This window comes from Artibeus jamaicensis, unplaced genomic scaffold (genome assembly GCF_021234435.1).
Source record: "Artibeus jamaicensis isolate MK-2021 breed Jamaican fruit bat unplaced genomic scaffold, CSHL_Jam_final contig_1028, whole genome shotgun sequence".
Classification (NCBI taxonomy): domain Eukaryota; kingdom Metazoa; phylum Chordata; class Mammalia; order Chiroptera; family Phyllostomidae; genus Artibeus; species Artibeus jamaicensis.
The window spans coordinates 3,230,762-3,519,119 of record NW_026521201.1 but is presented as its reverse complement, the minus strand read 5'-3'; the positions used below and the strand labels follow the sequence as shown (position 1 = coordinate 3,519,119).

Below are 288,358 nucleotides of genomic sequence, written 5' to 3'. Positions count from 1 at the left end.
GTTTGAAACCAATAAGCGACGTTTCTTTTTTGTTGTTTTTGTTTTTTTTCTTTATTTTATTTTTTCTTTTTATTCTTTTTCTACTTTTTTCTTTTTTCCTTTGCTTTTCTTTATCTTTTTGCTTTTTAAAATTAATCTGCTATTTCTTTTAAATTTTATTACTGTTTTATCTTTTGATACTTTTGTCCTCTTTTTTTGGATTTTCTGTTTTATTCCTTCTTCTTTTCTTTCCAAACTTAATGCCTTTTCCTCCATTCCCCTACCTTTTTTTTCTTCCTTTTATTTCTTTCCTTGTCTTTTCTTTTTTTTTACCCACAAGAGACACAAACAACTTGAAAATATGAAAAGACCAGAGCTGGACCCATAGAAGAGGCCTCTGAACAGTAGAGTCAGAGAGACAAATTGCACTTTGCTGTAGGAGAGAAGCCACAAATTGCTGCATATTTGAGTAGGTGGAAGCAGAGAATGACAGGATAACCAAAAGAGACTGCACCCCTGATTTTCACAGGCATTCCACCACAGAAGTTCACACCATAAACCCAGGAAGTCAGAACAGATTAAGCTAAGAAGCTGAGGCTAACAAGGAGAGTCTCACAAACAATGGGAAGACAAAGAAACAATCCCCAAATGAAAGGAAAGGAGGAACCTTCAGAAGGAATGTTAGATGAAATAGAGGCAAGTCAACTATCAGATATTGAATTCAAAGCACTGGTTATCAGGAAGTTCAAAGACCTCACAATGAGCTACCAGAAACTACAGGGGAGCTACAATGATCTTACCGCAAACTATATCAAAATGAAAAAGGAAATGGAAACGATCAGCGAGGGCCAAGAGGAAATGAAGAATACAATTTCTGAATGAAAGAACACAGTACAAAGTATTAAAAGTAGAGTTGATGAGACAGAAGATTGGATTAGTGAGTTGGAGGTCAAAGTAGAAAGCATCTCACAGAAAGAACAGGAAAGGGAAAAGAGGCTCAGAAAGAATGAAGAGGGATTAAGAGAAATGCAAGACAATATGAAATGTAATAATATCCGAATAATAGGAATACCAGAAGAGGGAAGAAAAAGAACAAGGGATGGAAAAGGTATTTGAAAGAGTAATGACAGAAAATTTCCCTAATTTGATGAGAGAAAAAGTCACACAAATCCAGGAATCACAGAGAGTCCCAATCAAGAGGAACCCAAAGAGGCCCACTTCAAGACAGACACATCATCATCAAAATGGCAAAATTCCAAGACAAAGAGAGAATCTTAAAGGCAGCAAGGGAGAAAAAAGAAGTAACATACAAGGGAGCCCCAATAAGGTTAGCTACTGACTTCTCAATGGAAACACTCCAAGCAAGAAGAGAATGGCAAGAAATATTCCAAGTAATGAGAACCAGAGGCCTACAACCAAGGCTATTTTACCCAGCAAGGCTCTCAATCAAGATAGAAGGCCAAATAAAGAGCTTCTATGACAAAAAGAAGTCTAAAAGAATACGCCAAACCAGCTCTACAAGAAATACTAAAAGGACTGCTTTAAGGGAAGGAAGGAAAAGAGGGACACAGAGAGGAGCACAGGTACAAAAATGGCAATGAATAAGTACCTATAAATAATAACAACCTTAAATGTAAATGGATTAAATGCTCCAATCAAAAGACACAGAAGAGCTCAATGGATAAGAAAGCATGACCCACACATATGCTGCCTACAAGAGACCCACCTCAGGACAAAAGACCATCACAGACTAAAAGTGAAGGGCTGGAAACAAGTTTTCCAAGCAAATGGACAAGAACAAAAAGCTGGGGTAGCAATTCTGATATCGGACAAAATAGACTCCAAAAAAAGGGCCATAAAGAGAGACCCAGAAGGTCACTTCATAATACTCAAGGGAAGAATCCACCAAGAAGACATTAACATCGTAAATATGTATGCGCCCAACATTGGAGCACCCGAATATATAAAGAAAATCTCAGAGGACTTCAGGAAAGATATTGACAGCAACACAATTATAGTAGGGGATTTTAACACCCCACTATCAAAAATGGACAGATCTTTCAAACAAAATATCAACAAAGATATTGCGGCATTAAACAACACCCTTGATGAAATGAACTTAACTGATATATACAAAGCCCTTCATCCCAAAGAAGCTAAATACACATTCTTTTCAAATGCACATGGAACATTCTCAAAGATAGACCACATGATAGGACACAAAATGAGCCTCACCAAATTCAAGAATATTAAAATTATACCAAGCATTTTCTCTGACCACAAGGTACTGAAATTGGAAACCAACCCCAAAGGAAAAAACCCAAAACACCCAAAATCATGGAGACTGAATGGTATGCTATTAAACAATGAATGGGTCAAGAATGAAATTAGGGAAGAAATCAAAAAGTTTCTGGAAACAAATGAAAACGATCTCACAACAACCCCAAACTTATGGGACACAGCGAAGGCAGTCCTGAGAGGGAACTTTATAGCAATACAGGCCTACCTAAAGAAAACAGAAACATTTCAAACAAATGACCTTACTCTACGCCCGCAAGAACTCCAGGAACAACAACAAAAGCAGCCCAAAGCAAGAAGAAGGAAGGAAATAACCAAGATCAGAGAAGAACTAAATGCCAGAGAGACTAAAAGCACAATTCTATGGATCAATGAATCCAGGAGTTGGTTCTTTGAAAAGATAAACAAAACAGACAAGTCTTTAAGTAGGCTCATCAAGAAAAGAAGAAAGAAGACACGAATAAACACAATCAGAAATGAAAGAGGAGAGATTACAACTGATACCACAGAAATAGAAAGGGTTGTAAGAAATTACTATGAAGAACTAAATGCCAAGAAATTTGAAAACCTAGGGAAAATGGACACATTTCTAGAAAAATATAATCTCCCAAAACTCAATGAGAAAGAAGCAGAAAACCTGACTAGACCAATAACAGCAAAAGAAATTGAAGCAGTAATCAAAACACTCCCATCACACAAAAGCCCTGGACCAGATGGTTTCACAGGAGAATTCTACAAAGCACTGAAGGAAGAGCTAACCTTTTTTCTTCACAGAATATTCCAAAAAATCCAGAAGGATGGAAAACTCCCAAACTCCTTTTATGAAGCCAGCATCATCCTAATTCCAAAACCAGATAGAGACACAACAAAGAAAGAAAACCTCAGGCCAAATATCACTGATGAACATAGATGCTAAAATCCTCAACAAATTATTGGCATATTGCGTCCAACAATATATCCAAAAGATTATACACCATGACCAAGTGGGATTCATTCCAGGGATGCAAGGATGGTTCAAAATTCACAAATAGGTAAGTGTAATACATCACATAAACAAAAGCAAAGACAAGAACCACAGGATCATATCAATAGATGTGGAAAAAGCTTTTGATAAGGTACAACACCCATTTATGATAAAAACACTCAGCAAAGTGGGAATAGAGGGAGCATTCCTCAATATAATAAAGGCCATATATGAAAGACCTACAGCCAACATCATACTCAATGGGCAAAAAATAAAATCTTTTCCATTACTATCAGGGATAAGACAAGGATGTCCACATTCACCACTTCTATTCAATATAGTATTGGAAGTTTTAGCCACAGTGATCAGGCAAGAAAAGGAAATAAAAGGCATCCGAATTGGAAAGGAGGAAGCAAAACTGTCACTGTTTGCAGATGACATGATAGTGTACATGGAAAATCCTATAGACTCTACTCAAAAACTGTTTGAACTAATAAATGAATTTGGTAAAACAGCGGGTTACAAAGTCAATATCCAGAAATCAAAGGCATTTTTGTATATCAACAATGAATAAGCAGAAGCAGAAATCAAGGATAAAATCCCATTTGATATAGCAAAAAGAAAAATAAAATATCTGGGAATAAACCTAACTAAGGAGGTAAAAAACCTGTATGCAGAAAACTACACAGCCCTGAAGAAAGAAATCAAGGAAGACACAAACAAATGGAAACATATACCTTGTTCATGGATTGGAAGAATTAACATCATCAAAATGCCCATACTACCCAAAGCAATATACAGATTCAATGCAATACCTATTAAAGTGCCAATGGCCTATTTCACAGACATAGAACAAACACTTCAAAAATTTATATGGAACCATAAATGAGCCCAAATAGCAGCTTCTATTTTGAGAAAGAAGAACAAAGTAGGAGGAATCACAATACCTGATATCAAAGTGTATTAGAAGGCCACTGTAATCAAAACAGCCTGGTATTGGCATAAAAACAGGCACATAGACCAATGAAACAGAACAGAGACTCCAGAAATCAACCCAACTCTGTACAGTCAATTAATATTCAACAAAGGGGACAGTAACATAAAATGGACTAAAAATAGCCTTTTCAACAAATGGTGTTGGGAGAACTGGACAGTTACATACAAAAAAATGAAACTTGAGCACCAACTTACACCACACATCATAATAAATTCAAGGTGGATGATAGACTTAAATATAAACTGGGAAACCATTAAAATCGTAGAGGAAAACATTGGCAAGAAAATCTCAGATATTTCATGCACCAACTTTTTTACTGATATGTCACCTAGAGCAAGGGACATAAAGGAAAGAATAAACAAGTGGGATCTCATCAAAATAAAAAGCTTCTGCATGGCTAAAGAAAATAGTATTAAAATAAAAAGACAACTGACTGTATGGGAAGACATAATTGCCAGTCATACCTCAGACAAAGTTTTAATCTCCAAAATATACAAAGAACTTACACAACTCCACTCTAAGAAGACAAATAACCCAATTAAAAAATGGGAAAAGAACTTGAACAGACACTTCTCCAAGGAGGACATACAGAGGATCCAGAGACACATGAAAAGATGCTCAATATTCCTAGCCATCAGAGAGATGCAAATAAAAACCACAATGAGATACCACCTTATACCAGTCAGAATGGCTATCGTAAACAAAGCAACAAACAACAAATGTTGGAGAGGTTGTGGGGGAAAAGGGTCTCTAGTTCACTGTTGGTGGGAATGCAGACTGGTACAACCATTAAGAAAAACAGTATGGAATTTTCTAAGAAAACTAAAAATGGATCTGCCTTATGACCCAGCAATTCCATTGCTGGGACTATATCCTAAGAACCCTAAAATACCAATCCAAAAGAACCTATGCACCCAATGTTCATAGCATCACAATTTACAATAGCCAAGAGCTGTAAGCAACCTAGGTGCCCATCAGTAAATGAATAGATCAAAAAATTATGGTACATATACACAATGGAATTCTATGCAGCAGAAAGAAAGAAGGAGCTCCTACCCTTTGCAACAGCGTAGATGGAACTGGAAAGCATTCTGCTGAGTGAAATAAGCCAGGTGGTGAAAGACAAATACCATATGATCTCACCATTAACAGGAAGCTAAACAACAAAACAAGCAAGCAAGCAAAATAAAAACAATGACACTGAAATCGAGAACAGGGGGACAGCGACCAGAGGGGAGAAGGGAGGGAATTTCAGGGGAAAAAGGGGAAGGATTTACAGGAACTAGCATAAGGGACACATGGACAACAACTAAGGGAGGTGGAAAGAGAAGGGAGGTGGGGGGCACAGGAGGGTGGGCTGGGAAGGGAGTAAAAGAAAGAATACTGTAGTTGAAAAATAATATTAAAAATAAATTAATTATTAAAAAAAAGAAATAATAATTCCATCCTTCCACCATGGCCCTATTGAGGAACAGCAGCCATTTCTCTCCCCCATGGCCATGGGCCTCTAGAAGGGCCACAAAATGACAAAAAACATGTGCAAGCTGAGGCACAGCTACTGCTGCGGGTGTCTCACCAAGCACTCTAAGTTTGTGTGCGACCTGATCTGAGAGGTGTGTGGCTTTGCCCCCTATGAGCAGAGTGACATGGAGTTGCTCAAGGTCTCTAAAGACAAGAGGGCCCTGAAGTTCATAAAGAAAAGGGTGGGGACACAGATCCATGCCAAGAGGAAGAGAGAGGAGCTACACAACATCCTTGTAGCCACGAGGAAGGCAGCAGCCAAGAAGGACTGAACCCCACGCCCTCTGAGTAATAAAACCTGTTCAGGAAAGAACATAATAACTCCCTTTAAAAAATAAGAATAAAACTTACTATCTTGATTATAAGATTAGCTTTCTAGTAATTTTTCTGGATATTTTACATAAACATAGGAATATAGATCAATAGAATCGAATTGAGAGTCTAGAAATATCATTCATACATTTATGGCCAGCTGATTTTAGAGAAAGGTGCCAAAGAAATTTAAGAGGGGAAGGAATTGTCTTTTCAACAAATGGTTCTGAGACAATTTAATATTCATGAATAACTACATGGATTTAGATTTTTACCTCATGTCATACATAAAAAATAACTTTAAAAATTGATTAACTGAGCTACATCAAAATTAATATTGTCCTTCAAAAGACATCATTAAGAAAGTAAAAGGAGCCATAGACTGGGAGAAAATATTCACAAATCGTATCTCTGGACTTTGGCCAAGATGGAGGTGTAGGTGGAAGCACTACACCTTCTTGCACAACTAGGTTTAAAAACAACAAAGTTTTAGCAACAAAAATGCAGCCAAACCACAGAAAACTGAACTACATGGAAGTCTGACAACAACGAACACTTCAGCCAAACCGGTAAGAGGGGCAGAGCCAGCAGGAGTGTGGGGTTGGGCAGGAAAGATCCACTGGACCGACCCGGGAGTGTGACCCTGGTGCACCAGCAGCTGTGGGCGGATCCCAGGTGTGGAGAAGCTGGAGGACCCACTGAGGGCTGATCACTGTCACACATTCGCGCGCAGATAAACTGGTGAAGGAGCAAGCAGTGAGATGGACCTCCCAGGCCCCAGCAGCAGGAAGCAGCAGAGGGAACCACCATTGTCCCTCTCTGACCCCGCCCCCACATGCAGCGTCACAAACCAGCGACCTGGGTGGCCCCGCCCTGGTGAACACCTAAGTCTCCGCTCCTCATACGTAACAGGCACAAACAGATAAAAACGTGGCTCAAGAACAACTCAGAGCCCCAGAGCTGATAAATCTAAGCGACCAAGAAATAGCCAAACTTTCAGATGCACAGTTCAAAACACTGGTGATCAGGATGCTCACAGAACTGGTTGATTTTAGCCACAAATTACAGGAACATATGAAGGCTAAACTAATTGAAATGAATGGAAATACACAGGAAACCAATAGTGATGGAAAGGAAACTGGGACTCAAATCAAAGGAGTGGACCAGAAAGAGGAAAAAAATGACCAAACAGAAAAAGATGAAGAAACAAGAATTGAAAAAAATGAGGAGAGGCTTAGGAACCTTCAGGACATCTTTAAACGTCCCAACATCCAAATTCTAGGGGTACCAGAAGGGGAAGAGGAACAGGCACCAGTGGAAAACTTATTTGAACAAATAATAAAGGAGAACTTCCCCAATCTGGTAAAGGCAAAAGACTTCCAGGAAATCCAGGAAGCTCAGAGAGACCCAAAGAAGTTGGACCCAAGAAGGAACACACCAAGGCACATCATAATTATATTAGCCAAGATTAAAATTAAGGAGAGAATCCTAGAAGCAGCAAGAGATAAGGGGACAGTCACCTACAAAGGAGTTCCCATCAGACTGTCATCTGATTTCTCAAAAGAGACCTTACAGGCAAGAAGGGGCTGGAAAGAGGTATTCCAAGTCATGAAATCCAAACACCTACATCCAAGATTGATCTATCCAGGAAAGCTTTCATTTAGAATGGAAGGACAGATACAGTGCTTCTCAGATAACATCAAATTCAAGTTCATCATCACCAATCCCTTATCATATGAAATGTTAAAGGGACTTACCTAAGAAAAAGAAGATAAAAAAATATGAACAGTGAAAGGACAGCAAACTCACAGTTATTAACAACCACACCTAAAAAAAAAGCAAACTAAGAGGACAGCTAGATTAGGAGCAGAACCATAGAAATGAAGATAACATGGAGGGTTAGCAACAGGGGAGTGGGAGGAGGAGAAGGGGGGAGAAGGTACAGAAAATAAGTAGCATAGATGGTAGGTAGGAAATAGATGGGGGGAGGGCAAGGATAGTATGGGAAATATAGATTCTAAAGAACTTGAGACACGTGGTCATAAACTAATGGGGGGAATGGTGGAGGAGGAGTTGTGCAGGGTGGAGGGGAATGAAGGGGGAAATAGAACAACTGTAATGGCATAATTAATAAAATATGTTAAAAAAAACAAAACAAGCCCTGGCTGGTGTAGCTTAGTGGATTGAGCGCGGGCCTGGGAACCAAGCAACCACGGTTCGATTCCCAGTCAGGGAACATGCCTGGGTTGCAGGCCAGTTCTCTCCCTCTCTCCTTCCTTTCCACTCTAAAGATAAATAAATAAAATCTTTAAAAAAACAAAAACCAAAAAAAGTCGTATCTCTGATAAAGGACTTATACCTAGAATATAAGGAGCTCTTACAAAGCCAAAGACAAATAGCCCAATAAGAATACAAATAACACAATTTAAAAAACAAGCAAAATAAAAACAATGACACTGAAATAGAGAACAGGGGGACAGCGACAAGAGGGGAGAGGGGAGGGAATTTTAGGGGAAAAAGGGAAGGGATTTACAGGAACTAGTATAAAGGACACATGGACAACAACTAAGGGGTTGGAAATGGGAGGGAAGTGGGGAGTACAGAGGGGTGGGCTGGAATGGGAGTAAAAGACAGAATACTGTACTTGAAAAATAATTTAAAAACATTTTTAAAAACACGCACAATTTTTTAAAATTATATTTTATTAATTATACTATTGTAGTTGTACCCTTTGCCCACCTTGACCACTAGGTCTCTGCACTCCTTCGGGCAATGTACACAATTTTGTTCCATGGGTTCTTGGAACAAAAAGAAGAAGTTGGTGGTTGTTAGCCAGGTTGGTGTCCATGGGTTCTTGGCTACTCCATTTCCTATACCTTACTTTACATTCACATGGGTATTCTCTAATTACCAATTTGTACTTCCTAATCCTCTCACCTCTTCACCCATTCTCCCATACCCTGCTCCTGCCTGGCAATCATCAAAATACTCCCCATATCCATGTTTCTGTCTCTGTTCTTTTTGTGCTTAGTTTGTTTTTTTTTTTAGATTAAGTTGTTGATAGATATGTATTTTTGCCATTTTATTGTTCATAGTTTTGATCTTCTTTTTCTTAAATAAGTTCATTTAATATTTCATATAATAATGGTTTGGTGAGGACAAACTACTTTATTTTCTCTAGTCTGGGAAGCTCTCTATCTGCCCTTCAATTCTAAATGCTAGCTTGGTTGGGTAGAGCAATCTTGGCTGTAAGGTCCCTACTTTTCATGACATTGAATATTTCTTCCAATCCCTTCTAGCCTGCAAAGTTTCTTTTGCGAAATCAGCTGATAGTCTTATGGGAACTCACCCATAGGTAACTAATTTCTTTTCTCTTGCTGCTTTTAAGATTCGCTCTTTATATTTAACTTTTGGTGCTTTAATTATGACGTACATTGAATTGGGCCTTTTTGGGTCCAACAGGTTGGGTGGGCCCTTAAGCTGGGTGGGGTGCAGCCTCAGGGGATCTCCACGGTGGGGGAAAATGGTGTTGGCCAGGTTGGTGGACTCTGTGCTTACTGGACATGCCTATTTACTTCTCCAAATTAGAGAAGTTTTCTTTCATTATTTTTTCAAGTAGATTTCCAATTTCTTGCTGTTTCTCCTCTTTCCGGCATTCTGATGATACAAATGTTGGAAAGCTTAAAGTTGTCCTAGTGGTTCCCTACACTATCCTTGTTATTTTGAATTCTTTTTTCTTCTTGTTGTTCTCATTGGTTGTCTTTTGCTTCCTTATGTTCCAAAGCATTGATTTGATTCTTGGCTTCATCCACTCTACTGTTGTGTCCCTGTAAATTATTATTTCACTTACTGTATCCTTCATTTCTGACTGGATCTTTTTCATGCTGTTGAGGTCTTCACTCAGTTCCTCGAACATTTTTATAGCCAGTGTTTTAAACTGTGCATTTGATAGATTGCTTATCTTCATTTTATTTAGTTCTCTTTCTGGAGTTTTGATCTGTCTTTCACTCAGGCCATGTTTCTTTGTCTTCTTATTTAAGCAGCCTCCCTGTACTTGTTTGTACATTAGGTAGAGCTGCTTAGACTCCTCCTCTTGGTAGCAATGGCCTAATGTAGTGGGTGTCCTGTAGGATACAGTGGCACAGCCTTCCCTATCACCCAAGCTGGGTACTCGAGGTACATCCTTCATGTGGGCTGAGTACACCTTCCTTTTGTAATTGAGACTTGATTTCTGTTGTCAGATCAATTGGAGGGATTTACCCATGCCAGTCAGCTGTAATGACTGGCTGTGACCACTGACCACCAATCTCTGCCCTTTGTGGAGGATCAGTTGTTTGGGGGCATGGTGGTGGTGCTCTGACATGGTCTGTAGCTGTCCACTGGGTGTGCTGGCCCTGGGGTTTTCTGGATGGTGTAGGCCAAGGTCAGCCTTCAGCAGTGGTCTCTCCAGGGTTGCCTTGCATGAGCTGCAAAGCAATCTGCAGATGGCTGCTACTTGTGCTGGGCTTTGAGGTTCCCAGGTGAAGCTGATCTATGAATCTACGCTGGCTGCTACTAGTTCTGGGCCTGGAACCACTTAGCAAGGGTTAAGGGACTGGGGACTGACTGAGACCAGTTGTTGCTTAAAAAAATTAGGAAGTTGTGAAGCAAGAGCCAAGACCAGCCATTCATATGGAAAAGCCACTGTTAACAACTTGGATGGGCCCTTAAGTTGGGTGGGGTGCAGCCTCAGGGGAACTCCAGGGTGAGGGCAAATGATACTAGGCAGGTTGATGGAATTTCAGATATAGCACCAGCCTTCCAGCTCTCTGGCTGTGTGGGGGAGGGTTCAGAAAAGGGTAATGGTCTCTGCTGGCTTTTCTGTCTGGGAGAAAGCTGTTCCCCACCTCTCGCCTTGATGCCAGACACTTCAGTTCCTCCCCTAATGCCACTGGTGCCTTTCAAGGTGGTACCCCATTGCCAGAGCTCAGAGGGAGTGAGTCTGAGTAAATCTGTGTGTGGGTTCTTTAAGAGGAACTGCTTAGGACTACAGAAATTTCTTTCACTGACTCAATCTCCACTTGTTTTTGCCGCCAGAAGTTCATCTTGGCACTGGATACCTGGGCTGGGGGGCCTGGTGTAGAGCTGGGACTCCTTGCTCCTGAGATATCTTTCCTGAATTTTTATCCACCACACCTGGTTGTAGAACCAGTCCATTACAACTCTCTGCCCCTCCTATTAGTCTGGATGGATGTGGTTTCTTTAATTCCATAGCTGTCAGACTTCCATTTAACTTGATGTCTGATGGTTCTGAGTTGTTCTATAGTTTAGTTGTAATTTTGATGTGGTTGTGCAATGAGGTGAACTGTGTTTACCTACACTTTCATCTTAACCAAAAGCCTCAAGCAGTATTTATAAAATTTTAAAAATGGGCAAAAGATATTGGTAAACATGTTATCAAAGAAGTTAAAAATATCCAATTAACTAACGAAAACATGCTCAAGCCCTGACTGGTGTGGCTCAGTGGGTTGGGCATCAACCTGCAAACTGGAAAGTGTCCAGTTTGATTCCCAGTCAGAGCACAAGCCTTGGTTGCAGGCTCTGGTCCTTGGTTGGGGTCATGTGAGAAGCAACCAATCAATGTTTCTCTTGAACATCAACATTTCTCTTCCTCTCCTTTCCCCCTCCTTCCCCTCTATCTAAAAATAAATAAATAAAATCTTTAAAAAATTCATGCTCAAGTTTATTAGTCATTAGGAAAATGCAAATTAAAACTATAGTGAGATACCCATTCACACCCACCAGGATAATACTATAATAAAAAGGGCAAACAATAACAAGTGTTTGTGAGATTGTGGAGAAACTGGAACCCTCACTGTGATATTGCCATTTAAAATAAGAAATATAAATTTGTTTTTGGTCTTGTTTCTGGCACAGAATTCCTAAAGCCATTTGAATTCCCTGAGTGATGAGAGCAGCAAAGGTGTCTTTGTTATGTGAATGAGGTGAGTTGTGGATGCAACCAAAGGATTGAAGCAGGTTGCCAGTACAGCCAACCATGTGATAACCATATTACCTCGGGGGAGTGGAGAGGAGCTAGTGATTGAGTTCAATCACCAATGGCCAAATTATTTAATCAATTATGTCTAGGTAGTGATTATTCCATAAAATCCAAGGGAACTTCCAAGTCAGTGAATACTTGGAGATTTGGGAAGAATGGCTTGCTTGAGTGGGCATGGAAGCCCTGCATCCTTTCCCCTACTGTGCCCTGTGCATCTCTTTCATCTGGCTGTTCCTGAGTTATGTTCTTTTATAAGGAACCAGTAATCTAGTAAATGACAGGTTTCTTAGAGTTCTGTGAGTCACTCTAGTAAATTAATTGGAACCTCTGATTTGTAACCATTCAGTCAGAAGACCAGGTGAGAACTTAGACTTGCAATAAGTAACTGAAGTGTGTGTATATGCCTTGGGGAAGTTGGGGAGACAGTCTTCCAGAACTTAACCTGTGGGATCTGATCCTACTGTTGGTAGATAGTGTCAGAATTGAGTTGAATTGTAGGACAGCTAGCTGGTTTCTGAGAATTTCTTGGTGGTGTGGGTAAATAAGCCCCCTCCATACATTGAAATTGGTGACCAGAATTAGGCTCATACACTGCTGGTGGGAATGTAAATTAATGCAGCCTTAAAAAAATAGTTTGGCAGATCCCCAACAAGTTAAACATAAGGAGAAATGAAACAAATGTCTGTGCAAACACTTGTATATGAGTGACTAACTGTTCATAGCAGTATCATAGTAACCCCAAAGTAGAAATAATCAAATATCCATCAACTGGTGAATGCATAAACAAAATGTGGTTCTTTCTTACAATGGAATGCTATTTGTCACTAGCATTACAAAGAGTTAACAAAGTACCAATATAGGCTACCAGATAGAACCTCTGAAACATGCTAAATGGAAGAAGCCAGACAGAAGAGATCATGTATTATACTATTCTATTTTCCTAAAGTGTCTCTAAAAGGCACATCTATAGAGACAGAAAATAGATAGTTTTTGCCTTTGGCTGGGGAGTGGGAAAAGGAAGTTACTGCATATGTATGTGAGGGATTTCGAGGGATGGAAATTTCTAAAATTGAATCATGATTGTTGTACAATTCTGTAAGTTACTAAAATTTTTAAATTTTAAACAAGTAAATTTTATGGTATGCAAATTATATCTTAATACAGCTGTTAAAAAACAACAGTACTTTTCGTAGAAATTAATGATTTGCCTCTTAAATTTAAAGAAAATTTAGAGTTCCTAGTATAGCCAAATTTTTGAAAGAAAAGAATAAAGTTGGAAACTGACAGTATCTGATTTCAAGACTTGTATAAAGCTACAGAAATCAAAAGGATGTGGAATTGGTATAAGAGAGATATACAGATTAATGGAGCTGAATAGAGATAAGAAATAGATTCACACATATATAAAGAACTGATTTCAGCAAAGATGCCAAGGGAGTTCAACAAATGGTGCTTGAATAATCCATGGGTGTGGTAGGCAGACAATTTACACATACTTTATGATTCTGTATTTTAAAGGAAATGCTAGAATAGACACAAATAACAACTTATAATGACAGAAAGCAGATTAGTACTGTCATGAGCCAGGAGTGATGGAGACTGACTGCAAAGGGCCTTGAGGGAACATTTCGAGGTGATGCAAATGTTCTCTATCTTGACTGGTAGTAGAGGTTGCATATTTTTCAAAACTTATGGAACAGTATAATTTAAATGATTATATTTTATTCTATGTGAATTATGTCTTAAGAAAGTTGATTAAAATACGCTTTGAAAGATCATCAGATACTGATTCTGATTGAATAGGAGCACTGACTCAAGATATTGGAGAAATACTGGAAGACCATGTCCAAGGTCACATCATCTCCCATATTCTACGACTTTGAGAAGTAAGTTGAAAGTTCAACAAGGAAGATTTAGGTTTGACATCAGGAAGGAATTCTAAGCAGTACACAGAAGTACTCAGTAATGTGCATCACCTCAGAAGGAATTCTAAGCTGTACACAGAAGAATAATTGATTTTGGAATTAGAAGGGAAAGTAGTGGTCTTCTTAGATAACTTTTGCCTTCTATAGGAATATCCATTATAGAATCTTCCATAGTTTGTCACAGAGACTCTGCTTGCAGACATCACCCTGCAAAGCAAATCCATTTTTGGACTATTCCACTTGTTGAAAACATTCTTATTAGTATTGAACTGGACATCTCTCCTGGTAACTTTTATTTTTGGGGTTTAGTCATCATTTCAGGTTTTACTGTTATGAGCAGAAGTCACTTGGGAGAATGTGCCTCTCCTGAAAGTCACTTTAAGAGCAGAAGAGATATCCACATACCTGATGGTCTGAGAGTGTTAAAGAAAGTCCCTAATAAAAGACTCCACTGGCGCTTGCATAGTTCCTGCTACTCATCAGGGGTGCATGGATTGTCTCCCAAATACCATGACCTCAACTTTTTACATTTCTTATAATTTTGTACTTTAACCAAAAGGCTCTGTTGTATATCTATGGTGCTCAAGCTAATTTACTACATAGAGTGGGAGAGAATCTCAGTGTACAGCTATGTTCCCTGAATTTTGTAGCAGAGATGCAAACATCAGATGGGGGTGGGTCTTAGTAATCTGCAAGATCCTGTGGTTCTAGGAAAGTTACAAGGACCCCATTCATATTACTAAATTCATAGTGTCACACATATCCATGTAGATAAGGTATCTGTGGCAAGTACTATTTGCTGTTTACCCAACAGATACACCTTTTCTACTGCTGTGACATGCAACTGGGCAAGCATGAAAACTACAGAAGGTTGAAAAAGAACCTGATGTTTAGCTGCCGAGTTAACCAACTCTGAAACCTCCTACCTCTAGACTCTTTCATAATTGAAATAAATCCTGAAGCAACTTTAATTTGGGTGTTTCTCTAGACAGATGCATTGTACCTAATACAAATTCTTAGCCCATCCTAATATGCAGGTTCCAGACTGAGACTAAAGCACATCTTTTAGTGCTGTTAGTATTTAGGTGGTAGGTAGCTAACCTCTGGGATGGGTCCCATTGATCTTCACCTCCTGGTGCTTAGATTCCTGACTAGCCTCTCCTCATATTGAATCAGGGCTTGTTACTGTGACCAATACAGTATTGTAGATGTGATGGCGTTTGATTTTCAGTGCTGGGTCAAAGAAAGATTAAAGCTTCTATCTTGGCCTCTTGCTTTCCTTACCCTGGAGTAAGCCAGCTGCATGTTGTGAGGATACTCAAGTAGCCCTGTGGAGAAGCATTGAGGTTTTTCACCAATAGCCAGCACCAACTTCTCAGGCTTGTAAGTAGAACAGGTCCACCAGCCCCAGTTAGGTCTTCAGATGACTGCACCTCTGGCTGACTTCCGATTTATTTTATGGGAAGCCATGAGGCAGAACACCTGGCCAGGCCATTCTTGATTTTTGATCCACAGAAACTATGAGAGATAATAAATATTTGTTTTGTTTCAAGTCAGTAAGTTTTGAGTTGATTTGTTATATACAAACAGATAACTGATACAGGAAGAAAGTCCTTTTATGTTAGGACCCAAATTCCACTCCTCAGTATTTGGTCACAACTGCTTTCCTTACAAATACTCAAAGCCCCACTTGATGATTTGCTAAATTTCAATCATAAATGCCTCAAAGTGAAGTTTTTCTTCTTTTTGTACACAGCCCCTAAGTTTTCATGCTTCCAGTTGTCCCTGCTCTAAAAACAACTTTTACCTATTCTTCACCTCTTTCTTTTCTTCCCCATTCTTTCTAAGTCTGTCTTTTATCTTTGCTCTAAAAGAATCAAGATAAAAAAAAACAGTTCCTCATAGTATAAAATCACTCAGGGCAGGAGTAAACAAACTACATCCCACTGGTCAAGTCAGACCTCCTGCCCGTTTTAAAAAATAATGTTTTATTGAAACACAGCCATGTCCATTTGTCTATGTATAGTCTATGTCTACTTTTGCACTACAGAATGAGTAGTTGTAACAGAAACGATATGGCTCACAAAACCTAAAATATTTACTATTTGGCCCTTTACAGAAAATTTTGCAACCACAGACTTATGGTTTCTAATATTTTGTATTGTTTCTTTCAAGGGCTTCTGTGTTGAAAAAGTCCAGGGAAGAACCAGTCACACATATCTTCAGGAGGCATCATTCACCTTCAAAATCTAGGGAGTCTATTACTCTCATTTCCTTCACCTCCTATATTGTAAACAGCAGTATATCCCAGCCAAGCCCATTTCAGTTTTTCTGCTTTGTTGATACTGAAGTTCTCAATCCACATGTGAAGCTGTGGGATGGGGGAATGGTTATTTCCCATCTTTCCCCCTTCTTTTTCCTTCCCTCTCCTTCCCTTCCTTCCCTCTGGTAATGATGTCTGAAATGGCAAAAACATTTTCATTAATTAAAAAACCATGCAAGGAGATGGGAAGTCTTTGTCCTGGAAGCAGACTCATACACACACGTACCCCAAACCAGGCCAAGCAAGTTTGGCATGGAGATGTCATACCCTGACCCATAATCACAGAGCACTTCTCAGCTCTGGTGCTTCGCAGAGGAAGAGGAACAATGGTAATTCCAGCTATTACAGTCTCCTGGGCACCAAATGAAACACTGCTGTAAATTGTATATAATCAGTGAGGAAGACTTTTATTTCTCAGTGGTTATGAATGGTACTTTTCCTTCCTCTGTCTAGGAGGAAAGGAACAGGTTTAGATCAGTCTGGGGGAGTTTCATTTGGCAGAGATAACCAGAACTCTCTCTGGATCCTAACAGGGCCCTGGTCCTATATGCAGGACCTGTGTGAACAGAGATTCTTTGGTCTCTTTTCCTATACCAAATTTCCCTTCTTCCTACCATACAATTTCTGTCCTTAGAACCAAGCACGCCAACCGTAAGGGGATAGAAATTTTCAGATGCTTAAAGGGAGGGATACAGAATATAAATTCTTGGTTATGCTGTAACATTTGTGCAACCCTATCTACATAGCCTCTGACCTCTGGAAGCTCGTGACTTTGTAGGTGAGACCAATCACTTTAGGAAAATGCTGAGTTACAACAGTCTGGACCCTTTAGGGGTCCAGAGGAATCATCAGATACCACATAAATTTGTTTCTGTTCCTTCTAGGTTGCTTTTAGCAATGAACCTTCCAGGAATGATCAGCAATGTCCCCTAGGTGGTGATGGTGGTAGTTGGAAATTGGAGTGTTCCTAACTATTCCTACATCTATACCAGGACTGTCCTTCAACACATTTTCTCTCAGCCCCACACTGGGTGGGATATTGAGAAAGTAGAGAGAGTGGTATACCCACTCTCACTGGAGATGCAGTCTTCTGAAATGTAGATAAGAATTGCATACACAAAGCAATTAGAAGACCAGATAGAAAAAAAAAAACATTTCTGGACTGTATAGAACGGAGAAGAACACATGTGTTCCCAAGTGGAGGAACATGTGTGAAAGTCAGGGAAGATGGAGCTAAGTCATGTGGGAGTGGGGCAGGCAGAGAGGAGGGGGCAGGGCTGGGCAGCAGGGAAGCGGTGCCTTCCATCCCATGGACCAGCAGTCATTCAGTCCATCCTGACCTAGCATTCTCCACCAGCCTTCCATTTTTCTTCCCCTTGTGTTTTTAATTTAGCATTTGACATTATTTTCTACATTTCATTCTGAGTTTACTGTCTATCTTTATCAGTTGATCTTTCCCACATATCATTTTTAATTACTCTCTGCTACCATTTGTCTACTTTTATGATGTTTTCTTTATGTAATCTATTTATTTTTCAATCTTTTTATTTTCTGTCTATCTATCCACCTATCTATTGTTACTCAATTATCTATTTCTCTGCCCCTATATATCTTCATCTACCTGCTTTTATTTTACTCTCCTTTCTCCTTTATGTCTAAATGGCTATTTACCTTGTCTTTCATTCTTAATATCCCATTTTCTTCATTCTCTCTACTCTTTTTATTACCCTTATTTTCACCCAATAGTTCTCTTCCTTTATAGGGCAACACTTCTTCCTCCCCCAAATATTTGTTTTCCTCTCATTAATTAATGATAACAAGCCAACACTTATATAAGCACCTCTTACATGAGAAGCAGTTTTATAACTCTTTCATATATGTTCATTCATTTAATTCTCCCAACAACACTATGATAGTTGATTCTCATTACCCCCATTTTGAGGAAATCTAGGTACAGAGAAGTTAAGCAGCATGACCAAGGTCCTATAGCTAATAGCTCAGAGCCAAGGCTCAGTCCAAGACAGTCAGTCTCTATTATTTATGCTTTAACCTCTCAAGAAGGTCCATAGTATTACAGTTTCTTGAAATGTGATTCTGAGACTGCCAAGCTGGTGGTTAATGCAGTTTCCATATTACAGAGGCTGCTCATCCCCTAAGATGGGGCCAAATCCCAGGAGTTTTAAGCAGAATATAATACTTAGGTGAGAGGTTCTTCTGGTCTTTTGTCTATTCAGAGTTGATATGCTCACTGTGCCACATTTGTGTGCAGGAGTCCTTTTAGGGGATTGAGGCCCTTGAGCTCTGCAGCCTTGGGTCAAGCTACCACCTCATTTCAGGTCTCTACCACTCTCAGGGCCAGAAATCACTGGTTCTTCAATATGTTAGGGAATCTTCCTCCCTGTTCTCTTCTTTCTGTTCTCTCAGCTTTAGCTCCCATTGGCCCCTAACTGTCTCTTTTCTCCCCTCCCACAGCATTATCCCACAACATGGAGCTCAGAATTCCTAAAGCAGAAGTCAGAAAGGGTGGTTGTTCACAGGCACTTTGCTTTTAGCCTAGCTCCCCAAACTGCTTATGCTAGGAAGCCAAATGTCTACCACCTTCTTGGAATGAGGGAACAAAAATATAAGGAGAAAAATACATAGATTATTATATCAACAAGTCATCCTGCCAAAAATCCCATTACCATGGATGGAGTAAGGAGACCATAGGCAGGAGGTGCTACTATACTCCTGCCCAGGTCTCCAAGCCTCTGAGCCTCTTAGCTTGCCTCTGTGTCCAATTTCTTCCCACATAATCACTCCTGCTTTCACAGCTGGGGTAATCTGCTTCAAATACTATTTTATCCCATGAAATCTCTGTTCAGAAATATTCAAACACATTGTCCTGGAGTTAGATCTCAGTGATAGTTGCATAATTTTGTGAATATACTAAAAATCACTAAATTTTGAATTTAAAGGAGTGGGTTTTATGGTATGTGAATTATATAGCTCAGTTTTAAAAAGAGAAGGGCATTTTCATCTACCCCTTGCAATTAAATGTCCAGTCTTCAAGGTCTTCCACACATGGTCCTTCTTTTCTCTCCAGCATTATTTCCCACTAATCACTTAGCCACTCTCCAGACTTGGTTCTCCACACCTCTGATCGCATCATTTCCTCTGACTAAAATCCTTCCCTTTCCATTCACTAAGCTCTCTCCCATGCCTTTCTCAAGATCAGTTCAAATTCATGTTCTCAGTGGAACTTTCTATGGCAACTTAAGCTTTTATTGGTATCTTCAACTCTAAGCTTCCTTTGTAGTATAAATTCTTACTTTGGCATAAATTTTAGTAGGGTGACAGTTCTTTGAGCAAACTGCCCACCTTTGTGACTCAACATTCCACACTGGACCAGCATTGAGCAAGCTCTTTAAAAAGAACAGGAATGGATAAATAAATGCATTTTGCTAATCTCTAAATGATTCATATGTGTGTTTTTCCAACTAGATTGTAAGGTCTTGAAGGAAGGGGCATGGTGTTTACCTGAGATTCACACTAGTTCAGAAAAGGACATATGGTTGACCCTTCCACTACTTAATTACCTGATGGCTTGTCAGAAAAGTTGCCCTTTTCCCACTTTATTGGTGATGGGCTAGAAAGGGAGGACACTCAAGAGGCAGGGAGAGTCCCCAGGATGCCACCACTGAATGGTGGTTGCTCCACCCTTAGCCACAAATGTTTCATTGTCCACTGCCTTTGGCATCTACAACCACCTTTGGAAAGAGATGTAGCAATTTTCCCCTTAGGGCTTATTTTTAAAACCATTGGCTCAGAATGCCTGTCGGAAGTGGGGTCAGACAGCTCTGAGCTGCCTGGTGGATGGGATGGGTGCTGCCTGAGAGAAGATACAGTGATTGGTCATTAATTTTGGACCTCTATTTCCCTAGAAGAAGAAGCCAGGCCAAAGGAAAGAGATGTCTTACCCAAAACAGATCACAGTTTCCATGAAGATACAAACACCTAGTCAGGCACTGTTTTCCCAGTCCTAAACTTTTAGGACTAGGGCTGGGCTGGCCAGAGGGCCACTGGCCTTCCATTCACAGAACAGAACGGAACAAATAAAAGTTGTATTGCATGCTTATATGTACCAAGTACTCTGCTAGGCACTAGGGATTAAAATGCAGACATGAAATAGTTTTTGCCCTCTAGAAGCTTATAGACAAGTGGGAGAAGACAGACAAGTAAACAGGCAAATGCATAAGTATGTGAATTGGTGTGGTAAGTGCAACAATGGAGGTAGAGGAATAGGGAGTCTAAGGAAAAAGTCTGAAGTAGTTGTACCCAGATCAAGAGAGGCCAGCTGAGAAACTGAAGGAAGCCAGGCAAAGGAGAGAGGATTTCCAAACAGACAGTGGACTGTGCAATTCTCACGAGATGTAAGAAAAAGCCACGTCCACAGATTTGTCTAAAGCAGGGGTTACCACATAATGGCCCATGGGCCACCTTCACCCAGCCACTTGCTTTTGTAATGAAAGTTGTATTTGCATATAGTCCCACTCATTTATAACATATCATCTATGTTTGCTTTGTGCCACAACTACAAGTTGAGTAGTTACAACAGAGGACATATAGCCCTCATAGCCTAAAATATTCACTATGCTTGTATAAAGAATGTACTTGGGGTGGGGAGGAGCTGGAAAGTGGCAAGAAGTGAGGCTACAGAGGTGATCAAGAGCCATAATATGGAAGGTCTTCTAACCAGGCTAAAAAGTTCACTATTTTAAAAGCAATAAAGGAACAACTGTTGTGTTTTAAGCAGGAACACAGCATGATTATATTTAATTTTAGATTACTAGATTGGAATGAAGAAAGTAGAGGAGGCAAACTGGAGTTAGGGAGACTAGCTGGAGGGATTGTATGTAGACAAGAAGTGATGCCCTGGTACTATGAAGGCACCAATAAGGCAAAGAAATGAACAGATTTGAAAGAAATTAGGAGGATTTGGTAATTTTTTAGATATAGAAGTGTGTGAGACAAATTTTCACTTGTAATTTTCCTAAGATAAGGAGAAAGCAGTCATGACCCAATAGCCTTTTGGTACAATTTGACTTCTTATTTACTTAAATGCATCAGACAAATTTCTTGTCTCAGTATTTTCATGTTTGTTTGTTGGCTTGTTTCCCCAGAATCATAGACTCAGTATTACTACTTCAGTGGAATGTAGAAACCTACACCAGATAGAGCCCTTTACCCTTCTTCCTTTATGTTGTAGTTGTTTTGTCCATTCCAACTACATGTATTGAAAACCTCATTATACTGTGTTATAATTTTTGCTTTCAACTGTCAAATATGCTTTAAAGAACTCAAAAGAAGAATGATCTGTTATATTTTCTCAGACAGTTACCATTTCTGTTGTTCTTCCTTCATTCCTGATATTCCAAGTTTCCTCCTGAAAGATATTTTCCTAGTGTCTGAATAACTTTCTTTCTTTACCAATACTGTTAAAGCATGGCTGCTGATAACAAATTCTTTTAGTCTTCCTTAATCAGATAATGTATTTATTTTGCCTTTGTTCCTGAACATATTTTACTATATATTTGATATACAATTCTGGGTTGACAGTCTTTTTTTTTTTTTTCCTACTTTTAAACAAGTTGTTCCACTTCCTCTTGGTTTCCATGAGTCCTGATGAGGAATCTGCTGTCATTCAACTTGGTGTCCCCTGTGGGTAATTAATTGGTTTTCTATAGCTGCTTTCAAGTTTTTTTTCTTTGTCTTTAGTTTTCAGCAGTTTGATTATAATATGTATGGGTGTAAATTTCATTGATTCATCCTCTTTAGGATTTGTTGAGCTTCTTGAATTTAGTAGCTTATATCACTCACTAAATTTGTTTCTGCACCCCTTTCCTTCTTCTATTGGAACTCCAATGAGATGAATGTTGGACTTATTTTCTCACCTTTTCCTAAGGCTCAGATCAATAATATTTCTTTAGAGAGAGAGGGGAAGGAAGAAAGAAGGATAGGAAGAGAAACACTAATGTGAGAGACATTGTGAAAAACATTGATCAGTTGCCTCTCCTACATACCCCGACTGAGGACTGAACCTGCAATTTGGACATGTGCCCTGACCAAGAATCAAACTTGTGACTCTTTGTGAGATGATGCCCAACCGACGAAGCCACAACTGGTCAGTGCCATATTAATATATTTTTAAGCTTTTTTTCTCTCTATTGTTTAGCTTTGTACTGATATATCTTTACCTTCACTGACTCTTACTCTTTGTTGTCTCCATTTTGCTTCTGATCCTACCTAGTATTTTTTTTTTGTATTTTGGTAATTGCATTTTTTTATCTGTAAAATTTCTGTGTGGTTCTTCTTTATATATAATCTGACGCAGACATTGGCCCACAGTGTCTGCAGTCTCATGGATGAGATACGAGAGATTCACACAGTCTACCGAGTCCTGTACAGGAAAAGGGATGGCCTGGCTACTCCCACAAGGGGGAAGCACCTTGGAGTAGCCTAGCCACTCTCTCAAAGGGAGAGTTCCTCGGAGTGGCCTGGCAACTCTCTGAAGGGGAAAGTGCCTTGGAGCGGCCTGGCAACTTTCTCAAGGGAAGAGTGTGCAGACCCTTGCCCAGACAGACTTTTATTGTGTTCAATTAGCACAGGAATACAGGTAAAATTCATTAATTATTGTCAGGAAGTAAGGATCAAACGATAGAGAGAATATAAAGAAATATTAGGGCTTATTCTGAGTCAGGGTCTGTTAGTTAAAGGGCTACAAAACTTTGGGAAAAAACTCATTTCCTGCTTGGGCCTTTATGATTTAATTAAGAGCATTCTTGGTGAATCAGGCTTCACAAGATTTCATGTATTCTCTCTTAGGCCTGATCTCCTGGGGAGCCCACCCTTTCCAGCACAGGGCTGCACTGCCCTCTGTCATTGTTTCAGGCTTAAGTCAGGCAGAAGAGGCAATATAGCCAAGAAATTAGAAGACTTCTTGCAGACAGAATGAGGACTCAGGCTATGTCAAAGCCAAGGGGTGAGGGTCCATCACCCCCTTTTACTGTAGCCCCCCAAGTCCTTCCCTTGAGCCTCCACATGATCATGCCTGTCTTAGGTGGTTCCCCCTTTGGGGAATCTTACCTGTCATTGACTAACTGATCAAGCATTGGGGGCCAGTTATGGATGAAGGAGCAGAAGTGTCGCTCCTGCCCAGGAGATAAGCTTTGTCTCCTTAGTGGCTTACAGTCCAAAGGTCGCTCACTAAGCCTTAGCCATGGTGGGGGTTACAGCTTCTGAAACCAGGTAGCTTCTGAAACCAGGAAGGTTCCCAACAATAATCCTTTGCTAAGAATTATTTATATTAATATGAAAAAATGTTTGGTCTTTTAGCCAGAAATCTGGGGTTTTAGTTCCTCCTCTGGTTTGTGTACTTCCTGAAACTGCTGTTTTTTAAAACATTTTGTTTGTTGTTTTATTTCCTAAGCCTGGAAAATCATCTCCCTTAACTATATGTCTACCTAATTACAATAAATTTTTCTGGTCTCACCTTGCATGTCACTTACTCCTAAAAGCCTTCCCTTATGCTCATAACAATTATATTCTCCATGTTATTTCCCCAGAGGAGACACCATAGTTTATAATTATATATGTAATTGTTTATTATTAATATATCTCTCCTACTAGGCAGAAGATGGGATCAGAATTCCGGCCAAGATGGAGGTGTAGGCGGAAACACTGTGCCTCCTCGCACAACCAAGTTTAAAGACAACAAAGTTTTAGTAACAAAAACGCAACCAAGACACAGAAAATTGAACTATACAGAAGTCTGACAACAACGAACTGTTCAGCCAGACCAGTAAGAGGGGCGGAGCCAGCAACTGGCGGAGCAGGGTTGCACAGAAAAACTCCGCCAGACCGACCCAGGCTCGGGTAGCGGTTGGCAGGTCCCAGGTGTGGAGTTGCAACAGGCAGACCCAGTGAGGGCACAAGGTGGCAGGCTGACCGTGGTCACACATTCACACGCAGATAAACCAGGCAAAGGAGTGAGCAGTGAGATGGACCTCACAGCCCCCAGTGTTGGGACGCAGTAGAGGGGACCGCTATTGCCCCTCTTTGACCCTGCCCCACATACAGCATCACAACCTAGTGACTGAGTAGCCCCGCCCTGGTAAACACCTAGGGCATTGCTACTAGGTGCCCTAGGTGTTTGTGCCCTCATATGTAACAGGCACAAACAGATCAAAACGTGGCTCAAGAACAACTCAGAGCCCCAGAGCCAATAAATCTAAGTGATGAAGAAATAGCCAAACTTTCAGATGCACAGTTCAAAACACTGGTGATCAGAATGCTCACAGAACTGGTTGATTTTAGTCACAAATTACAGGAACATATGGAAGCTAAACTAATTGAAATAAAGAGAAACACACAGGAAACCAATAGTGATGGAAAGGAAACTGGGACTCATATCAAGGGAGTGGACCAAAAGGAAGAAAAAAGTGACCGAACAGAAAAGGATGAAGAAACAAGAATTCAAAAAAATGAGGAGAGGCTTAGGAACCTTCAGGACATCTTTAAACGTTCCAACATCCAAATTCTAGGGGTACCAGAAGGGGAAGAGGAACAGCCACGAGTGGAAAACTTATTTGAACAAATAATAAAGGAGAACTTCCCCAAGCTGGCAAAGAAAATCGACTTCCAGGAAGTCCAGGAATCTCAGAGAGTCCCAAAGAAGGTAGACCCAAGAAGGAACACACCAAAGCACATCATAATTATATTAGCCAAGATTAAAATTAAGGAGAGAATCCTAGAAGCAGCAAGAGATAAGGGGACAGTCACCTACAAAGGAGTTCCCATCAGACTGTCAGCTAATTTCTCAAAAGAGACCTTACAGGCAAGAAGGGGCTGGAAAGAGGTATTCCAAGCCATGAAATCCAAAGACCTACATCCAAGATTGCTTTATCCAGCAAAGCTTTCATTTAGAATGGAAGGACAGATAAAGTGCTTCTCAGATAAGGTCAAGTTCAAGGAGTTCATCATCACCAAGCCCTTATTATATGAAATGTTAAAGGGACTTATCTAAGAAATTGCAGAAGATCAAAATTATGAACTGTGAAATGAAAACAAATTTACAACAATCAACAAATGAACCTAAAAGAAAAGAAAAACAGTGAAAACAAAAACTAAGCAAACAACCAGAACAGGAACAGAATCAGAGAAATGGACATCATATGAAGGGATTTCAGTGGAGAGGGAAGGGAGAAATAGGTGGAGAAAGCTACAGGGAAGAAGAAGCATAATTGGTAGGCATAAAATAGATAGGAAGAGATAAAAATGGTGTGGAAAATAGAGGACTCAAAGAACTTATATGTAAAACTCATGGATATGAACTAAGGGAAGAAATGCTGAAGGGTTGCAGGGGCAGGGTGGAGAGGAGATAAAGGGGGAAAATTGAGAAAACTATAATAGCATAATCAATAAAAATGTTTTTAAAAAGTCAATATATATAGACTTCCAGCCAAGATGGAGTTGTAGGTAGACACACTGTGCCTCCTCGCACAAACAAAATAAGGACAACAACAATTTAGAAACAAAAAACAACCAGTACTGACAGAAAATTGAACTGTAGGGAAGTACAACAACCAAAGAGTTAAAGTAGACACATTCATCCAGACTGGTAGGAGGAGCAGAGTTGAGTGGCCAGGTGGAGAGGGGTCGCAGCACAGCAGTGGCTGGTAGACCCTGGGCATGCAAGATGGCTGGCAGATTGGGTGGTCACACATTCCCATGCAGATAAACCAGGCGAAACTGAAGAGTGAGACAGACCATGCAACCCAGGGTCCCGGTATGGGGAAATAGCCTCAAAACATCGACTGAAACCACCTGTGGGGGCTGAAGTGCCAGGAGAAACTTCCAGCTCACAGGAGAGTTCACTGGAGAGATACAAAGGGTCCTAGAATGTACACAAACCCACCCACACGGGAATCAGCACCAGAAGGGCCCAGTTTGCTTGGGGGAAGCAGTGAGGGGAAGTGACTGAAATATGGCAGAGAGTGGAGCAAGTGCCATTGTTCCCTCTTGGACCCCTGCCCCACATACAGCGTCACAACCCAGTAACTGGGTTGCCCTGCTGGGGTGAACTCCTATGGCTCCCCCCTTCACTATGTGACAGGGGCACCAAGACAAAAAAAAAAAAAGGTCTGAATGATAGGACAGATCAAAGCTCCAGAAAAAATACAACTAAGCAACGAAGAGATAGCCAACCTATCAGATGCATAGTTCAAAGCACTGGTGATCAGGATGCTCACAGAACTGGTTGAATTTGGTTGTAAATTAGATGAAAAAATGAAGGCCATGCTAAGTGAAATAAAGGAAAATGTACAGGGAACCAATAGTGATAGGAAAGAAACTGGGACTCAAATCAATGGAGGAAGAAACACCCATTCAGAAAGAAATGAAGAGACAAGAATTCAAAAAAATGAGGAGAGGCTTAAGAACCCCCAGGACATCTTTAAACATCCAAAATCCAAATTATAGGAGTATCAGAAGGGGAAGAGAAACAACAACAATTGGAAAACTTATTTGAACAAATAATAAAGGAGAACTTCCCCAAGTTGGCAAAGGGAATAGACTTCCAGGAAGTCCAGGAATCTCAGAGAATCCCAAAGACATTGGACTCAAGGAGAAACGTCATCATTACATTAGCCAAGATTAAAATGAAGGAGAGAATCCTAGAAGCAGCAAGAGATAAGGAGGCAGTTACCTACAAAGGAGTTCCCATTAGACTTCCAGCTGATTTCTCAAAAGAGACCTTACAGGCCAGAAGGGGCTGGAAAGAAGTATTCCAAGTTATGAAATGCAAGGACCTACATCCAAGATTGCTCTATCCAGCAAAGCTTTCATTTAGAATGGAAGGGCAGACAAATGCTTCTCAGATAAGGTCAAGTTAAAGTGGTTCATTACCACCAAGCCCTTATTATATGAAATGTTAAAGGGACTTAGCTAAGAAAAAGAAGATAAAAAACGTGTTCAGTAAAATGATAGCAAACTCACAACTATTCACCACATCTAAAACAAAAACAAAAACAAGAACAAAAAAAACCAAGCAAACAGCTAGAACAGAAACAGAAACACAGAAATGGAGATCACATGGATGGTTATCAACAGTGCAGTGGGAGGGGGAGAGAGGGGAAAAGCTACAGAGAATAAGTAGCATAGATGGTAGGTAAAAAAATAGAGAGGGGGAGGGTAAGAATAGTATGGGAAGTGTAGAAACTAAAGAACTTATAAGTATGACACATGGATATAAACTAAAGGGGGGGAATGTGGGTGAGATGGGGTATGCAGGATAAAGGGGAGTGAAGAAGGAAAATGGGACAACTGTAATAGCATAATCAATAAAATATATTTTAAAAAATCAATATATAAAAATCAATTGTAGGCTCTGGACAGTTGGCTACAAAATGTTGGCTACAAAAAGGTTGTGTGTTTGAGTCCCAATCAGGGAATGTACCTAGGCTGCAGGTTTGATTCCTGTCAAGGCACATACAGGAGGAAACTGATTGATGTTTCTCTCTCACATTGATGTTCTCTCTCTCTGTCTCTGAAATCAGTGGAGATACCTTTGGGTGAGAATTTAAAAATAAATAAATAGAATCCATTGCTTCTCTATTCACAGTTACATCTCTATATAACATCAGAAAGAGAAGTTAAGAAAATAGTTTATTTACAATTTCATCAAAAAATTAAAATACCCAAGAATAAATTTAACAAAGGAGATGAAAGATCTCTACACTGAAAATTATAAGACACTGAAGGAAGACATTGAAGAAAAACAAATAAATGAAAGGATATTCCATGCTCATGGATTGAGGAATTAATTTTGTCAAAATGTTTTTACTGCTGAAAGTAATCTATAAATTCAATGAAATTCCTATCAAAATTCCAATGACATTTTTTACAGAAATAGAAAAAATAATCTTAAAATTTATGTCAAACCACAAAAGTCTCTAAATAGCAAAAGTAACCTTGAGAAAGAAGAACAAAGCTGGAGGCACCACACTTCCTAATTTCAAACTGTACTTCAAAGCAACAGTAATCAAAATATGAGGGCATTGATTTAAAAACATGTAGAACAATGGAACAGAATAGAGAGCCCAGAATAGAGCAAGGCATAAGTGGTCAATTAATTTATGACCAACGTGCCAAGAGTATATGAAAGAATAGTCTCTTTACTAAATGATGTTGGGAAAACTGGACCACTACATGCAAAAGAATTAAAGTGGACCCTTGTCTTACACCAGTCACAAAAATCAACTTAAAAGAGATTAAAGACTTGAATGTAACTCTCCTACAAAAAATCACAGGATATGAGCTCCTTGACGTTGGTCTGGGAAATGAGTTTCTAGATTTGACACCAGAAGCCAAGTTAACAACAACAACAACAAAAATAAACAAGTGAGACTAAATCAAACTAAAATGGTTCTTTAGAGCAAAGGAAGCCATAGACAAAATGAAAAGGCTACCTACCAAATGGGAGGAAATATTTGTTAATTGTTGTAGACTGCTCTGCCTAGTTTTAGGAATTGTATGGCTGAGGGAGAGAGACAACCTCTGGAATGCCAGCCACAGGAGACAAAACCTGTCTCTGGTAGCAAACGCTGCCTCAGTTCCTCTCCCTGCCCCCAAAGCTTTGTCAGAAGTCAATGATGGGTAAGACCCCTCACAGTGGGGGGCAACCTAAGCCAGACTTGATCACTTGGGAGGCCTTCATGGAAGGACTCGGGGGGGGGGTGGTGGTGTGCTGCAACAAAGAGCAATGGACTCTCACCCCCTAGCTTTGATATAGCCCGAATCCCCCATGTTCTCTGGGAGAAGTGCTTCCTGGCTCTAATCCCCTTAAGCCTGAATACCTAATGGGGAGAGGTGCAGCTCCTTGCCTTGCTAGAGCGTGTCCTGGGGAAAAATCTGGCACCATAAAGACTTGCTGATAAACCTACAAAATCTGCTCTGCTGAGAGTGCTTTCATTCATATGATAAGGGTCTGAGAGGAAATGAGTATGTCTCCCGAAATTTCTGCAACTCTCTTCCTGACAGACACTCATTCAGACTAAGTCCTCAGATTTCTTTGAAATGTTATCTACTGTTTGATCCTTGCTGCCCTGAATTCCTGTGTATTACAACCCAATAAAAGGCTATGGAAGAGGGCGCTTGGGGCCTTTTTCTCCTCAGAGAAACTGACCACTGCTGGCCTTTGTGTCCCCTGAGAAACTGGCCACAGCCCACCTCTCCATCCCAAAGAGATCCAGCATGTCTTGGTCATTATTCATTCACTCATGTCTGTGGCACCAGGGGGACTCTCGAAGAAGTCACCCCCATAGTTAATCATATATCTTATAAGGGGTTAATATCTAAAATAACTAAAGAACTCATACAACTCAACAACAACAACAACAAAATAATCTGATTTAAAAAATGAGTAGAGGAATACAGGGCATTTTTTCCAGATATGCAGCTGACCCACGGTACATGAAAAGGTTCTCACCATCATTAATCATTAGGGAAATACAAATAAAAACCACAATGAGATAACACCTCACACCTCTCAGAACGACTGTCATCAAAAAGAGATAAATGTTGGCGAGAATGTGGAAAAAGGAAAGTCTGCACACTGTTAGTAGGAATGTAAATTAGTGCAGCCACTATGGAAAACAGTATTAGATTCCTTAAAAAATTTAAAATAGCATTACCATATAATTCAGGAATCCCATTTCTGGGTATATATCCAAAGGAAATGAAAACAAAATATTGAAGAGATATCTGCAATCTCATGTATATGTAATACACACACACACACACACACACACACACACACACAGTGAAATATATTTAAGCCATGAGGAACAAGGAAATCTGGCTATTTGTGACAACATGGATGGATCTTAAAGGATTATGCTAATAAGCCAGAGAGAGAAACAAAAATAGTGCATGGTATCACTTATATGTGAAATCTTTTTCAAAAAGTAAAACTTGCCCTGGCTGGTATGGCTCAGTGGATTGAGCTCTGGCTTGGGAACCAAGTGGTCATCAGTTTCATTTCCAGTCAGGGCACATGCCTGGGTTGAGGGCAGGTCCCTGGTGGGAGGCACATGAGAGGCAACCTCACACTGTTGTTTCTCTCTTTCTCCATCTCTTCCCCTCTGTCTAAAAATGAATAAATAAAATCTTAAAAAAGTAAAACTCATAGAAACAAATAAAAAAGTGGTTTCCAGGGGTTGTGGGTTGGGAGAAATAGGAAAAAGTTAAAAGGATACAAACAGCTATAAAATAAATAGATATAAGGGTATAATATAAAACATGGTGACTATAGTTGATGACACTGTACTATGTAATTTAAATTTGTTGAGAATAAAATGTTATCACCCAAAAATAAAAAAGATAATGTAGTGGTTCAATATAGATGTATAACAAATATATCTTAAATTATTAAAGTCAAAGGAATATAAAATATGAGAGTAAAAAAAACAAGACACCTTGGAAAAAGACCAGACATATTTAAAAAGAATTTTTAGAAGTGAAAATAGTGTAGAATTTCTGTAATAAAATTTCTAGATAAAAAAGAGATTATGATCCTTGAAATTGAAGTTAAATGGAATTGTAATAATTGAATAATTAAACCCAAGTTAAAAGAAACAGTAAATGGAGGAAAGAAAAGACACTTGGAATGGAACCTAATCAATGAAAACAAACAAGCAAGCAAAACAGAACTAGAGACATGGAAACAAAGAACAAACTGACAGTGATGTGAGGGGCAGGGTAGGGGGATAACAGGGGAAAAAGGGGAAGGGTCAAATCAGAAAAATGTATAAAGGACCCATGGGCAAAACAACAGGGTGGGGAGATTGAATGTGGAGGTAAGGGTTGGGTAGGGCCAGGAAGAATAGTGGGGGAAAATGGAGACAACTGCAACTGAACAACAAAAATAAAAATAAAAAATAGAATATAGCATAGATGCAAAATATGAAATTAAAGTTTAGAGAGTAAGAAATTCTGATGAAGGAAATGATATAATTTTGATTTAACTAACATGGATGTGCCAACAGAAGGGCATTAACAGCCATTACATGAAGAGAGTCTGCTATCTGTGTTCTGTGGCCAAATTCTTCAGGTATTTCAGAAAATCCATGAACAACTAAGTATTTTTTTTTTGATAACCTCATCAACTTTCTTTTGGCCATTTGGTGTTTTACATGAATAAACCACATGATCTCTTGCATTTGAGACATTCTTCCTTTGTTAGGTGTCCTTCTTGAAGTAAAGAAAATCTTTGGGATGAGCAGTGAGCTTTGTTAGTGAAAAACTCCTTTAAGTGTCTGTGTGTGGATGGCTCAGATGATACTTTAGTTGGGTATAAAATTTAAGTTAGCAGTTATTTTCTCTTAGCACTTTGATAATTTTTTGGTATACTATATGGATATACACTATATAGATCTGCATTGAAACTGTAAATAAACCAACAAGAATGAAGAACAACAAAATTAAGGGAGTGGTTACTGCTAATGGGATAGAGTATGACGCAATAATCACAAAAATATTCCCAGTGTTCTTCCCCATACTGTGGTCATGCTTTTTGCAATGTGACACTTGTAGCACTTCTTGTCAAAGTGTGGAGTCCACTCACACACTTCTTGCATATAGGGTAGCTTTGTGACTTGCTTTAACTAGTAGAATGTGGCAAAACTGATGGTGTGTCAATCTGAGTCCAGATTCCACTCTCACTTTCCAACCCTGCCACCACCATGTGAACAAGTCTGTGCTAGCTTCCTGGAAGACCAGACCCAGGACGGAAAGTGCAGGTGTCCCAGCTGAAGCCATCCTATTCCAGCCAGGTAAGAGAGACTAGCCAAGACTGTCGGAGCTTCCCTTTGACCTACAGAAGCTGGTCTGAAGACTAATGAATGAGCACAGGTAAGACCAGAAGAACTGTTGAGGTGATCCATAAAGTCATGAAAAATAATAAATGCTTACTGTTTCAGCCAGTTTTAAACTAATTTGTTACTCAGAAATAGTTGACACAAGGAGGGAGAAGAAAATTGGGGAGGGGCAAAAGAGATGAGGGTTCAACTGTATCTTCGATGTGTTATGTCTTAAAAAAGCAAAGACTTGGAGCAAATGTAGCAAAATGTTAAAATTTAACAAATATACATTATGGTAGATACATAAATATTTGCTATATAATCCTGTATGTTTGAAGTATTTCACAACAAAAGAAAAATTTATGTAGAAGAGTAAATGTGATACATTACACAAGATGCCATGATTATAAAAAAGAACAAAAAGATGCACTTTTCCTATTCCCTCCTTCCCCCGCTCTGCCACACACACACAAAGCAGACTAACTAGACTAGTGATTTCTGAGTTGTAATCCTCTCCTCTTATCTGCAGGATACCCTCCCTGTACGTTCCTAGCATTTAATCCTTTTTGCCAGCATTTAATTCTCTGCCCCAGTCAGTCATTTGTAAGACAGCAAACATCTGATCAATTCACAAACAAGATAGTCACAAGACATGAAGCATTATAAGGGTTAATTCTATATAGCTGCCACTTGGGTAGGAAACTTTATATTTTGTAACTATTTTATACTATTGTTATGTCTAAAATCTAGATTTCACTGATAAAAATGTGCTTCCTGCTCCACTCAAATACAAAATTAGTCACCTACCTTGTGACTTCCTCCTGACATTCTAACCTACCATGTCTTTTGTGTCTGAAATTGTTGCTGCCACTGGCACAGGTGACATTGTCTGTCTGCCAGGATTTGTGCTTGACCTATTGAGAGTGAGTGACAAGGGCTCCCAGAGGATGCCCACACGATGCCAGAAAAAGGCAAGGCTAAGCAGTCTGCTTTGAGGGGTTCTCACACCTCTTGGCCCACTGCACTGCTCATGTTTCTATTTTGACTTCCACAGCACTAAATGTACACCCTGTTCTGCACTGACCCTACACACTTACTATATGCTGGCTGGTACTGTGAACACATTATGCATACAAAGTGTTCTTTTCCCAGCTTAGGCAGGCTATAAACTGAGGACATGGCATATTAAGTGACTTAGTATCCCCACTATCTAGTGAAAGAAAGGAAAGAAGGAAAAAGGTCAGACAGGAAGGAAGAAAGGAAGGAAGGAGAGGCAGGAAGCAATGAGGGAAGGAAGGATAATAGTGGCGAGTATTTATAGAATGACTATGTGCCAGGTAGTGTGAGCTTTCTTATTTAAATCCTTCCAACTACTCAGTGAGGTAGATTCTATTACTGATTTTCCTAGCTTACAGTTGAACATATTAGGAGCGTTAGGTAATATGCCCAGTGTGACAAGCCACACAGAAAACCAGGCAGGCCGTGTACTTGAACCAGGTTTGTTTAACTCTAGACTGTGTTCCCCTCTGCTGCTATACTGCCATTCTGAGTAGAAAGTTTTTAGCACAGATTTGCTGATAACAAGAAGCCAGAATTCATTATAAAGAGAGAAAAAGGAGAGAAGGAAAGCACGAGAATAAAAGAGGGAGGGAGAGACCCATCAATACATTCTCCTGTAGATGCCATACCTAACCTGTGACAGCATGGTTCCTGCTTAGTTTCTGAACATTTCCAGGATCTGGATGCCTCTCTGCTAATGTGTTCCAGGCTTCATTCTCCATGTGCCAAAGATGTCCAGTTATCTCTCTACACTCTCTTGCCTGGGAGAGGACACACATACAGCTGACTCTTGCACTGCAAACACTGAATTAGCAAGTACCTAACTATTACTCCTAGAAGAAATACAGGGCTAGGTTCCTGCAAGCCTCTCAGCACATATCACCAGCCAATCAATGTATAACCTTTTTTTAAAGATGTGTATTTCTCTTTAAAGATACCTTATTTAATAGGTTGTTGACTCATTACCAGAGCTCACGACCAGCAGCAGTATGACTCAGGTCTGGACAAAGCTTGTCCAGCATACATATCTTCTCCATGAGGCACATCACACCCTTCTTGCACTTAGGACACTAGACAGCACTTCAGCATTACAACTTGGGGACCACTGAAAATAACAAAATCACCAACAAAAATGAAAAAAATGTGGCAGTAAATAGATTTTTACAGTCTATTTACTAAAGGATACCTGTCTTTATGTTGGGAGCTGAAGGTCACCTTGCCCGTCAGCTGGGAATGTGTGTGCTGGGCCAAATTTTTCACTGCTCTGCACATGTCCACAGATGATGCTGAAAGTGCTGCCAAAGGTCCTCTGATTCATTCTGTGGGGTGGTTACAACAACCACAAAACCTGAATTTTAAATTCTAGCCATCATGGAGTTTGCAAATATGGAGTTCATGATTAATGAGGACTGACTACACAAAGCATAAGTTCGACAATTAGATATGGATCTATTAGAGAGCTCAATATACTTCAGGCTTTAATACCTCAGGAACCATTTTCCTGTGGGAAAAGGGAAAAAAAACAGGAAGAGGGATGTGCAGCATATGACAATAATTTAAACTCAGTATATAATAGGACACCACAAACACCTTAGTCCTGCGGGAAACTTCAGGAGGCTACTCACCCATTCCTCTGCTTTAGTTAGGATCTTAACCTGTTCATTAGCAATTGTCAACATCACAGATCACAGAGAAGCTTACCAAGCCTTCTCACTTAGTCAAATAGTTCAAGTCCCATCATCTTTGTGTAGTCTTCAAGGAGCTGAATCTTGCTTAGCATTGTGCTTCTGTATATGGAAGAAACTCAGCAAACACCTGCTGTTTATCGAATGGGATCAGGATATCACAGGGTCAATCTGTTGCTTATGTCTTCCTTATCTGGGTCCTCCATGTCATATACTGTCACATAAACATTTTTGTCTCAAATGGTGGTCCTTAGCTTGGGGGTCCTGGAATTCAATGTTAGTGGTCCTGAAGGGTATCTTAAATATGTGATTGAGCTGTCTTTTTCTTTTTAATATATTTTATTGATTATGCCATTACAGTTGTCCCATTTCACCCCCTTCATTCCCCTCAACCCTGCACACCCCTTCCCCCCACATTCTCCCCCTTTAGTTCATGTCCTTGTGTCACAAGTTTAGATTCTATATTTCCCCTACTATTCTTGTCCCATTTTCTACCTACCATCTATGCTACTTATTCTCTGTACCTTCTCCCTCCTTCTCCTCCTCCCATTCCCCTGTTGCTAACCCTCCATGTGATCTCCATTTCTATGGTTCTATTCCTGATCTAGCTGTCCTCTTAGTTTGTTTTGTTTTAGGTGTGGTTGTTAGTAACTGTCAGTTTTCTGTCCTTTCACCATTCATATTTTTTATCTTCTTTTTCTTAGATAAGTCCCTTTAACATTTCATATAATAAAGGTTTGGTGATGATGAACTCCTTGAATTTGACCTTATCTGAGAAGCACTTTATCTGTCCTTCCATTCTAAATGAAACCTTTGCTGGATAGAGCAATCTTGGTTGTAGGTCTTTGGTTTTCATGACTTGGAATACTTCTTTCCAGCCCCTTCTTGACTATAAGGTCTCTTTGGAGAAATCAGCTGACAGTCTGATGGGAACTCCTTTGTAGGTGACTGTCCCCTTATCTCTTGCTGCTTCTAGGATTCTCTCCTTCATTTTAATTTTGGCTAGTGTAATTATGATGTGCCTTGGTACGTTCCTCTTTGGGTCCACCTTCTTTGGGACTCTGAGATTCCTGGACTTCCTGGAAGTCTATTTCCTTTGCCAGCTTGGGGAAGTTCTCCTTTATTATTTGGTCAAATAAGTTTTCCACTTGTTGCTCTTCCTCTTCCCCTTCTGGTACCCCTAAAATTTGGATGTTGGAACGTTTAAAGATGTTTTCTTCAGGACATCTTCCTAAGCCTCTCCTCATTTTTTTGAATTCTTGTTTCTTCATCCTTTTCTGTTTGGTTATTTTTTTCTTCCTTTTGGTCCACTCCCTTGATTTGAGTCCCAATTTCCTTTCCATCACTATTGGATTCCTGTGCATTTCCCTTCATTTCACTTAGTTTAGCCTTCATTTATTCCTCTAATTTGTGACTAAAATCAACCAGTTCTGTGAGCATTCTGATCACCAGTGTTTTGAACTGTGCATCTGATAGGTTGGCTATCTCTTGGTTGCTTAGAAGTATTGGCTCTGGGGCTTTGAGCTGTCCTGCTTGAGCCATAATGTTTTGGTCTGTTTGTGCATGTTATATACGAGGGGCAGAGCCTTAGGTGTTCACCAGGGCAGGGTGACCCAGGTCGCTGGGTTGTGACACTGTATGTAGGGGCAGGGTCAGAGAGGGGCAATGGTGTTTGTTCCCCTCTCTCAGATTTCAATCCCCTCTGCTGCTTCCCACAAGCAAACCGGGACCCCCTGGTGCCAGCTCCTGGGTGTGTGGGCCTATGCACCCTCCAGGACCCTATGGTTCTCTCCAACAAACTCTCTATGAGCCTGGGAGCTTCTGTTGGCACCTTGACCCAGAAAGTTTTTCCAATTGATAGCTTTTAGGCTTTAATTCCCGTCGCTGGGGCCCTAGCCTGTGTGGTCTGTCTCACTGCTTGCTCCTTTGCCTGGTTTATCTGAGTGTGAATGTGTGACCGCAGTCAGCCAGCCACCTTGTGCCTCCACTGGGTCCGCCTGTTGCCACCCCACACCTGGAATCTGCCAACCGCCGCCTGTATGTCTGGGTCAGTCTGGCCACTTTTTCCAGCTCAACCCTGCTCCGCCAGCCGCTGACTCTGCAGCTCTTACTGGTCTGGCTGAATGGTTCATTGTTGTCAGACTTCCGTACAGTTCAATTTTCTGTGTTTTGGTTGTGTTTTTTGTTAGTAAAACTTTGTTGTCTTTAAACTTGGTTGTGCGAGGAGACACAGTGTTTCCACCTACGCCTCCATCTTGGCCGGAAGCTGATTGAGCTGTTTTAAAAAGTCTTTCTAGAAATACATTTCAGTAGGATGAGACCACATAGTTTAAATGAAATGGCAAGGTTTTGTATTTGTAAATTTTCCTGGATCATACTATAATTTTATGTGATACTATACATCGCTACTAATATATCACTTAGCTCCACAGACGTGTGTTTGATGAACAAAAAACAGACCATTGCTCAAATGATTTCAACTGTTTATTAAGTAAGTTTTTGAAACATTTCAGGGAAATATGGGAAAGATAATGAAAATGTTCTTTGATGATTAAAGGAAAAAACATTGATTGAAATAGTTGTAAATACATGGTACTTCGTTTAAATAGGTGTTGTAAAACTTTTTATTATTTCAAAATTATGATAATGATTTTTATACTGCTGTAACTTCTTTTGAGCAAGGCAGTCTCATTTCATCTAAATGGCAAAACTAAGTAAGAGAAAAAGCCATTTTCACGTAGAAATTGAAAAGTTGCCCCTGGGGATTCACTCTTTAATCTTCATCCATTCTTTCAACACAACTCTGCTGATTATCCTAAAGGGCCCTATGAAAGAAATATTGCTGTAAATTAATTTTTTCTTTGTGGGACATTTTTCCTTCTTGTGGGAATTAGCCAGGACCCAACTGAACTGATAAAAAAGGTAGCTTGTCCTGTGCCAGTAAAATATCTGCCAACTCCCAGGCAAGCCGTTTCTATTGAAATCCTTTTTCATTCATTTCTTCCATTCCAGTCAGTGTCAAGATGAGAACAGCTGTGCCACACTTCTCAATCAATGACCTTGCTTGGTTTGTACAATACTTTGAGAACAGAAATGGGGGGGGAATGGTGGTAAGAGCAGTACAGAATGCAGACTTCAAGTTCAATGCCCTCACTTGATTTCCAAAACATATTTTTAAGAACTTGAGGACCAGACTATTATTTGTTCTAGGAATATTTGTTTATACAAATAGAAAAATTCATGCTCACTGACAGACTCTTCACCATTATCTGTGTTAAGATTCAGGGTCCTCCACCCTCATCCCCATTCTATTTCTGCTCTGTATACCTAGAATGCCCCTTCTAGTCTCAGTCTGCTAAAGTTCCTTCTTCACATCTTTCATGAAGGGTAGGAACACTCCCCTCCAAGATACCCTCTAGAACACTCAAAATAAAAAGGTCATAATCTCATCCTGCCTGGTGCAAATACAGAACTGCAGATGTCCTCATCTATTGCTTCACTAAAATCTCTGCTATTTAAATGTATCTAATTACTTACAGGACACTCGGGAGTGGGTGGCCTGGGCTCTCCTAGCAGAGCAGCTGCCAACACCACTGCCCAACCTGGCACTTCTGGCTGTGCAGATTTGGGGTGGGGCACATTGAGGAATTAAAATATCCTCCTCATGAAGAAGCTCTGGAGTGCTCAAACCTCTGCACCCAGACATGTCTCTGTGCTCTTTTCCCTGGGCAGAGCTGCACACCCCACCGCTGCCAGGAGCCAGAGACTGTGGTACCTTACAGAAGGGACTGTTGCCTCCCTAACTTCAGTAGCCACAGAAATTGTACACTGGACAGAATCTGACTGAGGAGGCTGTGGATGGCCTCAGGAGATCTGAGCTTCCCAGGTAGAGAGAGAAGCCAGAGTGGTGGCTGGCTGCAGAAAGTGTAGTGGGAGCAGGCCTGCCTGAGGCTGAGAATCACTGGAGGGAGCAGTGAGAGTGCCCCTCCACTGCCTGTGTTAGAGTATGGCTGCAGGACTCTTCCTAGTGCCATCTGGGAGAGATCCAGAGAAGCTTTATCTAGAACTGTCAGAGGCTCTGGCAGGCTGTGGCCAGCCCTGACCGAGAGACTTTGTGCTTTCTGGAAAGGGAAGCACATGGAGAATAGGTTTCCCAGGGTTTGGTGCTGCAGTGTAGGGGCCACACAGAAACTCTTAAAGAAGAGCTGAGGTGAGACTCAATACTAGACAGGGACCCTGCGCTCATGCGTGTGTGCACACATGCAGCAGTTTTACCAACAAAGAACTGAGTGACAGAGTCATGCTGAAGGGACTGTGGGGACCAATCCTGCTGAGCTGGCGAGCAGGCGACAGTGCAGAGTGGCGATTTTGGGATTGAGTCTGCTGTGAGAGTGACAGGCTAGGGACTGGATGGCCAGGAAATGAATGCCTGAGATTCGCTGCACCCAGGCAGGTTCCCACACAGGCACTCATGTCCAACTGCACTTGTGGGATTACAGGCTCCGCAGATCAGTGAAGCCAGGCTCCAGCATCGCCTGCTGGGTGCATATCCATAGGGGAAAGAACAAAAAGCTCTGAAAGGGCCCTTTCTACCAGATGCTACAAGCTACACTGTTCCTTGGGCCCTGATCCACTGAAACCAGCAGAGAAATTAGGGACAGGTGCAACAAGAGGTGTTTGGAGCCATACACAGCCTCAGCACCTAGACAGAGCTGTTGTCTGCACCAAGCAGGGAAGAGCTGCCCTTTTACACCGATTGGCCCCTCACAGAAAATGGAGAGCTAATTCACCAGAAACCATACATTATTGGAAAGAATCACTAAGACATGTGGCAAGGGGGCTGGGAGAAACTCCCATCTTCCCTGAAGACTAAACACCACCCCCTGGGGGTGACCCAGGGTTCATTCCTACACTGCCAATCATACCAGAGGCCCCCTCTGCAGACAGGTAGAGAAGGCATGGGCAGTCCTCTTAGGTCATTGAACCACTCCTGACCACAGGCTGATGGAAAGCCAGCAGGGCAAAATAGTGGGGACCAGCCAAATCTGAACGCAGGCTGTGGACTGTTTGAAGTCTTGAGCAGGCTGATTAGGACCAGACTAGGACACCATCTGACATCAATTTTATTCCTAGACCTTCACTATTTTTGTATTTCAAATCTCAAATTTTACTGTTCCCCTCAAATACTCACTCCATATTGCCTTCCTCCTGACCTTTCTTTTTTGTTTGTTTGTTTTAAATTTTACTTTTCCCCTTAGTGTGATTTTAGTTCCTTACTCTTAGAATTTCTTCTCCCTCTATCCTCTCAAAATCACTTTTCTTTCCTATAGACATCTCATAAGGACTTTTTTCTGTTTTCCTTCTTATTCCTATTCCACTGGTATTAATCTTTGTTCATTTGTTGTTCATATTGCTGTGGTGGATCTTTTTCTCCAATTTGGTTCCAATTATTTTAAAATTTTTTTCAACCTCATGCTATACTCTTCCCTTTTCCTTCTTCACTTTGTTTCTATTCTCCACTCTTACTGTTTCTCCTCCCACTACCCTCTCAAAATCATTTTTCTTTCAGTTAGTCATCTCATATTCATTTTTCCTTTCTTATAACAGTTTTAATCTCTTTACACCTTTATTAATACTGACTCATATGCTGTTGATAGTGTAGCTGTGGGTGGGGGTTATTATAGCAGGTATGGATTTTGTTTCCTAGGTTGTTTTCTACCAGCACCTGAATAACAGCACACAAGATGCGGTGTGTGGTACGACACTCAGAGAGCCACTGGAGGGAAGAACCCACTAATAAATGATCCAACAACAAAAACTCAATTACAAGAGAGCCCACATGAACAACATAAAGGGCATCCAAGAGCATTCAGCTCAGGCAATGAGAAGACTACACCACTGAGTCCCACAGGTCTCCTACCACAGAAGGTCACACCATGAAGACAGGAAATCAAAGTACTTCAATCTAACAGGCAGAAACAAACTAGAAGAGTCACCTAAAATGGGAAGACAGAGAACCCTCAATTGAAAGGAAAGGAGGAATCCCCAGAAAGAGTGTGAAATGAAGTTGCAGCAAACAATCTATCGGACATTGAGTTCACAATAATGGTTATAAGCATGATCAATGAGCTCAGTGAGAACTACAAAGAACTCTAAGGAAGCTACAAGGAACTTCCTGCAAACTACACTAGCATGAGAAAGGACACAGAAACTATCAGTAAGAGCCAGATGGAAATGAAGAATACATATAGTATCTGAAATGAAGACTACACTAGAAGGAATTGAAAGCAGGCTAGATGAAGCAGAGGATCAAATCAGCAAGCTGGAGGACAAGGTAGAAACAACTCCCAGACAGAGCAAAAAAATGAAAAAACACACAAAAAATTAAAGAGAATTTAAGGGAGCTTCAGAACAACAGGAAATACAATAATATTTGTATCATAGGGATACCAGAAGGAGAAAAAGAGGAGCAAGGGATAGAAAACCTGTTTGAAAAAGTAATGACATGGACTTCTAGTCAAGATGGTGGCACAGGCAGACACAGCTCACCTCTTTGCCCAACCACTCAAAATTCCAACTAAAATGTAAAACAACTATCACTCAGAACCATCAGAAATCGAGTTGAATGTAAGCCTGACAATTACAGAATTAAAGAACCACATCTATATAGACTGGAAGGAGGGGTGAAGATACGGAACAGGCTAGTCCTTCACCCATGTATGGTGGATAAAAATTGGGGAGGGATATCTTGGGAGTGAGGAGTCCCAGCCCCACACCAGGCCTCCCAGCCCAGGGTTCCAGTGCCAGGAAGATAAGTCCTCACAACTTCTGTCTCCAGAAGCCAGAGGGGATTGAGTCAGTGGAAGAAACTTCTGCAGCCCCAAGCAGTTCCTCCTAAGGAATCCCCACATGGACTCACCAAATCAGACTCACTCTCTCTGAGCTCCAGCACAGGGGTAGCAACTTGAAAAGCACCAGTGATATACAGGAAGAAACTGAATTGTCTGGCATCAAGACGAGGAGAGACCATTGTCCCTTTTCTAAACCTTTTCCCCCACAGAGCCAGCAAGCTGGAGGCATAGCTGAGATTCCCTCAGCCTGGCTAACTCTGACCTGCCTTGGAGAATCCCAGAGACTCTGCCCCACCCAACTTATGGGCCCAGCCCAGCTGTTTTTCCATATGTAGGGTTGGTCTTGGCTCGTGCTGAACAACGTCCTAATTCCTCTCAAACAAGCAACTAGCCTCAATGAGCCCCAGGCATGGCGCTAGCTGCAGCCAGTGTAAATTTGCAGCTTGGCTTTGTCTGGGAATCTCCAAGCCCTGCAAAACTAGTAGCTATCTCAGATTGCTTTATAGCTCAGACCAGGTGCCCCCGAGGAAAACACAGGTGGGGGTTGATCTTGGCCTGCAATACCATGTGAAATCCCAGGGCCTGCATACCCAGTGGACAGCTGCAGACCACTATGGAGTACCACCACCCAGCCCCTGCACAGCTGATCCTTTGACTTGTATCAAAATGTCACACAAGTCCAGGAAGCACAGTGAGTCCCAATCAAGAAGAACCCAAAGAAATCTACTCCAAGACATATCATAACTAAAACAGCAAAATTTAAAGACAAAGAGAGAATCTTAAAGGCAGTAAGGGAGAAACAGTAACATACAAGGGAGCTCTGATAAGGCTAGCTGCTGATTTCTCGACAGAAACACTATAGCTAGAAGGGAATGGCAAGAAGTATTCCAAGTCAAGAAAAGCAAAGGCCTGTTACCAAGACTACTCCATTTAAAGGCTCTCATTTAAAAAGAAAGGTGAAATAAGGAACATTCCAGATAAAAAGAAGGCTGAAAGACTACACCTCCACCAAACCAGCATTGCAAGAGATGCTAAATGGGCTACTTTATGAAAATGAAGAAAGAGAAAGGCGGAGAGAGAGAAAGAGTAAAGAGAGGAGGGGAGAGAGAGTCAGAGAGTGAGAGATTGAGAGAGAGAATGAGAGAGAAAACACAAGTACAAAGGGAAAGGCAATAAGTACCTATCAATAATAACCTTAAATGTAAATGCATTAACTACTCTGATCAAAAGGCATAGGGTAGCTGAATAGATAAGAATGGATAAAAAAAACATGGTCGGCATATATGCGGTCTACATGAGACCCACCTCAGAATGAAAGATCCATACAGACTGAAGTAAAGGAATGGTAAAAAATACTGCAAGCAAATGGACAGGAAAAATACACAAGGGTAGCAATACTTATATCAGACAAAATAGACTTCAAAACAAAAGCCATAAAAAGAGAGAAAGAAGGTCATTACATAGTACTTAAGGGAGTAGGCCATCAAGAAGATATAACCCTTGTAACATATATGCACCCAAAATAGGAGCACCTAAATATATAAGGGAAATCTTGAGGACTTAAGAAAGGTATCGACAACAACACACTCATCAAAGGGATTTTATACCCTATTGTCAACAATGCACAGATCTTTCAAGCAAAGAATCAACAAAGATATTATAGCATGGAACAACACTCTAAATAAAATGGACTTAATTGACATACACAGAACTTGCACCCTGAAAAAGCATAAAATACATTTTTTTCAAATGCACATGGAACATTTTCAAAGACAGACCCCATGGTAGGACACAGAACAAACCTCAACAGATTCAAGAAAACTGAATAATGTTAAGCATCCTCTGGATCACAATGGCTTGAAACTAGCTAGAAACCGACCTCAAGGAAAAAACTCAAAAACATTAAAATACATGGAGACTGATTAACATATTATTAAATAATGAATGGGTTCACAATGAAATCAAGAAAGAAATGAAAAAGTATCTGGAAACAAATGAAAATGAACACACAAGAGACCAAAATCTATGGAACACAGTGAAGACTGTCCTGCAAGAGAAGTTCAGAGCAATACAGGCTTACCTAAAGAAGATACAATAATCTCAAATAAACAATCTAACACTACATCAAGAAGAACTAGAGGAACAGGAACAAAGCCCAGAGCAAGTAGAAGGAAGGAAATAATCAAGATCAGAGCAGAATTAAATGACACAGAGACTAAAGAAACAATTCAGAAGATCAATAAATTCAGGACCTGGTTCTTTGAAAAGTTAAACAAAATTGATAAGCCTTTAACCAGACTCATCAAGAAACAAGAGAGAGGACTCAAATAAATATAAAATCAGAAATGAAAGAGAAGTTACAACTGATACCACAGAAGTATAAAGGATAGTAAAAAATTACTATGAACAACTATATGCCAAGAAATTGGACAACCTAGGTAAAATGCACAAATCTCTAGAAACATTAAATCTTCCAAAACTGAATCAAGAAGATGCAGAATGCATGAATAGACCTGTAACAACTAGTGAAATTGAAGCAATAATAAAAAACTCATGGCACATAAGTGCCCTGGACTGGATGGCTTCACAAGATAATTCATTAAACACTTAAAGAAGAACTAACTCCTATCCTCAAACTATTCCAAAAAACTGAAGAAGAGGGAAGGCTCTGAAACTCTTTTTATATGGCCAGTAATATCCCAATTCCTAAGCCAGGTAAAGACACAACAAAGAAGAAAACTACAGGCTAATATATCTTATGAACATAGATACTAAACTCTTCAACAAAATATTGGCAATCTGGATCCAGCAATACATTAAAAAGATCATACATTGTGATCAAGTGAGACTCATCACAGGGACAGAAGGATGGTATAATATTCACAAATCAATAAACATAATATGCCACATAAACAAAATGGAACAAACATCACATGATCACATCAATCAATATTGAAAAAGCATTTTCAGCACCCATTTATGATAAAAACACTCAGCAAAGCAGAAATAGAGGGAGCATACCTCAACATAATAAAGGCCATATACAAGAAACCTATAGCCAACATCATACTCAATGGGAAAAAACTAAAAGCTTTTGCTAAGATCAGGCAGAAGACAAAGGTGTCTACTTTCACCACTTCTATTCAACATCCTAGTATTGAAAGCTCTAGCCAGAGCAATCAGACAAAAACAAAAGACATCCAAATTTGAAAGGAGGAAGTAAAACTGTTATTATTTGCAGATGATACGATAGTGTACATAGAAAACCCTACAGTCTCCTTCAAAAAACTACTTGACCTAAGAAGTGAATCTGGCAAAATAGTGGGATACAAAGTCAATATTCAGAAATCAAGGACATTTTTTTACATCAACAATGAAATATCAGAAAGAGAAAACTAGGGAAAAAATCCAATTGACTATAGCAACAGAAAAATAAATTACTTAGGAATAAATTTGACCAAGGAGGTAAAAGTCCTGTACTCAGTAAACTACAGAATACTAAAGGACAAGATTAAGAAGATACAAATAAATGGAAGCATATACTGTGTTTATGATTTGGAAGAATTAACACCCTCAAAATGTCCATACTACCCAAAGCAATCTATAGATTTAATGCAATCCCTATTAAAATACCAATGACATACTTCACAGATCTAGAACAAATATTTAAAAAATTTATATGGAACCAAAAATGACCCCAAATAGCCTCAGCAATCTTGAGAAAGAAGAACAAAAGAGGAGGGAGCCCAATACCTGATATCAAAGTATACTACAAGACCATGGTAAGCAAAACAGCCTGGCACTGGCATAAGAACAGACACAAGGATCAGTGGAACAGAATAGAGAGCCCAGAAATAAACTCATATCTCTATGGTCAATTAATATTTGACAAAGAAGATAGGAGCATAAAATGGAATAAAAATAGGCTCTTTGATAACAGGGGTTGGGAAATCTGGACTGGTACATGCAAAAAAATGAAACTGGACCACCAACTTACACCACACACCAGAATAAACTCAAGATGGATAAAAGACTTAAATATTAAGTTGTAACTCCATAAAAGTCCAACAGGAAAACACAGGCAGTAATATTTCAGATATCACACACAGCAATATTTTTACTGATGTATTTCCTAGGGCTAGGGAAATAAAGAAAAAAATAAACCCACTTCCAACAAGTTAAGTGGGACTACATCAAATTAAAAAACTTGTGCACAGCTAAAAAAAACCATCATCAAAATGAAAAGGGAACTGATTGTATGGGAAAACAATGTTGCCAATCATACCTCGGACAAGGGTTTGATCTCCAAAATATATAAAGAACTCATACGAATCCACCAGGAAGACAAACAATCCAATAAAAAATCAGCAAAGGACCTGAACAAGACACTTCTCCAAGGAGGACATATAGAGGGCCCAGAAATATGTGAAAGGATGCTCAGCATCACTAGTCATCAGAGATGCAAATTAAAACCATAATGAGATACCACCACTTCACACTGGTGAGAATGGCCATCATAAATTAACAAACACATGCTAGAGAAGATGTGGAGAAAAGGGAACCCTCGTGCACTGTTGGCAGGAATGCAGACTGGTGCAGCCGCTGTGGAAGACAATATGGAATTTCCTTAAAAAACTAAAAATGGAAACCAGCAATTCCACTGTTTCTTTTGAAACACAATTTAAAATAACCCATTCACCTGTATGTTCATAGCAGTGTTATTTATAATAGCCAAGTGCTGGAAACAGCCTAAGTGACCATCGGTAAATGAGTGGATCAAAAAATGGGTACATATATACAATGGAATACTACACAGCAAAAAGAAAGGAGAACTCCTACCTTTTGTGACAGCATGAATGGAACTGGAGAGTATTATGCTAAGTAAAATAAGGCAGTCAGTGAAAGACAAATACCATATGATCTCACCTGTAAGGGGAACTTAATGAACAAAAGAAACAAATGAGCAAAATAGAAGCTGAGGCATGGAAACAAGGAACAGGCTGATAGCAGCCCGAGGGGAAAAGGGAGGGTGGAACAAAGGGGAAGGGACTAGTCAAGGAACATGTATGAATGATCCTTGGACATGAAAAACAGGGTGAGGACTGACTGTGGGAGCAGGGCATGGGTGGACAGCAAAGGGGGGAAAGTTGTGACAACTGTAATAGAACAACAATAAAATATTTAACAAAAAATAAATGTATATAATTAGTACCTTAAATTATGTATTTGTTATTAATTTAGTGTTTGGTGTGCCTTCATATCAGTGGTGACATCATAAGCATTATTCTAATCTTACCATTTCTGTATATGTCATAGAGTAGTACCATGTGAATAATGGATATGTAAACTACATCTTCATTCAAAGGCCAAACAGAAACTTTAAATTGCCCTGGTGTGAAAGCCACCACTTTATAAAGAATTTAATAAAACATCCTTGACAACACAAAGGAAGTATTGGGTAGCTGTGACCACCAAACTTCTGTGAATGAACTCTAATTCCTACACTGTAACCCTGGATGTACCCTTCAAGCTGCTGACTATACACTTAGTCACAGAAATCTGTGCAAAGATTCTCAACACCTCTTTTTAATGCCTTTTATTCACTGACCCCACCACACCCACCTCCAATTTGACCTGTCACATTATAAAGTCACACAATCTCTGACGCTGCTCAAGCACACCCCTATTTTCTACCTCTATCTACTTTCCTTTGCAATTAAATCAGTCTTAATAGTAACAGTAGTGCCTAGAAGATGGTTTCTCACTCTAATGGCAGAATACCCACCTTTATCCTGGTGGGATCATCAGCGTCCTTGGAAAAAAGTTGGAAAGTGTTAGTGTGCAATGGATACAGTCTGGAGTGGGTGTACCCCATAGTGTTGTTCCTTGCACAGTCAATAACAGTCATTTCCTTGAGTAAAAAATCAAGATGCACTATATGTTATGATGAAGCATTTTGCATGCCAAGAGTTTTCCTAAGTTATTAAGTTTAGGCACATGAACAGAGTTCTTCTTGTTTCTTGGAATCAAGATATATCATTTTATCACGTTAAAGGTCCTCTATATCATTCCATAGGCCAGTTACAACATCCATACAATTAAAATTTGATGAAACTATTACTTTTATAAATGCCTTTGTCAATGTAGTCATCCTCATTGCAAATGTTATAGATGGGACACCGAAGTGATATGCTGCATTTGAAGAAGTATTTCTATAAGGAAAGACAATGGAAAAGAAGAGGAAACAGAGCAGAGATAGGAATAGGGACACAGTTACCAGCAAAAAGATGCAAGTAAAAGAATGGTTAAGGGAACTGAAAATGCAAAAGCAGATGGAAAAATAAAAATGATCCTAATTGTCTGACTGTCACAATGCTGATGGGCACTAAAATACTGCCAGGTGCTGGTTCAGACTAACTTTCCTTTGGGCTTGCAAATAAGGACATTATTTTCCCAGACCATGAAGTGTTACTAACAGACAAGGGCAAGTCACATGGGGAAAATGAGACACAGGTAAAGAATCCAATGTCTTTTTCTCGCTACCAACTTATAAAACCTTACAAAGAGTACATTAGAAGCAAGTTTTTGAAATAGAATTTTTTAAAGTATATCTCATATATTTGTGTTTGTATGAAATGATTTTCATAAGACATCTGTATTTGTGATGTATATTTAAGTGTTTTTTAGTTTTTATTTGGCAAATAAGATAAAGTAAAGATTTTATTTGTATGCTTAATTAAGCCTTGTACCTGATGTGATTCAGGACTTTGGGAAAAGACAAATGTCTTCATAAAATGCAGTGAACACTCTTCCTACATCAAGTGTCCATGAGTGATATATAAGAAGTTTTATTCTACTAATATGACAACAGGAAAAGAGAGACTTTTTCACGAAGAGACTTTAACAAAAAACAAATACATAAGGGGCTGATCACTAGCCTATACGGTAGAAGAATTTTTGGAGGGTCTGACAGACATCTATCATGATTTGATTTGTAGCTTGGGTTGTAAGTTCTCTTTCTGGGCACCTTTTACTTGACAGAGTCCCAGCATAGCTCAAGGTTCTGGCAAGTGTGACAATCCTCTCCTGGCAGCAGGCTGATCCACAGTGCTTCAGTGCTTGGATGTCAGAGTAAGTGTTGATGATACTCGGAAGATTTGAGGAAGCATGTTACTAAGTTGATAAAACATTTCTTCAGAAATACTCTGTAAGAGGTTAAAAAAACTTGTTAGATCATTGTTGATTTAAAAAATTTTTAAAGTATTTTAAATTATGAACTAGTTCTACACATGGAGTACAACATGTAAAAATTCTCTTTCATGATTGCTATTGCACAGCTCTGGCCTAGGGGTGATTTCCTGACTCTGTTCTCAAAGAACCTATGTTGTTTCTATCAGATGATAGGTCTGATGACCAGAAAGACCCCTAGATAACACTAGTGTAATCAATAAGAAATATACCACTAATTTGCTATGGTTTGCACAGAATACAGAACCATTCTCTGTTAATGCCTTTATTTATTAACTCTTCAAAATCTATGTAACACAAATGTAAAAAAAAAAGGAAAGATAAGTTTAGTTTTGGGGGTAAATAAAAAGACCCCAAGAGTGGTAAATGCTAATAACATCACTGACAATAAACTAAGTGTTATTTATGGCATCCAAACACTCTCCTTGTAAGAAAAAGGAAGCTGTTAGCATTTTGTTATACTGAGTTTAGGGCAGTGTACTCACTATATCTGTGAAAAGTACTATAACAGAGATTAAATTGGGGTGAGCTATATTAACATAACACACCTGTGGTACCAGAAACTGCACTGTCCTAGAAATTCCTCCATCCCATGAAGCCATTTCCATCATGAAACCTAAAACAGAACAACAGATTTTGTTGAATTATGAGTCCTGGTCTTCAAATCTACAAGTTCTTTCTGAAATAAACTGAATTTGCATTGTGGGGATTCATGTACTAACTTTTTCAGTAGTCACTTACTGTAAGAGAGGCTAAGCCTAAATGATAAACTTCTGCGATCCTGAATTTTCCATACCAGAGATGTTTAACGTCACTTTGTCAACACACTCTTACTTAGGATTTCTCAAGTCCTATTCAGTCTCCATACAACACAGACAAAACAGGTACTGAAGCCTAATTAAACATCTGGCTCTAATTTTTTAAAAGAAAATAAAAGGTAATAAAGAACAAGCTACAATCAGGGCAAAATATAATTAACATACAAACATCCTATATTTCAAGAGGGTTGAATATTTATTTTGTGGCTAGAAAAAGATAAGTAAAAAAAGCATGTTACGAAATATTTGCTTGTTAAACCATTTAACTGAGGCACTAAATGACAGGAAACTTCCACATTCTTTCTCCTGGATTGCCCTCCTTTCAGTATTTGGGAGGAAGAAACATAGGTCGTTGTTAAATAAAAGGCTATGCTCACCTTTGACGCACTTAAACACAAGTTCTGCTCTCTTTAAGCACCATGGTATAGTCATTTCCTAAGGAAAAAAAGCAAAATAAGTCTTGTTTCTGAAAGAACTCTGTAAAAAAATATACAGTCAGACTTAATCTATAATATTGATCATCCAGTTTGTGAACAGATTTAGGTAACTCAGTTAATTTCAGCTGGATTTCTTTTGATTTTTTAGGCATATAATTTCTTCCATCTGTTATTGCAAAATGCTAATTTTTTTAAAACTTTTTTTATTGATTATGCTATTACATTTGTTCTATTCCCCCCTCCATTCCCCTCCACCCTGCATACCCCTCCCCCACCATTTCCCCCTTTAGTTCATGAACATGTGTCTCAAAGTTCTTTAGATTCCGTATTTCCCCCACTATTCTTACCCTCCCCCCATCTATTCTCTATCTACTGTCTATGCTACTTATTTTCTGTACCTTCTCCCCCCTTCTCTTCCTCCCACTCCCCTGTTGCTAACCCTCCATGTGATCTTCATTTCTATGGTTCTGCTCCTGATTTAGCTGTCCTCTTAGTTTGCTTTTGTTTTAGGTGTGGTTGTTAATAACTGTGAGTTTGCTGTCCTTTCACTGTTCATCTTTTTTATCTTCTTTTTCTTAGGTAAGTCCCTTTAACATTTCACATAATAAGGGCTTGGTGATGATGAACTCCTTGAATTTGATCTTATCTGAGAAGCACTTTATATGTCCTTCCATTCCAAATGAAAACTTTGCTGGATAGAGCAATCTTGGATGTAGGTCTTTGGTTTTCATGACTTGGAATACCTCTTTCCAGCCCCTTCTTGCCTGTAAGGTCTCTTTGGAGAAATCAGCTGACAGTCTGATGGGAACTCCTTTGTAGGTGACTGTCCCCTTAGCTCTTGCTGCTTCTAGGATTCTCTCCTTCATTTTAATCTTGGCTAATGTAATGATGATGTGCCTTGGTGTGTTTCTTCTTGGGTCCAACTTCTTTGGGACTCTCTGAGCTTCCTGGATTTCCTGGAAGTCTATTTCCTCTGCCAGAATGGGGAAGTTCTCTTTTATTATTTGTTCAAATAAGGTTTCCACTCGTGACTCTTCCCCTTCTGGTACCCCTATAATTCGAATGTTGGAACGTTTAAAGATGTCCTGGAGGTTCCTAAGCTTCTCCTCATTTTTTTGAATTCTTGTTTCTTCATTCTTTTCTGTTTGATCCTTTTTTTCTTCCTTCTGGTTCACTCCATTGATTTGAGTCCCAATCTCCTTTCCATTACTATTGGTTTCCTTTGTATTACTATTCATTTCAATTAGTTTAGCTTCCATATGTTTCTCTAATTTGTGACTAAAATCAACCAGTTCTGTGAGGATCCTGATGACCAGTGTTTTGAACTGTGCATCTGAAAGATTGGCTATTTCTTCATCACTTAGATTGATCGGTTCTGGGGCTCTGAGTTGTTCTTGAGCCATTTTTGGTCTGTTCGCGCCATTAAGTAAGCACAGCAAAGCCTTAGTTGTTTACCAGGACAGGGCCACCCAGGTCGCTGGTTTGTGACGCTGAGTGTGGGGGCATGGTCAGAGAGGGAGCAATGGCAGTCCTCTCTGCTAGCCCAGTCCGTCCAGTCACACCACTCGCCCCGGTCCTGTTTATCTGATCGGAATTGTGAGATCCTGCTGCCCCAAGCCTGCTCCCCTCTTCACTGGTTTATCTGCACGCAGATGCGCGACCGACAGCATACAGCCCACTGCGCCTCTTCCCTGTGTGCTCCCGTAGCTAGCCCACGATCTGTGCTTTCGGCTGCTTGCGCACCACCCAGTTCGGGGATTTTTTTTGCCAACCTGCTCCGCTGCTGGCTTCGCTCCTCTTACCGGTTTAGCTGAGCATTTCGTTGTCTTTGGACTCCGTATTGTCAATTTTCTGTGTGGCTTGGTTATGTTTTTTGTTGTTAAAAATAGTTGTTCTTAGATTTGGTTGAGCACGGAAGCAAGGTGGTTCCACCTACACCTCCATCTTGGCGGAAGTCTCACAAAATGCTAATTTAATTAGCCTAGTAAACATTCTAGGACTTGACTGTGGGAATGGGGGTGTAGAATGGGCAGAAGAGAAAAACTGGGACAACTAGATAATAGAATAACAATAAAAAATGATTAAAAATTCCCTAGATAATTCTAAATATAAATGATGTAGAAACTCCACCTACTGATCTCAGTTATTAGCATGAGTAAGTCTATTAAATTATATATGATTTGAATAATACATTAACAATTTTATTATGTTATTACAGAAATAATAAAAATAAACAAATGCCCAATTCCAGCCACCTAACAAACCAAATGCATTTATTTTTCTATGTTCCTGTCTACTAATCTTTGGTCCAGTATGCATGTAAATACCAGCGTCAGACTCTGACTAATACATTTATAACTTTCCACAGTAATGATGAGTGATCATACCATTTTTAATTCTATTTCTTTTCACTATCATCAGAATTATTTCCTATGTTCCATATCTTCATAATTATAACAATAAAATGTTTATTATTTCATTATGGTGATTCTCAGTCTTTTTGGGCCTATTAATTCTTTTGTACTCTTAAAAATCACCGAGGACTCCAATGAGCTTATATTTCCTGATATTTCTTGCATTAGAAACTAAAACTGATAAAAGTCTTGCTGACACCCAGAAGAGGCTAGGATTCTGGGTAATCTCCAGAACACAACTGAAAAACTTGTTTTATTGAATTAATGTATCATAATTTATTTAAACAGCCCTTTATAGCTAGATTTCCATCTTTGTTAATAACATTGCAGTAAAGATACTGATGTATCTGCATCTATAAATGTACATCAGTATCTTGTTTTTAAACAATTTCTTGGGATACTTATTTCTATAGATGAGTGAAGTAAAATTTATGTTCCTCCCTAAAAAGTTGTATCAATTTACATTAGCCATTAGCAATGTGTGCATCATCAAATCTCATCATATGTTCACCAGCATCTGGACATTTAAATATTACTTAAAATATTATTCAACATTATTAGTAATATAATAAATTCAAAATGGCAGTACCTGATAGTTTTAAAAAAGACTTTATTTTTTGAAAGTTTTAGGTTTACAAAAAATTATATACTCCCATACTCAGTTTCACCTATTATATACATTAGTTTATTACCAAAAGTGAGGCTGTCTAGCTACCTATCAAGAATAAAGAGAAAAGACTGTATCACATAACAGTAGGGAAAACCTTCAGCAATTCTAATGCACTATAGGCTTTCAATGGATTCTTTTCTACACTGTAAAATAATAGTTGTGGAATTACAGAAATTCTTCTGGTCATGATCTTAGGTTGAAATAGCAAACACACACACACACACAGCCCCATTTTAACTAACATAAAAAGAAATTTTAATGAATAATTTCATTTAGGAAATGTTCCTCAACAAATAAGGTTGTATCCCTATTATTTAAAGAGCCAGCTGAATTAAGAAGCCATAGAAAGAAGCAGCTGTAGAATCTGATCTTCCAAGTACCCTACGTATCTTTACAGAATATAATCATAACACTGTCAAACTGCCATGATCTCACTAAAAGGTTTCTATTTGCTGTCAATGAAAAATAACCCTGAATACTTTTATTCTTTGTACTGAGTGTATTTTCTCTGTAAACACAGTACAATAAAGAAATCATTCATAACCAAAAAGAAAAGCACTGCTGACACATTATTATTAACTAAAATCCATAGTTTATGCAGATTTTCTTAGTTTTTACTTCATGACTTTTTCTGTTCCAGGATCACATCCACTATATGATACTATGTCATAGAGTATCCTGGATGTGATCATTAAGTCATCTTGCCTATGAGTTTCTCAAACTTGTTTTTGATGACCTTGAGAGTTTTGAGAAATGCTGGTGAGGTATTTTGCAGGATGGATTCTCTTGGAATTTATCTGATTTTTTTTTTTTTGATGATTAGAATGGGGTATGGATTTTGGTACGAAGACTAAGGGGTAAAGTGTCATTTTCAATACATCATACCAAGGAAATATACCATTATGATTTGTGACTGTTGCTATCGACTGGAATCACCTGATTGGAGGTGGTGGTTTTCACATTTCTCCACTGTAAATTGACTTCCTCTGCCCTCTGAAATTTCCACACTGTATTCTTTGGAAAGAAGTCATCCACTGTGAGCAGCACACACTTAAGAGGTGAAGTTTTTTTTGCCTTCCTCAAGAACAGAGTATGTACAAAAATTATTTGACATTCTTCTATATTGGAGATTTGTTTATTCTCATTCATGCATTCATTCACTCATCTGTTTAAATCAGTATGGACTCAAGGATCTTTTCTTCAGATGTTGGGTTATAATTCAATGATTATCAATTACTAAACTGTGTCTCAATCTTACTCTAATTGACCTTTCTGACATAATTCACAATAGTGACCATTCCCTTTTTTCATGAAACTTGCCAGCCCCTCTGGGGGGCTGATGTGTCATTAAATTATCCTAGTTCTTCACCAAACTCCAAAGGTCTTTGGACCTCATGCCAACTTACTGCTATGGCTTCCTATCTAGTTTCATGGACTCCAATATTCCCCAACCCCAAGCCACAAATTTGGCTAATTTATCTTAAGTACATTTATGATATTATATTCCTGTTTAATACCTTACAACTGCCTCCTGTTGTCTCACGAATAATATCTGACTTTCTTTTAGTGTTCAAGGCAATTTACATTGGGACCAAAACTACCACAGCTTCTAGACTTTTACATTAAAAAACGGTTTCTCTCAAGCATGTGTCCACCTTTGCTTGAATGTGATTTGTAGTGGCCGTCACCCACCTCACCTCCTCCCACTATGCCTTAAGCCATTTCTCCTGCCTAGAGTGCCCTTCCTGTTATGTCCATCTGTTGAAATCTGATCTTCATTCTCCAATGTCCAGCTTAACTTCCTTCTCCCTCATAATGTATTCCCACAGCTACAAATTATGTTGCTACTGCCTGAAATTCGAAAGTACTTGTTTTTCTTTTATCTCAACAATCATTTTTATCCTGTCCTTTTGGGGGGTGTGTGTGAAGGATAGGTAGGGAGATGGGATTTACACTTTCTTAAGTTGTGTGCTCTCTAAAGGCAGGAACCACTTCTTATTCATCTATATTACCTTTACAATACTTCTTAATACTGAGCATGTAGACACTCAAAACTTAAGGGTGAGTGAATCATTGTTTTATTTAGGGAAATTTAAAAAGAAAGTGAGTTTACAGAAAAAAAGAACTTTGAGAGGGAACTGCTTTTTGTGATCAAGATATTTTAAGATTGATAAATAAAAGGGGTCTAGTTGCTGACAGAGCTAAAAAGTAAAGAATCCTCTTTTCCAACATTCTGGAAACATAAAAATGACTAGCAGATTTTCTGATGTTTAAAGCTTTAAATTTCACAAAGAGGAACAGTGCCTTCTAGGAGTGCACATATGCACAGAGTGGCAAGGTTTTGTCTTCTGGCTTGCTGCTCCCTGGTTAAAAAAAAATAATGTAGAGAGAGAGAGAGCAAGGTGATTAAGACATATCCACCTACAGCTATGAAGACATGCTGATAGCTCTTTACAACAACAATACCTTATGTTTCCATGGAATTTTACAATGTATATAACTTGCATTTCACAACAAACCTTTATAAATTAAAAAAAAAAAAAGACACTGAGAAAGGTACATTGAACCACCCAAGGTCATGAGACAGTCTGAGACCCGTGTTTTCATTTTCTTAATAGTATCTTCTGATGAACAAAAGTTTTAAATTTTAATTAAGTACAATTTCTTGTTTTTCTTTTATGGCTTACATTTTTCTGTGTCCTAACAAATCTTTGCTTAACCTGGTGTCATTAAGGTTTGCTTTTATGCTTCCTGTAGAAGTAGTATAGTATTATTTTTTATGGTTTAAATCTATGATCCATTTCAATTTGATGTTTTTGCATGATGTGAGGTAAAAGTCATGCTTATTTTTTTCTATGTCAATATCCAATTCTTCCAACACCAGTGGTTGAAAATATTTTCTATCTCTCATTGAACTGCCTTGGCTACTTTGCTAGAAATCAAATGACCATATCATGCATGGATATATTTCAGGATTTTCTAGTCTGTTCCTTTGATCCACAGCCAATTCTTCTGCCAGTGTCACACTGTACTGGTCATTGTAGCTTGACAGTAAATTCTGAAATCAATTGGTGTAAGCTCCCCAAGTTTGTTCTTTTTCAAAATTGTTTTGGCTGTTGTAGGTCCTATGTATTTCTTTTTTTTTAAATATACTTTATTCATTATGTCATTACAGTTGTCCCATTCCCCCCTTCATTCCCCTCTACCCTGCACACCCCCTCCCACCCACCTTCACCCTCTTTAGTTCATGTCCATGTGTCATAAATTCTTTAGCTTCTACATTTCCCACACTATTCTTACCAACCCCCTATTTTCTACCTACCATCTATGCTATTTATTCTCTGTACCTTCTCCCCCCTTCTTCTCCTCCCATTCCCCTGTTGCTAACCCTCCATGTGATCTCCATTTCTGTGGCTCTGCTCCTGTTTTAGGAGTCTGCTTAGTTTGCTTTTGTTTTAGGTGTGGTTGTTAATAACTGTGAGTTTGCTATCCATTCACTGTTCATATTTTTATCTTCTTTTTCTTAGACAAGTCCCTTTAACATTTCATATAGTAAGGGTTTTGTGATGATAAACTCCTTGAACTTGACCTTATCTGAGAAGCAATTTATCTGCCCTTCCATTCTAAATGAAAGCTTAGCTGGATAGAGCAATCTTGGATGTAGGTCTTTGAATTTCATGACTTGGAATACTTCTTTCCAGCCCTTTCTGCCTGTAAGGTCTCTCTTGAGAAATCAGCTGGAAGTCTGATGGGAACTCCTTTGTAGGTGACTGTCCCCTTAGCTCTTGCTGCTTCTAGAATTCTCTCCATTTTAATCTTGGGCAATGTAATGATGATGTGCCTTGGTGTGTTCCTCCTTGTGTCCACCTTCTCTGGGACTCTCTGAGCTTCCTGGATTTCCTGGAAGTCTACTTCCTTTGTCAGATTGGGGAAATTCTCCTTTATTATTTGTTCAAATAAGTTTTCCACTTGTTGCTGTTTCCCTTCCCTTTCTGGTACCCCTATAATTCGGATGTTGGAACATTTAAAGATGTCCTGGAGGTTCCTAAGCCTTTCCTCATTATTTTGAATTCTTGTTTTTTCATCCTTTTCTGTTTGGTTGTTTCTTTCTTCCTTCTGGTCCACTCCATTGATTTGAGTCCCAGTTTTCTTCCCACCACTATTGGATTCCTGTGCATTTTCCTTCATTTCACTTAGTTTAGCCTTCATTTTTTCATGTAATTTTCAACCAAAATCAACCAGTTCTGTGAGCATCCTGATCACCAGTGTTTTGAACTGTGCATCCGATAGGTTGGCTATCTCCTGGTTGCTTAAAAGTACTGGATCTGGGGTTTTGATTTGTTCTTCTGTTTGAGCCATGTTTTAGTCTGCTTGTGCCTGTTATGTGTGAGGGGTGGAGACTTAGGTGTTCACCAAGGAAGGGTGACCCAGTCACTGTGTTGTGACCATGTATGTGGGGGCAGGGTCAGAGAGGGAGCAATGGAACTTGTTCTGTGCTCTCTTGGATTTTGGTCCCCTCTGCCACTTCCTACAAGCAAATTCGGCCCTTCTGGTGCTGGTTCCTGCATGGATGGGCTTGTGTACATTCTAGGACCCTGTGGGTCTCTCCAATGAACTCTGTGAGGCTGGGAGTCTCTTCTGGCACCTCAACCCCCGCAAGTTTTTTCAATCAATGCTTTTAGCCTTTATTTCCCATTGCTGGGGCCCTGGGTTGTGTGGTTTGTCTCACTGCACGTTTTTTGCCTGGTTTATCTGTGCACAAATGTGTGTCCACGGTCAGCCAACCGCCTTGTGCACCTCACTGGGTTTGCTGGTTTCCTCCCTGAGCCTGGGTCACCAGTCACTGCCTTTTCTTGCTGGGACCCCTCTCCACCGGCTGCCAACTCCGCCCCTCCTACTGGTCTGGATGAATGGTTTATTGTTGTTAGACTTCGGTACAGTTCAATTTTCTCTCTGTTCTGGTTGTGTTTTTGTTTCTAATTCTTTGTTGTCCTTAAAGTTGGTTGTGTGAGAAGGTACAGTGTTTCCACCTATGCCTCCATCTTGGCCAGAAGTTCTAGGTCCTGTTCGTATTTCATATAAACTTTAGAATAACCTTGTTAATATTTTCCAAATTGCCTTAGACAAATTTTGAGGAATATTTAAGTATATATAGATCACTTTGAGGAGAACTGGTATCTTATCGGCATTGAGCCTTCCAATCAATGAACACAGTATATCTCTCCAATTACTTAGGTCTTTTAAAATTTTTTCCATCAGCCAAAAGTTCAGTTCTATAGTTGCTAGGTTACTTTTCATAGCATCTTTTTAAAAATTTATTTTTTATTTCTATTTTTTGCATCTTTTTACTTGAAGACATTTTAAGCTAGTCTTCAAGTTTTCTAAAGGCAGTTGTCAACTATTTTATGGTATGTGTCTCACAACTCTAGTGCCTCAAATCTTTGTATATCTGTTTATATGTTTGACTGTTTCTGCTGGTTTTCAATCATATTGTTTTATTTCCTTAAGGGCTTACTTATCTTTCACTTATGTTAAATGTTTTATTGAAGGACCTTATAAAGGAACAAATAGTAAAATATAACTGAGCATTTACATTACCTTAAAATATTACTATAAAACATACCATTTTTCAAAATGCCATGAAAATAATCAGAAGAAATTATTACTATTAGTAATAGGATAGAATTACTATTTATACTATTATAAATAAGGTACTCATTTTTATATATAACAAAGCATTATCTGACAGTAACTTGTCCTATAATCTGTAACTTATTGACATTTATGATTAGTCTCTGAATTATTTCAGGCTAAAGTCAAGCCTAATTATCACTACTCACATGAGTATAACTAATGTTAATTGTATGCACAGAGCTTCAGTAGGGCTAGCTCTAAACACCAACATACAGAATATATTACTCCAATGTTTTAAAATAAGGATAATAATGATAATGATGAAAGACTGAAGCACAAGTTAAATCAGGGATGATTCTAAAGGTCTGACCAAAAGTAGATGAGATAAGATAATGAAGTCCTTTCAATGCCTCCATTCTCCCAAATTATCACCGTGTACTCAATAATACCAGGCTTTCTGGCTATTCATGTATGTATGGTTAATAGCATGGACTACAGTAAATACCTATGAGAGATTAAGAACTTAACACTCCTCAGAATGATGTGAATCACTGCAAAATTTCATCAGTGTTACATAGAGAACACAGCAAAGTACCAATTCATGACAGGATCCCAGGCTATTTTTGAAGAGATTTAATTTTTAGATGATATAAACTCTCATATTCTATTTACTTTTTAAAAATTCTGCTTAGCAGCACATGAATTTGAAAGGAAATGTCAGTTACATGCACATACATCTGCACATATATAACCTTTGTTGTTTTTAAATCTCCTGTTTGCCTACACAGAGACCCCATCCCACGCATCTTTGCAGTTTTTCTCTGATTAAAACCAGGACCAGAGAGAATGGATTTGAGTACTTAGAAAAGGTAAACTATAGGCTTTAAAGTCTGTAAGGTCATGAAAAGACATAATTTATTGGATGTCATCAGGGGATATGGCCTGCAGTCTCATACAGAGCTTTCTTCTGGAAACAAATCTTAGTATATATTACATAGTAGATGAGGTATACAACATAGTGGGTCAGGCAACCCTATAGAAAGTTTTGGATCATAAGTTCTAAATAACGGCAAAGTGACAATCATACTGTCACACCTGTGAGAACACACCGTGAAAGAAATCCACTGAAAAGTTTAACAGATCATGTGAAATGCTTCAGACTTTGGAATTAAGGCAGAAATTTGGGCCCTACTGTTACTGTAAAACAGTCTGTCTAGCAGCAGGGGAATCTCTGCCCACTGGCCAAGATGGTGGCAGGGGGAGGTTCTTACACTGCGCACATCGGAAGTGAGGAAGATAAGTGGGTAGTAAAAAAGCCCTCCTCTCCCCATCCCTACAAGAACTGCAAGCTTGAGCAGGAGGATTGAGATGGTCTCTGAGAGTGGAGTCCATTCTCCCAGATTGTGTGGTACCTGAATAAGCCTCTCCTTTTTGCACGTGCCTCATGAGTTTGGCTTTTTGTGGTGAAAGGCAGCTGAACTTCAGTCTTTTTGTTAGATAACGCTATGGCTATACTGTAGATTGTACATGGGAACTGAATACACAGAATAAATTCTAAACTTGTGAAATTAAAATTGAATTGTCAATTCTGATTGTAAATGCAGACAGTACCATCTATCTAAAGTTAATGGCATTACTCTGACTACTTAACTTGAATCTTCTAATTGGGGTAAGGTTAAACTGCAGAGGTAATTAAGATTTAAACAGTATAATACTTTCAGGTCTTTATTGCATGTCTTGGAAGTTAGATATCAAAATTATTTTCTGAGTTTATCATCCATGAAGGAAATTGCAAGAGTATTCTTAACTCTTAAGTATGTGCTGCTGAGGTACCTGAAGTACCTGTATTAATTCACTTCCTAGCCATTATCAGAAGGTGAGAACTAGTCTGGCTTTCTCATTTTTCACATTAAACAATGGTGTATGTATAACTGCTTTGGGAAAGCATTTGGCTGTATCTACTGAAGTGAAACATATGCACACCCTGACATCTAACAATTCTATCCATAAGTATATACCCAACAGAAATGCCAACACATATGTATAGAATGTTCATGGCAATATCTGTCAAAATAATCAAAGCCTGGGGACTACCCAAATGTCATAAATAGTAAGAAGGCTAAATAATTGTGGTCTAGTCACACAATGGAATGATATATAACAATGTGAATGAAGTCTACAACCACAAGCAATAATATAAATAAATTTCACAAAATATTAAGTGAAAGAAGCCAAATACGGGAGTATGTACTATATAATTCACTTCACTTATACAAACTACAAAAACACACATAACTAATCCATGCTTTTCCAAGTGAAAAGTTTTTGGCTGCCCTTTTGGAGGGACTGTGGTTTATGTGACAGCCAGGCAGCATGGGGGTGACTGGGAGGGAGCACAAGGGCAGCTTCTGGGGTGCTGGCAATGTTCTGTTAAGTGGTCTGGGTCCTGGTGCACTGGTGTTCCACTGGTGAAAATCTGAGATATACGTTTATGACGTGTATTTTCTATACGTGTATCATATTGTAATAAAAAGTTAAAAACAAACATCACCAACCATAACAATTATAACTAAAATTCCCTAAGATTCAAATTATTCAATAATAGTAAAAATAAAAGAAAGTGAAGAACACAAGGTGCCTGAAGTGCAGGTTCATTCCATGTCCATCAAGTTAGACTGAGTCCAGTATAACACCATCTTCAAATCACAAAGACCTATACAGATAAAGCTAGTGGTATCAGTGTATCTTTCTCCTTGCTGATAAGATTATTGTTTCGACAAAAAACTGTACTTGAAAAATAACTAAATAAAATTAAAAAAAAAAAGAAAAGATTATTGTTTCCTTTCCTTTGTAAACAAACAAACAAACAAACAAACAAACAAAAACACTACTGCAATTAGTTTCTACAGCTATTTTTATTTACCAACAGATACTGACTGTTCTAGGCATTATCACCACACACACTAAAATGTGGTAAGTGGTATCCAGCAATGTGTGTGTTAGAGGAAGAAAACAACACCTGAAAATGCTTTGGATCCCTGGGGAAACTTGAGAAAAAGATTACTGCTATATACTGGGTAGTGTTGTCTGAGTTAATGGGATAAACTTCTTGACCTGAACAGATGTTTAAATACAACAAATGGTAAGATCATGGCTCAATATACTTTTGTGAATTAAAATGGATACTTTGAAACAGACTTAATGTTCTGCAGCTGGCTGTCCCAATTTAAAACATGTAACTTTTGTAACCTTGTGGGAGAGGGAATGGTGGTACTATCAGATGTCTGGAAGTAAATCTGAACTTAGTGACTTTTGGAAACACAGTTTTTGAGGTTGTTTCCCACCTACATATGACCATTTTTATAAACTGGTTAACCAGGAGTCCAGCTGCAGGAATGTTTGGATGTTTCCTTGGGGCTGGAATTCATCACAAACTTTCTTTGTTACTCCCCAAAGACACTTTTATAGATGGACTAGTAAGTGATAATAACAATGGCTAAAAATTGAAGATGGAACTAAGACTTTATAAAGCTACAATGAGGAGGAAAAAAACATGTTCATGTCAATCTTCCCTGATACCACATTAGGTATGACTGACCCTATAGAAGTGAATGAAAGGACAGATTAGAAAGTATGAGGTAACTTTCAGGATGAAGCCAGAATTCTCTTAATCAAAATGATGTATCTGGTGAAAATACAAATGGACTGTAAGTAGAAAACAATTCAAAATCATCTTGCATTATATGGCACTGATTGTGTGTGTGTGTGTGTGTGTGTGTTTACAGAGGGATTGCATTTAGAAAAGTGGCCTCTCATAATCATACTAAGTAGAGACTCAGTCACTCTAAAAAGCAAAACCCCAATCTTTTACACTGTACTTTACCATATAGCATTAACAAACATCTTTTATTTTGGTAAATATCTTTAAATAATCAGTGATCAAATTTCCTTCCTGATGTTCACAATATGCACTTACCAGGTGGCCACTTTCCTTTTTTAAAAAAAAATACTACCTCTACAACTAGTGAAATTGAAACAGTAATCAAAAAACAAAAAAGTCTTAGAACCAGACAGCTCCACAGGTGAATTTCACCAAATGTTCAAAAAGCTAACACCTATTTTTCTCTATTTCAAAAAACTCAAAAGAAGGGACCACTCCCAAGCTAATTTTACAAAGCAAGCATTATCCTAATCCCAAAACCAGAGAAAGACACTACAAAAAAAAAGACTATTATGGGCAAATATCCCTGATGAACACAGATGCTAAAATCCTCAACAAAATATTAGCAAACAGGATCCAGCAATATATTAAACAAAGCACACACCATGATCAAGTGAGATTTATTTTGGGGATTTGAAGTTGGTACAATATCCACAAATCATGTTAATACACCACATAAACAAAATAAAGGATAAAAACCACATGATCATATCAATAGATCCAGAAAAAGCAACTGATAAAATCTAGCACCCATTTATGATAAGAACTCTCAGCAAAGTGGGAATAGAGAGGACATACCTCAGCATAATAAAGGCCATATGTTACAAATCCATAGCCAACATCAATGGGTAAAAACTACAGTGTTTCCCTTATGATAAGGAACAAGACAGGGATGTCTACTTTTACTACTCTTACTTAAAACAGTACTGGAAGTCCTAGCCACAACAATCAACAAGAAGGAATAAAGGGCATCCAAATTGGAAAGAAAGTAAAACTGTCATTATTTGCAGATGACATGATACTGTATATGAGGGGGGACCAAAAAGAAGAGGAATTTATAAAAAATTGTGTATTTATCTTTACATGTTTAAACTTCAGTCACCTTCACAGTACTCTCCATGTGATGCAATATACCTATTCAGACTTTTTTCCACTGCTCAAACAGTTTTTAAACTCATTGATTTTGATACCTTTTTGTGCTTCTGCCATTTTTTATTTCACTTTTTCCATATCAGCAAAACATTTTCCTTTGAGGAATTTTTTTCATCTGGGGAAACAAGAAAAAAGTTGATCGGGGCTAGATCAGGTGACTAGGAATAATGGGTGGGACACAGGGATCACGTCATTTTTGGTCAAAAACTGCTGAAAACTCAGCATGGAGTGGGCAGGTGCACTTGTACATTACCCATCATGAAATGGGCAAATGCACTGAAAGAATCTTTTAAAAAATTAACTGAAGCCAAACACAGCCTCTCACAATACCACCGGCTGGTACACTGATACAGATGGGCTCCTAGAACATTCACCCAACTGGAAAAGCTTGTATTACAAGGGGCCAACTCTCCAGGAGATAATTCTGTGTTTTGGGGGTTCTGCCTTCCCCTCTATATAAAGAACCCTAAAGATTCCACCCTGAAACTTCTAGAACTGATAAATGAATTCAGTAAAGTAGCAAGACACAAAATAAATATCCAAAAATCAGCTTCACTTTTATACACCAATAATGAACTATCAAAAAGGGAAACTAAGAAAACAATCCCATTCACAATTGCTTCAAAAACAATAAAATACCTTGGAATAAATTTAACCAAGGATGTAATATAACCTGTACTCAAAAAATTATAAGACAGTGAAGACACAAATAGGTGGAAGTATATACTGTGCTCATGGATAGGAAAAATTAACATTGTTAAAGTGGACATTCCACCCAAAGCAATCTATAGATTTAACACAATGCCTATCAAGATACCAATGGCATAATTCACACAACTAAAATAAATATTACAAAAACGTATGGAACCACAAAAGAACTCAAATAGCAACAGTTATTTTGAGAAAGAAGAAGAGAGTTGGAGAAATCACACTACCTGATATCAAACCATATATACTTCAAGGCCACTGTAATCAAAACAGCATGATACTGGTATAAAAACAGACATATAGATCAATGAAACAGTATAGAGAGCCCGGAAATAAACCAATGCCTTCATAGGCATAGCCAATTAATATTTGACGAGGGAGACAAAAACATACAATGAAGTAGGGTCTATTCATGTGGGGAACATACAACAAATGTGTGCAAAAAAAAGATCTAGACCACCTTTTGGGGGGAGGATTTTGGCCTCTAATTCATGCTTTGCCTGTGTTTATACTATAATTTCTTTTTGGCTAATTAAATTTTTAAAGTATATTTTATTTATTACACTACTTCAGTTGTCCCATTTTTTCCTCCCCTTTATCCTCCTCCTCCCTGCACCCCCCCCCCTTTTTTGGTAGGTCTCTTCAACATTTCATATAATAAGTGCTTGGTGATGAACTCCTTTAACTTGACCTTATCTGGGAAGCACTTTATCTGCCCTTCCATTCTAAATGAAAGCTTTGCTGGATAGAGAAATCTTGGATGAAGGTCCTTGCCTTTCTTGACTTGGAATACTTCTTTCCAGTCCCTCCTCGCCTGTAAGATTTCTTTTGAGAAATCAACTGATAGTCTAATGGGAACTTCTTTGTAGGTAACTGTCTCCTTTTCTCTTGCTGCTTTTAAGATTCTCTCCTTATCCTTAATCTTGGGTAATTTAATTATGATGTGTCTTGGTGTGTTCCTCCTTGGGTCCTATTTCTTTGGACTCTCTGGGCTTCCTGGAACTCTATTTCCTTTGTCAGATTGGCGAAGTTTTCCTTCATTATTTATTCAAATAAGTTTTCAATATTTTGCTCTTCCTCTTCTCCTTCCAGCACCATTATCTGGTTGTTGGAACACTTAAAATTGTCCTAGAACTTCCTAAGCCTCTCCTCATTTTTTTTTGCATTCTTATTTCTTCATTCTGTCCCAGCTGGATGTTTATTTCTTCCTTTGTTTCAAACTGTTGATCTGAGTCCCAGTTTTGTTCCCTTCACTGTTAGTTCCCTGTATATTTTCCTTTATTTCACTTTATGTAGCCATCATTTCTTCATTTTGAGACTAAGCTCAATCAATTCTGTGAGCATCCTGATTACCAGTGTTTTGAATTCTGCATCAGATGGGTTGTCTATTTCCTCATCGTTTGGTTCTTTTTCTGGAGTATTATTTTATCTGTTCTTTCATTTGGGCCATATTTCTTTGCCTCAGCACACTTGTTACGTGCTAAGGGGTAGAGCCTTAGGCATGTCAAGTTGGGGAAACCCTCTTTGCTGCGTTATTGTGCTGTCTGTGGGGGAGGGCTCAGAGAGAGAACAATGTTGCTTGCTCTGCTCTCAACCACTTTCCGTAAGTTTCCAGGCTTTCCACAAGCAGATTGTGCCCTTTCTCATGCTGATTTGCAGGTGGGTGCCCTTTTGCGTTTTAGGACTCTGTGGGTTTCTGCAACACACTCTCCTGTGAGGCTGGGAGTTTCTCCCACTGCCACAACTCCCACAGCTTTTTTACAGCCAGGGGTTTTGAGACTTTGGTTTCCTGTACCCAAACCCTGGGTTTCAGTCTGTCTTGCTCCCCGCAATGTTGTTCCTCCTGGTTTATCTGCACGTGAATGAGGGACTGCTCAGTCCTCCAGCTGTCATCTTGATGCTCATCCTCTCCACCTCGGTTGCCCAACTCTGCTCTTCCTACTGGTCTGAATGAATGTTTAACTCCTTGGCTGTTGTACTTCCACGCAAATGATTTTCTGGCAGTTCTGTTTGTTCTTCATTTTTAAATTGGCTGTTATCCTTTTTTTGGTTGTGCAAGGAAGCAAAGTGTTTCTGTCTATTCCTCCATCTTGGCCAGATCTATAGACAGATTAGACCACTTTCTTACACCATATACAAGAATAAACTCAAAATGGATTGAAGACCTAAATGTCAGACTCGAAACCATGAAAATCTTAAAGGAAAACATAGGCAGTAAAATCTTGGACATTTGTTGTAGCCACATGTTTTCTGACATATCTTCTCAGGCAACTGAAACAAAAGAAAAAATAAACAAATGGGACTACATCAAAAGAAAAAGTTTTTGCACAGCAAAGGAAACCATCGACACAATGAAAAGACAACCCATTGAATGGGAGAACATATTCACTGATACATCTGATATGAGGTTAATATCCAAAATTCATAAAGAAACTCAACACCAAACAATCCAATTAAAAATGTGCAAAAGACCTGAAAAGACACTTCTCCAAAGAGGACATACAGGTGGCCAGTAGACATATAAAAAGATGCTCAATATCACTAAACATCAGAGAAATGCAAATTAAAACCAGAGTAAGATATCACCTGACATCTGTCAAAATGACTATTATCAATAAATCTACAAACAACAAGTGTTGGCAAAGATGTGGAGAAAAGGGAACTCTCAAAAAATTAAAAATGGGCCTGCCTTATGACCTAGCAATTCCAATTCTGGGAATTTATCCAAAGAAATCCGAAACACTAATTTGAAAGAATATATACTCCTCTATGTTCACTACAGAAATATTTACAATAGCCAAGATTTGAAAGCAGTCCAAGTGTCTATCAGTAAATGAGTGGAAAAAGACTGTGGTACATTTCCATAACAGAATACTACTTGGCCATAAAAAAGAAGAAAGTTTTACCCTTTGCAATAGCATTAATTGAACTGTAAAGTACTATGCTAAGTAAAATAAGCCAGTCAGGGAAAGGTAAGTACAACATGATTTTACTCATATGTGGACTATAATGAATAAAACTAATTAACAAGCAAAATAGAGACAGACTCGTAAGTAGAGAGCATGCTGACAGCTTTCGGAGCTGGGTGTGGTGGTAGAGGAAATGAGCAAAAAAAGAAAAAGGAGAGAGAATTCATGTACATGGACAAGTGTGGTGACTGCCCAGGGAGGTGGGTGGGGGAGGTGGAGGAGGGTACAGGGTGATAAATGGTGATGGACAGAGACTTGACTGGGGTGGTGAACACACAATCCAATATACAGACAATGTGGTGTAGAATGTTAACCAATGCCAACCTAATAAATTCAATTAAAAATGCCACCTCAAAACAGGCAGGCGCCAACCTGTTGCTATGGGCCCTTCATCACCAGGCTGACCCCTGGCTCTCCTAGAGGGACTTAGCTGCACCCATTGGTTTCGAGACTGCTTTGTTCCTCTAGACTATTTGAAGCTGAATGTTTAGTCCTTGTATTATTTTTGCAACTTAGGTCCTCTGGACAGTTTTTATATGAGTGAGGGAAGAAAGCATGAGAGGAAGTGAAGAGTCATGGAAAGAGATTTTTAAAAATATATAAAGTATAGTACTTAATAAAATAAATATATTCTTATACCACATTTTAATTTTAGAGTCCATATTTCTATTATCCAAAGAACATCTTTGACAAAATATTGAAATGAAGCTGGCTTCTCCCTGTCATCTAGCATCTCTTTCTCTTGCCTATTAATGCAAACTCAGAGAACATGAACTAATTTTAATGTTAACCAAGCCAAATATAAATGTGGAGGCAAATCTAATGCTACTTAAGAAAAAAATGAAGAAATAAAAGGAGGGGGAAAAGTAGGGGAGAAGTAGGAACATATGCCCTATCCAAACCTAAAAATACTTTTAATTTTCTTATTTATCTTCTATAGAATAATGCTATAGTTCTCTGAAAGTAAATGGTTAAGAATTAGTCATTGTTCTGTATTATATGCCACTCAATTCTATTAACCAGGAAGGAATACAAAGGTTGATTAGGAAAAAAAGTGCTTTTAAAATGTAAAGTAATTATTAGTATACAACATTAAGGGTTAAAATGTTCATAAAATTACAGTATTTTTGTATCTGCTCACCTCTGACATATCGTGCACCAGCAAGAGCGGAATACTTATTGTTGTGATGTCGTGAGTACAGCAAACCTTGAGTATGTTCCGGAGTCCCATAATGGCAGGGTCACGAGCAGTGATGTTTCCAGATTTCACATTGTCATCCACACAGAGATGGAAAGCAACATGGATTTCTGAGAGATTAGAATGCCGTGTAATATAAAATTCTCCTGTGAACAACAAACAATCATGATTTTCAAGAACATAAACCACCACCCTCAGTGGACTGTATAAGTGACTGTAATGGGCAATCTATGTATTAAACTAGTAGAGGTATATATATCAGCAACCTATGTTGAGCTCAGGAAGCAAATATGAGTACTGCTTCTAAATTGTTAGAAAAAGGTGATGAAAAGAGGCAATAGCTAATTTTGCATTAGGTTCATAAATTGGTATGAAGTGACCACTAAATAGTAAGTAAATCAAATGAGTCTTTGTCATCTCTATGTTGATGTAAATGCTCAAAATGTCATACTTGACTCAAACTTAATATGTAAAAACAGGTTACTTGATTACCTATCATCCTCAGACCCTAAATATGTTCTTCTCCATCTCAATTTATGGATCCAATTTCTGTCCAGTTATTTGCTCAGGAGAAGATAGCAGTTGCCCTTCATTACTTTTTTCTGTCAATGATTCTTCCCAATCCCCAATCCAACCAACGCACCAGCAAATATTTTCAGTAATACCTCCAATAAATATCTCAAATCTGAGAGCTCCATTTTTGTTGCTATCACCCTAGTTCATGCTACCACCATCTCTCACATAACTTTTTGCAATAGCTTCTTAATGAATCTCTCTGCTCCCATTCTTGCCCACCAAGAGTCTACAAACCATTTCCACATTGCAAGAAAAAATGACTTATACATAAATCAAATAACATCGCTCCCTTAAAATCATCCAACATGCACACACCACATTCAGAAAAAAATCCAAACTTTACTGCCGTCTGCAAGGCCCATCTGATCTGAAAATTGCCTATCTGTTTGACATCCTCCTGGCTCAACCCCCTTCTTCCTGCCCAGTCACAATGGCCTTTGTTCAGTTCTGCAAACATACAGAGCTTGTTCCCAATTCAAGGCTGCTTCATAAAAGGCTGCCTCAAGATTCTTGTAAGGCTGACTTTTCATTAATCATGTCTTGGATCAAAGGTCACATTCTCAGAGAGATCTTCCTGACTGTCCCAGCTGCTGGATAACTCTCACCCCTCGCTTATTCTATTTCACATTGTTTTGTTTTATTCTTAGCACTGAAATTCTTTTTACTGTTTGTGAGATTATCTTAAAGAAACCATTGTTTATACTCTATAACTACAGGTATTTTGTCTATCTTGTCTAATATTCTATCTCTAGCACATAGAACAGTACCTTGTTCACTGAATGTGGTCAATAAATATTTGTTGAATAAATGAACAAATATTTTAGATGGAATGTTGGAGCAATAGTTATTGAGCCTTAAAATCCATGCTTCCTACAACCATTTTTCCATTGTCTATGTAGCCATGGTAGCTACACCAGCTTTTATATTCTGCAGTTTCTGTCAATATAAATAAATAAAATAGAAAACATATAAAGAGTATGTTTTTAAAAATCACATCATTCCCTGGAAATTCTGATATGTCCTTCTAGGAAAGCTTCTTCTCTTCTAAGATATACTTTTCTATCACTAATGCCTGCTCTTATAAAATCTTCCCACCTTGGCTTCAAAGTCATTATCTTAGATTTTATTACAGTTACTTTTTTAAAAAGATTTTATTAATTTTTAGAGGGGAAGGGAAGGAGAAAGACATCAGTGTGTGGTTGCTTCTCACATCCCCTGCTGGGGACCTAGCCTACAACCTAGGCCTGTACCCTGACTGGGAATTGAACCGGTGACCCTTTGGTTCACAGGCCTGCACTCAATCCACTGAGCTACACCAGCCAGGGTGGATTTTACTTATATTTACTTATAAACATATAACATAGCTACAAGTACTTAATGTACTTCAGCAAAATGTTTAACCATTTCTAGTTACCAGTGTATATAAGCTATACCCATGGATGCTGCTGATAGGATCCAGGAAAAGCTTTTTTTTCCCTAAGATAAAAAAAAATTAGTTCAACAGAAAAATAAATGGAAGAGAGGACAATGACATAAGTATCAAAATAAACTAGTCAAATAAAAAGTTTAAAAAATCGATGAAATATATGGACAATTTGATTACAATTTCTTGGAAGGCAACACAAGACAGAGACAGCTTACCAGAAATCTAGTAAATTCCCTCTGAGAGCATATTCCTCTCTGCCCAACTACTGATAATTTAGGTGATGGAAGGCACAGCATTAAACATAGGCTATGGTCCAGTAGTGAGGCAGACGACTTAGTGAACAAGTCAGGTGCTGCTGATCCCCAAACTGCACATCTTTGCTGACCTGAGATGACCTGTCTCGTGGCCTCATTTTACCCATTAGGAAAATGGGGGTCACGGAGCTGGCAATAGTAATCAAAGTAATATAATATAGTAGAAAAAGGACTAGATTGGATGTTAAGATCTGGTCTCTAGCACTTACCGGATAAGTGATCTTGGATAAATCAATTCAACTTATAGATTCTTTGTACTTTGTGTAAGAAATGAAAAAATAATGGCAGACTGCTTTCCTTACAAAGTAGTTGTGAAAAATCAGATGATATATACGTAAATATATAGCATCTAATAAATAAGTATTTATATACCATATATCATTGGCATGTAAATACTTATATACCAATAAAGCAAAACCACAGGTTAAAAATTATAGAACTAAAACTGTTTTTCTTTGCAATTTAAAACTTTACAGCATTTGTAATTTGGATCCTTTCTCTCTCCTGTCTACTTCCTAGCTGTGTAGGCATCCTTTAACTAAATGGAAATCCAGATGTTATCAGCATATCTAACTTAATAGTTTAATATTCCTTTGTTTAATGCAGACTTAAGACATACCTTCCTGATTTGGTGGTGATAACAAGATACTAACCTAAAGGCTTTTTCCAAAAAGGAACAGGAAGGAAATAAATATAGCATTAAGGAGTTAAGTAAAAAAAAAAAAACCAAAAGACATCAGTACTTCTGGAATAGATAATAAGATTGTCACATTTTAAGAAAGCCACAAAATATGGATGATTTAAATTATGGATCTATGAAGAGAAATACAATGAATCCTGCCTCAGTGAAGGTATTTTTAGATGGAGAGGACAGTTTCCTGTTCCACAAAGTGAAGAAAACAGCATGTGGTGAGGCAATCCTGCCTGTAACATTATGCACTAAGGTAGGATATCTGAAGGTGGAAGGAAATTTGGAAGCTGATGACCACAAGTTAACTGACAGGGACTGACAAGATAATACCAGAAATAGTTATGCTATTTCTGTAGATTAAAAGGGATGTGACTTACATGTAGGAAATATAGAAAAGGAAATGTGAAGAAAAAAGTCTTGGTTATTTATGAAGCTGCAAAATTTACCATTCAGTTTAAAAGACTTTACACTTACAGAGTAAATCAATAGGCCTCCTTTGTCATGTATGCCCTGTCACCCAAGCTCAACTAAGGGTCATCAACTAAGGAGTGAGCTCAGTCTGGGAGAGGACAGAAAGACTGCACTTCCAGTTTATATACTATATATTCAAGAATAATAAGGAAATTAAAGAAATAAAAAGTAAAAAAAATTGATGGGAAAATGGAAATAAGATTCTAAAGCAGATGACCTATGTATGTTCTTTCTACAAGTTCAAGTGTTTACATCTCCACATACCACTGTTTACATATCAGTGTAAAAATTACTTATTGGTTTATTTAAGAAACAAAGAAATGTATAAAAGAGGAAATGTGAAATGGCAAATAACAATAAAGCGTATGTAATTGCTTGAACAGGTTTTCTTTTATGGATCTAGAAAAGTCAATACTAGTATAAAATTTAAATAGCAGAACTTCTGTTTAAGTTTATTATATAGATACAATGTTGTTCTGACAAACTTTTTATAAACTACACTATAAGAACTTATGCTTCAAATATGATCTCAATGCATATGATTATAAGAAAACTGCAATTTAAAATAATACTTACCAGGTAAAATATTTAAGTAGTTCCTATCAGCATTTTTAGTCTTATCATCACTTTCTCCATTTTGGCTCCCAGAATCTATGCATAAGATAATGTAACATGAAAGAACATACAACATATCACTGCTACTACTTCTCAAGTAACTGTAACAGCAAACATTAACTAAGAATCTCTAGGTGCCAGGCATTCTGATGGATGCTTTACATGCATGGCCTCATTTAATTCTTACAAAATGCCTAAAACCACAATCTTATGAGGTACTTTTACTTCTTCATTTACATGTGAGGAAACAGAAGCTTAAATAGGTTAATTAATTAACCAAGAATGCACAGGTAAGTGATGGAAGCAGGTCTTTTTAAAAATATATATTTTATTAATTATGCCATTACAGGTGTCCTATTTCCCCCCTTCATTCCCCTCTACCCTGCACACCCCCTCCCCCACCATTCCCCCCATTAGTTTATCACGTGTCTCAGTTCTTTAGATTCTATTTCCCATACTATTCTTGCCCTCCCCCTATCTATTTTCTACCTACCATCTATGCTACTTATTTTCTGTACCTTCTCCCCCCTTCTCCTTCTCCCACTCCCCTGTTGCTAACCCTCCATGTGACCTTCATTTCTATAGTTCTGCTCCTGATCTAGCTGTCCTCTTAGTTTGCTTTTTAGGTGTGGTTCTTAATAACTGTGAGTTTGCTGTCCTTTCACTGTTCATCTTTTTATCTTCTTTTTCTTAGATAAGTCCCTTTAACATTTCATATAATAAGGGCTTGGTGATGATGAACTCCTTGAATTTGATCTTATCTGAGAAGCACTTTATCTGCCCTTCCATTCTAAATGAAAGCTTTCCTGGATAGAGCAATCTTGGATGTAGGTCTTTGGATTTCATGACTTGGAATACTTCTTTCCAGCCCCTTCTTGCCTGTAAGGTCTCTTGAGAAATCAGATGACAGTCTGATGGGAACTCCTTTGTAGGTGACTGTCCCCTTAGCTCTTGCTGCTTCTAGGATTCTCTCCTTCATTTTAATCTTGGCTAATATAATGATGATGTGCCTTGGTGTGTTTCTTCTTGGGTCCAACTTCTTTGGGACTCTCTGAGCTTCCTGGACTTCCTGGAAGTCTATTTCCTTTGCCAGATTGGGGAAGTTCTCCTTTATTTTTTGTTCAAATAAGTTTTCCACTCGTGGCTGTTCCTCTTCCCCTTCTGGTACCCCTAGAATTTGGATGTTGGAACATTTAAGGATGTCCTGAAGGTTCCTAAGCCTTTGCTCATTTTTTTTGAATTCTTGTTTCTTCATCCTTTTCTGTTTGTTCATTTTTTTCCCTCCTTCTGGTCCACTCCTTTGATTTGAGTCCCAGTTTCCTTTCCATTACTACTGGTTTCCTGTGTATTTCCCTTCATTTCAATTAGTTTAGCCTTCATATGTTCCTCTAATTTGTGACTAAAATCAACCAGTTCTGTGAGCATCCTGATCACCAGTGTTTTGAACTGTGCATCTGTAAGTCTGGCTATTTCTTGGTCACTTAGATTTATGGGCTTTGGGCTCTGAGTTGTTCTTGAGCCATATTTTTATCTGTTTGTGCCTGTTACGTATGAGGAGCAGAGCCTTAGTTGTTCACCAGGGTGGGGCCACCCAGGTCACTGGTATGTGAGGCTGTATGTGGGGGCAGGGTTAGAGAGGGACAATGGCAGTTCCCTCTGCCACTTCCTGATGCTGGGGTCTGCACGGTCCATCTCACTGCTAGCTCCTTGACCAGTTTATCTGCGCACAAATGTGTGACAGTGATCAGCCCTCAGTGGGTCCACTGCCTTGCGCCCTCAGTGGGTCCTCCTGCTTCTCCACACCTGGGATCCGCCCACAGCTGCTGGTGCACCTGAGTTGCACTTCCGGGTAGGTCCAGTGGATCCTTCCTGCCCGACCCCGTACTCCTGCTGGCTCTACCCCTCTTACCAGTTTGGCTGAAGGGTTCGTTGTTGTCAGACTTCCATGTAGTTCAATTTTCTGTGGTTTGGCTGCGTTTTTATTGTTAAAACTTTGTTGTTTTTAAACTTAGTTGTGCGAGAAGGTGCAGTGCTTCCACCTACACCTCCATCTTGGCAGAAGTCCCAGAACCAGGTCTTGAAACTACATAGACAGATTCCAAATTCTAGTATCTTAACACATTAGACTTGCCAATACCCTATTTTTCATCTAGGAGTTTCAAGGCACTAAGTTAACAACACATAAAATAAGTTCATTAGATAACTGTCATGTGGCCATATTTATTTTTAGGATCTGAGTCACTCTTTTCGATATAACTTGTTCAGATCTATGAACAAATGGCTAGTACCACCAAGAGTCAATTTGTTACTTCTTATTTGACATTATATACAATTTATTTCAAATAGATAGGTAAGACTGTTTCAAATGGAGAATTTTTTTCCCAAATAGTCAACAGTTATTCTTTGTAGAAGGCATGATATTACTTAAAAGCATAAATGTTGGTAAAAATGAGATATATCACAATTGACCACACACTGTTGTTGAATACTAATTATTTTACATACATATTTTAATAGAAGATACATATGAATTTTATAACAGTGCTATCAGAACTTAAAAAATAAAGACTTAATATTAGCATTCAAAGTAACTCTCTTTAAGAAACTGTATATTTATTCTAATACAAAACTACTTGGAATGGACTTCAGCATCAGAAAATCACTTGAAAAGAGTCAGAACTTCAAATGAGTAAACTGCAAACACTAAGGGAATGTTATGATTTCAGGAAAGTTCTGAATAAAAGTAACAATATTGTAATATATGGACCACTCTGATGAACTGAGTTGTAACACTGCACCTTGTTAATGCACATATTTCATAGACAGAAGGAGAGGCAGGTTGTGTGGCCAGCACCCACACTTACCGTGATATTTCTCACACAGAGCCATGTAATTGATGGGCCCTGAATAAACATTTGCCCATAGCACAGAAAACAAAAAACAACAAATAAGGACTGTCATTTCATTCACATGGGTTATGAACAAATAGAATCACTATTAAGTAAACAAGAGACAGTTCACAGTCCATTTCCCTTTCCATGTTTTAATGGCAACACCTTGTAATACTATGAAAATGAGCTACTTTTAGCTTTTAAAAAATGTCTATAAAATATACACACAAAAAAAACCAAACTGATTTTGTAGGAACATAAAGATGCTAACATAAACACAGTAAAGAAAACAATGGCATGTCTTAGAATAAACAAGTACTTGTGTATCAGGACATGAACGTGTAGAAAAAATACATGAGCACACACAGAAAAGGAAAAGATGGAGGAAGTATTTTCACAAAACTCTTCTGTAACAACATGCTGGTTCCTTTAAGAAAGTTGTCTTTTACAAACCTACTTGTTTCACTGACTCACTGAAACCACAAAATAGCTGCTTGAACAAGAACAAAATAATACCATGATGTACACACACTGCCTTAACTGTATGTGGTTTAAAAACTTCCTGTCATTTACTGCACACTTTCTACCCTTCACAAATATACTTAGAATCCTCCTTCTTCCACACCTGTCATGATCTCAATCTTCATGTTTTAGTCACCACTAAGAATAATATTAAAATGTTACTGATCACATCACAGCTAGTCTGACTGAGATGGAGGAAAAGATGGTGGATGAGTAAGAGGACCTCTTAAAATTTTCCAAATGATCCTCTGCTAAGATATGACTTCACATTGACAGTACTTCACATCCTAGTACTCAGCCTGGCTATGCTGTATATAACACATACTGTCACAGCAAAGCCACAGTTACCTATAGTGAGAATATAAAATGGTAGAGCCACTTTCGAAGAGAGATTGCTAACACTATCAAAATTATAAATGTATGTTCCCTTTAATCCAGGAATTTCTCTTAGACAACCTACCCTATAGACATAGTCATATGTGCAATGATATATGTGCAAGGTTACTCATGCATTATTACTTACAATAGCAATGACTTTGGAACAGAATAAATGTCTATCCATAAGGAGATGATTAATAATGAGATATGCTGCAATAGACTACTATACACCATTAAAAAATATGAGGATGCTTTTTATGTACTGATATGAAATAATGTCCAAGATAAATTATTCAGTGAAAAAAAGAATTACTGTGTAATTTGAGTCAGAGTTTTCTTTTACCTATGTCTTCCCTTAAGTCTCTGTAAACACAGAAATCTTCTGAAGAGAGATGCCATGAACTTTTTCCATAGCTTTAAAATCATTTTCCAATACATTTCCTAAATAGTTAGCAAGGATGTTCATATTGTAAAAAGATAGAGAAAAAGCAGGACATAGTTCTGGATATAGCAATTTTTTAAAAAGAAGAACTGAGAACAATTCTTGTTATTGACATCATGCTAAGATGTCATTCACCCACCTAAGTGGGTGAAAGCTATAAAAAGTATGTATTTTGTGCTACTATTTACTCTATGACTTCAATGCCATTTGCAGTGATAATTATATTCATTTTAGATACAGAACTTAGGTTGAAAGACAAGCAGCTTTCCAGTAAGTGCCTATTTCAAATGTAACTACAGACTGAAATTTAAAAACAGTTGTTACTAAGGATCTCGAAAAAAATCATGCAAAAGAATTAAGAACAGAATCTAAGCTCCTAAGGATCTTCAATTTTGTCCTTCATTTCTTTCTTCCACTTCTCCACCAATACAATTTTCTGTATTTCAAAATGCTATTAAAGTGTGTAGGGACAGAAAATACTGAAAGTGAAATTAAAAAAAAATTGGGTTTTACTGACCATGTGACTCTTTCAACTTACTCCTACGCTGGGTTCTAGCATAAAGTACCACCTGCTGGACAACTTCCAACTGTTCTTCAATTCGGGGAAAATGAAAGTCCGTGCATTCTTGACAAACTGTGGCAAAATCTAAGGAACCCAAAACATTTACAAACTTTAAAGGTGAACTATCAAATATTTAGTATTTACTTATAGACAAGGAGATCTGGTAAAATAAAATTTACAAGTATTTCTTATATTTGTCTTTCCAATGATTATGTCTTATGAAGTTCAAGTACAGCAATTTTGTATTGATTAGAAACAATCTCGGTCACTTAAAAGAGTAAACACTTAATAGACAAGGAAACTTTAACATAATTCCAAGCCTTCTTTAAATCATAGATACTCTGATCATAACGAAAGAGTGCTAAAAAGTGTCAATGATAAAAATAAAGAAAAAAACAGAAAAAACCTCCCAAAATATAATATGGTCCTTATATTTATGATACCAAATAAGCTCTAGTGAAGCTTCTTTTAAAAAGTTATTCATTTAAAAACATTTTACATATTTAAAAAATTTAAAATAATCATAAAAAGTGAGTTGCAATATGAGGGAAGGGATGACTTTTACCGAGCACATTTAAGAAATAGATTATTTAAAAAACAAAAATAGGGCAGATGGAGGAATTAAAATTCAATGAGCCAAGATTGTTTATATATCTAAAACTACATTTATATCTTTTCTTTTTTTAAAAAAGATTTTATTTATTTATTTTTAGAGAAAGGGGAAGGGAGACAAAAAGAGAGGGAGAGAAATATCAGTGTGTGGTTGCCTCTCATGCACACTCCACCAGGGACATGGCCGGCAACCCAGGCATGTGCCCTGACTGGGAACCGAACCGGCAACCCTTTGGTTTGCAGCCTGTGCTCAGTCCACTGAGCTACACCAGCCAGGGCTGATTATTCTTCTTTAATACCTTGAAACGAAGGTACTGTAAGAAGAAAAATCAAATATTCTGAAGCACCCTACCCATGCTAAAGTATAAAACAAATCTAAAATAGCTGTTGCTGGGTATGTTATTGCTTAGTCTACTTGAACACTGGGGTGACTAAAAATTTTTTTTCAAATTTTCCATAATTTAATTTCTTTCCTTGTAAAAATGGTACTTAATGAAGTAAATACGTATAATGTTAACTTACCTCTTTTAATACCACTGTATGAATTGATTCTATTATCTACTAATAAAACCAGGCCACAGAGAGATGTGGAATAAAGAGAGAGAGCTGTCTGGAGTCGATGGAGTTTCACACCATTTCGATGATTTCTTTTGTGTTTACAGAAATCAAGCATATCTGCTCTCAGCAATCTCAAATTATGCATGGTCTTCAACTGAGCTCCTGGGGGGTATAAGCAACAATTCCAGAAAGATATTTAACTGCAAACTCCAGTATAACAGGATACAACTCTCTATGACAAGAATTCATTTAAATCTGTGCTACAAATAATTAAAAATGGGCCTTGCGATTTCTCATTTTAACAACTATTGATATTTCATCTTTCTATTTGCAAAAAATAACATATAAGCTAAAATAGAAAACTTATAGCTAATGATCTACAGGCTTTCATAGAACAGGATATACTTCATAATTATAAATAACATAGGTATGTTTTACTCGTATGTTAAGAATTTTTCTTACATCATAAAAGGTTTTTCAAGTTATAATAAATTGTGACTATGAAAAATTAATATACTTACCTAGGTGAATGGTAAAACTTTCTTCTAACTTTCTCTGTTCTTCATAAATCCTTCCATTTGCTTCTACTGATTCTCTAAACTGACTTGGTTGAACTTTAATTTCTTCACTGAAATTAACAAAATTATTCATTTTTTAGGCATGTTTGTCAAGAACTTTTCTTAAAGAAAGCTTTCTAATGAAATGACACAAGACTAACAGCAGAAAGTAGCACTTAATTTATTGCTAAACTTATCCTTAATCTATGACAAGATAATAAGTACCAAGAGGTTCTAAAATTTGCACTTGTTCTTTTATTTCCTCAGTTAGTAATACGTTTTCTATGTATTAGTTAATGCCATTCCTTTTCAGTCACTATAATATCAATTCATATACTATCATTTAGTATTTCTTAATAGCCTAAGAGAATGGTTAAAAGAAGTTGACTAATGTTACTTATAATAACATATTTAAAAATATACAAATCATACTCTTATTAGGGTTGGCTGCAGGCAAAACTAGAAAATAGGCAAAGTGATAGAAATTAAAATGAAAACTTAACACATCAAATAAGGAATAACAGAAAAAGATGAAGTTCATTTGAATGTATTCACATTCTCTCTCTCTTTTTTTTACCATTTCCTGTTTTATTCCCCTCTACCCCCAACCAACATTTTCCTTCCATTAAAAATACTTCTCTTTTTGCTCTAGTTTGCTCTTGGATTTCCTGAAAAGGCTTCCATGGAGGCACTACAAATGTACAACTGTTCAATTCAAATTTCATAGCACACTGAAAATAATATAAGCCTATGATAGTCATCTATTTCCCTGATTACATTTTGTAGTTAATCCAAGCAATCTCATTAGTCTCACTGACTTCATTAGTATATGGCAAATATAAACCTAAACATAAATTTATATTAATAAAACATTATCTTAGGACACAAAAAGCCACAAAAGAAGGTTGTTCCCACTCTAATAAAAAAAGCCAAATATAAAGTCCAGCAAAAAGAATGCCCCTTTTTTATTACATAAAAATATTTTATTACAAAATCATAAGCATGTAATTCTGTAACATAACAATATCAGACTCAAGCACACCATGTGACATTTTAGGTGACATACTGAAATTGCTGTTCACCTTGTGCAAGACATTCACATACCTTACCAATTACACTCAATGGTGTTACTTTTGCTGAACCCTGCATATAAAATCATAACTTTTTTGGAGCTTATCAGATACTTGAGATAACAATACAATCCAGTAACTAAATTCTAAAGTGTTAACACACCCTCCAAGGAGAAACAGGACACATTTCATTTTTGGTAGAGCATGGTAGAAATGTGTTGCTGTAATCTAAGTGGGTAAGAGGAAATCAGCTAAAATTTTAACAAATTCTTAAAAATCAAGTATAGGCTAGCATGTAAATTTATAATAGCTATGTATCCCAAGCACAAGGAGAGTTTGCATGCATTTGCAAACTCTTCATTTGGACTCCACTAGGTACTTCCAAGAAAACAATGTAGGCAGGTCAGGAGACAAGAGCGCCACCTTGGTGGCACAGGTAGAAATGCTGAGAATGTTCTAAGCCCAAGGCCTGAGTATATAAAGGCCTGCCCAAGACTGAAGCTGGATAAAGACAACTGAGACCTGTCTCCCACTCCGAACTCTAAGCCTAGCACCAAGTAACAAACAACAGTCCATTCCTGGGGGATCAAGCAACTGCACAGAGGAGACTCATGCTGTGGCAAGGCCTGCACAGACTACCCTAAGCTAAGGATGGAGCAGAATGACAGAGAAAAACCCTCTAAAGCCCAAACCCCACTCTAAACACAAAGTGGTGGCAGCTTACCCCTATAGAAAATGAAGCTAGTGATGTCCTGAGGGAACAAGAACCAAACTCAGCTCAACTGCCAACTAGATCTGCATGGCCTTCATATTAATGGTCTGTTCATTTTGGATATAAATATTATTTATCTCTTTTCTAATACATACAAAATTCATCATTCAGAGAGAGAGACCCCAAAAGGCAGACAAGCAAACAAAAAAGTCATTGTAAATAGATAAAGCAATCAACAAAAACAGAGATGACCCAGATTTTAGGACTAAAAGAGATTTCCAAATAAGTATAAATAAAATGTTAAAAAATCTAGTGTAAAAACAACACACAGGGGCAGATAAGGAATTCAAGCAAAGACAGAAAGCAAATGAAAAGACTAGAAATAAAACATGGTATCAAATCAGTGGTAACAGATATCAACTTCTTTGACAGGCTCATCAGTAGACCAACAACTCATATTATGAGGCCACCATTCCCCCAATATAAAAACCAAAGGAAAATATTATAAGAAAGAAACTACAGACCAACATATACAGATATATTTATTCTTTATTTTATAGCAAATAATTTATTAGTATTTATATGATATACGTCATGACTTATATGTATAACTTTAAGTACAAAACTTCCAGAAGAAAACAGAAGAAAATCTTTGTAATCTTGGATTAGGCAAAGATATCTAATTACGGCAGAAACCATTTAAGAATTAATAAACTGTATTATATTAAAATGGAAAACTTGGCTCCTCAAAAAGATACTATTAAGAAAATAAAAACACAAGCTACAAGGTGAAAGAAAATATTCATAAAACACTTATCTGATGATGAACTTATATTCAGAATATATACAGAACTCTCACAAGTCAATAATAAACAAACAAAAAAGAGACATAGATGAAAGATCAACATATGAAAAAAACACTCAACATTATTTATTAGCCATCAGGGAAATGCCAAGTAAAATCACAATAAGATACCACTTCAAAATCTGCCAGAATGACTAAATATCTATACCAAGTGCTGACGAAGAGGTGGAACATCTGGAACCTTCATATACTGGTGGTGGGAATGGAAAAATGTAAGAAGATAGTCTGGCAGTTGCTTATAAAGTTAAACATACATTACTATGTGATCCAGCAATCTTACTACTAGGTATTTATACAGGAGAAATAAGAACATATGTATATACAAAGAACTGTATACAAATGTATACAGCATTGCCAAAATCTAGATATATGGCAAATGTCCAGTACTGAGTGAATGAATAAACAAAGACTACCATAATACTACTGAGCAACAAAAAGGAAAGAACTGTTTCTCTCCGAGCAACCAGTGGTGGCTCATTCAAACACTGCCAAAATTCAGGCTCGAGACCATGGCAAGAAGGAGGAGCTACTCAAACAGCTAGGTGACCTGAAGGTGGAACAGTCCCAGCTCTGCGTTGCTGAAATGACAGAAGGAGCAGCGTCCAAGTTTTCTAAGGTACAAGTTATTTGCAAATCTATTACCCATGTTCTCACTGATATTCAGCAGACTCAGAAAGAAAACCTGAGAAAATTTTACAAGGGCAGGAAGTACAAGACTCTGGATCTGCTGCCCAAAGAAACACGGGCCATGTGCACTGGCTCGACAAGCATGAAGAGAACTTGAAGACCGAGACGCAGCTGTGGAAGGACAGGCTGAACCCACTGTGGAAGTATGGGCCAAGGCCTGAGTATCACAGGGTCAGTAAAGCACAAACGGGCTCATGGAGAAAAAAAAAAAAAGAAAGAAAGAACCACTCACAGATGGAACAACATGAATGAGTCTCAAAAGCATTATGCTAAGTGAAAGAAGAAAGATACAAACTGCTACATAGAGTTTGATTCCATTCAAAACTACAGGGACAGAAATCAGATGGATTGCCAGGAGGGGGGCAAGGATAGAAGATTAATTACGAAAGTACAAAAAGAAAAAGAAAAGATGAAACAGAGAAATACCACATCTTGATTGCTGTGATGGTTTCACGACTAATTTATGTGTCAAAACCGATCAAAATGTAAACCTAAAACAGGTGAATTTTGCTTTATGTAATTTCTCCTCCAATAGACCTTACTTTTTTTTTTAAAAAAGCAAGCTGAATAACCAATGGAAGACTAGATAAAGAGAAGTCTTATAACCAAGAATTTACAGAAAAATTTACAAGACTGGTAGGAAGAGCAGAGATGCAAAAAGGGCTGGCCCTGCTCCTATGGGAGGTGGCTGAGGTTCCGAGGGTATCTCGGCTGCAGAGGTTCACTCTCAGCTACAGGTGTGTCTAGACCACAAGCTGGGCTCCCTAGTCCAAAGCACCAGAGTTGGGAAGAGGTGTCCACATACCACCTGTCCACCAGGGAGAGATGGGAATCTGCTAGAGACACAGGAACCCTATCAAAAAGCTGATGCGCAAAACTTCATTTGCAGCCATTCACCCTGGGCTCTGGTGGAAGGAAGGTAGAACCAACTACAGTCACCTGAGGAGAGTCTGGGGTTTGTGGATATGAGGAGGGAGCTGAAGGGATAGCCACCAGGATCCCTGTGCTCAGCCATTTTCTCATACCACAGATGCCATCTTTTTCATGGGGAGCACTCCCCTCCCTGCATGTGGCATCAGCCTGGGGGAAAGGATTAGCTCCTCTCTGGACTCCCTCTTTCCTCACTACCTGGAGCTTATGCCAGCTGAGGAGTACAACCAGAGACTCTTCCAGTGACTTAGCCTAATAGGACACCAGCAGGTAGAGGCAGGAGAAGGCAGATCTTATTGGGGTGCCATGGGACTTTTGCTAACTGTCCTGGGGCCCAGTGGTGGTAAAAGCTGGCCTTGGTACACAGCCTGGCCTTCATCCAGGCCCAGCAGAGGCAGCCACAACTGTGGATCACTTGAAAAGCTTCAAACAGGTTGCAGAGGGCCAGTCATAGGCAGTGTCTTACATTAATCTGCACCAGAGTCCCTCCCAAGAGGCCCAAAACCAACACACCCAGTGGCCAGCTTCAGACAGTATCAGAGCAGGGTAAAATAAGCTTCATAAGCAGCATAACCAGAGGGAGATCTCAGCAGGCACCAAACCCTGCTGAGGCAAACTCCACTTGGTGTGGCTAGCACCTGCACAGCAGGTTATATGCCATGGTTGGGGGTTGAGCCTCACAGACAGCCTGAGGGTTGATTCCATGCATGAATAGGCCAAAATAGGAGGGCTCACATAAACTACACAGAGACATCTGGCAGCACCCAGTTCAGGTGATAAAGGATATTGCACTATTGGACCCAACAGGAAACTACTATATAAGGTCACCCACAATGACTGGGAGTCAGAGCAGATCCATCTAATACACAGAAACAAACACGAAGAGGCAGTCATAACAGGAAGACAATGAAATGGAAGGCCCCAAATGAAAGAACAGAAGAAATCTCCAGAAAAAGAGCTAAATGAAATAGAGGCCATAAATTTATCAGATATAGAGTTCAAAGCAATGGTTATAAGGATGCTCAACAGCATGAAAAAGGACACAGAAACCATAAGAAAAGACCAGTCAGCAAAGAAGAATATAATATTTGAAATGAAGAATACACTGGAAGGAATAGACAGGAGTTTGGATGAAGTGATTTGGAAAACAAGGTAGGAAAAAAAAACGCCCTGTGAGAGCAACAAAAAGAAAAAAAAATTTTTAATGAGGCTAGTTAAGGAACATTTGGACAACATAAAGTATAACAATATCTGCATCATAGTGGTACCAGAAGGAGAAGAAAGAGCAAGGGATTGAGAAACTATTTGAAAAAATAATGAAAGAGAATTCCCCTAATCTTGTGAAGGAAAAAGACACAAAAGTGCAGGAAGTGCATAGTCCCAAACAAGATGGACCCAAATAAGCCCACACCAAGATACATGATAATTAAAATGCAAAAGGTTAATAAAGACAAAGAGAGAGACTCTTAAAAGCAGCAAGATAAAGACAGTTACCTACAATGGAACTCCTAAAAGATGTTCAGCTGATTATTCAACAAAAACATTTCAGACCAGAGGGATTGGCATGACATATTCAAAGTGATGAAAAGCAGAGACCTACCACAAAAACTACTTTACTCAGCAAGGCTATCATTTAAAATTGAAGGAGAAATAAAGAGCTTCCCAGATGTGAAAAAAGTCCACGAAGTTTGTTAATACCAACCCAGTATTACAAGAAGTGTTAAAGAGCCTGCTTTAAGAAGAAGGATGAGGACAAGGCAGTGGAACAGAGGAACATAGTTAAAAGAATAAAATAGTAATAAATATGTAGCTATCACTAATCACTTTAAGTGTAAATGGCTTACCCTGCACCAATCAAAAGACACAGGGTAGCTGAACAGATTAAAAAACAAGACCCACATATATACTGTCTACAAGAGATCCACCACAGAACAAAATATACATACAGATGAAAAGTAAAGGGATGGGAAAAGATATTTCATGCAAATGGAAATGGAAAAAAAGCTGAAGTAGCAGTAGCAATACTTGTATCTGACAAAATAGACTTTAAAACAAAGGCTAATGTGAGAGACAAAGAAGAACACAACAGAACGATAAAGGGAGCAATCTAACAAGAGGATATAACACTTATGTACCCAACACAGGAGCATCTAAATATGTAAAGCAAGTCCTGATGGATATAAAGAGAGAGACTGACAATAATACAGTCATAGTAGGGGATTTTAACACCCATTGACATCAATAGATAGATCTTCCAGAAAGAAAGTCAACAAGTGAATGGCAGCCTTAAATGACACATTAGAGCAAATGGGTTCGATATTTTCCGAGCATTTTACACCAAAACATCAGAATATACATTGTTTTCAAGTGCACATGAAACATTTTCTAGGCTAGACCACATATTAAGACACAAAGCAAGTCTCAATAAATTTAAGAAGACCTAGATCATACCAAGCATCTTCTTTGGCCATGATGGTTGACACTAGAAATCAACCACAAGAAAAAAACTGAAAAACATATTAAGACATGAAGATTAAATAACATGTTACAAAACAATGAATGGGACAACTAAGAGATCAGGCAGAAATCAAAAGATACCTTGAAACAAATGAAAATGCATACACAAGAATGCAAAATTTGTCAGACACAGCAAAAGCAATCCTAACTGGAAAACTCATAGCAGCTATACAGGCCTATATCAAGAAACAAGAAAAATCTCAAATAAACAACCTAATTTTACACTTAAAGAAGCCTGAAAAAGAAAAGCAGCTTGAAAAAGAACAAAGTTGAAAGTGAGTAGAAAGGAAATAATAAAGATCAAATCAGAAATAAATGAAATAGAATCGAAAAAACAATACAAAAGATGGAAGAAACCAAGAGCCAGTTCTTCGAAATGATAAACAAGATTGATAAACTTTTAATCAGACTCAAGAAAAAAGAGGACCCAAATAAATAAAATCAGAAATGAAAGAAGAAAAGTAACAACTGATACCAAAGAAATACAACAAATTGTAAGAAAATACTATGAACAACTACATGCCTACATATTGGACAATATGAAAAAAAATGGATCAATTCTTAGGAACATACAGTCATCAAAAACTGAATCGGGAAGAATCAGAGAATCTGAATAGACAGATTAAGCAGTAATCAAAAAATCCCAAACAAACAAAAGCCATTAACAGATAGTTCACAGGTGAATTTTATCAAACATTCCCAGAAGAACTAACACCTCTTCTTCTCAAACTATTCCAAAAACTTCAGTAGGGGGGAAGGCTTTCAGCTCCTTTTATGAAGCCAGCATTATACTAATTCTAAAACCAAATAAAGACAGTACAAAAAAAGAAAAGAAAATTATGCCAGTATCTCTAATGAACACAGATGCTAAAATCCTCAACAAAATATTAGCAACTGAATACACTAAAGCATCAAAAATATCATATACAATGATCAAGTGGGATTTATTTCAGGAATGTAAGGATGCAACATTTGTATATCATCAATAAATGTGATTTACCACATAAACAAAATGAAGGAAAAAAACATATGATTATATCAATATACGCAAAAAAAACTTTGATAAAATCCAGCACCCACTTATAATAAAAACTCTGAGCAAAGTGGCAATAGAGAGAACATACCTCAATATAACAAAGGCCATATATAACAAACCCATTGCCAGTATCATACTCAACAGGCAAAAACTACAAGTGTTTTCCTTAAGATTGGGAACAAGGCAGGAATGTCCACTTTTACCTCACTTATTCAATGTAGTACTGTAAGTCCTAGTAATAGCTTCAGACAAGAAGAAATAAAAGGCATCCAAATAAGAAAGAAAGTAAAACTGTCATTATTTGTAGATAACATGATAATGTATATGGGGGTAAGGGGTAGGGGTGGACAATGGGGAAAAACGAGGGACAACTGTAACTAAACAACAATAAAAAAAAAGAATACATAATTTTTTATAAATTAAAAAAAAGGAAAACCCTAAAGATTCCACCAAAAAACTACTAGAACTGATAAATGAATTCAAAAAAGCAGCAGGATACAAAATAAATATCCAGAAATTGATTACATTTTTATACAACAATAATAAACAATCAGAAAGGGAAACTAAAACATCAATCCCATTCACAATTGCTTCAAAAAGAATAAAGCACCTAAGAATATATTTAACCAAGGATGTAAAAGACCTATACTTGGAAAATTGTAAGACGCTGGAGAAAAAAACTAAAGAAGATACAAATAAGTGGAAGTATATATTGTCTTCAGGAATAGGAAAACTTAACATCATTAAAATGTCCATACTACCCAAAGCCATCTATAGATTCAGCATAAAGATACCAATGGTGTACTGTACAGAACTAGAACAAACATTACAAAAATTTATATGGAACCACAAAAGACCCCAATAGCAACAGCTATCTAGAGAAAGAAAAATGAAGTTGGAGAAATCACACACCTAATATCAAACTATACGACAAAGCCATAGTAATCAAAACAGCACTGTAATAGCATAACAACAGACATATAGATCAATGGAACTGAATAGAGAGCCCAGAAATAAACCTACACCTTTATAGTCAATTATATTTAACAAAGGAGGCAAAAACATACAATGGGGTAAAGAAAGGCTATTCAGTAAATGGTATTGAGAAAACTGGACATATACATGCAAAAAAATGAAACTAGACCACCTTGTTATACCATATTCAAGAATAAACTCAAATATATTAAAGACTTAAATGTTAGTCTCGAAACCATAAAAATCCTCAAAGAAAACATAGGCAGTAAAATCTTGGACAATTCTCACAGCAATATTTTTTCCACATATATCTCCACAGGCAAGGGAAACAACAAAATAATAAATGGGACTACATCAAATTAAAAAGTTTTTACAAAGTAAATCATTAACAAAATGAAAATTCAACCCACTGAATGGGAGAACAAGTTGTCAATGATACATCTGATAAAGGGTTAAAATAAATTTATAAAGAACGTATACAACTCAACATCAAAAAACAAACAACCCCACTAAAAAATGGGCAAAAGACCTGAATAGACACTGCTCCAAAGAGAATATAGTGATGGCCAACAGACATATGAAAAGATGCTCAATGTCGCTAATCATCAGAGAAATGCGAATTAAAACCACAATGAGGTATCACCTCACACCTGTTAGAATGGCTATCATCAATAAATCAACAAACAAATGTTGGTGAGGTTGTGGAGAAAAGAGAACCCCCACATACTGTTGGTGGAAATGCAGACTACCAGTCTGCACCTCGGTAGCTGTGGAAAGATTAAAAAAAAATGGGCCCATAGCTCAGTTTGTTGGCTGTTGTTTTGCAAACCAAAAGGTTGTGGGTTCAATTCACCATCAGGGCACATGCCTGGGTTGCAGGTTCAGTCCCTGGTTGGGGTGCTTTTCGGCACAACCAAAAAGGCAACCAACTGATGTTTCTCTCTCAAGTCAGTATTTTTCCCCTGCTCCTTCTCCCCCCCTTCCCCTCTCTCTAAACGCTCTCTTTGTTCATCTCACTCTAAAAAGCAATGAAAAAAATGTCCTTGGGTGAGGAGAAAAATAAAATGGAACTGTCTTATGTCCCAGTGATTCCACTTCTGGGAATTTACCCAAAGATACCAGAAACACTAGATCAAAAAAATGTATGCACCCCTATGTTCATTGCAGCATCATTTACAATAGCTAAGATCTGGAAGCAGCCAAGTGCCCATCAGGAGATGAGTGGATAAAATAGCTGTGGTACATATACATGACTGAATAATACCTGGCTGTAAAAAAAGAAGAAAATCCTACCCTTTGCAACAGCATAGATGGACCTGAAGAATATTATGTAAGTGAATAAATAAGCCAGTTAGAGAAAGACAAGTGCCATGATTTCATTCTAATGGGAAATCTAATGAACAAAATAAGCTCATAAGCAAAAGAGTGACAGACATATAGAGAACAGGATGACAGCTGTTGAGATGGGACTGGGGGGATGGTAGAAGGATTGAGCAAAAAAAGAAAAAGAAAAAAACTCAAGAAAGGGACAACAGTGCAGTAATTGGTGATTGCTGGTGAAGGGGGATATAGGGAGGTGTAGGAGAGTATACGGGGGATAAATGAGGATGGAAGGGGACTTGACTTGGGGTGAGGAACACACAATACAATATACAGATGATGTATCATAGAATTGCGCACCTGAAACCTATATAATTTTGTTAACCAGTGTCACCCCAATTAATTCAATAAAAGGGAAAAAAGTAAAAATAAATGAATAAAACTAAAATACAATTTTTATCAAGCTCATAGAAGTATATACAGGGTGGGGTTAAAGTTGGTTTACAATTTTTTTGTATGAAAAATAATACAAGAATTACTAAATAATGATGCACAAATAAACTATGTTTTATGTACTCAACTATAAACCTACTTTTGCCCCACTCTGTACATAGTTGTGTTGAAAACATATTTCTGTTGCCTAAGAAAACCTCTATCAAAACAGGAAAGCAAACTAACAAAGTCATGGTAAAAATATCCTTTCCTGGGAATATTTGGTTTTTAAAAGGAGCACCAGCCAGAGGTCAATACTCACATGATAGAATTGATCCTATATATTGAATTTCTGTAACTATAGCAGCAAAGTGACAGATAATTTTTGTAGAATGGAGGTTTCATAGCTTCCCTAACTAAATTAGTGACATTCCACATTTTTGATAATATACAGTATTTATTCTGCATTTTGGCTCAATACATACGTTCATTTATAGAAAGTTTCATGCATGGTGCATATTCATATTTTTTTTACCTATTCTACTGTGCTCTGTTCCATTCCATTTCATCTTATTGTTATTTAAAAAATTTGATTGGAAAGTAAAGAATCTAGAATGGTCCCTAGCAGAGTGCAACTAGCAGTCTGAGAAACATCATTGTAATATTACAGCATACAGATGTTCCCAGTCCAGCTTTCCCTCCACTTTTCCCTTTTTATTGTAGTCATCACTACTTTCATTTGAAATGAGTACAGTAGAATATGTTAGTGTTAAGAATATTATCCCATTTCCAATCATAACAACTGTTTAAATATTTCTAAGGTGTTGTCTTGGGGAAAACAATAAGGCAAATGAAAGATTATGATACTTAGATAAGAGGAAATATAAGTATCAGGTAAACAGTTTGCCTGTATGTCTGCCTGTTTGTCCCCAGCCCATAAATACTTATTGAGCATGTCTTAGGTACCAGCGCCAAGAGCTAGACACTTGACAAGGATCTGGTATACAGCAGCAAAAACAAACATGGTTTTTGTCTTCAAGGTAAGACTAATGGGGGAAACTGACATTACACAAATAAAATGCTATTTCTAAGTGTTTGTTGTATATATCAGCTACTTCTAGAAACAGGATTACTGTACCATATTAAGTATATTTCCAAATGAAATATACTTTATCATGTGGAAAAAGACATTCTCAAATATATGAATGCATGTCCAGGAAATAACATAGGCACTGTCAGGGTCTAGGGTTATGTATGAAACACAATGTACTTAGGCTATAAGGTACCATACAAATTATAAATTACGAAAAGTCCTCTATATTATTATTGTACCTCGTACATGCTTTTACTACTGCACGTATCACTCTATACGGTATTATTTACAGATTAGTTTCTCTAGAATATAAGCTCCATATGGGCAGTTATTATTTTTATTTTCTGCTTAGAGAATGCTTAGCATTTAAGATGTATTCAACTGATGTTTATTGAACTAAAGGTAACCAATTTAAAGAAACAAGAGATAGTACTTGGGGTATTTAGGTATACATATCTAAAACACTTATAAGGCTAAGTTCTAGGGGAGAAATCCCTATTTTAAACCATCCAATTAATCCCCCTCTCAATCCACATAAAATGTGTGATATTTTTAAAAAATAAACCACCTTAAATTTTCATTGGTAACTTAAAAATATCTACAACTAAAAGGCTCAATTTTACAATAAACACAAATTATTATTAACAATAAACTTCCATTTAATAAGAATAATGCATGATTAATACCTGAGAGAGCTGTTGTTTGGATTTTTTAGGTCTTGATGAAGTTTTATCACCCATTCCTGATACTCTTGCTTTTGGATGGCAGTTGATTGTTTTAATTCATTTGACCATTTATTTTCTAAATCCTAAAAAGAGTATATTGACTAAATATTTTTTTACAAAAATAAGTAAGTAAAAAAGAATAACTGCATATCTAAAAGTCATTGTATTTCACTTACTTGCTGGGATTCAAAATGCTGAGCAGCCAGTGAATTTACGTCTTGATCTGTCAGTGATTTTCCCAATTCTTGCATTACTTTTTCCATTTCAATACCTTGTCTAAAACATAAATAAGATCATATATATTCATCAGAATCTAAAGGTATACAAACACTCCAGATTCATTGAACAATCTCTGCGAAGTGAAAATAAAATTTTTATTTTATAGGAATATGTTCAAGAATGGCAACTATAATACCTAGAGAGCATTTTGAAATGTCAGAAGTGGAGATGTGGACTTCATAGTTAATATTTAAAAGTCCAGACCCCTTTTCATCTGCATATTTCCTCAAAGAAGACACTCTGCAATTCCAGCTTAAATACATTTTCTATTTATTTGTACACGAGTTAAAGTAACGTCAACCTTTGGAAGTTAGTTTATATTATAACCATAAACCACCACTTAGGTTCTGAGAATTGAAACTGATATTGCATTACAAGTTCTCCTTACAGAGGAATATAAAACACTTCTAAAGATATGTTTTAGTCTTATCTTCATCATTTATCCAAATACATAATGTACAGAAATTAAAAATGGTTTTCCCTGCAGGCAAAGCTAATCAACGGTATTATAAGTTCGCATAACGGTTATGAGCAGGAGACAGATGGATAGTAATTAGATGGGCATAAGGGAGCCTCTGCAGTGCTGGAGATATTTTAATTTTCTTGAGCTGGGTGATGATTACATGGGTGTAATTACTTTGTGAAAGTTTAGTGAGCTGTATACCTGCAGTTTCTTGCCCATTCTATAATGTTATATTTTAATAAATAAGTTCATTAAAATTTTCAAATCAAAAAATTATTTTCTAATATAAATGTGTCAATACATTTGTTCTGAAACATATTTCAAACAAACCTGGAAAGAGTGAAACAGACACCAAGAAAGAATTTTGTATCATTCTAGTTAAATCAATTGCTCTTAGGAAAAAGTTTATACTTCTTTATAACAACTGATTAAGATAATTACATGTATACGATAAATGAAACTCACTCATACGTTATACATATACACATTTCTATATACACCTCCTACTATTAAACATTCAATGCCATTCAGTCCCCACTTAGTTCTAATGGAGTGGAGACTACACTGTTTTACTAACTACTAGAGATCAGGAGAAGATTACACTGGCAAGTAAGATTTTTATTTAAAACAGAAATAACTTCTAAATATTTATAAAAACAAGCTTCCACATGAATATATCAATATTTTACATTACACATGTTCCCTCTAGTGGATAAAAAATATCACTGCCATTTTGAAGTTATAAAACATAACTTGAATATGGTTTGCCAAAAGCAGCTAATTTCCAGTGAGGAAAGACTAATAAATAGATAAGAACTCAACAAATAAAACTTCACGAACATTTATTTTACCCTAAATGTATGTCAGAAACAAGTAGCTAATGACATACACGGTGGGGCAAAAGTAGGTTTACAGTTGTTCATATGGCAAATAATATGACAACAAATAATACAAGAATAAAGTGTTTGGCGTATTCACAACTGTGAACCTACTTTTGTCTCACCCTGTATTAATAACACAGTATATATTTTCTATGGTTAAGATCAAAGGAATGTTATTATATTTCAGATGAACTACTATGTATTGGCTCAGTATGCCAGGGATGATAATTCTGACAACCTGTATATTATCTTGGATGTGCTTTGGAAAAAAGATCGTTATAACTGTTATTGATGCTGTGTTTAGAAACTGTCTTTTAAACATGTACCGTGAAATTAAAATACAAGAAATAGGAAAATGTGTCTCTTCTGCTCATAATTTGGATAAATGAATCAAGCACCAAAATTCTGGGTGAAATTCCACAGATACCACTGAATTCCAACTTACCTTAAATATATTGTTCACCTTTGCTACATTATGTACTTTAAGAGGAACATAGCTTATTTTTTCCTTTTCAAGCAAACAGTGTGGTTATGTGAAAGATAAACTACAAACTGTTTTTAAAACAAATATATTCAAATATTGGCTATATTTAGAAAGAAAAAAAAGCAAAGCCCCATCAAGAAGTTTGGCCAAGGACATTTCAAAAAATAACACAAACCAAAACAAACCCTTATTAGAAAAAAATGTGTACTTTTCCATGATAGAAAAAAAATGTGTCTTTTCCAGTAAGTGTAGAAAATTGGGAAGTTAATTCAGTTTCTCAAGAGGTGAACAGTCACAGAATACTGATGGCCATATATGTAATTTTCTGGTGTAGTGAGTAGGCAGCAAAGTGGGCCACAATTTACAGCAGTTCACCAGCTTGAATAAAAGGACTAGTAAAGGCTGTTGATATGAACTACAAATGGCCAAGTTGGGTATTTTTTAAAATATACCTAAATAGGCAGAATGACTGTAGTCCCAAAAAACCTGATATCCAAGAATGGATTCAGAATGAGTTATATTATTTGAAGCCTTGGTAACAGAAAATCAAATGAATGAAGTTCAACTGAAGGTAATTAATTAGTATGAAGTAATTCTATTTTTATCTATTCTAAAAAATCTAATTTTTATTTTATTTTAAGAATATATTCAAAATTTTATTGGCTACATAATAAAGAACTAGAAAAAAATCAAATTTTTCTTTCCCCCATGGACACAGCTTCAACTATTTACTTGGTGGCAACTACCTATACTCTAAGTATCCCATCTAGAGAAAAATAAACTGCCTCCAAAGAGCTTATCAGCAAACCCAAATTCCAAACCCAAATAAAGAGTGACAAATGTCACAAAACATCATGTTCTTTTTGGACACAGAGAAAGTTCTAATATCTTATTGGATATGATAATCAAAGGTTCAGAGGAGTGGAATTATTGTGGAAATTTACAAATCTATGTAATAGAAGAATGCTGATCTGCTACACAAAGGACAGTAGACCATAGGAAAAGTGATTATATACATTTGCTTATGATTTTTATTTTTAAGTTTTCTTAATTATGACAACCCTCAAAATAACATATTATTCTCATTTTGCTAGCCCCAAAGTTTTCTTATGTGGAGCTAATGAAGGACAGAAGCAAACCAGTACATTATTTTAAATTTACTTATTTGGGACTGATTTCATAATATGTAATTTGTTCCTAATATAATTTCTCAATCAGAGAAATTTTAAATCAGCCACACTAAAAAAAATTATCTTAATGCAATATATACCTAAAGTCTTAAGTAAATGTTTTTAAGGCAATAAATGTTATTAGAATCAGCTAAATCAAAATGGATTATCTAGAAGAAGTTTGTCCTGACTTATTACTATAATTATGGAACTACCAGGAAGCAGTCTGGAAAGTCATGCTTTACAATAAATAATATTAGAGGATGCTGGGAAGATGGCGACGGAGTAGGACGGAGTGGATTCTAGCACCTGTACTTGTGGGTGAAAATCCTGGCAGATCTATAGAGAAACAGCACAATAAACCATCGGTTTTCCAGCATTTATGAAATTAAAAGACCAGAGATTGTGACCGATGCTGAAACACCAGACAGCGGCAGAGTCAGCTACAGGAGCCAGGACACTGGAGGCCCCTGTGCCACCGCCATAGAGATGGGCCTGGGCGCCAGGAAGTCAGCTACAAGAGCCGGACACTCCAAACCCCTATGATGGGCCTGGGCGCCAGAGGAGTCGGCTATGGGAGCTGGGAAATTATCGGCCCCTGTGCCGCTGCCATAGTGACAGGATTGGACACCGTGGAGTCAGGTACGGGAGCCGGACACCCCAAGCCCTTGTGACGGACCTGGGAGCCAGAGGAGTCAGCTATGGGAGCTGGGACACTCTCGGCCCCTGTGCCGCTGCCATAGCAACGGGTCTCGGCGCTGTAGGAGTCGGCTACTGGAGCCGGGACACTCAACAGGGGTAGGAGAGGACTGGCGTGAGAGTAGGTGGAGATGGAAAACATCAAGATACTTGAAGGAGTCTGCACCACTGAACTTCACAGGTATTATACCACAGAAGTTCACACCATAAACCCAGGGTGTCAGAACAGATCAACTTTAGAAGCTGATACTAAAAAGAAGAGTCTCAAACAATGGGAAGACAAAGAAACAATCCCCAAATGAAAGAAAAAGCAGAAACTTCAGAAAGAATGTTAGATGAAATAGAGGCTAATCAACTATCAGATAGTGAATTCAAAGCACTGGTTATTATGAAGTTCAAAGAGATAACAGCGAACTACCAGAAACTACAGGGGAACTACAATGATCTCTCTGCAAACTACATCAACATCAAAAAGGAAATAGAAAATATCAGCAAGGGACAAGAAGGAATGAAGAATACAATTTCCGATTTGAAGAACACAGTAGAGTTTCAAAAGTAGGATAAATGAGGCGGAGGGTAGGATTAGCAAGTTGGAGGACAAAGTAGAAAGCATCTCACAGAAAGAGCAAGAAAATGAAAAGAGGCTCAGAAAGAATGAAGAGGGATTAAGAGAAATGCAAGACAATATGAAACATAATAATATCCGAATAATAGGAATACCAGAAGGGGAAGAAGAAGAACAAGGGATAGAAAAGGTATTTGAAAGAGTAATGACAGAAAATTTCCCTAATTTGATGAGAGAAAAAGTCTCACAAATCCAGGAATCACAGAGAGTCCCAATGAAGAGGAACCCAAGGAGGCCCACTTTAAGACACATCATCATTAAAATGGCAAAATTCCAAGACAAAGAGAGAATCTTAAAGGCAGCAAGGGAGAAAAAAGAAGTAACATACAAGGGAGCCCCAATAAGGTTAGCTACTGATTTCTCAATGGAAACACTCCAAGCAAGAAGAGAATGGCAAGAAATATTCCAAGTAATGAGAACCAGAGGCCTACAACCAAGGCTACTTTACCCAGCAAGGCTCTCAATCAAGATAGAAGGCCAAATAAAGAGCTTCCATGACAAAAAGAAGTCTAAAAGAATACGCCAAACCAGCCCTACAAGAAATACTAAAAGGACTGCTTTAAGGGAAGGAAGGAAAAGAGGGAGACAGAGAGGAACACAGGTACAAAAATGGCAGTGAATAAGTACCTATCAAAATAACCTTAAATGTAAATGGATTAAATGCTCCAATCAAAAGACACAGAATAGTGTCATGGATAAGAAAGTATGACCCACACATATGCTGCCTACAAGAGACCCACCTCAGGACAAAAGACCATCACAGACTAAAAGTGAAAGGCTGGAAACAAATTTTCCAAGTAAATGGACAAGAAAAAAAAGCTGGGGTAGCACTTCTCATATCAGACAAAATAGACTTCAAAAAAAGAGCCATAAAGAGTGACCCAGAAGGTTACTTCATAATACTCAAGGGAAGAATCCACCAAGAAGACATTAACATCATAAATATATATGCACCCAACATAGGAGCACCAAAATATATAAGGAAAATCTTAGAGGAATTCAAGAAAGATATAGACAGCAACACAATTATAGTGGGGGATTTTAACACCCCACTATCAAAAATGGACAGATCTTCCAAACAAAATATCAACAAAGACATTGCGGCATTAAACAACACCCTTGATGAAATGGACCTAACTGATATATACAGAGCTCTTCACCCCAAAGAAGCTAAATACACATTCTTTTCAAACGCACATGGAACATTCTCAAAGATAGACCACATGATAGGACACAAAACAAGCCTCAACAAATTCAAGAATATTGAAATCATACCAAGCATTTTTTTCTGACCACAAGGGACTGAAACTGGAAACCAACCCCAAAGGAAAAAACTGAAAACACCCAAAATCATGGAGACTGAATGGTATGCTATTAAACAACGAATAGGTCAAGAATGAAATTAGGGAAGAAATCAAAAAGTTTCTGGAAACAAATGAAAATGATCTCACAACAACCCAAAATTTATGGGACACAGCGAAGGCAGTCCTGAGAGGGAACTTTATAGCAGTACAGGCCTACCTAAAGAAAACAGAAACATTTCAAACAAATGACCTTACTCTACGCCCGCAAGAACTCGAGGAACAACAACAAAAGCAGCCCAAAGCAAGTAGAAGGAAGGAAATAACCAAGATCAGAGCAGAACTAAATGACATAGAGACTAAAAGTACAATTCTAAGGATCAATGAATCCAGGAGTTGGTCCTTTGAAAAAATAAACAAAATAGACAAGCCTTTAAGTAGGCTCATCAAGAAAAGAAGAGAGAGGACACAAATAAACACAATCAGAAATGAAAGAGGAGAGATTACAACTGATACCACAGAAATAGAAGGGATTGTAAGAAATTACTATGAAGAACTGTATGCCAAGAAATTTGAAAACCTAGGGGAAATGGACACATTTCTAGAAAAATACAATCTTCCAAAACTCGATGAAAAAGAAGCAGAAAATCTAAACACACCAATAACAGCAAAAGAAATTGAAGCATTAATCAAAAAACTCCCATCACACAAAAGTCCTGGACCAGATGGTTTCACAGGAGAATTCTACAAAGCATTTAAGGAAGAGCTAACCCCTATTCTCCACAGACTATTCCAAAAAATCCAGAAGGATGGAAAACTCCCAAATTCTTTTTATGAAGCCAGCATCATCCTAATTCCAAAACCAGACAGAGACACAACAGAGAAAGAAAACTTCAGGCCAATATCACTGATGGACATAGATGCTAAAATCCTCAACAAAATATTGGCAAATCGCATCCAACAATATATCAAAAAGATCATACACCATGATCAAGTGGGATTCATCCCAGGGGTGCAAGGATGGTTCAATATTTGCAAATCGGTAAGTGTAATACATCACACAAACAAAAGCAAAGACAAAAACCACAGGATCATATCAATAGATGGGGAAAAAGCTTTTGATAACGTACAACACCCATTTATGATAAAAGCACTCAGCAAAGTGGGAATAGAGGGAGCATTCCTCAATATAATAAAGGCCATATATGAAAGACCTATGGCCAACATCATACTCAATGGGCAAAAACTAAAAGCTTTTCCACTAATATCAGGAACAAAAGAAGGATGTTCACTTTCACCACTTCTATTCAATATAGTATTGGAAGTTTTAGCCACAGCAATCAGGCAAGAAAAGGAAATAAAAGGCATCCAAATTGGAAAGGAGGAAGCAAAACTGTCACTGTTTGCAGATGACATGATAGTGTACATGGAAAATCCTATAGACTTTACCCAAAAACTGCTCGAACTAAATTAATGAATTTGGCAAAACAGCTGGTTACAAAGTCAATATCCAGAAATTAAAGGCATATTTGTATACCAACAATGAATCAGCAGAAGCAGGAATCAAGGAAAAAATCCCATTCAATATAGCATAAAGAAAAATAAAATATCTGGGAATAAACCTAACTAAGGAGGTAAAAAACCTGTATGCAGAAAACTACACAGCCCTGAAGAAAGAAATCAAGGAAGACACAAATGGAAACATATACCTTGTTCATGAATTGGAAGAATTAACATCATCAAAATGTCCATACTACCCAAAGCAATATACAGATTCAATGCAATACCTATTAAAGTACCCATGGCATATTTCACAGACATAGAACAAACACTTCGAAAATTTATATGGAACCATAAACGAGCCCGAATAGCAGCTGCTCTTTTGAGAAAGAAGAACAAAGTAGGGGGGATCACAATACCTGATATCAAACTGTATTACAAGGCCACTGTCATCAAAACAGCCTGGTCCTGGCATAAAAACAGGCACATAGACCAATGGAACAGAACAGAGAGCCCAGAAATCAACCCAACTCTCTACAGTCAATATTCGACAAAGGGGGTAGTAACATAAAATGGAGTAAAGATAGCCTCTTCAACAAATGGTGTTGGGAGAACTGGACAGCTACGTGCAAAAAAAAATGAAACTTGAGCACCAACTTACACCATACACCAAAATAAATTCAAGGTGGATAAAAGACTTAAATATAAGCCGTGACACCATTAAAATCCTAGAGGAGAACATCGGCAAGAAAATCTCAGATATTTCACGCAGCAACATTTTTACTGATATGTCCCCTAGAGCAAAGAATATAAAGGAAAGAATAAACAAATGGGATCTCATCAAAATAAAAAGCTTCTGCATGGCTAAAGAAAACAGTATTAAATTAAAAAGACAACCAACTGTATGGGAAGACATATTTGCCAATGATACCTCAGACAAAGGTTTAATGTCCAAAATATACAAAGAACTTACATGACTCCACTCTAAGACAACCAACCCAATTAAAAAATGGGAAAAGGATTTGAACAGACACTTCTCCAAGGAGGACATACAGAGGATCCAGAGACACATGAAGAGATGCTCAATATCGTTAGCTATCAGAGAGATGCAAATTAAAACCACAATGAGATACCACTTTACACTGGTCAGGATGGCTATCATAAACAAAGCAACAAACAACAAATGTTGGAGAGGTTGTGGGGAAAAGGGGTCCTTAGTCCACTGTTGGTGAGATTGCAGACTGGTACAACCATTATGGAAAACAGTATGGAATTTTCTCAGAAAAATAAAAATCGACCTGCCTTTTGACCCAGCAATTCCACTGCTAGGATTATATCCTAAGAATCCTAGAACATCAATTTCAAAGAACCTATGCACCACAATGTTCATAGCAGCACAATTTACAATAGCCAAGAGTTGGAAGCAACCTAGGTGCCGTCAGTAAATGAATGGATCAAAAAATTGTGGTGCATATACACAATGGAATTCTATGCAGCAGAGAGAAAGAAGGAGCTACTACCATTTGCAACAACAATGGATGGAACTGGAAAGCGTTATGCTGAGTGAAATAGGCCAGGTGTTGAAAGATAAATACCATACGATCTCAACTTTAACAGGGAGGTAAACAGTAAAACAAACAAGCAAGCAGAAAAAAAACAAAGACACTGAAATAGAGAACAAGGGGACAGTGACCAGAGGGGAGAGGGAAGGGAATTTAAGGGGAAAAAGGGGGAGGGATTTGGAGGAACAAATAGGAAGGACACAGGGATGAGAACTAAGGGGGGTGGAAATGGGAGGGTGGTGGGGAGCAAGGGGCGGGGGAGGCTGGGATGGGAGAAATAGACAAAAAACTGTACTTGAAAAATAACTAAATAAAATAAAAAAAGTTTATATGCAACCATAAATGACCCCAAATAGCTGCAACAATTTTGAGAATGAGGATACAATAGGAGGGATCACAATACCTGATATCAAACTATATTGCAAGGGCATAGTAATCAAACAGTTAGGGGCTGGCATAAGAACAGACACATGAATCAAAGAAACAGAATAGAGAGCCTAGAAATAAACCCAACCTCTATGGTCAATTAAAATTGGACAAAGAGGACAGAAGCATAAAGTAGAGTAAAAATAGCCTCTTCAACAAATGGTTTTGGGAGATCTGGACATGCCAAAAAATGAAACTCGACCACCGACTCATACTATACACCAAAATAAACTCATGATGAAGTAAAGACTTAAATATAAACCCTGACACCATAAAAGTCCTAGAAGAAAGCATAAGCAGGAAAATCTCAGATACTCCATGCAGCAATATTTTTAAAAATTCATCCCCAAGAGCAAGGGACATAAAGGAAAAAGTAAACAAGTAGGATTTCATCAAAATAAAAAGCTTCTGCAAGGTTAAAAACATCAGCAAAATGAAAAGGGAACCAACTGTATAGGAACATATATTTGCTAATGATACCTTGGACAAGTGTTTGATCTCCAAAATATGTAAAGAAGTCACACAACTCCACTCCAGCAAAACAAACAAACCAATTAAAAATGGGCAAAGAACCTGAATGGGTACTTCTTCAGAGAAAACATGCAGAGGACCCAGATATATTTGAAGTGTGCTCAGCCTCACTATCCATCAGAGGGATACAAATTAAAACCACAATGAGGTACCAGTTCACCCTGGTCAGAATGTCCATCATAAACAAGTCAACAAACCATAGTGCTGGGGAGGTTGTTGAGAAAAGGAACCCTAGTGCACTGTTGGCAGGAATGCAGATTGGTGTAGCCACTATGGAAAACAGTATGCAATTTCCTCAGAAAATTAGAAATGGAATTGTCTTTTGACCAAACAATTCCACTGCTGGGACTATACCCTAAGAATCTTAAAACACCAATTCAAAATAACCTATAGCACCCGAATGTTCATACAGCACAATTTATAACAGCCAAGTGTTGGAAGCAATGCACATTCCCATCAATAAATGAGTGGATCAAAATTTTATATATTTCCATGAAGCAATACTATGCAGCAGAAAGAAAGAAGGAGCTCCTACCTTTTGCAACAGCTTGTATGGATCTGCAGAGCATCATGCTAAGTGAAATAAGCCAGATGAATGATAAATATCATATAATCTCACCTAAAAGTGGAATCTAATCAACAAAACAAAATAAACAAGCAAGCAAAATATAACCAGAGACATTGAAATTACTGACAGTAACCAGAGGGGAGGTGAGAGTGGATAATGGGAGAAAAAGGGGGAAGGGTTGTCATAGAATATGGGTAAAAGACATGTGAACAAAGTCAAAATGGGGTAGGATCACGGATGGGAGGTGGGGATGGCTGGGGCAGGGATAGTGGTGTGGGCAAAATTGGTGACAACTGCATTTGTACAATACAAATATTTTAAAGATTTTAAGTTCCTATGATATGAAGCTGCAACAAGAAGTGGGAATATGAAATAGATAGGGAATTTAACTGGAGCCATAATCAAAACGAGATCCAAAATCATTACAGCAGGCTAGAACAATAGTCAAGATTTGAAGACTGAATTGTGTCAATTAAGGAGCCACAGATATAAAAAAAAAACACCTTATATCATTCCCCTTTACTTCCAGCACTTAAGGAAATTCAATCAAAGCTGGAGTTAAAGATACTAGTTCTTGTCAGGTTGAATGAAATATGGAAGGTGGCTCTTGTGATCAAAGAAATTCTCAGAACGTTCAGGTGTAGTAAAAATAAAACTGGATGTATTTTCAACTGTTAAAAAAAGAAAAGAAAACTATAGATGAATACAAGGAACTGGTTCAAAAGCCTAAATATCACATTCATGTATTAAATGAAAAAAATTAATTAAAAGAATAAACTCACACTTCTGCTATATAAAAAAAATAAAATAATATTAGCAATTTTTTTACCTTACTCTGAAGAAAAAAAAATGGACCATAAAAACAGTCTGCATACTGTATTAGGTAATCCATACAAAATAAATTCAGATCTACTTAAAACTTCTTTCAATATGTGTTTTTTTCCCCCATAATGTAAATAAGCTTACAAAATGAGCTGAAAGAGACTATGGACTTAGTCACACCCAGGTTTTAAATAGGTTCCAAACATGGAGGCAGTATGGTATAGCCCCTTAAGGGGATCAAATGAAATAGGGCATCTGTTAAGAACTGCACGTTTGTATCCTCTCCAAATTCATGTTGAAACCCTAAGATCCCAATGTGATAGTATTTGAAGGTAGGACTTTTGGGAGGTAATTAGTTTAGAAAGTTGAAGTCCTTGTAATGAGATTAGTGCCTAGAGGAAGAGATGCGGGAGCTCTTTTTCTAGAAGAGACATAGTAGGAGCGCACACTGAGGAAAGGCCATGTGACCACACATCAAGAAGGTACAGTGTCTGTAAGCCAGGAGAGAGAAGTAAATTTCTGTTGTTTACACTATCTAGTCTATGGTATTTTGCTACAGCAGCCTGAACTAAGACAGCATTTAAAGCACTTTGTACAGTGCCTGGAACAAAGCAAATCTTCATCAGAAGTAAGCTATTCTGCTTTTTTAAATTATTACTTTTTAAATTTTTTATTTAATTTTGTTTGAATTTTATTTTATTTTAATTGTTGTTCAAGTACAGTTTTCTGCCTTTTATCCCCATCCCAGCCCACCCCCTCAGGCCCCCCTTGTTATTGTCCATGTGTCCTTTATACTTGTTCCTACAATCCCTTCCCCTTTTCCCTTGAAATTCCCTCCCTTCTCCCCTCTAGTCCCTGTCAGCCTGTTCTCAATCTCAGTTCCTCTTATGAAAAATAAGAATACGTAAAGTGCCATAATTTATTTAGGTGAATCACTTGAGAAGTTTTATAAACCTATAAGAATTTCCTAGTTGAAATTACAGATTTAAACACACAAAAATAAGTAATTTCTAATATTAAGAACTTTTCCTATTTTATTCATAACAAAATAAAAACAAGTTTTGCAGGCCACCTATTTGACAATGTAACATTTATTATGAAAATGCAAGAAATTTGAAATACCTCTCTCGTAATTTTTTCAGCTCCACATCTCTTTCACCAATCAGTTCTGAGATACTAACAAAGTAATTATGTTCCAAATTTAGGAGCGTTTCGGAGGCAGGGGAGTGGATTAGGTCATGGTACACATCTGCAAAATCTTCATCCCAGCTCGGTTCCTCAGGCCTTGCATGCTCTAATGTGGTCTGCAAATGATACACAGACATTTTAAAATTATGATGTAGGATTTTTATTTAATACACTACTAGAAAAGTATATTATGATTTTATTTTTGTAACTCAGACAAGGACAGGACCCTCTATTTATTTATGTGTGTATATTGGTTATCTGGGATGATCTGAGTACACATAAAAAATTAAAAAATGTAAACTAAGTTGTTAATACAGGTTACCTGGAGGCAGGATGGGGAGGGGCTAATGTGCAGTGAGAGACAGGAAGTGTCGATAATGGGGCTAAGTGTGCTATAATCCAATTTCTGTAAAATAGCACATACATACACAAAGGAAAGATCAACAAAATGCTAATGATAGCTATTTCAGGACAGTGGGACTGCTGACATCCTTTGCTTTCTTTATATTATAAGGCATTGTATAATAGAATAATTTGCATGTATTAATCACATAATTAGAAAAAACTTTTCATTATTAAGAAATACATTGTTAAAATGTTTTATAGGCTATCCATTTAGAAAATGAGGTTCCTATGTAGTCTAAAGTATGGTGATGCAATAACTTTGAAAACCCAATTCATACATAGAATTTTATATCAAGATAAACATATATAATTTTCTTATTTTGATCCTTTCTAATATTCTGCTTTCTTCTTAAAATGTAAGCATGGTTATAGGTACTTGAAAACAGCAGCTATCAAATGATAAAGCAACTGAGTAAACAGTGATAAAAACAGAAACCCATAGACAGGCAAAACAGAATACCCTCAGCACAACACACAAATCCACCCAGGCAGGTACAGAGTCCTGCCCCACAGACATGTCATGTGTAGGCACATCAGACAGACATAGTACTTTACAAGTGAGGAAACTAATATGCTGGGTCGAGGATCAAACAATTTAATGGCAAAAGTGGAAATAACAAAAAGATTTCAATGTTTTCCATTATTGATCTTTGTAGACACACAATTGTAAAAAAAAAAAAAAAAAAAAAAGAAAAATCTGAATGTTTCCCTTTTCTTACCAAAGAAAAAATTAAACACCATAATCTATAATGGCAGCCCCCAAGCTTTTTGTCACCAGGAACCAGTTCACTTGCTTGCCCGCCACTCACCCCTACTGTATGGCCCAGTTCCTAAGAGGCCATGGACCTGGTACCCCAACCTATAACCTTACTGCAGCAATAATTTACTTTAAAAAGAAAACAAATGGATTAATCACAGCAACAGGTATTTTCAATGTGGTCAGTTAGTAGGTGAACTTTCCCCCTGGTTTTCTTTCAATTAATTTGGCAGATCAGGAGGGAAGGGTTTAAGATGATGCGCTCAATCTAGAACATCTACTCCATGCCTCTGAAAACCTGAAACCACATTTTGATAGCTGCTGTATATCTTTAGACCTGGTACGGCTCTAGGAATTATAGCCAGCCCATGTGATTTAAACTAGGTTCAAAATTCATGTCAGGTTCAGGCTAAATTTTGTAGGAAGGAGTGAGTGCAAGATGGTAGGGATTTGTCTGGAGTACATAACACCAGACATGCAGTACCCTACTAGTCACATCAGCTAGCTAATAATTTGCAGCATCAATTGAAAACTCAGCCTATAGCAAACTTTAGAATAGGTAGAAACTGCTTACATGAGAAGCACTACTTAAACAGTTTTTCCTTGACCTAACCCTTCCATTACCTCAGGGGAGATGATATGAGAAAGACGACTGTGAAAGCTGAGAGAATGGGGCACTGAGTGAAGGCCTGCTGAAAGTATTCAATGTCCAGGCTATTATTTTTTTTACCTCCACATTCTGTCAATAAAGCTCAGCTTCTCTGAGTTCAAATCATTAGGCATCCCTTATCTTTAGCAGCCATGGTTACCTAACAACCTACCTGTCCCTCACCCTCATCCACATATTTCTCTGACCCACATCCTGTCACCAGCCCTGATCACTTGGATGTCTCATGGATAACCCATCCTATGCCTTGCCTTCCTTCTTCTCTACTTTAATAAGTCTTCCACTCCACCTCAGTCACCCATTCTATATCATTACTAAGAACAATTCAACCTCGAAAATTCAAACATTTGGTTTCTGAGTATACCCTCCAACTAAGACCTCATTCGGTTACTCCCAGGCTACTGTTTCTTCAACCTCATCAGGACGTCTACTCCATAGGCCCTTCTCTTTTCTCTCTTTCTCTCTCTTTTTTAATCTGCCATTAGCTCCCACCTAATTTCACTTTCTTCCCTTTGTAGTTTAAATTCCATGGTCCAGCATTCAACCACTGTCTTGTCAAAATCCTCAACTCCCCTGACAGATATTCTTTCTCTTGCTCACCTAATAAAACTCTAAACCTTACAGCCAGGCCGTAGAGAGCTGCAGCAGAAAAATTACAAAAACTCTAAAGTTTATGGTGGCAGACTGGTGTGACTCTAATCCTTCCCTGATGCCTAGCAATCTATCTTCCTCTGGTTAGTTCTCTTCTCAAACACCCAGCTGTCTCATTAGTCCCCCACCTCATCTGAAAACATCGCCTGTCTTTATTAGTTCTCCATAAAGTAGAAGCAGTTAGAAGAAAATATCCTCAACTTCTGCTATCAAAGAAGTAACATTTTCTTCCCTTATATCCCTCCATCCTTTCTGCTATAGTGAAAGAAGTGTCGCTCCTCCCAGTAAAAACTAATTCTCTATTTGAGTTCTAGATTCTATCCCTTCTAGTCTTCATCTCTACCATCCTAAAAAAAAAAATCTCTGACCTTGTATTCCCATTTTGAAAGTGCCTCGTCCTTCTTCTCTATATAGCCCTTGAGTTATCTTTATTCATTCTATTTCCATACTCCCACACATTCTTAAAGTCATTGAAATCTAATTTCTGCCCCCACCAATCCACTGCAACTGATCTTTCTGCAGATAAGATAACTTGGTAAACCCCAAAGATAATGTTATTGAGTCTTTTCCTTGCTTGGACTTCTCTGCAGCATTTGAAGCTGTTGACTATTCCCTCCTTCTTGGTGCCTTTTTCTTAACTTTCATGAAACTATAATCTTTTACCTTCTCTCTACATCTTTGGGCAGCTCCTTCTTCCTCTGTTTATCCCTTAAGTGCCAGTGTCTGGTCATTTGTTTGTATATTCATTCATTCCCTTTTTTTTTTGGGGGGGGGCTGTTCATCTATCCTATCTATCTAACACACACTAAAGCCCTATTATTTGCAGGCTCTGTGCTAGATACCAGAGCTATAACAGACAATAAAGGAGACAATTACAGGTAGATATCCACAAGTAAAGGATACAAGTAAGTCAATACGCAATTATAATACAGGGTTTTCTCAGGATTCTTTCCAGGTATCTAATCTTCTCATTTCACATAAACACCCTGCACAATTTCATTCATTCTATGACTTCAGAATTCATCTGTGTATGAATGACTTCTACACCCAGGTCTCCAGTCTAATTATCTTTCCTGACTGCCAGATCTATATATTTAAGACCTTGTGAGACATCTTTACTTAGGTGTCTTATGGGCACTTCATATTCAATAGGTGTAAAACTGAAGCCATCACTTTTATGCCAAAACTTGCCTCTCCTCAAATGAGCAGAGACCCCATTCCACCATCTACCCAGTAGTCCCAAACAGAAATCTAGGCCAAGTGATGTTTTATCATTTAAGTTTCAGCTTAAATGTTACATCCTTAGAGGAGAATTCGCTAAACCCATATCAGTTAGCCTGCCACTTCCCAGTTCTCTCTGTTGGAACCATATTTATTTTCTTATAAGATGTTTACAATTATACATTAGTCATGTGCTTGTGTAATAACTTTCTTCTTCACTATCGGTAGGTAAGAACAAGAACCAAATTTGTTCTGTTGATATACCCCTAATGCATAGCACAGAACCCACATACAGTATTTGTTGAATAAGTAAATATATGAATAAAAAACATTATCTTTTTATCCCCACTACTACTATCTAGACTAAGATTTCATCATTTCTTCCCTAAAACTGTAAGTCTTCTAACTTATTCCAAATTTCTCCCTTCCAAGATATTGTTCACACTAATACACTAAACCGATTCTTCTAAAATGTAAACATGATCTTCTCACTCATCTGCTAAACTCCTTCAGAGCTGCTCATTACCATCAGCATAAAGACAAAATTAACATGCCTTGCAAGACTCTTTTCTAGCCATCCTGAACTTCTTTCCATTTTTCTAATGTGCCACAGGCTCTCTCATCTCCAGGCCTTATAGATGTTACACCCTCTGTCTAGGATATTCTCTCTCTGCTCCTCCACCACACACCTTTCACCCACCTATTTCCAACCATCTTTCAGGTCTTAACTAAATTTCTCTGTCCTCTGGGAAGCTTTCCCAAAGTTCTGTAGACTAGCATATGTGTACCAGCTTTGTGCTCTCACAGGACCCTGTAGTCCCCCTCTCACAGCATTTACCACACTGCACTAAAGAGAATTTAAATGTCGCCCTGTTAGACTGTATACTCTGTGAGGGTGAGAACTGTGTCTATTTGGTTTTTGTTATACTCCAGGTGCCTAATACAATATTTGATATGTAACTGATGCTCAATACCCATTTGCTGAATCAATGAATGCAAAGAGAACTAAGTACTGAAATGGAAGACAGGGCACCACCAAAAACAAACAGCAAACTTCACAATTTTGACAATGATTCCTCTCTTTGCTTTTCCTTACTGATCAGAGTTTATTTCTCATTATTAAAAAAAAAAAAGAAATCTAATGTAATAACAAATGATATAGGAGTGATTAGAAGAAACAGTATAATTAGATTTTTAGGGACCAGAAGCAGAAAAAAGCAAGCAATAGATCCTCTGAAAGTAGACAAGAAAAGGAAATGCAGAAGAAAATAGCATTACTCTACAGGGTAGGAATTAACGGTCACATATACTCTAATAAACTATTAAAACCTCCTTATACCACCCTGGCTGGTATGGCTCAGTGGAATGAGTGCCAGCCTGTGAACCAAGGAGTCACCGTTCCATTCCTAGTCTGGGCCACGTGCCTGGGTTGTGGGCCAGGTCCCCAGTGGGGGATGCATGAGAGGCAACCACACATTGATGTTTCTCTCCTTCTCTTTCTCCCTCCCTTATCCTCTCTAAAAATAAATAAATAAAAATATTTATTAAAAAAACAAAATAAAAAAACTTCCTTACACCATAAAACATATCCACTAAAGCCCAGCTCTGCGTATGAGGGTCACTGGTCCTCTTTAATTAAAAATCCTCATATAACAGAAGCATATTCAGCACATCTCTGCAGTGATGGGACAGACAGGCCTCCCTCTGTAGCAGTGCTTCGCTGTATCATTGTATAAAGGTATAATCACTTACACTTACAAGGATGATCTGGGGTCAATAGGAAGAACTGAATCTGATATACCATGCTTATGAAAACAAGGAAATGTGTTCCACATTTGCAAAAGATCTGTATCAAAAAGTGGTTAAAATAAAAGTTTCATGATTTAAGTATGTTATATCTGAAATATCTAGTAAATCCATTTCTATAAAATGGAGCTCATTCTCTTATAACCCTAGGCAACTGGTATTACTATAAACATTGTTATTTCACCTCCTTATTAATGCTCCTTGTTCATCTCCAGGTTACTGAAATACTATTTACCTGTATGTTGCAAAGAAGCTTTAGCACTCTTCTGTCTCATTGACTGCTCCGTTCTGCTTCTACGATCAGAGTCTGCTGCTGGTTATACTTTGATTTTTCTAATCTCCACAATTCTGAGGCTTCTAATCTCTTGCAGGCTCTTTTGCAATCTGCTACAGAGCTCCCTTTTCTTTTTTAATTTCTTCCTTTTGCTCACTAACTCCCATATTTCTCAAGTTTGTATTGAGCTGCTTGGCTTTTATATTATAATTTTCACAGCAAGTGAGAACTTAAACATATCCAGTGGGTATAGCAATACTTGGTTCTTGTCATTTACTTTCCTGTAAATATTTCCTTTTTTACTATTAAAAATCACTTCTTTGCCTTTCTTTCTCCTTAATTCTTTAAAGATGAAGAAGCTACTATAGTTCTAACCCTGGCACTGCTAGAAATCTGAACTCTACAAAAAGTGCTATGTACTTACTAAATGTAGAATGAGTGTAGAATAGAGTACTTGCTCAATTGACACTGATGATATTTAATTCATGATAAATCTGTACTCTTGTGATTAAATTAATAAGTATAAAGTGTTACTATTTTGTTAGATATGTGTTGCTATTATTGTTACTATTGTTAGGGTCATTAATTTGAAAGATAGTCAAATTCCTATTTTTAGAATGGCTAAAGCACAAAAGTAAAACCATAAATTTAGTATACATGGTAATCATTTTTTATAATTAAAAAAACAAGGAAGCATTTATTGACCTAGAATTCAGAAAGTTCTCTCTTTGGTTATATAAAATCAAGGATGGGATTGGTTCTGCTTCCAGATTTTATATTAAAACAAGCAATCCTAGAGGAGAAACTGCTTTCTTCAAGAATTCTTTCTTGACCACTCCTTCTTCCCCCAACTTTTCTAAATGACCCCACAGTACTTTACCCTAGTCGTAACACCAACTGCACAGTGTTGCAACAGTCTGTGGATTTCTTTGTCTTCCTACTAGACTGTATGCTTCTGGAAGGCAAACGTTTAGCCTCAGCAATATAACCCATCCATTTTAGAGGCACAAAAATATTGGCTGAATAAGTTCAATGAAATTATTCTTTTAATACATTTTATAGCTTTCTTTCTTTATATCAGCAGAGATTAGGTTTCTTTAAATTGTAATTATCACAGACATATCTTTTTAATAAAACAATTATGTTTTTAGAATTTAAAATATGTATAAGTAGTGTTATCATTTATATAAATTAGGAAACCTTTCTGGCAAAGACCAAACTGCTTAGAATGACAAATGCGATCCCATAAAATTGATTTCTTTTTTATTCTTACAAACTGAGTTGCTTAAATTGGGATGTAATTCACTCATTGTAGCTTGTAAATATTAAATTTGTTTGTTTACATAGTGCTATATCTCCCTCTCTAACTAAAACAAATTTCTTTTGTGTTTGTCTTGCTCACTATTTTATACCCAACACCTAATATAGTACCAGGCATATAAAAGGTTCTCAAAGTACTATATTTCATCAATTCTAAGATACATAGTTTTCCACATTACAACTCTCCAAAAATCAGAATATATCTTATATTTGATAGCATCTTGACATTCTATCACAGTTTAAAGGTGGAGGCGTTCTTAGTAGTAAATAAAATAATGGTGTGCTATGATCAATGGCTTGTTAGACTTTATAAAATAAGGTGTAATATTTTAATAGAAAACTTAACTATGTAACAACAGTGAAGGTAAGTGAGAAGACAAAGTAAACCAGATTAAAATAAACTACTACTGCTAGTGTAGGGTTGCTAGACAAAACACAGGTCACCAAGTCAAATTAAAATTTCAGATAAAAAATGAATAAATTTTTACTATGAATATGTTCCATAGAATATGTGGAATATGCTTTTACTTAAAAAGTATTTGTTGTTTAACTGAAATTCTAATGTAACTGGTGTCCTGTTAAATCTGGCGACCCTATGCTGGTTACAGATACAAAAGCAGCCTCTTGTTTTATAAAGGCATTACATAAATTACCGAGTCTTGGGTACTGACCCTGATATAAAAGGAAGTATTCAAGTATCAATATATATTGTATGTTATAGAATAAACTTTTATAATTAGAGAAAAATGATTCTCCAACTGTTTCACTATTATCTTAGCAATTTAAAAATACTCATCAAAGTTCAAAATATTGTGGAAATTTACAATCCGATCTATTTTCTTACCTCAGCGTAAGCTTTGGCCCACGTACTTGCCAGCTGATGTAAATCTACTTCACCTGACTTCACAGCTTCCAGAGATGCTTCAGCCTCTCTATCATAATCTCGGAGGGATTCTTCTTCTATAAACTGGCTCAGAGCTTCTTTTAAGTCTGTAATAGGATCAAGAAATGCCATCGTCAGCAAAATCCAGACATAGACAGAGATATTTTACCTGACTAAGCATCCCAATGTGAAATTTTATTACATCAAGCTTATCCCCTTATAAAATGTCTAAATAAAAGTTTAGGGGATCATTTAACTAATTCACAACCATTTTCCTTTAGTATTATAGGTTATTGCTTGAAGAATAGTCAAAATTCTTAACTCTTATGTATAACTTTGACATAATTTGTTAATATCTTAAGCCTGATGCTTCAGTTTGAAACTGAGTAGGTAAAGTCACATATAGAACCCTTCTACAGATTTTGAGGGTTTGAACCTATACTTAAATGAAATAGTTTCCTATACATGTAGTGCTATACTCTTTGATTCTGAAGAAATTGAATTAGTATATTAAAACTCATTTAATTCAGATTTCTGTAATTCTACTTCTAGAGGCAAAATTCAGAGGCTGATATAATGGGAAAAGCACTGAGATAGAAGTCAGGGTACTTGTATTCCTGTGTTGGCTCTGTCCACAATGTCACATTAGACCAGTGCTTCTCAGTCTTTAGTATGCATCAGAATTCCCTAGAGGGCTTACTGAACTAGCACGCTACCCTCAGAGTTTCTGATTGAGCAAAATAGCATGGGGCTCAAGAACATGCAATTCTAACAAGTTTCCAGGTGATGTTATTGCTTCTGACCAGGGAACAAATATTTAGAACCAATGCCAAAGGCAAATAATTTAACGTCTTTATGTACAGATTTCTTTATTTGTACAATGATATTGTGCTAGAAAGTTTCTATGTTTCCTTGAGCTCTGTCTACAATCCAACACATTCTCAATTTAAATTTTCTTTTCCCCTCTGTGAGGTGTAATAGAGACTTTTAAAAATTGTTTAATACAGATGAGATTATGGAAGTAATTTAGGTAAGCAAAAATTATTCAAAAATTTGTATTCTTTCTCTTCCATGACATCTCAGGAATTGAGAACCAGATCATTAAAGGGGCCATGCACTTAGCAATATAATTCTATAATATAATAAGCGATAGCTGAAATGCCTTATGAATTCACCCAACTAAATTAAGACATTAAAAGTTTTACTCCAAACTTTGTAACTAATTTTTCATTATATAACTTAATTTTTATACTAACTTGCCTTATAAACAACTACAACGGTTACAGGAAAAAACACTAAATAAAACAAAGGTCTGGGGAACATTTTTGTTCTTAAAAGAAGTTAAACACTTTACATTTTTGGCTCTTTCCAATGCTTCTTAGGTTCATGCTTTCTAACATGAAACTGTTAATGACAGAGACTCTAGAAAAATAATAAAGTGGTATTAAAAACATCATTCTCACCTTTTTCTATAAAGCATGGTAAACTGTGCAGTAGCATCAGACGTCCATGTAAATCACTGGCATTCTCTTGAACAGGAAATTTGAGGGGCACCCTCAGTTCTAAGCACTGACCTCCTATTTTGAATTTATACACAAATTCCCTTTCTCTGTTGCAGAATCTTTCTCTGTTCTTCTTCATCTTCTTTCGCAGGATCTCTACAGAACTAACAAAAGAATAAGCAGCAGGGTATAAGTCCATCAAAAACATGATGTACCTAAGACAATGTTCTGCCATTCAGAGATTTTATTTGAGTGACTCTTAGCCAATTATTCTAGTTTTTCTACTTTTATCATCTTCATGAGGAAAATGAAATGCTTCTTTTTAAAATGAAAAGCTTAAGGTTTGTTTAAGAAAAAAATGTGCCCATAGAGAACTTAGCATTCCTAGGTAGGGGTCTCAAGAACAGGAAAAGAACATGGAGAAAAGAGCAGAAAGGATTCTTAGGAAGAGATGCATGGGTGGGCAGATAATAGAATTTGTGAAACAGCTGGTGACTATAATGTCAAAGTAACAGATCAGGGACCAAGAAGCAATCTTGGAGATCTTATGATGTATGAGATCAGACTGGGGATAGAGGGAAGGGAAATGGGCATCGGAAAGATTTCCATACGGGAAAAAGATATACAGAAAATAGAAAGCACAAAATATCCCACAAGGCAGGCTGTTCAGACAAAATATCCTGCAAGGATGTTGTTCAGAAACAGAAAAATCTAGTCAAAAAGAGTAAGAATCAATATCAAGTAAAGGTTTACTTATCAGCCTCCTTCCTAGATTTCAATGTCTAGGCTTTTTCCTCATCAAAGCAGTTCTTACACTATTCTGAATCAGAACAAGACAGGACAGTGAACTCATAGTAATCTTTCCAAAGTAGACACCTGATCGGATAAAATTCAAACTCCTTAACCCAATTTACAATGCCTCTGCTTAAATCTCCAGGTTTTTTTTTTTTCAGCACCTGCACCTCTCCTCCCCAAGGCACAAATTTGCAAACTTTATTTTCCAGCCATATTGAACTCCTTTCAATACTAAACCTCTTTTCCCACTCCCAATCTCTCTGAATGGTCTTTCTTTGCCTAGAACACTTTTTGCTCTTTTTCCTTGGCTAAATGCTTTTGGTAAATAATAACCATTAGCTTTCGTTTCAATAGGTTCAACACTTAGACGTATGTTTCAACAAATTAATTCTTTAGTTCTCTCTCCCCGCATTTTCTTTTTTTTTTTAAAGCGGGGGTGAAATCAAAGAAGGATTCCCATGCAAGAATGGGATGGGAGGACGAGAGCAGGACCGAACTTACACCGCCAACGGGGTGGAGATTCTAAGGGCAGACTGAGGGGCTATGAAGCTCCAGCCGAGGAAGGAGCAGCCGCTCTATCACCGGGCTGCATTCTGAAGGGGCATCATGACTCTAGGTTCTAGACTCACCTCTCCAAGTTCCGAGGTCTGAGGGATCCGCGCACTCGAAATGTCAAAAGCCGCCGCAAAGGGAACTATGGCTGACTTACCCGCTGGTTTTTATAGCCAGCAATCCGCTTCGGCCGATTCGCCCACATCTTTTCCTTTCCCAGCACCACGTAGAAAATTCTTCGATCTAAGTGCTTCCTTGTTCCATCCTGTCTCAACTTAACCATTTAAAGTGTAAGAAGGAGTATTTCTACTGCTGTGTATTTCAGAGTATGCACAAAAGCCACCCTTGTGACGAAACTGTAGCGGCAAAGCACAAACTCTACTCTGGTAGAACGGAAACGGAAAGGCAATGAATAGGGGAGGGCGTGAACAGACGAGGTGTTCGGCGGACGCAGGCGCGTTCGTAAGGATGCGGGTAATCATTGGAGGACTGTTGTCAGGGGGCGGGGAGATCTGCTCTCCGGGTTTGGGCGGGAATTGAAACCGCCTGTTCTGCCTACAAGAACGTTATAGTTCTAAATGTTCAGCTTTGAACGTAACCATGGTTCGGCCAGTGAGGTGAGTAGTTCAGGACACACGGCTGGGATGGTGAGAAAGAGCGGAAAACGCTGTTGGCATCTTCACCTACGCACGACTAAGAAGAGAGGGCCGAGTAGAACCGAGGGTAGCAATAGTGGGGTGGTGGAGTGGACGGTTAACGGGAAACTCTCCAGCTTCCCCTCAGGGCCACCCACTGTGCTCTTTTTCCATCTCCTTCCCTCCCTTCGCAGCAGTTGCCGTTTCTTGTATGCACCCCTCTCAAGTAAGACCTTGTTATGGTAATATTCCAACAGCCCTTTGCATTTAATCGAGCTCCTACTTACGTGCTATTTCATTTGTTCACATTTGATATGGCAATTTAGGCATCCCTGTTCTCGAGTTAAACTTCCAGGCATAAAGACCAGTTCACCTGGGTAGTGAGTGGAAGGATAATGCTCAAACCTAAGTCAACCTGGCTCCAGATTCTCCGTGCTTTCCATTATACTATTCGAAACTGTTTATTTAACCACAGTTGAGGCCTGCAGTCCGCCACTCATTCAGTAAAGTTATGAAATATATTTACTTTTATAGTAAATATAGGTGCAGAAGGTTACATTTTGACCAAGAGGTGAGGTAGCGGGGCCAAAAATAAACACTGCAATGTGAGAGAGAGTGAGGAGGAAAGCTCTAGTTTAAATAGGATATTTAGGATGTGTCTCTTTGAGCAGATAACCCCTGAGCTGAGGCATGAATAACAAGAAGAAGATAGCCAATGAAAATCTGGGGCAATCCAGGTAGAGGGAACAAGAGCCAAAGCCCTGAGATTGACCATATTTGGGGGACAGCAGGAAGGTCACTAAAGCTGTAGCATTCACTAGCAGTGGGGAGCATTGTAGGAGATTAGGTCAGAGGAATAGGTAGGGCCTTGCAGGATTTAGAAACAGTTTGGAGGCTATTGTATCATTTCACTGGACACTGGTTGGGTTGGGGTGTTACTGTGGACATGGAATGGGACAGATGAATTTGGAATATTGCATTTTGGAGTTACTGCTCTCAGAATTTGCTGATGAAGTAAGTGTGAGGGTAAGGGGGAAAATAATCACAGATGACTTGATATTTGTACTAGCTGAGCTGGGGAAGATCATGAAAAGGAACAGGTTCAGGAGGTGGGGCAGGGATCGAGAGTTCTGTTTTGAATGTGCTAAGTTTGAATGTAAAGGTGGTGAAAACATGATCCCTTTGCCTGGAATACCAGTTGTCATCATATGATTTGCACATCTTTTCAGGTCCCTGAGACCTCAGGAGGTCCGTGAGGTCAAAACTATTTTCATAATACTGTCATTACTTGCTGTTTTTAATTTTCCATTGTTTTCATTGTAATAGTGATCAAGTGGTTGGTACCTTTGTACAAGTCAAGGCAGTGGCACCAAACTGTAGGAGTAGTCATTGTATTCTTACTGCTACACACTCAGAATAAAAATTTAAAAAATAAATAAGAAGTGCCAGTTTCACTAAAAAATGTGCTTGATGAAGCAGTAAGAATTATATTGTCATAGTTTAACCATTGGGCATACTCTTTTAAGAGTTGATTTTATTTTACTATTATTTACTCCTAGGATTTACAAAGGGCTTTCTATATTCAGCTCTCAAAGTCCTTAATTCCAAAGAGTAGGGCAGTAACAAGAATATGCTTCATTTGAATGTTCTGTATGAGGAAACGAGAAGGATGCACAGAGCAGTACTACAGTTGTTGTCTTAAGGAAGCAAGCACACTTGTGAGTGGTGAGCTGAACTAGCCTCTTTTTCATGGAAAACCACTTTTTCTTGAAAGAACAATTAATATATTAGATTATTCACACTTCGGAATTTGGCAGAAGACAGAAAACTAGAATACCATTTCATTTAGTGCCCAGAGGGAGGAAATTATTTTTTTCACCTTTGCCTAAATGAAAAACTTCTGTCTTGGTCATAGGAATAAGAAACCAGTCAATTACTCACAGTTCGAGGACTCCGATGATGATGGTACGTAGTTTGTCTTAAAGATTTGGAGATCGTTTCCTCAGAAATGTGTGTGCATATGTGTATGTGTGTGTATATAATGTTGAACATATCGCCCAATTGCATATGACCTAGGTCTAGAAAAATAATTTTCTAAGCACTTGGGATAATTATGCTGATAATTACACTGACAAGAATTATGTAGATGAAATTGAAGGGCCAGGTAAAGTAGATCTATAGGTCCCCATACCTCAAAGTGAGGTTCGACTCCTTACTTTGGAGTAGAGACTGCTTTTTTTTTTTTTTTCTTTTGAGACACAAATATGTTACAGAATATAATGTGAAATCTTGGTTAATTGTACAATAAAACAAGGCCTTAAAGAAAGGCTTCAGTTATACTCTGTTCCATTATATGTTTACTTGTCTCTGCTATAAAGGGAACTTTGGTCAAAAAGTTTGAGAAATATGGGGTTAAGTTATGTTATCTTTGAAACAGGTTTTGTATTTCTCAGTCACCAGAGCTTTTTTGAGTCAAATACTTATTAATTCTGAGGTTTGAAGGAATGCTGTTTTGTCTTGGGCACAGCCTTAAATGGGTGTTAAGACTTAGGAGAAAATAATGTGGAATATAATTCATAGCCTTTTATCACTTCATCAATCTCACACCAAATATTTATAAATTACCAGTTATAGTCTAGACATCATGGGATAGAGATGGAGACAAGTCACAAGTTATTATATTCCTATATGAGGAAGCATATTACATACAACATGTATTAGTATGTGATTAAAACTACAGGTAACGTAATAGTATTCATACATGTGTCGTGTGAGTTTAAAAGCTACAGCAGCAGTTTTATGTTGAGTGTCTACAGAGATATGTCAGCTTTTTAGTGAATTGATTTTGGATAGATATTTAAGAAAATAAAGGCCATTAAAACAATTAAACGAGTGAGAATAACAACTATATATCAATAATATTTTTTAAATTGTGAAAAATAATTTGCTTAACCTCATAACTTGAACACACACCATAATAAATTTTAACTGCTAAGAAAATAATTTTATTAATTTCTTAGAAAAAGCAATTTTATATATTTTTTTATTTTTAATTCACACATGAATAGATGATTTTGTTTCTGCAACTGGACCTTTAAATAAGAAATCCAGAACAACACCAAAGGAATTAAAACTAGAGAGGCCAAAACTTAAATTAAAGAATCTCCAGAAAGAAGACATCCCATTACAAGAGAAAACTCCCCAAAAAAGGTGAGAGGTAAGACATACAGTAAATATATGATATCATATGTATTAATTTAAAAGACAGACAGCTCTGGCTGGATGGCTCAGTTGGTTGGAGCATCATCCCTTACACCAGAAAGGTTGTGGGTTTGATCCCTGGTCAGGGTAAGTATGGGGCACAGCCAATGGATGTTTCTCTCTCTCTCTCTGGCTTTCTCTTTCTCTCCCCCTTTCTCCCTTCTTCCCTTCCTTTCCTCCCTCTCTCCCTCCTTCTCTGTCAAAAAAAAAAAAAATCAATAAACATATCCTTGGGTGAGGATTTAAAATAAACAAACTAATAAAAAGAGAAACAGATTCAAACTTTTGGTTTAAATGTGTGCTCAAGTAGAGTCCTAGGTATATGCTACAGCCTATATGGTACAACCTTACAGGGGAACATCTCTTATAGGAGAACAGGGTTGTACCATTTATCCCCTCTGGCTTAAAAAAGAAATTTGTAAATACGTCAGGAAATATCCACTTAAATATTAAGGCAATTATACTTATAAAGTTTTGAAATTATAGCTTACTTTTACAGGACCCTGTCCTTGTCTCTCTGAAACCCTCAAGTCTTACAAGGCTACTACTTTGTTAAAAATTACATTTGTAAGGAAAATTTAATAAAGCTTAAAAACATGTATTTTCTACAAATAAGATATTTTCTCTTTATATTGTTAAGACTTGTCAGCAGTGAGAAAATCCTGCAGTTTCTAGACTAATCCTGGAATTCCATCAGTTAGCACCAAGAGGGAAGATAGGGTGAGGGAAGTCCTGAGAGATGCAAAACTTGCAATATGGAGAGGAGATGGACAGAAGTGTATTAATAAGTGGAACATGGGGCATGTGATGGTTTACTACTACAAGTATGAGAAAAGTTAATTAACAGTGAGACTCTGCCCTGGCTGGTGTGCCTCAGTGGACTGAACGCTGGCCTGTGGATCAAAAGGTTGGCAGTTGGAATCCTGGTCAGGGCACTTGCCTGGGTTGCAGGCCAAATCCCCAGTTGGCAACCCATCAGTGTATCTCCTACACATTGACGTTTCTCTCCCTCTCTTTATCCCTCCCACCTCTCTAAAAATAAATAAATAAAATATATATTTTTTAAAGTCACTTAGCTCATGTCATTCTCTTTACTTTTCTTCCTCTCAATTTTTTGAGCTTCTTGGACTACACTTTAAATATAGTGGGGGGGGGGGGGAAACAACCCACAAAGTGGGAGAAAGTATTTGCATATCATATAATCAATGAGGGATTTGTATTTAGAATTTTTAAAGAACTCTCACAACTCAACAATGAAAAGAATAATAATCCAATTGAAAAATAGGGCAAAAGATTTGAGTAGATATTTCTCCAAAAAAAGGATATGCAAATGGCTAATAAGCACATGAAAAGATGCTCAACATCCTTAGCTGTCAGGGAAATGCAAATCAAAACCACAGTGAGATAATATGTCATACTCACTAGGATGGCAATAATTTAAAAAGATAGATAATAACAAGTGTTAAGAAAGATCTGGAGAAATTAGAACCTTTATACATTGTGGCTAGGAATGTAAAGTGGTGCACCTACATAAGAATACAGAGTAGTAGTTCTTCAAAATGTTAAACAAAGGTGCATGATCCAGCCTAGACATATGAAGGGGGACCAAAAAAAAACCAAAAAAACCCCGGAGTTATCTTTGGGAGTGCAGACCCCTTGTATAGGCTTCTTTCGCTAGGTTAGTGTTCTAGAAACCCATCTGTATCAGTGTACCAGCTGGTGTTGTTGTGAGAGGCTGAGTGCAACTTCAGTGACTTTTTTGAAGACTTTCAACGTTTCTCCATTTTATGTTGGGTGATTTATGAGTGCACCTGCTCACACTATGCTGAGTGTTCAGCAGTTTTTGACCCAAAAAATATGACCTCCCTGTGCCTCTATTTACTTGATCTTTCCGCAAGCGACTTCATTTTACCAGTATGGAAGAGGTGAAACAGAAAAATGGCAGAAGCGCTAAAAGGCATCAAAATAGACGAGTTCAGAAACTGTTTTAAGCAGTGAAAAAAGACATCTCTATAGGTGTATTACATCAAGTTGAGAATATTTTGAAGGTGACTGAAGTTTAAACATGTAAGAATAAATACACAATTTTTTGTAAGTAAATTCCGGTTTTGGGGGGACTCCCCCTTGTATATTCAAGAGAAATGAAAACCCATATCCACACAAAAAAACCTGTGCATGAATGTAGCAGCATTATTCAGAAGAGCCAAAAAATGAAAGCATCCAAATGTCTTCTCAACTGATGAAAAGATAACATGGTATTTATCCATGCAGTGGAAGACTATTTAGTGACAAAAAGAAGTGAAGTACTGATATATACACTACAGCGTAGATGAACCTTGAAAACATGCTGATGGAAAGAAGCTAGGTACAAAAGGCCACATGTTTTGTGATCCCATTAATACAATGTGTCCACAATAGTTTAAGTCCATAGGAATAGAAAGTAAATTAGTGGTTGCCAGATGCTGCGCAGTGGTTAATGGGGAGTGAATGCTAATGGATACAGGGTTTCTTTATGGGGCTGATTATACAGGTTTCAGGTGTGTAATTCTATAACATCATCCACAATGTTCACCACCCCAAGTCAAGTCTTCATCTGTCACTATTTACCCTCCCCCATACCCTCTATCACTGCCCCCTTCCTTCACCTCATCTCAGCAATCACCATACTGCTGTTCTTGTCCATGAGTTTTTTCTTTCACTCAGTCCCTCCTCCCTTCCCCCACACACAGTCCCCCCCAACCCCGACAGCTGTCAGCCTGCCCTCTCTATGAGACTGTCTCTGTTTTTCTTGTTAGTTCAGTTTGTTCATTAAATTCCACATATGACTGAGATCATGTAGTATTTGTCTTTCTCTGCCTGGCTTATTTCACTTAGCATAATACTCTCAAGTTCTATCTATGCTGATGCAAAGGATAAGATTTCCTTCTTTCTTACTGCCAAGTAGTATTCCACTGTGTAAATGTAGCACAGCTTTTTTTATCCACTCATCTGCTCATGGACACTTGGCTGCTTCTGAATCTTGACTATTATAAATAACGTTGCAATGAACATAGAGGGGCATGTGTTCTTTTGAAATAGTGTTGTGGGTTTCCTCAGGTAGATTCCTGGAAGTAGTATCTTGAGTATCTTGAGCAGTTCCATTTTCAATTTTTGGAGATAACACCACACTACTTCACACAGTAGTTGCACAAATCTGCATTCCCACCACCATGCACAAATGTTCCACTTTTCCTCACATCCTCACCACTTGTTGTTGTTGATTTATTGATAATAGCAATTCTGACAGGTATAAGATGATATCTCATGGTGGTTTTAATTTCCATTTCTCTGATGATTAGTGACATTGAGCATCTTTTCATGTCTATTGGCCATATGTATGTCCTCTTTAGAGAAGTGTCTATTCAGGTCTTTTGCCCATTTTTAATTGGATTGTTTGTTTTTTGAGTCATATAAATTCTTTTTTTTTTAAATTTTTTTATTGATTATGCTGTTACAGTTGTTCTATTCCCCCTTTCATTCCCCTCCACCCTACCCCCATCCCCACCATTACCCCCCCTTTAGTTTATGACCATGTGTCTCCAGTCCTTTAGATTCTATATTTCCCATGCTATTCTTGCCCCCCCATCTATTTTCTATCTACTGTCTATGCTACTTATTTTCTGTACCTTCTCCTCCTCCCACTCCCCTGTTGCTAACCCTCCTTGAGATCTTCATTTCTATGTTTCCACTCCTGATCTAGCTGTCCTTTTAGTTTGCTTTTGTTTTAGGTGTGGTTGTTAATAACTGTGAGTTTGTTGTCCTTTCACTGTTCATGTTTCTTTAACTTTTTCTTAATAAGTCCCTTTAACATTTCCTATAATAAGGGCTTGGTGATGATGAACTCCTTGAATCTGATCTTATCTGAGAAGCACTTTATCTGTCCTTCCATTCTAAATGAAAGTTTTGCTGGATAGAGCAGTCTTGGTTGTAGGTCTTTGGATTTCATGACTTGGAATACCTCTTTCCAGCCCCTTCTTGCCTGGAAGGTCTCTTTTGAGAAATCCACTGACAGTCTGATGGGGACTCCTTTGTAGGTGACTGTCCCCTTAGCTCTTGCTGCTTCTAGGATTCTCTCCTTCATTTTAATTTTGGCTAATGTAATTATGATGTGCCTTGGTGTGTTCCTTCTTGGGTCCAACTTCTTTGGGACTCTCTGAGCTTCCTGGATTTCCTGGAAGTCTATTTCTTTGCCAGGTTGGGGAAATTCTCCTTTATTATTTGTTCAAATAAGTTTTCCACTGGTGGCTGTGCCTTTCCCCCTTCTGGTACCCCTATAATTCGGATGTTGGAGCGTTTAAAGATGTCCTGGAGGTTCCTAAGACTCTCCTCATTTCTTTGAATTCTTGCTTCTTAACTCTTTTCTGTTTGGCCATTATTTGCTTTCTTCTGGCCCACTCCATTGATTTGAGTCCCAGTTTCCTTTTCATTGTTATTGGTGTCCTGTGCAATTCTATTCATTTCAATTAGTTTCGCCTTCATATATTTGTCTAATTTGTCAGTATAATCAACCAGTTCTGTGAGGATCCTGATGACCAGTGTTTTAAACTGTGCGTCTGAGAGTTTTGCTATTTCTTCATTGCTTAGATCTATAGGTTCTGGGGCTTTGAGATCTTCTTGCGCCATTTTTGGTCTGTTCGCGCCCTTTAAGTGTGAGAAGTGGCGCCTTGGACTCCCAGGTTGCTGGGTTGTGACGCTGTAGGTGGGGGCGTGGTCAGAGTGGGAAAATGGCGACCCCCTCTGCTGTTTCTCACAGCTGGGTGAGGAGCAGCACCTTAGGTGGTTCACCTGGGCCGGGCCACTCAGAGTTGCTGGGTTGTGATGCTGTATGTGGAGGTGGGGTCAGAGCAGGGAAATGGCGGCGCTCTCCCTGCCACTTGCCGCGGGGACCTGCTGGGTCCCGGTCCAATCGCCCACTCCCTCGCCTGTCCACCCGCGCACAAATGTAGGAGGACAGTCAACACGTAGCCCTGCTCCCCCGCTGTCTCCTCCGAGGTCACTCGCTCACTAGGTCCAACCCTGCGCCTGGATTCTGCGCGCCTGAGTCCGTCTGACCGAGTCCTCCTGTGCAACCCCACTTCACCAGCGGCTGGTTTCTCCCTGTACCGGTCAAGCTGAAGAATTTGTTGTTAACGGACTTCCGAAAAGTTCAATTTTCCGTGTTCTGGCTGTGTTTTCTGTTGCTAATATATAGTTGTCTCTAAACTTGGTTGTGTGAGAAGGCACGGCACATCCACCTATGCCTCCATCTTGGCGGAAGAGGCTTGAGTCTTATAAATTCTTTATAAATTTTGGATATTAACTTTTCAGATGTATTATTGGTAAATATGTTCTGCCATTCAGTTGATTGTCTTTTCATTTTCTTGATTTCCTTTGCTGTGCAAAAACGTTTTAGTTTGATACAGCCCCATTTCTTTTTTTTTTTTCTTTTGTTTCCCTTGCCCAAGGAGATACAGCAGGGAAAAACATACCGCTATGAGAAATGTCTGAGACTTTACTGCCTATATTTTACGATAGGATTTTTATGGCTTGAAGTCTAACATTTATTTCTTTAATACATTTTGAGTTTATTCTGTTTGCTGTAAGAAGGTGGTTTAGTTTTATTTTTTTTGCATGTGTCTGTCCTGTGTTCCCAACACCATTTATTGAATGGACTGTCTTTACTTCATTGTATGTTTTTGTTGTCTGTCAAATATTAATTGACTGTAAAATCATGAGTTTATTTCTACACTTTCTACTCTGTTCCATTGATCTATATGTCTGTTTTTATGACCGTAAAAATCTAAAATAAATCATTCAAGGTACATCTCAGTATTTCCTCCTTTTTGCAACCTTTCCTTATCTGTTTTTGATTTCCTCTTACATACCATAGCACTTTTCACTACCTTGAGTAGGAGACATCATAATTTCCTTATGTGGGATAATTGTTAGTATGTCCTACACTCCTCATTAATTGAAGACTCCTTGATGGTACTTTTGTGTCCTGTCTAGTGCAGCACCCCATACACAGTAAGTACTTGGAAAAATATTTGTTAAAGTCTAGATTGGGAGGAACAGATGTAAAATTTTTTTAAATTAAATGTAAAACCTATGATAGCTACCTGAGGAGGTGTGGGTGCAATCAAGCATGACTCTAAGTGGAGGTGATCTTTGAGCCAGGTCTTCATTCTAGGTTGAGCAGGTGATTCCCACCTGGGTGGAACTGGTGGTGAGGACAAACGTTACAGTGAACAGAAATAGTAAGTGCAGCAGCACATGCTGCTTCTGTTTCAAATCTCTTACACGAGCTCTAACACGACACTGTGACATTTTAGATATACTTAAAGGTCAATTATGATTATGATTATTGTTTAAAAACATTTTTGTGAGGTTAGCAGCTCTTAAATAGTAATTCAGGAAATTCTCACATTTTTCTGTGTAATTGAGATTGAGCATTTAAAAAACTCATTATTATTATTATCGTGTGTCTCTTCTAGGATGGCTCTAGATGACAAGCTCTACCAGAGAGACTTAGAAGTTGCACTAGCATTATCAGTGAAGGAAATTCCAACAGTAACCATTGATTTGGAGGACTCTCAAGGTAAAAGTAACTTTATTTTCTATATATTTATCTCTGTAACCTTCTCATTGCTTTTCTAATCATTTCTTCGGATGAGCTTTCACAGAGGAAAAAGTAATATTGTAATACTTTGGACTATAAATAGTGCAATTTGAACAGGGTATAATTAGATTCAGTTGTTTATTCTGTTGCACAAATCTCATACATACATTCATATATACATATATACATACAACTCTGCTGAACACCCAAAATAAACTTGAGGATGTGGGCTCTGAGCTTCGATGTCCAAATTACATTCTTGTATACAATGAAAATTTCATTTTTTGATCAAACGAATTGATCTATACAGTCTTAACAATCTACTTTCTCTCAAAATTTAAATTAGTTAAACATGACCTAATGATGATAATTTTTATTATTTACAAAGGTCAAATGTATTAATGTGGTTAGCAAGCTGAGTAGACTTAAGGGATCTGTGGTTCTGGAGTTCTCTGTATTTCTGTCCTTTTGAGTTTTCTGACAATTGTCATGGGTGCGAATACTGACATGCTGGAGAGGCAGAAATCATTATTGCTGGAAGACACTTTGAACTTCTAAAATGCTTTTTTCAAAAAAACATTATATTTTATTAATTATGCTATTACAGTTGTTTCAGTTTTTTCCTTTTACCCTGTTCCAGCCCCCCACCCCACTCCCTCATACAATCTCCCCATCATAGTCCATGTCCTTGGTTCATTCATAGGTGCTCATTAGCTACTCTATTTCCTATGCCAAACTTTATATACCCATGACTGTTCTGTAACTACTAATTGGTACTCCTTAATCCCTTCACCTTTTTCTCCTACTCTCCCTACCACCTTTCTTCTGGCAAACATCAAACTGTTCTCTGTATCTATGATTCTGTTTCTGTTCTGCTTATTTATTTATTTTGTTCTATAGATTCAGTTGTTGTTAGATATGTATTTGTTGCCATTTTATTGTTCATATTTTTGATCTTCTTAAAGAAAACCCTTTAATGTTTTAGCTTATCTGGGAAGCTTTTGATCTGCCCTTCCATTCTAAATGATAACTTTGCTTGGTAGAGCAATCTTGGTTGTAGGCCCTTGCTTTTCATCACTTTGACTATTTCTTGCCAGTCCCTTCTAGCCTTCAGTTTCTTTTTCAGCTGACAGTCTTATGGGACTCCCTCGTAAGTAACTGACTTCTTTTCTCTTGCTGCTTTTAAGATTCTGTCTTTGTATTTAACCTTTGGTATTTAACCTTTAGTGTGTCTTGGAGTGGGCCATTTAGCATCCATCTTGTTTGGGACTCTGATTTCTGGATTTGTATGTCTATTTCCTTCACCAGTTTAGGGAAGCTTTCTTTCATTATTTTTTCAAGTAAGTTTCCAATTTCTTGTTCTTTCTCTTCTTCTGGAACCCTATGATGCAATGGTGGAATGCTTGAAGTTGTCCCAGAGACTCCTTACACTACTTTTGTTTTTCTGCATTCTTTTTCCAGTTAGCAATAATTGCACCTCTGATAAACCTCATTGGATACAATACGGCCACTGCACAAATCTGGATTATTTTTTCTTCTTGCTGTTCTGGCTGGGTGTTTTCTGCTTTCTTATATTCCAAATCACTGATTGATTCTCATCTTCATCCACTCTACTGTTGATTTCCTGTAAATTGTTCTTTATTTTAATCAGTGTATCCTTCATTTCTGACTGGTTATTTTTTATGAATTCCATGTCTTTTTTTATGCTCTTGAAGTTCTCACTACGTTCGCTGAGAATCCTTATAACCAGTGAACTCTGCATCTAGTAGATTGCTTGTCTCCATTTTGTTTAGCTCTTTCCCTGGAGTTTTGTTCTGTTCTTTGTTTTGTTCATTTTGGCCATGATTCTTTGTCTCGTCATTTTGGCAGCCTCCCTGTTTGTTTCTATGTATTAGGTAGAGCTGCTACACATCCCAGGCTTGGTAGAGTGGCCTAATGTAGTAGGGGCCCAATAGGGTCCAGTTGAACAGCCTCCCCTATTACCCAAGCTGGGTACTTGAGGTATGCCCACTGAATGGGCTATGTACACCCTCCTTTTGTAGTTGAGCCTTGATTGCTGTTGGCACATCCAAGGTCTTCCACCACCTATGTTCTGTTTGGGGTCACACAGCATAAGCTACAAAGTGATCTGCAGATGGCTGCTGCCTTTGCTGGGCTTTGAGGTCCCTAGGTGAGGCTGAGGTGTCAGTGAGGCTGGCTGCTACTAGTGTCCAGCCAGGGGCAACTTGGCAACAGGTACAGGAGCTTGCTGAAGCCAGAGGCTGCTCGTTTGAGATAATTTAGGATAATCTTAGCATGAGCCAAAACACACTATTCAGATGGAAAAGCCACTGGAAGCAACTTGTGTGGTCCAAAAGTTAGGTGGGGCAGGGCCTCAGGGAATCACCAGGGTGGGGCCAATAGTGTGAGCCAGGTTGATATAGTCTCAGATATGGCACCTGCCTCCCAGCTTGGTGATTCTGTGGTGGGAAGGCTCAGAAGAGGGACAGTGGCCTCTGCCAGAACTTCTTTCTGGGAGAAAGCTATCCCCCAGCTCTTGCCCTGGTGCCAGACAGTTAGTTCCATTCTTCCCCATTTGTCTCTGATATCTTACAGTCTGCTGCCCCCACACTGGATCTCAGAGGGAGTGGATCTGCCAGGGAGTCCAGCAGTTTGTCTTCTGCAGCCTCAATCCCCTCTGGTTTTTACAGCCAGAAGTTATGGCAACTTCCCCTTCTGGCACTGGAACCCTGAGCTGAGGGGCCTGGTGTGGGGCCGGGACCCCTCACTCATGAGATATCCCTCCCGATTTTATCCGCCACGTGTGGGTATGGGACCATTCTACAATCTGCTCCTCCTAGCAGCCTTGTAGTTTTTCTTCAATTCCGTAGTTGTAGGACTTCCATTTACCTCAGTTTCTGACAGTTTTGAATGATAGTTGTTCTGTAGTTTAGTTGTAATTTTGATGTTCTGCAAGGAAGTGAGCCATGTTTCCTATACCTCCATCTTAAAGTATTTTTTGGATTAAATTGTTTTGCTTTAAACTTCCTTATTGTTGGAGGATATTTTTAGCCCATTAGTTTATGTAGGGGTATGGATTTTTTAAAATCAGTATTGCCTCCTGTATAAAAATAAATGAGACAGTGTTGATTAGGGGACTTTTAGTAATCAGGAATCATAGAAACTTTTAAAATGTTGTATATCAAAATTAAAAAAGTAAAATTCATCTTTTCTCCTATAAGAGACTGTAGAATGTATAGCAGAATTTCTTTGGAAGTACAACTTCTCATAGAATAATATACTTTATAGCTGGGATTTAATGGTACCAATTATAATAACTCAAAGTTTTATTAAAGTATTTTAGATCATTTTAAGGTATTATAATGATTGATAAGTCTCTATGCTAGTGAAAACATGGATTTGCCTACACAGAAAGAACAGTTACTATTTATTGACTATTTCCTATGTACTGGGCACTACAGTAAGCAGTTTCCACATGTGATTAACATTTAATCCCCCACAATAACCCCATTTAAACTTTACACTATTTTTATCTTCATATTATATATGAGGAGAGAATAAACAACTTTCCTTTGGTCACATAGGCAATTGAAGTGGTAGAGCCTAAATTTGAACTTCAATCTAATTAACTCTGATTTCAGAGCCCAAACTCCTAACACTATGCTAGCCTCTCCAAGTAAAGCACCAGTTTGAGTTTGGATCATCTCTATATATACCTGGACACTATTACATTTAGCACTAATCTTCCTACTCTTAGACATTGGTTGATTAAGGTACATCTGTTTTTTTCTTACATCTTCCTTATATTTAGGCAATGAAAAACGTGGCAATGGTGAAACAGAAAGAATGGATAAGTCTCCCCATATGTCCAATTGCAGTGTAGCCAGTGATTATTTAGGTAAGTTTTTTATAGTAATAATAATATTTATTTATTACAACAGTGCTGTTTTCTGACTTATATTTAAATTCCTGAAATTGTAGCTAGAACCAGGTTTTTAAATTTTGTCAAAGTTCTCTTAATCTCTTTTTTAGGTTTCTCTCTGTTTTGGCTTTCTTCTCTTTTACCGTAGACCCAGTTTGTTTCCCGGTAAAGGTCAGGAGTACCCAGGGCTTCTAAACAGAAGCAGTTGGCCACTGAAGAAAGCAGTTATATCTTCCTAGCTCTAGTTTGAAAATTCGTGGGGAAAGACACTCTCATTTTGGGTCCTGTACTTATTCTTAAACCAGACAGTGTTGCCAGGAGGCAGGTGTATGATGACTGGCCCAGATTGGGCTATGTGGTGTATTACTAGAAGCAGGGGAAGGATGAAGCTGTACAAATAAAAACAACAGATACAATAGGAGTCTACTCTCAGTTCTTTAAATATTACCATCACAAAGAGTTTTTGCATTGAATTTTGTGCCTGAATCTTGTCCTGAAGATTTGGACAAGATTACTGAGGAAGGTGCTTCTCATGGTGCTCAAGGGAAAAGAAAAGCAGCATCTAAAGCGGTCGTGCAACAGAGGAAGATTCTTTTGGAAGGCAGTGATGGTGACAGTGCTAACAACTCTGAACCAGACTATGACACTGGTAAGTTACATCCTACCTCAAAATTAATTCTATGGAGATTCAACAATACTATGGTCTCTAAGAACATAAAATGTCCTTAGGGACCATTAATGTATGCAAAGCGCTGTGTTAAATGCAACCTGAGGAAAACACAGGACAGTTAAGTTCAGCTATTGCATTTGGGGGAGAGCTTTAACTGGAGATGACCTGTAAGCCATGTGTTGAAAAATAAGTAGCATTTAGGCATACTACAGGGGTAAAATAGCATTTCTGACTGATAGCATAAATAGTGGGATACATGAGTACATGTACAAGAGTTCAGTCAGGTCTGTATAGAAGAATGCTGTAGAAAAGGCTCAAGAGGCATGCAGGCACTAGATCTTGGAGCATCTCAGACCCATTCTATAAAGTGTAGACTTTTTTCTGTGAGTAGTAGAAATTAATAAATTATTTTGGATAGAAGTGATATGAGATCTGAACTTCTGGATAAGATGGAGGCACAGGTAGGTACACTTAGATTAATCACAGAACTAAAAGAAAGACAACAACAAATTTAAAAACAAAAAACAACCAGAACTGACAGAAAATTGAACTCTGCATGGAACTCTGACAACCAAGGTGTTAAAAAAGAAACATTCATTCAAACTGGTGGGAGGGGTGGTGACAGGCAGCCAGGATGGAGAGGATGCACTGTAAGGAGACAGACCAGGCTGGGCAAGGTGGCAACTGACAGACCAGGTTGCCCCACTGTTCACAAGGAGATAAGTCAGGAAGAATGACTGGGAAGTGAGATAGACAACACAAGCCAGGGTTCCAGCATGGGGAAACTAAAGTTGCAAGAACCTGTGGCTATAAAAACTTGTGTGAGGCTGGCTGGAGAAACTCCCAGGCTCATAAGAGAGTTCATTGGAGAGACCCACAGGGTCCTAGAATGTACACATAACCACCCACCCGGGAATCAGCAACAGAAGGGCCCAATTTGCATGTGGGTAATGGGGGAAGTGTCTGAAAGCTGCCTGGAGCCCAGCAGTCAGCATTGTTCCCTCTCTGACCCCTCCCCCACATACAGCACCAAAGTGCAATGATGTGGCTTGCACTGCCCTGGCAAATACCTAAGGCTTTGCCCCTTATGATGTAACAGGTGCACCAAGACAAAGAAATATGGGCCAAATGAGAGAACAGATCAAAAGTCCAGAAGAAGAACTAAGCGATGAGGAGATAGCCAACCTATCAGATGCAGAGATCAAAACACTGATAATCAAGTTGCTCATACAAAATATTGAGTGCAGACACAAAATAGAGGAAGCAGTATAGGCTATGCAAAGTGAAATAAGGAAAGATATACAGGGAATCAACAGTAAAGGGAAGGAAACTGGGACTCAAATCAACAATTTGGAACAGATGGAAGAAATAAACATCTAACCAGAACAGAATGAAGAAACAAGAATTCAAAAAAATGAGAAGAAGCTTAGGAACCTCCAAGGTAACTTTAAATGTTCCAACATCTAAATCATAGGGGTGCCAGAAGGAGAAGAGGAAGAGTAAGAGATTGAAAACTTATTTGAAAAAAATAAGGAGAACCAACTGAAGTTCTAGGTTCAAGGTGAGCAGAGGCCATTGTCCCTTTTCTAAACAATGTTGGCAAGCTAGTGCCATAACTGAGACTCCATCAACCTGGCTAACACTGTTTGACCTGCCTTGGAGGTCTCCAGAGACTTGCTCTACACAACTTACAGGCTCACCCATGATATTTTTCCGTATGAATGACTGGTTGTGGCTCAATTTTCACAACTTCCTAAATCCTCTCAAACAAGCAACCATTGGCCTCAGCCCTAGGGATGGCACTAATAGCAGCCAGTCTAGATTCACAGCTTGGCTTGGGAATCTCCAAGCCCAGCATGGAGTAGCAGCCATCTCAGAATACTTTATAGTTCAGACAGGGTGACTCCAGGCAAAACACAGGTTGGCGTTGACCTTAGCCTTTACCACCCAGGGAAACCCGAAGGCCTGAACACCCAGTGGACAGCTACAGACCACATTGGAGTACCACCACCCTGCCCCTGCACAGCTGATCCTCCATGGAAGGCAGTAAGTGGTGAGTGGTCACAGCCAGTCCTCGCAGCTGACTGGTTTGGGCAAATCCTTCCCATTGACCTACCAGCAGCAACCAAGGCTCAACTACAAGAGGAGGTTGTACTTAGCCCACACATAGGGTGCACCTTAAGTACCCAGCTTAGGTGATAAGGGAGACTGAGCCACTGGACCCCATGGGACACCTATTATATTAGGCCACACTACCAAGACACATACTCAAAGCAGCTCTACCTAATGCATAGAAACAAACACAGGCTGCCAAAACGAGGAAACAAACATGCCCCAAATGAAAGAACAGATCAAAACTCCATAAAAGAGCTAAATGAAATGGAGATAAGCAATCTGTCAGATGCAGAGTTGCAAACACTGGTTATAAGGATGCTCAAGGAACTCGGTGAGGACCTCAATAGCATAAAAAAGATCCAGGCAGAAATTAAGAACATGCTGATGGAAATAAAGAACAATTTATAAGGAAGAAACAGTAGAGTGGATGAAGCCAAGAATCAAATCAATGATTTGGAACTTAAGGAAGGAAAAAACAGCCAATACAGAACAACAAGAAGAAAAAAGAATCCTCCAAAATAAGGATAGTATAAGCAGCCTCTGGGACAGCTTCAAGCATTGCAACATTTATATCGTACAGGTGCCAGAAGAAGAGAAAGAGCAAGAATTTGTAAACTCATTTAGAAAAACAACGAAAGAAGACTTCCCTAATTTGGTAAAGGAGATAGACATGCAAATCCAGGAAGCACAGAAAGTCCCAAACAAGATGGATACAAAGAGGCCCACTCCCAGACACATCATAAGGAAAATGTCAAAGGTTAAATACAAAGAGAGAATCTTAAAAGCAGCAACAGAAAAGCAGTTAGTTACTTACAGGGGACTTCCCATAAGACTATCAGATTTCTCAAAAAAAACTTTGCAGGCTAGAAGGGAATGGCAAGGCATTCAAAGTCATGAAAAGCAGGTACCTACAACCAGGACTGCTCTACACAGCTAAGCTATCATTAAAATCAACAGGTAAATAAAGAGCTTTCCAAATAATAGAAAATTAAAGGAGTCCATCATCACCAAACCACTGTTATATGAAATGTTAAAGGTACTTATTTAAGAAAAAGAAGATCAAAACTATGAGCAATAAAATGGCAAAAAAAAGACATATCTATCATCAGTTGTCTCTAAAAACCAGACAAGCAAACAAGCATAACAGAGACAGAATCATGGATAGGGAGAATGTTTTGATGGTTGCCAGATGGGAGGAAGTATGAGGGAATGGGTGAGGAAGTGAGAGGATTAAGAATTACAAATAGGTAGTTATAAGATAGCCATGGGGATGTAAAGTTTAGTATAGGAAATGGAGTAGCCCAAGAACTTATACGCAGGACCCATAGACATGAATAATTGCCTGAGGGAGGGGGGTTCCTGGGTGGAGGTGGTAATGGGGAAAATCAGGACAACTATAAAAGCATAATCAATAAAATATAATTAAAAAAATAATACAATAATCAGTAAGTAATAATACAAGAAGAAAATCTGTTGCAAGAGCTGTAGATAAAGTCAAGGCCATAAAAGCCTCACTTTTTATAACAAAGGTAGAGTATATTATCTTCTTTTAGGTGAAGATTCTGAGGATGATTCTGATATTAGTGAGAGTGAAGATAATGATGAAGAATTCACTATGAGAAAAAGTAAAGAAATTAAAAAGAAAGAAGTGAAGGTTAAATCCCCAGTTGAAAAGAAAGAGAAGAAACCTAAATCCAAATGTAATGCATTAGGTAAGCTTAGTTCAAAACACTTTGTAAAGAAAATGTATTTGGTTTATTTAATTGGTTTTTCTTATCTTTGCCTTTGTTCTCCTTAAAAGTTTGCCATTGTTCATTTCTATGTAGTTAAAATGCATAGAAGAAAGCAGAGTGGGGTGGGAAAAAGAACAACAAACAAGACTAGTAAGTTCCACTACAAGTCTAGCACTTTCTGTAATTCCCTCCCTTTAGCACTGACAACCGCCCTCTCAGATAGCTGTTATCGCCTGCATTTTCCAGTGAGAAAATGGAGGCTCCGGGAGGTTAAATAATTTGTTGGAATTCTTACAACTAATAAGTAGGGGACTGGGATTTGCACCCAGGTTTGTTCATTCAGGGCCGGAACTCTATCCACTGGACCACATTTTCTTCAAGCAATTAATTAAACAGGCAACTTTGCATGATTCTAACATCTTGCTTTCGTGCTTGATTAATCTTTGATTTGAGAATCCTTCTACCACATGTTTAGGGCCTTTTTGTTTTTCTCAAAACAAATTCTGTTACAAACCATTTTTTTACAGTAAAACTTTTGCAATTTGTGACAATTTGAACATAGAATACCTGCTTCTTCTGTAAAAGAAGTTAGGATGTTTTTAACTTATATGATAGATTATTATAACATGTAACTTTCATTAACTTGATTCGTTTTACATATATATATATTTATGTCCTATTTGCTCAATATAAATGCTTTTGAAACTAAAATTTCCATTATACAGACTGCATTTATTAATGGTGGGAATTGCTCGTCTTTTATACCATGGTGTTGAGTACTTGCTAAGAAATAAGAATTATATGCTGATTGAGTCATAGTCTTCTCTCCACTGTATTCTGAATTAGGTCTTAATTATTTTTTTAATTGATAGATATATTTCCCAGAAATTACATTTCAAATGTAGAGGTTTTTAGAGATAAAGTTGTGTATTAGTTTCCAATTGCTACTGTAAAAAATTACCACAGACTCAGTGGCTGAGAATACCACAGTGTATTATTTTACAGTTCTGCAGATCACACGCTAAAATTGTTTCTCGCTGGGGTAAAGTCAGGCTATCAGTAAGCTGTGCTCTGCGGAGGCTGTAGGGGACATCTATTTCCGTGCCTTTTTCTGCTTCTAGAGGCCGCCTTTGTGCTTTGATGAGATTCCCACTTCAATCTCTGAGGCCAGCAATGGCAGGCACTTTTTTTACCTCCCATTGCACTCACGCTCATTCCTGCTTCTTAGTCTTACTTATAAGGACCCTTGTGAGAACATTGGGCCCATGCAGATACTTCAGGAAAATCTCCCCACTTCAAGATCCTTAACTTAAAGGCTCCTGCTGAGACCCTTTGTTGTGTAAGGTAACATATGCAAATGTTCTGGGAATTGTGATATAGACATTTTTGAAGGGCCATTTTTCTGCCTACCACAAGCTAATATGAAAACATCATTAACAGTTTGAATATATTTTATATATTTTTAGATATCTCTGCTTCCTCCCCAAGACACTAAATACTAAAAATAAAATTTTAGTTTCCAAGTTGCAATTTACTTTACAAAGGTTTTTATATATTTTGGAACAAATTGCTTCACAAAGAATTTTAATATATAGTATTAGAAGTATAATTTAACTCCTAAGTAATGGGATAAAGAATGAGAAAAGATAGATTATATTTCTAGTTCTAATAATGTATTGAATAACCTTTGAAAGTCTGCCATCTGGTACATTATAATTTTTTTCCTTGGAGAAAATTGCAAGATTTGCACTGTTCAATGTGGTAGCCACTAACTACTTGTAACTATATTACGTTTGTGTTCATTAAAGTTAAATAAAATTAGAGATCAGTTCTTTGATTTTGCTAGTCACATTTCAAGTGCTCAGTAACAATATGTGGCTAGCGGCTAGCACATAGGGCAGCACAAAATACACATTTCCATCATCACAAAAAGGTTCTGTTGAACAGTGCTGATCTAGGGAACATGTGTTAATATTAAGACTATATAGTGAAAATTTTCATATTCATCTGCATTTGGGATACCCCTTAGGTAACTCAAAGCAAGCATAATCTGAAAGCAAATTTAGATTTTACCTCTCTTCCTCCCTTTATTTTCCACCCCTCCCCCCAAAAACCCAAGCTGACTTCCATCCTTGTGTTTATTCTCTGGAGTCAGGCAGCACCAAGCAGTGTGCTGACAGGAACTTACGTGTTATGGTTGTTTCATCTCCATCACCACCTCCCCTGTCTAATTACTAAAAAATGCCTAATCTGCTATTTTTCCCCTCCTTTTCCCTCTTAGTTCAGGCACTTATCACCTCTCACTTGGCCTAACATAAGAGCCTTCTCAGAGGTCCACTTGCCATTCATTACCGTCAGAAAGATGTTTTCAAAATGCATGTACTCCTGAGAGAAATTAATGCATGACTCCTTCACTGGTATGCATGCTCTCTATCAACGATCTGCACCTTGTCCATACCTCTCACCTTTCCAGCCCTTGCCATTCTGGCTGTGGCTATACTGAGCCAGTAGCTGATTCTGGAACTTGGTGCATCCTCTGGCTTTGTTCTTACTCCCTCTGCCTGGAAAACTTCCTCTACCCTTTCAGCCTTGATTTGTTTCAAATTAATCTCACCCACCTCCCTGTGACTTCTAAACTTATGTTGATATACACAGAGTAGATGTTTTCTTTGACTGTGCTCATCTCCAGAGTCTGTCATATCTTTCTTATCACTCTGCATTATATATGTCTCATTATTCAGTGCCCTTTCACTGGAGTCCAGTGACTGGACCATGGAAATTCCTTGGGAGCAGGATCCACGAGTTATGTTCTTTGTGGCCCTAGAGCCTAATATAGGGTGTGGCCCTAGACCCTAGTATAGAGCCTAATGTTTTCTCACAGATCTATCCTGATGAGCAACTGTTGTATAATGTTTAGAAGGATAAACTTGGGAGTCAGACCTGGTTCCTAATCCTGGTTATAACATTTACTAGAGACCAAACTGTGGCAGACTCTGGTCAGCAGAGTCTGCCTGTTGTGACCAATAAGAATTCTTATTGGTCTCTAAGAATTTCTCTACAGCAATCCTGTGGAGAAAAAGGGGACAGCATGGCCATTCTCTCAAGGGGAGAGTGCCTCGACCCTTGCCTACACAGGCTTTTATTGTTTTCCTTGGATCTTACATCAAAGAAGGATTTATTATCTATTACATAGAAAGAGTATTGTCTACATTTTAGGTACAGTCAAGGAAATAAAAATAACATATGCAGAAGGGAAAGGCAGTGAGCTTATTATCTCTGTCCTTGAGAAAATTCACACAGGCTTTGGAAATTACCTTGAAGATAGACAATACACATTTATTATTTCAGACTAGGGTGATGGAGTTTTAGCAAGAACAAGCCATAACAGTCTGTATGCATTTTCTAGGCCTGAGTCCCACGGGAAAACTTGTTTTGAAGGTCTGGTTCCTGCCTACCACTTTGCTTCTGTAGGTTTTCCATACAGAGCTGAGTCATATTTAGCAGACCAAAACAACCCTGCATCAAACTATAGGCATTTTGCCTAACCTCTCTGTTTCCTTCTGTGACAGTGAAGACAGTAATATTTGTATTAGAGTTGCTCTAAGGATTAAAGATAATGTATATAATATTTTTGCTGCATTGCATATCATATAAATGTTCATAAAAGATGGCTATTCTGAGGCTCTCAATAAATGTTTATTGAATAATAAGAGTTTTTGAAGATGATATTGCCTTTTTAATATTTATAAGATTATATAACTATAACTTTTACACATTCATGCTAGGTTTAATGTTCATCTAAAACAAACTATTTTATGTGTATTTTTCAAATAAGTGACTTCAGTAGACTCTGCTCCACCTGTCATCAAATCAAAATCTCAGCCTTCACCAAAAAAGGTTTCTCATTCTTCAGAGGCTTCTAGGAAACCATCGCAAATATGCAGTCCTTCAGCTGAAATCAAGAGACCTAAGTGGGTCCCACCAGGTATGGTATATTGATTGGTCAAGGGGAGGTTCTTGGAAAATTATTACTGGTTGATTGTTTTCCTAGTTGTAATGTTACACATATTATTACCTTTTCTTCAAAACCAAGGTTTTGCCTTTTCTCATCATTTTGTCATTCCCTCATATTGAGCATTCAGATTATTAGTTTTTTAATGTTATAAACAAGGTTGCAATGAGCACAGACAACCTTATTTTAGAAGTCTGTGGTTATATCCTGATTATTTTCTTAGGATAAATTCCTGGTAGGAGAATTACAGTGTCAAAGAGTGTTACCATGTAAGATTTCTGATTTACGTTTTTGGCAGCAAATCTGTTTGCTCAAGACCTGCTGACCTCCATAGTCTAACTGGAGCATCAGGGCCCATACATGGGAGTTCCAGCACTTAACAAACACCCTAGCAAACTCAACCTCCCTGTTCATACAAACTTGACCTCTTTTTGTTTTCTTTTTTTTCACAGCCAAGTCTCACTGATGCTTCAAGAATTCTTTGACTTTCACACTGCTTGACATTACTAAAACTCTAATCCAGCCCTGTTCATTTTATACCCAAACTGTTGGTGATTTGCTTCCTAACTAGTTCTGTCTCCACTTTCCCTTGTCCAGTTATTAATTGCTCCTTAAACACAGAGCCTCTTTTTATCCAGTTTTCTTTTTCTAGTGTGTTTTTCTTCATTTGTCACCTTAACCCTCTCTTTTGAGTCATCCTATGGCTGCTCAGGTTTACTTTACTTCTTTCTAGTGACATTTCGTGATTGGTCCACAGCGGTAGCTCTCCTAGTCATAACTAGCTATTAACAGACAGATTTAAGTCTGAGACATGATTATTTAATTTCTCAGTCTTCATTTCCTTGGAAATACTAGGCACTGTATAGTGTTTAAAGACTTTTCTGATTAAAAAAAAATCTAAGATTTTAATGAGGACTTAAAAGTGTTTTGGAGAAGGAGAGGAGGTTGTAACTAAATTAATGATGCCATGTCATTTAAAGGATAATCCTTAGTGTATTTCTGAGAACAATTAGTGATTCCCCAAAAATGGAATTTAAAAGAAGTAATAAAATGACTAGAAATTGAAAGGTAGTATAATCCAAAATATAAAAAGGAACTACAGCAACAACATGGAATGGATGGATAAACTGAATATCACAAAGCACAAAGTGGGTATTGAGTCATTGTGTGAAAGGGTAGGGCAAGTAATGGGAGGGCATTGGGCCCGGGCACAAGCTTGAGTTCGTGGGGACCCTGTGCCCATTGGAGGGAAGCAGCTGTTGCTCAGCTCCAGCTGATCAGCTACCCGCAGGGTTATTGGCCTATTATTTCCAGATCTGATTCTTACTTCAAGAAAAGCTAGAAATTGGCTTTTTTAAATGGGAAATCTAGTTTTTAAAACTTGACCTTTTTTTTTTTTTTTTTTTTTTTTTTAACACCATGTGGACGACACAATATATCTGAGAGCTAGATTTTACCCTCAGGTTTCCAGTTAATTACTGTTTTATTTAAGTGTGAGAAGACCACCAAGATCCCAGTAGGAAAATCAGCCAAGGACATGAACATACTAATGCTCCCAAGAAATACAACTAGAAATAAGTGTGAAAAAAATTTCAGTCTCACTGGTAATTAAGGAAATGTAAGTTAAAATAATAAATACCATCTTATATCTACCAAAATAGAAAGTAATAAAGCAGTATAATCCAGGACACCTTGGGGGAGCAGATATAATTATTTACTATAAATTTATAATCCGTTTATGGGACAGCTTGATAGGAGTCATAAAAATAAACCTGTCCTTTGGGAATTTATTACTTAAGAATTCAAGAGAAGAGAAAAGTAGTAAGTGGTCAGATTTGTATAACTATATAAAAATGGTGACAAATGAAACAGTCTGAAAGTTTTTCAGAACAGCTTGAACTATGGCAAACACATGAATGAACAATGATGAATAAGGTGGTTCGCAACATGGAAGTGTTTATAAGTCTTCACTTACATAAAGTGCACACAGTTGGTCTGTGTACAGTCGTGATCGACTATAAACCATTTATGTGGGTAAATTTTGAAATTTAATACTCAATAGAAATAATCGATATGTTAGAGTGGTAGTATAAATGAAGCCAGTATAAATAAATAAAAACAGTATTTGTCATGTTTAAAGTGATATAGTATTTGAAAAAATAGATTATTTTAAAGGAGTACTTGTAAAAATTGCAGGATTTTTAAAAATACATTAGATTTTTCTACTGTTTTAGAAATGAGGATTGCATTCATTTTTTCCCCCATTACCACCAATGTTATTGGCTCCCAGTTTATCTGTTTCAGCCTTTACGCTTAAAATTTTGGTATCATGACCTTGCCTTCTGGGATGTTTGAAAGTAGGTGATACTATAGTTTTTCTGCTCTTTAGTACTTTCCATTACTTTGATCTTGTTTATAACTTGATAGAAGCTGTATAGAAGAATAATGCTTAACTGCATTTATTGCTTCATTTATTTTATAAGTTCATTTTTGTTGAGAGGTTTCTAACATCATCAGCATTGGTGATATGTTTTCTTTCAGCGATATCCGGAAGCAGCAGCACCAGCAGCAGTCCACTGGCAGGGGTGTCTGTTAAGTCTCCAAATCAGAGTCTCCGCCTTGGCTTGTCTAGATTAGCACGAGTTAAACCTTTGCACCCAAATGCCGTTAGTAGCTGAGTGTGGTGGTGAAGAAATGTGTGGTTAAGAGAATCACAGTTTGACGAGTGTGTTTATATTTTATTTGTATTTATATTTGAAGAGGGCATTGTATTATAAAGGAATTGTTTAACATAAATTATCTTTACCTCTTTTGTGATTATGTTCTCTGAAAAGCTCTTCAAGACTTCAGTAACAGCAAGATTGTTTATAAGAATTATCTTGTAATGTCATTTCCTTCTGAAGAACATATTCTATATTCCTATGTGTAGTAAGTCATTGTCATTAAGTAGTTTTCTCTTTGAAATGGAGGTAGTCCACATTACCTCCAAAAAAACAGGTAGTACTGTTTTTTTCTAGCAACATGAGGTTTCTTTCTAGCTTTGACTAGTTTTATGGCACCTTAACTTTGTTCAGAGTTGATCTAGCAAAAGAAAACATCCTCATCTTTTATAGGAGACATTTCTGAAATATGTTACTTAAACTATATTGTCAGTTTTATTGCCAAGATGTTTATTACTTTAGCCAAATGTTTTAAAGTAAGAATTCTTTAAGAATGATTTTATACATTAAAACATTTGCTAAAATATGGCATGTATGTCTCCTACTTAGATATTGATGGTTATTGTATAGCAAATAGAATTCGTGACATTTTATGAAGCTCTCATTGTCAAAACCTTTAATAAACATGAAAAAGTTTTGATAAACTCTTCCTATCACCATTGTATCCACCTGTCTCTGTCTGCATTTCATGATGAAGTGAATGCTTAGCAAAAAACAAGAACATTTTGTTGTAAATATAAGGGGCGGGGGCTGTTCAAGTAATCACTTTTTGTTAAGTCATTGCATTAGAGGGTGGATGTCAAGTGCCTACCTAGATATTAGATAATTTAGCATTTCAGGAAACTTAGATATGAATTTGTTGTGAATACAAATAGTGGTAGATATTTTATATTTATGGTGAGAATTTCAACCAACTCCTGTCACTTTTAAATAAAATTTCTTCAAGTTGCATTAACCATTAAAAAATGTATAATATGTAGCTCAGTTCTTGGATTATGGAAACGTCCATGTTAATATAAAAATAAGTAATTTAGAATTATAATTAAAGTGAGCATTTGCTTATTGCTATTGATCATTTTTTTATTATCTAGTGTAAATTTTTATACTGTCATATATCACCTCACCCATTCCCTCCCTCCTTTTTAAACACAGTTTGCAGTTACACAGTATTGGGATGCCCTGTATGACTCAGTTCAACAGTAAACACGTATTAAGTTTTTACTGAATTCATTGATTAATCATCTGGTACCAGCTTTATGAACCTGTTTTGTCCATGTTATTAATAGTTTGTATTGAAAATTACCAAAAACTGCGTTAAAGTGGCCTTGTAGAAAGCATTAACGAGCTTTCTGTCGACAGATCCAGTGCATGTTTTTCTCATCTAATCTTACAGACCCTATTCATCATACTCTGCATAATACATTTTATTTCCTGGGCTCACATAATAATATTCTTCCATCATTTTCTCCCCACCTCCCTACTTGCTCTTCATTATTTTGCAGCTTCTAATCTTTTGTGTCACCTACACCCATTCCTCCTACCACAGTGTCATATTTTCTGTGATTCTTTTTCTTCTGCCCCTTAAATAAGGAGTTAAAAAAGCTTAGGTGATTTTAAGCTCCAGTGATCACCTCTGTGACGGTGACTGTGAAGTCAGGATCTTCAGTCTGCATCATGCTCTGCACGAGACCTGTTTCCCGGCCCGTTGATAGTTTGTTAAGTCGTCACTAAATAACATCTCTCCCTGCCCCAAAGTCTTCCCTCCTGCATTTTCTGTTAGTAAATGGCACCACCACAAACTCAGGTGCCTAAGATACTGTCACCCTTCAACTTCAACTGCCAAGTTCTATTTCATTTCCTCAGCTGCTCAAAAACTGTTCTCCTTCCACTTACTGTCCCTAGCCTGTGCATTCTTGTCTTGATTCTTAACCTACTCAGGCCTACCCTCCGTGCCTTTATTGCTAGAGAGTTTTCTAAAAGTCAGTGTGAACACCATTAAAATCCAGGCCCTGGCTGGTGTGGCTCAATGGTTGAGTGACAGCCTGCAAACCCAAAGGGTTGCTGGTTTGATTCCCAGTCAGGGCACATGCCTGGGTTGCCGGCCAGGTCCCCAGTAGGAGATGTGGGAGAGGCAACCACACACTGATGTTTCTTTCCCTCTTTCTCCTTCCCTTACCCTCTAATCTAAAAATATATAGAATATATAAAATAAAATCCACACACATACACCTTAGCCTATTTAGCTCATGAGATGTGTCAAATCAGTCTGACCCCTACTGACACCCGTGGTACCGTATGGCCCTGCGGCCTCCCTGAGCCTTCAGACTGGCTCTTATTTGCCTTCTTTACATGCTAATTCCTACTTGTCCTTGAAACCTCAAATTCAACTCAGCTTTTCGAAAACCTTTATTTGGCCCTCACTGGTATCGCACCTGCAAACCAAAGGGTTTCCGGTTTGATTCCCAGTCAGGGAACATGCCTGGGTTCTGGGACCTGCAGGTCTCCAGTAGGGGATGTGGGAGAGGCAACCACACACTGATGTTTCTCTACTCCTTTCCTTCCCCTCTCTCTCAAAATAAATAAAATCTCTTTTAAAAAGCTTTAATTTCTTCTATGGACAAAACTGTATTGCTTCAGGCCACGCTACTGATGTTCAACTATAGCTTTCCTTAAGTTTCCCTCTTAAAACCCGGCGCAGAGCAAGTGCTCAGAAAGTGTCCATGGGACGAACACTTTGTATCCAAACTGTAGCTGTGAGCTTCTAGTAACCTCGCACATTGAAAAGGAAGAGGATAAGGATAATTTCACGAGTCTGGTCTGTTCTGACAACTCTAACCTCTTTCCGTAGGGAAATCCTTCCATTCTTGTCCCAAACATGAAAGAACTGGGGCAAGAGAATAGGAGCAGACGAAAAGAGACGTGTTTTTCAGGTGGATGTGAAAGGTGGTTGGGGACTGGACCAGAGCCTTAAGTTCAGCTCCAGAGTCATAAAAAGGGCGGACGCAATTTCTATAGCGACGAGAGGAGGGTGTGGCTTCCCAGCTACACTCCAGGGTTGCGGGTCTGCACCAGCCTCCTGCAGCTCTTCCCATCTCCGACCCCCACCGAGCCAAGTAAGGGTGAGAGGCTGCGGGGGCCCGTGATCAGGCGGGGGCCAGCCAGGTAGGTCCAAGCGGCCCTGTCCTTCTAGGGGAAGAGGCGTTTGAGGCAATGGGGGAAGGAGGTGGCGTGAGCAGGGAGAAGGAAGGACATACTGAATGCAAAAAAGTAGGCGAGGACGTGCGGGTCGGAGGAGAGAGAGGCGGTGGGTGAGTGCGGGAAGAAGGCAAATACAATGTTAGATCTTCTGAGCAGCTGCATACCACAACCCCACCTTAATAACCTTTCTATTAATGGAACGTTGCATCGCTGAGTGCAGGTGGGAGAGGTGGCTGTTAGGGACTCTTAGGAGTTCCCTACTCTGAAACTGCTAACAGCCCTGACTCCAACGGCTCTGGGCACAAAACTCTCTTACCCGCTTTGTGTGTGTTCACTGCCCGTCCTGTCCTTTGGGTCCCAAGTGCGCCCCCGACCTTCTGCCGATGGTCTGGTTGATACCAAACCATTCCGACCCAGCCCGTAGCCCTGCACCTCCAAGCTCCGCCAGAGCCCAGTCCTTGACATGAGAGTACTTCAAGGTGTATTCATCCAGAGCAACGCTTTCCTCTCCGGTGCTACTTGCCGTTCTGGGGTAACTCCTAATGCTAGCAAAAATTTTTCCTTAAAAAGGGGATGAAAGATGCGAAATTGGGGATTTTTTAAAAGTGGGGTTAATTTGTGGTATTTGCTATGTTTGAAATGTCCGTCAGCCAGTTCAAGGACTTAAGTAACTTGTGACCCCTCAGACGTTTTAAAAGACTGACCATCAACAATCTTAATTCACACTTCACCGTTAAGACCTAAACAGAGATTTGGCAAAAGTGTGAGGTCATTTAAATGAAGAGTTCAGAAGTGTCCCTTCTGAGCAATCTTGCTTGAGGGATTTAATCACCTACATGTGGTAGACTTGTAAAATCTAGTTCTAAGGAATTCTGGATAGACTGTGCCTGCTCAGTCCTGTGGCTTGAGTCTGTTATTTCCCTTCCTTGTTTTAGTCCTTATCAGAAGAGTAACGACAACCTGAGGGGAGTCTCAACGTGCCAGCCACTCTTCCCTGCCATTTTCCTCTCAGCTCCATATTGTCAGCAACTTGGCTAGAATGCGTGCTTCTCAGACTGGGGAGGCCCCAGTACTGGGAGCCATTGGTTTTCCAACTGACCCAACACTAACGTGTTGTGACAGCTGAACAGAGCAAATACTGGTCCAGGTCCCATTAACGGTCCTACAGTGACCAGATGAGAGATGTAAAGATGTCACTGCCTGACTTAGCATTGATTACAACATAATCTAAAGTAGAAAACTGGCCACTTTAAGAGAGGTGGTAAAATTAGAAAACAGAGAGGGACAATCACACTTCAGATTCTCTCTGTTATGCTTGGATACTCGATCATATGAAAAGGGGTTTGAAGCAAAACCTGGAGGCGAGTAGGTGCATGGGGAGGCAAAAAGCCAATTTTAGATATTCAAAAACTCTTGAGTAGAAGAGTGAGCAGATGTTTTCTGTGTTGCTCTGCAGAGGATAACAACTAGAGGGCAGGCTGCTCAACATCATTTCTTCCCATCAACATTCACTGAACACCAGCCATATGTAAATTAACAGCTGGGTGTGAAGTGGGGTGCCTGGAAAAACTGAGCTCTGTCTGTCACAGAAACATTCAGGGAGAAATGGGCTGCTTGCCCTGAGTCCTTTCTAAAGAGGATTCCTGCTCAGGGTGGGAAAAGGGACGAGAGGGCCTCTGAAACCTTTTATGGCTTGAAAGTCTGTGGGTCCATGGACCATGAAGAGTTTTCAGGAGAATTGCAGAGGGGGAAAGAGTTCTCTTTGGCACAAGTAAAAGTAACTTAAATATATTAAGTACATAATCTGTTCACAGAAAAACAAGGGGAATCCCTGCTCCTTTTAGCTGGCCACAATTTCTGCCCCAAAGGTAGCCCCCAAGCATAAAGCTCAAACTACTGACAACTGCAATAGAAATACTGAAATCATAGCAGGTAAATCTCAAAAAAGATACTTCTTTTCTGGGCACAGGCATTTGGTACACATAGATAACTCGTGTATGGAACACGGCGCACACAGTGGCACTGGCGCCACTGTTCATGGGTGTGCTTTGCCCACCAGGCTTTGAACTTCTGAAAGCAAGCATTCTGTTTTATTTCTCTTTGAATTGCCATGCTTAGCACAGTATTTGGCATGTATTTGGTGGCCTGAAATTTTCTGATGAATAGATCTAAATTATCTTGGATCCCTCTCCCTTCGGCAAATTTGTACTAAGAGCATCCAGTAAATAAGTCATTATCTTCAACCTTTGATAAATATAAAAAACAAAATATAAGCTCATTATCCCTGTCCCCAAGAGATTCACAAGATGAGATGAAAATATATACACCTAAGAGAATTAACACTAAGGCTGTTGAAAAAGTGCCAAAACGTTGCCCTGGCTGGTGTAGCTCAGTGGATTGAGCACAGGCCTGCAAACCAGAGGATCGCAGTTCAATTCCACAGTCAGGGCACATGTCTGGGTTGCAGGCCGGTTCCCTGCAGGCCAGTTCCCAGCAGGGGACGCACGAAAGGCAACCATACATTGATGTTTCTCTCCCTCTCTCCTTCCCCTCTAAAGATAGATAAATAAATAAATGATTTTTTTTTAAAGTGCCAAAATGATCCCCGCAGACATAAGTGTTGAAATTCAGAGGAAGGAGATTGGTATAGACCAGTACAGATTAATAGGGAAACTCTGATCTTCATAATAATAGGAGGAGTTTTTACGTTTTTAGTTTCAGTTCCCAAAGCCATATTCACTCTATTGCTGAGCTGAATTCAAGTGGAAGCCATATTCAATTCATTAAGAAAGGCATGGAATTCTTTGGTAACCACAGAATTATCCAAATGAGGGAACTCAAGGAATAAATCACAACAGAACTTTTCCACCCCCAAGTCTGGCAGTATTTAATAGAATCAAAGACACTTTGAACTGGACGGGAAATTAAAGGTGTTCTGGTCCAGCCTCATCATTTTACAGCTGGAGACACTGAGTGTGGAGAAGATAGGCGACTTGGCTCAAAATCTATCTGGGGCAGCACTGAGACTAGACTCCAAGATTCCTCAGCATTTTCATCTGGTTTCAGGTTGTCTTCACCGACAGAGCAAACAAAACTGAACAGAAGAAGCTCCATTTGCTTGGAAAGATGCACATGGGCATTCATTTTATCCTACTTCCCTGTGAAGTAGATGGAGGGAGCAATTGACCCAGAGCCTTGGCGGGAAAAATTGTATCCATTCGTTCCCAATGTTTGGATTTTACAAATCCCATACTGAATTGATAGCCGAAATTGTACTAGCTCTGTCTCCAGAATTATTCCTGGGCTCATTCTTCTGCTCTGTCCTGACTGCCATTGCCCCGGTGGAGGCCCTTATCATCTCTTGCCTGAGCCTCCTACCTGAGCTCCTCCAAACCATGCTCCATGATATTTACAGAGAAATGGTCCTAAAATGCAAATCTGGGCCATGGACACTGTGGCTCAGTTTGTTGGAGCACTGTCTCATAGAACAAAAGGATGCTGGTTTGGTTCCTGGTCAGGGCATGTTCCCGGGTTCCAGGTTTGATCCCTGGTTGGGGCACCTATAAGAGGGCAGTGAATCAATGTTTCTCTCTCTCTCTCTCTCTCTTCCCTATCTCCTAAAAATGAAAAAGATGTGCCAGTTGAGGATAAAATTTTTTTTAAATACAGATTTGGTCTTATCACCCTTAGAATAGCCACATAGGCCCCAATGCCTTGGCTACGTGGACTATGTGACTCTTTACAGTCCAACCCCTTCTTTGGCCCTCCACCAGCAGTGCCCAGTGACTATGCTCCTAATTTCTGAAAAAGGTTATGTTCTTTTATACGTCTGTGCTTTGTGCAGTCTCACCCATCTGCCCATGACTCTGTGCCTGTCCTGTTTATTCTTCAAGGACAGTTCCACTCTGCTCAGGTGTGAAGGCTTCCTCAGTTCTTCCAGCAGAGTTAGCCACCACCCTGAGGTGCACCCCGTTAGCTCTCTGCCCAGACCTCGGTTACTGTGTTGGGCGTGTTCACTCTGATGGCCTGTCTCCATGGGTCCCCCTCCTGGATAATGAGCTCTCCCAAAGGCAGAGGCCATGTCAGCTTCATCGGAGGAATTTCTCAGCAAGTATTTGTAGGAAGGAAGGAAGGAAGGAAGGAAGGAAGGAAGGAAGGAAGGAAGGAAGGAAGGAAGGAAGGAAGGAAGGAAGGAAGGAAGGAAGGAAGGAAAGAAGGGAGGGAGGGAGGGAGGGAGGAAGGGCAGAAGTAAAAAGATCATTTGCTGAGAAGCAGCTATTACTGTTGTTTGCTTTTGGGTAGAATTTTTCATATTATTGTGTGTGTGTGTGCGTGTGTTAAAATTAACATTCCTATTCACCTCCCCAACCCTACCCCTCACTAAACTTTTTACAGTTTTTTTCTAGATCCTTCAATATGCCTGATAAAGAAAACATCTTGTTTCTTCTTAAGTAAATATTGGATCATTATACATATTTTCATCTTTGTACTCAATATATTATGAACATACATAAAGATTTACCTCATTCTTTAAAAGTGATTATATTCATAATACATATGTGCCATCATTTTAGATTTCTTGTATATCAACAAATGATTTTTGATTTTTCATCATTATGCAGCTATGTTGTTGTGACTCGTCTTTAATACTCTGAATAAGTTCAAAATTGTGATACTGTCACTGTTTATTATAGTGTCTTTGAGAACCTCCCAATGGAATGATTTGCAGAAGCTGTGATAGTGTTTGCATTGGTTCCTGTTCCGTCCCTATTTCATGTGTTCATAATTCCCTTAGTTCTGTCTAGTGTCTGAGGCTGAAAAGGGGCTTCCACAACATTGGAGTTTTAGCAGTGGCCTGCTAATGTAGCAGGAGTGTGCCAGTAGTGTGAGAGCCCTCTAAGACTCTACCTTCCTCTTACATAAGCCATCATATAAACTAGATTCCATACACTTAGGTGAGTAATTTTTTTCATCTTGAAGTGAGTTATTTATTTATAGAGCTGTGCTCTGAATGAGGAGGGTGCAATATGGCCAAATGAGATCCAGGGACAGCGTTTCTACCAATTGTTCCCCTTTTCTCTTTTTATAGGCATTAAGCTACTAAGTAACCACTAAAATATCTGTATTTTAGGGCAAAAGTATTTGTGGCAAGAGAATGGTTTAAGTTAACTAGGGGAAATGGGCCTTTTTGCATGGTGTCCTAAATTGCTCACCACCTCATTAGGTCATCTTCCTTTCTTGGCTCCTGTGCCCCTCTTCCCTGAGCACCTGAGGACTGATGCCAAGGTGCCCCCAGAGGGAAACTAAGAGGAACAGCAGAGACGCAGCCACTGCTTTTAGGCCCACCACCGTTCCCCTCCAAGCCTGTCCTGTGCTCTTTGCATCCCTGGGTGTGGAGGCCATTGCTTATATTTCGCTCCTACTGCCAATTTATTTTGTGCTCTCCCTCCTGCAGGACTAGAATGGATGCTAAAAATCCAAAGAAATGCAGTGTCACATCCTTCCCGGTATTGAAAACAAAAAAGGATCAAAACACTCTCACTTTTGTGAAGGTAAGAATCCTGGAATTTCATTTGGACAAGAAAATGCTATCATCTAGAAGATTTGGGGACCCAGGACCCAGTGGCGATTGTGTCCCCACATTTTACAGATGGGGAAACCGAGCTTCAGCTGAAGTTAACTAGTCATGGCCATAAACCAGTGAATGGAGGAGAACATTCAAACACCTCATCTTTTTTCTTTAGTTGTACTTATATTTTGTTAGTTTCTATTGAATTTATTGGAGTGACATTGGTTAATAACATTATATAATTTTCAGGTGTATAAGATTATAATTTGGCATCTGTGTACTCTATAGCATGCTCACCACCTGAAGTCTATTTTTCTTTGGTTATTATATGTTTGACCCCCTTTTCCACTTTGCTCCCCTTTACTCCTTTCTTCCTCTGGTAGCCCCTACTCTGTTGTACCTATGAGTTTATTCTTGTTTGTTTTGTTAGTTCATATGTTACTTTTTGCTTGTATTCCACATATGAGTGAAATCATATGGTTCTTGTCCTTTACTGTTTAACTTATTTCCCTTAGCATATTAATCTCAGGGTTTATTCATATGGTTGCAGATTTCAATATCTCATCTTTTTATGGCTGAGTAATATTCCACTGTATATATGTACCACATCATTAGCCAATCATCAGTCCATAGATGCTTATGATGTTTTCCATGTCTTGGCAATTGTAAATAATGCTGCAATGAACATAGGAGTATATGTATTTTTTCCAATAAGTGTTTTCATATTTTCAGGTAAATACTCAGATGTCTTGCTAGATCATATGGTGGTTTTAGTCCTAATTTTTTGAGGAGCCTTCATACTGTTTTCCACAGTGGCTGCACCATTTACATTCCCACTAACAGTGCATAGGCAAACCCATATTCTTAACCACTCTGTTCCATGCAGCTTTGCTGAGTAATGTCAGTTCTGTTAAAAATTGTCATGTACAATTCCTTAATATAATTGGTATTAAGAAAAGCAAATTCTGCTGCAGTTACAGTGACATGAATTGTTAAAAAATAAAATTTACAATCACACTGAAGATAAATTCACTTAGGTTGTATTTATAATAACTGCTGGCAAATCAACAATATCATTTAAAATACTATTTAAACTAATAACCATTGTCTTTACATTGGTAATCATTCTGAAGGGCCATAAGTAAATGCCTTTTCACCACCTGTTTGTTTTCTCCAGTGGGCTTCTCATCCAATGAAGTGAACAGACTTTTAAGTGAGGAGATGCAAACAAGGCAATAACTGTCCCCAGAATATAAAAGTTTGGGTAGTTATATTAACTGGAGGATGAAAGGAGTAGTTTAATTCCTTAACCTAAAAATCACTAATGATGGGAGGTCTATGGATCTCAGCATATCAACTGCCAAACAGGTGTTCAAAATATTATTTTAGATATTTAAATAACAATAATAATTGATTTCATGTTATTTAATATGTTATAAGTATATTTGTAATAATAATTAAATATTTAAGTATTTTCTATATGAGGGGTGTCAACCTCATTTTCACTGGGGGCCTCATCAGCCTCGTGGTTGCCTTCAAAGGGTCGAACAAATTTTAGGACTGTATAAATGTCACTACTCCTTAACTAGGGGCAAAGAGTTTGGTGCTGCCACCAGGTAGAAACAAGGTGCTGGGCTGGATAAATCAAGGTGGAGGGCCAGGTTTGGCCCATGGGCCTTGCATTTGCCACCTATATGATTCTTTAAGAGAACAGGTTTTAATATAGGATTAAGTAATAATATAATTACTAATATGTGTAATAGTAACACAATTATATTAATAGAATAGTATGTGTGGCATACAGTAGTATAGTATTCTTTTAAACTACTCACATCCACTTGTCTAAAACATTGTAAAAAATTAAAGATCCATTTACCAAAGTCCTTTGTGTCTGCTGTGTATGGAGAGTCCCAATACTTACCTCGCTGTCAAAGACCACAAGACTTGCACAGAGGCCCTCAATCACACAGGGCCTCTCTGCCCTTCAGGAAAATGCTCTCATGTTGTAGTTTAGGGAACATACCCTCTTCCGAAGCTCAGTTACCTCAGCTAGTAAGTTGGAGGATTTGGGGCTCTACTGCAACTCTTTTCAAAGAAAACTGTTGCCTCACAGGCAGTCATTTTCTGGGACTGGAGGAGCTAGCAGAGCTGCAGGGTCTCGGGTTTGGCCATCCCAAGAGAAGAACCTGGGAGAGGCCTGGGGGAGAAAACTCTGTTGACGTAGGATGCTGCTTTATGATTTCCCTGACAATCAATGAGTTAGTGCTACACAGTATACCTGAAAGTGTAGTTAAGATACATTTTCTAAAAAATAAAAATAAATAAGAATTCTATTTTCAGCACTGGAAGTTTAGGTACTCCTGTTATTTCTCTTCTCTCCTTTAAATCGTTCAGTTGCTGAATGCTATCTCCTTAGACAGGCCTTCCCTCACCACACCTTCTAATCATATTATTTGTTTGTTTAAGTGTTCATTGTCCTCACCCTCGAGAACTGCACTGTGCATTCAATATTGCAGCTACTGGCCACGTGAGGCCATGAAGCCCCTGACATGAAGCTAGTCCAAGTGGAGGTGTGAAGTGTGCTGTAAGTGAAAAATACACACTACATCTTGCCCTGCCTGGGTAGCTCAGCTGGTCCGAGTGTCCCGCTGTTGCGCCAAGGGTGTAGGTTCACTCCCCATTAGGAGCAAATGCAGAGATGAACGGTGGATGTTCGGATGAGTGGGACAGCAGTTGCTGTCTTCTCTCTCCCTTCCTCTCCCTCTAAAATCAAGAAATAAAAAGGTAATAGTTAAAAAAACACATCACATGTCAAAAAGATTGGTGTGAAAAAAATGAATGTAAAATATTTTATTGAGAATTGTTTGTAACTTGGTGGATTTTATAGCATGTTAATACCTCAATATTTTACAAAATCATTGTATATTGATTATGTGTTACTACACCATTCTGAATATAGTGCATTAAATACAATATAATAGTAAAATTAATTTTACCTGTTTCTTCTTACTTTATTAATGGGGCTACTAGAAAAATTTCCATTACACAGGTAGCTCACAGTATATTTTTACAGATAGTTGCTCTCACATGGAAGCTCCATAACAGCACAGATATTGAGTGCCCACTAGTTTCAGGCATTGTCCTGGGTGCTGAGGGTATGGTGGAGAACAAAACAGAAACAAAACAAAACCTCTCAGGCAGCTTAAAATTGGGATTCTTTGTAGAAAGACCAGGTGGTACATTTGCATACCGAGGATAGCAATGACCAGCCCTCATTTTCCTCAGTGGTCAAGAGTAGAGATTTAACTTAACCAGTAGTTCCCCAGCCTTAGCTGTATCATATATTTATAATCACCTGGGGGAAGTTTTGAAGACCAGTGATATCAGAATTTCTAGGGGGTCGTGGGCTTATTTTAAAAAGTTTCTGTCACATGGGGACAGATGTCTGCTTAAACATCCACTATGAGACCCTGTTTAGGTTGTTAAGTCTTTCTATTTGCTGGCTGTGAAACTGGAATGGTGATCCCTACCTCTCCTGATTGAATGAAATGAGAGAGCATGGGCTTGCTGCCTGGCAGATGTTGAAAGCTCAATGTATAGCAGCTGCTTTTACCTTTGCAGCTTCTCTCTCTTTACCAGAAAGGGGGTTCCTATAGATGACAGGCTTATTAATGAGTGTCCCACAGTAGAAGAGGTTATCTGAGAGCTATTCATTCACTCTCATTTCTGTACCTCATCATTAATCAATTGGAAAAACAAACAAATAAACAAACAAACAAACAAACAAGCAATTTGTCCATTTGGTATTGCAAAGGAACCGAATTCACATTTATAACTGAAGAGAGAACCAAAAACAGAATCCAATTGCCAGTTTTGTTTAGGTTTTTACTGTGACACACTATAAAAGGTGAATTATAACAATGAATTCATTTTTAAAATGCAAACTGAAGTCTCAGGTGAGAAGAACATATAAGGGTCACAGAACTAAGAATTAAAACATTTAAACTCTAGCCACAAGCAGTCAATCTAGAATTGGGGGCTCAGTGAAAAATGGGCATACAGGGTGGAACAAAGGAGGTTTACAGTTGTTCGTATTGAAAATAAAACAATAACAAATAATACAAAAGTAAATTGTTTGCATACTTACAAGTATAAATCTACTTTTGCTCCACCCTGTATAATGCAATATAATATCTATTTTGGGGCTGCATTTGGGGTTCTGAGAGAGATCACTTACACACTTTTCCCCATTCTCTCCTAGGGCCCCACTCTTTCCTCTGAGATCTACATAGTAAGTACTGGTTCGTTTGTTCTGCATTCCCCTTGCTCTCAATTTGGAGAGAGAGGAGAACAAAGACTTGAATTTACCTGCAATCACTGTGACTAGGGTGTGGAGGAAGCTGGCATTGGGGAGCACCTATGAGTCCCAGAACTAGTCAGAGAGAAGAGATAACTTTCTTTGAAAGCTTCCTCAGGCCATGACAAGTACATGTTTGACACTGGAAGTGGGGATGAGATGTTAGAAATACAATCCCTATACCCACATGTGTTCAGATTTTTACATTTCCTACTTTCAACAATATTAAGGTGGTCATCACCCCCATGTTACAGAGGACATTGAGACCCTAAAAGAGTGAGCAAGTTACCTCATTCTGCTAATAAAAGCTGAAGTCAGGATTTTGATTTTATTTTGTAATTCATCAATTCTTTTTAAAAATTGCTGTTCATTATTAAATACTGAGTATATATAAAAGAATATTAAGTGTATGTGTAAGGTACAAAGAATAATAGAGTCCTTGTGTGTATCCTACACAGAGTTTAAGAAAGAAGTAATCTGGGTATCTGTCCATCTTATCTCACCTTGTTCACTGGCCCTTCTGAGATACTGGCTGTCTTGAGCTTTACATCTAATTTTGATGTGATTGTATGAAGAAGTGAGCCACATCTGCCTATGCTGCCATTTTGACTGGAAGTCTAAGTTTTACATCCATTATTTCATTGCTTTTCTTTATATGTTTCTAAGTCTCCTAAACTATATGTTGTTTAATTTTGCATGTTTTTAAAAAGATTTTATTTATTTATTTTTAGACAGAGGTGAAGGGAGAGGAAAAAAAGAGGGAGAGAAACATCAACTCGTGGTTGCCTCTTGCATGCACCTAACTGGGGACATGGCCCAAAACCCAGGCATGTGCCCTGACTGGGAATTGAACCAGCACCCCTTTGGTTTGCATGCTGGTGCTCAATCCACTGAGCCACACCAGTCAGGACTAATTTTGCATGTTTTTACTTTTTATATACATGGAATTGTATTGTTCAATTTTCTTCTCTAACTCGCTTTTCATGCTTAGTACTAAGCTAGCATACAGGGCACAGCTTTCCCTTGGTTTGGCCAGGCCTCCCTCCTGATTAATCGGTGCCTGTGCCCTTTAGATACTATGACTATCCCCTCTGTTCTTGGGGACCTGTTTGCAAACCAGTTTCACTGCCGTCTTCAATTATATGAGTATACCAGACCTCTTATCAGTTTAACAGTTGATGGGCATGTGGCTTATTTCTTATGTTTTTGCTGTTACAAGTGGTGGTGCTGTGAATGTCCTGGATGTTTCCTAATGCATGTACGCAGTGAGTTCTAGAGTATACACTTAGGAGGGCAATTGCTGAGCAGCAGGGTATGTCAGTGCTTAACTTTACCAGATAATGCCAAACGGTTTTCTGAAACATTGGTCTTAGTGTACTTGACCACTAGTGGTATGTATGAGTTCCAGTTGTTTCACATCTTTTTTTTATCACTTGATATAGTGTGGCTCTTCTTATTTTACCAGTTTAGTAGATGGGTAATACTATCTTAATGTATTTTAATTTGCATTTTAAATTATTGTTATTGAGACTGAAGCTCTTTTCGTGAGTTTGTTGGCCATTCGTTTCTTCTTCTGTGAAGTGCCTGATTATGCCTTCTTTTCCTTAGATGATTTTTTTGTTGTGTTGTCTTTTTCTTATTGATTGTAGAATATATTTTATATATTCTACAAATAATTATTCTACCAAATAATTCTGCAAAGAACATATAAAATATATGAAATAAATAAAAATAATACAGAAACAAATAATATGTAAATAAATATGAAGATATACATGTATTTCTTTATAAATAAATCAAACTATTCAAAGAATTTACTAATTCTTTGCAAGTCATAGGTATAGGAAATATTTTCTACTTGAAACCCTTCACCCTCAACAGTTTTTCCTATTAGTAGCATCTTGTATTTTAGCTTGTAGTTGTTATTGGTAAACCAATGCATTATCAGCAACTAAGGTCCATAGTTTATATTAATGTTCATGCTTTATGTTGAACAGTTCTTTGGTTTTGACAAATTCTTAGTATATTCACTATTACAGTATTATACAGAATAGCTTTACTGACCTAAAAATGCCCTTTGCTTCAACTAATCATCCCTCTTCCCCCTCTCCTTGAATCCCCATTCTTTTTACTGTCTCTGTACGTTTTCCAGAATATCATATAGTTGGAATCATACAGTATGTAGCTTTTACAGACTGACTACTTTCATTTAGTAATATTCATTTAAGCTTCCTCCATGTGTTTTCATGGGTTGATAGCTCATTTATTCATAGTGTTGAATAATATTCCATTGTCTGGATATGCCAGTTCATACACCCATTTACCATCTTTGGTTGCTTCTAAGTCTGACAATTATGAATAAAAATGTTATAAATATTCATTTGAAAATTTTTTGTGGATATGTGCAGTGGACCCTGTCCAGCAGTCCGCCTGTTGTGGCTGACGGTGAGAATGAATGCACAGGTGACAACAATCCTGTGGAGAAAAAGGGAAGAGGCATGACTATTCCTCTCAAGGGGAGAGCACCTATGGGAGCCTGAGCCACTCCCTCAAGAGGGGAGCACCCCGACCCTTGCTCAGACAGGCTTTTATTGTTTTCCTGGGGTCTTACATCAGACAAAGATTTATTATCTATTACATAGAACATTATTGTCTACATTTTAGGTACAATCAAGAAAATGAAAACATGCAGAGGGGAATGGCGATGAGCTGATTAGCTCTGTCCTTAGGAGAACTCATACAGGCTTTGGAAATTACCTTGAAGATAGACAATATACATCTGTTGCTTTAGACCAGGGTGAGGGAGTTTTAGCAAGAGCAAACCATAACAATCTGTATGCATTTTCTAGGCCTGATTCCCATGGGAAAACTCGGTTTGAAGGTCTGGCTCCTGCCCACCACTTTGCTTCTGTAGGTTTTCCATACAGAGTTGAGTCACATACGCCAGGCCAAAACAAACCAGCCGCCTACAAATATGAGTTGTCAACTTCTTTGAGTAAATACCAAGGATCCTGATTGCTTGATTGTATGGTAAAAGTATGTTTTGTTTTGTAAGAAACTGTTGAACTATCTCCCAAAGTGGCTGTACCATTTTGCATTCCCACCAACAGTGAATGAGAGTTCTTGTTGCTCCATGTCCTCACCAGCATTTGCTGTTGTCAGTGTTCCAGACTGTAGTCATTCTAATGGGTGTGTGGTGGTATCTCATTGTTGTTTTAATTTTCATTTCCTTGATGACATACTATGTGGAGCATATTTTCATATGCTTTTTGCATCTGTATATCTTCTTTGGGGAGGTGTCTTTGGGGGTCTTTGGCCTATTTTTTTAATCAGGTTGTTTGCTTTTTTATTGATGATTTTTAAGAGTTCCTTGTATATTTTGGATAATAGTCTTCTATCTAATTTGTATTTTGCAAATATTACCTCCCAATCTGTGGCTTGTCTTATTCTCTTGAGATTGTCTTTCACAGAGAAGTAAATTTTCACTTCAGTGAAGTCCAGCTAATCAACATTTTTTCATGGGTCGTGCTTTGGTGTTGTATCTCAAATGTAATCACCATACTCAAGGTCATCTAGGTTTTCTCCTGTGTTATCTTCTAAGATTATACAGTTCTGCGTTTTACTTTTAGATCTGTGATCCATTTTAAGTTTTTTTTTTATAGTGTGCAAGAGCTGTGTCTAGATTCATTGTTTGCATATGGATGTCTAGTTGTTCTAGCACAAAATATTATCTTTGGTTCATTATATTGCCTTTGCTCCTCTGTCAAACAAGTAACTATATTTACTTGGGTCTATTTGTGGACTCTATTCTGTTTTATTAATCTGTATATTATTTTTACCAATACCACACTCTCTTGATTATTTAATGGTCTTTTTTATCTTTCTTCTTTTTTATTGTTGTCCTATTACAGCTGTCCCATTTTCCTCCATTGCTTTCCCCTGCCCCACCCACCCCCCCTTTATGGTAAGTCTTAAAGCAAGGTACTGTCAGTTCTCCAACTTTGTTCTTTAATATTGTGTCAGCTATTCTGGGACTTTGTCACTCCCTGTAATCAATTTGGCAATATCTACAAATTATCTTGCTGGGAATTTGATTGAGATTGCATTGAATCTATACATCAAGATGGAGAGAACAGACATCTTCACAATATTGAGTTTTCCTATCCATCAACATTGAATATCTATCCATTAATTTAGTCTTGATTTCATTCATCATAACTTTATACTTTTTTTTCACATGGCTCTTGTATATATTTTGTTAGGTTGAATTTTTTTTCAGTTGGTGAATTTTAAGAATTTCTTGTATACAATTCTTTTATCAATATGTATTTTGCAAGATTCTCCCAGCCTGTGGCTTGTGTTTTCATTCTCTTAACAGTGTCTTTTTTAGAGAGGTTTTAAGTTTAATAAAATTCAACTCATCAATTTTTTCTCTCAGAATTGTGCTTTTCTTCACCAAGCTCAAGATTGCTTAGATTTCGTGGGGATGCTAATATAAATGGTGTTTTTATAATTTCAAATTTGAGTTGTTCATAGCTAGTATATAGGAAAGCAATTGACTATACATTAATCTTGTATAAGGCAACCTTCCTATAATCTTGGCTCTATAATGACTTTAGATAAATAGAAGCACTCAATTAAAAGTAGGTAAATTTATGACATATACTTTATTTCTTGCTTAAAAAATCATTCCATATTCCAAAACCATACAGATACAGTCATGTGCCACATAACAACATTTTGGTCAACCACAGACTTCATATATAATGGTGGTGCCACAAGGTTATAATGAAGCTGAATAACTCCTATCATTTAGTGATGTTATAGCCATCAAAATGTTGCAGCAGAGTACATTACTCATGTGTTTGTCTTGATGCTGCTGTAAACAACCCTACTGTTGTTTAAAAGTATAGCACATACAATGAAGTACAGCACTAGTACTTGATAATGATAATAAATACCTATTACAGGTTTATATATTTACTACACTTTTTACTGTTCTTTTAGAATGTACTGTTGCCATGTACAAAAAATTGCTGTACAATAGTATACATGTTACATCAGCAAGAGCCTCATACATCTTGTGTTTAACACATCTCTTGACTGCATCATTCTCTCTGATGCTTGATTTAACATAGTGTTGTTTTGCATGGTAACATACTGTACAGGCTTTTAGCCTAGGAGCAATAGCTGTACCCTATAGCCAAGGTGTGTGGTAGGCTATCACATGTAGGTTTGTGTAAGGGCACTCTATGATGTTCACACAACGAGACTGCCTGATGACACATTTCTCAGAGCATATCTGTGTCATTTCACGGTATTTGACTCTACAGATATGTCTTCTAAAGGAGGTATAGTTTTGTCTCCCACCAGTTGTGAAAAATTCTCTTGAGCCATTTTGTCTTGATGTCTGCCATATTCTTTCTCTCCTTCTGAAACTAATTAAATGTATGTTAGACCTCACTCTAGTTCATGGTTCTAATCTTTGAACATGTTTTTTTCATCTCTTTATCTCTCTTTGCTGCTTGCTGGGTAATTTCTTCAAACTTATCTCTCCAGTTCACTAATTCTTTCTTTGACTATGTAGAATTTTTTTATTAAGCCCATTGACTTACAAGTTTCAATTTTTATATATCTTTTCAAAGTTTTAAATTGTTTATTGTAAAATCTGGTCATTTGCATAGTATCTTACACTTCACTTATATTTTTAATTCCATTTCTTTAGGCATATTATGCATCATGATTTTGTAATTTTTACTTGATAATTTCCAATATTTGGATTTTTTGAGGGGGAAGGAATCTAATTCTGGGGTTTATAGTTTCTGATAATTATTACCTTGTTCCCTTGTGTATTTTGTAATGTTTGGTTTTTTGTTTTATTGAAAAAAGGTTACTAGCCTTTGTTGTAGAAAAGAAACCTTATCCTGAGAGAGGATAAATGGATTGCCAGAGCCACAGTATTGGCAAGGAGCAGAGCAAGACTTCTTAGTCAAAGTCCACCTGACTCCAAACTTCATATACTTTTTTTCTGTCCTTTGAAGACTTAAAGACTCTTGACTGATTAATTCTTTCATAAATTATCCCACAAAAGCTAATTGAGAGTCAACTTTGAACTGAGCATTGTCTTTGGTGCTGGGATGCAGAAATAAGTAATAGACATCTCCTTCTTGTTTAGTATGCACAGTCTGGTGGGGAATATAAACATGCAAACAGACAAGTGACAATAAAGCAAGTGGACTCACTGAGGTAGAAGCACAGTTCTCTGGGAGCCTAGAGAAAATTTCTTAAGCCATAGGCTAATTCCTAGGAAAAACTTCATGCTTCACCAATGTTCCGCTTGGCTATTGTCCCATCAAGTGACATAATTATAGGGCTCATAATTCACATTTTCTTGAAGTGAATGACACCCATTGGAGGCTGCATGGTGAGCTGGAGGAAGGACATTTCAGGCAGACAGGGCAACATATACAAATGTGTAGAATAAATGCAAATCAGTGGGAATACAGCCTTAGAGATCATCTACTCTAATCCTCTCACACGATGCATAAATCCACTTTATATTATAGGAAATTTGGTGTCTAATTTATGCAAATAACAGAATAAATGCTTGCTTTCTGAGTGTTTCTATTGTTAACATCAAATAAAAACATATCTTATTTTGAATTAGAGACCGTTAGAGGGGAAGTGTTTTATAATCCCTTCACACCTAGTTTTTTAGGACAGAACGTAAAAGAGGTCACAGGAGATCACTTGATGCAGCATGATGCAGTAGAAGGGCTTGCTATGCCTGCTATGCCCACTAGGGGGCATAGATTCTAGTCTCGGGTTCGCTCATGCTGCATTCTTTTGCACAGGTCACTTGGATACCTTGTTAACTTTTCTTCCTCCACCTGCAAGTGAAGGCATTTGACTACAGGTTCCCTAAGGAGGCTCCCAGAACCATGATTTTCGTGTCCAGAGGTCCAGAACGGGAAGTATTTCCCTCAACGCCTTTCCTGAGTGTATTAGAAAGCAATTCCAAGCATCTGGACTTAGGTTCTGGCTCTTCCCTAAGTGTGGCCAGGGTCTTCTTCCTTCACCATCACAAGGGACCTAGCCTGGTGGGCAGGCCCTCAGAGAGGTCATGAATCAGCAAGATGGAAACTTGGTCCTCCCACGTGGCTGGTCACATTCACTTCACTAATGGGTCTGCAGGGGCCAGTGGTGGTTTTGGGTGTAATCAGAAGGACACTCCCCTCTGGCTAGGCATCCTGGGCTTTCTCACATGTGGTAAAGTGGCTTTAAGGGCAGAATCTTAGCTACAAGAGGCAGAGGGAGAGAAGCTGTGATTAGCCTAAGGTCTGCGTAGCCTTAGTAGTGTAGGGATGTGTGGAGCCTGGGCACCCCCAACTTTCTCCCAGCTCTATGTGGTGCTCCACTGTGCCCGACTGTGACTGTATTGTGTTCTTCAGAGAATCCCCAAGTGTTTCTCTTCCCCCTCATTGTCACTCTCTCTCTCTGCATTAATGGTTTTGTTTAAAATTCTCTGTTTTTCTGGCCTCCGAGAAGGGATTATGGAGCATGCAAGGATAAAACTATGATTTGATATCACAGAACTTGAGCTTTATTTGCCCATCCAACCTTGACCGGGCACTTGGGGATTTTTTTTTTTAACAGGAAGGAGGAAGAGACAAGGAGGAGCCAGCTGAGAAAAATAAAAAACTAGCCTGTAAGGTAGGATTGAGGTGGGGTAGTCTGATGAAGGTGTGCCTTTCTGAAAAGGCTGGGTGGCCTAGGGAAAGGGGGCCGGGGGGTTCTGATGCCTGCTGAGAGCCCAGTTGCTTTCTCCCCTCAACTTTACAAATGAGATCATCCGGGGTTCCACCCAAGGTAATAAATCAAGGCTATGTGTCTCGAGGCCCTGCTCTAACTAACCCTACATAGGGACCAGCCATATTATCCTTCAGCTCCCAGCAGGAAATGTGCTCCCTTTGAGGGGAGACCCCGTAGGTAAACTGCGCATGTTCGGGATGGGGGCTTGGCATGATTAGAGTGCAAAATAAGGCAGGGGAAGTGGAGTGTCACCGGGGAGAGGACAGTGATGCAGGACACGGGGCTGGATATTTCACTTTTCTATGTGCCTTTGTCCTCCATTCTGACATAGAAATAACATGTCAGTGAGACTCATGGGAATGGGCTCCTGTCCAATAGGGTTTGTGTGAATCAGCTGATTAGAAAGCTTTCCTTTCCAAAGAAAGTGCCAGGGAGCAGGAGAGCACTGGTCCCTGGTGGGAGTGCAAGCCACATGGAGTGGTGATATGGCCACACTAGGAAAGGGTTACCAACCATGGGATGCTCATCTCAAATCTTTGAGGACAAGTATTAGGGTTTCCTGCCCCCTCAGTCTCTCTCCTTTCCTTTCTTCCTTTGGCTAATATTTAAGTGCCTATCGTGTGTGAGATACCATGCTAGGCTTTGGGATTCTGAGACGAGACTTGGATATCTTATTAAAGAGTCTTATAGTCTGGCAGAGGAAGATGGATGTAAAACACCTTGCACAACCAACTTTTGTGGATGTTGTGATTGGAGCTAGTACAAAGCATTGGGTAGTAGAGGGTTACAAATGCAAGAGGGATGGTGACAGAGGCTGGGGCTGGAATGTGGGCAAATTCACCAGGTGGATGATAGGGGCTTAGAATGGAGGAAGTGCTGATGGGTGGGGGGTGACAGAAGAACATTCCAAGAAACAGAGCAGGAGTAAGTGTTGACACGTGAAACAGCATGGTGTTTGAAAGCTGCGGGTCATTCATAACTGCCAGGGCTAAAAGGGCAGGGCCAGGGCTGTGACAGGGGATGACGCTGGAAGGGTTTTGTAGGCCTCTACTTCTATGCCCCAAAGACATCACTGGGGAGATTTAAGCAACAAGATCAGATGTTCGTGCTAATTTCTGAAGTGATTTAGGCACAGGAGGAGGGAATGGGAGAAGGGCAGAGAAACTTCTTAGGAGACCATTGTAATAGGTACCTGAACTAGGGATACTGAGGCCCAAAAGTCTAGAAGGGATAGCTTCTTTCTCACACAATTATACTGCTCATGGTAAGAAATGGTAAGTGACAATTTGCAAGTTTGTAAAAACATTCTCACTCTCACTACTGCAAGTGAGAGGTTCCACTTACTGAAGCCAGCTTGTGTGGATTAACCTGGATTATCAGTAAAGACACTTCCCTGTGACATCCTACAAGTAGGCCACCTTCATTATAAGCAGCCTGCTGCTTACCCTGCTACCCCAGCAAAAGAGATGATACTAAATGAAAGCCCTGTCCCCATCCTGAAACATCAGCACATCCAGGATTGGCTCTAGAGGTGGCTCCAGCTCAGTCTGGGCCCTTGTGATATGGACATCCACACAGGCTAGGCCCTGCGGGACCCCCTGGCTGAACCAGCCCGACGACCACTCAAGAGGGTTGGCATATTATGGAGGGCCTAATAATTGTTGCCATAGAATCTCATTGTGGGGAGATAAGAATTCACAAGAAATTAGGATGAACACATCAACGTCAGTGGCATAAACGAAAAGCAAGTTCAGAAGTGGGAGAGATTAATTCCAAAAGGGAACCTCATTAGATTGTGTCACCCAAATTTGGCTGCACAGAACTCAGGGAACTTTTTAAAAAAAATAAAGGTTTCTGGGCTCCACCACTAAAGAGTCTAGTGTCAAATCTGAGATTTTGTGTTATAAAAGCTCTTCAGGCAAATCTGAAAACCACTGGACCATGTGATCATGCTTAGCACATGCCTGCTGGCATCTAAATGTGCTCAGTAAATGTGGTTAAAAATGAATGCAGCTCCGAGGCCCACCCCCGCTCCTCGGTTTCACGTGCACTCCCGGCTGGGGAGGTAGGAAGGCAGTGTTCCTGAAAGAACCCTTGAGTCATGGGAACTAGTAGCTGAAATAGTTTGGCAACTTTGCAGCTGTTTTGCATGAATGCCAAGGATGTAGGTGTGTGTGGGGGGCGGGGGAGGCAGAGTAGCTGGGTTTAGGCTTTCTTGTATTCCTCTGAATCCGCTTTTAAGCTGAACTCAGCTTCTATTTGAGAACGGTGAGCTGGCTTTTGCAATCCAGTGAGATGGAAATGGAATTTGCCTCTCTCTCTTTTCTTTCCCCTGAAAAAACAAAACAAAACAAAACAAAACAAAACAAAACAAAACAAAACAAAACAAAAGAAATGTGAGAGGCACAAGAGGTGAAAGGGGGGGCCAGGATCAGGACATGAGGTTGGAGGCCTGTGATCAGCTTGTCTGGTGCGTGTTGGTGCAGCACCCCGACCCTCTGGGTCTATCACCCCGCATGACGAGCACAGCTGGAGACCACAGGGGAAATCAACATTTGAATGTGGGCCTAGGTGTTGGAGAACAGGAGCAACCTGAGGGAGCCTGCTTGTGAACTTAGGGGTCTCCCTCTCTTCTTTTGATCCCCTCCCCGTGCCCTGCCCATGCGGTGTCTGTGCTCTGAGGCTCTGAGTCCAGGTCTCCTGACAGCCTCTTCTCAAGTCTAATTCTCTCTGAACCAGGCTCTCAGGGACAGCGTGCTCCCCGCTGTTATTGCTGTCTTCCACACCCCCCACCCCACCCTCACACTGCAAGGAACCATTTAGAGTTCTCTGATGCAATATTTTTTGTTTTTAAGTTATGGTACTTTAAAATTATAAGCACTACATGTTTGTACAGAAAGTGTGGAAAATAAAGCAGCTTCACCGTTGGCTCCTGGCTGTTGAGGGGGCCTCAGAGCTGTAATGAACACAAAAGTCACCCTAACAGGCACCGGGACCCCTCTGGTGCCTCTTCAGCTCCCACTCCCTCCAGCGGCTTCCTCCAGCCATTTGGTGCTCAGGTCTTAGGCAGAACAGGAGTACTCCTGTGCCAGGTACCCCATGAATAGACTCCCTTTTATAGGAGGAGTCTGAATTCAGATACAGAGCCCAAGACTCCGAAAGAGATTCCTATTATATTGGCTCGAGGGGTCAGCGAGGGAATCACAGAACAGCAGCATGAAACTCACTGTCTTAAAGGAAAAATTCTGTTTTACCACCACGAGTACAGGAGCTCACACCTTCTTCCTGCCTCATGGAGGTACTACCACAGAACGAGGTCTTGTTATGGGGTATTGCGTGTCTCCAAGGGAGATGTTTGTGACAACATCTGCGCAAGGGGTGTGGGTGTGCAGAGATGCAGAGATGCAGAGAGTGCCGGCCCATAAGGCCGCCTGGTCCCGCCTGGGAAGCTGGAACCCTAGGCCGGCAGCACCTGGCTGTGAGCTTTCTCCCTTCATCCCAGCTTGTCGTACAACTATAATTTTCTATAATATGTGTGGCATGATATGGTAAAGGTTGGGGAGCAGGTTCTGTACAATGGTTCTCAACCTTGGTTCCACAAGAGGATGAAGGCTACATTCAAGACACACTCCCAGAGTTCCTTGAATGGCTCTGACAGACAGATTGATTTTGGAGATTACATCTTGCTCAGCCCTTGATTCTGTGCACATTTCTCACAGGGGCTCATTAGGCTGACTCTGGCTCTTCCAGTGCTGGAGAGCTAGCTCACTACCACACAAGGACTCACACATAGACAGCTCAAAACTTAAGAAAACCCTTCTTTCTATCGAACTAGAAGCCGCCATCTTATAAAGTCCACACTTGACCTGATTCTGTCCTTTGCACCCTATGGAGCAAGTTTGCATCATGTCATGAGAAGGTAGTGCAAATACCCATATACAACTCCATGCCCTGCATCAGTTTCCCCTATTGTTAATATCTGACATCTGTGTGGTGCACTAGTTACAATCAATGAGCAAATACTGATACACTAATATTAAGGAGACTCCATACTTTAGGCAGATTGCCTGACCTTTAACCTAATGTTCTCTGTCCGTTCCAGGGTTCCATCTAAAATACCACTTTACATTTAGTCCTCATGTCCCCTTAAGCTTCTTCCTCATGGCTCCAACAGCTTCTCAGGCTTCTCCCACCCTGCCTTTTTTGTTTTTGTTTTTTGATGACCTGACAGTTTTGAGGAATAGTGGTCAGGTATATTGTAGGATGCTTTTTTTGAGGGAGTGGGGAATTTGTTTTTCTCTGGAGAAGATTAGGGTTCCAGGTTTTGGGAAGAAGACCACTGAGGTAAAGTACCACATTTATCAAATTCTACCAGTGGTACACACTGTCAACGTGATTTATGACTGCTGCTGCTGACCCGGATCACCTGGCTGAGGCAGTGTTTGTGTAGTTTTTCCCTCTCCGTGCTGTACTAGCTGGAAACAAGTTGTGAGGCACAGCTGGTGATTACGGAATGGGAGATGTGCTCCTCCCCCTCCAGGGTGGAGTGTCTATGTAATTTATTAGAAAGTCTTCTGCATTCAAGGTGTGTCTCTTCTCCCCTGTGTATATCTTTATTAAGTCATTTATTTACATCAGTATGGGCTCATGAATATTTATTTTATGCTTTGAGTTAGAATCCAATATTACATTATTATTATTATTATTTTGCTAGAATTGTTCCAGCTTTGGCCCTTGGGAGTACTTTCAGTTGGCTCATGTGCCGTTTTGACACACTGTCATCAATGTTGGATTTTAGGGTTCTGTGGGGGTTTTGAGCACTTCTTTACTTTCTGTCACTGCAAGACGCTCCAGACTCTTCCAGTGCAATCCTTGCTCCAGTACTAGGATCACTTATTTCTCCAAGGAGCCTTTGTTTCTTTTACTGGAGAATGGAATCAGAAACCAAGATATGAGTGCTAGGTTTGCTTCTTTCTACTAGGCTATTATGTCTTTTATGACCTTTCAGCAGACAGAGCAAAGAAACCTGTGCACACACCCACGCTCGAGCACTAGCCCTTATATACCTATAATTCATTTTGTATGTAGCCATCTACATTAAGTTAAACACGAGTTCTTGCTGATGTCTCCAACTCTAATTCATTATCTCATGGTAATATTGATGCTGACCTTGATTTTGCTGACCTATAGGTCAGCATCACCTTGATGCTGACCTATAATTTTTCACACCAACAGTGAGGAACCTGGTTTCTACCATATGCCATCCATTTATTAATTGTTTGATCCCAGTATACATGCCTGGCAGTACCAGAAGTGTTAACTTCTCGGATGTTTTGTTTTCTTTTCCAGATTAAACATTCTCAGCTTCTTTAATCATTTTAGGCTCCACACCATCTTGTGCATCCTCCATCGAGTCCATGGTTTTCCTATTTCACAAGAAAGGAGCAAAAATCTCTCTCTCTTTTACAAACAAGGAAAGTGAGAGGAAATTCCAAACTTAAGTCTACTTCAGAGTCCATATTGATGAGCATTATTTTATGCCACATTGCTGCTAGAGGAATCTTTCTGAAATACTGATCTGTGTATGTAACTCCAAACCTTGCAAACTGGCAGTGGTTTGCTGTTGTCCATAAGATAGAGACCATGTATCTTACCTTAGGTTTGAGTGCCTTCTACATTCCAGTGTTTACTGTCCTCCAGTTCAATCGGCATGAGCAGTGAAGACCCCTAGAGTATGCAGACGCTGTTGTTTTGCCTAGTAAACATGCCTGCTACCCTTTCCCCCAATATAGCCTAGAGCAAGCCACGCCCCTTCTAAAACCATACCCTCCACCCTCCACCACCATATTCTCTTGGGCAGACTGCATTCACAGTGATCTCTTCCTTCCTTGTTGACACTCATTCTCCATGGCATTTAGTCTGGATTATGTTTTATTAATGTGCTTTTCGGGTTTTTGTCCACTATCCCCAAATCATCCTCAATGCCAGCTTGTCATTATTGATGCTTCTAAATTTTAATCCCCACTAACTTATTTGATGAGAAGGTAGGACTCACTAAGATTTGCCATTGCAGTATTTGCTCAGATAGCTTAGTTGGCTATCCAATGCACAACCAAATTCTGTATGTAGTGCACATTAGTAATGTAATTGGTTTGGTCCGAGGCTACGGCCAATTGCATGCTCTATGCAGCCCCCTGTCCATCAGATCATATCCCTATTCTACGAGGTCAAGATGGACTGTTCTAAATAGCCCACATCATTACAGCTCTGTGGAGGGCTTATCTGTACTGGGTGATATTATGTTGAAGTACTGTACCTTGTTCCTATATAAATGCGGCCAGTGTACCAAGTTTTACGGGGGTGGGTCTGGTACCAGCTGTGTCTCAGCTTTGGATAAATGTTGTTCAGTTTGCTGAGAGAAGGCTGGAAGAAGGAGATCCCTAAATTCTGCTTCATAGAGCAGAATCTAAATGCAAGCTGCAGGCTGTTTTTGCTAAGCTTAAGTCATTTCAGTGCTAACTTCATGATTTTTGCTGTATCTACATAATACACTGTTTTTTTTTAACTTAAAAGTTCATTCTACATAGTAACAACCACAAAATTCAGGTTTAATGTGATGTAGTTTTCAAATGGACATGAAAATAAATGCATAACCATTAGATAACTGTTCTCTCTGTACTGTACACAATTATGCCCCGTGCCTTCACTGTGTGCTTGCCACCCTTTAAGACACACTGCTCTGCTGTTTTCATCTCTCCTCTCCACCTCTTTCTAGATGTAAAAGCTTTTCTGATCAGGTCATTGGTGTTCAGGCTGGGTGCCAATATTCTAATGGGTTCCACTAAGGGACCTCTAAAGCCCTTTGGAGAGTAAAAGCATTCCCAGACAAGACTATGGACATTTTCTTCTTTTTAGCAGGAGCAGCTCAGCTTCGATCTCTTCCAAAGTCCAAAATTTCTAGCTAAGATTTTATTTGAAGAAAGGGTTATATAGACTTTTAAAATAAGTTTGAAAGCTGTAGGACAAGTTAATCTAGGATATACACTGCTAGAAAGGTCATTTGTTTGGGTATTCACTCAGCCAGTCATTCACATGTTCATCCAGCACTTCTTTGAGTTTCTCTTAGTCCATCCTAGCTTTGAGGTCAGGAGAGCTGGCTTCATGTGTATATTGCTTATTGTTATGAAGCAAAATAAATATGTGAGTGGCTTGAGGTGAAATCATACCAAGCCATATTCCAATTCTCTTCCACCTGATCCAGGTTGGGAAACCTTTGTTTCAAGCTGAGAAGCCACCTACTAAGACCAAGAACCTCAGAATGACCCGATTATTGGATAAGGTGGGAAGCAATGCTTAGTGTCTTTTCTTTAGGAGAGGATGAGGGCAGGTAGGTGGCTAGGGTGGTTTTGACAGGCATTTTTGGTCAAATTGGCCTAACATGATGAGCACATTCTATCGACACTGCCATGCCTTATCTCCACATGACATTAACTGTTGCTGTTTATTGATAGTCAGACTACCTCTTTCCTAATTAATTAATCAATTAATCAGTGTGAGATTGGGGAGGAATCCAAGCGAGTAGGTCAAGTGAATAATGGAATGTGGGAGCTTATATTGCATCAAGGCAAATTTGCAGGGAGAATTTTGCCCTGTTAGGGTTGTAAGATATTGGAATGGTGATGATAATGACTAACACTTATGGAATATTCTACATAGATTGCCTCATTTGCCCCACAAAAAATATGAGATAGATTCCATTGTTGTCCCCAGGGCAGTAATGAGATACTGAAGCTTAGATAAAGAGTGTAATCTGCTTAGGGCCTGCAGCGAATAAGTGGAGCAGGGATTCAACCCCAGAGGCCATCTGCTTTACCGCTCTGCTTTTCCCCCCAAGAACTTTAAAAAATAAATTCAGGCCTGGGTTTGTTTGGTTCAGGCCCATCCCTGCTGTGGGGAAGATGCTGGGAGAAATGACTCCCTGAGACACTTTCTTGCCTGAAGCTTCTGTAACTTTTCTTTCTCCTTCTATAGACTACAAACACCAACATTACTTCACTCCCTTTTGTGGATACCAAGGGGAAGAAAAACATGGTTAATTTCCCATGCATCAGCCACAAAATCCTGCTAAAACCACCTCTGCTGTATAAAGTGAGTGCTGGGCAGTAGACATGACTCTGACCAGGCAGGTGAAAGACTTGATTTCAGCCCAGGATGGTGGGAAAAGCACAGTATCAGCTGAAGAGTTGGGTTTTAGTCCTGTTCTTATTCTTCACGATGATTGTAAACTTCAGCAAATAAGTCACTGAATTTCTTTTATCTATGAAACGTGCTCTGTATAGACTTGTCATGAGGATTCATTGAAGAAAATAAAAATGAAGTGTCTAGTGTAAATGGCAGAAGCATACAAAATGTTTTTTATGGTTCCCCCCTTCCAATACTTTGTTTTTTTTAAGTACCAAATGAGATAATGTGAGAAAGTGTTAAGTTAAAGAGATGTTAAACACATCTAAGTTCAAGTGTTTGTGCCTTTGGGCAAGTCATCTTATCTAGTCAAGAATTGGCCTTCTCAAGAGCAGCAGTAAAATATTTTTCCTTAAAATACTGTACACTGTAATGTATGTGGGTCTCACAGAGAATGAGTCAGATATATTCTTTGAGGAAAAGACTGAGAAAACCTACTGCCTCATAGTCATCATTTCTTCCCAGAGAGGAAGGAGTAGAGTCTGGCTGGATGTGGGTGTTCTTGATCAGGTAAATGATCAGGAGAAGACTAAGGAGTCCTTTATTGCAAATTCTTTTCCCTGACAGGAGAATCAAATTCACAGTCAGAAGTTGGCCTCTGAGGACAAGGCTCCTGGAATGCCTTTCCTTTCCAGCATTAATACCCAAGATCCCCAGTCCAAGGAGAAACCACAGAGCAAGCATAAGGTGCCTCTGACAGCAGCAGGTATGCCTTTGGGGCAGTAGCAGGGTGTGGTGGGAGTGGTTATAGGTGGTTGGGTGTGAGGAGCTGAGCTGAGTTGAGCGGGAGAAGGCTAAGCTGCCAGGTGTTGGAGTAAATGAATTAAGGCAACAAGCCAAAATGAAAGCAATAGTCAAGTCTTTCATGACTTCCTGTGATAGTGTAAGCAGAGAGCTAAATAGAGAAACACTGACTCCTCACTGTTCCTTCCCCACTCCCCCACCCCTGCTGTGAACTGGCACCAGGCCAGGGTCAAAGGTTTCAGCATGGTTAGAGGGAATAGCTCACTGCCTGGGGAGCCTGACTAGGCTCCCGAGGTGAGGGGGAAGGGCTAGGAGTGGAAAAACTGAGTACTGAGTCAGAGTGGGAGAAAATGTCTTGAATTTTCTACCCTCCTTTCGGTAAAGAGATCTTGGCAGAAGTACCTGCAGAGGCCTCTGAACAGAGGCTCCTGGGTAGGTATGTATAAAACCATGGCCAGCCTAGGGAACCTGAGTCCTTGACCGCAACCCTTCAGACTTCACTGCATTGGCTGTGTGCACCACGGATGGTGTGGGGAGGGCAGCTTCCCCTGTGATGCCTGCCAGGTAAAGCCTTTATAATTGCCTCTGGTCAGTCCTGGAAGATCACAAATAGGTTTTTGGCCAGGAGCATTCTCCTCACAAAGTTCAGAGATTCAGAACCTATTAGGGTCCAAAAGAGAAAAACCCAACTCCACCAAGCACCTACTGTGCCCCAACACTATCTGATGCTCAGAGCTATACTACATCTTTGAAATTGGCTGTCCATCTTCTCTTAAACATCTCAGGGACTACCCACTAGGAGATACTTTAGTTCTTAGCTAGTTCTGGCTTTATAAAGCTGGCTGATAAATGTCTCACTGTTCTTTTAGGCCTTGGTTCTTCTGGGCAAAGAACATGCCTTATTTAGTTTACACATGACTGTCCTTAAATACATAGAGACACACACAGGTGTGGTGCCCCATAAGCCTTTTTATTTCTCCCTGGCTATTCCTCCTCCAACTCCTTAGCAGTTTGTCAAATAACATGGGTCCCCTGGTTCTCCCCAATCCTGGTTTCCCTCCTTTCAGCACTCTTCAGTTTATCTACATCTGTCTGAAAGTTTGAATCCTACCCCACCCATCCCCAGACCAACTGGCAGATGCATGATGTGATTGGGCCAGAGTAGAGTGGAAAAGAGCTAACACACAGTCTTTCCTTGTAGCCTGAGGGACTCAGTGGCTCAGCTGGAAATATCTCTTGGGCCTTGAAAGTCACATTTATGTTACCTGAAGTAAGTTACCTGAAGTTACCTTATGTTGACCCCTGAAGACATTATAGCTTTCAGACCCTCTCAGGATAAACTATTTCTGTGGCCCAATTCCACACCAATTTGGGCAACTGCTGCCTTAACTTCATACTCTTGTTGACACTGAGTTTACCTCTGAATTTTTCACTCTTTGAAATTGGTTGAAACAAGCTGTGCTGCTATGCACAGCTCTTTGAGGACTGAATTCTCCCTCTCACATCCTTTGTGTTTTTCTCCTGAGTTGTTCAAATCAATATGACGCCTTGACATTTCTCTGTGTTACGGTTCCACCCTGTGAGATTCAGGATGCATAGTCTTTAGTAAGCCCCCCAGTTGAGGAAAGGTCTGACAGGCTAATGAAATGTAAGGGCTGCCATCATCCCTGGGCAGGTCCTGTGTTGCCTCAACTTAACTGACAACTACAGTGTTTTTCATTCAGAGGCCCTAAGGTGTTTTAGGAACCAGCTGTCTTCTTATGAGCAAAGTGAAATCCTGGGCTACGCAGAGCTGTGGTTCCTGGGGCTTGAAGCCAAGAAGTTCCACGTTGCTTCTGAGAAATTCAGCAAGACAAGTTTTGATGATGAACATGGCTCCTATATGAAGGTAATGGGAGAGTAGGTCATGGAAATTGGGGGATTGGGAACAAGAAAGTCTGGAAAGGGACAAAGTGTGGAGTATTTTACAGCATTTGATGCTGATGTATCTGGGACTAGGTATCCTGAAGGATTCCAGTAGCTGCTAAACCAAAGAAATGCCATGTCTATAAATGAGAAAACATATCATTAATATTCAAACTACTCTGCTAACAGAACATGATTTTCCCCAAGAGTACTTGGGGTAACAAGTATCCTGGGGCAAGTCCCGCAAGCCCTTCTGCACGGCCCTGCACCTATTGAAAAAAAGACAGACGATGGAGTAAGACTCAGTCTCCCCAACATTCTCTCTCTCTCTCTCTTTTTTTTTGGTCTCTTCCACACAAGCCCACATGTGGACCTTTTTTTCTATTTTATAGAAAATGTCATTTCCCACACAGACAAAACAAACAAACAAAAATGCTTTTGCCACTATAGTACCTGGTGCTTAACTTCCTTCATTTTTCCAAAGATGTATCCCAGTGATGACTTTTTCTCTTCTTCCATCTGTGTCTCTGGAGCTTCGCAGGACAGGGCCTCTTTCCAGCCTGAAGGTGAAATCTGGGCAGTGGAAGGTCCCTTTTGCTTCAGGAAGCACTTTCCACCCCAGAGGCTGTCCAGATGAGTGATGCTTGGCCCATTAGGCTGGTGAGCTGGTAGGACTGTCCTCCTTGGAACGTTTCCTCTGGGAGGCAGGTTTGAAAGACAGGATTGGTCTTTGATGGCTTCACAGAAGAGGCAGATCGTCTTAATAGCATTTAAGTCTGTGTTTCCTGAGCTTTACTATGCACACAAGTCACCTGGGGATCTTATGAATTTGAATTCTTATCCAGCAGGTTAAAGGCGTGGCCTGAGGTTTTTTCCATACTTTAAAAAATATGTATTTTATTGATTATGCTGTTACAGTTGTCCCATTTTCCCTTTTTTATTCCCCTCCATCCTGCACACCCCCTCCCACCCACATTCCCTACCACCCCTTAGTTCTGTTCATGGGTTATACATGTAAATTCTTTGGCTACTCCATTTCCTATACTATTCCTAATCTCCTCCTATCTATTTTGAGTAGATAATTTATACTACTCATTCCCTGTACCTTTCCCCGATTCCTCCTCTCCCCTTCCACACTGATAATCCCCCATGGGATCTCCATTTCTGTGATCCTGTTCCTGTCCTAGTTGTTTGCATAATTTGTTTTTAGTTTCAGTTGTTGATAGTTGTGAGTTTGTTGTCATTTTACTGTTCATAGTTTTGATCTTCTTTTTCTCAGATAAGTCCTTTTAAGGACTGATTTCATATCAGGGCTTGCTGACGATGACTAAGCTCCTTTAACTTGACCTTATCTGCTCTTCCATTCTAAATGACAGCTTTGCTGGATACAGTAATCTTTGGTGGAAGTCCTTGCCTTTCATGACTTTGAATACTTCTTTGCAGTCCCTTCTTGCCTGTAAGGGTTCTTTTGAGAAATCACCTGATAATATCATGGGAATTCCTTTGTATGTAGGTAACTGTCTCCTTTCCTCTTGCTGCTTTTAAGATTCTTTCCTTCTCTTTCATCTTGGGTAATATAATTATGATGTGTCTTGGTGTGTGCTTCCTTGGGTCCAACTTCTTTGGGACTCTCTGAGCTTCCTGGACTTCCTGGAGGTCTATTTCTTTTGCCAGATTGGAGAAGTTATTCTTCATTGTTTTTTCAAATAAGTTTTCAATTTCTTCTCTTCCTCTTCTCCTTCTGGCACCCCTATGATTCAGATATTGGAACATTTAAAGTTGTCCCAGAGGTTACTAAGCCTCTCCTCATTTTATTTTTTTATTTCTTGTTTCTTCATTCTGCTCTGGTTGAATGTTTATTTTTTCCTTCTGCTCCAAGCCATTGATTTGAGTCCTGGTTTCCTTCCTGTCATTGTTGGTTTCCTGTGTATTTTCCTTTATTTAACTTTCATAGCCTTCACTTTCTCTTCTATTTTGTGACCATAATCAATTCTGTGAGCACCCCGATTTGCCAGTGTTTTGTTTTGTTTTTAAAGGTTTTTCTTATGTTTAGAGGGGAAGGGAAGGAGAGAGGGAAAGAAATATCAATGTATGGTTGCCTCTCCTGCATCCCCTGCTGGGAACTGGCCTGCAACCCAGGCATGTGCCTTGACTGGTAATCGAACCACAGGTTTGCAGGCCCTTGCTCAATGCACTGAGCTACACCAGCCAGGGCCAGATTGCCAGTGTTTTGAACTGTGCATCTGATAGGTTGGCTATCTTTTTGTCACTTAGCTGTATTTTTTCTGGAGCTTTGATCTGTTCTTTCATTGGGCCTTTTTTTCTTTTCTCTTAGAGCACCTGTTAAGTAGTAAGGGATGGAGCCTCAGATATTTGCCAAAGCAGAGCAACCCGCTGTATGTGGGGGAGCAGTCCAAGAGGGAATAGTGTGGCCTGCTCAGCTCTCTGCCAGCTTCTAGTCCCCTCCATGGCTACCCACAAGCAAATTGGGCCCTTCTGGTGCTGATTCCAGGGTGGGTGGGTTTGTGTTCATTCTAGGAGCCATGGGTTTCTCCAATGGACTCTCCTGTGAGGCTGGGAGTTTCTCCTGTCACCTCAACCCCCGCAGGATTTTACGGCCAGAGGTTTAGAGGTTTTATGTCCCTGAGCAGGAACCCTGGGTTGCATGGTTCATCTCAGTCTATCTTCATGGAAACATGGGACTATCCACTTTTCCAGTCACTGCCTTACCCACCCTGGGTCCTCCATATACCACCTTGCTGCGTGTCCTCTTTGTCCCAGCTGCCCATCTCTGCCCCTCCTGCCAGTCTGGGTGAATGTTTCTTCTTTAACTCCTTGGTTGTTAGATTTCTATATAGTTTGATTTTTCTGGCAGTTCTAGTTGGTTTTTGGTTTTTAAATCTGTTGTTGTCCTTCTTTTGGTTGTGTGAGGAGGCATAGTATAACCACCTATGCCTCCATCTTTGATTTTTGCCTTTCTAAAAAGCTTCCAGGTGGTGCCCATGCTTCTGGCCCTCATACCACACTTAGCGAAGCAAGGATTTAGAGTTTCTGGCATACATCCTCTTTCTAGAGCCCCAATTCTCAATGCTTTTAGGTCAAGGATCTCTTTGGGAATATGATAAAAGCTATAAATCCTCATCTTAGAAAAAGTACCATACACAGACACAAAATTTCAATGGGGGCAGGGGAATCTTTAATGGGTCTTTGGTTAAGAATCTTTAATAAAAACTTTACCACTGTTTCAGCCAGCATTCCTCAAATTCTCCCTTGCCTCCTCTCCTCCTCCCCTTCATCTGGGCCTAGAATCTCTGAGAAATTCTCCAGGGATGTCAGGACTACATTTAAGTTAATTCACTGGAACTCAGTTCCTCAATCTCAAGTTTTAGAGAACTATTTTAGTAGTGGGGAGAGAGATACATGTGCTTTCTGTATACTTAGAATCTCTATCCTTATTGCATTCCAGTGCATACAAATATACAATGCTCATAGCAAATTCCCAAACAGGCAACACAACTACATTCTTATATTTATTCTGTCAGCAAATGTTAAATGAGTAGCTATTTATCGAAAACCTATTATATGTCTGGGCATCGACTAGACTCTGGAAATATTAAGGTAACTATAGAAAAGTATGACCTGGTCCTTAGCTTCAATCAATGTCCAAGTTGAGGTGTGAGCAAATAATTGCAATACCTCCAAGCTTATGGCATGCAGAAGATATGCACAAATGCCAGAGAAGCACATGTAGCTTTGCACCAACACATGCAAGACCTATGCCTTGCCCTTTCCCCATATATGTAAAGTTGTGCACGTTCATGGCTTGATTCCTCCTAGAAGAACAGATCCCCACCACACAATCACAAATATATTCTGAGGACTTGTACACAAACCACAAACACTTCTCCTTCAACTCTCCCAAATGTGAGTGTGACACTAGGGATCACAGATTCTTACACATGGAAGGCCTAAGAGATCATCTTATTTGGAACCTTCAATTACAGATGAAGGCACTGCAGCTCAGAGTACATAAGTGGCTTGTCAGAAGCCACTTAGAAAAGTTTTTTAAATTGATAATTTCCTGTTGCTTTGACTAAAGAGTTGTTCCCTAGTTTCCAGCACATGGAGGGACATGAATAATTCTGGCTCTTGAATAATATTTCTTTTTTTTTTCATTTGAGAAAGGTCTATGTTTTCTATTGCTGACTCCAAGATAGAATTAAATCTGGAAAAGTCAAGAGGAGAACCAGGTCTAATTAGGAAGAGGCAGAGCAGACACAGAGACTTCTCTGGCTGATGGAGACACAGCAGGTGTCTGAAACAGAGCTTACCCCAAACTGAAGCTACTGCTCTTTCCAAAGACCATCCAATGGTCTTTGCATTGCCTGACACAGATAAAACCTGTGGAACTTTCCCTGGTTCCACATGGGTAATGTGGGATCAGGGCAACAACCTAACCATGGCAGTAGTAATGAGATGAGGGTGGGAGTTGCACTAGTGCCCAGTGCAAGTCAGAAAGTTCCTCCCAGGAGTCAGCCATGAGTGGGGAATGGGTATCCAAAGACCACAGTATCAGGGGAGCCTCAGAGCCTGTGGCTCTGCTCCTTAGCTTCTGCCTGGCTTCTGCAGGTCCTGCATGACCACATTGCCTACCGCTACGAGGTTCTGGAGATGATTGGGAAAGGGTCCTTTGGACAAGTGGCCAAGTGCTTGGATCACAAAAACAATGAGTTGGTGGCCTTGAAAATCATCAGGAATAAGAAGAGGTGTGGTGGATAGTAACTGCACAGGCTATAGAGGAAGGAATGCATGATTGGCCCCTCCATTATGCCACCCTTCTCAACTCTACCTTTTCCTCTGATCTTTTCCTCTTTCTCTACCTATCGGATTCCACGGTGGGGTGAAGGGGAGGCAAGGTTATGTAATGTTTAGTGCTTTCTGCCTTGCTATGGTCAAGGGGAGGGGCTGAGGAAATGGGCTACTGCTGCTGTATGATATGACACCATGTCTTCTGTCCCCATTATTCACACTCCCTGCCACTCCTCAAACACTTCAGATTTCACCGCCAGGCCCTGGTGGAGCTGAAGATCCTGGAAGCTCTGAGAAGGAAGGACAAGAACAACACCTACAATGTGGTACACATGAAGGACTTTTTCTACTTCCGTAATCACCTCTGCATCACCTTTGAACTCCTGGGGTCAGTTGCTTTTTCTTTTTAACTCATTTTCTTTTGAAAAGTGGCTTAAGGTGACAGAAGAGGAACTTTAAGATCAAAACACTAGATTTTTCTGGATGTAAACATTTACTGACTAGAATGGAAACAATGGCCACTCCGTTATGGAGAAAGCCCCAGAACATGGAGAGTGGACCCAAAGCTGCCCATCTCACCCTGCCCCTCCATCATGCCTGTCACTTGCGAGCACACACAGGATGTGTCATCAGGTGCTGGGTGCTGGACCGGGTGACATAACCAAAACAAGGCCTTTGCCCCTAGGAGCAAAACTGAAATACGTTGAAAAGGACTATTCTTTGCTACCCTTTCCCAACTCACTGGCTTTAAAACCCTGTGGTACAGAGGTTGGAACCCAGGGAAGCAGGCAGCTGGCTGCTCAGAGTGGGGAATGAGCTTTGATTTTGTGCAAATAAGGACAGGACCACATTTTTTGGTAAGAGAGCAGAACCTTACTAAAATAGATTGGCAACACCTGGAGCTGATAGTGTGTGCTAATTGCAAGGGCAGCCTAATTTGATTACTTTTCTCTCTGATGAAATATAAATAAAACCAGAAACCCAGAATGCATTTAGAAAAGGATAATAATTAGAGGTGAGCTCTCAAAAGCCCAGTGTTATTGGCTTTACTGAGCTCACAGCTTGGTGTTTCCATGACACCACCACTGGTGGTGAAATTCTAGGAACTGGCTAAATTTGAATCAGGAGTGTAGCTGTCACTCTGCTCACCATCTCTGATGATCACAAAACAATCACTTTCCAGAGGAAAGTTATCTCCCTTGTGGCAACATGGACAACCCAGGCTGCCTTTCTTTAGCTATGAACCAAGTACACAGTTAGTATGTCACTGTACTTCAAAGTGCTTAGGGAAGTTGCGGGGAGTAGGTGTGTGGAGGGAAAAACCAAAACCCAGAGAGGCTGGAGAGTTGCTCAGGGTCACATATCTCATCAGGATGAGGCAAGAGCCAAGTCTTAAATCTCCACTGTGTCTTTCAAGAATGGATGGCTTCCTAAATAAGACAGAGTTAGACAAAGTCTAGGGATAGAAGATTTAGGAGAAACCGGAAAGAGGTTTATGAAGAGTCATTTCTGGGCTGTATCCTATTCCTCTTCTTTTTATCTTACAGTGTGGACAGAGGTCCTAAGCTGGCAGCCTACTAATAAGTTTTTCTTGTTAAAATGTTTTATGTTCATTTCCAACATTTATCAGTCAGATTTCATATAACATGGCAGGTTTTTATATAATATTTCAGGCTTCTGCTTGTTTATAAAATTTGGGAAAATCTGGCAAGAGAGAGGTCTGATTTTTGCAAGGTGACAGATGGGACCAAGCTGTCAGGCTTGGTATAGAGAGGGTAGGATGTCTCGGTTTTACCTCAGCCCTGTATGTCCACATGCTTATTCCCTTACCTTTTGGGAACCTTTGGGCATCCTTTTTGGATCTGGGCAGAAGTGGTTTCTGGGTTAAATAACTGGTGGGCTTCCTGGATCCCTCCCAAGGTCCTGAAGAACTATGAATATTTTAGAAGTTTGGTCCAACCTCTTAACAACCACAGCATAAAAAAGTGATTAAATGACCTAGTCACATAAGAAATGAGGGGACATCTGAGAGGCCAGCACAGTTGAACATCACCCCAAAACCATCATAGATCAATGGGAACATTGAGTTTATAAGACACCATAGCCCTGTCTCTGCGTCTGACACTTGCCTACTATCAGAGGGAAACCAGATGACCCTTGGGGTTGTTTGCAGGTTTAAACTCAGCATTATACTTTTTTACACTTATACACATTACCTTCTTTCTTTCCCAGAATCAACTTGTATGAGTTAATGAAGAATAATAGCTTTCAAGGCTTCAGTCTCTCAGTAGTTCGGCGCTTTACCTTCTCTGTTCTGAAGTGTTTGCAAATGCTTTATGTAGAGAAAATCATTCACTGTGATCTCAAGCCTGTGAGTACAACCTCTGTCCTGCCAGGGGAGCTGGCTTTCATCCTCAGAAACTTCTTACCCCATTCCATTCCCCTGTGGTAACTAGACAGTGTCACGGCTAGGGCCCCAGGGTGGAAGCCAAACTGTCAGGCTGTGTAAATCAAATAAGATGCAGTAAAGACTAAGAGATGATTTGAGGACAATGAAAAAAGACATGGGATCATTGAAGCAGACAAGAACAGGAAGGTCTGGGAGCTTACCTACTAAAGGCGTAAGGGTGTGCAGAGATTTGTGACTCAGGAGACTGGGTCACTGCTGTATTAAATCCTCACTGTACCCACTCTGCTCTGAATTGGTCCTGGGGTCCAGCAAATCTCTGAGTACTTCTACTCCAAATGGATGTGCACTTACTTCATGTCCTGCTAGTATTCTATACTTAGCTCTGTTACTGCACTGATTTTGCTTGTTTATTTGTATTCCCCACTGAACTGCAAGCTCCCTCGAGCCAGGAACCATGCCTTCTCACCATTTTATTTTCAGGACTTAACAAGGTACCTGACAATAGCAATGGTAGGCAATAAGTAGGTAAAAGCTTGTTAGATGAGTTAATGACTGCAAATGTGAGCAATATAGGGAGTTGCCTAGAGAAAAGATATAAAAATATAAAAATATGGGGTCAGGAGCTGATTCCATATCAACCTGACTCCCACAGATATTTAAATATCCCTTAACTTTTTCTCATTCCTTTCTCCACACACCCAAGAATTGGTTAATTCTTTTTAAAAACAGTGACTCACTGGGTAAATTTGGGATATTTTGACAATTAAAGATTGTCTAGATAGAGATGTTCTGTCTGGACTGAGGAGGAGCCTCATAAGAAAATGGTGGCTGGTGGCACACTGATTCATTCTCCACATCCAAGTTCCTAATCTTTAGCTCCACAGCTCGAAGGTCACAATAACCATGGCCTTTGGGCTTAGGGGACTGACTCTCACCAAGGAAATTTACAAGAAACCTGGTAGCCAAAACACGAGGTAATAGGTTTCCTTGAGAAATAGGTTGAGTAGATTGGAATGTACACTTCCATAGTAGGGAAGTAGACATATAACCATGAGTGGGTTTGATTAACGTGGGTTCAAGAATGAAAGTTGTTCTTGTTAACTTAATGGTCAGTATCAATGAGCTGTGATGCCTGATGTATCTATGCCCACTCTGGAGTGAGTGAGTTCTGCCAATATATTGAAAAGGACTACCCATTGGGCTAAAAAATTCAGTCTTTTAAGACTTGGTGAAATACTCTTTAGAAAAGGTACTGGGGACTAAATTTTTACTTTCTTAGTTTATGGTGGAAGAGGTTTTGGCCCAGGCCTGCTATGCCATATCTAGAATGTTAAGGGGCTCAGTAAACAATTAGTTCATCTGATACTCATAATAATCAACTTATCTGATATTGAGATCCTTGAAAACACAATTGGTACTTTAACCTTCCAGCCCTAGGTGGCATGTTCTCATGCTTAGGGAGAGGAGCCCAGGAGCTCTGCCTCTATCCATGACACTACTGGAACTCCTGTCTTTGATTTTCCCCAAATCCAGCATAAGAATCACAAATTCCAATCAAATCATTGTCCCCCCTATTTTTGGTCTTCTTCTGTTATAGCTTCATGTTGATTTGGCACTTGAGACCAGGTGCCGAGGAGATAAAAATAACCCCACAATCTATACGGGGAAAGGGACAAAATATATGCAAAAGACATGCTGTGAGTTAGAAAATTCTGGATTCCAATAAAGGGTACAGACCACAAATCAAATGGGAAGTCAAAGGGAGGTTAAAAAATGAGATTTGGAGAAGGTATGGGAGGAGTCCACTATGAGGTAGTTGAATTTCTGACTGAGTCCTAGTGGATGGCAGACATTTAGAACAATAGAGGGTCTAGAGAGACATTATTAAAATGTGATTTATATCTTTCTTCTTCTCTTTAGGAAAATATAGTGTTAAACCAGAAGGGCCAAGTCTCTGTTAAAGTTATTGACTTTGGATCAAGCTGTTATGAGCATGAGAAAAGTAAGCCCCACTCTGGTTTCTTTGTCTGAATTTTCCTATTGAGATTTCTTTCCCTTACAGGAACAAGTACTTCATACATGAGGTCACTTGGGTTCAAGTCTGGGCTCAGTCATAATAGTTGTTCGTATGATTCTGCACAAGAGGCTTCACTTCTTGCCTAAATTTCCTTCTGTGCCTAAATTTCCTTCTCTATAAAATGAGAAGGTTGGACTCAAATACTTCAAGGGCCTTTGCAGATCTCATATTCTGTGGATTTGGAATCACCTGAGAGCATTGGGTCCCAAAACTAACCAGATGTCAGAATCATGTGTGACCTCTGGAAAATTATAGCTTCCAGAGGCTCACCTCCAAAGTACCAAATCTAATTTTTTTCTGGGGTAGTACCCAAGAGTCTACATGTAGCCATTCTGAAGTTTTGGGTTCATAGCCCTAGGTTCTCTGAGCTTTATACTTTCTTCTATCAAGTTTGCTGTTGAGAACATGTACCATTCCACAAACATTTATTGAATATCTGCTATGTGCCAGTCACTGTCCTGGGTACCAGGAACAAAGAACTTAACATTTCCTGTCCTCAGGTCATTCACAGTCCAATGGAAGGCACAGAAAGATAAAAAGATAACATGACTATTGGATGGATCTTTTTAAATATTCTCAGTACCACTTTTCAAGACATGTCCTTTACCTTTTAAGTATGAAAAAAATATACCTCTTACAAAGGACCTGTATGCTAATTTGTCCTGGGTAGAAAAGCTGTGTAACCTCTCAGTCACCATTTATCATGGCTAACAGGATGCTCAGAATCGAATTTATAATTATTTTATCCTTGGTTTTTGATAGTCATTTCCCCCTTTGTATATTTCTCTTTCCCTTTTGCTTAACTGTGAGACAGTATAGAGTGTAGATGCTAGACTTGAACTGCCTGAGTTCAAATCCCAGCTCTGCTGCTTATAACTGAGTGATCTTGACAGTTTAATTAATCTCTGTATGCTTCAGTTTTCTGATTTTAAAATGAGGACAATAATAGTGCCCGCTTACAGGGTTGTTGTAAGGATTAAAGGAGTTCATCTGTATAAAACACTTGGAATAGTGGCTGGCACATATTAAGCATAATGTAAGTATCTGTTAAATCCAGTTTTAAAAACTACCCTGTATACATGTACTTTAATTGCAAAATGCTTCAAATCCATTTTTTGGGAGCAGGCAGGACATACAAGTAATTTTATTAAACCTTTCTTTTGTTTTTAATTACAAATTTATTACATCCTTACTAGAACTAAGTCAAACAACAGAGAAGAGATTACAGAATCCCTGCTCTGCTCTTCCCCATTGAGGGGAAGTCACTAATAAGAGCATGTGGAAACAAGTAAACCATCCTCTTTCTCTGACCCCAGTCTCCTCACCTGTAAAGTCTAGGCTTCCTACCATGTCATCTTCTATACAGCCTCTCTTCTGAGAGTCCCTTGAGGTTTCCTTTTCCATACTTTACATTATACAACACGTGCACATAATGTATTGAGTATACACTTTTAAATTATGCTTTTTGCATGCTTCTTTTATATTTCTCACATGACTCCTCCCTTGCCAGGTCACAATACTTTCAGAAGATGTCTACCCCAAATTAATCTGACAGTTTGAAAATTAGCTTTATATTAGTCTTATGTTCCTTTTTTTAAACCTTAGCTGACTCAAATTTATTTCCCTAGAACAATGCCTACTTTAAGTTCTTTATTGCTAAAGTGAGGATAGTAACACCTCCATTATAATTGGTTTGCTATAAAATAGAGACAAACTCATAGACAGAGCTGGATGACAGCCATTGGGGGCAGGTTTGGGGATGGAAGGATGGCACAAGAAAGGAAAAGGACTCATGGACATGGACAACAGTGTGGTGATTGCAGGAGGGAGAGGGGTACATGGCAGTTAAATGGTGATAGAAAAAATACAAGAAAAAATTTAAAATAATTGGTTTGCTGTAAGGATTTCATGAGATTATATACGAGATGTGATTCCTGAGTGCTGCTCAGTTGTACTTTGGCTCCCTGCTAAACCCCTTACAGTGAGAAGGTATAGGGAGTTGTAATGATGGTTCACCCTCACCTGAGAAGGCATCCTGGAGAAGAATGCTCTGGGGAGGAGAAGGTTTTCTTCTGTGAGGTTTCTCTTTCTTTTCTGCACAGTGTACACATACATCCAAAGCCGGTTCTACCGATCCCCAGAGGTGATTCTTGGCCACCCCTATAATATGGCCATTGACATGTGGAGCCTGGGCTGTATCCTGGCTGAGCTGTACATGGGCTACCCTCTGTTCCCCGGGGAGAATGAAGTTGAGCAGCTGGCCTGCATCATGGAGGTGAGGAAGGGCCTGGTTGCTCTACTTGGAGGCCTACAACAGCTAGCTTCCACTCTCAGAAGTTGGGTTGCATCAGACTTGATGTAGGGCAGCGGCCTGTATACTTTTTGTTTTGGAGATGTTCCCTAAAAGTATTTTTGAAATTATGTATACCCTTTTATACTTTTAAGTTGACATCTAACATTTTTATTTATAAATGATTACAAGAGATGTAATTTGCAGTATATTGCGAAGTGACATTTAAAAATAAAACTGTTATACCAGTCTTTCAAATATAGTCAAAGAATATAAAACCAGAGTGACACGACACCCATCACAATTTATGTGTTGTTCACTTACTAGTCACGCATTATCCTAGCTTGCTGGGAAGAATATCTCCCGATAAAAATACACATCATGTGATTATTCATTACACCTATTATCCTTTCATTAAAAAAGATTTTATTTATTTATGTTTTAGAGAGAGGGGAAGGAGGGAGAGGGAGAGAGAGAGAAACATCAATATGAGAGAGAAACATTGATTACTTGCCTCCAATATGCACCACAACTGGGTACTGAACCCACAACCCCAGCATGTGCCCTGACTGAAAGTGACCTTTAGTTTTGCAGGATGACACCCAACCAACTGAACCACATTGGTCAAGACAAGGCCTTTTGTTATGGAGTGAAATTAGATAAAACAGAATAAAAATAACCCTAAGAAATAGAAAATTTCACATTTCAGAAATTTTCCAGTAAATAAAATATTTTGACTGTGAAGAAAAATAGATTATCTATCTATCTATCTATCTATCTATCTATCTATCTATCTATCATCTATCATCTATCTTTTTTCTTTCTACCTATCTATACCAAATCTCTATTTTCTAGATTGCCTCAGAGTTACAGATGGTCAGAGACACACACACAAACCCTTGAGAATTATTAAATATAGATAGTTTTATTTCATAGTTGAAACTAATAATAAAGTGTTAAGTAAGGGTGATCACTGTAAAAGATAGGTACGTTGAAATGAACACTGGAGTGAGAATCAGTAAATCTGGAGTCTGATCCAGATCTTTCTCTTTCACAACTACTGTCCTGCTCTGGACATCTAGAAAATGAAAGGATCAGCATAGATGGCTTCCAAAGTTGATGGTGGTGGATTATTTAATAAAGCATCTTTACCTCTTCCTGCTTCCAATACCAAGCAGGATGAGGAGTGTGGGGTCTGGGTTGAGGGCCTTACTGCCCCAGATTCAGCTTCCTCCTGAGCACAATGTCAGTGAGGTTGAAGAGCAGAAGGGCAGGGTCTGCATGGTGCTGGGAACCCAGCTACAAGTATAGGGAACTCAGGGTGATTAATGCCTGTGATTTTTCTATCTCTGTGCAACCTGTAGAGGACAGGTAAATAAGTAGGTGCTACAATTTTCTTTTCAAGTAGGTATTTTGTCATAGGGTTGTTTGATGCCCATTGGTAATTTCTATCTCCTCTTCCTTTCTGCCCTTCCCAGTGCTCCCAGCCAAAATATGATATTCCTTAGTTCAGGGTTGTCAGCATGTATACTGCTTTATTCATTCTGACAATGAGATCTGGCTATCATTAAGAGTGCCTGCCTCTAGTTGGTACTGATGCCTGTTTAGAGTTACATGACTGGTGTTGATGCTCAGCATGCTGAAACAGCCCTGGATTAGGAGTCAAAAGACCCAGGTGCTGGGCCTGCTCTGCCACTGACTTGATATCACAATATCCCTGGGTCCTTATGTGCAGAAGGCAAAGTCTGACCAAAGTCCCACTCAGCTCTAATGAGGTCTTTGAACATGTGATTCCACAAGAGTGAAGCAACTTCATTTTACTTGTTGAAGGTGCTGGGCCTGCCACCAACCCACTTCATTCAGACAGCCTCCAGGAGACAGACATTCTTTGGTAAGTTCTCAGGTCTAACTCTTTATCCTGTTGTGGTGGATGAGGTGCCACAGGCCATGAAGACACCTCCCATTCCTCAAAACCCATTGAATGCTCTTCCTCTGGCCCCATCCCAAAGGACAAACTATGATTAGGGTGCTTATTTTCCCCCAGAAAAGTAAAATGATTCTGAGAAGTGGTATCAGGTGGCATGATGGAGAGGGACAGGGGCATCACACTGGGCATGAGGTCTTGGCAGTGAAAATATGCAGGAGTATAAAAATGACCAAGTTTCTGCTCAGGAGGTCTGTCAGCTGATCTTGAAAACTTAAATATTATAACTATGCCCTCTCCTATAGGTCTCCTTGCCTCTCCAAGCAGGTGGCCCCCTCACACTATACAATGTGTAGGGAAATCAAAGAGCAGAAACTTTTTATTATGAACAGCGGAAGGTTTCATTGCTATAGTCTGTCATTAATGGAGCATCATTCTTTCCTGCTTAAATTCCCTTATTCCTTCAGAACCTTACCATCCTGGGTTCATTGAAATTTTGGAATAAGATGAGTAAAACAAGGGCTGGCAGAACAGTTGCTGTGGGTGTATTATGGCTTGCTAATTATGTATGGGACATCTGCCTAATGACTGTGGGGATAAGCTTCATCCACAGTCCCATGCTGCCCCTCATCACAGTCCCCAGGATCTGGCTTTTATTATCCTCTGTCTTTCTAGTTAACTGATGCTGTACAAGATGAACAGCTGGATCGATGAGGTCCAACTTAGACAGGGGTGCTTCCAGTGCATTATGTACCAGAAAGATGAAGTCAGTCCCATATTTAAAATCCCTTTGAAGAACCACAAGAAGCTAAGGTAGAAAAAAGGCCATAATGGCCCATAGGTCAGGCAACTGGAACAAAGCCAGACATGAGGGAGAGGGAACTCCACAGACATCCAAGTGGCATTTCTGACCAGCCATTTTTGTTTGGTTAGTTCACAGGCTCATACTGGCTGTGGAATCCCAGTCATTTCTAACCATACTGCCTCTTATGTTTTACCCCAGAGTGGCCTGGAAATGTAAGACAAGTCACTTAATTTCTCTCCAAACTTGCCCAATTTATAGGAGACTCAAAAATGCCCTCATGGGGATCCTCCTAGTCAAGGAGCTTCAGTCAATTCAGTCATATTGGTGGGCAGCCAATATGCACTGGTTCAGCCACATGAGGGTTAAAATGTACACCATTTCTGTACCATGTGACAAAATGTCACAGCCTTGAGTCCCTGACACAGCCACATGCTTCCTCACCCCACTGCTAGGCCCCACTCCCCATGTTTTAGAAACTAATTTTAAGGCCTGGCAAGTACCTGGCAAGGATCCTCCATGATTCTACTTCACTGCCAAGGCTGTCATCTACCCTGATTAGTCATACCATTGCCATTCCAGTGGTTATATCTTGTAAATATTACCTTGTTTGTACCCATGGCTGGAGCTTTGAAGACCTTGCCTCTGATGAGGGTCAGTGTCCTGGTAGTCTTAGCATGGTGCCTACACATTAACTAACTCTTCTTCCAGAGCAGTCTGATGGCAGGCAGGGGATCTGGCTAACTGGCTGCTGTAACTTAACTCCTGGGGCAATGGAACTGATCTTTTGAACCCAAACTGGTCTTTTGGATTTCAAAGAAATTAGGGCAAGAAAAGTAGAGATATGGGTGTTTCCCCCATATTAGACAAAGACATTGTGGGAAGAACCACATTTTGAGCTTAAACACTAAACTCAGGAGATAGTGTGTGGGTGGAGATGGAAAGGAAAGGAATATAGGGCATCTTTGTGAGAGGGTACCAAAGACATACGGATACCCATTTTATAGGGTATCAAATTTTTACCATCAGCATTAGACTTTAGAGTGATGATGTGGTCTTGGTAGCAATATCTACAGATCTTCAGTTCCTGCATCCTCTTCAGTGTTTCCCACACTTTATCTGATTATAAGAATTACTTGGGTACTCGGCAATATGCTAATTCCTACAATCCTCCTGTATAACCTATGATATAGTAGGTTTGAGATGGGTGGGACTCAGCAGTCTATGTTTTTTAAAAACAGCTCTCTGTGCTTCTTATGATACCATAAGTTTGGGACATACTGTGTCCACTTCAGTTTTTGGTTCCCTTCCTCAGGTCTGGGTTGCCAACAGCCCAACTCCAAGGCACTCCTCATAAATACCACTATGCGTAATTAGTAGTAAAGTGATGTTGCCTTAAGTGTAGTAAGTAATAAGATACCTAGGTTCTCCAAGCAGCAAAATGGAGATAGAGGGAATAGTTGGAAAACACTGGAGGGGTGAGAAGACTTGTACAAGTAAATCAATGATTTTAGGAGCCATGTCCCTTATGAACCTGTGAGCCTGGTTCTCCTTTGAACATTTGTAAAAAGATCAACATATAAGGTGAAGGTGGGACCGCTGGTGACAGTCAAAAAGGGAAACAGGGATGTACATGAATTCACAAGACCTGTACCCATGCTATGCCTCTCACCCTTATCCATACAAATACATAGATACAGAGACATATGTCTATATATACACACACACACATATGCACCTTCACGGTCTCCAGCAGGAACTCAGAGGAGATGTTCTTTTGAACGCCCTGAAAATGACATTGATGACAAAAATAATGGAAGCACTTCTGCACCTTCCAGAAGGTCTATCACATGAATCCCACTGAGTTTTTGTGAGAATTATGTTTAATGTGTAAATCGTCTGTGTGTATACATATCTACCCATTTACATTCAGATTTCCAAGATGTAAGTATAAGTGGTCGACTGTTTTGAATATATACACCAGAATCTAGGTGTCCAAATGAGTGGCCTTACCTTCACAGCACTGCACATGGCATCCTTGGGAAACCTTGGGAGCTGTCTTCAGGGCTTCTGATCAAGCATGACAAATCATACATTTGTTGAGGGCTATAACTGGTAAAAATGGCTGAAGAAAGTCATTTCAAGCTGTGTCTTTGGGACCAATTAAGTTTGATGTCCCATTATGGATAACATTTTGATGTGACTATAAAGAAGTAATGAGAATAATTTGTGGCTTGTAAATGGGCTTTGGAAGTAAATCATTCTCCTACAGTGACTTTCTTATTATACCTCATGATGTCCCAAATTCTCACTTTATTGAATTAGTGGGGCATTGGTACTCTGAGAATGGACAATATTCTTTTTGTTCAGAACTGAATGTTTTTGTCATGTTAGAGTAATTATTACTAATCATTATCATTTTACCTTAAACCATTTAAACACATCTGACTGATTTGAGGAGGAAGTAGTAGGAAGGAGGCTCAGAACATACCGAATAGTAGGGAAAATTGTCTGTAAAAGATAATTGCATTCATTGGACTATGTACATGTGGTTATTTCAAACCAACTGAGACTGCAGGTGTGTTTGGATGGGGGGTGGTGCAGTGCCGCGAGTGAGAGAGTTGCAAAGGCCGCCCTGAGATGCAGCACAGATGAGTGAACAGCTGTAATGTGACCGATGAATATTTACACCTGGAACTAAACACAGAATGTTGTATCTCTAAAGATTCCAAAGGTTTTCCTAAAAATATAACCAACAATAGGGGGAAAAAAAGATACCCGGATTCCAAGGATCTCACGATGGTGCTGAAAACCTATGACTCCAGCTTCCTGGACTTTCTCAGAAGGTGTTTGGTGTGAGTTTATTGGGGTGTACTTGTCTCTGATTTTCCTTTCATTATTATTTTTATTGCTTAAAGTATTATTTTTAAAATATATTTTGTATTTATTTACTTTTAGAGAAAGGGAAAGGAAGGGAGGAAAGAAACATTGAATTAATCTGTTGCCTCTCACTCGCCTCCAACTGAGAACCTGGCCTGCAACCCAGGCATGTGCCCTGACTGGTTTTCAATCTGGTGATCTTTCAGTTGGCAGGCCAGCACTCAATCCACTGAGCCACGCCAGCCAAGGCTCTGCTTTTCATTTTAAATACTGTACTTTCCCACGTGTTTGCTGGTGAAAGTCTGAGGCTGGAAGAGTGTTATGAAAACAATAATAAATGCTGACCATAGAACTTTAGAGCCTACAATATGCTCCCCCACCTGTTGCCTCATCAGATTCTTCTCACGTCCTATGGGATGGTCAGGGCAGATGACTTGCTCTGTTTTGAGATATGAAGGCTGAGGCTCAAGGAGGTTACGTGACTGCCCTGGATTATGGTGTGTGTAGAACTTGCCTTCTTTTTGGCTTCAGACTGCCTGGCAGCAAAGTTGTAGGCAAGTTCTAAATGTCTTCTACTTGGTGAACTGAAGCAGCCACAACTGCACACACATCAAGTGTACAGTTTCAGGGCTTCTCCCCATGCCGGTAGAGGTTAGAGCCTAAATCCTCTAAGGAAGGGAGTGGGTGAGCTATAAACCATTTATTATGTACAGCTTTTTAGAATCCATATGCATATTTTGAATCTTAGAAATTAGTACTCTACTTCAGTCAAGTCACAGAGAAAAAGAAAAGAACACACTTAAAACACCCACCTAGTACAGTCCCTAGTTAGGAAGAGTTAGGAAAATGTAAGTGGTTGTCATTTTAAAAACAGGTTCTGCTGGTCTATCTGCACAGAGTGGTGAATACATGAGCTGTGTGATATTTGGCAAGTCAGTGTCTCTCTCTGGACCTTGGTTTCTTTTTGTATAAAGTGGGGTATTCCTAAGGTCCCTTCCAGTGATGTCAGTCCTATCATTATTTAGCATTTGTAGAAGAATGTATCTTTATGTTCTGTCATTCTTCCAGGGGGTAGTTTTAGTAAAACACTCTTCTGGCATTTGTGCACTCCAGAATTTAGGTTTCAGCTTACAGGATAAACATCAGGTACTGCTGAAAGTTTCCCCATCTAGAAGGTCAAGCTACTCATCTAAGAAATGCAGATAGAGAAGGATTCTTTACTCTTATTATTCCCACCCCCAGCCTCTATAGAATTAATGAGCCTTAATGAATGACAGAAACTCATTACTGAGACAGAGGTGAGTTATCCAGAAATCTCAACCATTCAGAACACAGCTCAGAACCAAGAAAGACATTATTTTCTTTTTTAGTGCAAAGAGCTGGTTGTTCACAGCCTGCATGAAGCAGTCAAGACACGGGGCCTGTTACTTTATCATTCCATATTCTGCTAATTAGCAAATTTTAGAATGAGAGACTAGAAGTTTTGAGTCAAATGTAACAGGGGTGAATGTAAAGTACTGCCGTGGGTTTTATAGACTAATTCTGGAAGTTCAAGAGAGGGCAGATGTAGCTTAACAGCAATTCATTTGACAAAGAACTGGGAACTTGAGTTGTTTATGACCTTGATGAGTCTAGCTTATAATGCCACCTACCTGCAATTAGAAGCTATTCTAAACATGATGTCACCAGTTAGACAACAGCTTGGATTTCCTATCTAGGAAGATGGCAACCACATCATATGGCCAATAGTTAAGTAAATGTTTTCAGATACTTGCAGGATTATAACGTAAAAGACAGATTAGTTGTCTCAATCTGTATAATGCTGATGGGTAGCATAATATATAACACTAATAAGAGTCGAGTCAAAGTTACTAGGGTTAAAGTTCCTAGGAAATGAATTTTGTCTTAATGAAAATGAAAAACTTTTAAAGAATTGGCATTTTTAAAAACTGTGGTTCTGTGAGTTAGTGCCTTGCCACTAAAATTATTAAAAAATGACAGGATGATTCTATGTTAAGGTTTCTGTCAAATGCATTTTGTTACTGCATTACAGTTTTGGAGTTGTAATGCAGTAATGCAGGGAATTATATCCAAGTCCCCTTATAAACTTAATACTGTAGCATTCTGTAATATTCTTCCTGATATGGCTACAGGTCCGAATTCTGTAGCTTGGGAATTGCAGTTTAGCATCACTTTATTTTGATCTTCTTAGTTAACAAATCCAAAATCCCATTGGTTAAGATTTTCTATCATATTTATTTATTATTTTAAAAAATATTTATTTTTAGAGAGAGGGGACAGGAAGGAGAAAGAAAGGGAGAGAAACATCAATGTGTGGTTGCTTCTCATGTGTTCCCCACTGGGGACCTGGCCTGCAACCCAGGCATGTGCCCTGACTGGGAATTGAACTAGCAACCCTTTGCTTCACAAGCCCCCACTCAATCCACTGTGCTACACCAGCCAGGGCTATCATATTTATTTATTTTTAATTTGTTTATCTTTAGAGGGGAAGGGAAGGAGAGGAGAGAAATATCAATGTATGGTTGCCTCTCATGGGTCCCCTGCCTCTCATGGGTCCCCTGGCCTGCAACCCAGGCACGTGCCCTGACTGGGAATTGAACTGCGATCCTTTGATTCGCAGGCCTGCATTCAATCCATTGAGCTACACCAGCCAGGGCCTATAATATTTCTTATAAGAAAATTTCTAGAACTCTAGAAGAATCGGGATCTATTACATTCCTTGGCTTGTCACATAAATTTACTAAAAAAAGATTATTTCCAAAAATTGTTTCTAGATACTTTGAAATTATGTCATAATCTCATTCTATAATCTTTGAGTTATAACATGGCTTAAATGAGTTCTTTAAAAATTAATCATTTACATTATATCTCATTTAGGTTTTTTATTGGAGTCTTTGAAAATGTTTCAGTATTAAAAAAATAAAACAATAACCTGTGCTGGGCTTTGTTGGTGCGTAGATGGGAACCTTCTCTTCGCATGACCCCTGACCAGGCCCTCAAGCATGCTTGGATTCATGATGCTCGGAACCTCAAACCACGGCCCCGGCCCCCAACCCTGAGAAAATTCAATATCTATTTTCCTTCTGAGGCAAGAAAGGACAAGGTTCAAAGGCAACACTACTTGGGTAAAAAAGGTACAGCCCCTCAAATAGCCAGTTCTCTTCCCACAGTCCAGGGGTCAGTCATCTGTGGAGGACTGCATGTCAGTTTCTCTAAAGTCAACCTTGGATAAAAAATTATTCTGGCTATATCACTACTGGCCTGCCATTTGTTACTTTTAGTATTGTTCTTTCAGAAAACTTGGTTTTAGCTTTGTTTTGCTCATTATTAGGATTTTTCATTTTTCATCTTACCTTCAATTTCTCCTGCTTTCCTTTTCGGTGTCCTTTTCTGCACCCCTATAATTACCCTTTGAATTTTTGTCAGATTATGGCATTAGTCAAACATCTTTTATGTGCAAATCTCCTACTGGTTATGTACAGGGTCATTGGAGTCAAGTTACCTGGAATTAAATTCAGGCCTTATTATTTACCAGGTATAGGCACTTGGTCAGCTTACTTACCTCTCTGTATCTCAGTTTCTCCATTTATGAGAATGAGAATAATGCCTATTTTCTATGGCTGTGGAGAAAGCATCAAATGAATTAGTAAATGTGAAGTGCTTATAATAATGCCTGGCACGCAGAATGTGCTTTGTAAATGAATTGCTTTTATGTCATTACAACCAGGATTCCCCTGCTAATGGATGGTTAATGGGCGGTTAGAATTTAATTCACATTTGAACAACTTGTTCTTTGTCTTCTCTCTCCTTCAGCAGATGTGATTATCAAAGAAGAGACTAGAGACAAAATACAAGATGGTACCACTAAGGCTCAGAATTCAGGTGATCAGCAGGGCACTCTCCAGAACACAGCTGAGCTTGTCCAACTGCCTCATATAGCAGGAGTGTTCAGTAAACCAGAGGCAGTTGTCAAGCCAGAGGAGTCCAAGATCTCCACAGAGCAACAAAGCAAAAACTCCTCCCCCAAGAACACAAGCATCTTACCACCTATTGTATGACCTCTGCTGAGGGTGTGTCCTGTTCCTTTTCACCAATGATTTGTATTAGAGACCACACTTATATTGTACAATACTTCAGATTATTGTTTTTAATGCATAAAGGTTTGTTTAAAAATCAGCAACAACAAAACCACAACTCTAGTCACATGGCCAGTTGGCATGGTTTCTGACATAGATGGAAGAGGATGTCCTTGCATCTTACATTCCCTCCTTATGCCCTCAACAAGATAAAACAATACGTGCATATATCGGGAAGGGTGGGGAGAATTAAATACTCAGTTATATAATCACTAATAGAACTATGATTTTTATTTTTACCCAAGGTAGGATTCTTATTTGATAATGACAGAAGATAAATTCAAAATAGTTTCAACAACAAAGGACATTTATCAGTTTATGTAATTGGGGAATCAGAAAGGGTAAGTGTAGTTTCAGGCACAGCAGGATCTAGGGATTCAAACAAGGTCACAGGGCTCAGACTCCCTCTCCATCTTAGCCTTGCTTCTTTTTATGGTTAACTTTCTGAAGATAAGCTCTGCTCAGAAGTTAGATGACCACTATCATCCAGTCAAAATATGCAATCTTCCTTGGGAACAGGGGGGGTCTTAGAAATGATTGGACTTAAACCAATCCCTATGTCTGAGACATTGGGGTCCTCTGATTGGCCAGTCTGGGTGACAAGGCCACATTAAGGAGGTTGTAGTGATGGTAGCATCCCATCTGATGCTTCTCGAGGATCACAGTAGCAGAAGGTGTTTGTTCATCCACCACTTCCAAAGTCTAAGTAAGTTCATTTATTTTGCCTTTCTAGTCCTTATCTAATGAATAAATAATCTCTGTAGGGTTGTAATTATAGTGGATAAAATTTTACAAGAAACTAAAGATTATAACATAATTTTAATCACTTTGTAATATTCTATAAAGAGAGACATCAGATAATTGAAGCTATGGGTTTGGATGAAATCACCCAGGGAAGATAATACAGACTGAGAATAGCAGAGGGTCAAGAGAAAGTCCTAGAAAAGATAAATATATAAGGGTTGATAAAGTTTAGTAGAGTCCCAAAGAGACGCAGAAAAATGGGATATTAGAAACTAGAAAGTTTACAGAAGGAAGGATCAAGAATATAAAATTCCACAGAAAGGTCAGAATAAGAACAGAAAATGTTTCTTAAATGGGGTGATACGGACATTAAGTCACAGCAGTATCATAATAGGTAATTTGTCCTATATCCTATAACCAGAAAGGTATATAACTGGAAATAAAATTCAGGTCTTCTGGACCTCTTGACATCAGCTGTCTTCAACCATGGATAAACTTGAGGTGGACAGTTGTTTTGCTCTTGAAGACAAATCTTTGATACCATAGTCAGAATGATTTGGGTTGACTATCAGAAAATATTTCCCAATTTGCATGGTTGAAAAAGGCTGAATGAGTTGATAAATTATGGCTTCTTATTTTTAGGGAATACTTGAAGGCGGGGGGCTGCAAGTTGTGACACAGGTCTAGGGACCTTTGTCAGAGTTCTCAGTCCACCATTATTTTTCTTTTGCTATTCGTCTGATTATTTTTTCATTCCTGAAATTCCTTTACCTTTTTGCCCCATTGATCCCAAGGAAACCATACACTTGGAGCACTTTAATTGTAATGTTTTTTATTTTATGTCCTTGCTCGCATGGACAGGAAAATCTGCAAAATCCAGTGACTAGCATAAGATGACATGTCTTTCATGTGAGTGGGATGAAGATAATGTTAGGGCTCTGTGAGGATATAGAGAGAGGAGCTGTGGAAGTGAGAAAGAAGGGGAGGGAAAAGGGCCGAGCCGACTGCTGGAAGAGGGGAAAGCACTGGGTGGGCGCCCATCACAAGTTCTCCATCAACCAGTCCAGCAGCTGCAGCCGTGTGACATTCCCCACTGCCTCATCCAGCTGTCGCTCCTTCTCATAGCGTAGCACTGACTGCAGAACCTCACCTACGCTGCGTCCTTTTTCCACCGCAGCAGCTGAGAGCTGAAGTAGCTGCGGAAAGGAAAGAAAGCAGTAGTGGAGGGGCAGAACGTCTCATAGCAGGCTAGTAAGGTGCTGCCAAGGCTAGAACAAAGAGGTCAGGTAGACTTTCAGAAACTTCAGCAAAACAGGCTCTATAATTAAATGTTGAGAAGACTTCCTTAATTGTAAAGTTTGCTGGCCTGCTTGGCAGAAGAAATTTGGTTGTATCACCCTTAATTTAAAGAAAAGATGTTAAAATCCACCTGTCGATGATATGGAAAATATGATTTCCTACTAAGAGTAAAATCTTCCTGCTTCCAGTGGCTGTTTGGTCAATGGTGTTCTTGCTTTCTAAGAATTCTAGTGTTCTTAAGTTCACTGTAATATCAAACAGTCCCCATCATTGTCCCAAGATCAACAAGGGATATGTCAAAGGACAAAGGTGGATGCTGTCCCTTGCTCCACAGACCAGAGACCCCTGGAATGTCAGAGCAGGAATGCAGTTCAAAGATCCATTCAACCCCCATGAAAACGTCTCCCAAAGAAGTGAAGAGACTTGCGACACAATGCTAGAAATTAGCAGAGGCAAAATTCATACCCAGGTCTCTGAACCTGATGTTTAGTTTTATCAGGTATAAAATGAGAAAATTTATGCAGACCAACCACTCTAATATGAACATAGTAAATTGCCATTTATCTGGAATCTTAGCAGCAACAAACTAAAGTAACCCAAGTTTTATTTTGTGCATTATGCACCTGATTCCATGATAAAAAGTCAAAGAGCAAATAAACAGGCCAAATATCAGGAGCTCTTTCAGAAGGAGAAATTTCCATGTGAGAAACCAAAGTATATGCAAATACTGTTGACACAAATGGAAATACAGAAAGTCTTGATAAAAGAAGCTATAAAGAAGAACCAAAGGGAAATTGTAGAAAAAAAATCCAAAATGAAAACTTATTGGATGGGTAAATAGAGAGAAACACCAATAAATTAGGAGACAGAACAACAGAAATTAGCCGCATTGAACAATATAGGATTGATTAAACTTATTTAAAATGATTAAAAAATAAGTAGACTTCAGGGGTCTGTATGACAATATTAAAATGTTTTATATTTATGTCATTAGAATCCTAGAAGGAGAGGGGGAAAAGGGTGGTACAGAAAAAATACTTGAAGAAATAATGAATGAAAGCTTTCCTAATTTGCCACAAGAAGCTCAGTGAACCTGAAATAAGACAATCCTGAAGAAATTCAGGTGTGAATTTCTTTAATTTCAATGTCTCTGGTTATATTTTGCTTGCTTGTTTGTTTTGTTGATTAGGTTCCACTTATAGGTGAGACTGTCACCTCAATAAATTCAATAAAAAGGAAAAAAATAAATTCACTTTAAGACTTGCTGTAATCAAATTGGTTAAAATTAAAGAAAAAGAAAAAATCAAAAGCAGCCATAGAGAAATGGCACATTATCTGGGAACAATAAATTGAGTGACAAGAGATTTCTCAACGGAAATCACAGAAGCCAAAATGATTTAAAAGCACTAAATGAAAAGAACTATCAAAGCAGAATTCTATATCCAGTAAAAATATACTTCAGCAATAAAGGCAAAATAAAGAAAATTTTAGATTAAAAAAAACTATGAAGCCCTGGCTAGTGTGGCTCAGTGCATTGAGTGTGGGGCTGTGAAGCAAAGGGTCACTGGTTCGATTCCCAGTCAGGGCACATGCCTGGGTTGCAGGCCAGGTCCCCAGTAGGGGACGCATGAGAGGCAACCACACATTGATATTTCTCTCCCACTCTTTCTCCTTCCCTTCCCCTCTCTCGAAAAATAAATAAAGAAAATATTTTTAAAAAATGTTTTATGATTGAAATAAAATATAACATTTGTCTAAAAGTTTTTAATATGTGTAAATTAAATACATGAAAACTACAATATAGAGGGAAGTGTAAAGGGGACTAAATGGTAAGATGTCTATATTCCAGTTTAAGTGGCAATTATTTATCCTACATAGACTCTGAAAAGTTAAGTATGTACATTGTCATTCCTGAAAAAACCACTAAAAAGCTACACAAAGAGATGTAGTCAAAAATACAATAGATAAAAATGGAATGCTAGGGGGACTTCCACCAAGATGGAGGCATAGGTGGAAGCACTGTACCTTCCTGCACAACCAAGTTTAAAAACAACAAAGTTTTAGCAACAAAAATGCAGCCAAACCACAGAAAGTTGAACTACATGGAAGTCTGACAGCAACGAACACTTCAGCCAAACTGGTAAGAGGGGCAGAGCCAGCAGCAGAGTGGGGTCAGGCAGGAAATATCCACCAGACTGACCCAGTCATACAACCCAGGTGCACCAGCAGCTGTGGGCGGATCCCAGGTGTGGAGTAGTGGGCAGACCCACTGAGGGCTGACCATGGTCACACATTCGAGTGCAGATAAACCGGTGAAGGAGCAAGCAGTGAGACGGACCTCGCAGGCTCCAGTGGCGGGAAGCGGCAGAGGAGACGGCTATTGTCCCTCTCTGACCCTACCCCCACATACAGCCTCACAAACCAGCGACATGGGTGGCCCTGCCATGGTGAACACCTAAGGCTCCACTCCTCATACGTAACAGGCAGGAATAGATCAAAACATGGCTCAAGAACAACTCAGAGCCCCAGAGCCAATAAATCTAAGCGAGCAAGAAACAGCCAAACTTTCAGATGCACAGTTCAAAACACTGGTGATCAGGATGCTCACAGACTGGTTGATTTTAGTCACAAATTAGAGGAACATATGAAGGCTAAACTAATTGAAATGAAGGGAAATACACAGGAAACCAATAGTAATAGAAAGGAAACTGGGACTCAAATCAAAGGAGTGGACCAGAAAGAGGAAAAAAATGACCAAACAGAAAAATATGAAGAAACAAGAATTCAAAAAAATGAGGAGAGGCTTAGGAACCTTCAGGACATCCCTAAACGTTCCAACATCCAAATTCTAGGGGTACCAGAAGGGGAAGAGGAACAGGCACCAGTGGAAAACTTATTTGAACAAATAAAGGAGAACTTCCCCAATCTGGCAAAGGAAATAGACTTCCAGGAAATCCAGGAAGCTCAGAGTCCCAAAGAAGTTGGACCCAAGAAGGAACACACCAAGGCACATCATCATTACATTAGCCAAGATTAAAACGAAGGAGAGAATCCTAGAAGCAGCAAGAGATAAGGGTACAGTCACCTACAAAGGAGTCCCCATCAGACTGTCAGCAGATTTCTCAAAAGAGTCTTTGCAGAGTACATGCCTTGTGTTCTAGGTTCATGCATTCATTCATTCATTAGATATTTCTTGGGTACCTACTATGTACTAGCATGGTTCTATTCATTGGGGATACACAAGAAATAAAACCCCCAAGTTTTGTGGGAGCCTATATTCTAGAGAGGGTGACAGAAAAATGAACAAGTAAAATAAATAGCCTTTTAGGAAAGGTGTCCAAGTTAGTGTTGCCAAACCCAGTAATGAAGCTTGCCTCAAAACTTTATTTAATTGATGGCAAAATACTTTAAAATCTTTAAGTAAAACAAATATTCTCATGTTAAAATTCTACCATTTACAACATGTTGAAACATGTCTCTATACTAGTTAGTACCCAGGTGGCATGGCTTAGGCTGGTCAATAAATGCAATATCTTGAGTGTTTGTATAGATAATCCTGGTTTTGGTCACCATCACTTTGTACACAGTATATAATGAAACAGTTTTTTTTCCTGTGGCTTCTAATTGACTCTGAATTTCTCTAGAGCTGTTCCAAAAATATTTGAACAGTGGACGTCTCATTAGAAGCATGTGACATAATCTTAAAAGCTGACCACTTTCCAGAACAATTTGTATTTGGATGTTTATTTAGAAAACCAAATTAATAAAATGATCTTACGACTTAAAAGAAAAAAAAGAAGGGGCTGGAAAGAAAGATTCCAAGTCATGAAATCCAAAGACCTACATCCAAGATTGATCTATCCAGCAAAGCTTTCATTTAGAATGGAAGGGCAGATAAAGTGCTTCTCAGATAAGGTCAAATTCAAGGAGTTCATTATCACCAAGCCCTTATTATATGAAAAGTTAAAGGGACTTACCTAAGAAAAAGAAGATAAAAAAGATGAACAGTGAAAGGACAGCAAACTCACAATTATTAACAACCACACCTAAAACAAAAGCAAACTAAGAGGACAGCTAGATCAGAAGTGAACCATAGAAATGAAGATCACATGGAGGGTTAGCAACAGGGGAGTGGGAGAAGGAGAAGGGGGGAGAAGGTACAGAAAATAAGCAGCATAGACTGTAGGTAGAAAATAGGGGGGAGGGCAAGAATAGTATGGGAAATATAGAATCTAAAGAACTTGAGACACGTGGTCATAAACTAAAGGGGGGAATAGTGGGGGAGGGGTGTACAGGGTGGAGGGGAATGAAGGGGGGAAATAGAACAACTGTAATGGCATAATCAATAAAATATATTTTAAAAAAGAAGAAAAAAAGTAGACCTAAATTTAAACGTATCAATGATTTGACTAAATGTAAGCAGTCTAAACATACCAATTGTCAGAATTAATAAAAATGACCCAACTATACTTTGCCTATTAAAAAAACTCACTTCAAATGATATAGGTAAGTTTAAAGTAAAATTTTGAAATAAGATGTACCATAAAAATAGCAATCAAAAGAAAGCTTGAACCTCAATATTCATGACCAATTAATTTTTTTATAAAGGGAAAAATAATTCAAAAGGGCCAGGTATCCATTTTTATTTCCAACGAATGGTGTTGAGACAACTGTAAAAGAATAAATTAGACCCTTACCTCATATCATACATAAACATGAACTCAAAATGGATCACAGCCTAAATATAAGAGCTGAAATTGTAAAATATTTTAAAATAAAAAAGAGAAAATTTTCATAACTTCGTGTTAGGTCAGTGTTTCTCAATCTGACAATACTGATCTTTTAGATCAGATTATTCTTTGTTGTGGGATTGTCCTGTGCACTGGAGAGTGTTCAGCAGCATCCTTGGCTTCTACCAAGAGTACTACAGTAGCAATCCCACTCCTAGTTTTGACAGTAATATATATCTCCATACCAAATGTCCCTTGGGGGCACAACTGCCTCCAGTTGAGAACCACTGAATTATGCAAAGATATAACATCAAAACACAAGCAATAAAAGCAAACAGTGATAAACTAGATTTCATCATCAAAACTTTTGCTCTTCAAAAGACTTCATTAAGTTAAAAAAAAACACAGACTGAGAGCAAATATTTGCAAATCATACTTTTGGTAAAGAACCTGTATCCAGAATATATAAAGAATACTTGTAACTTTATAACAAGAAAACAACACAGTCAAAACATGGGCAAAAGATTTGTATAGACAATTCAACAAAAATCTATATGAATGGCTAATTAGCACATAAGATGTTCAAATCCTTAGACAATTTTAGTGTGTGTATGTCAAATTAAATCCACCACCAAATACCACCTTAATAGCTATAACGAATGTTGATGAGGATATGGAGAAACTGAAGCCTACATAAACTGTCAGTGGGAATGTAAAATGGTACATTTTTGGAAAACAGTTTGGCAGTTTTTAAAGATATATTTACCATAAGGTGTAGCAATTCAACTCCTTGTTGCTCAAGAGAAATGAAAATGTATGTGCCCACAAAGACTTGAATGTGAATGTTCATAGTAGCACTATTCATGATAGCAAAAAAGTAGAAACAATCCAAATGTCCTTTACTGGTGAATGAACAAACAAAATGTAATGTATCTGCATAATGAAACATTATTCAGCAATAAAAAGGAATGAACTACTGATACATACTACATCATGGATAAACCTCAAAAAAACCTGCTAAGTGTGAATGGCCAGATGTAAGACTATGGATTTTATGGCTCCATTGTGTAAACTGTTGGAAAGGTAAATCTGTGATAGAAATCAGGTTAATGGTTGGCTGAGGCTGGAGGTGCAAATTGAGGAATATATCTTAGAAAATTCTAAGATCAAGACATAAGGAGTCCCTAATCATATTGATTTTAAAACATATTATAGAATAATAGTAATTAGATGTGCTAGCCCTGGCTGGTGTGGCTCAGTGGATTGAGTGCCGACCCGGGAACCAAAGGATTGCAGTTGGATTCCCAGTCAGGGCAAAGGGTTGTGGAAAACATTATGGAATTTCCTCAAAAAACTAAAAATGGGACTTCCTTTTGACCCAGCAATTGCACTGCTGGGAGACCTGGGCCAGGGTTGTGGGCCAGGTCTCTGGTGGGGGACGTGTGAGAGGCAATCACACATTGATGTTTCTCTCCCTCTTTTTCTCCCTCCCTTCCTATCTCTAAAAATAAATAAAATCTTTTAAAAATTATATGCTAATTTAAATAATATTAAAATAGTAAATAGTCAATTCAATGAAATGACAGAAAATTTTGAAAAAGAACTAAAGGTAGTTAACCACCTGAGGAAAAAAATATTTCATTACTACCTCATACTTTATATAAAAATAAATTCAAAATAGATCAAAGTCTTAAATTTTTTTTTTAGAAAACATAAGTATTGATGGGCACTTTAGGCTGTTTCCTGCATTTGACTATTGTAAATAGTGCTGTTATAAACATAGGGGTGCATAAGTTCTTTTGAATTGGTGTTTTCAGATTTTTAGGGTATATTCCCAGCAATGCAATTGCTGGGTCAAAAGGAAGTCCCATTTTTAGTTTTTTGAGGAAATTCCATACTATTTTCCACAGTGGCTATACCAGTCCACATTCCCACCAACGACGTACTAGGGTTCCCTTTTCTCCACAACCCTCTCCAGCACTTGTTGAGATTGGTTTATGATGGCCTTTCTGACCGGTGTGAAGTGGAATCTCAACGTGGTTTTAATTTGCATCTCTCTGATGGCTAGTAATGCCGAGTATTCTTTCACATGTCTCTGGGACCTCTGTATGTCCTCCTAGAAGAAGTGTCTGTTCACTTCTCCTAGGAGAAGTGATCCTTTGTTCAAGATCCTTTGTTTAATTGGATTGTTTGACTTCCTGGTGTTGAGTCATATGAGTTCTTTACATATTTTGGAGATCAAATCCTTGTCCAAGGTATCACTGGCAAATATGTTCTCACATATTGTCGGCCTCCTTTTCTTTTTGATAATGGTTTCTTGAGCCATGCAGAAACTTTTTAATTTGCCCTAGGAGATATAGTGGTGAAAATATTGCTGTGTGGGATATCTGAAATTTTACTGCCTGTGTTTTCCTCTAGGACTTTTATGGTGTCATGACTTATATTTAAGTCTTTTTATCCATTTTGAGTTTATTCTGGTATATTGTGTAAGTTGGTGGTCTAAGTGCCCATCAGTAAATGAGTGGATAAAAAAACTGTGGTACATTTACACGATGAAACACTACACAGCAGAAAGAAAGAAGGAACTCCTGCCCTTCATGACAGCATGGATGGAACTGGAGAGTATTATGCTAAGTGAAATAAGTCAGGAGGTGAAAGACGAATATCATATGATCTCACTTATAAGAGACACCTAATAAACTAATGAGTGAAATAAAACCAGAGGCATGGAAATATGGAACAGACCCGCAGCAGGCAGAGGGGAGGAAAGAGGGGGCTAAGAGTAGAAAGAAGGGGAAGGGACTAGTCAAGGAACATGTATGAATGACCCATGGACATGGACAATGGGGTGGAGATTGACTGTGAGACTGGGAGTGGGCTGGGCAGGAGAGAGCAAAGGTGGGGGGAAACTGGGACAACTGCAATAGAATAACAATAAAATATTTTTAAAAACATAAGTATTGAGAGAAAATATGAGAAAGTTTTGTTAATATCTTAGAGTAAAGAATGTCTTCCAAAATATGACACAAGATCCAGGAAAAATAAAAGAAAAAATGTCTTAGATTTGGTTATATAAACATTTAAAAAATTCTATATGGCCAAAACAAATTGGCAAAACATCAAAAGACAAATGATTAAAGAATGTATTTAATATCACAAAGGCTAATTTCCTTATATATAAAACTCCTGGAGATTAATAAGAAAAAGAATAACAACCGAATGGAAAAATAAGCAGGGGGTATAAACAAACAATTCATCCATGAAAAAGAAAATTAAAATGATTCTTAAACTTATGAAAAGATAGTCACCCTCATTCCCAATAAGCCAAGTGCAAAGGAAAACAGAACTTGACAAAGATCACAAGTTTGCCACTCTCTGTTGACTAAAGTATGGAAAATAGGCACTTTCATATTGTTTTAGCAGATGTGCAAATTGGTGCAAGCTTTATGGAAGGCAATCTGAAGATATATATTAAATACACAAACAGACATTAATGGTGATCTTGAAGTTCCTTTTCTGAGTATTTAACATATTTGCTAAATATGCTAAGTATTTAGCATATTTAGATGCATTTGACTGTGTGCACACAGCACTGCACTTAGTAGCAAAATATTGGCAACTTAAATGTCCATACATGGGAAAGTGGTTAAATACAGCACCTTCATACAATACAGTAATATGCAGTCATTGAAAAGAATGTGGCAGAAAAGAATATACATATTATACTATGATTGAGGCTTAAAAATATATATATATATACACACACACACACACATAAGTACTTACTTGTGTATGCATATATATTTCTAAAAGGATAAGTAACTATTACATTGTAAGGGGCAGAGCCTTAGGTAATTTGCCAGGGAGGGGCAACCCACGTCTTTGTGGCACTGTATGTGATGGAGGGGTCAGAGAGGGAACAATGTTGCTTGCTTGGCTCTCAGCCAGCTTTCAGTCACTTCCCCTGTGACCCACAAGCAAATTGGGCCCTTCTGCTGCTGATTTCTGGGTGGGTGAGTATATGTATGTTCTAGGACCCTGTGAGTCTCTCCAACAAATTCTCTTGTGAGGCCTAGAATTTCTCCCATTGCCACAAGCCCCACAGGTTTTTACAGTCAGAGGTTCTGAGGTTTTATTTCTCTATGCCAAAACCCTGGGTTATGCAGTCCATCTAGCTCCCCAGTTGTTCCTCATGGTTTATGTACACACAAATGTGGGACTGTCCCATCTGGCCTGCCAGTCACCACCTTGCCCACCCAGTCTTCCTATCACTGCCTTGCCACATCATCTCTACCCTGGCTGCCTATCTCTGGATATCCTCTCAGTCTAGATGGATGTTTTTTCTTTAACTCCTTGGTAGCTGGACTTACATACAATGGCCCAAATGAAAGAATAGATCAAAACTCCAAAAATAGAATTAAGCAATGAAGAAATAGCCAACCTATCAGATGCACAGTTCAAAACACTGATAATCAGGATGCTCACATAAATGAAGGGCTTATTTATGGTTGCAAAATAGAGGAGAAAGTGAGGGCTATGAAAAGTGAAATAAAAAATATATACAGGGAACCAACAGTGACGGGAAGGGAACTGGGACTCAAATCAACAGCTTGGAGCAGAAGGAAGAAATAAACATTCAACCAGAAGAGAACAAAGAAACAAGAATTCAAAAAAATCAGGAGAGGCTTAGGAACCTCTGGGACAACTTTAAACGTTCCAATATCTGAATCATAGGAGTGCCAGAAGGGGAAGAGAAAGAGTAAGAAATTGAAAACTTCTTGAAAAAATTGAAAAAATAATGAAGAATAACTTTCCCAATCTGGCAAAGGAAATAGACCTCCAGGAAGCCCAGGAAGCTCAGAGAGTCCCAAAGAAGTTGGACCCAAGGAAACACACACCAAGGCACATCATAATTACCTTACCCAAGATGAAAGAGAAGGAAAGAATTTTAACAGCAGCGAGAGGAAAGGAGACAGTTACCTACAAAGGAGTTCCCATAAGACTCTCAGGTGATTTCTCAAAAGAACCCTTACAAGCAAGAAGGGACTGGAAAGTAGTATTCAAAGTCATGAAAAGCAAGGAGCTTCAACCAAGATTACTGTATCCAGCAAAGCTATCATTTAGAATAGAAGAGAAGATAAAGTGCTTCCCAGATAAGGTTAAGTTAAAGGAGTTCATCATCACCAGGCCCTTATTATATATGAAATGTTAAAAGGACTTATCTGAGAAAAAGAAGAAGATAAAAAATATGAACAGTAAAATGACAACAAACTCACAACTATTAACAACTGAACCATAAAACACAAACAAAGAAAACAACTAGAAGAGGAACAGAATCACAGAAATGGAGATCACATGGATGGTTATCAGAGGGAGACTGGGGAAAAAGGTACAGAGACTGGGAAGCATAAATGAAATGGTAGGTACAAAATAGATAGGGGAACGTTAATAATAGTATAGGAAATGTAGAAGCCAAAGAACTTATATGTATGACCCACAGACATGAACTAAGGTGGGGGGGGATGCTGGTAGGAGGGGAGATACAAGGTGGAGTGGAATAAAGGGGAGAAAAAAATGGGACAACTGTAATAGCATAATCAATAAAATACACTTAAAAAATAAAACAGTAAGCAAGAAATTGATCATAATGGTTTTCTCCAATAAGAGTAATAGAATGGGAGATAAGGATGAAAAAAAAACCCTTAATTTTCACTGTACATTCTTTTGTGCCTTTGGATTTTGAACTATGCACATATTATCTATTCAAAAATGCCCACAAATTTATTTAAAGAGTTGGGCTCATGAGTATTCCAGTGTTATTGGGCTCAATCACTTTTGTCAGCATGAGAGTATTTGTACACATTAATCTTTTTCCCAAAAAATCTAAAATAATTTTTGGGAAGTTTCTTTGATATGTACTTCCCCATCTGTTCTTAAAAATATGCTGATATTCAATGAGCATTAACTTATTAATTGAAGTTCAGATGTGCTGCTGCCCATCCTTTCCATTCTTTTCCTTTAATAAAAGAGATGGTCATCTTTATCTTTATAGTGGGTAAAATGTATGGGTGTGTGTGTTTGTTTAGGAGGACCACAAGTCTACTGTGTCCACTTTAGATAAATATATTATAGACATTTTAATTCAAAATAATCTAAACCCAAAATGTATTATGTATTTTATATATGATGTATTTGACTTAAAAGATGGCTACAGAACAAAAGCTTGTTTCACACATTGTATACATAAAGCTATACTTCTTTTAATATTTTTCATCAGTCTAAAACTTTTGTGAATATAGATCCCCTTTGTAAACTGCTATGTGCTAAACTACTTGTCTGTTTTACAGACTGGCAAAACTATAGTGACTGAGACTCTTTACAGTGCACCAAGACTCTTAGGGATATTTGTAGGATTGGAACTCCACATTCTGTTCTCTAGCCCAAACTTGAATGTACACACAGACCACCTGGTAATTTTGCTAAATTGCTAAAATGAAGATTCTGATTCAGTAGAGCAGAAGTGGAGCCTGAGATTCTAAACTTCTAACAAGCTCCTGGCTGACACCAATGTTGGTTCAGAGACCACATTTTGAGTAGCAAGTCCACATATCATATAGTATCTTGTTTAGGTTTAGTGTAGCCTAATCTGGAGACTTTAAAATCCTGTGTCTTCCCAGTCATCAGATAAACCAAGGAGCCCAGTTGTAGGATTTACTAATGCCACTTATTAAACAGGTAAAATCTTTTACTTTATCTGTCCTCTGGTTTCCATGAGGATGAATTATTTTTGTAAATAATCCCAGCCTCCTTACTACTTAATTGGTAACTGCCACTGTTCTGCTTTTATCAGTTGAGACAATAATCAAAATCCCTAAAGCTGTGTATGTGTGTTTGTGTGTGGTAGGGATGGTCTCTATTTCTTAATTCCTCTATAGTAGCATGAAGCAGCAACTTGCATAAATGTTCATGCTTTCCAGACTGAAAATCTCCCTTCAGTGAGCAGTTCCAAGGCCTACACTGGGAGGAGCAAGGAGTTAGAAGGCACAGTTAATCAGTAGTAACAGTGATAAGCTGACTTCCCATTTGCCTTATTCTTTTGTCTTCTCAATTGATTCAGAACTTAGGGTAGGGGGGAAAGGCATGTTATTTACCAAATATCTTCAAATCTCCAATACCACCTAGACAGCTAACTAAAACAATAATGATAGTTTTGAAAAGCTCATCAATCTAGATCATTCATGCCCTACTCCCAAACTCCCTTAACACATCTCAGGATGCTTCCATGAAGCCCCTTCTCATTCTTTGGGCACTGCTGTCCTATCCAAAATTCAGCCTGAAGCCCAGACCTTAATCTGATTCTTTTACTAGGTCTCTTGGAGATTTTGCATCTATGCAATCTCATTAACATATGCAGAAAAGAATCAGATGTGATTTATCATATAGCCCCACTTTCCCCCCTTTGATGTAATTCTTATTGGGCAAAAAAATAATTTTACTCTATCCATTATTTCTGCCAAGAGGCATGATCTTCAAATTCTTACTGTCCCCATTCTATTCTCCTTGTGGCTATCTTCCCATTCAGAAAGATGACAACTTAAAACCCCAACGAACCATTATCTTCCTTACCTTTTCTTGGATTCCTTCATCATCACCAGCAAAGTACAAAATAGGGACATTGAGCTCAGAGGCAGCTACCCATTGAAGTACAGCTTGGAGTTGCTTGTTCTGAACACTATCAATTATGTTATGATTGCTGACAACCACTTTGGGTGCTGCACACCCTTCAGGGAGCTGTCCTGATATACCTCTCAATTCATTATGAATAGCTTGATAGGCATTTTGTAAGACAGTCTCTGCTGTCCCTGTGCCCTTGACTGGTAAACACTCATATAAACTATCAGGAAAGTTTGAAGTTGGCCTGCTAGCATCACCAGACTTATCGTCTCCCAGTTTTGCAAAGGGAGGGTCACAGGACTTGGCAATAATGAGACAAAGTTTCATCACTGAGTCCATCAGATGTTCTACCATTTCCCCATTCATGTGGCCATCCAGCTGGTCAGCAACTATCATGCTCAGCCCAGGAAAGGTACCATCAGCCTCATCACATTCACTTAGTTTTATGGGAGAAGGGGTTACAGGTCTTTTGAAGAAGTCTTCCTTAATTGGTTGTTCTGGCACCTTGGGTTCAGAGCTACTGTTGTTCTTGAAAATAGTCTCAGTAAGTAAATTCCGGATAAAGTTGAAGAAAATGCTCTTTAGATCTTTCTTTTCTGCTTCTTCTTGGTTACCTCCCCCATGAGGACACTTAAGGTTGGTCTCATCAGAAACAACAGGGGGCTTAGTGGTGGGAAAGTTGTTAGTACCAGCAGCATCAAGGAAACTCTGTGCATCCATACTTCCTCCCTGGGCCAGATGGTACTGAATTAGAAGTAAGGCAGATACAAGCAGGTCCTTGGCCCAGGAGTCTGAATCACACATAAAATTCTCAGGATTCTCTAGGTGATGCCCTGGAGGGCTGAGGTTGCCAATATCCATGGGATGTCCAAGGGGATATTCTGGTGTAGGGCTACACTGGTCATTGGGAGCTGCAAATGTTACACACTGAGAACCTGGAAATACTCCTTCTTTATTCTGACTTTTATGCCACAAGCTCAGTCCTTCTTTGATAATGTGTTCACCCAAAGTTTCAGCGCATGTCTTCTCTGGTTCACGTGGAGGACAGCATATTTTTTCCCTCAATTTACCTTCAGATTTCATTGTTGCAAAATTTACATTTCTTTTTTTAGGGTCACCCATTCCTTTCATGGAGAGAAGGGAATAACTCTCTGACTTGTCCTTGGTTTTCCTGATATTCTCAGGAGGTTTCTTGGCAAACACCACAGTGTAAAGCTTATTCAACATAGCATCCATGATATCTGTGGCCTTCTGGCTTCCATGAGAGAAGAAACTTCTTTTCACAGCTGACACAAAGTCTGTATCAGTCATGAGAGTCCCTGTGACATTGTGGAGGTTCTTCATGAAGGAGTCAATGAGATCTGAGACCACGTCTTTTGCATGCTTGATCAGTACCCTCTTCAGCAGGATGGTGGCAATGGTTGTGTCCTTCACTTGGATTTTCAGTGTCTTCATGATGGAGACCATCATATCAGATACCACACTGTTAGCATAGGTCATGATCTTTTGACTGACAGAAGCTGTAAAGTCATCAGGCCTCTCTTGCCCACTGAATAACTTTCTCTCCCCAGGTAAGGACCATCTACCCCCTTTAGCATCACCTGCATTACGAGATTCAAACACTTCTTTATAGAAGAAGGACTTCTTAGAAGCAGGCTTGTCATCTGGACCCTTGTTTTCCTTGATCTTCAAAGTGGTCTTATATTTCACATTTGAGGCTTTGTCACCAGGGCCAGGAAATTTATCTGAGGTAGTGTTATTGGAACATTTGGCGACAGTCTCATTCACTAGCTCTGATGCCACTTTACTCAGGCTTTTGTTGAGTGGGGGTTCATCCCCCATATACAATGACTGATGGACACATTTGTTTTCAGAGCCATCAATCTTTTCATTGATCTCCTTGCGGGCCATGGCAATGACTAAGTTTGTGAGGCGGTTAGCATAGAAGGAAACTTCATCTACTGCTCTTTCATTACCAACTTGGGCGCTGGCATCCTGGAGAGGGTTCTCTCTGTGAGTCACCTCAAAATGAACTCTCTCTGGACTGCCCTTGTTGGGGGTATTGTAGTAGTCCACTAAGAAACCCTTGCATGGGCCTCCTGAGTCTGTCATTTCCCCACCAAAGGATGAGTCTCCAGGCTTGAAACTAACATCTTGGAACCCTGCTGTACTTTTTTCCAGGTCTCTGCGGAGCCAGCTGAGCACTCTGACAGGATCAGTTGAGGCTTCCTTAAAAACAGACAGGGATTCATCTGACTATCACAAAATAAATATATGGGATATTCAGGACAACTCAAAGATCAGTTACAAAAATGGTTACCTTGCTCAGGCCTGAACTACTCCATCATCACAATAAAAATAAGCAATATTTATTGCGTGCTTACTATGTATCAGGCACTGTTATAAGTATTTTAACTATTATCTCATTTAATATTACTTTCATGGTAAATGTAAATGTTAGCTCTCTTATCATCCACATTTTACAGAGGAGGAAATTGAAGGACTGAGAGATTTAGTTACTCCTCTGAGATTATATAGCTAATTATTGATGGAGCAGGAATTCCAACCCAGGTAATTTGACTCCAGAGCCCATGTTCTTGGCCACTACACTATATTGCATCTAACAACATATATCTTTAAGATCTGTCATCAGCTACACAGCTGACTTAGCATTTGAACTAAATCAGATTTTCTTGTATTAATATTAATTGCTATTTTCTATGATCTATTTTTATATTTAGGTCTCATTACAAAATAAATTTTTCAAAAATTATAAAATTCAAGAATAATTGTGCATAATTGATCACTTTGCCAGAGTACACAAGCATAATCTGGATATGCTAAATGGCTTCCAATGGACTACTTACTATCACTTAAGTTAATGATCTGATTTATAATTGAGGAGTTAATGTCTGTGTACAACTTATTAGTTAAGTAAATACAGATTCTTTGGTGGAAATAAACACATGAACATACTTATATGTTTATATTTTGTAATCTATAATCTTCACTTGAACACAGATTAAAATAAGAATTTATGTAAAAGTGTTCTATTCACCATCAGATGTAAAGAATCATTGTAATTATTGGATTAATGCCTTCTGGAAATTATAAGTATTGCCCATCTTTAAACATTAATTTGGTATTTTAATTACCAATTGACAGAGTTACTAGATACTATTTGTTAAATACTTATGTTTGCCAGGCATTGTGCTAAGTACTTTACACACATTTAATTTAATTTAATCATCATATACACTCTGTCAGGATGGCATTACTCTTCCAGTTTCATAGGTAGAAAAACTGAGGTATAGAGAAGTTAAATAAACTCACTAGCATTTCACAGCTACTGCATGATGGGTGTTAGTATTCAAACCCAGTTCCTACTCTATCCACTGCTGTGTTTTAAAGACTTGGAAAGAAGAGAAAAGCAGTTGTACTAGTCCTCTATAGGGCTGGTTTAAGCTGCTTGTTGGCCCTAGTGCTTGGTCCAAAGTCTTATTGATTCTCTGAATATGAACAATGGCTACTATAGAGAAATGTTGTGCTTCAGTAGAAAACTATGCATAATTTATGGCATATCCTTCCACACTTTCTGATTCTAATTCTCTTCAAGCTACTTTACAATTCTGTAAAGCATAGATAACTGATAGCCATACAATATAATTCTTACCTATACACATGTTAATTCTGGCCAAGGAAGGATACACCGTAGAAAAGGTGCTTCCATTTATGCATTCACTTCGATGTTCCTGATCCCTATATAAATGTGCGTTTTAACTTAGATTCTCCTTTGAATGACACCAGTTATTCAAAGTTAAGTTGAACCTTAATATGAGTTCATTTAAGTACTATCCTTAATATGAGTTCATTTTTATATAAGTAGGAGAGTCTTTATTTCACCCTTCTCTGAAAATGATCTTTAAACAGTTTTGGAAGTCTTTGCCAAAATGTCCAACAGATTCACCTAATAGAGTAAATGTCATCATGAGAGTAGTGTACCAGGAAGGTCTTGCCCCCCAGAGGTGAACCTAAAGTAGAAATGTAACTATGTAGATGTTCTGTTTTTTAGTTTCAATTGTCCTCTCTACTAATTTTGTTTTTCGTTTTCACTTTTGTTCCTTTACAGCCATTATCATTAGTGGCAGAAGTGATTGAGAATTTTGTTTTACTGCCTCACCACTTGGTGATTCTTTAAAAAATTATGGTTTATAGAGAGCTATTCTCTGTTGGGTGAGATATAATAGAAACTTTGTTTTGCTAATATTTATTGCCTGTCTTAAGTTCAAATCAGCTAAGAATTTTATGCCCATTTGGAATGAGAAGAGCCCTTTGATCTCTGGACAGGTGAGCTTTGTATTTCTGTTTTGAGTTTTGATGTATGGCTCAACGTTTATTATTTTTTAATTGAGATAGTCAAGTGTACAGCATAATGATTTGTTCCTTGTATGTATTGCAAAATGATCAGCAATAAATCCCATTAACATCCATTGTCACACATAGTTCAAATTATGTTTTCTTGTGATGGGAACTTTTAAAATCCACTCTCTTGACTAGTTTCAAATATAAAATACAGTGTATTAACTATAATCACCATGCTTTACATTTTATCCCCAGGACTTTAATTATTTGAAAACCGTAGATTTGTACCTTTTAACCGCTTTCACCCATTTTGCTCATCCCTCACCTCTGGCAACCACCAGTGTTCTAAATCTATGACTTCTTTCTTCTTTTCTTAAGATTCTACATATAAGTGAGATTATGTGGTATCTCTCTCTCTCTCTCTCTCTATTTCATTTACCATAATGCCCTCAAAGTTCATCCATGTTGTTGCAAATGGCAGAATTTCCTTCTTTTTAATGGCTGAATAATAGTCAATTATATCACATTTTCTTTATCTATTCATCTAGAGATGAACACTTAAGTTGTCTCCATATTTTGGCTACTGCAAATAATGCTGTACAATACATAGGGATGCAGATATAGCTTCAAGATACTAATTTTGTTTCTTTCAGAAACAAAAGTGGAATTGCTGTTCATATGGTAATTGTTATTTAAAATAATTTCTTCATATGATTGTGGTTAGAATTAAATAAGATTAAATAAGATAATACATAAAAATACCTTATATACTTAATGTGGTATATATCAGATAGATAATACTACTTAAACACTTCAAATAAAGATTAGACTTCAAAAGAACTAAGAGAAACGAGAAGCCAAAAAGCTTGATCTTTAGAATAATGCAGTGAGACATAATTAACCAGCTAAGGAAGTACTAAATAAAACCTGACTTACTACATGTATGGGGAAGTAGTACTCTGGATGAAAAGAGAAGTTGTAGAAGAGTGTATGGCCAGAGATGTGTACTGTGATTCATTCCTATCAGACTAGGTAGGAGGTGTGGGGAAACTACTGAGTTTCTGTAATAAATATTTTAAAGGTTGTTTTTTGGAACCAAAAGACAATAAAAAGTAGAAATGTACTGATGAACAATATCTAGCTTTTAAGAGGAACTTCTAAGGAAAAAAGCTGCCCTTATGCATGTCTAAGAAAGTGACAGAAAAGGTAGTAGAGTCAGAGCCAAGAAAGCATTCAAGAAATGGAAAGTTGGGTTCCAATGTAGATGTTAACCATCAGGAGGACCAACCTGATAGTCTGCTACTGCAGAGGTAATTTAGGGAAGATGAATGATGTTTAACACTACCTACCTATATAATGCAATACCTATGAAGTATCTGTGTACAACACACAGTATGACACATAGTACAAAACATACAAAAATGAAAGAAATATGATTTATGTTCTGGAAGCACACAATCTAAAGCAGAGACAAAACATGAACATAAATATTAAATGCTAAGTGATCAGTGCTATAAAATAATAAAAATAGATCTATTTAATGTTAGAAGAAGGACAACATTTTTTGACTTGTTAACTAAGGAAAGAAGTGACATTTCAGATGAACTTTTTAGTATTTTAAGTCAGATATGATAGGATGGGCATGCTTGGCAACAAAATGGCTATTTATTTTTAAATCAGATAGCCTCTGAACTATATCAGTGTAACAAAATAGAGATTTGATCACTTTGTTTAGAGAGGGTATTCAGTGAGCAGCCTTCCTTGCAGTGACTCAGGGACCCAGGCTCTGCTTTTGCACCTTCTTTTGGGCCTTAGAATCTTTTCTTCAAGCCAGTGTATGGGGAATGACAGAGATCTTGAAAGACTGCCTAGGAAGTTTTTGTGGTCCAGGCCTGGATATTACAAACATCAATTCTACCCATACTCCATTTTTCTTTGTGTTTTGAAAGTTTGATTATAATATGTTTTAGTGTTGGTCTCTTTGAGTTCATATTAAGTTCATTGAACTTTGTGGATGTTTACATTCATGTTTCATCAGTTTTCAGAAATTATCAGCCATTATTTCTTCAAATATTCTCTCTGCCCCTTTCTCTTTCTCTTCTCCTACTGGGACTCCCACAGTGAACATATTTGTTTGCTTGATGGTATCCCACAGGTCCCTTTGGCTCTGTTCACTTTTCTTCAATCTTATTTCCTTCTGTTCCTCAGGCTTAATAGCTTGCACTTTCCTTATCTTAAAGCTTGCTGATGCTTTCTTCTGCCTGCTCAAATCTGCCTTTAAATCCAACCAGTGCATTTTCATTTCCATTATTATACTTTTCAGCTCCAGCATTTCTTTTAGGTTATTTGTAAGTTTTCTCTCTTTATTGATATTTCCTTTTTGTTCACATACTACTTGCTTTACTTTCTCCACATCTTTCCTTTAGTTCTTAGCATTTTAATACAGTTGGTTATCATGGCTTTTTCAGATACAGAATCTGTTGACTTACTTTTCCTTTTTATTTTCCAAAGGAAAAAAATCTAAATAAAACGCCAGATTAATGAAAATAAGGCTTATGCATGATTACATTTCTTGAGTGTGTACAGGGGAGCAGAGGTTTAGTAGGAAGCACACATCAGAACAAAACACAGTTGATTGCAATGATACTATACATCTCAAATTCTAAACCACTTTCCCCAGGCCTCTAGTCTTCAGTTTTCCCATATACTTTCATTTTATTTTTTATATGTTGTCTACAAGAGACACCATTTATTTTTTATTTTATTAAATTTTGGTGGGTAATAGGGTCATACAGGTCTCAAGTATACAATTCTATGATATGTAATCTATATACTGCATCGTGTGTCTAGCAACCAAAGTCAGATCATCTTCTACCACCATACATTTGACCCTATTTACTATTTTCTATCCCTCACCCCCTTTCCTCTGGTAACCACCATACTGTTGTCTGTCTGTGTCTATGAGTTTTGGTTTTCTATCCTATATATGAATGAAGTTATATGGTTCTTAGCTTTTTATGACTGACTTATTTCACTTAGCATAATATTCTTAAAGTCCATCCATGTCGTTGCAAATGGCAGTATTTTATCTTTCTTATGGTTGACTAGTATTCCATAGTACATATATGTACCATATCTTTATCCCATCCTCTATCAAAGAACACTTTGGTTGTCTCCATTCTTGGCCACCATGAATAATATTGCGATGAACATAAGGGTGTATATACCTTTGTGAATAAATTTTTTGAGTTTTTTTGGTAGATACCCAAAAGAGGGATTGCTGGGTCATAATGGTAACTCTATTCTTAGTTTTTTGAGGAACCTTCATACTGTTTCTCATAGTGGTTGTACCAATTTATATTCCCACCAGCAGTGAATAAGAGTTGCTTTTTCTCCACAACCTCTCCAACACTTGTCATTAACTGTCTTGTTGATAATAACCATTCTAACAGGTGTGAGGTAGTATCTCATTGTAGTTTTGGTGTGCATTTCTTTAATAGCTAGTGAAGCTGAACATCTTTTCATATATCTGGTCATTTCTAAGTCTTCTTGGGAGAGGTATTTTGTTCAAGTCCTCTGTGCATGTTTTCTTTTTTTAAAAATTATTTTTATTGTTTATGTCATTACAGTTGCTCCTGCTTTGTCCTCCATTCCCCACCTTTACCCAGCTCCATCCTCTCTGTTACCTAAGTCAATCCAACATGGGAAATAAAATCTCAAGATACCCAAATACCAATATTTTTGCCAATATACCTCCTAAGGTACTAGAAACAAAGGAGAAAATAAACAAATGGGACTACATCAAATTAAAAGCTAAAGAAACCATCAGGAAGATTAATAGGGAACCCACTGTATGAGAACATTTTTTGCCAATTATACATCTGATAAGGGTTTAATCTCCAAATTATACAAAGAACTAATACAACTCAACACCAGGAAGATAAACAACTCAATTAAGAAATGGGCAAAAGACCTGCATAGACACTTCTCCAAAGAGGACATACAGAGGACCCATAAACATATGAAAAAATGCTCATTGTCATTAATCATCAAAGAAATGCAAATTAAAACCTCAATGAGATATCATCTTACACCTGTCGGAATGGCATCAATAATATATCAACAAACAAGTGTTGGTGATGATATAGAGAAAAGGGAACCTCTGCCCACTTTTAAACTGGATTGTTTGTTTGATATTGAGTTTTATGAGTACTTTATATATTTTGGATAATAACCTTTTGCTGGAGCTGTTTGTTGGCAAATATCTCTCACTCAGCCAGTTGCCTTTTTTTTGTCATTTCTTTTTTTAAAATTTTATTTAGTTATTTTTCAAGTACAGTTTTTTGACTATTTCTCCCATCCCAGCCCCCCCACCCCGTGCTCCCCCCTCCCTCCCATTTTCTCCCCCCCAATTCCTCATCCCTGTGTCCTTCATACTTGTTCCTCCAAGTCCCTCCTCTTTTTCCCCCTTAAATTAACTTTTCAGTTTGATATAGTCCCATTCATTTAGGTTTGCCTTTACTTCCCTTACATTTTGGGTCAAATTCTATGTAATTATTTTTTCAGATCTTATATTTATATCTTTGATCCATTTTGAATTAATTTTTTACATGAGAACAAACTATAGTTTTGTTTCATTCTTTTGCATGTGGCTTCTCAATTCTCCCAGCACCATTTATTGAAGAGGCCTTCTTTTTTCCATTGTGTGTTTTCAGCTCCTTTGTCAAAAATTTGTCCATCCACCTGTGGTTTTATTTATGAGCTCTCAATTCTGTGCCATTGGTCTCTGTGTCTGGCTTTGTGCCAGTACAAATATTCCTGTAGTATAATTTGACATAAGGTAGTGTGATAGCTTTGGCTTCATTTTTTTTGGGGGGGGGGAATTTCTTTGGTTATTGAGTCTTCATGATTCCATACAAATCTGATGATTTTTTTTGTTCTAGTTCTTTAAAAAATGACACTGGGTTATGCAGCCAAGATAGAGGTGTAGGTAGATACACTTTGCTTCCTTGCACAACCTAAGGAAGGATAACCACCAATTTGAAAACCGAAAACAACCAGAACTGCCAGGAAATCAAACTGTATGGAAATCTGACAGCCAAGGAGTTGAAGAAGAAACATTCATCCAGACTGGTAAGAGGGGTGGAGATGGGCAGCCAGGGTAAAGAGGATGCACAGCAAGGTGGTGGCTGGGGACCTGAGGTGGGAAAGGCAGCGGCTGGTGGAGTGGGTAGTCCCACATTTGCATGTGGATAGACTAGGAGGAACAACTGGGAAGCTAGACAAACCACACAACCCAGGTTTCCAGCTCAGGAAAATAAACCCTCAAAACTTCTGACTCTAAAATCCTGTGGGGGTTGAGGCAGTGGGAGAAACTACCAGCCTCACAAGAGAATTTATTGGAGAGACCCATGGGGGTCCTAGAATGAACACAAACCCACCCACTCGAGAATCAGCACCAGAAGGGCCCGGTTTGCTTGTGGGTAGCCTTGGAGGGGACTAAAAGCTGGCAGAGAGCTATATGGGCCACGCTGTTCCCTCTCGGACCACTCCCCTACATCTGGTGGCACAGCACAGCAACATGGGTTACCCTGCCCTGGAAAATACCTAAGGCCCTGCCCCTTACTACGTAATAGGCATGCTGAGACAAAGAAAATGGCCCAAGTGAAAGAATAGATCAAAGCTCCAGAAAAAATACAACTAAGCGGCAAAGAGATAGCCAGCCTATCAGATGCACAATTTAAAACATTGGCAATCAGGATGCTCACATAAATGGTTGAATGTGGTCACAAAATAGAGGAGATAGTAAAGGCTATGCTAAGTGAAATAAAGGAAAATGTACAGGGAGCCAACAGTGATGGGAAGGGAACTGGGACTCAAATCAACAGCTTGGAGCAGAAGGAAGAAATAAACATTCAACCAGAAGAGAACAAAGAAACAAGAATTCAAAAAAATCAGGAGAGGCTTAGGAACCTCTGGGACAACTTTAAATGTTCCAACATCTGAATCATAGAAGTGCCAGAAGGGGAAGAGAAAGAGTAAGAAATTGAAAACTTACTTGAAAAAATAATGAAGAATAACTTTCCCAATCTGGCAAAGGAAATAGACCTCCAGGAAGCCCAGGAAGCTCAGAGAGTCCCAAAGAAGTTGGACCCAAGGAAACACACACCAAGGCACATCATAATTACCTTACCCAAGATGAAAGAGAAGGAAAGAATTTTAAAAGCAGCGAGAGGAAAGGAGACAGTTACCTACAAAGGAGTTCCCATAAGACTCTCAGGTGATTTCTCAAAAGAACCCTTACAAGCAAGAAGGGACTGGAAAGTAGTATTCAAAGTCATGAAAAGCAAGGAGCTTCATCCAAGATTACTGTATCCAGCAAAGCTATCATTTAGAATAGAAGAGAAGATAAAGTGCTTCCCAGATAAGGTCAAGTTAAAGGAGCTTAGTCATCATCACCAAGTCATCACCACAAAGCCCTTATATGAAATGTTAAAAGGAATTATCTGAGAAAAAGATAAAAAATGTGAACAGTAAAATGACAACAAATTCACAACTATCACAAGTGAATCTAAAAAATTAAAAAAAAACTAAGCAAACAACTAGAAGAGGAACAGAATCACAGAAATGGAGATCACATGTAGGGTTATCAATGGATAGGGGGAGGAGAAGAATGGGGGAAAAGGTACAGGGAATAAGAAGCATAATTTGTAGGTACAAAATAAAAAGGGGGAGGTTAAGAATAGTATAGGAAATGGAGAAGCCAAAGAACTTATATATACAACCCATGGATATGAACTAAGAGGGGAATTGCTGGAGAGAGGGATGGTGCAGGGCACAGGGGAATAAAGGAGAGAAAAGAATGGGACAACTGTCATAGTGTAATCAATAAAGTATACTTTAAAAAATGACATTGGGATTTTGATGGGGATTGCATTAAATCTGTGTATTGCTTTGGGTAATATGGCCATTTTAACTGTGTTGATTCTTTTCAATCCATGAGTGTGGATTATCTTTCCATTTCATTGTGTCTTTTTTGATTTCTGTTAATAATGCCTTGTAGTTTTCAGTATATATTTTTTCACATCCTTTGTTAAGCTTTTTCCTAGGTATTTTATTCTTTTGGCTGCAGTTGCAAAAGGAATTGTTTTTTTTTTTAATACAGTTTCATTGTCAGCATATAAAAAAGTAGTAGATTTTTGTACATTGATTTTATATCTTGCAACTTGACTGTTTTTGCTTATTGTTTCTATTAACTTTTTGGTAGAGCCTTTAGGGTTTTCTATATATACAATCATGTCATCTACAAAAAGTGATGCTTTTACTTCTTCCTCCCTTATGTGGATGCCTTTTATTTCTTTCTCTTACCTGATTGCTCTTGGCTAAGACTTCCAGAACTATGTTAAATAAGATTGGTGAGAGTGGGCATCCTTGTCTTGTTCCTGATTTTAGAAAAAAAGCTTTTAGTTTTTCACCATTGAGTATGACATTGGCTGAAGGTTTGTCATGTAAGGCCTTTTTATGTTGGGGTACTTTACTTCTGTATCTGTTTTATTGAATGTTTTGATCATAAATGATGTTGTATCTTATACTTTTTATAAATCCATGAATAAGTTTGTATGCTTTTTACCATTTGTTTTATTAATGTTGTGTATCACATGGATTGATTGGCATATGTTGAACCATGCCTGTGCCGCTGGAATGAATCTCACTTAATCATGATGTATTATTTTTTTAATGTATTTTTTTAACTTTTTTTATTGATTATGCCATTACATGTGCTCTATTCCCCCCTCCATTCCCCTCCACCCTGCATACCCCTCCCCCACCATTTCCCCCCTTTAGTTCATGAACACGTGTCTCAAATTCTTTAGATTCTGTATTTCCCCTGCTATTCTTACCCTCCCCCCTATCTATTTTCTATCTACTGTCTATGCTACTTATTTTCGGTACCTTCTCCCCCCTTCCCCTCCTCCCACTCCCCCTGTTGCTAACCCTCCATGAGATCTTCATTTCTATGGTTCTGCTCCTGATCTAGCTGTCCTCTTAGTTTGCTTTTGTTTTAGGTGTGGTTGTTAATAACTGTGAGTTTGCTGTCCTTTCACTGTTCATCTTTTTTAATCTTCTTTTTCTTAGGTAAGTCCCTTTAACATTTCATATAATAAGGGCTTGGTGATGATGAACTCCTTGAATTTGGTCTTATCTGAGAAGCACTTTATCTGTCCTTCCATTCTAAATGAAAGCTTTGCTGGGTAGAGCAATCTTGGTTGTAGATCTTTGGTTTTCATGACTTGGAATACCTCTTTCCAGCCCCTTCTTGCCTGTAAGGTCTCTTTTGAGAAATCAGCTGACAGTCTGATGGGAACTCCTTTGTAGGTGACTGTCCCCTTAGCTCTTGCTGCCTCTAGGATTCTCTCCTTCATTTTAATCTTGGCTAATGTAATTATGATGTGCCTTGGTGTGTTCCTTCTTGGGTCCAACTTCTTTGGGACTCTCTGAGCTTCCTGGATTTCTTGGAAGTCTATTTCCTTTGCCATCTTGGGGAAATTCTCCTTTATTATTTGTTCAAATAAGTTTTCCACTGGTGGCTGTTCCTTTCCCCCTTCTGGTACCCCTATAATTCGAATGTTGGAACGTTTAAAGATGTCCTGGAGGTTCCTAAGCTTCTCCTCATTTTTCTGAATTCTTATTTCTTCATTCCTTTCTATTTGATCATTTTTTTCTTCCTTCTGGTCCACTCCCTTGATTTGAGTCCCAATTTTCTTTCCATTACTATTGGTATTCTTTGTATCACCATTCATTTCAATTAGTTTAGCTTCCATATGTTTCTCTAATTTGTGACTAAAATCCACCAGTTCTGTAAGGATCCTGATAACCAGTGTTTTGAACTGTGCATCTGAAAGACTGGCTATTTCTTCATCACTTAGATCTATCGGTTCTGGGGCTCTGAGTTGTCCTAGAGCCATTTTTGGTCTATTCGTGCTGTTAAGTGAGCGGAGGGAAGCCTTAGTTGTTTACCAGGATGGGGCGACCCAGGTCGCTGGTTTGTGACGCTGTGTGTGGGGGCGTGGTCAGAGAGGGAGCAATGGCGTCCCCTCCGCTAGCCCAGCGCATCCAGTCACTCCGCACGCCTGGGGTTTATCCGATCGCAATTGTGCGAGCCTGCTGCCCCGCGCCGGCTTCCCTTCTCACTGGCTTCTCCGCACGTAAATGCGCGCGACCCACGGACGGACCTACCGCCACGCCTCTTCCCTGTGCGCTCCGGCCGCCAGCTCGCTTGCGATCAGCGCCCTCGGTTGCCGCCTGTGCATACCGCGCACCGCCCCGGGAATTTTTTCTTGCTAACCTGCTCCTCTGCTCGCCTCGCTCCTCGTACCGGTCCAGCTGAGTATCTAGTTGTCCTTTGGACTCCGTATTGTCGATTTTTCGTGTGGCTTGGTTGTGACTGCTGTTAAAAATAGCTGTTCTTAGATTTGGTTGTGCACAGAGGCGAGGTCGTTCCTCCACCTACCTCTCCATCTTGGCGGAAGTCCTTTTTTAATGTATTGTATTCAATTTGCTACTATTTTGTTTAGGATTTTTGCATCCATATTCATCAGAGATTATGGTCTGTAGTTTTCTTTCTTAATGTTATCCTTGCCAGGTTTTTGTATCAGGGTTATGTTGGCCTCACAAAATGTGTTACAAAATACTTCCTCTTTTTCAATGTTTTGGAAGAGTTTGAGAAGGATAGGTGTCAAATCTTTGAATGTTTGGTAGAATTCACTAGTGAAGTCATTTGTTCCTGTACTTTCATTTTGCGGGAGGTTGTTTATGGTTGTTTCAATTTCCTCACTGTTTATCAGTCTATTTAGATTTACCATGTCTTCATGATTCAGTCTAGGAAGTTATATATTTCTAGGAATTTATCCATTTTTTCTAGGATTGAATTTTGTGGCATACAGTCTTTCATGGTATTCTAGCATGATCTTTTGTATATCTGTGATGTTTGTGGTAATTTCTTTCATTTCTGATTTTGTTTATATGAGTCTTTTCTCTTTTTTCCTTAGTGAGTCAAGCCAGATGTTTTTGATTTTAATTTTTTTAAAGAGCTGGCTTTTTGTGGTATTAATTTTTGTACAGTCTTTTTGTTCTCTAGTTCTTTTCATTCTTCTTGCTCTAATTTTTATTTTTTCCTTTCTTCTGTTGACTTTGGGTTGCTTTTGTTCTTCTTTAAGATGTAATGTTAGGTTGTTTACTTGGGGTTTTTCTTGTTTCTTGCAATAGGCCTGTAATGACACAAACTTCCGTCTTATTATTGCTTTCTTGAAACCCCAGAAGTTTTGATGTATCATATTGTTATTCTCATTTGTCTCTATATTTTTTTTGATCTCACCTTTTATTTTTTCTTTGACCCAGTCATGTTTTAGTAGTATGTTTTTTATTCTCAATGTATTTTTTACTTCCTTTTTGCAGTTGATTTCTTTCTTCCTATTTTTTTTTAAGAGAGAGGGGAGGGGAGGGGAGGGAGAAAGAGAGGGAAAGACACATCGATGTGAGAAACATTGATTGGTTGTCCTTTGTATGTGTCCTGACCAGCGACCGAACCCATAACCTAGGTATGTGCCCTGACTGGGAATCAAATCCATAACCTTTTGGCTTATGGGATGATGCTCAACTAACTGGGCCATGTTGGTGAGGGCTGAAGTTGATATCTAATTTCAAAGCATTGTGGACACAGAATATGCTTAGTATAATTTCAATCTTCTGAATTCGTTGAAGCTAGTTTCGTGACCCAACATATGGTCTATCCTTGAGAATGTTTTTTGTGCACTAGAGAAGAAGAGGTTCTGGGATGAAAGGCTCTGTAAACATCTATTATGTCCATTTGGTCTACTGTGTCATTTAAGGTTGATATTCCTTTTTGATATTCTGTGCAGATGATCTATGTAGAGCTCTCATTGGAGTATTAAGGTCCCCAAGTATGATTGTGTTTTTGTCTGTTTCTCCCTGTAGTTTCATCAGTAAATGCTTTATATATTTCAGTTTTTTTCTTCATATGGTCCATACTTTCCTGTTTCTTTGTATGCCTTGTGACTTTTTGTTGAAAACTGTATAATTGAATCTAATGGCTGACTGAGGCTATAAGCTACAGTCTCATTATGTGTCTGTCATTCAGAAAAGCATTAAATAATAATGTTTTTTTTTACCTCCACATTGTATTAATAAGTTAGATTATAAAGTCCATTAAACTAAAAACATCTCCATTTTGACTGGGAAAGGTATTCTTATAGAGCCTAACTCAAAAATATTTTAGTAACTTAAGTTTACATAAGTTAGGTGGATCTTTACTAAGTTAGATAAGTTACATAAATCTAAGCTAGGTAAACAAGAGTAGGTAAGAAAATTAACAAACAAGCAGAACAGATATAGACTCTTAGATACAGAAAACATTTTGACAGTTGCCTGATGTGAGGGATGGTTGGAGACTGGGTAAAAAAAGGTGTAGTTACAGAATAGTCCTACATTCTAGGACTATATGTAGTACAGAATGTAGTACAGAAAAGTACTACATTTATAGTACTTTATATGGGGATATAAAGTACACCATAGGGAATAACATCAATAAATAATAGTGTAATAACTATGTATGGTGTCAGGTGGGTAGTAAATTTATGAGGGTGATCACTTAGTAAGCTATGTAATGTCTGATCATTGAGTTGTATACCTGAAACTAATATATTGTATGTCAACTATAATTAAAAATACTTAAAGTTAAAAAGTAAGAGATCATTAAAAATATTTTCCCTGCTCTTAGTTCAAAGGAACTATTTTAACTTTATCAAATGTAAAATAAAAGTTAATTTGTATTGGGTTACCCAAAAAGTTTGTTTTTTTTCCATAAGATGACTCTCATAATGCTTAGTTGTCTTTAACTTCATTTGAAACAATTTTGTTAGATTGTATGGCAACAGCTGTCATTTCACCATGCATTAAAAAGAACACTTATCAAAATAGGTGAATTTTTGTGTAGCCATTTTAATACTGAAGATGGAAGAAAATAAGCAACATTTCCAGCATATTACACTTTATTATTTAAAGAAGGGTAAAAATGCAAATAAAGATTTGTGCAGTGTATGGAGAAGGTGCTATGACTAATCTTAACATGTCAGAAGTGGTTTACAACGTTTGGTGCTGGAGATTTCTCTCTGGACAATACTCCAAGATCAGGTAGACCAGTTGAAGTTGGTAGAGATTAAATTGAGACATTAATTGAAAACAATCAACATTATATCATGTGGGACTTAGTTAACATGCTCAAAGTATCAAAGTTATTGGTGAAAATGAAAAATATGTCTTTTCTTTTATGGAAAAAACCATATGGACTTTTTAGCCACCCTAATATATAATTTAGGTATGTCTTTTCTGATTTACCAGTGTTAAATGTAATACAAGTATACATTTTTATTTTACTTTGATATGCTCTTCATAAATTTATGTTGTTAGATTCAATCAGTTAGTATTACTCTTACTTAATGTTTAAGATCATGAAAAATATAAATTTGTTTTTAATCATTTTGAATAATTATTCTGAAAACTTTATTTCAGGTTATGTTTTATAGTATGTGAGCTTGATGATAAATTTCCAACATCTTTATATGATTTAAAACAGTGGACTTGTATTATATTGGGTTAATTCATGAATAGTCATGAAATATTTAGATCATTTCTAAATAAAATATAATACTGAAACACTGATAAATAAGCATACTTTATATGCTTTTGGTTCTTATTTTTTATTACTCTGCAGAAAGACTATATCTTTGGGTCTATTAAAGAATGTGTTCATTTTTGCCACTTAGGTTGTATAAGAGATGTGTGTGGATGTAGAAATTGTCCTATGTGTGTTAATGAGTACTCCTGGTCTGTACTTTACTGGTGTGTAGTAGTATAATTACATATCTCTTTCTCCTCAGTTTTCTTTGTAAAATAGAAAGAATAGAAAATACTTTGATAAAAAGTTATGATTAATATCAGTGGTTGGTACTATATTTAGGAACATGGTATCAGAGAAATCCAATGGCGTACATGCTTGTTCCAGGAACTGCAGGTAAAACCTGGTGGAGAGAGTTTTTTACCTTTGAATTCCTAGTCTCAGGATTGCAAATAATTAAGGGCTTTACAAGTCCAATCTGAGATTCTTTAAGAAATCTTTCAGCAAAGCAAACTCAAGAAGGCCTAGCCAGTGGTTGCACTTATTTAAATAATCACACCAAATCTGATTAGACTGTCATTATTTTGTGACTAAAAGTTATCTTACTTTGAGAATTTTTATTAAAATAAAGGCAACTATAGGGAAAAAATCTTGTGCTTCAATAAAAAACTATGCATTGTCTATAGTCCATAGTTTATAGACTAGGGGTACTGAGCAGGGGTGTACAGCCTGTGGCCCGTGGGCCACATGTGGCCTGATACAGAATCATGAAGTTACTTAAACCTTTTTTTTGGTCACCAGTTTTCATTAAAGTTTGAGTATTTAACGTGTGGCCCAAGACAATTTTTCTTATTCTAGTGTGGCCCAGAGACGCCAAAAGTTTGAACACACCTGTTACAGCTTTAATCTATTTCTAATTCTATGGAAGCTATTTTACATCTCTGTAAGCTGTAGATACTGATAGCAATGCAAAAGAATTCTATACGTCTGTAAATATGTATTATAAATTATATTACATAGAATATAAATTCTGTCTAGTGGAAGTTCAGCTGACTTCCCTTCCCCACTGTGGAAAAGGCAAGTTTATTCCTAATCTATAACTATCTTTTTTATTCTCCTTTGAACTGGTTTTAACACTGGTTTTAACATCAACTTCCTCATCAATGAGTTATTTAACATGCATTCATTTTCATATCTGATTGGGAATCTTGATTTTACCCTTTTTTGGAAAATTATCCCTTAATAATAAGTACTTACTTAAAGAAAGGTACACCCTTTGCTAATAGATGTTTCCATAATTGGACTAAACAGTACAGGTAAGTCTTATTGATGCAAATGTGGGATTTATTCTTCTATACTTTTCAATTCTTTCACAGAATATTTTTAAAAAACTACAAACCTACAGCATGGCATAGAACTTTTCAATGGAGTATAAAGAGTTGTCTTAGCTTGCTGTGTTTATAGATTTTTATTGTCTGGGTTTTTTAAGCCTAAAATGTGTGTACCCTATGTCTATTAATCTACTTGATTCAGAATAATTTTGCAAAAAATGGTTGATGAAGTTATAGTGACTGACTGACAGATGAACCTCCTTTGTTTTTCTATCAGTGCAGTGTACAACCAAACATCTATCTTCCAAGCCCCTGAGATATCTGGCAACCTTTACCTCTCTCTTCTGATGCAGTAATAATAACCTGAGCACTTGGGGAAGGTGGCTATCAAATTATTTGAGTCTTTCTTAATTAAGGCCAGTGAAAATTGTCATGTCCTGGGAAAGAATACGAAAGGGGTTAAGGGGTTTAATTTCATTTCCTCAGTCATCTTTTGTTTCGGTAACTTAGTTTTAAGTCAACATACAGGGTGGGACAAAAGTAGGTTTACAGCTGTTCTTATGGAAAGTAATACAATAATTAACAAATAATAATACAAGATTAAACTGTGTTTTGTACACTTACAACCATAAATCTACTTTTGGTCCATGCTGTAAATATCTTCTATCCTATTCTTCTTCACTTCTAGCTCAACTAAACATACTTATAAAATTTGTCCTGACTATCTCCTACCTTGAAATGATCTGTTCTTGAAACACCTATCACAATTATTATCCAGAAAATCCTTTTGGTGAATTATCATAGATTTCTTATAATTAGTGTCTGCCAGTTACTTAGAGGTTTTAAATTACATTTATATTTTCATGTGTATTCTTTATTTTCCCAAATTAATGGTAAAGTCTATGAGAGCAAAAATTGTTTTGTTACTTTTTTCATTCCTCAGAGTGCTTCTGACTTACTAAAACATGAATAAATTTCTGTTAATTTGATTTAATATTTGAAACTCATCTATCTTTTGTTTTTCTAAATAAAAACAGAGGTAAATAAAAGATCTGGTAGACGCACATTTGGTTGGCACTTACTGCATAGTAAATGGATATTTATTATCTGTATGTCTTAATGTCTTACACAAATATGTAAATGTTTTATCTCTTAGGCTATATAGACTAAATACATTTTGGACAAACAGAAGATGGGTCATGTGACATTACATGCAAATAAGTGTTTGATATTAAGGATAAGGATTACAATAGTGATTCTATTAGTTTATGAAACCCTTACAGGGAGAGAATTCTATCTATTCTTATATATGTGAGCCTAAGAGTCAGCACCAGTTTATCCATTATTGTCTCTCAACTTCAAGTTAATCCTGCTTTGTCTTGCTTTGTGACACTGCAACTGGTTCCATTAAACATTTCTTTCTCTGGCTTTGTTAATAGAAGGCATTGTGGGGATACTCTCTGGTCATAGCAGAGGGTATCCATCTATACCCTCTGGCATCCATCTCCGGAAGCAGCAGGCTGTGTGTTCCTCTGGCAACCACACTCTCTCCACAGAGATCTTAAGCAGCTTTTGGTTGAGAAAGAGGGAACTTTTGTGGATTCTTAGTTTCTTCCTTGTTAACTGTCTCTCAGCCTACGCATAGTAACTGCTTTCTCATTTGCTACTCTAGAACTCTAAGAGTCCTCTTCACAGCTTTTCATAGTTAACTTGGGTAACCACCATTAATAAAGTTTTGTAACATTAAAGTACTGATGTGGTTTCCATCTTCTGAATGGATCCTGACTTAAGTGCCTGATATTAGTATTTAATAAATGTTTGTTGAACAATGAAGGCAGAATGACATATTATTTAGATGACAGTTTGAAGTTTTGACAATTTTGAGACTGCTTATATTTCAGAAATACTTTTTATGAATAAACTTTTACAGTTGTAATATATATTTTTCATTAATTGTAGCATATTTCTCCTAATAAATACCATACTATAGGAATATATTCCAAATATTATAGATGCAAATTTTTTATCCTTAAAGAATTCATTTTTTCCTCCCAAGAAGTCAGTCTTCAAAAATAGGTGCCTGGTAGGATGGAAAAAATGGGGCTATTCTTAATGGCTCTCCACATATTGCTAACCCAGTATTTGCAAGGAGGTTGACAACTTACCGTTTTCCAGTCTTGGGGCTGGCTATCTCCGGGTGAATAGACATCAACTTTGCATACCCCATTTTGGCTTTGTAACCAGTTAACCCTGTCCGACATCTGGAGCTAGAAAAAAAAAAAGGTCATCAGAAGGACAAGTTGTATAAAAGTAAGGAGAAAAAGGTGAATAGTTGAGTTGTGAAAAATAGGATCTATGCTTTCAATAGGGATCTATCCCAAGAGCTACTTCAAACTCAGCTAACTCTGAATATCTTCATCCTTAGCTCCCAACTGTACAAAGATTTCTTACACATGTTTTGCTAAAGCCAGTGCCTGGGCTATTAAGAGGTGCTTAGTATAAATTTGTTTATGAAAGAACCTAAGCAGCCATGTCCTGCTCCTTGTGTCCTTGTTTGACAGCCCTTCCAACATCTTGGATTTTCAGTAGATGGTCAAAGTTCAACATGATCAAAATAAAGTTAATTTACTTCTCACCGCCTGTTTTCACCCCACCAACTATTTTGTAAAGTAATATACAGTTTGTTTTTCACTAATTTGTATACCACTAACTTACTTTTATTAGCAGTAAGTCTAGTAGTTCTTCCTTATATCAATCTCTCCTCCAATTAGCCAAGGATCCTGGAGAAATTCTGTCTCACTGGTTCAGCCAAACTTCTGAATGGCAGAAGAAAGATGTCATATGCACCACCCAATGGGCATCTGTAGGTGGAGGCAGCAATGCCCTTGCTGATACTGATTCTTTTATAACTGTCCTAACACTTTTCTCTATTCTTTAATTTCTGTAACGACACCAACATCAACCTGGTCTTCTAAGCCAGAGAGCTGATATTCATTTTAGTTGTCTCTTTGCACCACAAGCCTCCCTCTTGCTGCTACTATATACCTCTGTCATTTGCAGCCATTTTTCTGGAAAGAATTGCTTATCCTTGCTGCTTTTGTCCTATCACTTCACAACTGAGCATCACAGACCTTATTCAAAATACCCCTTTGGCATTATTCTCATCCACCTTCCACTGCATCTTGTTTGCTAGTCCTTGGGAACATGACTAGTTACTATGATATTTTCCCACTAATAATCTATAGGGGTGGGGGGTTCGTCGCAGCGGAAGGGCAAGTAGGAGTCGGGCCGCAGGTTTACCTGGGCCCGGGGAGAGGTCGGGCCAGGAAGAGCACCGGCGCTGGAGAGGATTGGCTGTACTCTGGCCCTCACCCTCTATAGTCTGATCCGTAGCTTTCTAGGAAAAGCGCGGGCAACTCCGGAGACTCCAGGGACTGGAGCCTAACACCCGGGAATTCACACGTGAGATTGAGGCGCGGCTGACGCGTGTCAACAACTGAGAGAGCTGTACACTCTAAAACTCTTCTGGACTTCTGCCAAGATGGAGGTATAGGTGGATGTGCCGTGCCTTCTCACACAACCAAGTTTAGGGACAACTAAATATTAGCAACAGAAATCACAGCCAGAACACGGAAAATTGAACTTTTCGGAAGTCCGTTAACAACAAATTCTTCAGCCTGACCGGTAAGGGGCGAAACCAGTGGCTGGTGGAGCGGGGTAGCACAGGAAGACTCGGTCAGACGGGCTCAGGCGCGGAATCCAGACTCGGAATCCAGGCGCAGGGTTGGACCTAGTGAGTGACCGAGCGAGCCACCAGGCAAGCGACCGCGGAGGAGACAGCGGGGAAGCAGTGCTGCGTGTTGACTGTGGTCGCCTATTTGTGCTCCAGCGGACAGGCGAGGGAGTGGGCGGTTGGACCGGGCCGGCGTCCCCGCTGCAAGCAGCAGTAGAGGGCGCCGCCATTTCCCCGCTCTGACCACGCCCCCACATACAGCGTCACAACCCAGCGACCTGGGAGTCCAAGGCACCGCTTCTCAGACTTAAAGGGCCAGAACAGACCAAAAATGTCGCAAGTTCTCAAAGTCCCAGAGCCCATAGACCTAAGTGATGAAGAAATAGCAAAACTCTCAGACACACAGTTTAAAACACTGGTGATCAGGATCCTCACAGAACTGGTTGATTATAGCCACAAATTAGACAAACATATGAAGGCGAAACTAATTGAAATGAATGGAATTGCACAGGAAACCAATAGCGATGAAAAGGAAACTGGGACTCAAATCAATGGAGTGGACCAGAAGAAAGCAAATAATGGCCAAACAGAAAAGAGTCAGGAAGCAAGAATTCAAAGAAATGAGGAGAGTCTTAGGAACCTCCAGGACATCTTTAAACGCTCCAATATCCGAATTATAGGGGTACCAGAAAGGGGAAAGGCACAGCCACCAGTGGAAAACTTATTTGCACAAATAATAAAGGAAAATTTCCCCAATCTGGCAAAGGAAATAGACATCCAGAAAATCCAGGAAGCTCAGAGAGTACCAAAGAAGTTGGACCCAAGAAGGAACACACCAACGCACATCATCATTACATTAGCCAAAATTAAAATGAAGGAGAGAATCCTAGAAGCAGCAAGAGCTAAGGGGACAATCACCTACAAAGGAGTACCCATCAGACTGTCAGCAGATTTCTCAAAAGAGACCTTACAGGCAAGAAGGGGCTGGAAAGAGGTATTCCAAGTCATGAAATCCAAAGACCTACAACCAAGATTGCTCTACCCAGCAAAACTTTCATTTAGAATGGAAGGACAGGTAAAGTGCTTCTCAGATAAGATCAAATTGAAGGAGTTCATCATCACCAAGCCCTTATTATATGAAATGTTAAAGGGACTTATCTAAGAAAAAGAAGTTAAAGAAACATGAACAGTGAAAGGACAACAAACTCACAGTTATTAACAACCACACCTAAAACAAAAGCAAACTAAAAGGACAGCTAGATCAGGAGTGGAAACATAGAAATGAAGATCTCAAGGAGGGTTAGCAACAGGGGAGTGGGAGGAGGAGAAGGGGGGAGAAGGTACAGAAAATAAGTAGCATAGACAGTAGATAGAAAATAGATGGGGGGCAAGAATAGCATGGGAAATATAGAATCTAAAGGACTTGAGACACATGGTCATAAACTAAAGGGGGGTAATGGTGGGGATGGGGGGTAGGGTGGAGGGGAATGAAGGGGGGAATAGAACAACTGTAACAGCATAATCAATTTAAAAAAATAAAAATAAAATAAAAAAAAGAAAAAAATAATCTATAGGTATGAGAAGCTTCTCTTTTCCCTTTTTCTGTGCCAAACTTCTACCACTAGACTTCCACACTGATAGAGCCCTTCACTATAAATGTTGCTTAGATCTATGTTTTTTCAATAAGCAACATAGAAATAAGATGGCCAATATTTCCTTCCCCAACATCCCCAAACATCTTTGTGAAACATACACATATATTCATGTTTTGATTCTAACAAATATACTGAAATTCTGCTAAAATAAAGTCCAAAAGCTTCTCCTATTTTTCATAGTGACATTGAATTTTGTTCTTTATTCCTACAGGATCTGAACTTGTTTTTAACACCCCAATCACTGGCTCAGATTACTGAGCCCACGAAACAGTTTCCTTTACTCTTCCTGACACTGTAATACAATTCCATGGGTAAGAAATAGTTTCTCCACTGTGATTAGAATCACCCAGAAAGCTGTTTCAAAAATACTGAATCTGAGATACCACCCCACAGAAAATCTTATTTTGATGGTTTTAAGGTAGGGGAACTTAGGCACTGAATTTCTTAAAAGCTCTGTGGGCGATTCTAACACATATCTAGAATTGAGAATCTCTGGGTTTGGACTTATGAGGGAGATCCTCTCTGAGACAGATGGCTAGCTCCTGAAAGATAATGATATATTCTTTTCTTTAAAAATTTTCTCTGAAATTTATAACCTTTTTTGTTATCTTTTTTAATGTTGTTTTTAACCCCAATGAGGAAGCTATTAATGTCTATGAAGTTAAACCTCGTACTGTCTCTTAGAAGCTTACTATTAAATGTAAATATTCTTATGCCCAAATCATTATTATAAAGTAATAAATGGATGTACTACTACTTGGCCAAAGAATGATAAGTCTTGGAAATGGACTGTCCTGGAATGTTGACATGCAAGTCTCTTAACTAATGTTTATGTTTCACCTTAATAAATGACTTCTAACAGAAAATGACTACACCAATAGTACCTACTGATTTATTTAAGCTATATATCACAATGCAAATGGATGAAAATTAAAACCCAAAAGTAAGGAAATTATGTGATCACTTACTCTTACTGAGGACGGATTCTGCAATATGAAGAAAGCTCTTGATTAATCTGATGTTGTCTTTACTATCTCTAAGTTTACCCACTCCTCCTGCCATGTAATATAAGGAATCTGTAATGGAAAAACACAAAGATGACTACTTTTACATATGAACCCTATTGCTCTTATTACCAAATAATGACTTGGACTCATTATTTTTCACATGTAGTACATAAGGGATAATCAGAAGATGACATTCAAATGTAAAGTCCAGATCTTATTCTTGGTGCAGTCAGATGGTTTCCAGATGAAAAAAGAGTTTCATCTTCTGGCCAGTAATTTCTGAAATGATTACTTTCCACTTTCAAATTATTGATATATAGGCTTATTTAACAATGAAGAAACTGACAGTTTTTAGCCTAACTTCAAACTTGCTTGAAAAGCAAGTCAGTAGATAAGTAGCCAGAATGGAGAATAAGTACCCTGAATTCATGGATCTCAAAACATTTTATAAGTATTCCTTTAAGAACTTGAGAGAAATATACATCCTCATGCTATACAAGAAAATTAATAGTTAATGTCATAATGAGCTTCCTGATCAATTGACTTCCATATATTATCTCTGCTAAGACGTTCAAATAGGAGACATTAGAGTATTGTACTCTCTTGGAATACACATCCAGCCCCCTAAAAAAATCCCTGTAAATCCCACCTTGCTTCATAGTCCAGGTCAAATCTTACCCATCCATGAAATACTTTCTAAATACCAAATTGAATGTAAGTGTTCTATTATCAAAGTTTCCATCAAATATTGTTTTAATTTTTATATTATCTTAGCACTTTAATTGTTCACATATATCATATATTCTATCTCCTTTATTAGATGGCTGGCTTTAAGAGGGCAGATGCATTTTTTTTATCCATCTTGGTATCCCTCATAGTAGCTAGTATCTTGAAGTTGGTATTTCATAATTGTGTGCAGAAAGAATACATACAAATACTGCTTATTTCTAATTCCAGATAGCTCAATTTTTCTTTCTTAAATTGGAAAACATGAGAACAAAAAAAAAATTGTGCAAGTTTGCTATGGTGGTAAGCCATACAATTAGGTTTTCTTGAAGTTTGACACCTTTTAGGGATAATTTCACCCTGGAGATTTAAGATATAAATACCCAATGATTTATTAACACACTTTCCTATTCCAGTAATACTAGTAAATCAACATCTCAGAAGTGCTCTTGTACTTCTTTCATAAACAGAAAGTATAGAACTAGTCATATATAGCCAGCAAACATTTTCACTTACATATGTCCTAATACTTTTATTCTATTTTTCTATGTCTTCTACATATATATTTGCATCCACTAAGTTTGTTTTAAACTTTAAGCTTCCTAAGTTATCCTGGATAATAGTGTGTATGTACATACACACTATTATCCAGGATAACTTAGGAAGCTTAAATATATATATATATATATATATATATATATATATATATATAATATATATATATATATATATATATAAAGAGGTAATCAAATATCTTTTGATTATAATGACATTTAAACTTCTAAATCTATATACATTTTCCATAAGGAAATGGAAAAGAGGAAACACAACATGAAGAGTTTAATTTAGCCAATGAATGGATACATACATTTCTTAACTTCAAAGTTGGTGAATAATGTCCTTGAGTTAGGGTGGAAAATAAAAAAGGTTGCTTTGTGTTATCTATTAAATTTGATGAGAAAAGAAAGCTAACTATGTACAGTGTAAAGATAAATTTACCATTTATTCTCACTTCCTCATTTAGGAAACAGAGGTCCAGAGAGGGGAATATTAAAACCAGTGGATATATTCCTTTAAATATTACAGATCTGCAGGTTAACATCCTGGAAAACATGAAATTTTTCTATGGCCAGTAGAGGGATCCTCCAGCCTATTATAGGACTGAGCTTAATGTTCATTAAAAACAACAGTGTAATTATTACTTCAATAATAATTGAGGAGTAATGCAAATGACTGTATCAGCCAGGAAGGGCATAAACAACATAGGGATGTGATTATAGTTGCTGTGCCCCAAACCTTAGCTCTATCTCGAGACATTTTCTCCTATGTTCATCATAAGCAAGAGGCTCCTGTTTATTCAAAGTTCCTAAGTTCATAGGAAATCTGAAATTACGGGTGGAATACATGAAGCTTTTGTAAAGTTGATACATATATAATCGTTTTGAAATTTAATTGGGTTTTATTAAAGAAATGTCTTCTATTATATAAATTCTCTTTTTTTCCCCTCTCATTCCCTAAGAGTTTGACATATTGTTAGACACCTAACAAATTAGATTGTTGAAATCTGCTTCAAATGGTTTTGTTTAAATAAGGATTAGAAGTGTGTATCTCTCTCTCAACTGTACTAATCACTGTTAAACTTGCCTGTGGATCTCCTTGATTTTCACTCTACCCTAGTAATAGCTCCTTCCTCTATGCCTTATTGGGAGAGACACTTTGTCAACATGGTTATCTATATATCTTGCTACTTCCCAGTTCTGTTATTTAGTCAAGGCTTCAGAAACAATAGCAAGAGGATGAAAGGATGAGAACTGGGACTCGGAGCTATACCAGTCTGGTTTTGCTATCAGAGCACTAGAAAGAAAAGAACTTTTGGAACAGCCACACAAAGAAGAGGAAAAGTCAGCAGGGAGTTGAGCTTCCAGTCTCATTGTAAAACTAAGAAGCAGGGAGTAAGAACCAGGAATATCCCCAAAAGGATTAGTCTGGTGAACCTGTAACAAAGTAAAAACTTCAGCAAAAATGGTAGGTTTAGCTAGAATGCTGCCAACTGAGAAGTTCATATATTTCCAGAAGACTCATGTAAAATTAAAATGGGCTGGGCAGCGAGACCCATCACTTGTCAATGAATTCTCCCTCATAACTACAGGGATCAGAAAATGAGCTGTTTTATCAGTTCAGTGGGGTATCCTACCTTTGTAGTACTGGAATAGTGACTACAGAAGACTCCAGAATACACTTTTAAAGTCAATGAAGATGCTGGGATGTTCTTGCTCAGCTCAAGATCTTGTTTACTCCTCCAGCCTTCCATGTACCTGCCCCTTTTTAGGACTGGTGAGTGACATCAGAATCACAACTGGTGATATCACTGTCTCTATAGCAACAGTGGTGAGGCTACCAGAAATTCTGTCATCAAAGGACAGGAGGAGGGAGTGAAGATATATTACAAGACTCTGATGCATAGTTTGGAAGAACTGGGTTAACTTTCTCCTAATTAATTTTCTTCTTTAAGCGTCTAATTTAGGTAGGAAATATGGGAGGGGAAAACTTTGCCAAAGGATTTCCTCTTAAAACAATACAGCAAGTATGATGTATTTACAAATGCAAATAGATGCAGAGAATAAGAATTAAAAGGATTGGGGGAGTCTACTAACATTTTTATGTAAAGCCCATGGAATCACTTCATTTTGTAGGATCCAGTTTAGACTCTTTTCATTATAAACATTTTACCTTTTGTAAAAAAATAAAATTTGAGATATTTTGCTTCAAGTGACCACCTCTGGTTTATAATTCATCTTAGATGGTCAGAGATACAGTAGCACACATCCTCTGCAATACCTCCACCTCCAACTGTATGGAAATAAATCAGACCAAGAGGCATTTGGTTGGCAATTTTTAGGCTTGAGGAGGACTTTATTAGTAGTACATTCTCTTTGGAAATGTTACCTTTAGTACTCTTAATTAGTGATTAAATATAGGGCTGATCCATAGTATCCATGAATCAAAAAGAATCTCCAATCAAGGGCAACCAAGGCCCTTAAAATAAGGATGAAAACTGTTAACAAATTCAAAAGTGACTGATTACAGGCCTTTTCTAACAGATTATTTATTGGTGACCTTTTATATTCGGTCTCAGTTTCTCCATCTTTAAAATAAAGAAGCTGGGCATGCTGATCTCCTACAATCCCTTTCGGTTCTAACCGATCTGTAATTTTGATACTTCTACATATAGATTTTGAATAAAACTACATATATACACATATAGCACTATGCAGTTGACAAAGCACTTACATATCATTGTTATCTGATCCTCATAATATTTTGAGGTAAGAGGGCAAGTATTAATTTCCCTGTTAGGTGTAGAATCTTGCTCAGATTACAACTAATAACTGGTAGAACTAAAACTGGGATCTAATATTCTAAATTTTAAGTCAATACTCTTTCAACTATATCATGTTACCTTGAAACTAGTATTTAGTACACAGGGCAGTGTTTGACTTGGAGATGTAAAATAACATAACTGGCGATGTTACATAGGTGATAGGAGGTTGCTGTTAAAAGGGGTCTGTCAATTTATTAAAACCAGGAAATATGTTACTTATACTGACCCCAGAATCAAATGTTACCAAATTTCAAGTGTTCATTGAATGTGGGATGAGACCAAGAAATAGGAGACAGCACAGCATTAGTTTCTCTGATGAAATTTCTTCAGTTTTCTCTTCTAATTCAGCTTGGTAGGTGACACTTCAGTAAACAAGTGGGGGTGGGGTGGGGTGGAGTGGAGTCAACCGATCTTACAAGCTAAATAACCGACAACCTACTCACTACAGGTCTTTTGTCCATCCCAGCATGCACACCCCTTTTCCCTGAAACAACAAAGCATGGAAGAATGACCAAGTTTGGAAAGGTTCCCTAAATTCGTTCATTTCTAATAAGCCCAAGGTAGGTGTCCCAGGACAGGTTGCTGGTTGCCAGCTCCTACTCAGGGACCTTGAAAGTTGAACAGAATAACCTATTTAAAACCGCAAGTGTTTTGTCTAATCTTTCTGGAATTTCCCCAGGCTCTAAAATCATGCAGATTATTAAAGGAGACCATAGTTAAAACAAACAAACAAAACCAATGCAAAGTAAAACAGAACAAGACATTGCTCCAGAGACGGCCGTCTTGACTTCCTAGAAAAGTGTGCAGATACCATACATGTCTACCAAATTTTACATAACATTTCAGGAATTTCATAGATTTCTTGAAGTTCACTCATGAATCACACTGCAGATTAAGAATCCCTGGGCTTATAGGACAGGTGGTGATAAGTGCTTTGATAAATAAATAGTAATAAAAGACAGTTGGAATGATGACCACCTTGGATAAGATGTCAGAGAAGTCTTCTCTTAGGTTTCCATACAGCAGACCTGAGCTGATGCAGACATTTGAGTCAGCATGCCAGGAAAGAGAACAGTAAGAAAAAGTGGCTTCGAGGAGAGAATAGAGAGTGTACGTTGATGAATTCGACGTGCATATCCTCATTTCTATTTCTCTCCCTTTGTCTTTGCATCCCCGCCCCACTTCTTCCTTGTACAACCTCTCCCCTGTACCCTAGTTATCTCCTTTAAGAATGTCCGGAGTTCAGGGGCCACGCCTCCACCTTCCCCTAGTCTCACCAGGGCTTCCTTCTCTGATATTTTCACGAAATTATGAACTGAGAGGCAGAAACGGTGAGCTCGGGTTCTGCCATTTTGTATGCCCTTGAGACAGTTACTGGTTGAACTAGTTCCTCGGTGACGAGATGGTCTTTACAATCTTTCCCGGAAGGCGAGAATTCTTTCCTTTTTACTTCCCCCTTTCCTTCGGAGCGCGAACCCTTCCGATTTGCTCTCTTCTTCCAGACCACAGTCACACTCTAGTTTCCGATCCACCCCTTTACTTCCCGCTTAGCGCCTGCGCAGACTCTCAGGGACGAATACTTTTGACCCTGCCTCGTAGCCGTAATTAGTCGGAACGCTGGCGGCGGGGATTGTGGGAGAAGATGGCGGCTGCCTTTCACCCGTTGCTTGTCCGGGCTCTGCCAATGTCACGTAAGTGTCACTAGTAATGTAGGTTCCAGGTTGGGATTCCAAGTCGGGGGTCGAAAGTTTTGGGAGTGGTGCCGTACTGCAGTGGTCACCCTGACTCTCTGGATACCTTCATTTTTCTAAGGCCGGACCTGCCTCGGTAGCTTCTCTTTAACGCTTTCCCGATTCACATATTAAAATGTGCCTTTGGGAAGGGGTCTGCACTGAGAGAACGTAAGCAACAGGAAGGGAAGAGGAGAAAGTGTGGGACGTGTAAGGAATCAAGAGAATCAGTTTCCCATAGGGTTGTGAGGGTTTGGGGTTCTGAGAAACATTTATGTGGGGGCAGGGAGCCGGGGAGAGGAATCTGAAAGGGAGGGAATAAAAAGGCAGTGGAGAGAAGATTGTTCATAGGTCGACCTTATGACCTTGTGCAAACCCTTAATCGGTCTCAAGATTTTTCGTGTCACGTTGGAAATGATAATATCACAATGTCAGGGAGTTTCTGAAAAGATTAATGAAGTGGTATTTATAAAAGCACTCTAAATCAGAAGCAACTGTATAGATGTGGAGGGTTTTAGGCCGAGGTGCTTGGGACTCGGGAAGCAAGGGATGCTTGGAGAGAGAAGAATTAGGGGCTTGATAGAAAGGAAAGGGAAGAGAAGTAAATATTTGTGTAAGCGTTGTTCATTTAACCTTCTATTCTTACTAGATCTACTATCGTGGTCCTCAGGTTGAAAACATACACTTGCTTTTCCACTCCGTAAGAGAGGCTAGAAAAGCAAAGGAAATTGAATCCAGTTACACTTCATCGTCCTTCTCTCACCTTCTTGTCCTTCGCCAACACCAATGAACCTCCAAAAGTTGTAGTTTTAAAATTCATATATACCTGCTATCTGTTGATCACAGTTTTAGATGTATTTATACTTGTTTTCTCTTTAACTGACTTTTTTTTTTAGATTTTATTTATTTATCATTAGAGGGGAAGGGAAGGAGAGAGGGAGAGAAATATCAGTGTATGGTTGCCTCTCATGAGTCCCCTGCTGGGAACTGGCCTGCAGCGCAGGCATGTGTCCTGACTGGGAATCGAACCTTGATTGTGTGGTTCACAGGCCTGCACTTAATTCACTGAGCTACACCAGCCAGGGCTAACTTACTTTTTTTAATATTGTATTGTCTTAATCATAAAGCTTTACTCTCAAGAGACAAGTCTAGTGTGTAACAAAACACTATAGAACAGAATTGTGTAAAACAAGGATATAAAGTGAAATGTGGAGAGACTATTACGTACCATAGGAAATCAGAAAAGGGAATGATTGGCATCATTTGAAGCTGTGAGGGAAGACTAGAAGACCAGTGAAGAACTGCAGTTCTTCCACTGATTTTTTGAGGGTTGTTATGATCTTGAAAATCAGAGAGGTTGGACATTACCCTCTCACTGGAAAGGCCGGGGCATGAGAGTGGAATCATGAGGTACTTAGGAGGCAGTGAAATGACTACCTGTAGATCTGGAATAGCAGGAAAGGAAGTTGAATATGTTACATGGGCTTAAATAATAGAGGCCTTTGAAAGCCAAGTAGAGTTTTAGACCAGTGGTCTCCAAAGTGGGTTTTGCAAGAATAATGCAATACTAAAATATAGTATTAGAACTTTAAAAAACATTTTCTGTAGTAATAACAATAGCTAACACAATGTCATTCAAACTATGTACACTGTTTTAATAGATGTTTTGTAATGTGTGTAATATTGGTAGTACATAGAACACATATGTACTTTGTAAATTTGTAAGTAAATGCTTAAAAATACTGTCGTATGCAAAGAAATATGTTTGGAAACAATTGCTTTAGGTTTCATTGTCTGCTTTCCAGAGGAATCAGATTTCTCTTTTTCCCACTATAAATATCTAGTAACTGACCCTTGATAATTTTCCGTCTTCCCTCCAGATGAGCTCCTTCTGCTCTGATCTATGGCCAGTTCCTTTGACTTGCGTTCGATCCCCTCCTCTCATCTATTCATTCCCTCTCTTGAGTCATAATTTTTCTCTACTAGGTCATTTCCTTCAGCTTATTAATGTTTTAATATCTATTTTTTTTAAAGTCTTGCTTATCTGCATATTACTCTAGTCCTCTTTTTCTTTGTCTGTTTATATCATATCTTCAAAAGATTCTCAGTACTTCTCCTACCACTTCCTCGCTTCACATTCTTTCTTTTGCCTGGTCCATGCAGGCTTTCATTCCCACTATTTCAAAAAAATTACTCTTGTTAAGGCCATTTACAACTAACATTTTCCAGACCATTTGGCTCTCTGTCATCATGCTACTTTACTTTCAGCATCTTTTGATAGAGTTAACTCCCATAGAACCTGCGCCTTATCCATAGTTCGCTTTCCATAGTGTTGCTTACCCTGGTTGACTGCAGTCTGAAAATAGTAAGTGGAAAATTCCAGAAGTAAACAATTCATAAGTTTTAAATTTCACATCATTTTGAGTAGCAGATGAGATCTCATGCCAACCTACTCTGTCCTGTCACAGTGTGGCTCATCCCTTTGTCCGGCGTATTCATGCTATAAAGTTACCCACTCATTAGCTATCTTAGTTATCAGATTGAATGTCAGGGTATTGCAGTACTTGTGTTCAAAGTGACCCTTATTTTACTTAATACTGTCCCCAAAGAGCAAGAGTAGTAATGCTGGCGGTTAGGATACAACAGAGAGCAACCATAAAGTGCCTCCAGTAAATGAAATGCTATGTATATATAGGAAAAAACAAAACAGTAGTTCATGCAGGGTTTGGTACTGTCTCTGGTTTCCTGTATCCACTGCAGGTCTTTTAACATAGTCCCTGAGTGTAAAGGGGGCTGTTGTATTCTGCTGATCTCTTTTTTGCATTTGGTTTCTGTATACCATTTTCTTTTAATTTTTCTCTTATCTCACTGGGCTGCTTTTTAATCTTCTTGGTTGACTCTTTAGGCTAGTCACTCAACCACTCTGAGCCTTAGTTTCTAATCTGTGAAGTGCCAGTAAAGATAACATTAAGTAAGATAATAGTTATTATGCATTTACAACAATATGAATCACCTGGTAAGAGCTTTGTAAATTTAGCTATTATTATTTTGTTACTGTGTGTCTGATCTGCAATGTTTTTATTTATTTTTTAGATATATTTTATTGATTATGCTATTGCAGTTGTCCCATTTTCCCCCCTTCATTCCCCTCTGCCCTGCACAACCCCTCCCATCCACATTCCCCCCTCCCCTTTAGTTCATGTCCATGGGTTGTACATATAAGTTCTTTGGCTTCTACATTTCCTATACTATTTTTACCCTCCCCCTGTCTATTTTCTACCTACCATCTATGTTATTAATTCTCTGTACCTTTCCCTCCTCTCTCCCCCTCCCACTCTCCTGTTGCTAACCCTCCACGTGATCTCCATTTCAGTGGTTCTGTTCCCATTCTAGTTGTTTGCTTAGTTTGCTTTTGTTTTTGTTTTCGGTGTGGTTGTTAATGATTGTGAGTTTGCTGTCATTTTACAGTTCATATTTTTTATCTTCTTTTTCTTAGATATATCCCTTTAACATTTCATATAATAAGTTCATCTTATGATGAACTCCTTTAACTTGACCTTACCGGAGAAGCACTTTATCTGCCCTTCCTTTCTAAATGAAAGCTTTGCTGGATAGAGTAATCTTGGATGTAGGTCTTTGCCTTTTATGACTTGGAATACTTCTTTCCAGCCCCTTTTTGCCTGTATGGTCTCTTCTGAAAAATCAGCTGGCAGTCTTATGGGAAATCCTTTGTAGGTAACTGTCTCCTTCTCTCTTGCTGCTTCTGGGATTCTCTCCTTCATTTTAAACTTGGGTAATGTCACTATGATGTGCCTTGGTGTGTTCCTCCTTGGGTCCAACTTCTTTGGGCTCTCTGAGCTTCCTGAACTTACTAGAAGTCTATTTCCTTTGCCAGAATGGGGAAAATCTCCTTTATTATTTGTTCAAATAAGTTTTCCACTTATTGTTCTTCCTCTTTCCCTTCTGGCACCCCTGTAATTTGGATGTTGGAACATTTAAAGATGTCCTGGAGGTTCCTAAGCCTCTCCTCGTTTTTTTTTTTTTTTTTTGAATTCTTGTTTCTTTATTCTTTTCTGGTTGGATGTTTCTTTCTTCCTTCTGGTCTGCACTGTTGATCTGAGTCCCAGTTTTCTTCCTGTCACTATTGGTTCTTTGTATGTTGTCGCCTGTGCATTACATTTGTACATTTTCCTTTATTTCACTTAGCTTAGCCTTCATTCTTTTATCTAATTTGTGAGCAAATTCAACCAATTCTGTGAGCGTCCTGATAACCAGTGTTTTGAACTGTGCATCTGATAGGTTGGCTATCTCTTCATCACTTAGTTATATATTTTTGGAGCTTTGATCTGTTCTTTCATTTGGGCAATTTTTTTTTGTCTTAATGCTCCAGTTGCATAGGGAGGGGAAGAGTCTTAGGTATTCACCCAGGCAGGGTAACTCCTGTCACTGTGTTGTGACACAGTATGTGGGGCAGGGGTCCGAGAGGGAACATGCCGCTTGCTCTGTTCTCTGCCGGATTTCAGTCACTTCTCTGGCTTCCCCCAAGCAAACTGGGCCCTTCTGGTGCTGATTCATGTGGGGGTTGAGTGGGTTTGTGTACATTCTAGAACCCTGTGGGTCTCTCCAACAAACTCTCCTGTGAGGCTGGGAGTTTCTCCCAGTGCCTCAACCCCCATACGTGTTTTCAATCAGTGGTTTGAGGCTGTATTTTCCCATGCTGGAGCCCTGGCTTGTGCAGTCCATCCTGTTCCCCAGGAGTTTCTCCCACTTTATCTGAGTGGGAATGTGGGACTGCCCAGTCGGAAATGTGCTGCCTCACTGGGTCCTGCTAGGGCTGCCTGTCTCACCCCCTCCTACTGGTCTGGGTGCATATGTCTTCTTTAACTCCTTGGTTGTCAGACCAATACAGTTTGATTTTCTGGCAGTTCTGGTTGTTTTTGTTTTTAAATTGTTGTCGTCTTTTTTTTGGTTGTGCGAGGAGGCACAGCGTGTCTGCCTATGCCTCCATCTTGGCCCTGCAATGTTTGTTTTTAATCTCTGGTTTTAGTAAGCTAGGCTTTTTCTCCAATTCCATACTTTTGAATAGGAAAAGAAACAGTGGTTTCTGGGAAAAGTGCCACTGGAAAGCCATTCCTAGAAAACAAACAGACTTTCTTTCTTTGTTACTTACCTACTTTTAATGATTTTCAATAGTTTTATATTAAGTCTAAGTTGCACTCTTTAAAAAAGAAATGTTGTCTACTAATAATCCTCTCTCTGCAGCCCTTGTTATCAGTTTTATTTTTCTTTCATCATCAATTTTGAAGTCTGTTCCAAGTAAGTCTTTTGCTATACTCTGTACTGGTCTTATTCATTCCTATTTTTGAATGTGTTAATGTGTTTCTCATGGAAATTTATTCTTTCTTGTTATTATTCTTTAAAGCCTTTCTCAAAACACTTTATCCTGCACTCTTTCTTTATGATTATCTAACTTATTACTTTAAATTCCTTCAGTTCCTTTCACTGTAGAGGTTTATATTGTCTTAAGTTGTAACTGTAATGTTTTGTTTTAGTGTGATTCATCTTCCTAGGCAAATCTCATCCTATAGGGCAGGGACTTTACTTTTTACGTATTTCCATATGTTCTAGAGTCTTTGTTGTAATAGTTCGAGTTTATTATTGCTGTTGTTGGCACTTAAATTACAACTTTTCAAAAAAGATTTTATTTATTTATCTTTAGAGGAGAAGGGGAGGAGAGAGGGAGAGAAATATCAGTGTTTGGTTGCCTCCTGTGCAACCACAGGGTTCCCCTTCCTGCTGGGACCGGGCCTGCAACCCAGGCATGTGCCCTGACTGGGAATCGAACTGCAGTTGTTTGGTTTGCAGGCCCATGCTCAATCCACTGAGCTACACCAGCTAGGGCTAAATTACAACTTTTAATTCAAAAGTTGAACTTTAAGTTAATGAAAATACTGATAGCAAAATAATGTTACAGTTATCTAGGAAAAGAAGCTATTTGTATTCATAGTCATTTTATATTAACATTTTTCATTTTTGTATATTCTGGGCTTTCATTTAAGGTTCTTCTATTACTGCATTAGCCACATCTGTGTTTCTTGGCCCACCCCAGCGCCATCTTCATCATGCACTCATACCTCATGGGAAGGGGGGCCGTTCCTCAGTCAGTGGGGTCGTGGCCACTGTGTTTGGAGCAACAGGATACCTGGGCCGATATGTTGTCAACCATCTTGGTAAGTAAAGTTCCTGGAGTTTTGTATACTCTGGTACCATTTATTAAGGTCATGTAATGAGAAGCCATGAGCTATGTTTCTTTTCATTTTAGCAGTGTTCCAAATGATTCATATCTTGGATTTATGTAATTTTGGTCTACTGTGCATTGTGAGAACATCCATGATTCCTTATACTTCCTATATAGTATGTTTATTGAGGACTGCAAAGTTATGACGTCTCTAACATGGCAAAATACTAAATAACTGTCATATAATGTATTTATATTATGTTAACATTGATCCTTGGTTCAATCCATTCTCTTTTAGGACGTATGGGGTCACAAGTGATCATACCCTACCGGTGTGATACATATGATACCATGCATCTTCGTCCTATGGGTGACCTGGGCCAGATTATCTTTCTGGTAAGAGCCTGTATTACTGATTATTGGAGTGGACAAGTATAAATTACTAAGATCACTTTTAGGAAAGAGAGGCAGTAAATAAAGCAGCAGTTTCATTCCACAGTAAACCAAAGGCATCCTCTATTCACAGGGCATTTTTGAAAACACTAGTCTGGCAGTTGGCAAACTTTTTCTGTAAAGGTCCAGATAGTAAATATTTTAGGCTTTGTGGGTTATAGGATCTTTGTCATGATTACTCAGCTCTGCCCTTGTAGCCCAAAAGCAACCATAGATGATATGTAAAGGAATGGGAGTGGCTGTGTTCCATTAAAACTTTATTGACAAAGTTAAACTGTAGACTAGATTTGTCTGTGGGTCATACTTTGCCAGCCCTGCTATAGACCTATATATACTGTCCAGTATGCTAATCACTAGCCACATGTAGCTGTTGAGCACATGAAAAGTTGCCAGTCTGAATTGTGATGCACTGTTTAGTGTAAAATACACACCAGATTTCAAAGACAGTATGAAGAAAACTTCATGTTAGTGATAATATGTCATTAATATTTAATATTATTCACTATATATTAAAACTTTTTTGGCTGCATTGGGTTAAATAGAGTATATTATTATATAAATGAATTTCACCTGTTTTTTAATTCTCTTAAAATGTGGCTAATTCAAAATTACATATATGCCTCATGTTATAGTTCTATGTGATAAGCACTTCTATAGACAAAATCACAAGTACGTTATTTTATAACTTGGTTTTCTGGTGTAGACTTAAGTTAACAGCAATTCTTTCTAAACATTCTATGTTGTTATTCTTTTTATTTGCATTTTGGGGAAAGTTTTTATTTATTTATTTATGTTTAGAGAGAAGGGAAGGGAGGGAGAAAGAGAAGCTAGAGAAAAATATCAATGCATGGTTGCCTCTCGTGTACCCCCTGCTATGGAGTTGGCCCACAGTCCAGGCATGTGCCCTAGACTGGGAATTGAACTGGCAACTCTTTCTTTCGCAGACTGGCACTAAATCCACTCAGACACACCAGCCAGTGCTCTGTGTTGTTATTCTTATATTTTAAGTTCTTCCTTTACAGAATTGGCTAGTTGCCACTGGAGCAGGGCAGGGGGAATGGAGTGGGGCAACACTTCAAGGGAGTGATTAAAAATGTGTGGGCCCTTTTGGTTGTCACAGTGACTGGAGACATTACTGGTTTATTTGATAGGGGGCAGAGATGCTAAACATCTTACAGTTTACTGGACAGTCTCGTTTCTTTTCTCTCTTTTTTAAAGATTTTATGTATTTATTTTTTTTAGAGAGGGGGGAGATAGAGAGGAAGAGAGGGAGAAACATCAATGTGTGGTTGCTTCTTGTACGCCTACTGCTGGGGAGCTAGCCTGCAACCCAGGCATGTGCCCTGACTGGGGATTGAACCAGAGACTCCTTGCTTGCTTCACAAGCTGGCACTCCATCCACTGAGCCACCCCAGCCAGGGCTGGACAGTCTGTTTCCACGAAGGATTATGCTGCCCAAATGCCTGCAGTTTTCCCACAAAGAAGTACTCTCACTTTTTAAAAAATTATATTTTATTGATTATGTTATTATAGTTGTTCCAGTTGATATCCCTTTGGCTCCCTCTACACAGCATCCCCCACTTCCTCAGGCAATCCCCACACCATTATTTGTGTCATGGGTCATGTGTGTAAGTTCTTTGGCTACTCTATCTCCCATAGTGTACTTCACATTCCCATGGCTATTGTATAACTACCTATTTGTACTTAATTCCCTAACCTTTCACATATTCCCCCACAGCTCCCTCCCATCTGGCAACCTTTTTCTTAAATAAGTCCCCTTAACATTTCATATAATAATGGTTAGGTGATGACGAACTCCTTTAGTTTCTTTGTGTCTGGAAAGCTCTTTATCTGCCCTTCAGTTCTAGATGATAGCTTTGCTGTGTAGAGCATTCTTGGCTATAGGTGCTTGCTTTTCATGACTTTGAATATTTCTTGCCAATCCCTTCTAGCCTGCAAAGTTTCTTTTGAGAAATCAGCTGACAGTCTTATGGGAAGTCTCCTGTAAGTAACTTATTTTCTCTTCCTGCTTTTAAGATTCTCTTTTTATCTTTAACCTTTGGCATTTTAATTATGATGTGTCTTAGAGTGGGCCACTTTGGGTTCATTTTATTTGGGATTCACTGTGCTTCCTGGACTTGTATATCTGTCTCCTTCACCAAATTAGGGAAGTTTTAATTCATTATTTTTACAAATAGGTTTCCAATTTCTTGTGCTTTTCTCTTCTCCTTCTGGCACCCTTATGATGCAAATATTCTACCTCTTGAAGTTGTCCCCAAGTCTGCTTGTACTGTTCTCCTTTTTTGGGGGTTCTTTTTCCTTCTTGTTGTTTTGATTGGTTGTTTTTTTCTTCCTTATGTTCCAAATCATTGATTGGATTCTCGGCTTCATCTGCTCGACTGTTTTTTTCCCTGTAAATTGTTCTTTATTGCAATTAGGGTATCCTTTGTTTTTGACTGGATGTTTTTTATGCTATTGAGGTCCTCACTAAGTTCTTTGAGCATCCTTATAACCAGTGTTTGGAACTCTGCATTTGATAGATTGCTTATCTCCATTTTGTTTGGCTCTTTTTCTGGAGTTTTGATGTGTTCTTTATTTTGGCCATGTTTCTTCTGGTTTTGGCAGCCTCTCTGTGTTTGTTTCTGTGTATTAGGTAGAGCTGCTATGACTCCTGGTCTTGGTAGTGTGGCCTAATGTAATTGGTGTCCTGTAGGGTTGAGTGGCACAGCCTTCCCTATCATTCAGGTTTGGTACTCGAGGTGTGCCCTTTGTGTGGACTGAGTACACCCTCCTCTTGTGGTTAAGCCTTGGTTGCTACTGGCAGGTCAATTGGAGTGATTTAGCCAGACCAGTCAGGTGTAAGGACTGGCTGTGACCTCTGACCTCCAACCTCTGCCCTGTGTAGAGGATCAGCTGTGCTGGGGCAGGGTGGTGTTGCTCTGAAGTGGTCTGTAGTTGTGCAAACGGTGCACAGGCTCTGGGGTTTCCTGGGTGGTGCAGGCCAAGGTCAGCCCTGATCTGTGTTCTGCCTAGGGCCACCCTGCCTGAGCTGTAAAGCCTCTGAGATGGTCGCTACTTGTGCTGGGCTTGGAGGTGTCTAAGTGAAGCCAAACTGTGAACCTAGGTTGGCTGCTGCTAGTGCTGGGCCTGGAACCCTTAGCAAAGGGTCCAAGGGCTGCTGCCTCACCGAGGTCTGCTATTGCTTATTTGATAGGATTTGGGAAGCAGGAACCAAGATCAGCTGTTCATATGGAAAGATCATTGTTAAGAGCTTGGGTGGGTCCCTAAGTTGGGAGGGCATCTCCAGGGCAGGGCAAACAGTGTTAGCCAGGTTGATGGAATCTCTGATATGGCACTTGCCTGCTGGTTCTGTGTTGGGAGGGTTCAGAAAAGGGACAGTGGCCTCTGTTGGACTTTCTGTCTGGGAGAAAGCTGTCCCCCAGCTCTCCCATTGATGCCAGACACTTCAGTTCCTCCCTGTGTGCCCCTGGTACCTTTCAAGCTGCTTCCCTTATGCTGGAGCTCAAAGGGAGTGATTGTAAGTCTGTGTGTTGTTTCTTCACGAGGAACTGCTTGGACTCTAGCAGTTTCTTCCACTGAGTCAATCCCCACTGGGTTTTGCAGCTAGAAATTATGGGGACTTATCTTCCTGGCAATGGAACCCTGAGCTGGGGAGCCTGGTGTTGGACTGGGACTCCTCACTCCCAAGATATCCGTCCCGAATTGTTATCTACCACACTTGGATGTGGGACCAGCCCTTTCCACATATCTGCACCTCCTACCAGTCTGGATGGATGTGGTTTCTTTATTCTGTAGTTGTTGGATTTCCTTTTAACTTGATTTCTGACAGTTCTGAGTGATGGTTGTTTTACAGTTTAGTTGTAATTTTGATGTTCTAACTTTTCTTACTTTATCATCTTGTGTGGAACTGAGCTCTTTCACTTGTACACATTCCCCTTTTAAAAAACAATTTGTGAACATCCTTAATATCTGATAATATTTTTATATGGATGATCTGGGATCTCTTCAAATATTGACTTATTTTAATGGCGTTTCATTTATACTTTACTCAATGTTCTCAAGCTAAGTATATGTATATTGTAAACTTTTTGTTTCTAAAGTGTTATCCTTTTTCAAAATCTTATTATCAAATATCCTTTTGGTAGTATAGTTAAACTTAAATTTTCCTATTTCTTTGTAAGTTAAGATAATTGGTCTTTTTGTCAGTCTTCAAAATTAAAATGTTTCAGAAAGGGTTAGATGAAAACCCTTACTGGCTTGCAAATGTGGAATCATTAGAATTGAGCTATCTGATGTACCTTCCACAGATACTTATTGAGTGTCTGCTGTGTGCCTGGCATTGAGCTCAGCTCTGAGAATATGCAGTTAATGCCTCAAACTCTTCCACCTTTGAGGTTTTTAAAAATTCTTTCTTTCCCACTCTTTCCATCTTTGCTGACAAATCTGTTTTTTACCTTTTTATGCGTAGAGCTGCTCTTAAAAGAAATCATATTTTATTTATTTTTGAAAAGGTTGCTGGCTATTGTTTCTTTTTTCCTTTTATTGATTTGTTTTTATTTTCATTTTTTTATTGTTCAAGTATAGTTGTCTCCATTTTCCCCTCACCACATCGCTTCACCACACCCTCCATTCTACCCCTCTTTAGCTTTGTCCATATTCCCTTTATACATGTTCCTTGACAGCCCTTCACTTTTACCCCTCCATTATCCTCTACCCACACCCCTCTGGTTAATCAGTTGGTTCTTCATTTCAATGTCTCTGGTTATATTTTGCTTTTATGTTGTTTTGTTGATTGTGCTGTTATGAACGTTGGGGTGCATAGGTTCTTTCGAATTGGTGTTTCAGTATTCTTAGGGTATAATCCCAGCAGTGGGATTGCCAGGTCAAAAGGCAAGTTCCAGTTTTAGTTTTCTGAGGAAATTCAATACCGTTTTCTACAGTGGCTGCATCGGTTTGCATTCCCACAAACAGTGCACTAGGGTTCCCTTTTCTCCACAACCTCGCCAGCACTTGTTTGTTGATTTGTTTATGATGGTCATTCTGACTGGAGTGAAATGGTATCTCAGTGTGTTTTTAAATTGTATCTCTATGATGGTTAGTGATGCTGAGCATCCTTTCATGTGTCTCTGGGTTTCTGGGCCTTCTCTGTGTCCTCCTGGAGAAGTGTCTGTTCAGGACTTTTGCCTATTTTTTAATTGGATTGTTTATCTTCCTGGAATGGAGTTTTGGGAGTTCTTTATATATTTTGGAGATTAAACTCTTGTCCGAGGTTTTCTTTGCAAATATATTTTCGCATATGGTTGGTTCCCTTTTCATTTTGCTGTTGTTTTCTTTAGTCATGCAGAAGGTTTTTATTTTGATGAAGTCCCATTTGTTTATTCTTTCCTTTATGTCTCTTGATCTAGGGGACTTACTGGTGAAAATATTGCTGCATGGAATATCTGAGATTTTCTTGCCTATGTTCTCCTCTTAGACTTCTATGGTGTTGCAATTTGTATTTTAAGTCTTTTATCCATCTTGAGTTTATTTTTGTGTATTGTGTAAGTTAGTGGTCTAGTTTCATTTTTTTGCTTATAGTTGTCCAAATGTCCCAATACTATTTTATCAAAGAGGTTTTTACTCCATTTTATGCTTGTGCCCACTTTGTTGAATGTTAATGGACCATAGAGACTTGGGATTATTTCTGTGTTCTTTATTCTGTTCCACTGATCTGTGTTTGCTCTTATGCCAGTACCAGACTGTTTTGATTACAGTGGCCTTGTAATATATTTTGATGTCAGGTATTATGATCCCTCCTATTTTTTTCTTTCTCAAAATTAGTACAGCTATCTGGGATTGTTTATGGTTCTATATAAATTTTTGAAATGTTTGTTCTATATCTGTGGAATATGTCATTGGTAATTAATAGGGATTGCATTAAATCTATAAATTGCTTTGGTTCGTATGGACATTTTATGCTTCCACTTACTTGTGTCTTTCTTAATTCTTTGTTCAGTGTTGTGAGTTTTCTGAGTCTTTTACCTCTTTGGTTAGGTTTATTCCTAGGTACTTTTTTTTCCTATTACTTTATCAAGTGGCATTTATTTCCTGATTTCTGTTTCTGATATTTCATTGTTGGCATACAAAAATGCCTTTGATTTCTGAATATTGACTTTGTATCCGCTATTTTGCCAAATTCACTTATTAGGTCGAATAAATTTTTGGTAGAGTCTATAGGATTTTCAGTGTACACTAGCATGTCATCTGCAAACGATGACTGTTTTGCTTCCTCCTTTCCAATTTGGATGCCTTTTATTTCTTTTTCTTGTCTGTTAACTGTGGCTAGGAATTCCAATACAGTGTTGAAGAGAAGTGGTGAAAGGGGGCATCCTTTTTTGCTCCTGATATTAGTGGGAAAGCTTTTAGTTTTTGCTCATTGAGTATGATGTTGGCTGTAGGTTTCTCATATATGGCCTTTATAATGTTGATATATGCTTCCTCTACTCCCACTTTCAGTGTTTTTATCATAAATGGGTGCTGCACCTTATGAAATGCTTTCTCTGCATCTATTGATATGATCATGTTATTCTTGTCTTTCCTTTTGTTTATATGATGTATTATGTTTCTTGATTTGCGAATATGGTATCATCCTTGCATCCCTGGGATGAGTCCCAGTTGATCATGGTATATGATCTTTTTAATGTGTTGCTTCATGAGGTTGCCATATTTTGCTAAGGATTTTAGCATCTATGTTCATCAGCGATGTTAGCCTGTAATTTTCTTTGTTGTATCTTTATCTGGTTTTGGGATAGTGAATGAACAGGAGTTCCGTTAGAGAAGAACATCCATAACCATGATATCCTCACTCAGCTAGCCACAATTTATAAAGGTGGAAAGGATATAAGACTATTATAAGAGGGGGGAAAAGAATGTGAGCTGAATTAAGGAAGAATGCTTTTGCAAGGATAGGAGGAGGAGAAATAGTAAGAATAAGGAATAGGAACATGGCGTAGCATGGGAGAAGGTAAAGTTTATAACAACAATGAGAAAGGTCAGGAAGATGGCAAAATGGAGTAATACCAGGGAAGGGTGCTATGTAGGAGTTGAATAATAACATGAAAAAAATATATAATCTGAATAAAAAGAATAAAAAATAAAAGACTAAGAGTGGTGAGTTAGGTGGAATGTGACTGAAGTGAGAGAATAAATATTAAAAGGCTATATGAAAGAAGAAAGAAGAAGAAAGAAAAAGAAAAGGAAAAAAGAAAGAAAAACACCAAAGTTCTCAGGAAGAATGAGGTGAAATTTGTCTCAACTGTATGTGTTTGCCTTCTAACTTCTTTCTGGGTAGTCTCTGGGTTTTTATCAGCTCAAGGTCCCAAGGTGGGTCAGTCATCCAGCCTCTGGCAATACTGCCTCTATCTCCTTCCCCGGCCTCTGGAGGGAGCTTCTGTTGTAATCCAGAGGGTGAGGCTTCTGCATCTCCTGTGGGAGGCGCTGTGCAGTTTTCTGGGAAAATTGTGGTTGCATTTCCCTTGCCCCTAACACCTCCCATCTTAGTCTGTCTGAGTTTATTTCCAGTAATGTATGGTTTCTGATTAAATAGCTGTCTGTTTCATGGTGAGGGGAGGCAATCCATGTAAAAGTGTCAGCCCTCTTCTACTTGATGAAGCTCTGGGTAGGAGCCGAGGCTGAGCAGGACCCTGAATCTTCCTTGCTGCCCACTTTCTGAACTTCCTGCTTTCAGGGCCTCAGTGAAATAGGGCTGTAGGACCCAGTGTACTTTGTCTTCCTGTGGGGAATTCAGAATGGACCCTCTTAGTCTTTCCTCTTACTGTCTTACTCTTGTGGAAATGCCCCCTGCACGTTGTTAAGGCTGCCCAGGAAGTTTTGGAGATCTTCCCTGTTCCTGCAGGAGTGGGGGTTGGACTCAATCTCCCCTTCCCAGAGGTTCCATTAAGGAAGGGGGTTCAGTCTGGCCTCAATTAATCTCAACTGCACAGTTCCCGGCTCACTGTCCTCATGGCATGCTGTGGCCCACACTCTCCATTCTGCACTGTTGCACTGGTCTGGGGCTGAGAAACCACCTCACTTTGCACTCCTTTAAGTAATTTGCTTGGGTGTACTGAGTGGAAGCAAACTGTACCCACTGTCCTCCCTTCTTGGTGGCAGAGCAGCTGTGCATGCAGGGTCCCTGCCCAGCACGCCTCAGCTCCCCTTTTTAAGAAACATCTTTCTGGGTGCTCCCACCGCAGTGCCCAGCTTTCCACACACTCCACCTCTCCAATAAGTCGAAAGTCTATCTCAGTCATGGCCCGTTGCGGCCTCTTTTTCCCCCAGGTCCAGGTGTAGACAGCATTTCTCTCCTCTCTGGCACTATCCCAGTCGGCCTCCATCTAGGGTGTGCCACTAGCTGTGTGTGTGTGTGGAGCCTGCCTCTCCCTGCTGACTTTGCATATTCAAGTTGCTCCCAGCAGTGTCTGGGGATTCCCAGCCCTGGGAGGGGAGGGAGCTGCTATGCTGCCATCTCTGAGCAGGCTCTCCACAGATGCTGGCGATGCAGCAGCCACAGTTGCTGGTGCCACGCTGGGGGACTTTCCCAGTCCACCTATAAAACCTCCTTACCATCCATTTTGAAGTGTCCTCTGTACTCTTTGGCTTCTAAACTTTGTATCAGCCAAGAGTCTGTTGACTGTTAACTTTGTTTTTCAGAAGATCAGCTAAGTGTCTGAGTTGGAGGCAAGAGCAAGTGGGCTTGGCTCCCACCTATTTTGCCTGCATCTTCTCCCTTCCCTCTGCTGCTTTTTTTTTTAATGAGTGTATCGCTGTGCTGCAGATTTTATATATTTTTTACATAATCTTCATGATAACCCCATGACTTAGGCTATAATTTCAAATTTTGCATGGAGGCTAGAGAGATCATTTGTACGCACTTAGTAAATGGCAAACTGGGATTTGCATTCCTGTCTGACTGCAAAGTTATTATTCTATATTGTCTCTTGCACCCTGCTCTCTATCCTAACTAGTTTTTCTAAGTAGTTTTTCCTGCTGAGGGCTTTATCTTTTTGTTTTTGAATCTGATTTCTGTAGACCTTTTACTCTTTACTAAACTACACAGGTGTTTGACCCTATGAAATTTTTATTATCTTTCATTAAAATGCTTTAAAAATTATTTTAACATAGAATGATGTGGACCCCGGCTCATGGGGTGTATGGCATTATGGATGAGACAAGACAAATTCACATAGACTACCTAGTCCTGTGGAGAAAAAGGGACCACACAGCCACTCTCTCAAGGGGAGAATGCCTCGGAATGCCTCAGCCATTCTCTCAAGAGGAGAGCACGCCAACCCTTTCCTTGACAGGCTTTTATTGCTTTTCTGGGCACCCATTGAGGATGGTCCTCATTTACTATGCACAGGTTCACTTTAGGTGGTTACCTTTTACAGAAAGCAAAGGAAAGAATGATGTTAATTACTTCAAAGAGAAGGATGTTACAGACCAAGGGGAAAAGTAGTTGAACCAGTTACACTTCATACTGGGGAGGTTTAGCACAGACTTTAGGAAGTTAACAGTAAGCACTCTCTGCCTCAATTCAGGGTGACAGTTTTAGCAAAAGCAAGTCTCATAGCAGTCTAGGTACAGTGCAGGCCTGATTCCCCATGGGAGAACCTATCTGTGGGTCTTGTGCATCGGCCCTCGCTTTCCACTGGCCTTCTGAGTGGGAGCTGGGCCCACGCCACACAGAACAGTCTCCTATAATAGAATACTTTGTTCCTTTTTCTGAGATTATTTAATTTCCAGGTACTATTTTGGATAAGGATCATCAATTTTACTGAAGTCCTTTATGATGCTCAGAAGTATAGTCCTACACCAAAATTTGCCATTGGCTAATCAGGAGTTTTAGGCAGGTCACCTCTCTTTGAGTGTTGTTTTCATTTCTTTAAAGTAGAAATAACTACATCTGAGATTGTTAAGAGAAAAGAGTTTAAAAGAAATATTAAGATTGTTATGAATGCTCCCAATTAATTGTTAGCCTTTAAGAGACCCTCCTTATCTTTAGTCTATAACTGGTTGCTGCTAAAAAGAAAAAATCAGTTTACTTCCCGGATGATCCTTGGTTCTTTGGTTATATTTCAGGAAGGGGTACTTGATTACTGGATTTCTCTACAGACTTATGACACTCAGGGACAAAAATTGATGTGCCCTATTAAAAATGAATAGTATTCTTTTACTAGCTCCACCATTCAAATAAAGAAAGGAAGTGGACTTTCAACTATTTGTCTTCAAAATAGTCAAAATCAGCAGGGGATTTGAGACCTCAGAATCATTTTTGTTTTAATAAATGGTGGAGCCTGTATGAAATGGTACTGTATTGTGACAACAACAGATGCCCCATTTTGAAATTTGACAAGGACTGAGGGTAGGGGGTAGAGGTGAGGGCAGGGCCCTACAGAAATGTTAAGTGCTAGGGTCCACCCCTTAGGGTTTCATCTGATTGACTATTTTTGTTATAGGAATGGAATGGGAGAAACAAAGATTCCATCCAGAGAGCAGTGGAGCACAGCAGTGTGGTCATCAATCTTGTTGGGCGAGACTGGGAAACCAAGTAAGCCTTTGACTCATTTTTACTTTGGGAATTCTGGGAGGGGGGGGCCTCTGCCTGCAGAGCCCCTCACCAGTTATAGATGAGAATAATTCGACCAAGACAAGATCTACTTGGGGAGGAAAGGTGGCCAATCTCTCAGAGGAGAAGGGCCTTGAGCCAGTTCCTCAGTGGGCTTTTAATGGGTTTAATTTGCACATGAATACAGGACATATATGTAAAGCTCATCAATCATTGTCAGTAATGATCAAACAATAGATAACATTCAAAGAACTGTGGGGCTTATTCTGAGTCAGGGTCAGATAGCTAAAGGACCATAAAACTTTGGGGAAATAAACTCATCTTATGCTTGGATCCTTATCATTTAAATTGAGGGTATTCTTAGCAAACCAAGTTTCACAGGATGTTATGCATTCTTTTCTTATGCCTGATTGCCCTGGGAAACCGCCCATTCCAGCATAGGGCCATACCTGCCTCCTGCATTGTTTTAGGCTTAAGTCAGGTGGAGGATGCCGGCAGCCTAGAGATTAGGAGATTTTTTACAGATTGAATGAGGACTCAGGCTATGTCAAAGCTGAGGGGTGAGGATCCATCAGCCCCTTTTTGTGTAGTCTCCCAAGTCCTTCTCAACTGTGTCTGTCTTAGGTCATCCCTTCTTTGAGGAATCTTACCTGTCATTGGCTAACAAGTCATCTGCCTGGGGCCAAGCAGAGGGAATTAAAGGGGGCAGAAGCTGCACCCCTGCCAAGAGGATAAGCTTTGTCTCCTTAGTGATTTATGGTCCCAAGGTCTTTTTACTCAGCCTGGCTATGGGTGGTTATAGCTTCTGAAACCAGGCAGGGCAGTTCCCAACAGTATGCTATCTTAGGGTTCAGTAGATGTTTATTGAGTACTATCTATATGTTAGGTATTATAGTGATGACAATTTAAATTAGTCCATCAGTAAGCATTTACATACCAACCATTTGCATAGCCAGCGACCCCCTCACCTTGGGGGGTTTAGTTGCATAAGTTTGCTATAAGTAAGCAGTATGATGTGCTGCCCATAAAAAGTCCATGTGGACGGTGTCAGTGTGGTTGGTGTCAATTGGACAGGATGACTGGTATTGGCCCTGTGCTTGGATCAGTCCAGCTGGGGTGTGGTTAGGTAGGAGAATTTTGCCTGTTCCACTGTCAACAAGATGAACATTGGTTTTTCTAGTGTGACGGTGTTCTAGATCTGTTCTTCACATTGTTTATAGAAGAAAGCTTGAGTACTGATTTGAACAGTTCTTTGTAGTTATTGTGCAAATTATTTATCAATGAATGTTTAAAACCTTTAGTTCGACACTTTGTCCACACCTATTTTTAAAATTTATTGAAGTTGACTTGGGTTTATTTGTATATGTCTGCCTCATCAAATGTTCTTAAGTTCTTTGATGACTTGGAGAGTCTTAGTCAACTTTATGTCCAGTATAGTGACTAACACAGTGTAACACAGAGGAGGCATTTAGTTAATGTTACTGGATTAAGCGATTTTTCAGTTTCTTTTTACCCCTTGAGAGAAATAAAGGCCTAGGATACAAAGAGATTTCTGGCCCCAGCACTTCCCTCAGTGTTGCCCGAGCAGTGCAGCCAAATGTTTTCCAAGGGCGTCAGCCTTAGAATTCTCTGAGGACACAGAATACTGCACATGCTGATTTGCAGCTTTAGTAAGCCTTGGATTATATACAGTAATAACATTGTGCAGTAAAGGAGAAATCATTGGTTTTGACTTTGGGTTAAATCATTGTTGTTTTACAGTTTAGCTATTATGAATTCCAGCAGTAGTATGAAAGTCGGCTTATCACAGAAAGCTTTGAAATCCTGAGTTAAGTGCTGTTAGCTGATCCCCCTTTTTTTCTTCCAGAAACTTTGATTTTGAGGATGTTTTTGTGAAGATTCCCCAAACAATTGCTCAGGTGTCTAAGAATGCTGGGGTTGAAAGATTTATTCACATTTCACATCTGAACGCTGATATTAAAAGTTCTTCTAGGTATCTGAGAAATAAGGTAAGTAACAGGTTGATCTGGAAAGTGATGGACAGAGATGGGAGTTTTCTCGCCCCTTTGAAGCATGATTTAGGAGAGAAGGGTTTTTCATTGACATATCCAGACTAAAAGGGATTTTTAGATTTAGATTTCAGAATTAGATTTGTGTGTGTGAGAGAGAAGTGTGTGCACATGCACATGTGTGTGTGCATTGTGTTCTGACATTTTCGTTGAATGCCTTCTCTTTGCAGGGAACTGTGCTAAAGGGCTTCAAAGATGGAAAGAGCATATCGTTACTTGCGCTGAAATGCATTTTCTTGTGGCATAATAGAATTGCATAATAAATACATAATAAATGGTAGAGTATGATTCCTGCCCCTAAGAGTCATACCTGTGTCATCTACCAGTGTTGATCTTTTTTATCCAAAACCCCTTTTATAGTTATGGATTCATGCCACTTCTGAAGAGTTCTTTGATAGTGGCTTCAGCTTTTTGACCCACTGCATTTTTTTATTGAACAAATTGTTTATGAAGTACGTACTGTGTGCTACATTGCATTAGGCACTAGGGATATAGGAGTGAATAAAACAGACATGGTCTAAGCCCATATCTAGTTGGGAGTCCATTAAGGTAAATAATTCCTGAGGTACCAGGTATTACAAAACAGCAAACTGCTATAGAAGCCTATAATGGGGGAGAGAGGGCATTTATTAGTTAGGAGCATTTAATTACTAGCTTCAGAAAATCCAGAGTAAACTGGCTTAAACAAAAGGGAATTTATAGGGCTATGTATCTGAGAAATTGAGCAGTAGGAAACTGTAGCCACATTGGTGCCAAGGTTCATCAGGGCTTCAGTTTTGTTTCTCTGCAATTTTGCAAGGGTGTAAGCTTTGTTTTCACACTCACAGAATTGCTTGATAGCTCATGTAGTCCTCACTCACATTTTCATACTACACTGGAGAGAGAGAGTATACACTGTGCCTGTCTCTGCCCTGCCATTCACACAATCATCTGAATTCATGATTGTTTGGAAGGAATGGGCCACGGGGGAGTCAGTGGTGAGAAAGAGGGAAGAGTCAAAGATGCCCAGCCCTTTTGCTAAACCACTGGGTGGTTGGTAATCCTGTTGAATATGAGAAACACTTGAAAATGATGAGACTTTAGGGTAGTGGTTCTTGGGGGAAGCTGCACATTAGGATCACTGGGGGAGCTTGGAAAAATTCTGATGCCCAAGCTGCGATGAGACCAATTCAACTAGAATCTCTGGGAATAGAACTTTGGCATCAGTATTTTTTAGCTCTTCCTAGGTAATTTCATTGTGCAGCAAAGATTGAGAAATACAATTTATGGAGAGGGGAAGAGGATGATTCAGTTTTGAACTTGGGTTGCATTGCAGATGTGTGTCAGTCATCCAGTTAATGGGGGCGAATGGGCTTTATGATCCTGCAGCTTAGGAGAGAGGTCTGGGTTGGGAGTATAAATTAGGGAGCCACCAGTCTTTATTGTTAATTGAAGCAATGGGAGGGGATAAGATGGCCTAGTGTGGAAGCATGGATTGAGAAGAGAGCTTTGGACCGGGCCTAGAGGAATGCCAGTGATTAGTGGTTTGGTAGATAAAGGACTGTCGAACCAAATGAAAAGACTGAGAGTTGAGGGTGAACATGATCAGGTAGGAGGGAAACCCAGAGAGTACAAGGTTATGAAAGCCAAGGGAAGACAGTGTTGCAAGGAGGGAGTAGTTACTTATGAATGCCATTTAGAAGCCATGTGAGAACGCTGAAGTTACCTTGGATCTACTGACTTAGAGGTCATCAGTGATCTGAACCTAGAATCATTTGAGTGCAAGTGGCAGGGCAGAATGTACACTTCAGGTGAGTGAGAAGTGAGCAGGAACTGAGGCAGCATTTTCAAGTCGTTTGGTAAGAGGATGGAGTTGGGGGTGGATGCAGGAAGCTGGAGAGGCAGGCGGACTTGGAGAATTATTTTTCTTTCAAGGTAGAAGGTCTTTGTTTAAAAGCCATTGTTTCAGCGCTGTTGTGAAAGTGCTGATAGAGTGATACTAAAGATACAGGTGAGAGTAAATGGGACAGATTCCTGAGAAAGTTAAAGGAGGTGAGTTTTGAAGCACTGGAGGTGGCACTTGTCCTCTGAAGTGGTAAGAAAGGAGGAGGAAATGTTAGTTCATGCACCTGAATTTGTAGATTTAGTGGTAAGAACTTAAGATGATTTTTTTCTGCTGCTGTATCTCTTTGCATTAGCAGGTGATGTCAATCACTGGAGGAGGAAAATAAGATAGAAATTAGAATAAAATAGAATAGAACAGAAAAGAAAAGCAGTGAAATTGTCATGTGTGAGTGTAAAGTAATTACAAGAAAACACTATTGTGGGAAATGTTAAGGGCCCAGTTAAAATGGTGACAGAAATTTATAATCATGTGCCACATAGGGGTTAGGTTCTAAGAAATGTATCATGGTGCCATTTTGTCATACAGACATCGTAGAGGCACTTACACAGATGTAGATGTTACAGCCCACTGCACACCTAGGCTGTATGGTACAGCCTATTGCTCCCAGGCTACAAGCCTCTACAGCATGTTACTGTACAAAATAACACAAGATTAAATCAAGAACAAGCAAAACTCTAAGTAGAAAGAGTAGACACTAAAATAACAATAAAATGTATAGTATAGTAAATATATAAACAAGTAACATAGTTGTTTATTGTCATTATGGACTGTACATGATATACTAATCTTTTATATAATTGGCAGTGCAGTAGGTTTGTGTACACCAGCATTACAAACACATGAGTAATGTTTTGCACTATGATGTTTAGATGCCTAGGCTTTGGAATTTTTCAACTTCCATCATAATCTTATGGGTCTACTGTAGTGTAGATGGTCTGTTGTTGACCAAAATGTTATGTGTGCATCATCGTGTAGTGGTACCAATTTGTGATATTCATTTACTAAATTTCCTCCAGCTCTGAAGGCAGCAAGAGTACATGGCTCAAAGGAGGGTAATAAGGTTCTTACAGGATTGTGATTTTGCTGGGTGAGTGGAATAAAAGACAAAAGGACAAGGTACTTTACATTATTGGTAAGAGAGTGATTAAGAAGTTGGACCATCGAATCTAATTTGTAACAAGGCAAGTTTGGAGGGGTTGATTGACAGGAAAGCAGAACCAGTGACTAGGGTTCCTGCAAAGGTTGAGAAACAGATGATCTCAGGAGCAGATAAGCAGAGAACAAGAAGGCCGGGAGTATAGGAGATTGTTATCTGAGAGGAGGGTGTCTTCTGTCTGTGTTTCAGAAGAAGGGCACTTTCACTTGTTGATGTAATCTGTGTCCTGACCAAGGCAGGGTGCCCACGTGAACTGAAGAGGTGGTCACTGAAGTTGAGAAGAAGCTCAAGAAACTGAGAGATCCAAGTCTACATGGATATTGAGGTCACCCACAATGGTAGTGTAGATAAAAGGAATTTGGGGTGGAAAGGAAGGTTGATGTCTGCATTGAACAAGAGGCCTTGTCTAGGAGATGAGCAGATGGTAACAATCCAGGGCAGGACGATTAAGGACCTACCCTGGCCTCCCCTGGGCATGTGTGCACTGCTGCAGATTCCATCATGGTTACCCACTCCACGCCCTCCTTTCTCTGGCAGTCTGCTAGGTTGTCTACACCAATCAAAGAACCTGTAATTAGAAGGAAAAATGGAGGCTAGAAAAATCTGCTCTGATTTTTCTCCTTCTGTGTAATTGAGATTTATGAATAGTACAGTTACCTTAATCTGGAGGAACATATGACATTTAAAATACAAGTAGTATCCCAATAGTGAAAAGAATGGAAGATTTTTTGCTCGTTTCAGAACTTTCTTTTGTTTGCTTGTTCATTTAGGCTGTTGGAGAGAAAGAAGTGAGAGATGCATTTCCAGAAGCCATCGTCATAAAGCCATCAGACATCTTTGGACGAGAAGATAGATTCCTCAATTATTTTGCAAGTTTGTATTCTTTCTTAACTAGGTTGAAGTTAAGCACGAACTAATGGTGTTCTCTGACTTGACAGACTGAAGTTATACTTTTTCTCTCCCAGTTGCTATTTTCTCCCCTAAGGTCATGCTTGCCTAGTTAACATGGTCCTTCTCAGGATCTTCATTACTGTATATCAGAAGAAACACCTTAGATTCATGGAAAGAGCATGTACTTAGAAATCAGAGACCTGAGTTTAAATGTTGGCTGTGGGACTAACTAGTTCTAATTTTGGCAAGTCTCTGAGTGGCAGCTTTCTCATCTTAAAATGGAGATAACAATATCTACCTCAAGAGGCTGTGTTAATTAGATGAAGTAGCCCATGTTACATCATTTGGCACGAAGTTAACGCTTAAATGCTGCTTTCATTTATACTTTTCATATGAAGCCCATTCCTTACTGCATTCTCCTCTTTAGTGTGGTTGCCAAGTCTCTTGGGTATTAATTTTCTAAAACAAAGAGGTAGTGTAGTGATACTACTCTTTGTCAGCCACATTTAATAGTTCTTCCTTGTTAGTAGGAATTTTTATGGAACAGGATTAGAGATCAATAAATATTAATTTGGCCATTAATAAACTAGAAATACTTGATATGTAAACTGCTAGATGTTTTATGTTTGCTCTGAGTGTTTTTATTGATTTGTTTGTTTGCTGATTAGACTTGTCTTGGCAGAGAAAATCAGTGTTCTTGACTAAGTGATGAGATTTTGAGACATTATGGGTGAAAAAATTATTTCCCTGTACTTTAGTGGGAGTGGGAGAGGAGAACACATTTTTAAAGTCTTTGATAAGAACCTACCTATAGTTTCTGATTTACTGAATTACCAGTTATCTCTCAATTTATTCACTTATGTATTGGGAAAGGATTCAGACCTTACTCATAGGTAGTATTAGGAAGGTTAGTGAGTTACTTTTTTTTATCAGAAGCTTCCTGTTTCTCCTTTTGAGTGTTTGTATTATTTTTGTGTATGTCTTTTGCCCATGGTGTTTTTTTTTTTTGAGCTATGTTTTTTTACTGATTTATTTAGGCTGTTTAGTTATTAAGGATATATGTATTTTCTTGTATTTGCTGCAAATTTTTGTTGGCTTATTATTAATACTTAAATTTTTTTTATTTCAGACTTTATATTTTATAGCAGTTATAGATTTATAGGAAAATTGAATGGAAAAGTTAAAAAAATGTTATTATTGTTGTACAAGTACAGTTGTCTCCATTTGACCCCACCACAGCCCCTCTGCCCCACCCATTCCTGCCTCCTACCCATGAACCTAACCCCATTGACTTTGTCTGTGTGTTCTTTATACACGCTCCTTGATGGATCTTCCTCTGTTTTCCCCCATTAACCCTCTCCCCCTTCCCTTCTGGTCACTGTCAAATTGTTCCTTATTTTCATGTCTCTGGTTGTATTTTGCTCACTTGTTTATTTTGTTAATCAGGTTCCACTCTCAGGTGAGATCATATGGTATTTGTCTTTCACTGCCTGGCTTATTTCACTTAGGATAATACTCTCCAGTTCCATCCATGCTGTTGTGAAGGGTAGAAGCTCCTTCTTTCTTTCTGCTGCATAGAATTCCATTGTGTAAATGCACCACAGTTTTTTTATCTATTCATTTACTGCTGGGCACTTAGGCTGTTTCCAGCCTTGGGTATTGTAGATAACACTGTTATGAACATTGGGGTGCATAGGTTCTTCTGAATTGTTGTTTCAGGATTCTTAGGGTACATACCACATTTTGTTTATCCATTAATCTGTCAATGGAAGCTTGGGTTGCTTCTACCTTTTCACTACTGTAAATACTGCTGTTATGAACATGGATGTACAGATATCTCTTTGAGACCCTGCTTTCACTTCTTTGGCATGTATATCCACAAATGGAATTGCTAGATCGTGTGGTATTCTATTTTTACTATTTGGGGAACTACCATACTATTTTAAACCATAGTGGCTATAGCAGTTTACATTTCCACTAAGTATGCAGGGTTCCAACTTTTCTATGTTCTCATAAACACTTATTAGCTTATATATTTTTTAATAGTATAACAAGATATTTCATGGTTTTGATTTGCATTTCCCTGTTGGTAAGTGATGTTGAGCATCTTTTCCTGTGCTCTTTGGCCACTTATGTATCTTATTGGCAGAAATGCCTTTTTACGTGCTTTACTCATTTTTAATTTGGTCTTTTTTTGTTATTGTTGAATTTTAAGAGCTCTTTGTATATTATGATCAGTAACCCCTTATTAATATAGAATTTGCAGATATTTTCTTTTGTTCCTTAGGTTGCCTTTTCACTGTTAATTATATCCTTTAATGCACAGAAGCTTTTGGTTTTCGTACAGTTTGACTTATCTGTTTTTACTTTTGTTGCCAGTGGTTTTGTTGTCATATCCCAGAAATCATTGCTAAGTCCCATGTCATGACATGGCTAGGGAAAACATGGCTTTCCCTGTGTTTTCATTTGAGAATTTTTTAGTTTTTGCTCTGTGATTAAGTCTTTGATCTGTTTTGAGTTAATTTTTTGTATGTGAATCAAGGTAAGGGTCCAACTTCATTCTTTTATATGTGGATATCCAGTTTTCCCAGCACCATTTGTTGAAGAGACTGTCATTTTCCTGTTGAATGGTCTTGGCACCTTGTCAAAAATTATTTGACAAGGGCTATTTCTCTCTATTCTGTCGGTTTATATGTGTGTCTTTATGCCACAGTTTTCATCACTGTGAACTGTTTTGATTACTATAGTTTTGTAATAAGTTTTAAGTCAAGACATTTGAGACCCCCAACTTTGTTTTTTCTTTTTCAAGATAGTTTTGGCTGTTCACGATTCTTTTCAGATTCCATATGAATTTTCCCTAGCTGGGGTAGGTCAGTGGGTTGAGTGCTGGCCTTGGGAACCAAGGGGTCACTGGTTCAATTTTCAGTCAGGGCACATGCCTGGGTTGCAGGCCAGGACCCTACCTAGTAAGGGGCATGCGAGGGGCAACTACACATCGATGTTTCTCTTCCTGTCTTTCTCTTTCCCTTCTCCTCTCTAAAAAATAAGTAAATAAAAGTTTTTAAAAAGAAGATTCCTTACAAATTTAAGATGGAATTTTCTATATTTCTGCAAAAACACCATTGAGATTTTGATAGGGATTGCATTAAATCTGTAGATTGCTTTGGCTACTGTTGATATTTTAACAGTATTGACTTCCAGTCCATGAACACAGAATATCTATCCTTCATTTGTGTCTTTAAATTTCTTTTGGCAATGTTTTGTAGTTTTCGGTGTACAGGTTTTTAGCCAACATGGTTAAGTTTGTTCCTAAATATTTTATTCTTTTCTATGCTCTTATTAATAACTTCTTTTAAAATTTTTTTGAGAAGCTTTTTTTACCTTTCCATTTAATCTACTTGGGATTCGATTTGTTTTGTTTTATGGTGAGGTGTGAGCTTATTTCTTTTTCCAAATAGTAGAATGATTGTCTCAGCACCATACCTTAAGTATTATTTTCATTTTCTAAATATTTGTGGTACTACATTTATCTCATACTAAACTCCCATTTTTAGTGGTATCTTTTTCTGGGTTGAGTATGTCATATCAGTGACCTGTTGATTGCTGTTGTTCGTAAAATGAGGTATAATTTCTTTTTGAGTCCAATCTTGGGGGTGCCCATACCTTTAGCATTAGAGACCCAAGCCATTCGACCTTTCTCTTCCTGTCAGTGTCCTTAAATACAGGGTGGGGCAAAGTTGGTTTACAGTTGTTCATATTGGGAATAATGTAATAATTAATAAATAATAATACAAGAATAAACTCTTTTGCATACTCAAAACTGTAAACCTGCTTTTGCCCCACTCTATATGTAGCCTTTTTACTTTTATTATTTGTTTAAAAGAAAAAGCTGCTCAATTTTCTCAGAGTCAGGTATATTTATTTCGTTATTTCTGTTATACAAAGTGATTGTGCTAACCTGGAGGACCTGGAAGTTGGTGGATCTTACAGCAGTTCAGCTGTCTAAAAATAGTTCTCTTTTTTCTGCCAGATATGCGCTGGTTTGGAGGTGTACCTCTTATATCCTTGGGCAAGAAGACAGTGAAACAACCAGTATATGTAAGTGCTGTGGGTGAAGGGGCTTTGAATTCAGATTCAGGTGATCTGTTTTGTTTGTTTTGCCCCAATCCTGTAACTCTGTCATACTCCTCTTTTTCAATTTGCTTCATCTGGTTACCTCTCAGGTTACTAAGAGGTACATGCATTCTCTGTGTTTTCACTTGTTCATTCATTTAAGAAAAATGTATTGAATGCTCAGTATGCCTAACACACTGTTTGAGGCACAGGATATTTAGGGATATTAACTGTATAGACACAAATTGCTCTCCTCAAGTTGGTCTCAGCCAGAGGCATGTCAGCAGAGCAGTTATCATACAGTGAGTTACATGCCGTGATGGGGAGAGGGGCTTACAGAGTTATGTCAGAGGGGTACCTAACCCACCTAATCCAGACTGAGGGTCAGGGAAGGTCTCCCAGAGGAAATGGCATCTCAAGTGAGACTTTTTTTAAAAAAGATTTTATTTATTTATTTTTAGAGAGAGAAAAGGGAGGGAGAAAGAGGGAGAGAAACACTTATGTATAAGAGATATATCATTTGCCTCTTGCATGCCCCCAACTGGAGACCTGGCCCACAACCCAGGCATGCGCCCTGACTGGGAGTCAAACCAGCAACCTTTTGGTTTACAGGCTGACACTCAATGTACTGAGCCACACCAGCCAGGGCCTAAGATGAGACTTTAAAAATGACTTAACAGTAAGTCAAATGAAGAGCTTGGGGGAGAGTATCCTGTACAGGAGGAGCAGTATGTACAGGGACCCAGAGGTGAGAGGGAGTGTTGGATTCCCTATTATGTTCAACATGGGATTGACAGATTGGTGCTAATGACATTTTGGGCTACATAATCCTTTGTTGTAGGGCAGGGTGTCACACTCATTTTCACCAGGGGCCACATCAGCCTCACAGTTGCCTTCAAAGGGCTGAATGTAATTTCAGCTCCTGAACAGTTAAGGAGTAGTTACATTTATATAGTCCTAAAATTATTTTGGCCCTTTGAAAGCAACCACGAGGCTGAAGTGGCCCTCAGTGAAACTGAATTTGATACCCCTTTTGTAGGGGCTATTGTAGAATTTTTAGCAGTATTTCTGCCTTCTAGCCACCAGATGGCAGTATCATTCTCCCCACCTCCCAGTTGTGGCAACAAAAAATGTCTCTAGGCATTTGCCAAATATACCCTGGGCACCAAAATCCAACCCCCCCTTTGAAAACCATGGGCTGCAACCATATAGAATTATTATTTTTGAATGCCAAAATGGTAGAATATAAACAAGTCCATGTGTTCAGCCTAATAGTTTGAGGTTGTTTAGTAACAGAGGAAATTAGAGCAATAATGGGCAAAGGCAAATCAGAAAGGCCTTGATAGCCATATGAAGATAAACGTGTTCTGACTAGAAAAATATTTAAAAATTTCCAATATGGAGTTTATTAGAGTTCTTAAGAAGGGTGTTCTTTAAGAAGTTTTCTGAAAATACATGCTTTTGTTTTATCATGGTTTTGTGTGTGTGAATGTGTATGACTGACTTGGTCTGCTTCTCTTCCTCCCTCCCTCCCTCTCTTTCTTTCAGCAATTACTTAAACACATGTTATAATTTCTTATAGGTGGTAGATGTAGCCAAAGGAATTGTTAATGCAATTAAGGAGCCAGATGCCAGAGGGAAAACTTTTGCCTTTGTTGGGTAGGTGGTTAAAGTTTGGCTTAAAAATTGTGTTACATCTTAAAATGAAATAATGATAACTTACAACAGTAATTTCTAAACATGTCACGCATAACAGACTTATTCATTGCATTTTTATAGTGTCTTTCTTCCACTGTATTTATTGCAGAAACCTTAAACTCCTTTTACCCTTAGGCCACTGTGTTTCAAAGAGCTGTTCAAAGGCCACCATTATCAGAGTCTCCTGAACACTTCTATTAAATCAGAATTTGAAGGAACTCAGGAATCTGCCTTAAGAAATGGTTTTTCTGTCACCAAATATGATTATGTGTATGCTTAGCCAATTATATGTATTTAGTCCAGTAACCCTCCCCACCCCACAACAGATGGTTTGGTACTACTCCAGTGAAGTTTTTACCATGTAAAAGGATGTAACTATAAATTCCAAAACACAAAACACTTTTAGGGAGTAAGTACAGTTGCAAAATGAAATTAATTTTGCTAGAGTATATGAAAGCCCCAAAAGGTAGGAAATGGTTGGATTAGGGTACAATTGTTAATGCTGTGCAAGACTAATCTTTTATTATATGCTCTCTGTTGAAATTTGCTCTCTAGGAAAATGGGACACAGTTAAACTATGTGACTTACCTGAAAATGTTAAATTATGTCATAGCTAAGTTTAGGACCTTTTTTACTGAATTAAATAATAACTAAGACTAAAAATCTGAGACTCAACCTATCAAATTCAAAACTACCAACTCTACCTAATAATTGGTTCAGAACCCCATCGTTCTGTGAAGGAAACTTGTGATACCTGATGTTTTGTGAAATGTGGGGATATGATTGAATAATTAAGAGAGAGCTTAATTCCTAAGAAATACTTGCTTCTGCAAAATGAGAACTTTTTCTCCAAACCATATATATATAGTATTTATTCCCAGGATAATGAATTCATACATTATTATGTTTCACTGTTATTGTAAATTTATTTTAAAAATTTTGTGCGTATAAAGAAGACATGTTTCTACATCAACTAACTACTGTAAGATGTACCGTCTTTTTGGATTATAAGATGCCTCCTGCCCCCCCCCCCCATTTGGGAGGAATAATGGTTGTTAATGCTGCTATTGAGTTTTGTTTACTTTTACATTGGTGAAATATTATTTATATTATTAAATATTTTACCACATTTTTTTCTTCAAAAAATTTTTTTCCTATTTTTCTCTAAAACCTAGGTGTGTCTTATGGTCTGAATATGTCTCTGAGTTCCCAACTTGGCACATTAGCATGCAATCAGTTATACCCTGGGAGAATCATTCACCCAAAAAAATGTGTTTAGTACAGGTTCTGAAAAACACAAGACTCAGACAACTTCAGGCTTTAGTCAAGAGGTACTTAGACCAGGATTCCAAGGAATAGATTAACAGAAATGGCTTTATGAATTTTGCTTGCTTACTATTCAATAAGTTTGGCTCTGGGATGAGTTAGCCATTTCCTTTTCCAGTCACTTCAGTCTCTTCATGAGGCTCCAGTGAGTCATACTTATTTGGTACAGTGATGGGTCAAGTAATGCTAGACATAGCAGTGTAGGCATTTTTCCTTGTGAAATTGTAAAAATGCATCTGTACTTCTCTTTTTACCTTTTCAGCTCCAGGGGAAAACTTTGCCTGTTTTCTTAACACTTTGATGCTAAGGCAGAGGCATAAGACCTTAATTTTGCTTCTAGTTTTTTCAGTTACTAATTACATGATTTGGTCCATTCTGTTTGTCATTCATTTCTTAAATACCTATTGATTCACATACACAAAACCGAGAACTAATGAACAAGTTCATCAAGATATAAGGCATAAGATCAATATGTAAAAATCAGTTTCTGTACGTTAGTAAGTGAACAACCTAAAATAAAATTAAGAAAATAACTTTATTTACAGTAGCTCAAAAGGGATAAAATACTTAGGTAGAAATTTAACAAGAGATGTAAAGATGTACACTGAAAATTACAAGACATCGCTAAGAGAAGTTAAGGAAGGCCTAAATAAATGGAAAGACATCTTATATTCATGGATTGGAAGAGTCATTATTGTTAAAATATCAGTTTTCCTCAAATTGATCTATATTTTCAACTTAATTCTTTCAAAATTCCAGCATGCTTTTTTTTTTACAGAAATTGACAAATTGATTTTAGATCTCTGTGGAAATGCAAAAGAAGAAACCATTTCTACAAGGAAGAATACATTGTAGCGTTTAAACTTCCCAATTGCAAAACTTACTATAAAGCTGCAATTATCAAGTGTGGTACTGGCAAAAAAAAATAGATACATAGGTCTATGAAAAGACTTGATAGTCCAGAAATAAAACTTTATGGAAAGTTGATTTGCCAAAATGCTGTAACACTTCAAAGAGGAAAAGAAAGTCTTTTCAACAAATGGTATTGGGATATCCACATGTAAAAAGATGAACATCGACCATTACTTCACATCATACATGAAGAAATTAGGAAACTTCTAGTCAAGAGGTAGGTGTAGGTAGATATGCTTCACCTCTTTGCACAGCCATAAGAAGGATAACAACCAACCATGAAACAAAAAACACCCAGAACTGCCAGAAAATCAAACTGTATGGAAGTCTCATAACCAATGATTTAAAGAAGCCATATTTATCCAGATGGGTTCTGGGAAAGAAGACATGGTATGGTGGTGGTGGCCAGAAGAATGGGTTGTCCCACATTCACGTGTGGATGAAATGGAGAGGGATACCTTGAGAGTGAGTGGTCCCAGCCCCGGGGCAGAACATGCAGCCCAGTGTTTCAATACCAGGAAAGTAAATCTTCATAACTTCTGGCTGTAAAAGCCAGTAGGGATTGGGGTGGCAGAAGAAACTGCCGGTCTTTCAGGGGACTGTCTCTGAGATAGGACTGAGTTCCCATAAGACTATCAGGTGATTTCTCAAAAGAACCCTTACAAGCAAGAAGGGACTGGCAAGTAGGGATAAAAAGCAAGGACTTAGATTACTGTATCCAGCAAAGCTATCATTTAGAATGGAAGGGCTGATAAAGTGCTTCCCAGACAAGGTAAAGCTAAAGGAGTTCATCATCACCAAACCCTTATTATATGAAATGTTAAAGGGACTTAGCTAAGAAAAAGATGATAAAAATGTGAACAGTAAAGTGACAACAAACTCACAACTATCAACAGCTGAACCTAAAAAAAACAAAAACCCAAACAACTAGAAGAGGAGATCATATGAAGGGTTAGATGCGTGAAGGGATAAGGGGGAGTATAGGGGGGACAGTATAGGGATTAAGATGCATAATTGGTAGGTACAAAATAGGGAGATGTTAAGAAAAGTATAGGAAACGGAGAAGCCACAGAACTTACGTGCACGACCCATGGACATGAACTGAGGGGCAGATTGGAGGGAAGTGGTGTACTGGGTGAAGGGGGAATAATCGGAACAACTGTAATAGGATACTCAATAAAATATACTCAAAATATATCAGAGACCTCAGTGTAAGTGCTAAAACTTTGGGGAAGAAAAGTAAAATTTTTAACCCTTGAGTTAGGTTGATTTTTTTTTAGATATTACAAAAGCATACTCCATAAAAGAAAAAATGTATACATTCAGTTAATCAAAATTAAAAACTTTTGTACTTTAAAGATTTCATTAAAAAATGATAAAAAGATGAGTGAGGAGATCATCAACAAAAAGGCAGGAGAGGTGGATCAGAGTGGTATATGGAAAGTCTGAGGATAGAGAAGATAGGAAGTACTCCCTGGGAGTACAGAGAAGGGCACTTGTAGGAGGGAATAGTAGTATTGCAAAGTGATGCTCGGTCTTCCATTTGAAGGTAGTGATCAGAAATCCAAGGGGAAGCCAGTTAGTCCATTTCTTTCTCTACAACTCTGTCTTGGTGGCAGTTTAGGCACAGCAGACAGAGCAGGCAGTTGGCTGGGTTAACCAGAGTAGGGCTTTTGCTCTGCTGGTATAGTGGAGAGGAGGCTGGGGGGCAATGTCTTGCTGAGAATAATTGCAAAGGAATTACCATGAAATCTTAGCTGGGAAGGACACAGACTTCAGTGTACCATGGTCTGTGAGCAGGGAGTGGCACTTAAACCAGGCTTTGAGACACTTTTAATGGAACACAAGGTACTGGAGAACAGCTGAAGAGCAAAATAATTACATATAATTAGTTTGCCCATGATTCTAGTATGGCTTGTCTTCAGAAGGATTACAAATTGTTCTTTGATATAGCATATATTATATGCCCTGCAGTGCTCTTTATACATCCTTCTGGAACTTGAAGGAAGCTATTTGATTGTCCCCTGACTTTTTTCCCTTCATTTTATTTTTGGATGAAAATGTCAGAATGATGAGGTTCTCATTACATTACTTTTATTTAGCTCTCAGCCGTCACAAGCTTTCAGAGGCAAAAGGGATTAGGAAAGTGTGAAGAGATATTAAAAGGTAGTATTATACATAATAATAGTAATTAAAGCTAGGTTATACTGGTACAAAACTACTCGGATTCGAGAAATAGCATATAAAGTCTAGAAACAGTCATAAATATACATAAGAATAGTGTGTGATAAAGATGCCATTTCAAAATGTGGGAAGAAGGTAGATTATTTAGTAAATGGTATTACATATTTTCCTTATAACAATACAAAACTACATCGCTGAAAGAACTTTTGAATTAAGAAAAACAACTGAAAAAAAATATGTGGAAACTTATGTTACTGCTGACTGGAGAGGGATTTTCCAACTATTAAGCCAGACCATAAAGTAAAAGAAATCAGTAGTTTTGATTATGTGGAATTTTATACTGTTACATGCCACAAAACACCTAAACATTGAAAGGTAAAATATAAACAGCAAAAGATATTTACAACTATGTTATTAAAATATAAAGAACTCTACAAATTATTCTTATAGATAGGAACTCCAGGAGGAAAAGAAAAGAAGTGTAAATGGCCAAAAATATATTAAAAAAATTAATCTTTAGTATTAAAATAATGTTAATTAAACCATTGAGGTACCTTTTTTACCTGGCAGATTGACAAAATTTTGTTTACTTTTTATGCCTAAATTAATTTTTGGTGAGTGGGCTATTAGCATTCTATGTAAATTTGTATGATCTTGTCAGAAGGTACTTTGGAAGTAGTCAGTAAAAGCGTTGAAATCTCACAGTATACTTTGAGAAGTTTCACTTGTAGAATGTATCCTAAACACATAGCTGTGGATAAGCACAAATATTTGCTATAAGAATGCTTATTAAGATGTTATTTTACAAAGGAAAAATGTTTTTAGTAGCCTAAATATCCCCAAACTGGGAATTGGTAAAATAGGTTATGATTACGTGCAGTGCAGGATATGCAGGCATTGACCATGGACTGGAGGACTTAATGACATTGAAAGATGCTTGTGGTTTACTAGTAAGTGAAAAAGACATTACAGAGCAGGATGAACTGTATAGTCTTACACTTATCAAAACAAGAATGTATATGTAAAGGGGTGAGAGGGATATATATTAAATGTTTAGTTGGCCAAAAAGGCCATATGTTTTTTTTTCTGTAAAAGACATTTCCATTTTCACTAATAACTTTCTTTTTTTTTTTTAAGATTTTATTTCTTTATCTTTAGAGGGGAAGGGAAGGAGAGAAATATCAATATGCAGTTGCCTCTCGTGAGTCCCCTGCTGGGAACTGGCCTGCAACCCAGGCATGTGCCCTGGCTGGGAATCAAACCGCGATCCTCTGGTTCGCAGGCCCATGCTCAGTCCCCTGAGCTACACCAGCCAGGCTCATTCTCACTAATAACTTTCTTGATTTGGATATTTGGAATATGTTGGCTATCCTCTGTGTGGTATAACATCGATTGTTCTCAGTGTCTCACTTTGATTGGTATCAACTTCATCTGGTTTACCCAACCACAGAGCATCGTGCAGCAAGAAATCTCTGGCACAAAACTTAGAAACCACTTTTGACATGTTCCATCAGTCATAGCACTTTCTTCATACACTGCACAAATCTTTTTTTGCACTTTAGTTGCATTTTTACCTTTCTTGAAATATAAAGAATAATATGCCAAAATGTTGCATATTTTCTTCCATCTTCAATAATGAAATGACTACAGAAAAATTCACTGATTTTGATAAGCTTTTTTAAATGCACACTGATAAGACAGCTGTCACAATACAGTCTAACAGAGTTGTTCCAAACAAAGTTAAAGACAACCGAGTGCTACTAGAGCCATCTTATGGAAACAACAAACATTTTGCCCAACCCAATACATTAACTTTATCTCTGGTGAGACTATGATAAATTTTCTGTGCTAACTTGTATTTACTACAGTATATTTGTATTCCTTTCTCATTAGGAAAATGTTGTTTTTGTTAAAAAAGTGAGTTTATAGGTGCCAATAATTTGAGTAACTATGAATTCTTTCTTCGTAGGCCCAATCGATACCTTCTTTTTGACCTGGTGCAGTATGTCTTTGGTGTGGCGCACAGACCCTTCCTCCCATACCCTTTGCCCCATTTTGCCTATCAGTAAGTAAAGTGCTTATTTTTGTGCCTTCTAAAATAGAGCTAACTAGATACATTTGTTTGTAATGCTCTCACTAAGGGTTATAAAGGAATGTGTTCCATACAGGGAAGTGTTAGAATCTCTGACTAGAATGTTCTCTTAATACCTTGAAAAGTCTAGAAAAGGAACAGAGATGTCTAAGAAAGGGAAATGCAGGTTACTTTGGATGATAAAAACAGTGTTGAGAGGTTAAATCTGCAGTTCTTCACATTCTCCAATTAAAAATTACTGAGTTTTAATTTGGAAAAGTATCTTACTTGGAAGGTTGGATAAAGGAGAAATGAGGTTTCTCTGTGTTTCACATCGCTTACTCAGAAGTGACAAAAGGATTCCTCTTTCTTCAACCATTTAGATCATGCAGTTGGGAGAAGGAGCCAGGTTGATTCAGTCTTGGCCTATGATTCCCTTATCTTCTTTCCCTGCTTTCTTGGTAGTTGAGCACTACCTTTGTAAGTTGAGCATCTCAGAATTATGTCACACTGTCATGTCCTCATCTGGGATACTTTCACATCCAGTTTGCCAGAGACTGATTTATAAACCAATATAGCGGTTCACTCCTTCATCCATTAATTCGACAAATTTCATTGAATGCCTACTATGTTACAGGCAATGCACTAGGGACTTGAGATGTTACAGTTAGCTCTAACAGAGGTATCAGAAGAATAGTCAGAACACAGTGCGATGATAATCTTTATTGAGAATATTCTATTTTTAGGCTGTCTCTACTTCTCATTTAATACTCACAGTGACTCTGAAGTAGGTAGGGAAGAATGAGTATACAGTGTGAGTGTAAGAAAGAGGCTAGGACAGAGCATGGGGATACCTACATTTAAAGGACCAGCAGAGTAAGAGACATTTATCAAGGATGCTAAAAAAGAGTAATAGAATGTTTAAGTGAAAAATGAAGAGAGTTTGGAAGCCTAGGTGTCAAAGGAAAGGTAGTGTTCTGTGTTTGTCTTTTTTTTTCACTTTTAAATCACTTTTATTTATTTTTTAAATTTTTAAATTGTTGTTCAAGTATAGTTTTCTTTTACTCACATCCCAGCCCCCCCCCCCCAGTTATAGTTTATGTGCAATATTTGCATTTGTTTGGGAAAGAGTGTTTTAAGGGGAATGACTTCAGAACACGGAGCATTGCTACTTGTTCATATCTGTATCTCTGGCACTGGACAATGCTTGACACACAGTGGGCACTGTTAGTGTTTGCACACTCCTTGGCTTGCCCTGCCTGCATCTTTAATGGAAGAATATATGAATATATATGAGGCTTAAATTGTGTTGAATTTCAGACTTCTGAATGTTAGGTCTTTATTTGTTTTATGGTTGGTAGCTTTATTTTAAGTTTTTAAGATTCATTGTCTCTTTGATAGAGAATAAGGATTGTCAGCAGTTACAGTGGTTAGACTGGGTTAACTTGAAAGGAAAGATGACCTCATAGATAGTGGTGACAGGATGGTGATTATTTTCTTAAAAAGAATTCTGCGAATTCCTGCCTCTACAACAGTTGTTCTTCTGTGGTTCTTATAGGCTAGCTTGAATATTTGGCATAGGGACACTTATTACATGTGCTGTATTTATTTTTTTATCTAGATTGGTAGCACGACTCTTTGAAACCAGTCCATTTGAGCCATGGACAACAAGGGATAAAGTGGAACGGGTGAGTATAAGTATGGTGAACATCTGCATGGGCAGACACTGGGCAGAGAGCTGCAGAAATGGATATTAGTAAAAGGCAAAAGATTTTTACTATTTGAAGAGAAACCGGAGTATAGAGATACATAAGTTAAAACCGATTTTTGTTTGCTTGCTTGCTGGGGTTATTTTCATGCTTTTGTCTGTCTCTTATCCTTCTCTGTGAGGTCAGCCCCTCACCCTGCGAGTGGATGAGTGCACTCAAACTCATCCACTCTCAGCTTGCTTCATAGTGTGGTTCCTCTGTTACTTTCTCTCTGACATTATAAATTTTTTTCTCTGTTGGATTATTCCCACCAGCATAGAAATATGTCTTAAGAGTTTCACGTTTTTTCTATTGAAAAATCATTTCTGTTTTTCAGTTAGAGTTGACATACTGACTGATCTTCCTGATAAATCTCACACCCATCTGACACCACACATAGAAGTTACAATATTATTCACTATATCCCCTGTGCTGTACTTTGCATCTCCATGACTGTAGTGTGACGGCCAGTTTGTACTTGTCATCCCTTCACCTTTTCACCTACCTCCCATCCCCTCCTATCTGGCAACCTTTAAAATGTTCTCTGTATCTGTTTCTTTTCTTCTTGTTCATTTATTTTGTTTTTTAGATTCAGTTGTTGATATGTATTTATCACCATTTTATTTTTGATATCTTTGATTTTTTTTATTTCTCTTAAATAAGTTTCTTTAACATCTCATATAATACTGGTTTGGTGATGATGAACTCTTTTAGCTTTTTCTTATCTGGGAAGGTCGTTATCCTTTGGTTCTAAATGATAGCCTTATTGGGTAGCATTATCTTCATTGTATAGATCCAGGCTTTTCATCACTGAATATTTCTTGTCAATCCCTTCTGCAAAGTTTCTGTTCAGAAATCAGCTGCTAAGTCTTATAGTAGTTCCCTTATAGGTAACTTACTGCTTTTCTCTGCTGCTTTTAAGATTCTCTCTCTGTCTTTAACCTTTGGCATTTTAATTGTGATGTGTGTTGGTGTGGACCTCTTTGGGTTGATTTTGTTTGGGACTCTTGGTGCTCTCTGGACTTCTATGTCTTTTTCCTTCACAAGGGTGGATAAGTGTTTTCTCATTTTTTAAAATAGTTTTTTAATTTCTTGCTCTCTTCTCCTTCCAATACTCCCATTATGTGAATATTGGTACCCTTGAAGTTGTCCTAGAGGCTTCATATATTATTCTCATTTTTTAGATTCTTTTTTCTTTTTGCTGTTCTGATTGCGTTTTCCTTCCTTACATTCCAAATCACTGATTTGATTCTCATCTACTCTACCATTGATTCCCTGTAAGTTAGTCTTTATTTCAGTTAGTGTATTCATTTCTGTATCTTTCATTTCTTTTTTATGCTGTTGAGGTTCCAAGTTCATTGGGCATCCTTATAACCAGTGTTTTGAACTCTGTATCTAATAGATTGCTTGTCTCCATTGTTTAGTTCTTTTTCTATAGTTTGTTTTGTTCTTTAATTTGGGACATATTTCTTGTCTCCTCATTTTGGCAGCCCGTACGTGTTTGTTTCCATGTATTAGGTAGAGCTGCTATGTCTCCCATGCTTGGTAGAGGACTAATGTAGTAGGTGTTCTATAGGGTCTGGTGGTGTAGTCTCCCTGATCACCCAACCTGTGCTCAAGGTGCACCCCCTATTTGGTTTGTGTATGTCTTCCACTTGTAGTTGAGCCTTAATTGTTGGTATATCATTGGGAAGTATTTACTCCAAGCCAATCAACTGCAAGGACTGGCTATGACCACCAACCTCTAACCACTGTGGAGGATCAGCTGTTCAGGGGCCCACCCCACAGAGCAGGACTTACTTCAGCGGGGCTCTGGTGCCTGCTGAGTCTATCCCTTGAGTGTGTCACTTGTGGAGGTGGTTGGGTTGTGATACTTTGACTTGGTCTGAAGCTGTCCACTGGGTGTGCTGTTTCAGGGGCCTTCTGTGAGGTTCAGGCTAATATCAGCCACTGCCTGTGTTCTGTCTGGGGCCACCAGCATGAGCTAAAAAGTGATCTGCAGATGGCTGCTACTTGCTCTGGGCTTGGAGGTGCCCAGGTAAGGCTAAGCTGCAACCAAGGCTGGCAATGCTAGCACTGGGCCTGGAGCCATTTAGCACAGTGAGGCCAGATGCTGCTTGTTTGAGAGATTTTAGGGAAGTTTGAGACATGAGCCAAGACCGGCCATTTGTATGGAAGAGCCACTGGAACTGGAAACATCTTGGGTGGGTCTGGAAGTTGGGTGGGGGAGAGCCTCAGGGAGTCTCCAGGGTGATGCAACCTGGTGCCTGGTCTCTTCCTGGCACTGGAACCCTGGGTGGGGCTGGAGGGGGGACTGGTACATGGCTGGGACCCCTTGTTCTTCATGGGGGAACCTCCATAGCAGAGGTGTCTTTCCTGGTTTTTATCTGCCACATGTGAGTTATGGTACTGATCCCAGACTGATCCTCATCTCCACCCCTCCTACCAGTCTTGATGTGGCTTTGTCTTTAAACCCCTAGTTGTACTTGCATTCAACCAGATTTCAGGCACTTCTGAATGATGGTTGTTCTTCAGTGTGGTGCCAGTGTGAGCCAGGTTGATGGAGTCTCAGATATAGCACCTGCCCGCCACCTCTGTTGCTCTGTTGGGGAGGGCTCAGTGAAGGAACAATGGCCTCTACCAGCTGCCCTCCCCCAAGCTTTCATCCTGATGTTAGATAGATAATTCAGTTCTTCCCTGTATGTCTCTGGTGCCTTTGAAGCTGCTGCATCTGTGATGGAGCTGAGAGGGAATGAGTCTGCTAAGTCTGTGTACAAGCCCTTTAAGAGGAACTGCCTGGGATTCCAGAAGCCCTTCATCTCCCTCAGCCCCAGTCCCTGCTGGTTGTCACAGCCAGAAGTTATGAGGCTTCTCTTCCTGGCACTGGAACCCTGGGTGGGGCTGGAGGGGGGACTGGTACATGGCTGGGACCCCTTGTTCTTCATGGGGGAACCTCCATAGCAGAGGTGTCTTTCCTGGTTTTTATCTGCCACATGTGAGTTATGGTACTGATCCCAGACTGATCCTCATCTCCACCCCTCCTACCAGTCTTGATGTGGCTTTGTCTTTAAACCCCTAGTTGTACTTGCATTCAACCAGATTTCAGGCACTTCTGAATGATGGTTGTTCTTCAGTGCACTTGGAATTTTGATGTGGTTTTGGGAGGAGGCAAGTACCACATTTACCTACATCGCCATCTTGACTGGAAGTTGAGCTCTATCTTTTTTTTTTTAAGGCAAATTCCTCCCTTCCTACCCTATTTGTCCCTTTGCATCAAAACTCCTCAGAAGGGCTGTCTGTACCTGCTGTTGATGGTTTCTTACCTCACTTTTTCTTTAACCCATTCCAATCAGGCTTTTATTCCCATTTTGCCCTTAAAACTGCTCTTTTCAAGGTCTCCTTCGATCTCTATTGTGCCAAATCCAATAGTGAGTTCTCTGGCATCATCTCACTCCATCCATGAGGTGCTCTCTCCTTGAAACCTGAATTTCCATCTATTTCCTGGCCAGTTCCACAGTATCTTGTTCTTCTTATTCTGAAGAAAGGCATTCTATTAGGCCATGCCTTTCGGTCTGCCTTCTTGGTTTGCCCTCTTTCCGATCTGTAAATGTTGGGGGATCCAAGGGCTCTCTCCTCAGCCTTTTGGTATCTTATCTCATCCTCTAAGTAACCCTCATCTAGTCCCATGCTCCAGCTGCAGTTTGTAACTCATAGCTGCAGTTGTATCTTCAGCCCTGAATTGCCCCCTAACGCAGCTGCAGACTCTAATCAATTTAGATAATATCATAGTCATCTGAAATAGAACATGTCCATAAATAGAATTGCAATTCCACCTTTCTCATCACAGTTAACAGTATCACTATTAGCTCTGTCAAGAGGGTAGGCATCCCTCTTGATTTCTTCCTTTCCTATCCATCTAGATCTAAATGAGAGCTCTCCAATCACACTTTCTGCAGTGATGGAAATGTTTCATAATGTGCAATGTCTAAGATGTAACCACCAGCAACATGTCACTGTTGAATAGTTGAAATGTGGCTTGTGTGACTCTAGAAATAAGATTTGAGTTATATTTAATTTTAATTAATTTAAACTTAAAAACTGGCTAGTGGCTACTGGAGCTCAAGCACAGCTTGAGACCATCAGCAAGTATGGTTTTGGCAGCCCTCAAAATATATGCCAGATCTTACAGCTTCTACCCTTTTCTACTTTTTTATTCATCTTTTTATTATGAAAATATTTATAATAGCATTGAAATTTTTCAACCTACAGAAAGGTAAAGAACATCATTGTCTCTACTCCATCCACTTTAATCCGAGTGGGTAACTTCTTTCTTTCTTATTCTCTTGACCAGTTTCCTGCCACCTCTCTAGACTCTCCACAGTGTGCTGGACTCCATAGCTCTGCCTCTTTCCTTCTTGTTGTCTCCTGTCCTAGTCTGATCCATTGATATTTGCCCAGTGCTGTAAAAGTGTTTCTAGGGAGGACTCAAAATAAAACAAAAGTAATGTACAGTCTCTACCTTTGAAGACCTGTTGACCTTTTATCAACGAGAAACAGCCAAATTGCCCTCTGAATGTAACCTAAAAGCTGAAATGTAGAGGAGGCGAACAGTAGTCCTCAGGGAACACGTGTGCATGGGCAGTCACTGTCCTCACCTCTGACAGGCTGGAAAGCTAACACTGTTTTCAAGGTGTCCCTTCTATGTTCATGGAAGATTGGGTAAGAGGATTGATGATCAGAACACTTCACTGTGTCTCACACTGATATGCCTCTTACATTCGTGATCGGAAAAGTGGTGCTGTAGTCGGCTGAGTGGGCCTTAGATTTGGTTTGGAGGTTGCTTTATGGCTCTGGTGAAAGAATCACAGACTGTCAGGTGGGAGGATGGAGATCTTTGGAAGTCTCATAGTTGATTCTCCTTTCTTACAAACAAGATGGGTTTGGATTTGTAGATTTGTACTTAACATTAGTCAACCAGGTTGGTATAGCTGGAACACAAAAGTTAATGTATTATCCCTTAATGAGCAAGGACAAATGTTAATTATTTCTTTAATTCAGTAGTTAAAATTGAGGCAGAAAGCCTGTGCATGGACAAAAAATACATGGTCTTTCAGTCCTATTTTACTCTTAAACCCTCCTATAAAGCCACCGCTGACAAATTTGATGACTTGTGCCCCTCGAGTTAGATTTATTTTTGTCTAAATCTGTAGAATGCTTCACTGAGAGCCTGTGTTCTGTGCTCATGGATAGTGCTGGGGGTGTTGAGCTGGTATTTGGTGACCTTGCCCTTTTTTTCCCTTAAATCCTTTTTCTCTGGTCTCCTTTAGTGAGTTTCAGGAATCCAACACTGCCACATATCCTTTGAAGACAGTCAAGTCTCAGTATCAGGACTCAGGCCAGTTTGAGTGTTAAGTGCTTGCTAGGATAGCACTTGGTGTTCCTGGCTAGATTTCAGCACTCTCTGTGGTTCTTTGTTTATTCAAAGGTTCACATCACTGACATGATATTGCCTCACCTGCCCGGCTTAGAAGATCTTGGTATTCAGGCCACACCACTGGAAATGAAGGCCATCGAGGTGCTGCGGCGTCATCGCACTTACCGCTGGCTCGCTTCTGAAATTGAAGATGTGAAGCCAGCCAAGACTGTCAACATTTAGTGGCCCCTGTGCTGCCCTTGTCTTTTTGGTGTCATTTGGGTCACCTGGCTATCACCCAGTCCACTTTCATCAGAAAATCCTGTAAATAGTGAATAAGATTTCTCTATTAAAACGTCTGAGGTTATATTCTGCAGCAGCATTTTCTTTCTTGATTTATAAAATTATAAATTCAGCTAATTATAATTGGATCATAATTTCATTTAAAAACATATATTTAATAATGACATGTATCATTTATCCTTTGAAATGCTGAAGGATTTGAATTTCCCTCTGTCAAGAAATTTCTTTCATAAGAGCCTCTTTTTAATGTCAAAATAATGTGACAACCACAAGTGATATGTAATTGTCTTTACCATTCATTAGTTGAGAAAATATGTAATATTCCATAGCTAATCTGAGTTTATTTTTAAAAATTAATCTGAATGACATTTACATATATTTTTAAAACAGTACATACATATAAAACATTGTAGACAGATTCTCAAACTCTGTGCAGTAATCCCATAGTCTTCTTCCCTGGTCTGAACTGCATGAGGTCTCTGTGCCCCACTGTCCTTCTTTGCTTGTCCTTTCATACTTCCTCAGACCAGTGCCAAAGGTTTCTTTTTAATTTTCTTTGGCCCTAAGGAATCCTGTTTTGGCCCTGGCTGGTGTAGCTCAGTGGATTGAGCACGGACCTGTGAACCAGAGGGATCCTGTTTTCTTTAATCTGAGTCACCTGGCATTACATTAGGTTCCTAATCAAAATGCCGCAGTGCCCAACTGAGCATGAAGGAAGTGTTCCCTAGGCCACACCAAGTAAGTCCTGAACCAGGCAACACTTTTCCTGATCCTTCTGAGTGAAGGCAGGTGGCTTTCTTCTCCATCTTCTGTTCTTCCCTCCAAAATCTTCATGTATTCTGCCTTTTAGGGTATTATTTAGTACCAACTATGCACAAATTTAACATAAAATATTAAGGTTTGAATTAACTTTATTTCGTATATTTAATTTTAAGTCTCTTAGAGGTGGAAGACCTTTACCAACAGAGGAAACAATTGTATGATCCCGAACTTTTTGAATTCTCTTCTGAGTGTGTGGAGATTGCATGTGACCAGGAACTGTACCGAGTACAAGATCCGGGCACCTGCATCCAGGGAGATTCTTATTACGATAAAAAGGGATGAGACTTCCGCCAAGATGGAGGCATAGGTGGAGACGCGGTGCCTTCTCACACAACCAAGTTTAGAGACAACTAAATATTAGCAACAGAAAACACAGCCAGAACACAGAAAATTGAACTTTTTGGAAGTCTGTTAACAACAAATTCTTCAGCCTGACCGGTAAGGGGTGAAACCAGCAGCTGCTGGAGTGGGGTTGCACAGGAAAACTCGGTCAGATGGACTGAGGCGCGTGGAATCCAGGCGCAGTGTTGGACCTAGTGAGAGACCGAGCAACCGACCGAGCGAGCAACCGTGGGGAAACAGCGAGGGAGCAGGGCTGCGGGTTGACTGTGGTCGCGCATTTGTGTGCGGATAGACAAGCGACGGAGTGGGCAATTGGACTGGGACCCAGCGGGTCCCAGCGGCAAGCGGCAGCGGAGGGCACCGCCGTTTCCCTGCTCTGACCCCACCTCCACATACAGCGTCATAACCCAGTGACTCTGAGTGGCCTGGCCCTGGTGAACCACCCAAGGCTCTGCTTCTCACCCAGCTGTGAGAAACAGCAGAGGGGGCCGCCATTTCCCCGCTCTGACCACGCCCCCACATACAGCATCACAACCCAGCGACCTGGGAGTCCAGGGCTCCGCTCCTCACACTTAAAGGGCACAAGCAGACCAAAAATGGCTCAAGAAGATCTCAAAGCCCCAGAGCCTATAAATCTAAGTGATGAAGAAATAGCAAAACTCTCAGACGCACAGTTTAAAACACTGGTCATCATGATCCTCACAGAACTGGTTGATTATAGCCACAAATTAGACAAACATATGAAGGCGAAACTAATTGAAATGAATGGAATTGCACAGGAAACCAATAGTGATGAAAAGGAAACTGGGACTCAAATCAATGGAGTGGACCAGAAGAAAGCAAATAATGGCCAAACAGAAAAGAGTCAAGAAGCAAGAATTCAAATAAATGAGGAGAGTCTTAGGAACCTCCAGGACATCTTTAAACGCTCCAACATCCGAATTATAGGGGTACCAGAAGGGGGAAAGGCACAGCCACCAGTGGAAAACTTATTTGAACAAATAATAAAAGAGAATTTCCCCAATCTGGCAAAGGAAATAGACTTCCAGGAAATCCAGGAAGCTCAGAGAGTCCCAAAGAAGTTGGACCCAAGAAGAAACACACCAAGGCACATCAGCATTACATTAGCCAAGATTAAAATGAAGGAGAGAATCCTAGAAGCAGCAAGAGCTAAGGGGACAGTCACCTACAAAGGAGTCCCCATCAGGCTGTCAGTGGATTTCTCAAAAGAGACCTTACAGGCAAGAAGGGGCTGGAAAGAGGTATTCCAAGTCATGAAAACCAAAGACCTACAACCAAGATTGCTCTATCCAGCAAAACTTTCATTTAGAATGGAAGGACAGATAATGTGCTCAGATAAGATCAAATTCAAGGAGTTCATCATCACCAAGCCCTTATTATATGAAATGTTAAAGGGACTTATCTAAGAAAAAGAAGATAAAAAATAGGAGCAGTGAAAGGACAGCAAACTCACAGTTAGTAACAACCACACCTAAAACAAAAGCAAACTAAGAGGACAGCTAGATCAGGAGTGGAAACATAGAAATGAAGATCTCAAGGAGGGTGAGCAACAGGGGAGTGGGAGGAGGAGAAGGGGAGAGAAGGTACAGAAAATAAGTAGCATAGACAGTAGATAGAAAATAGATGGGGGGCAAGAATAGTATGGGAAATATAGAATCTAAACAACTTGAGACACATGGTAATAAACTAAAGGGAGGGTAATGGGGACGGGGAGGTAGCATGGTGGGGAATGAAGGGGGGAATAGAACAACTGTAATGGCATAATCAATAAAAAATAAATTAATTAAAAAAAAAAAGGGATGAGTTGTCCATTTAGTCTGCTTTTCCTATCGGGACTTCAAACCCTGCCCTGTGGGAGGTACACCAGTAGCCCTGCTCTCTGGATTAAGTTGCTCTCTACCTGATTGTCAAAGCCGATTTGGGCCTGCAAGACTATAAACCCACCCTTTTTATCATAACATTGTCGTTTATAATTTACCTACATTTCTCATTACACCTCTGTGATCCAACAGATCTATTTGCCTTCTGATCCTACTCTAAATTCTAAATCCTTTTTGTCCTGGGCCCTCCTTGTATATTCAGCTTTGCTTGGCTCTGTAGTCACCTCCAACTTGATCCTAATGATACACGTAAGTTCTCTAATGGAAGCATTTATGGAGGTATATGTTAGAGCACTGAGCATAGGAAGAAGAGGCTATCTCAGAACAGTTAGGGAAAACTTCATAGAAAATGGATTTGTAAAGCTGCCTTGAGGATAACCAGGTGAAATGTGGGAGTGTGCATGTGAGTGTGTGTGTGTGAGAAAGGTGTGTGTGTTTGTGTGAGAAAGAAGCAGTTGGTGTGAAGAGAAGAGCAAATGCACTGGGGCTTGAGAGAAAGTAGGTGTTTACCAGGATGCAGGGGCCAGTCAGTGTGTCAGGAAAGAGCAGTGAGGAGTTTAACCTTTATCTTTAGGTGATGCAGAATGGTTTAGCTGCTAAGCTCTGTACAGGTTTGGGGAATGCCATCACTTCTTAGCTGTGAGATTTGGACAAAATCACCTGACCTCAGCTTCAATTTCCTTGTCTGTAAAAGGGAGATGATGATGATGATAATACTCGAAAATAACCTACATCATAGCATTACAGTGAGGAATTAAATGTGATAAAACTTCTGAAATGCTGAGCCCAGCATATGGTAGGCAGTAAGTGGATGTTATCATTTAAGTAGGAAACACCATGACTGAGTCCATGCATTTGTTTCCTGACTTAAAGTAATAGCTGTCTTTTTTGAGGGAGGGGTGATCCCTGTTTTTTAAATGATGGAAGTGGGCTTATAGAAGGTAAACAGTCCCATTAGTACATGGCTGAGCTGCTTTTTGGCCTAGATCTATGTGGCTCCTAACCATGCCCTGTTCCAAGGATGCTCAGGAGAAAGATGTACATGATCAGACTGACACTCTAGAAGGTGATGGAATGAATAGGAAGGGAAGGCATATTTGAAGAAACCTTTCCAGTGAAGGAAAGGTCTGAGAGAATGAGAGCAAGAGCAGGGCTGAAGGTTGAAGGGTGTAAAAACAAAAACAAGAAACAAATTCACACTTAGTAAGGAGAGACATTTATCTGAAAGGATTATTGTAAGGGAGGGAAAGGACTATTACAATTAAAGATCAGAACAAAGCCTGAGCAGTGGTGGGGGTTCTCAGGACCTGGAGTGAGCTTGTGGGAAAGGGGTGGAGGATTTGAATGCCCTCTGGATTCTGTAAGAGCTGGAATGCAGGGAGGTTTTAGGCCATTTATATGCTAAATAGCTTTATCCAGAGGAACAATGAACCACCCTTACCTATATGACAGGAGGTAGTTCTGTAGATTGGAGCAGGTGCCCACTGCCCACTGAAGTTAGGTTCCTACCTCCTGCAGAAGAGGGAGATGGGGGTACTGCCTCCCTGATAATTTCATTTTCAAGGTATGGCTCTCGAGTCCTTGAGAAAGATGTTCCTGGGTTTTAAAATTGGCAAGAGGCTTTTTAAAAGATTTATGTCCATCTTTAAGGAACAGAGAATTACAAGTTCCTAAAGAAAATGCTCTTAGGGAGGTCAGGGGCCTAAAGTCAGGAAGAAGTCTGTCTAAAGTTGCTTCAGCTGCTGGAACGGCAAGGCCCTCTCCGTCAGGGCATGCGCAGATTTCAGCAACTTGATGAGCATTGGGGTGGTGCTGGCATAATTTGTGCTGCCTGGCCCTGGAGGACAGTGGAAGGGACAGAATTCAGAGCACAGATGGGGGATGAGCCTCAAACACCAGGCTAGTGTGGGTTGATAGTAATATGATTTCAATATCACATATTACTATTACTATACATTATTTTGTATTATTATATGCATTTGTTAATGTTAAACACAAAACTTATTTGCCATGTATTGAAAGTGCAACTTCAATTTTTGTCTCAACTTTTATGTAATTACTAGGAATTAAACCATATGAAAAGATTTTTTGTCATATTCACTGCTATATCTCAACACTTAAAAGAGGGCTACATACCTTGGTACTCGATGGATGGATGGATGGATGGGTGGATGGATGGATGGATGGATGCATGGAGTAGGGATTCCTTACTCTTGGGTGAAAACTCCCCTTGAGTCCACATTGTTTCGGTCTTGTTCAGATAAGAACAGTTTCAACTTGGTAATAAAATCTCGTTATAATAGGCTCGGTTTGGTCACTAGGGTATCCAGTCTCGTGCAGTAATTAAAACCCTAATGTTAGCATAAGTCTCTGCACTTCATCAATGGTGCAGGAAAACTGAGAAGATTGCTTACTTTCCTCAGCCTTCTCTTGTCTTCATCCCCTTACCAATAGAGGTTGTCCTGTCTCTGGAACTCGGCCAAGTGTGCTAGGGGATTGGGGAAAAGGGCGAGCGTCTTCACTGATGGGTGTTTGGCCCTTCTTGGCAACATGTTTAAATTGGATTTTGTGGAGTGCTTTCATGTAAGTGATGATGTTTGGGGATGATAACTGAAGCTGCAAAAGTAGAGGTTGCCGAGGATAAAGTATCATATTAATAAAACATCACCCATTAACACTTCAGTACAAATTAAAGTAGCTAATTTCACTGATAAGGGCCTGCAGGGCTGAAAAGGAATAATTTATGGGGGTGATGTACGTGTGTGTGGAGGGGAGGGGATGTTGCATGGAAGCAGCACTAAGAAATTCAAATTAAGGAGTTGTAAGGGAATTTACAGATTACTTAGTCCAGTCCCTGCATGTCATCACAGAAGACACTGAATAAAAACTAGAGATATGACAGCTCTGGGATTTGGGTGGACAAACACTTGTGGGTCAGGCAGTCAGTCCATAAATTGGAAATAGGGAATATGATAGGAAATAGAAGTACAGGGGAAATTTGTACTTCAGTGGAAAACTGTTGTCTGGAGTCTAGACTCATATGAGAACACTCTTTGGGCTTCTCTGGTTCCGACTCGATGCGAACTAATTCACAGCCCTATAATGCAAAGTAATGGTAATGGTGTCTATAGA

The 288,358-nt window shown here is 38.7% G+C and overlaps 5 protein-coding genes and 2 pseudogenes across 12 annotated transcripts; 5 read left to right on the top strand and 2 right to left on the bottom strand.

Moving 5' to 3' along the window:
• Window positions 1-5,731: 5,731 nt before the first annotated feature.
• On the top strand, window positions 5,732-6,031 carry LOC119054875 (60S ribosomal protein L36-like; annotated as a pseudogene).
• Window positions 6,032-48,506: 42,475 nt separating this feature from the next.
• CUNH12orf4 (chromosome unknown C12orf4 homolog) lies at window positions 48,507-115,488 on the bottom strand. 4 transcript variants are annotated; one of them, XM_037152897.2, is made up of 14 exons: window positions 115,285-115,486; window positions 113,742-113,944; window positions 112,240-112,385; window positions 104,229-104,410; window positions 91,973-92,072; window positions 91,758-91,879; window positions 79,399-79,505; window positions 78,842-79,039; window positions 77,663-77,791; window positions 72,874-72,948; window positions 68,763-68,965; window positions 50,294-50,351; window positions 49,647-49,714; window positions 48,507-49,055 (listed from the first exon to the last, which is right to left on the bottom strand). In XM_037152897.2, exons 2-14 carry the CDS (start codon window positions 113,917-113,919, stop codon window positions 48,963-48,965), a joined length of 1,659 nt encoding a protein of 552 aa, XP_037008792.1. In that variant the 5' UTR covers window positions 113,920-113,944; window positions 115,285-115,486; the 3' UTR covers window positions 48,507-48,962. The 4 variants fall into 4 exon arrangements, with proteins under 4 accessions (XP_037008792.1, XP_037008791.1, XP_053518228.1 ...); XM_037152896.2 differs by having other exon boundaries at window positions 115,205-115,286; XM_053662253.1 differs by lacking the exons at window positions 48,507-49,055; window positions 49,647-49,714 and adding an exon at window positions 63,983-64,059 and having other exon boundaries at window positions 50,302-50,351; window positions 115,285-115,487.
• Window positions 82,212-83,020, top strand: LOC119054843 (60S ribosomal protein L35-like; annotated as a pseudogene).
• A 129-nt stretch (window positions 115,489-115,617) lies between the features above and the next one.
• On the top strand, window positions 115,618-140,922 carry RAD51AP1 (RAD51 associated protein 1). 5 transcript variants are annotated; one of them, XM_037152905.2, is made up of 9 exons: window positions 115,618-115,744; window positions 117,678-117,727; window positions 118,831-118,972; window positions 125,536-125,639; window positions 129,472-129,558; window positions 130,127-130,231; window positions 133,921-134,079; window positions 137,936-138,085; window positions 140,654-140,922. In XM_037152905.2, the coding sequence occupies exons 1-9, from the start codon at window positions 115,728-115,730 to the stop codon at window positions 140,788-140,790; spliced, it is 951 nt and encodes a 316-aa protein (XP_037008800.2). In that variant the 5' UTR covers window positions 115,618-115,727; the 3' UTR covers window positions 140,791-140,922. The 5 variants fall into 5 exon arrangements, with proteins under 5 accessions (XP_037008800.2, XP_037008799.2, XP_053518863.1 ...); XM_037152904.2 differs by having other exon boundaries at window positions 130,082-130,231; XM_053662888.1 differs by lacking the exon at window positions 133,921-134,079 and having other exon boundaries at window positions 130,082-130,231.
• Window positions 140,923-144,042: 3,120 nt separating this feature from the next.
• On the top strand, window positions 144,043-193,929 carry DYRK4 (dual specificity tyrosine phosphorylation regulated kinase 4). The gene is made up of 15 exons (XM_053662036.1): window positions 144,043-144,140; window positions 149,486-149,582; window positions 169,030-169,107; window positions 169,800-169,916; window positions 170,577-170,715; window positions 172,478-172,641; window positions 177,288-177,424; window positions 177,715-177,855; window positions 179,700-179,838; window positions 181,798-181,879; window positions 184,057-184,229; window positions 186,075-186,135; window positions 189,696-189,825; window positions 192,830-193,005; window positions 193,685-193,929. The coding sequence occupies exons 1-15, from the start codon at window positions 144,043-144,045 to the stop codon at window positions 193,927-193,929; spliced, it is 1,977 nt and encodes a 658-aa protein (XP_053518011.1).
• A 1,609-nt stretch (window positions 193,930-195,538) lies between these two features.
• On the bottom strand, window positions 195,539-238,907 carry AKAP3 (A-kinase anchoring protein 3). The gene is made up of 5 exons (XM_037152893.2): window positions 238,323-238,907; window positions 233,198-233,305; window positions 229,007-229,108; window positions 208,407-210,683; window positions 195,539-195,947 (listed from the first exon to the last, which is right to left on the bottom strand). Exons 3-5 carry the CDS (start codon window positions 229,100-229,102, stop codon window positions 195,792-195,794), a joined length of 2,529 nt encoding a protein of 842 aa, XP_037008788.2. The 5' UTR covers window positions 229,103-229,108; window positions 233,198-233,305; window positions 238,323-238,907; the 3' UTR covers window positions 195,539-195,791.
• A 22-nt stretch (window positions 238,908-238,929) lies between these two features.
• NDUFA9 (NADH:ubiquinone oxidoreductase subunit A9) lies at window positions 238,930-282,225 on the top strand. Its single transcript, XM_037152894.2, has 11 exons — window positions 238,930-239,035; window positions 245,134-245,304; window positions 245,611-245,708; window positions 256,283-256,374; window positions 258,260-258,401; window positions 262,273-262,375; window positions 266,424-266,491; window positions 268,089-268,165; window positions 274,596-274,691; window positions 276,319-276,385; window positions 281,931-282,225. The coding sequence occupies exons 1-11, from the start codon at window positions 238,987-238,989 to the stop codon at window positions 282,099-282,101; spliced, it is 1,134 nt and encodes a 377-aa protein (XP_037008789.2). The 5' UTR covers window positions 238,930-238,986; the 3' UTR covers window positions 282,102-282,225.
• Window positions 282,226-288,358: the final 6,133 nt, after the last annotated feature.

Excerpts from the sequence above, each read along its gene's own strand:
- CUNH12orf4 (XM_037152897.2), bottom strand. The coding sequence starts at position 113,919 with ATGAAGAAGAACAGAGAAAGATTCTGCAACAGAGAAAGGGAATTTGTG. Across the intron at positions 79,040-79,398 it reads AAGTTTTACCATTCACCTAG|GAGCTCAGTTGAAGACCATG; the intron begins GTAAGTATATTA and ends TATACCCCCCAG. Across the intron at positions 49,715-50,293 it reads TGTGTTTAAGTGCGTCAAAG|GTTTCATGATGGAAATGGCT; the intron begins GTGAGCATAGCC and ends GTTCTGTTTTAG.
- DYRK4 (XM_053662036.1), top strand. The coding sequence starts at position 144,043 with ATGGGGGAAGGAGGTGGCGTGAGCAGGGAGAAGGAAGGACATACTGAA. Across the intron at positions 177,856-179,699 it reads ATCACCTTTGAACTCCTGGG|AATCAACTTGTATGAGTTAA; the intron begins GTCAGTTGCTTT and ends TTTCTTTCCCAG. Across the intron at positions 181,880-184,056 it reads CTGTTATGAGCATGAGAAAA|TGTACACATACATCCAAAGC; the intron begins GTAAGCCCCACT and ends TTTTCTGCACAG.
- NDUFA9 (XM_037152894.2), top strand. The coding sequence starts at position 238,987 with ATGGCGGCTGCCTTTCACCCGTTGCTTGTCCGGGCTCTGCCAATGTCA. Across the intron at positions 245,305-245,610 it reads ATATGTTGTCAACCATCTTG|GACGTATGGGGTCACAAGTG; the intron begins GTAAGTAAAGTT and ends ATTCTCTTTTAG. Across the intron at positions 258,402-262,272 it reads CTAGGTATCTGAGAAATAAG|GCTGTTGGAGAGAAAGAAGT; the intron begins GTAAGTAACAGG and ends TTGTTCATTTAG.
- RAD51AP1 (XM_037152903.2), top strand. The coding sequence starts at position 117,652 with ATGAAAAACTTCTGTCTTGGTCATAGGAATAAGAAACCAGTCAATTAC. Across the intron at positions 118,973-125,535 it reads GAGAAAACTCCCCAAAAAAG|GATGGCTCTAGATGACAAGC; the intron begins GTGAGAGGTAAG and ends TGTCTCTTCTAG. Across the intron at positions 129,559-130,081 it reads TGTAGCCAGTGATTATTTAG|ATTTGGACAAGATTACTGAG; the intron begins GTAAGTTTTTTA and ends CTTGTCCTGAAG.
- AKAP3 (XM_037152893.2), bottom strand. The coding sequence starts at position 229,102 with ATGTCGGACAGGGTTAACTGGTTACAAAGCCAAAATGGGGTATGCAAA. Across the intron at positions 210,684-229,006 it reads AGCCCCAAGACTGGAAAACG|GAAGCCTCAACTGATCCTGT; the intron begins GTAAGTTGTCAA and ends TCTGTTTTTAAG. Across the intron at positions 195,948-208,406 it reads ATGAAGGAATCCAAGAAAAG|CTACTTCAGCTCTCAGCTGC; the intron begins GTAAGGAAGATA and ends TCCTTTCCGCAG.